This window comes from Hemitrygon akajei, chromosome 5, assembly GCF_048418815.1.
Source record: "Hemitrygon akajei chromosome 5, sHemAka1.3, whole genome shotgun sequence".
Lineage (NCBI taxonomy): Eukaryota > Metazoa > Chordata > Chondrichthyes > Myliobatiformes > Dasyatidae > Hemitrygon > Hemitrygon akajei.
The window spans coordinates 75,545,021-75,833,378 of record NC_133128.1 but is presented as its reverse complement, the minus strand read 5'-3'; the positions used below and the strand labels follow the sequence as shown (position 1 = coordinate 75,833,378).

General features: G+C 41.8%; 1 long non-coding RNA gene across 1 annotated transcript; it reads right to left on the bottom strand.

Annotated features, from left to right (window-relative positions):
- Positions 1-164,608: 164,608 nt before the first annotated feature.
- Positions 164,609-278,638, bottom strand: LOC140727323 (uncharacterized). The gene is made up of 5 exons (XR_012098826.1): positions 278,574-278,638; positions 193,229-193,333; positions 168,565-168,619; positions 166,006-166,108; positions 164,609-165,254 (listed from the first exon to the last, which is right to left on the bottom strand). It is a non-coding gene; the product is annotated as an uncharacterized lncRNA (long non-coding RNA).
- Between the last annotated feature and the right edge of the window lie 9,720 nt (positions 278,639-288,358).

Below are 288,358 nucleotides of genomic sequence, written 5' to 3'. Positions count from 1 at the left end.
AACTGTAAACCTGTGGCAACTAAAAGCAGGAGGTACAGCGCGGGGGACAGGGCCTTCATTCAGTCAGAGGTGCAGCGGCTGCTCGGGGAGGGGATCATTGAGCCAAGCACAAGCTCTTGGAGGGCCCAGGTAGTTGTTGTTTGGACTGAGCAGAAAAATAGGATGGTCGTGGACTATAGCCAGACCATCAATAGGTTCACGCAGCTTGACGCGTACCCCCTACCCTGCATCGTGGATATGGTCAACCAGATAGCTCAGTACAAGGTGTACTCGACAATAGATCTGAAATCCGCTTATCACCAGCTCCCCATCTGCCCAGAGGACTGCCCCTACACTGCCTTTGAGGCGGGTGGCAGGCTCTATCACTTCCTGCGCGTCCCCTTTGGTGTCACGAATGGTGTCTCGGTCTTCCAGAGGGAAATGGACCGGATAGTGGACCAGTGCCAACTGAAGGCCACATTTCCCTATCTGGATAACATCACCATCTGTGGTCACGACTGGCAGGATCACAACACCAACCTCCAATGATTTTTCCAAGTGGCCAAAGCTCTGAACCTTACCTATAACAGGGACAAATGTGTGTTCGGAACCACCCGACTCACTATCCTTGGGTATGTCGTGGAAAACGGGGTCATTGGCCCTGATCCTGACCGTATGCGCCCCCTGTTAGAACTCCCTCTTCCCACCACCCTCAAAGCCCTCAGACGGTGCCTAGGCTTCTTTTCTTATTACGCCCAATGGGTCCCCCATTACGCAGACAAGGCCCGCCCCCTGGTCAAGCCTTCAGCTGCATTAAAGGGGACATTGCCAAAGCAACGATGCATGCGGTGGACGAGACCATTCCCTTCCAAGTAGAGAGTGACGCCTCCGATTTCGCGCTTACTGCTACCCTCAATCAGGCAGGCAGGCCAGTAGCATTCTTTTCTCGTACCCTTCAAGGCTCTGAAATTCAGCACTCCGCGGTGGAGAAAGAAGCCCAGGCCATAGTGGAAGCTATTAGGCACTGGAGGCACTATCTCGCCGGCAAAAGGTTCACCTTGCTGACCGACCAGCACTCGGTTGCGTTCATGTTCAGCAACCAACAGCGGGGCAAAATCAAAAATGATAAAATTTTGCGGTGGAGAATAGAACTCTCCACCTACAACTATGATATCCTGTACCGGCCTGGCAGACTCAATGAGCCTCCTGATGTCCTATCCCGGGGAGCGTGTGCTAGTGCACAGCTCGACCAGCTATACGTCCTCCATGCACATCTTTGCCATCCGGGGGTCACCCGATTTAAGCCCGGAACCTGCCGTACTCCCTGGATGACATCAGGACGATGACCAGGGACTGCCAAATCTGCGCTGAGTGCAAACCGCACTTCTACCGTCCTGAAACGACGCAACTTGTCAAGGCCACCTGCCCTTTTGAGCGACTGAGTGTTGACTTTAAGGGCCCCCTTCCCTCCACCGACCGCAATGTCTATTTTCTCAATATTATCGACGAGCACTCGCAGTTCCCCTTTGCCATCCCCTGCCCCAATACCACTACCACGTCCATCATAAAAGCCCTGCGCCAGCTCTTCACTCTGTTTGGATATCCCTGCTATATCCACAGTGATAGAGGGTCCTCCTTTATGAGTGACGAGCTGCGCCGGTACCTGCTAGCTAGGGGCATTGCTACTAGTCGGACCACAAGCTATAATCCCCGGGGGAATGGACAGGTGGAGAGGGAGAATGCCACAGTGTGGAAGGCCACACTTTTAGCCCTTAAGTCAAAAGGGTTGCCGGTCTCTTGATGACAGGAGGTCCTCCCTGAGGCACTCCACTCCATCCGCTCTCTGTTATGTACGTCCACCAATGCCACCCCTCACGAACGCCTATTCTCTTTTCCCAGGAAGTCTACCACTGGGACCACCCTACCAGTTTGGCTGACATCCCCAGGGCCAGTGCTGCTCCGGAAACATGTGAGGAGTAATAAATACTCCCCGCTGGTCGAGAGGGTTCACCTTCTACATGCAAACCCCCAGTATGCCTATGTGGTCTTACCTGATGGGCGGGAGGACACGGTCTCCGTCCGCGACCTGGCGCCCGCAGGAGCAGCTGACCACTACCCCGAACACTCCATGGTAACTATGAACCATGTACCTGAGGTGACACCGTGCACACCAAGCCCTACACAGACTCCTCACGACACTCATATACCGGGCGTCTCGTACGCGTATATACCAGGCGCCTCGCACACGCGTGAGGGATCACTGACGCCTAGTGGGCTGACACCTCCAGTTAGGCCGGAACCGGCACAACCTCCGTCTCCGGTGCAATCACCACCGGCACCTGTGCAATCACAGTCGGTGCTACGTAGATCGCAGTGACAGATTTGACCACCTGATAGACTTAACCTGTAAATATACTTGTAAGAAACTTCGCCACATGGGGACTCTCTTTTAAAACAAAGGTGGGGGGGTGAATGTGGTGAACTATATATACCTGTCTGGACACGTCCCCTGATGACTGCTCCTGTGGCTCCTCCCACAGACCCCTGTATAAAGGCGATTGAGGCCTGAGCCCGGCCTCTCTGTCTCCAGGATGTAGTATGGTGGTCAGCCACTGCTTGTTCCTTCTTCCAGTCAATAAAAGCCGATATCTCGTCTTTACGTCTCAGAGAGAGTTATTGATGGTGCATCACCTTTTTTAAATAATGTTAACAGATATAGTATTTAAACATATTCTTGCAAGCATTTGATCCAAAATAACAGGTGAAGAAGCTCATTAACTCAATAGCCATTTTATTGTGATAAACACAAAACAGACCAGGCACCCCGACCCAGAGACTGAACCCAACCAGTCTCACAGAGACGGAGGAGGTGACCATCACACACTACGATTAGGGTGACCCACAAATACACAAGTGAATAACTGTGTAACCCCAACTAAAATGTAACAATAAATGAACTGGAACTTCCCCCCATAATTCCACAAAGGCATTTTAACACACAGGAATGATAAACAGTGCTAGTCATTAGAAATGATGGGGCGAGCTGTCAACCATGCCCCCCACTCCCCAGAGCTTCACACTGGTCCCTCCTGAGGGGGCAGCCGTCCCCGGCAGCCTCAGAGTCCATAACAAAAGACCCAGTGAGCGTCGACACTGCCGCCTGTGTGTGTGATGCAAGAGGCAGGGCACTCAGAGTGTCACCTCTTTCCTTCAGCATCACTGGGTTAGTGGTAGCCAAGAGCAGACACGAAGCCAGCCAGTCCCAGTGCAGCACGACCGCCTTCCGCTGCTCAGGCAACTACACCCTATATTCCACAATGGAGATTCCACAACAGTTGAGGACCTTTCCCGGCCCCTTCCAAGCCTGGGGGATGGTCCCTTCTTCCGGGAGGGGCCGTAGACCCATAGTGGGGCCCCCACCATGTACTGCAGCATTAGCAGCCCAGCCCCTCTTGGGACGTGCAAACACGGAGCAGTGCACAAACAGCTCCACGTCCTGCCTGTACCCAAGCCAGTAAAAGTGTTCACACAGCCTGCCCAACGTCTTTGCTGCTCCGAGACGGCCGGCCCCGACCAGCCCGTGCACCGTGGCGTGGAGCCCCCGGGGACCATCTGCTGCAGGAGATGTCTGTCACCATCGGACAACTGTCACCGCCTGAACAGCAACCGTCGTGGACCTCCAGCATTCCCCACTGCGTAGTATAAGGCTTCGATCTTTGGATCCAGGGTGGGAGACCTCTGCCCAGTCCAGCCACCGTCCCACACTCAGCCATTCCCTCACCCGGGCCAACACGGGATCACACACCTGCTTGCTGCATAGCTACTGGTCCATGGTGGGGAGGTGGTCGCTGGCTGTCACCCGAAACGCCATCACTGTCACCTGCCCATGGCTCAGCAGTATTGTGCTGGGCCACTGCCGGGTGTGCTGGGCCACTGCTGGGGGCCGCTATGAAACCGGTGGTGGCTGTTGCCTCCGGTGGGACCACTTCCTGGAGCTTCCCTACCAGAGAGCCACAGCTTCAGCACCGAGGTAGAGCGTTGCACCTGACACACCCACATGGGCCACCTGGCGGGACAGCAGGTCCAGGCCGAGGATGCAGGACTCTCGGATGTCGGCGAGCCACACCCCGTGCTCCACTGCGTTTCTCCCCACTGCGATGCGCAGCCTCCTCTTCCCTCGCATCGCCAGCGACCGTAGCCAGCTCGATCGCTGCCACGTTCCACCCAGGCGGGGATGGCTGGTCCGTGTTAGGGAGAACACCGGGACGGACGATAGTGATGGTTGACCCCGTGTCCACCAAGGTACTGTATCTGATGCCCCCCACCAGGCAGTCCATGTATAAGTCTTGCTCTTCACCCAAATGGCCCACCTGGAGGGGTTCTGCTGGAGGATTCGGGCGGTGCTTCCCGCTCGGCATTTCCCAAAGGCTGCTCCGAGCTGCAGCATGGTGCCGGTGCAGGGCAGTCCCGGGCAAATTGACCTGCCTCGCCGCACCGGTAGCAGGAACCGTTTTGTGGCCTGCAACAGGGTCGGCGTGGCGCTAGTCAGACCCCCCTCACGGGCTCCTCCTCATCAATTTCCTCCACACCTTGGTGATACGAGCCCGGACTCGCAGCATATGGGGTGACGCTGGAACACTTTGAGGGGCTAAAACTGCTTCTGCCCTCTACACCTTGGCCAGTGCCTCACCCAGCAATGACGGTGTCAGGTGAACATGCTGCTGAAGGCGCTCCAGCATCAGCACCTTTACAAAGGCATGGAGGGCAAGCTCTTCCTGGGCCAGGCGAGGGAACTGGGAGGGAACTCGGGGCAGCCACGCCAAGCACAGTAACGCAGATCAGCTGCCAATGCCCCTAGACTTCCTCCCATATGGTGCCGTCTGCTGCATAGTTCTTCCCTCATTGCTTCCTCCAACGGCCTCTGCTCGAAACGCCACTATGAGGACCCTGTAGTCACGCTGCTCTGCTGGCATTAGGTCAAGGACGACCCGCAGGGCACCTCCCTCCAGTGCCAGGTGCCCTGCCGTCTCAGTGGGGCTCCACCTGTTGTGCCATGCGGTAAGTTTGACTTGTGCCAGGTAAGGCTCCAGCCGGCTGGTACCGTCGTATCTGGGGAGCTTCAGGGTAGACCTTTGGCCTTCCTGTTGCTCCGGCAGTGTCTGCCATGGTGTCCATCCTTCCATGGCTATGGCATCCTGGGTTCTCCAGTGCAGGTCACTACAGAGGAGAGTCAGTTCCCCAGGTGGAGGAGCTTGGGTAAGGCACAATACTCGGTTCCCAGGTCCCCCCTCTGAGTATTGTCTTCATGAGCCCTGCCTGAGGGTGCGAGGTGGCATGTTGCTCGGACCCTCACCTTACTCTCCGGGTTTTAAGGCACTCTATTGTAGTTCTTCAATCACGTCATTGATCTTGCATCCCAGTCCTGACACCAATGTAGCAAGCATTTGGTCCATAATGACAGACGAGGAAGCTCGTTAACTCCACTACAGTTTTATTGTGATAAACACATGTTGTAGCCCGGGGAAAAGTACACCTCAGGACATCAACTACTTTTTCGGATTTTAATTCCTTTATCTGTTTTAGATGTTTAAGTGTCAGAAGAGGGCCTTAAGACAAAATTAACAACTTTACAATCAGGTCCTGCTGTTACAATATCTGTTTAAACTTCAATCCACACACTTGTATTTCGACCAATTGCGTATGCAGTATAAAAATACAAAGAAAACCGCACAAAACTAATACAGTACTAATGTGGTAGTGGCAATTCTGAAGGAACAGAATACAAACATTAGGATCCCCCCAACCCTGTATCTTATACTTAGTTGCGAAAAACGTAAGTGAATACATTTCATCTAAGATGTCTACTACTTTTTAGTACACTCGTGCTGAACACCCGAACGGAGACTAAACATTCACGTTACGCTGTTACATGCACAATCAGTCATGATACAATAAAGTTAGACAAAAGGTACACTTTGGCACAACTTTTACAAGATATTGCCTGGTAGTTAAATTACAGGAAGACTAACCTACTTAGCCGGTAAGGAACTTCGCAAGCCACGTCATCCCACGTCGAGTTCTTTACTTGTGAAAATCTAAAGCATCCACATGTAAAACATGTCAAATTACCGATATTCTCGATTCGCCAACAAGCATAAATGAATTCACATGGATATTGTAAATTAATGCTCACCTTTCCTCACCCAGCCCAGTACCCCGAGGGGGACTCGATTCCAACGCCCCAACAGCTTTGACAGCAGAAAACAAAATGGTCTTCCCACTATCCCGCGCGTGCGTAATGATGTCACCATCTCCACTTAAAGGCACAGACAACTATTCTAGCATTACCCAGATGGATGCCTGAGTGCACTTTTTAACGATAATGAATAGCATTCGATGGTCACCCGGTTACACACAAAACAGATCGGGCACCATGACCCGGAGAGTGAACCCAGCCAGTCTCACACTGACGGAAGAAGTGACCATCGTACACCTCGATTAGAGTTAAGGTGAACCACAAATACACAAGCGAGTAACTGTATAACCCAAGCTAAAATGTAACAATAAATGAACTGGAACTTGCCCCCCAACCCATAATCCCACAAAAGCATTTTAAAACAAGAAAAATAAACAGTGCTAGTCATTAGAAATGTAGGGGTGGGCTGTCAACCATGCACCCCTCCCCAGAGAGTCACAATATTTTAAATAAAACTTAAACTTAACATTTCAATTTTTAAAACAATTCTCTCAATTATAAAATATCTGGGTTACCGGAAGGGCATCATAACAATCGGGGCAAGGCCCAAGCATCCACCATCTGCCCGGCAGCTGCTTTTCTGGAAAGACCAAGGCTTCGGTCTCATGTGCAAAATGTGAATGTATCACACAGGTTCTCAGTGTAGTGATGGTGGGGGTGTGGGATGGGGTCGTTGAAAGTGAGATGGGGGTCAGGCTGATCAAAAACAAACTGCAGGATATCAACGGTTGCCAAGTGGCAATGTCTGAGGTGTTCAGTCTGGAGGTGGCTTCTCAATTCATATACGTGTTCTGAGGGAAGAATAAAACTTTGTATCTTACATTTGTTGTCCTTCAGCAGAGTGAGAGGCAAGAGCCAGTTACTAACCTTCATCGCGTGGTATCAGTATATCTAACCCTAAGGTTGTTTTGCCAGGGATGGTAATGGAGACAAGCTCCCACTACCTATTAATGCTCCCAGTGGTGTGCACTTCAAATAGCCTTGGACAACCAAGATCCGCTCCTGGCCCCAACATGTAGCTTAGTTACTAAGCCAGGCAGAACCGTTTCTACTGTCAGTAGAAGGGGCAAAGGTGGGTTACTGGTGCCTTAAAACCAGTCGCTTTGGGCAGATGGGGCTCATCTAGGAAAAGGAAAACTCTGCTGCCTTTCAGCTACACCCACTCATGGAGGTGGCTTCAGCAGTAAACCCTGAGGGAAAAATCCGGATCTGGGTCCCTAAGGCAGTCTTACGCTGGGTTCAATGCTGAGTGGCAACTCCTGAGATGCTGCTGATGCCTAACCGTATCGGTCTGTTCCATTCCTTTGGACTCAACAGATGCGTAGAGAGGGGGAGCTTGCGACATGGGCAGCAGCCTGCTCTCCATATTGTACTGCTACTGCCCTGGCTTTGTGTATCTAAACAGCTAGGATGCAACATCCTTGATCATCCCTGACCATCAGAGGTCTTAGGGAATCTAATACTACCACAGACTGTGATTATCTTCCTCTCAACTTGCACTAGGGTCATGTTTATTTTATTATGTAAGTTATGTATAATTTAAGTTTATGTTCATTAATGTTTGCCATGCTTGTAATATAATGTGCTGCTGCTGCCAAGAAAAGCTAATTCTCATGGCATTTACACCCTGTGTTTTTATGCCTATTATCAATGAACTTGAACCTGAACTTAATCACAGAGAGCAACTGCACCAGTTTCCAAGAAACCCGTCTTATTATGTCCAAATGAACCAGGGAAATTGAAACAGAAATCTGCTCAGAGGCAAGTTATTGTGTTGGGCTATGCATTGCAGCTCATCAAAGTAAAATTTTACACTGCAGTTTTGTACAATATTTATTTGTAGCCAACTGACTTAACACAAACTTGATTTTTACTGGGCACAGAAGAGCTATGGCCAATGGTAATTTGCAGGTTTACATTTTTTAGATATATTTTGAATAAATGCTGTGAATGAAATCAAAACTTATCATCATGAACCCTGCGGCCACCATGGCTTGCCACTGAATATTGATCTTCTATGAATAAACTCTTCTCGGGCTTCCAGATACATACAGGTATCGAGTTTAACCAATGTTTCGATGACAAACTTTGCCGTCTTCATCAGGGATGATGCCTGGGTATGTCTAGTCCAGTGATATTTATACCCCTGTTGTCCATCCCTCCTGATTGGTTAGTCCTCAACCAATCAGGTTTCCTCTGCCCTACCTTGTTTACAATTACATTTCAGTTCTTACTAAGAGCAAGACCTTCATCTTTGTTAAGATTCCTACTTTCTAGTCTTACTTTAATGGCTACCTTGACCAGGTGGTCCCAAAAGCCATTGGGTCAGCGCAATAGTTTTGTGCCATCAAAGTAAATCCTGTAGCCGTTGTGAATGCAATGTTCTGCAACCTCTGATTTCTCCAGGTAACCTAAATGGATACACGTCCTGTGCTCCTTGATGCAGGTTTCCAACGTACCAGCAATTGCTGTGACAGAGACAGCTTGCCATTCCTCCATGCTTGGGCCCTGTCCTGCGAGCTCACACTGTGACACTTACCTAATCCTGTTAATTGCTTCTTTGAGTTTTAACCAGATCCCTTTTGCTCTAATAGGACCTGATTGCTCCTTAAAGGACCTGAAATTCTTCCCCACCCCTCTGGCCCCTCTCCATCTGCACTCATCAGCATCTTGAGGTCATCCTGAATAATGTCTGTCCCCCAGTAGCTACCTTCCAGCACCCCTTTACCTCTGCAATCAGCTTTTTCCACTTAATAAGTTGACACAATGGCATGGGCTGAAGGCTTGTACACTGCTATGTTCTAATTTGTCACAGAGAATTACCTTTCCTTTGAAGTGAGATAATAACTCTCAAATGTTGGCCATTAGTAAATATGGTCTTACTGATGTTTCCTATTACCATGGCATTATTTTATTTCCCATGTGGTACTAATGGGAAAACCTAGCTCTGCTTAAAATAAAATCATTAACAATGAAAGGATATTTTCTTCCTCAATGTTGAATCATATTATCATACAAAACTGTCCAACAAGCAGGCAAACAAATCACTGTTTTAAACCATTCATCAAGGAAAATCTTCTATCCATTTTCATAAGACTCTGGAATGGAACTCTTGTACGAAACACATGAACTCTTGATCTTATAATCCACCTTGATATGGCCCTTGCTCATTATAGTCTTCTGTAATGCACTTTCTCTGGAATTTTGCAACAGTATATCCACCTCGCTGACGATCAGCACTGGCGCACCTCAGGGGTGTGTGCTTAGCCCACAGCTCTGCTCTCTCTACACCCATGACTGAGTGGCTAGGCAGAGCTCAAATGCCATCTGTAAATCTGCTGATGATACAACCAGTGTTGGCAGACTTTCAGATGGTGACGAAAAGGCGTACAGAAGTGAGATGTACCAGTTAGTTGAGTGGTATTGCAGCAAGAATCTTGTGCTCAAAGTCAGCAGGAGCTGATTGTGGACTGCAGACATGGTAAGACGAGGGATCAGCAGTGGAGAGAGTGAGCAATTTCAAGTTCCTGGGCGTCAAGATCTCTGAGGACTTAACCTCAATGAAATGCAGCTATAAAGAAGACTAGACACCGGCTATATTTCATTAGGAGATTGAGGAAATTAGGTTTGTCAACTAAAACACTTGAAAACTTCTACAAATGTACCAAAGAGAGCATTGTGACTGGCTGCAAAACTGTCTGGCATGGGGAGGGCTGCTGCACTGGTTTGAAGTAAACTGCAGAGAGTGGTAAAATTAGTCAGCTCCATCATGGGTACCAGCCTCCATAGTATCCAAGACATCTTCAAGAAGTAGTACCTTAGAAAGGCGGCGACCATCAGTAAGTATCGCCACCACTCTCTTCTCTTCTCTTTAACACGTACAAACAAGCTGGAGGAGCTCAGCAGGTCGGACAGCATCCATTGAAATGAACAGTCAACGTTATAACTGAAAACGTTGACTGTTCGTTTCAACGGATGCTGTCCGATCTGCTGAGTTCCTCCAGCTTGTTTGTATGTGTTGATTTGACCACAGCATCTGCAGAGTTCTTTGTGTTTACCCTCTTCTCTTTGCTACCATCGGGAAGGAGGCACGGAGACCTGAAGACACACACATCATTTCAAGATCACTTTCTTCCTCTCTGCCTTCCGACTTCTAAATGGACATTGAACCCGTGGACACTTCCTCACTACTTTTGTTTTTTTTTTTTGCACTACTTATTTTAACTTAACTATTTAATAGACATATATATATACTTAATGTAATTCTGGTTTATTTCTCTCTATTTATCATATATTTCATTGTTCTGCTGCTGTAATGTTAACAAATTTCATGACATATGCCGGTGATATTAAACCTGGTTCTGATTCTATATTCTGCATTCAGTTATTGGTTTTCCTTTTACGCTTCCTCAGTGCACTTCTGGTTGGAATAATCTGTCTGGATCTTTCCAAACAGAAGAACATTGAAGTAGTACAAAAGCTTTCTGCTGTATCTCAGTGCATGTAACAATAATAAAACAATTACCAGGCATAGCCAAGAAACACTAAAGACATGAAAAAACACATCAACTTCATGGTGCTAATAAATTACAAGATCCTTTTCAAACTGAGCTATATAGTCTTGACAGAGCGAGGTCTTGGTCCAGTACAGGAGGGCCAAAGTGACTGGTGACAAGGCTGTGTTACATAGACTTAGCGCGCGCGCACACACACATGCACACACAATACAATACATACATAATCTAAACATACACAAAAGCACTCTTATCACACGTATACATACACCTATCTCCCTCACATATCCACCCACACCTAATCCCTCCCATCTGGAAAAGATGCCTCACTTTCAGCTGCATTCCTCTTTACTCACCAACTGAGATGTTACCCACTCTCCAGCTGCCAGCTGCTTCATCTCTCCAAGAATGAGAAAGTCCGCCCATCCACTCTGGACCTCTTTGTGACTGTTCTGGATTACTGATTGTTCTTTACCACCTCATCCCACCCCCCATCTTGTTCCAACAGCTGCACTGTCCAGAATCCTGTACATCTCTCATGAGGATCTCTCCATCTACCTCCAACCCCCCACCAAACTTCCCTGCCTGACATCTGCAGACAATGATCTGCTGGTTCCATGCCCAGTTTCAAGCAGATTCATCCTGGGTGCATTGGAACACCTCACTTGCCCACTACTATCACTCGGCAGGTACAACGACACAAGGGTGTCCGCATTCTGCAGCCGTGTACATGCATGCCCTCACAGCTTTAACAGCCAGGCAGCTTCCTGTTCACACAGCTTCTTCTGAAGTTACTGACCAGATGGCTACCAACCACCTGACTAGGAATCACAGTGCTCTGAAACGTATTTGTATTGTCAACAGAGGTGGCATTTGATACAATGGCACAATGAACAAACAGTGGAGCCATTTCATGGAGAACTGATTCAAAGAGCCTGCCTGTGGTGTAGTGAAGAGACTCAGCAGGCTTAGTGTTTGGAAAGCAGCAACTGGCATTAAACAAGCAAATGAGAAATTGGGGTCCTTTTGAAATGATAAAAGATAATTTATGCACAACGTTTATTGCTCATCCCTAATGACCATTAGAAGGTGGTGATGAGTCCCGGCTTAAATCACTTCTGTCCTTCTGGCAATAGTATTCAGATTCAGAATCATGTTTAACATCACCAGCTTATGTCATGAAGTTTGTTGTCTTTGCAACAGCAGTACAATGCAATACATAATAATAGAGAGAAAATGTGAATTACAGTAAATATATATATATAATTAAATTAAATAAGTAGTGCAAACATGAACATTTTTTAAAAGTAGTGAGATAATGTTCATGCGTTCAATGTCCATTCATAAATCAGATGGCAGAGGGGAAGAAGCTGTTCCTGAATCATTGAGTGTGTGCTTTCAGGCTCCTGTACCTCCTTCCTGATGGTAGCAAAGAGAACACGGCACATCTGTTGAAATTTGTGAGTGTCTTTTGTGACATACCAAATCTCCTCAAACTCCAAATGAAATATATGCTTCTTCTCACAGTGTTTTCAGTAAAGTGCTGTAGGATGTTGTCCTATGTTGCATACTAGGAGTTTGATGACATCAGCTATAATCTCATTGAAAGGTTACTGGGATGATTTACTAGCCAGTTTTCCTGTGTTTCTGCTTGCATTTTTAGAGATCTGAGCTAGCTAGCCAACATTGGTGGGTGGTGTGGTGGGGGGGGGGGGGGTGAATGGCTTCCTTTTGCACTGTATATTTCCTGGATACTGTATTACATATTGTTTGAGGGAGTGATATTCTGATGACTTTTGCAGACAGAGAATCGATACTGAAGTGAAATCATTTTCAGCCAAATTTTGCCTGGTAAGCTGTTATAAATAGCAGTGAAAAATTATGACCAAATAATGTTTTAGTGATGTTGGTAAGAGATAATTATTGTCTGGGACACTGAAAGAACTCTTTGTTATTTTTCAAATAGTATATTTGCAGTTCTAACTTCCACCTGAGTGAACATCTTAAATATAGCAAAGGCTTGAAACTCTTCTTTATCAAAGATCACAAAAAATGAGTATAACAATTTTAAAGGATTATTGCTTTGCTAATGCTCTACCCATATCAATTGTGGGATTTGGGGGTTTGCATTGGATAATCCAGAGATGCAAATGAAGTGGTAGAGTTTCACATTCAAACCAGATGTATTGTTATACCATTCATATCCACACACATCAGGAAAGAATATCTTTATCACAAAAGCTACGTGAGTACTTGGATCATCATTATGTATACCAATATGGTCCTCAGTCATTGCTTTCACTCCCAGAAATGGTCCATAGGTACCTAACAGTATGCTGCAGAGCAACTTCCTCCACCAGGCAGTAGTCTGGGTTTAATTTCCAACTATCAGCTGAGGTAGGAGGTAGAGGAAACAGAAGAAAAGCGAAGGTAGGAGAGATCAAAAAGAGCAGAATGATGCCAAGGAAGAAAAAGAAGAGAAGTGTTAGGAAGAGGAAAAAAGGAATGAAGGAAGTGACGAGCAAACATTAGGAACCCTTTCTCCAACAGGACTTACAGGGAGTTTCCAACAATACTACCATTTCCAGGAATACAGTTATGCATTATTAACTCCATCCCTCTGTTTTTTAAGGTGGGATAGAGGAACTCAATGCTAAATCCTAGCTTTGACTAATACGGACTGGTGGAAAAGGGAGTAATTGGATTGTATTACTGAACAGAGTCTGTGAGGATTTTGGAAAAGTCATTGGAAGTTATATCAAAAAACGCTGAGCTTGATCATTCTTTAAAAGATATTAAGGTTTTTCTGTCAATGCATCCATCACCATGAGCCTTGATCTGGATTGCTAAGTTCTTCACTGCCTCTTGACTATATATGTGACAATATATCTCTTTCTCTTTCCTTTTTTGCACCTCATCCACTGAGGTTTCCAGAACTACACCAATGAGTACGCACGTACACCTTGTTCTGCAGTCCCTTCCAGTAAGCTGATGAGGCCTTTGGAATGACTTCACTCAATGCCCCCAAAACATCTCCACTGGTGATGGCCATGAAACAGTTCTTTATGAAGAGGTTTGGGTTTGATCAGCACCAGCTATTATGAACTTATGCAAACAACTTTAAATTGTTTGCTGTGGTTAGGACTTGCGGCACTGTGATTAGCTCAGGATAATCTCTGAATTCATGTTGCTCTGTGAACTTATTGTACATCGTTTACCATGTGAAAAAAGGAGAATAAATTACTGTAACTGCGTATCATGTTCCCAGCCCCTGTTTCCCAGCAGTACATAGTTCATACCATTACCCCACTGGTGTACTGGAGAGAGAACTGTCAAATATATGGCTTCATGATCTTTACTTTCATTTAATTTTTTTGTCAGAGAATAAAAAACTCAAGCACTATTTTTATCTTCATCTGCACCCTTATTCATGCAGAACTTGTTACTTTCAAGCTCCAGTATCAGTGGGTTGCAGGCCTACCAACAGCTTAATGCTGGTATGGCAGCTCATGATGGATAGCCATTCATAACTTCACTCTGGCATTTTTCTTATTCATGGCTGTGAAGAAGCATCTACAGAAGAATTCTAATCAAAGGCAGAGCTGGCAAGCATAATATTAACACGAATAAAACAAGGGATTAGAGTTATCACACTGTAGTTCTTGCACCAATGTTTTTGATGACTTCAGCTGAGATTCAGTTAAATCATTGGGCTGTGTAGAACAGCACATCTGAGTAAGCAATGAGCTTTACTAAGGAAAAAATGTATAAAAGTTATATTTTGGTGGTACTGACTTAAGTGTAAAATTATATCTTGACCCTATATAGCCCTCTCTTTGACTTTACTACTCTATCCTACTGATGCACCATCAATTACTCTCTGAGACGTGAGGCGAGATATCGGCTTTTATTGACTGGAAGAAAGAACAAGCAGCAATTGACCACCATGCTACATCCTGGAGACTGAGGGCCAGGCTCAGGCCTCAATCGCCTTTATACCGGGGTCTGTGGGAGGAGCCACAGGAGCAGTCAGCTGGGGGACGTGTCCAGACAGGTATATGTAGTTCACCACACCTACACAAGGCGCTGGATTCAGCCCAGTGCATCATGGGTAAAACCCTTCCAGCCATTGAGCATCTCTACATGAATCGCTGTCATGGAAAAGCACCATCCATCATCAGGGATCCCCACCACCCAGGACATGCTCTCTCCTCACCTCTGCCATCAGCAAAAAGATACAAGAGCCTCAGGACTCACACCACAAGGTTCAAGAACAATTACTACCCCTCAACCATCAGGCCCTTGAATAAATGGGGATAACTACACTCTCTTTCCATTCGTTAAGATGTTTCCCACAACCAATGATGTCACTGAAAGGCCTCTTGCTCTCATTGTCTCAGGTTCTCGTTATTTATTGCTATTTATTTATGTTTGCATTTGAACAGTTTTTTGTCTTCTGCACTCTGGGTGATCCTTCATTGATCCTATTATAGACACTAATATATAGTTTTGTTGACTATGCCAACAAGAAAAATAATCGCAGGATTGTGTATGGTGACGTATATGTACTTTGATAATAAAATATTACTTTACTTTGAATGTTGAACTATTTATTTTTAACTGCCATCAGTTTACCATCAGAGTCAATGCAACCATTTTAAAAGTGCTAGGGAGCTGAGCAGCGGAGGAGATTTTCTGTGACTGAATTAATTTTAGGGTCAAGCATGCACTGCTGAAAGGATGTGGAAGCAAAACGAATGGTGACTCTCAGAATGGAACTCTCCTGAGTGTGATAGTCACACCAGTCACCAACACAAATACTTGCACATTCTCCCGGTGACCTCGCTTCCACCCGCCAACTCCATCCCCCTCCCATCCCAATCATGTGTGTTAAAAAAGGATCAAGTACATACCTTCAATTTTGGATCAATCATCAATTGAGCTGGGGGCACATCCTACAGGTATGGCAAATCTGTTGGGGTTGACAACAGCAGCAATTAGTTTGGTCAGAATCGGCCTGCATATTCTGTCAACAAAATTTGTAGAAGTTATATCAAAGGAATATCAGCACTCGGAAATGTCTCCCAAATTAGAAGTACCAATTGTGACAAGTAACAACCTTTTGTTGATTCATGCTGTGTATTTTGGTTTGAAGCACAGTTTTGAATGGTCACAACTGCCGGTCTATTTGGGGACTGTAAGCTTTATAGTGGTTTGTCCGAGAGTTCAACACTTGGTTCTGTTCATATACTGAAGTGAACGTCTTTGTTTTGTCCGGTTCATGAACTTGGAAAAAAACCTAAGTCAAGTTGGAAGCAGTGACCTTGAAGTTAGGACTAAGAGAGAAATTAATCTTACTGGGAAAGCTTTGATGATAGAATTGACAACATTTGAAAAGTCGACAATAAAATTCTTTAAAAAATGCAATAAAATCATTAAAAATAACCTATGCCATATGCAATAGCACAAGGTGCTACTGAGGACATTAATTTACAGCAGTGGTCGCCAACCCATCGATGGCGATCGACTGGTCGATCTTTGAGTCTTCCCCAGTAGATCCCGAAAAAAAAAAGAAAAAGAAATACACAAATACTGTTGAGAGATTATTTCTGGGTTGCAGGGTTTTAGTTCCGTTCTTTCTGCCCAGTGCGCATGCGAAGAAACGATAGGAGTCAGCTGCACCTTCCCTCATTCCCTGTCACGCACTGTTGAACTTGAACCCACGCGAGGTCATCAGTCGCCTAAATGCAGTGATACCCTCACGCCAGGGATCACTGGTTGGCCTCGGGCTGTCAGGCGGGAAGTGCTGTCGTTACTGGCCTGGAACGCTGCCTCTAAACCTGTTTAACACACCGAATGTTCATGGGGAATCTGGTGCTAAAATACTCACAGACAACCTAATTCGGGCCCAGCGTTTTATAAGTATCAGAGCAGCTACCTTGCTGCAATCTACTGAAACAAACTTTTGCTGGCCAATAGGTCCTACAAGGGGGGCGGGAACACATCGTGTTGCACTCCTTGCTCGATCGCTCGCTCTTTCCGGACTGCGACCACCGCGGCCCCGGTACAGGGACCACCGGTCCTGACCTTGTCCTCTCACCCCACCCACAACCAACCGCAGCTGGCCAAGGCGGCTGGCTGGAGCCCGGACCCAGAGGCTGTCTAATGAGGCAATGAAGCCCTCAAAACTGCTTCGGTACCTTGAGTCCAAGCACCTTGCACTTAAAGACAAACCCGTTGAGTTTTTTCAGCGGAAAAAACATGAGCAGCACGGGACAGCAGCTAAGTGCTGAGAGCCACGAAAACTAAATTGTGGAATAGACTGGACATAAGGAACCTGCTTCGAGTATTGCTGTATTCCCGTTGTGTTTAACACCCCACCTCCCCATCGGCCAATCCGCAAGATTATTGTCAATATTAAACAGGTCTGTGGTGCAAAAAAATGGTGGGTACCCCCTGGTGTTTATACATTATTTCTACTTCCGGGTTGTGGGGTTTTACTTCCGGTCTTTACTGCCCCGGTGCACATGCGTATAACTAATTGATCTGGGGTCGATTTTGCCTCTTACTAAGGCCGAGGTAGGGGATCTTGGGTTTAAAAAGGTTGGTGACCATTAATTTATGGTATAGTGTGTGGTAAACCATGTATATCTGTCTGGACACGCCCCTCTGCTGACTGCTCCTGTGGCTCCTCCCACAGACCCCTGGATAAAGGTGATTGTGTCACTGCTCCTCCCACAGTCATCCAGCATGGACGTGCTCCATTTTACTGCTAATAAAAGCCTTTCAGTATTTACTCTACTTCCAGTCTTTTGGAGTTATAGATAGTGCATCATAGTGACACTTGTGTTTTGGGTCTAAATGCTCCCCTGGAGTCCATAAGGACATGAGAAGAAATAACAAGCATAATGATGCATTATTTTGTGTGGGAATAAAAGGAACCTTTTCTGGTTGGTTGTTAGTGACTGGTGGTGTTCCGTAGAGGTCAATGTTGGGTCTGCTTCTTTTTATGCTGTATATTAGTGATTTAGATGATGGAATAGATGGTCTTGTTGCTAAGTTTGCCGATGATAGAAAGATTGGTGGAGGGGCAGGTAATGTTGAGGAAACAGGAAGGCTGCAGAAGGACTTAGATTAGGAGAATGGGCAAGAAAGTTGCAAATTAAATACAATGTTGGAAAATCCATGGTCAGGCACATTGGTAGAAGAAATAAATATGCAGACTATTTTCTAAATGGGGAGAAAATCTAAAAATCTGAGATGCGAAGAGTCTTGGGAGTCATTGTGCAGAACATCCTAAAGGTTAACTTGCAGGTTGAGTCGGTAGCGAGGAAGGCAAATGCAATGTTAACATTCATTTCAAGAGGTCTAGAATACAAGAGCAGGGATGTGATGCTGAGGCTTTATTGGGCACTAGTGCCCTGTAAACGCACCTTGAGTATTGTGAATAGTTTTCGGTTCCTTTTCTAAGAAAATCTGTGCTGGCATTGGAGAGGGTTCAGCAGAGGTTCACCAGGATGATTCCAGGACTGAAAGAGTTAAGATATGAGGAACGTTTGTTGCCTCTGGGCCTGTACTCGCTGGGATTAGGAAGAATGAAGGGTGATCTCATTGAAACCTTTCAAATCCTGAAATGTCTAGACAGAGCTTGGAAAGGATGTTTCCCAAGGTGGAGAAGTCTAGGACAGGAGGGCACAGCCTCAGGATAGAGTGGTGTCTATTTAAAACAGAGATGGGGAGAAATTCCTTTAGCCAAAAGGTGGTGAATTTGTGAAATCTGTTACCACAGGCAGCTGTGGAGGCCAGGTCGTTTTGTGTACTTAAAGCAGAGATTGATAGATTCTTGATTGGACATAGCATCTAAGATTACAGGGAGAAAGCCAGGGAGTGGGGCTAAGGAGGGGAAAAGAAGATCGACCATGACTGAATGATGGAAAAGACTTGATAGGCCAAATGGCCTAATTCTTCTCCTATGTCTTATGGTCTTATGTGTTCTGGCTTCCCCCCATATCCCAAACAATGGCTCATGGCTTGTGTAACATCTGATGAATGCCCATGTGCTCAACAGAAGGTAATCATTCTGATTTTGGAGGAAAGTTTTCAGGAGATTACGCAAAAACAGTATGATACTGTCATGAAGCAGATATGTTTACTTACAGTGTTGTGGTCCTAGTCTGAGGGTTGAACTGGACCCGGAGCATTGAAATGAAGTCTGGCATCCTTACCTAAAGAAGGATATACGTGCTTTAGATTAGAGGATAGAGGGACGGCAATGGAGGTCTACTTGATTATTTCCTGGGAGAGAGTGTTTGTCTCATGAGGACTGATAAATCATTTTCAGGCCATACATCAGAGTAAATAAGAATGAGAAGTGATATTATTGAACCTTATATCTAGCACAGCAACTCAATGAGTATTACTGTTGTCCCAAAGCTCCAGCAACCCTGGTTCAATCTTGACCTTTGCCACAGTTATTGTGTGGTGGTTACACATTCCATCTATAGGTTTTCCATAGGTACTCTAATTTCCACCAATCACCTTAAAGTTATGCCCCCGTGCAGAAGCCATCTCTGCCTGGGAAAAAGTCTCTGGCTATCCACTCTATCTATGCCTCTTATTAGCTTGTACATCTCTATCATGTCACTCCTTCAGTCCAAATAGAAAACCCTAGCTCATCCAACCTGTCTTCACAAGACCTACCTTCTGGTCCAGGCAGCATCCTGGTAAATCTCCTCTGCATCGTCTCTAAAGCTTCCACATCCTTCCTATAATGAGACAACCAGAACTGAACACAATATTCCATTCCACGTGTGCTCTAACCAAGGTTTTATAGAGCTGCAATATTACCTCACAGCTCTTGAACTCAATCCCCTGACTAACAAAGGCCAACACGCCATACGCCTTCTTATCATCTTGTTCGGCAACTTTGAAGGATCGATGGGCATGGTCCCCAAGATCCCTCAGTTCCTCTATACTGCCAAGAATCCTGCCATTAACCCTGCATTCTGCCTTCAAATCCAAGCTTCCAAAATGAATCACTTCACTCTTTTCTTGTTACCAGGTTCAGACATGGCCCATTTGCGGAGTGAGAGACACTGAAGCAGGTCGCTAAGTTCACAGACTTTAATACAAACGGTGTTAAAGGGAAAATAAACAATAAATGCTGGGCCAAACAGGGTCATTAACCAAAACTCTCAAAAGTAACATGAAGCCTACTCTGCGGCTGAAAAGAACATCTGAACATTCAACAAATGTTGCTAGTCTTCAGAGTCAGTTGACTTCAAAGTCCAATATCTCAGGTAAGGCTGAAAGCAAAACAACAGCCAAGCGTTGTTATGCTTTGACCAAGTCTCGACAAGCACTACAACAACAAGTATGGAGTTAAATACTATCACAATTAAATAATAATTACCTGACATGTGCAAATTCACAAGCGCAATTGCCGTATCTACTGTGCTGCAGAATCCATGGTTGTGACATTTCTGGGTTGAACTCCATCTGCCACTTCTCAGCCCAGCTCTGCATCCGGTCAATGTGCCTTTGCAAAAAATAATAATGCTCCACTCTATTCACAACATCATCAACCTTCGTCATTTGCAAACCTATCCTTCCACTTCCTCATCCAAGTCATTTATAAAATTCACAAAGAACAGGCGTCCAGAACACATCCCTGCAGAACACCACCAGTCACCAACTTCTGGGCAGAATACTCTCTATCTAATACCACCCTCTCCCTTCTATAGGTAAGCCAAATCTATATCCACTTAGCCAAGTTTCCCTCAATAGTACTTTTGAATATTACTTCTTAGAATATTACAGACAAGTTGAGATCTTTATATGCATGTCATAGATTACCCAAAAAGCTTGTTTCTAACAATGTCCTCATGTTTCATTCAAGTCAATGGACTTGAGTTGAATATAGACTATTCTTCTATATCGTCCTATTTTACTGGAGTGCCAAAAGGTCAGTCAGCATAATCAAGGAGTTCTCAAGAAACAAGTGCTGTAGTGATATTCAAAACTCAGCAGGAGACATCACATAGTCAAGTTTTGCTGAAGCTACAGACAAATTCAGCTCACGCACCAGAAGGTATAGTCTGCAGAATTTTTGAAAGTACTGAATCTCACTCAAATTTTCTTCCGGAGTTGAATACAAGCATTGAAAACATCGTGATGTTAATTAGAAGAAACGCAGATTTGAGGAAAACTGGTACATTCATATTCCTAGCTTTACCAGCAAGTCAAACTTAGACAAGCTGAAGGCTGGGATTAAAGTGGAGGTTTGCAGTTGGTGCAATTGTAAATGGTGACAAAGTCTGAAGTGCTCATGTAAATCTGATAATGTCTGCTCGACTGTGGCTGTTAAATCTTTGATCAGGATGTTAAATCTCATTTGGATCCAGTCAGAGCATAGAAAGTGAAGTACCATATCTAAGGAACACAGACTTCCTTGAGTTCAGTTTAAGGAGACCTTGAATAGCAGCTGTTGCAGTGATATTCAAAACCCAGCATAAAACATTACCTCTGCCATAGATTTTGTTAAAGAACCAAATAATTTTGCTCAGAACCAGAGGGGTACATGGAGTACTCTTGATGGAATTCAAATATTCCAAACGTAACATCAACACCAAAATCCATGAGAAGACCTGTAAAACTTTGAAACCCAGTTATAGTTGTAGCACAGTAACTTATATCTGCAATTTTAAAAATTTATTTTATTGAAGCACGGCACAGAATAGGCCATCCGGGCCTTTGAGCCATGCCGCTCAGCAACCCTGATTTTATCCTAGTCTGATCATGGGACAATTTACAATGACCATTTACTCTACCAGCTGATATGTTTTTTAACAGTGGGAAGAAACTGGAGCCACTGAAGTAAATCCACGCGATCACAGGGAGAACGTACAAGCTACTTATAGGCAGTGTCAGGAATTGAACCTGGTTTGCTGGTACCGTAACCACTGTGTGAAGCACTGCTGTTACATACCCCGTGGGTATCTTGTGACTGTCTTATGACCATGATGTAATGGTCTTGTGATGGTGGAGTGATGTAATTTCCCAGCAGTGTGAGGTCACATGATGTAATTTTCCCACCAGTGAGAGGTCATGTGATGGCCTGTCCCAACAGGAATAAAATGGGGAAGCCTTGCTGCAACTCAGGAGTTTTTGATGGGACGTCGTCTAAGTTACTCTGTTATGCTGCGTATTCGTCTCATGATGCAGTTTTGTTTTAAAGTGGTGTTTTACATTCTATCTTAAGTCTCAAAGGTTATTGCCAGCAGTTTCACCGCAACACTGCCAGTTTTAGTTCAGCCGGAGAGTGAAGAATTTACCGAAGTACGGAAAACCTGAAGGATCGAGTAAAGTTGGTGTCATCCGCAGTAATAGACGGTCGACCTTATTGAATCCTCATTCAAAGAGATAGTAACCTGCATCTGAAATAATCCCTGCTATAAGAGCAGAAAGGATTGGGGCAGTGTTATCCGTCAAAAAAAGGTCAATTCTTTAAGCCATTTTTATTTCCTTCATCGTAAATCCTTCGGGCAAGGCGTATTTCAGCTGCGATCAGCAGTAACGTCACGTCGTCGAGGAATTTGTTACTCCAGGAAAGTCTCTCCTAATTGACTGTGTAAATCATTTGGACTTTCGCATTTACCACTTTTAAGAACTTTATCGCTTTAAGAACTGCGTTCATATTTATCGCTTTAAGAACTGTTCGAGTTGCTATATAGCAGTTAACTTCCGGTTAAGTTACTCGTTTGTTTACTTTTCATTTGTTGTTGAGCAGAGTTTAAATAAATGTTTAATTTGTTTATGGAAAACCTGTCTCAATTCTATATTCATTGTTGCCGTACCATAAAACTGCGCTACACTGAATAGATTTACAGGCAAGTTTTTCCAAGTGAAATCACTTCCATCAGGAAAGTGCCCTCATACTTCTATGTCCTGGTACTTCAATACACCTTAATACATTGATTGTTTTCCAGTATCAGATATACACTCCATAATATCACTGGTCACACAGAGCATGATGCCACCCTTGCTATCTTACATTACAACTTCTCTGCGCTAGCTTCAATCTTTATGGAACAGTTTCACTGGGATATATTTAAAGGGATGTTCTGCTGTAATGAGCAGACATGATAGAGCAGCTTCAATACATTACAGGCTGGTCAAATGTCTTCCAATATTTATAGTATGCTTTCCATATAATCTAGGATTTGGACCAGACATAACCGTTCAATGGTTCCACCGCTAGGAGGAATCTGTTATAGGAGATATCAGTATGGACCATAATTGGCATCACAGGAAAATGAAGGGATATTTTTGGGGTAAGAGCCATAAACATGGCCATTTGCAAAGGAACTAACCAATCAGAGTCTTCAGAGACTGTTGCATGCTGCCTGGACATTTACTACAAACAATGACTTTGTCGGCTTAGGTTTAGCAAGCATATTATCAAGGAGGAAAGTAAAATGCAACAGGAAAACATCCATCCATAATTTCCAGCTAAAATACTATCTTTATCATTCTCAAGATCATCTTGCCTCTCACATACTTTGTCATAGGATCTTTCCAAACCACCATGATCTTTGCAACGTCTCCCAATTTGCTGGTCACTGCAGCATTATGGAAGCACTATGTATGCAATCACAAATTCATGTACTTTGATTTCAGTGAGGGATTGGTGTCATTTCAGACAAGAATATTTTCCCGCATTTTTCCATTGACTGCTATCAGTAATCCAGGGTTTTGTTTCCTCAACAGAATAGGTTCCCACTTTGTTAATGTTCAGATGTTTGTGGATCATTGTAAGTTTTCCACCCACTGCGCAGTCCAGATGGGTGGGTCCTGGGAGAGGGGCTACCCTTCACTTCCCAACACACAAACCTGACAGCTGTCATACAATGAGAAAAACACAATTGAAAGAACCTTTGAGGAAAGTGCCATTGGCCTTCTGAAAATCAGATTCTGGTGACTCCGTCGGGGAAATCACACCTTTACAAGGCCAGCAAGTGCAGAGACTTCATTAGAGTGTGCTGCCATCTACACAGGCTCACCAGTCTGTAGACAGGAGCCAGTGCCAGAACGAGAGCAGCGTGCAGGTCTGGAGCCTGAGGGACATGAGGGACAGTGGAAGAAGCAAGAGGAGCAGGAGAATTAGGAAGACTATTGGCAGAAGTCACGGCAGAATGCCATCATGCTCACCTCCCAGAGGAGTAAGGTGTTGACTGAATAGGCTATCAGCCACTCCATGATAGCAAGACTCTTTTTGTGATAACCCAATAAATCATAATCCTCAGTCCAGACAAACTGACTCCTTCCACATTCCCAGCATCCACACATGTGTGGAGACAACTCTTCATGCATTTGTGAGCACATTCATCTAAATATTTATAACTATTTTTAACAAATGAAACAACATCCCCGCTGTCTCACACACACAAAGTGCTGGAGGAACTCAGCAAGTCAGGCACCATCCATGGAGGGGAATAAAGAGTTGAGGTTTTAAGCCAAAACCCTTCATCAGGACTAGAAAGGAAGGGGCAGAGCCAGAGTCACAGAGGGGAAGTAGTGATATCTTCTGATATTTCTGGAAGGACGGATGCAGGCTTGGTCACAGCAGCCTCTTCAGGTCCAACAAATGATGCAAATGTGTGTCTCAAACATTTTTGTTGTGATTGCAAAACCATGTTGGACATCTGTAATATAAAATACTGCAGGTGCAGTTCATTGGTTCATTGATGAGGCTGACGGTGAGGGAACTACATGGCCTCAGTTGTTGAGTGGACCACCCACATATGCCGCAGAGTTGCCTATTACATCCACCCAGGGGTAGGGGAGACGCTGTGGAAGAGAAGAGAGGTGCAGAGGGAAATATCACTCATGCTGAGGTTGGGGACTGGCCCCTCCCATTGGAGTGTTTGATCCTTGGAAGACAGCTGATCCAGCGCAAAGCAAGCTGATTTGAGTTCATCTGCTGAACAAGGTCGAGATGAGGAACTATTGCATACTAGTTCTTGCAGAAACATGGCTCCAGGATGACATCCCATGGAGCAGCAATCTTCAGGCTGTGTCACTCAGAGACTAGTACTAATGTTATATATTGAGACTGTATGTACTATCGAACTATGTATGCTGTGTGTTGTATGTGACTGTGTTTTGCACCTTGGCCTTGGAGGAATGCTGTTTTATTTAGTTGTGTACATTTGTATGCTTGGAAGACAATTAAACTTGAACTGGAAGTGGTTTGGAATGGCACAGTAGCACAGCAGTTAGCCTAACACCATTACAGCACCAGCAACGCGAGTTCAATTCTGCCACTGTCTCTAAGGAGTTTGTATTTCCATCCTGTGGCCACAGGGGTTTCCTCCGGGTGCTCCAATTTCCTCCTACATTCTAAAGACATATGGGTTAGTAGCTTAATTGATTACATGGGGGTAGTTGGGCATAGAGGCTGATTGGGCTGGAAGGGTTTGTTACAATGCTGATTCTCTAAATAAAATAAAATTTAAATGTCTTCAGGTTAGGCATACCTCAAAGAGACTTCACAGTAAAGCAGGCTGCTGTACATCCTCAATGGGAGACCACAGTCAGTGCAGATGGGGAATAACATCTCCTCCTTGCTGATGATCAACCTGGGCGCATCTCAAGGATGTGTGCTTAGCCCACTCCTCTACTCTCTCTACACTCACAACTGTTTGGCTAACACAGCTCAAATTCCATCTATAACTTTGCCGATGACACAACTATTGCCTCAAATAATCAATATCTTGCACTTATTTACCTATGGGAGCAACAAGTCTGCAGCAGATGCCATCTCATTGGCTCTTCACTCAACCCTGGAACATCAGGACAGCAAAGATAAAGATGCACTTTATTGACTAAAACTCAGCATCCAATGCCATCATTCCCTCAAAATTGATCAATAAGTTTCAAGACCTTGGCCTCAACACGTTTTTGTGCAACTAGATCCTCAATTTCCTCACTTGCAGGCCCCAGTCAGTTCAGATTGGCAACAACGTCTCCTCCATGATCTCCAACAGCACGAGTGCACCACAGGGCTGTTTGCTTAGCCCCCTGGTCCATTCACTTTACACTTATGACTGTGTGGCTAAGCACAGCTCCAATACCATATTCAAGTTTGCAGATGACACCGCTGTCGCAGGCCAAATCAAAGGCGGTGATGAATCAGCATATAGGAGGGAGATTGAAAATCTGGCTGATTGATGCCATAACAACAACCTCTTACTCAGAGTCAGCCAGACCAAGCAGCTGATTATTGACTTTAGGAGCAGGAAACTAGAGGGCCATGAGCCAGTCCTCATCGGAGGATTAGAATTGGAGAAGTTCTGCAACTTCAGATACCTTGATATTATTTCAGAGGACCTGTCCTGGGCCCAGCACGTAAGTACAATCACAAGGAAAGCACGGCAACTCCTCTACTTCCTTAAGAGTTCACAAAGATTCAGCACGACATCTAAAACTTTGCCAAACTTCCATAAATATTTAGTGGAGAATATATTGACAGGCTACATCACACCAAGTATGGTAACACCAATGTCCTTGAATGGACAATCCTACAAAAAGTAGAGAAATATGGCCCTGTCCATCACTGGTAAAGCCGTCCCCACCACTGAGCACATCTACATGGAGCGCTGGAGCAGGAAAGCACCATCCATCATCAGAGAACCCACCACCCAGGCCGTGCTCTTTTCTCACTGCTATTATCAGAAAGAAGGTACAGAAGCCTCAGGACTCACACCATCAGTTTTAGGAGCAGTTATTACCCTCAACCATCAGGCTCTTAAACCAAACAGGATAACTTCACTCAACTTCACTTGTCCCATCATTGAAATATTCGCAAAAATCATGGATTCACATTCAAGGACTTTTCATCTCATGTTCTTGATATTTATTGCTGATTTATTTATTCTTATCATTTTTTAGTATTTGAACAGTTTGTTGTCTTTTGTAATGGCCAAACACTTAAGTTGTGGTTTTTCATTGATTCTATTATGGTTATTATTCTATTATTGATTTACTGTGTATGTCTGTTGTTAGAGGGATTTTTGGATTTTGGGCATTTACATATAGTAAATGGCTTTGGCTACCAGGCTTCTGTTCCTTGATAATGTATTGTGGATTCCGTTTGCAACAATGCATTCCCAAAAGCTGTGGATCCCAGTCCAGACAATGCTGGAGTCTGTGGAATGGATGAAAATCAGAAGGTGTGAAGTTTATATGTAGCTTCAAAAGAATGCATTGTCTATACTTTGTAAATATGGATTTGTCCTTCCTGTTTAGCAAATAAATATCAAGCCCCACATTGGGAAAACAGACCTTTCCACCGAAAGCATCTCCATAAGATGCCTGCTGTACATTGTTTTGTCGAATGAAGAAGCTGATTTGTATCTACCAGTAATTTTCTCCGGCAATTTCATCCACACAACAACAACCATAAGAAAAATTAATCTCATGGTTTATGTTGTGACAATATATACATTGATTATCAATTTACTTTGAACTTTTCTTCTTGGCAGTTCAGATGCTAACAAAGAGGTGGACAGGAGTGAGATAGATCAGCTGGTTGAGTGCTGTCACATCAACAACCTTGCACTCAATGTCAGTAAGACCAAGGAATTGATTTTGGACTTCAGGAATGGGAAGCTGAGGCAAAATAAACCAGTTCTTATCAAGCAATCAGCAGTAGAAAGGGTGAGCAGGTTCAAGTTCCTGGATGTCAACATCTCTATCCTGGGCCCAACATATTGTTGCAATTAGAAAAAGGATATATTTCATCATGAGTTTGAGTACACTTGGGTTGTCACCAATAACAGTCACAAGTTTCTACAGGTGTACTGTGGACGGCATGCTAACTGGTTGCATCACTGTCTGCAGAAAACTGCAACTCAGCCAGCTCCATTTTGTGCACTAGCTTTTCCAGCATCAATGACATCTTCAAAAGGCAATGTGTCAAAAAGGTGTTGTCCATCATTTAGGAACCCCATCACCCAGCACATGACCTCTTCCCACTGCTACCATCAGGGAGGTGGTATAGGAGAATGAAGGCACAGACTCAATGCCGAATGGACAATGAACCCATGTACACTGCCTCACAATTTTTTTTTTCTTTTTTGTTGCTGCCTGTAAAATTTCTGTAAAACGAAGATGCTGTCCAAAATAATGAAATGAGAAGTTCCTAAATATCAAAAAAGACTATAAAGAGCAGTATACAGTAAAAACCTAAATCAAATCAGTATTTGCCTCAAAACTGCATCAGTTCTCTTAGCTGCACTGTGGTGCAGTTTTATGAGAAAATCAGCTGGAGGATTGTTCCAGGCATCTTGGAGAACTTGCCACAGTTCTTCTGCAAACCTTCTCACTTGCTTCTGTCTCTCCAGGTAATCCCAGACAGATTCAATGATGTTGAGATCAGGGCTCTGTGGAGGCCATACCATCTGAACTATATCAAAAATCTAGGGTGCCTAAGACTTCTGCACTGTACAGTATATATATTTCTTACTGTAATTTACATTTTTTATTATGTATTCAGCTGTAAAACAACAAATTTCACAACATATGCTAGTGATATCAAACCTAATTCTGATCCTGATTTAGCTGTATTTTTAACTACTTGGGGTCTACACCCTGGAATTCTCTCACTTTTTCAGTGCCCTCCTTTAAGAAGCTTCATAAAATCCAGTTCTTTAACTGTAATTATAGTCACCTAACTCAATATTATCTTAAATGGCATTGTGTCAAATTTTGTCAACCTTCTTGGGCTATCAAAAAAGTGTTTCTTTTCAGTTGCCCATAAATGGTGAAATTATATATGATGAATACATCCTGGTCCCAACATATCAATCCAGCTATAAAGAAAATAAATACAAAAGACAAGGGGCATAATTAGGCCATTTGGCCCATCAAGTCTGCTCCACCATTTCATCATGGCTAATCCATTTTCCCCCTTAGCCCTAAATTCCTGTTTCTCCCCTTATCCCTAATGTCCTGACCAATCAAGAATCTATCAACCTCTGTCTTAAATATACATACAGAAGCATGTATACATATACACATATGATGCCATATAAAGAAGGCAAGACAGCAGCTATATTTCTTTAGTAGATTGAGGAGATTTGGTTTATCACCTAAAACACTCGAAAATTTCTACAGATATACCATGGAGAACATTCTGACTGGCTGCATCACCTTCTGGTATGAAGAGTTGGGGCTAATGCACAGGATTGAATTAAACAACAGAGACTGATAAAATTAGTCAGCTCCATCATTGGTACTAGTCTCCATAGTATCCAAGATACCTTCAAGGAGCAGTGCCTTAGAAAGGTGGCATCCATCATTAAGGACCCCCAACATCCTGTTCTCATTGTTACCATCAGAAAGGAGATACAGAAGCCTAAAGGCACACATTCAGCGATTCAGAAACAGCTCCTTACACTCTGCCATCCGATTTGTGAATGAACCTTGAACCCATGAACACGCTTCACTACTTTTTTTAAAATTTAAGTTTTTGCACTATTTATTTAAATTTAACTATTTAATATACATATATACTTACAGTAATTCAGTTTTTTCTATATTTATCAGGTATTGCATTGGACTGCTACCACAAAGTTAACAAATTTCATAACATGTGCTGGTGATATTAAATCTGATTCAGATTCAGAGCAAAGCACAAACAATTTGAAACAATGAAAAACTAGCTATACATACATTCAAAATCTGCAGAAACAGAAGTGTTTGATGATCTTATATGCCTAACCATAACATTCTACCTTGTGAATCAGAAATTTGTGGATTCTTACCCATAAATATTCTTGATAGAATTATTAAACCAAGGGACTTGCATACTTGGCTAGGACAATGTAAAAGAATCATATAGTGTACTCAAAGAAGAGCAGATGGTTCATTCATTGCCTTGATTGTCATTATTGACGTAATTTACACCAACAAAATAGATTACGGCTCATTTATTTAATTCATTTATAGGAGGTGTAAATTCCCGTAATTTGGCTTCAGTATTTCAAAATAGTTTAACAATGAGTGCACTCCAAAGTATATTTTTGGAAACCTGATGGAAGTTGCTGTGTAAAAATTGCGTATCATAAAACAATGGCTTTATTCAAAAGCAATAGATATGTCACAACTTCCTGAGTTACCCTGAAAATGCAAAATCAATAAAAGTAACACAATCTCCTTCATTGTTTACCTGTCTGGTTGCCAAACAAAAATGTTTAGGGTGTAAAAACAAATAAGTCAAAGGGGCAGCTGCAAAAACTAAGCAGCTCTCTGGAATAAAAAGTCTCTGTTGATTGTGAACATTGAATACAGCCTTTGATATCCTATTTATGTACAGGTCTTTTATAGTAAGTGCCTGAACACAAGTTAGAATCAAAATAAGGTTTAACATCACTGGCATATGGCATAAAATTTGCTGTTTTGCAGCAGCAGTAGTAATATATAATATAGTTTGCAATATATAATAATAAAAAATCTATAAATTACAACAAAAATATATACATATTTCTTATTGTAAAAATGTAGTGCAATAAGGAAAAAAATAGTGAGGTAGTGTACATTAGTTCATTGCCCATTTGGAAATCTGATAGTGGAGGGGAAGAAGCTGTTCCTAAAATGTCAATAATCCATTTGCAGAGGCAGGTACAAATTCAGAGCTTGTTGATTCGCACCGAGGGTTGTATGCTGAGCTGTTTGCCCATTCATTGCATGCATCATCATAATGCCAGCTCCATTTTACCTGTTCCCATGATTTCTTACCTTGATTTAATATTGCTATAATTGTGTGGATAATAATAGCAAGATTGGAGCAGTTGTTTTAATTCCAGGAATTGAAGTTTTAATCACAGTTTTGTTTTTTGATAATTTATGGTCCTTTCAAACATATCAAAGAGTCAGGAGACAAGAACCTGGCTTATGCAAGTTGCCAGCTGGATGTTCAGGAAGGAACAACCTGTTAATAGCATTGTGTTGGACAGCTTATTCTTCACTTCTGTATATGCACGTTTAGGTACAGAAGTCAGGAATGTCCAGTGATGGTGCATTTCACAAATCACTCAAATTAGATTGAGCAATGTACAGGAATGGAGTTTAGTCATTCTGAGCTGAGCACTCATCTTCTGTTCTTTCAGCCTTCTAATGCTTGGTATTTATAGAAGAGGTCTCTGTCAAATATTAAAAAGATCAGTGTAAGTGCATTGTTTCATTTTTATTTTACTGAATTGAGTTATATCATTTAAAAATACTTTAATTTTCATTAACAATTTTAATGACATCATATGGTGTGGAAACATGCACTTTAGCCTAACTGGTTTATGCTGATCAATTTTCAATCTAAGCTAGTCCCATTTGCTCAAGTTTGACCCGTATCCCTCTAAATATTTTCCAACCATGTACTTTTCCAAGTGCCTTTTAAATGTTGTTAATGCCATTCCATATACCAATCACTCTCCAGTGAAAATTATCCTCTGGCTCTTGTTGAATCTTTTCCCTCTCACCTTAAGCCTATGCCCTCTAGTTCTTGATTCCTTGATCCTGAGATAAAGACCGTGTGCAGTCACCCTACCTGTACCCCTCATGATGCTATGCACTATGTGTGTGTGTGGGTGTGTGTGTGCCATTTCTATTGATTACCAATTATGTAATCCGCAATTGGTTCATTAAAATCCAATTAGGTGATAATTGTTGTTCCGGTTGAGTTAGTCGACCATTACGTTGGATTAACGTCATCCTCAAAGATTGACACGTGTAATCATGTGTGAATTGGCTCTTGGCTCTGGACTGACAATTTAACGCTGAAGTGGGTTGTAAACTGGGTTCATACCGACGTGCTTGTTGATAGAATTCTGTTTGGAGAAAAAAGTCTCTAAAATTCTTGGGCTTGTTGTATAATTGGTACCAATGGAAATCACACACACACACACACACACCACCTCCCCCCCCCCCCCCCCCCATTCTGGATGGCTACCTGTGGCACGTGCCAGTGAGGGTAGAAACAGGATGATTTGGCAGATAAATGCGTGGCTGAGTAGTCAGTGCATGAGACAGGGCTTCAGGTTCTGGGATCATTGGGATGTCTTCTGGGGCTGGGGAGGTATGGCCTGTACAAAGGGGACAGGTTACCCCTGAACTCAAATGGGACCAATATTCTCCCAGGCAGGTTTGTTCCCTTCGGCCCACAAAGCTGTGCCGAACTTGTCCTTACCTTGGTACTACCTAGGCTTACCCATAGCCCTCTATATTTTTAAACTCCATGTACTTATCCTGCAGTCTCTTAAAAGACCCTATCGTTTCTGCCTCCACCGCTGTCAGCAGCCAATTCCATGCACTCACCACTCTGTGTGAAAAACTTACCCCTGACATCTCTGCACCTTAAACCTGTGCCCTCTTGTGGCAACCATTTCAGCCCTGGGAAAAAGCCTCTGACTATCCACATGATCAATGCCTCTCATTATCTTGTACACCTCTGTCAGGTCACCTCTCAACCTCTGTTGTTCCAAGGAGAAAAAGCTGAGTTCACTCAACCTATTCTCATAAGGCATGCTCCCTAATCCAGGCAACATCCTTGTAAATCTCCTCTGCACCCTTTCTATGGTTTCCACATCCTTCCTGTATTGAAGCAACCAGAATTGAGCATAATCCTCCAAGTGGGGACTGACCAGGGTCCTATATAGCTGCAACATTGCCTCTTGGCTCTTAAACTCAATTCCGCGGTTGATGAAGGTCAATGCACTGTATGCCTTATTAACCACAGGTTCAACCTGCGCAGCAGCTTTGAGTGTCCTATGGACTCGGACCCCAAGATCCCTCTGATCTCCTCCACACTGCCAAGAGTCTTGCCATTAATGCTATATCCTACCATCATATTTGACCTACCAAAATGAACCACCTCACACTTATCTGGGTTGAAGTCCACTTCTCAGTCCAGTTTTGCATCCTATCAATGCCCCGCTGTAACCTCTGACAGCCCTCCACACTATCCACAACACCCTTAACCTTTGTGTCATCAGCAAATTTACTAACCCATCACTCCATTTCCTCATCCAGGTCATTTATAAAATTCACAAAGAGTAGGGGGTCCCAGAACAGATCCCTGAGGCACACCACTGGTCACTGACCTCCATGCAGAATATGACCCATTTACAACCGCACTTTGCCTTCTGTGGGCAAGGCATTTCTGGATCCACAAAGCAATATCCCTTTGGATCCCATGCCTCCTTACTTTCTCAATAACCCATGCATGGGGTACCTTATTAAATGCCTTGCTGAAATTCATTTACACTACATCTATGGCTCTACCATCATCAATGTGTTTAGTCACATTCTCAAAAAATTCCATCAGGCTCGTAAGGCAAAACCTGCCTTTGACAAAGCTATGCTGACTATTCCTAATCATATTATGCCTCTCCAAATGTTCATAAATCCTGCTTCTCAGGATCTTCTCCATCAACTTACCAACCACTGATGTAAGACTCACTGGTCTTTAATTTCCTGGGCTATCTCTACTCCCTTTCTGGAATAAGGAACAACATCCGCAACACTCCAATACTCTGGAACCTCTCCCGTCCTCATTTGATGATGCAAAGATCATCAGCAGGGACTCACCAATCTCCTCCCTCACCTCCCACAGTAGCCTGGGGTACATCCCGTCCGGTCCTGGAGACTTATCCAACTTGATGCTTTCCAAAAACTCCAGCACATCCTCTTCCTTATTATCTACATGCTCAAGCTTTTCAGTCCACTGCAAATCATCCCTACAATACTTTTCTGTAGTGAATACTGAAGCAAAGTACTCATTAAGTACCTCTGCTATCTCCTCCAGTTCCATACACACTTTTCCACTGTCACACTTGATTGGTCCTATGCTGTCATGTCTTATCCTCTTGTTCATCACATACTTGTAGAACGCCTTGGGGTTTTCCTTAATCCTGTCTGCCACAGCCTTCTCATTGCCCCTCTGGCTCTTCTAATTTCATTCTTAAACTCCTTCCTGCTAGCCTTATAATCTTCTAGATCTCTATGATTACCTAGTTTTTTGAACCTTTTGTAAGCTCTTCTTCTCTTCTTGACTAGATTTACAACAGCCTTTGTACACCGTGGTTCCTGTACCCAACCATCCTTTCCCTGTCTCATTGGAATGTACCTATGCAGAACTCCAAATAAATATCCACTGAAAATTTGCCACACTTCTTCCGTATGTTTCCCTGAGAACATGTGTTTCCAATTTATACTTCCAAGTTCCTGCCTGATAGCCTCATATTTCCTTTTACTCCATTTAAACATTTCCCTAGCTTATCTGCTCACTATCCCTCTCCAATGCTATGGTAAAGGAGATAGAATTGTGAGCACTATCTCCAAAATGCTCTCCCACTGAGAGATCTGACACCTGACCAGGTTCATTTCCCAATACCAGATCAAGTACAGCCTCTGCTCTTGTAGGCTTAGCTACATATTGTATCAAGAAACCTTCCTGAACATACCTAACAAACTCCACCCCATCTAAATTCCTTGCTCTATGGAGATGCTAATCAATATTTGGGAAATTAAAATCTCCCAGCACAACAACCCTGTTTTTTTTTACACCTTTGCAGAATCTGTCTCCCTATCTGCTCTTCAATGTCCCTATTATTATTGGGTGGTCTATAAAACACATTCAGTAATGTTTTTGACCCCTTCCTATTCCTAACTTCCACCCACAGAGACTCCGTAGACAACCCCTCCATGACTTCCTCCTTTTCTGCAGCCGTGACACTAAGATGTTGGAGTCAATTGATAAGGATGAGGTTATGGAGTACTTTGAGACTCAGAACAAGATGGGACAAAGTAAGTTTGGTTTTCTTAAGAGAACATCTTGCTTGAAGAACCTGCTGGAAGTCTTTGAGAAGATTACAAGTAGGATCAATAAAGGGGATGTAGTGGATGTTGTATATTTGGATTTTCAGAAGGCATTTGACAAGGTACCACACGAGGCTGCTTACCAAGTTAAGAGCCCAAGGTATTCCAGGGAAGTTACTGGCATGGTTAAGGCATTGGCTGATTGGTGGGAGGCAGTGACTGGGAGTAAAAGGATCCTTTTCTGGTTGGCTGCCAGTGACTAGTGGTGTTCTGCAGGGGTTGATGTTGGGACCACTTCTTTTTATGCTGTATATCAATGATTTAGATGATGGAATAGATGACTTTGTTGCCAAGTTTGCAAATTATATGAAAATTGGTGGAAGGGCAGGTAGTGTTGAGGAAACAGATAGGCTGCAGAAGAACTTAGACAGATTAGGAGAATGGGCAAGAAAGTGGTAAATGAAACACAATGTTGGAAAATGCAAGGTCATGCACTTTGGTAGAAGAAATACATGTGCAGACTATTTTTCTAACAGGGAGAAAATACAAATATATGAGATGCCAAGGGAATTGTGAGACCTTGTGCAGTACACCCTAAAGGTTAACTTGCAGGTTGAATCAGTGGTGAGGAAGGCAAATGCAATATTTGCATTCATTTTAAGAGCTCTATAATACAAGAGCAGGAATGTGATGCTGAGGCTTTATTAGGCACTGGTAAGGCCTCACCTTGAGTATTATGAACAGTTTTGGACTCCTTATCTAAGAACCGATGTGCTGGCATTAGAGAGGGTTCAGAAGAGGTTCACAAGGATGATTCTGGGAATAAAAGGATTATCATATAGAACCATAGAACATTACAGCACAGAAACAGGCCTTTTGGCCCTTCTTGGCTGTGCCAAACCATTTTTCTGCCTAGTCCCACTGACCTGTACTTGGACTATATCCCTCCATACCCCTCTCATCCATGTACCAGTCTAAGTTTTTCTTTAATGTTAAAAGTGAGCCCACATTTACCACTTCATCTGGCAGCTCATTCCACACTCCCACCACTCTCCGAAGAAGCCCCCCAAATGTTCCCTTTAAACTTTTCCCCCTTCACCTTTAACCCATGTCCTCTGGTTTTTTTCTACCCTAAACTCAGTGGAAAAAGCCTGCTTGCATTCACTCTATCTATACCCATCCTAATTTTATATACCTCTGTCAAATCTCCCCTCATTCTTCTATGCTCCAGGGAATAAAGTCCTAACCTATTCAACCTTTCTCTGGAACTCAGTTTCTTAAGTCCTGGCAACATCCTTGTAAACCTTCTCTGCACTCTTTCAACCTTACTAATATCCTTCCTGTAATTCAGTGACCAAAACTGCACACAATACTCCAAATGCGGCTTCACCAATGTCTTATACAACCTCACCATAACATTCCAACTCTTATACTCAGTACTTTGATTTTTAAAGACCAATTTACCAAAAGCTCTCTTTACTACCCTATCTACCTGTGACACCATTTTTAGGGAATTTTGTAACTGTATTCCCAGATCCCTCTGTTCTACTGCACTCCTCAGTGCCCTACCATTTACCTTGTATGTTCTATTCTGGTTTGTCCTTCCAAAGTGCAATACCTCACACTTGTCTGTATTAAACTCCATCTGCCATTCTTCAGTCCATTTTTCCAGCTGGTCCAAATCCCTCTGCAAGCTTTGAAAACCTTTCTCACTGTCCACTACACCTCCAATCTTTGTATCATCAGCAAATTTGCCGATCCAATTTACCACATTGTCATCCAGATCATTGATATAAACGACAGATAACAATGGACCCAGCACTGATCCCTGTGGCACACCACTAGTCACAGGCCTCCACTCAGAATAGCAATCCTCCACTACCACTCTCTGACTTCTCCCATTGAGCAAATGTCTAATCCAATTTACTACTTCTCCATGTATACCTAGTGACTGAATCTTTCTAACTAACCTCTCACACGGGACCTTGTCAAAGGCCTTACTGAAGTCCATATAGACAACATCCACTGCCTTCCCTTCATCCACTTTCCTTGTAACCTCCTCGAAAAGCTCTAATAGATTTGTTAAACATGACCTACGCACAAAGCCGTGTTGACTCTCCCTAATAAGTCCCTGTCTATCTAAACACTTGTAGATCTTATCTGTTAGTACTCCTTCCTATAATTTACCTACTACCAACGTCAAACCTACCAACCTATAATTTCCTGGATTACTCTTAGAGCCTTTTTTAAACAACAGAACAACATAAGTTATCCTCCAATCCTCCAGCACCTCACCCATAGATACCAACATTTTAAATAAATCTGCCAGGGCCCCTGCAATTTCAACACTAGTCTCCTTCAAGGTCCGAGGGAATACCCTGTCAGGTCCTAGGTATATGAGGAACATTTGATGGCTTTGGTCCTGTACTTACAGGAATTTAGAAGGATGAGTGGGAGAGGGGGAGGGATCTCATTCAAGCATTTTGAATGTTGTAAGGCCTATACAGAATAGATTTGGAAAGGATGCTTCCCACGGTGAGGGAGTCTAGGACCTCAGGACAGAAGGGTGCAAATGTAAAACAGAGATGCAGAGAAATTCTTTTAGTCAGAGAGTGGTGAATTTGTTACCACAGGTAGCTGGGGAGGCCAGGTCATTAAGTGCATTTAAGGCAGAGATTGGTGAGTTATTGATAGGCCACAGCATCAAAGGTTATGAGAAGACCAGGGAGTGGGGTTGAGGTGGGGAAAAAGGATCAACCATGATTGAATGGCAGAACAGACTCAATTGGCCAAATGGCCTAATTCTGCTCCTATGTCTTATTGTCTTCTGGTCTTGTATAGATATTGAACAAATCTATTAACAAAGAATCACGTAACTATCAAATGGCCACAATGACCTTACAGAGGGTTTTCACAAACTGTTACATACTAAGGAGAATTTACAAATAGTGACTGCTTCTGTAGATTGTACAAGGTCACTCTTCCAATGACAAAATGCAATCCTCCTGCCAGCACTCTTAGCACTTGGTTGTTTTCTTGTTGTTTAGTAGGCTGGTAGCTTAAGAGGGAGTGAGTACCCATAGTGCAGGTTTCTCTTGCAGAGATATGTTAAACTGGTATTGGGGAACAGTCACTCCCTGAACTCATGGTGTAAATGACATCATCAATAAATGACATTTGCTGCAAGCAAGCAAGATAAATTAATTGCACTGATCCTGTCAAATTGAAAACAAAACATAGATGCAGTTGAGTGTATAATGAATACTAACTGTAACTCGTGGGCAATTGCCACCTAGTATAAATATTATTGCCTGTACAGAAAATAATTTATTGTAATTATCTATTTTATTACACAATATTAAAATGGCCTGTGGTGTGAATTGGATTAACAGAATAGAAGTATATTATTGAACAATCATACTGCACTTCTGGATAGATCAGGGCTGCTGAACTGACTGATCTTTAACACATTCCTCATTTATTTATTCAAAGAGGAAGGAATAAAATGTATCTACATATCTTTACTCAGTATATATTGTCATACTTAAGCCTATTGTCTGATTGTTTCAACTAATACCCCTCTTCAATGCTCACTGCATTACAACATGTGTTTTTATGAGATATTATAGCTTAATAATTCTTTTTGGTGCCTAAATTTCTTTGGTTCTATGATAATAGGGAAACAGGAATCATACAGTGTTTCACTGTTTCCTTCTTAATATATTCTGACTGTCAATTATGTTTGCATTTATAATTGCTTGTGGGGTAAGAAGATAATGACAGGGTAGCATTCATTGTCTGTCATTGATACCCTCAAAGCCAGTAAATGTCAATGACATAATATGTTTGTAGGTTTGTGCAGATCAATCACATCCCAGTCATTTTTTAAATGAATTCGTATAGCACCGTGGACATATTCTGTGAGAAGTTGCCTGTGATACACCACTTCAGAATTACATTTCAGTTCAGCACAAACAAAATGAAAATTGGGAGAGTTAATTATATTTTTATCCATTGTACACTATCATTACAAGATTAAGTTTGCCTCAAAGATACCTGCATTAATAAAAACAAAAGGAGTATATGCTGGAAACATTCAGCAGGTTAAGCACTGTTAGGGAAAAAAAGAAACTGTTAATGTTTCAGGCCTATGACCTTTCACTAGAACTGGGAAAGAGATTAAATAAATTAGTTTTCAGTAGATGGGGGGGGGGGAGGTAGGTAGGAAATTGGGGGAACAAGCAGAATCACTCTTTTACAGAGTCATCCAGTGGGTTGATATGGCAGTTAGCAGCATATAAGCACAAGAGGTTCTGCAGATGCTGGAAATACAGAGCAACTGGCCAGGCTATGGTAATGGAGAAAGGAAAACTAAGCCAAAATCACAATTGGGTCTCTTGCAGAAATGATGAGTTCTGAGCCAAAATTGTTGTTCTAATACTATAATGGCTAGAGTATCATTCCATAACTCCTTAGATGGATCTTCTATCTCCAAGCGAGTTAAATTCATTTTTTTTCTATTTAGTCCACAGTTAAAGCTAAGCACTTGCAATTTGAATTGTTTTGTTCTCATAAATAATATTTATGGCACTGCATCTCAGTAAGTAACTGAATCCTGTCCATACCAAAAGAAAATTCAATAAAGTTGTTTATGAATTCATATTCATGCCAACGGCAAATATTGCATATTCAGTGACAGGTTAAAAATGTTTTAAATCAGATTATAATTTGAACAGTGTTTCATGGTGCTCATGTCTGCAGGGTACAGCTCTAACAATGGCCATTATGAGTGACAATGATGTGGCAGACTGAAAAGTAACAATGATCTATCTGTTCATGGAAAAATTCTTGTTAAAGAATAATTTACATACACAGCACTATTCATGACTTGAGAATGTCCCAAAGCGGTTCTTTTGATACTTTACATGGATTAAACACGTGTAAAGTGCACATAAAGACAGTGGAGCCCTGTCACAGGAAAACAGTATCTATCATCAAGGACCCCCCATAACCAGGCCATGTTCCCTTCTCTCTGCTCCCTTTAGGAAGAAGGTGCAGAGACTTCAGGACCCACACCACTAGGTCCAGGATTAATTATTATACTCTCAGCCATCAGACTGTTGAACCAGATGGGATAACGTTACTCAACTTTACTCGCCCATTCACTAATCTGTTTCCAAAACCTATTACAACACACACAAAATGCTGGTGGAACACAGCAGGCCAGGCAGCATCTATAGGGAGAAGCGCTGTCGACGTTTTGGGCCGAGATCCTTCGTCAGGACTCCAAAACTTATTAGATTAGATTAGATTCAACTTTATTGTCATTGTGCCGAGTACAGATACAAAGCCAATGAAATGCAGTTAGCATCTAACCAGAAATGCAAAGAATAGTGTTATTTACAAAATAACTGCAAATAAAAAGTAAGTGCTACAGCATGCAAATATGAAAGTACTGGGACAGTACAGTATGGGTGCAATACTGCTTAGTGCTGTGATGTGAGGTTCAGCAGGATCACAGCCTCAGGGAAGAAGCTCTTCCTGTGCCTGCTGGTGCGGAAGCAGAGGCTCTTGTAGTGCCTACTGGATGGGAGGAGAGTAAAAAGCCCATGGTTAGGGCGAGATGTATCTTGGATAATGCTTTTCGCCCTGCCTAGGCAGTGTTTAAGGTAGATGTTTTCAATGGTGAACATTTGGGTGCCGATAATCTGCTAGGCAGTTTTCAGCACACGCTGGAGTGATTCACTATCAGGGACTCTTCATCTCATGTTCTTGATACTTATAACTTGATTATTTAGTTACTGATTTATTTTTATTATTTTTATTTTTTTCTCAACTCCAGCTGGTAAAACCTGTGGGAGGTATAGCCAAACACACTAATTTCTCAATAGCTAGGAACATTCAGACTATTCTGGTGGTGTTTAATATTGTGACTTTCTGAAGATTTACATAAATATTGCTGTGTAGGCCTAATTGTTTAATGCTATTGTGTAGTGACTTTGGGATGATACCAGTTATAAATAGTACTATTGGGACAACATGTACCCTGTTCATATTCCTTAGTCTTTTAATTTCCTCTTTTAATTCAGTATATTTCTGGTGTTTGATTTCTGTATGCTATGTGTAATTGGATTAGTTATATCATTAAGTGAGTCGTTCTTGCTTCTTTATCCTGTAATATTATGTCCAGACAGTTATTATGGATTGCCCTACTCTGACTCTAAAGCAGGATCAGGCCTGTACTTATAGTGAAGTATGGTGTTTTTTATGAGTTTGGATTTTAAAGCAAGACTTCGGTGAATGATGTTTGCCATTTGATTGTTGCGGTGCAAGTAATCAGATTGAGTTAAACTGCTGCAGGATCCTGAACTGGTTCTGGTTTCTCTTTGCATGTTCTGCATTTAGTGCTTACTATGTATTTTTGATCATTTTTGTGATAACCACCTGGTCCTGGATTGCCACAAGAAACCTCCCTGTGTCTGGGTAGAGGTCTCCAACATTGACCCAGGCATTCGACCTGGTGGAGATGCCCTCCAGTGGTCATGCTCTTCTGTTAGTTAACTTTTTCTTCTATAGTGATAATTTCTTCATTTTTCTGGGCCATGCTCTCATTTAAGATGGAGGGTGTGTACTTCTTATCAGAATTTCATATGCTCATGTGGACTGCTTATTATTATTATTATTGCTTTTGTATTTGCACAGCTTGTTGCCTTTTCCCGTTGGTGTTTGTCTGTCTTGTTGGGTGTGGTCTCTCATTGATTCTACTGTGTTTCTAGGATTTACTGTGTATTCCCACAAGCAAGTGAATCTCAGAGTTGTATATGATGACTTGATAATAAATTTAATTTGAGCTTTGCAGCAGTCAACTTGAATACAGCAATGTCACATAAACTGTAAATAAGAAGCTGATGATTTATTTTGAGCTGTTGATAATCACCCTCCCAACTCCCGAGAATCCCTCTAATCTCTTCAAATATTGCCATTGGGATCTTTTGAACCCTTTTGAGAGGGCAGGTAGAGACTTGGAAACATGTGATCCAAAGCTGGCACCTTCAGCTATGTAGAGCCTCAAGGCTGCATTGAGGTGATGAGTTAGGTGGCTCAAGCTTCGGGGGTGGGTGTTGAAATCTGAATACAATCATTGAACTAGAGATCATTTATAACCAGCTCCATCACAGGCGCACCCCTCTCCACCATCGAGAACATTCATTTAGGTATACAGGCAGTTTGTTGTCTTTTGCTTGTTGGTTGGTTGTCCATCTTGTTGAGTGTGGCTTTTCATTGATTCTAGCCTAACAAGCCACACTGTCCGGAAACCCACCTATTTAACACTAGCCTAATCACAGACAATTTACTATGATCAATGAACCTACTAAGTGGAAGGTCTTTGGACTGAGGGAGGAAACCGGAGCACCCAGAGGAAAACTACGCGGTCGCGGGGAGAACGTACAAACTCCTTACAGACAGTGCTGGTAATTGAACTTGGAACTCCAATTTCCCATGCTGTAATAGCATTATCAAACCACTATACTACCATGACACCTTCAAAAGCCGGTGCTTCAAGAAGGCAACATCGGCATTCAAGGTTCTCACCATTTACGACATTAGTGTCATCTGGGAGGAGGTGCAGGAGTCTGAGGACCACACTCAGTGTTTTAAGAACAGTCTCTTCCCCTCCATTATCAGATTTTTGAATGATCCATGAACACAACCTCACTGTTTCACCTTTGCACTATTTATTTATTGTAACTTACAGTAATTTTTATGTCTTGCATTGTACTGCTGCCAAAAAAAGCATATTGCTTGACATATGCCAGCAATAATAAACCTGATTCCAATTTATGAAGATATTCTAATAAACTCCACAGTGCATTTTCACGTGCAGTTAAAGATGCCTGTAAATACCAACAGAGAACCATGGGGTGGGTTGAAATGGGATGGAGTTGGCCCGCACCCTTGGCTCACCAACAGACCCACTCCAACAAATGACCTCTATGACATCTGTCGAATCAGACAAGATCCTGTCATTAATTCCACTTCTAATGAAAAGCATCCTGTTGGTCTTTGTAAACAGGCAAGGCTGGGGGTCACGGGCACAGCCTCATCTCAAGTTAACAGTTCTTTAAATACTTCTGTAATCAGGAATTTTAAGATTTACGATTGATAAAATTTACATGGATCACTGAAGGCATTAAACGTGGAGTCTAGAAATTGAAGGAGTGACAGACACATGATCATTAGTCATTCAGTATGCCCCAGATTTAGAGGAGTTCTGCATAATTCAGTAATTTGCATACATGAGAGCATCTGCGGTCACTTCAAAACCACTGGACACAATTAGGACACTGATCATTTTCAATTGCCTGGATGGAAAACTGTGACAAATGCCATTAAATATATAAGGAAGGATTTTTCAAGCTATTGCACTTCCCCCAGATGCTGACACTAAAAAGGATTTATTTACTGAAAGGTGAACTCCTGTAAATACTGTACAGATGACAAGAAAGACTGTAGATGCTGTAATCTGAAGTAACATGTAATCTTTCCTTCATTTGCTTCCCCACTCCCCCACTCTCCCTATCACTCTAATCCACCTCCCATTGTTATTCCCTTTTCCAGACCACTCACCCCATCAACCTCTAACAGCTATTTGCATTCCCCTCTCTTTCTCCTGCTTCTATCCACACATTTTACCTACTGGATCCTCTCCTCCCCTATCTGGCTCAGTCTGCCTATCTCTCCCCAAAAGAATCCCATAAGCACATCCTTATTTAAAAGCTTTGAGCTCTAATAGCCTTTGTGTTCCCATTATATCATGCTTCCAGCTGACTCCACCTTCACCTCTTCTCCACCTAGTTCCGCCTGCTTTCTTTTTGCCAGCCTTCATCCATCATCCACTTGCCTCTGTTTCCTAATTCCATCCTTCCCTCACCTCTAGCAGGCTCCATCTTTCTGTTATTGTTCCTGTGGTGAACTACATATACCTGTCTGGACATGCCCCCTGCTGACTGCTCCTGTGGCTCCTCCCACAGCCCACGGTATAAAGGCAATTGAGGCCTGGGCCCAGCCCTCAGTCTCCAGGATGTAGTATGGTGGTCACTCACTGCTTGTTCTTTCTTCCAGTCAATAAAAGCCGATATCTCGACCACGTCTCAGAGAGAGCTATTGATGGTGCATCAGTTCCCTCACATTCACCCACCAATCAACTAATGGTCCACCTGTCTCACCTCTCCCCCCACCCGCCCTTTTTACACAGGTGATCTGTCCCCTCTGCTCTCAATTCTGATGCAGGATTTCAATTCAAAGCACTGACAGTTCGTTCTCCCTATAGTTCCTCCTGCGGATTGTTTATTACTATGCGTACAGGGTGTCATGCCCTTGCTGTGGAGCTTTCCAGGACAAAAGAAATAACTGACATAATCAGATAACAAAATACAATCGAGAGACAGAAAATACAAGGAATACTACAGCACCATGATACTTCTGTTTGGTTACTTAATATAGGGTTGCTTTTTGATGATTCACTGTTTGACAATATAGTGCAATAAAGATTCAAGACTGGTTAATGTTATTTCCAGTACATAAGTGTAAAGGAGAATGAATTAATTGTTACTCTCGGCTGCAGAAAAGGAGGAAATCATGGAGGGATTGTCTACTGAGTCTCTGTGGGTGGAAGTTAGGAATAAGAAGTGGTCAAAAATTCTACTGGGTGTTTTTTATAGACCATCCAATAGTAACAGGGACATCGAGGAACAGATAGGGAGACAGATTCTGGAAAATAGCAAGGTTGTCGTGGTGGGAGATTTTAATTTCTCCAATATTCATTGGCATCTTCCTAGAGCAAGTGGTTCAGATGGAGTGGAGTTTGTGAGGTGTGTTCAAGGTTTTGTGACACAGTATGTAGCCTTCAAGAGCAGAGGTTCTAATTGATCTGGTATTGGGAAATGAACCTGGTCAGGTGTCAGGTCACTCAGTGGGAGAGCATTTTGGAGATAGTGATCATAATTTTATTTCCTTTACCATAGCATTGGAGAGAGATAGGAACAGACAAGTTAGGAAAGCGCTTAATTGGAGTAAGGGGAAATATGAAGCAACCAAGCAGGAACATGGAAGTATGAATTGGAAACATATGTTCTTAGGGAAATGTACGGCATAAATGTGACAAATGTTCAGGGGATATTTGTGTGGGGTTCTGAAGAGGTACTTTCCAATGAGACAGGGAAAGGATGGTAGGGTACAGAAAATGGTGTACAAAGGCTGTTGAAAATCTAGTCAAAAAGAAAAGAAAGTCTTATGAAAGGTTCGGAAAACTAGGTAATGATAGAGATCTAAAAGATTATAAGATTAGCAGGAAGGAGCTTAAGAATGAAATTAGGAGAGCCAGAAGGGGCCATGAGAAGGTCTTGGTGAGCAGGATTAAGGAAAACCCTAAAACATCCTACAAGTAGGTGAAGAACAAGAGGCTAAGACATGAGAGAATAGGACCAATCAAGGGTGACAGTGGAAATGTGTGTATGGAACCAGGGAATATAACTGAGACACTTAATGAGTACTTTGCTTCATTATTCAGTACGGAAAAGAACGTTGGCAATTATAGGCATGACGTACAGCAGACTGAAAAGCTTGAGCATATAGAGATTAAGAAAGAGGATGCGCTGGAGCTTTTGGAAAGCATCAAGTTGGATAAGTCACCAGGACCAGACAGGATGTACCCAAGGCTACTGTGGGAGGCGAGGGAGAAGACTGATGATCCTCTGGCAATGATATTTGCATCATCAATGTGGAAGGGAGAGTTTCCGGAGGATTGGAGGGTTGCAGATGTTGTTCCCTTGTTCAAGAAAGGGATTAGAGATAGCCCAGGAAATTATAGACCAGTGAGTCTTATTTCAATGGTTGGTAAGTTGATGGAATAGATCCTGAGAGGCAGGATTTATGAACATTTAGAGAGGTATAATATGATTAGGAATAGTCAGTATGGCTTTGCCAAGGGCAGGTCATGCCTTAAGAGCCTGAGTGAATTTTTTGAGGATGTGACTATAAACATTGATGAAGGTAGAGCAGTAGATGTAGTATATTTGGATTTCAGCAAGGCATTTGATAAGGTACCCCATGCAAGATTTATTGAGAAAGTAAGGAGGCATGGGAGGGGACCTTGCTTTGTTGATCCAGAATTGGCTTGCCCACAAAAGGCAGAGTGGTTGTGGACGGTTCATATTCTGTATGGAGGCCGGTGACCAGTGGTGTGCCTCAGGGATCTATTCTGGGACCCCTTCTCGTCGTGATTTTTATAAATGCTCTGGATGAGGAAGTGGAGGGATGGATTATTAAATTTGCTGATGACACAAAGGTTTGGGGTGTTGTGGATAGTGTGGAGGGCAGTCAGAGGTTACAGCGAGACATTGATAGGATGCAAAACTGGGCTGAGAAGTGGCAGATGGAGTTCAACCCAGATAAGTGTGAGGTGGTTCATTTTGGTAGGTCAAATATGATGGTAGAATATAGTATTAATGTTAAGATTCTTAGCAGTGTGGCGGATCAGAGGGATCTTGGGGTTCGAGTCCATAGGACATTCAAAACTGCTGCGCAGGTTGACTGTGTGATTAAGAAGGCATATGGTGCATTGGCCTTCATCAACCGTGGGATTGAGTTCAAGAGCTGAGAGATAATGTTACAGCTGTATAGGACCCTGGTCAGACCCCACTTGGAGTACTAGTTCTGGTCACCTCACTACAGGAAGGATGTGGAACCTATAGAAAGGGTGCGGAGGAGATTTTACAAGAATGTTGCCTGGATTAGGAAGCATGCCCAATGAGAATAGGCTGAGTGAACTTGGCCTTTTCTCCTTGGAGTGATAGAGGAAGAGAGGTGACCTGACAGAGATGTATAAGATGATGAGGGGCATTGATCGTGTGGATAGTCAGAGGCTTTTTCCCAGGGCTGAAATGGCTAACATGAGAGGGCACAGGTTTAAGGTGCTTGAAAGTAGGTACAGAGGAGATGTCAGGGGTAAGTTTTTTACACAGAGAATGGTGAGTACGTGGAATGGGCTGCCGGCAATGGTGGTGGAGGCAGATACGATACGGTCTTTTCAGAGACTCCTGGATAATTACATGGAGCTTAGAAAAGCAGAGGGCTATAGTCAACTTGGGTAATTTCTAAAGTAAGTACATGTTTGGCACAATTTTGTGGGCCAAAGGGTATGTATTGTGCTGTAAGTTTTCTATGCTTCTATGTTTTAAATGTCATTTGGTCAAAAACATAACTGGAGGTTAAAGAATGTTGCTCACCATCATCAGGACAGTGAGGGATGGGTTATTATATTCTGTCTTTTCTGGTGACAGTCATGTTGCTTGAATGAGTAATGAGTGTAACAAAATGATAAGTTATGCCACCAGTCTTTGAACATTCTCTAGTCTGCCAATTTGGATGAGCAAAGGTCTCCCCATTGATATCCAAAATCCAGCTTTTTTCATTTAGCTCTACATTCAAGCTTAGTGAAGTCAAAGCAGCATTCAACTATACAGTATTTCCAATATGATCTCATTGCAATTGTTAAATTCATTATTATTTCCATAAACTTCCTGCTTAGTTGTGTCATAAGTTTTCCCCTAATGCATTCAAAATGGGCATGGCACTGAAACAAAAACTGAGTTATAAATGACAGAGTCCCATTCATTCACAGCTCTGTGGCTCCATGCTCAATTTGATGTATTCAGGACATAAAGGCTTTTGTTCCACTCTCATTCCAACAGTGTTTACAGCTTATCTCAATAGCGAATTGACAATTGTCTAACAGAGCAACGGAAAGACGGGAAATCAGCGATGGTTTGAGCTCCACACCCTCTAGCTGACAGCCGCCAGGGAACATAAAATCTTTGGATACCCATATTTCTTTGTAGTGATTCCAGTGTGTATTTTGCCAAGTGATTTCTCTATGTATATGTGGGGAGGGTCACAAATGTACTTCTTCCTTTGTACTGGACTAGATTTTTGTAGACAACAATGTCAAAATCTTGAAAAGGTTTAGATTATGTAAAAATGATGTTATGCAAATAGGCTATTTTAATCCAAAAATTGAATTCACTGCTAATGTGCACGTTGAAGGGACTAATTGTTATAATACCTATGATGAGAAATTCGTCATGGATTGCAAATGGATTTCTCAGCCTGGATGTTATAAGTATTACTTAGCGCATCCATTATCCTACCAAGTGAAGTAATAACAATCGTGTCTGGTAAGGAATTTGCTTTATTCGTTCATTGCTATTTTTATTTATACTCCCAGTTTCTTAGCAACAATTTAATGATTAGGGCAATTATTTAATGCCTAAAAATGACAATTATTTCTAAATCCATAGTAAATAGATCTACCACTTTAAGAAAACCAAGATCTGCATTTATGTTGCACCTTCTGTAACATCCCAAATTACACAAAAAATCAACAAAAATGTACTTTTAGTTAAGGTTACAGCTTGAGAAATACAGCTGACAAATTGTACTCAGCAAGCTAAAATATAATAGTAATCAGAAAATCTGGAATTGAAGATGTTGCTTAGGGATTAAATATTAGTCAAGGCAGAAAGTGTAAAATCCCTGCAAAATAGTAGCTTGGAATATTTTACATCTACAGTGCACTGAGACATTAGTTTTAGAGTATTAATCTCGACTCTCACAAATTAAATTTAAACTGAAAGATTTCTAACATAGAAAGAAAAGTGTCACCAGTTAAGCCACAGTCGTGTTTTAATTTGCCAGGACACAACAAAAAACATCAGGGTGCTGGATGCTGTGTCCAGGCTAAGTTGCTTTGCTGTAACAGGGATAAGAGTTCAGTGGCACTCTCAGAATCGGTACTGCTGATCTTGCACCTATTTCCTTCTTGGCTTCAATTCTGCACTTTATTTGTTAAAATTTTGGACCATATTTTCACATCTTCAGTTAAATATGCTGTCAAATTATGTTGTAAATACACTTAACACTTCATTATTGTACACGATTTGCCTAAGATTTTCAATTCCTTCCTTTAATTGACATTTGGATTGCATTTTACACAGGAGGCAGAATTTTAAAAAGAAATTAGACTTTCCAGGGTATTTCTTTAATTGTTTAAAGTAGTATTTGTCTACTTTGAGAATTTTATTTCATACAAGTGATGGAATCTAATTTAATATTTCACAGGGAAGATATGACAACTTTAAATTTAATGTGCCATTAGCTCAGTTGCTTGCATCCCCACAATTAAGACGAAAGGATATTAGTTAAAATTCTTACTCCACAAAGTCTATACTGTCTATCCAATACAGTGTTGAAGAGGTGCTGCATTGTTCAAAATATCATCCGTTGGATAAGTCTATTAAAAAAACAATTCCATGATGTTATTAAAGAATCCCGAGGTCTCATATTACTGTTTATGGGAGCATACTATAGATAAAATTGACTTCTATGTTTCCGTCCATTACATCAAGGACTTAGCTATTACAATGGTTGTAAAATATTTTGAACAACAACCCCCTCCCCCCAGTAGAATCGCTACTGACACTGCTGTCTTGTTATTCTCTAACTACTACAGGACACCCTCACTCACATTGAAGAAGCTGGATGGCAGTCTCATTAAATCCCGCAGGATGTCCTTCATGGTGGCCATTACTGAGCTCTCAGTCCCTTGATGTCTGCTGTGGATGTAACTTGTACAAATAAAAGCAGTAAATTAATGCTTGTGCTCAGCACCTTCTGTGCCAAACACACGGAAAATGCTGGAGGAACTCAGCAGGTCAGACAGCATCAATGGATAGAAATAAACAGCTAACGTTTCAGGCCAAGGCCTTCATGGGGAACATTTATTTTCCTTCATAGATGCTGCCTGAATTTAATGAGTTCCTCCATCATTTTGTGTGTGTTGCTCATAGTTTCCAGCATCTGTGGAATCCCTTGTGCCCTTCTGTACCAGTAGCCGCATGGTAGAGTGAGGACAATTTCGTTCTGCTTATCTGAGTTGCCTTGGCAATGTAGCACCATCCTTCCTATGATGCATTCTCTCCGTTATGGCTTTTGTAAGATAATGGTCTATTACTTTACCAATACAATTCTCTAGAAATTTTGCCACTGCCTTGTAAGCAAACAAATCTCAAGGTTGTATAATTTATACATTCTTTGATAATAAATGCACTTTGAAACTTCTGAAACTTTGAAATTATCCAAATTGGAATAGAAGATCAATGATTTCAAGCATAAATTGCCTTTGAGTGTAATTCCAGAATATATAATGCAGGAGGATGACATCACCAACCAAAACTGATTCTACCCCAAATTATTATAAGTTACTGCCAATTATAGTTGACTGTGATAGTTCATGGAAGTTTTTTGAATGAAGGTCACTGGGTATATTTCAGAAGAGTTTAAGTATTTTTAAGAATCTGTAATGCAATGAAAACACTAAGTGGCACAATATAGTATAATTTTCAATGATTTAAAATATCACTTACTGGCAAAGAATTGAACATGCTTACAAAGTACTTCTTGGGGAAAAAAAGACATTTTCAATGGTACTACCAAAACTGCACCAGGTTCACCGGGTTACCACTTTTGAATAGATCATTGAAAACTGTTAATGCAAGAAAAATCACATCTATATTCACCCATTTACAATGATTTACAAAGCCCAGCTGATATTTTAACTACTTGTGATATGAGTATCAGGGTGGATAAGTTATGGACTAGTAATACAGAGGCTTTGGCTAATAGTGTGGAGGGGCAAGTTCAGATCTCAGCAGCTGAGTAACTGAAAATCAGTTAATCAAATCATCTCCAAGGTTCGGAGGTTCAAAGGTTCATTTTATTATCTAAGTATGCAAGTACAATACAACCCTGATATTCGTCTTCTCCAGATAGCCACGACATACAGAAGAAGAATGGAATCGTTGAAGGAAAAGACATCAATCCCCCTCCCCACAATGAAAAGGAATAAGAAACAAAACTCGCAAATCCAAAACTCCACTTGACACAATAAATCTAATAGATTGCCCACACAGAAAAGGGCAACTGGACAACGAAATCTCAAATCCTCCGTTTCCACCCTTACACAAAAAAAACAACAGATTGTCCACCCAGAAGACAACAGCCAGAACATCAACCTCCCCCCAAACTTCCAACTCCCTTCCTCAAAAAAACAACCGTGCCAACAGCACCAAACTCCAAACTCCCTCTACATCTCACAAAAGCCAACAATTCACCCAACTGATAAGCAAACAAGAACATCAGACCCCAAATCCCCAACCCCTTCCTCACACAAAAACCAAATTTATTTCTCACCATTAGCCCCACTGAGCAGGGTTTTCATGCATGTTAAAACAGAGTTCTGAAGACAATTCTGATGTGTGCAGTAACAAAGCACACATGTGTGGTGAACTACATATACCTGTCTGGACACGCCCCCCGCTGACTGCTCCTGTGGCTCCTCCCACAGACCCCGGTATAAAGGCGATTGGAGGCACAGCCCTGGCCTTAGTCTCCAGGATGTTGTGTGGTGGTCGCTTGCTGCTTGTTCTTTCTTCCAGCCAATAAAAGCCTATATCTCGCCTCACGTCTCCGAGAGTTAAGGATGGTGCATCAACATGATAAACACAAGAAATGTTGCAGATGCTGGAAATCCAAAGCAAAATGCTGGAGGAAATCAGCAGGACAGGCAGCATCTGTGGAAATGAATGAACAGTTGACATTTCAGGCTGAGACCCTTCTTCATGACTGAGAAGGAAGTGGAAAGAAGCCAGATTAAAAAGTTGGGGGGAGGGAGGGGAAGGAGGCAAGCTAGAAGGTGACAGGTGAAGCCAGGAGGCTGGGTAAGGTAAAGGGGTGGAGAAGAAGAAATCTGTTAGGAGTGGAGAGTGGACCATAGGAGAAAGGGAAGGAGGAGGGGCCCCAGGGGATAGTAATAGGTAAGCAAGAAGAGGTAAAAGGTCAGAGTGGGGAATAGAGGAATTAGTTTACCAGAAGGAGAAATCGATGTCTGTTTACCAGAAGGTGTTATCACTATAACAAAAATATATTTCATTTTGACATTCATTACACAGCACATGATATTCTAAAGGAAATTCCCTTACTACAAGCACAGGAATGAAAATCAATGTGCTTTTGTAGGCTAATCTCTACATTTAAACCTCTAGGCTGCCTTCTTTTATTGTCAGTGACTTTCTCAATGACTGTATCATTACCAACAAAGAAGCAAAAAGATAAAATCCGAATGAAAGAGTGCCTTAGCTGGATCAAAGGGAGAAAGAGCTGAATGAGAGAGAGGAAGTGTTTCACATGACTACTAATCGCAGTACCCAGCTGGCTTTTTTTATGAACACAGTACCATTTGAAAATGCTGCAGATTGTTTTTCATGGCCAGAGAGAGAATTCCATTTCCTTGGGTCATAATCAACTCTAGAAAAAATGAACCATTGCTCTCCTCCTTGTCTCCATGGTAACTATTAGCCTGTACAAACATGGGGAAGTCGCCATCTGGTGTGATGTACGGCAACAGATTTTTTTTTAAGTTCACAGCTGAATAAAAGAAGCTGCTAAACTGCCAGACTGTTAGTTCAACATTATGAAGAGCCGAAGGTCTCTGGAGTTAATTATCAAAAAGTCAAAAGCCAGCAAGACACATCATGAATTCAATTTCCCCACTACAACTCCATAGTTCTCCCCAACAACTACACAGCTGATCCATGTGCCACCAAACTTGGCATCATATTTCATCCTGTGATAAACTACAGACCGTAAGTCAGTGGAGTCACTACCTATGATATCTAGAGAATTGCAGGGTTCAAAATTCAAAGATTCAAAGTAAATTTATTATCGTAGTATGTACACAGTATACAACCCTGAACTGTGTCTTCCCCATAGACAGCCAGAACCAAAGGAGAATCATGGAACCAACTCGCTCAAAGAAAAACACCGTACATCAAGCACTCCCCCCATGTATAAAACAAATTGCGCAAACGGGAACAAAAAATGAGCAAAAACACAAAAGGCATATTTCAGTACAGTTCCAAAACTGCATGGTGAAGCCATCTTCCAATGCCTTTTATATCTTGAAACTTGACTATTCCGATTACCCAAGTAGCCTATTTCATTGCACTCTCCCTAGACCTAAGATTCATACTAAACCTTGCTATTCTGAACTCAAATTGTGCAAATCTAGATTAGCTATTACTTGTGTGCTGATACAGACCTGTTAATAAAAATTTCAGCTTTAAGATACTCTGTTCTCCAATCTCACTATAACCCTTTAAAATAGCCTTCCATTTCTGGCCTTCTGTGACCTGCATATATGATCATTCCATCATGACGTCCAGATCATTCACAGCCTAAGTTGTAGAGATATTCTCCTTCTCACCAGCTGGCTACTTCAGAGGGTGATTAAGATCAACCACTTTACTGTGTTTCAGAAATTAAGGAGGGAATTATTGTTTCTTTAGAGAATATTAGTGAGCCAGGTAAGATTTTAGCAACAATCTTACATTTTCAGGCTCACTTTTGCTGGTACCATCTGTTTGTTCCGGTTTTATTTAATAAATTGAATTTACTTTTCTCAGCTATGGTGATGGTATTTTGACTATATAGCTAGAACAACAGCAAAGCACACACACTCAGTGCTGGAGGAAATCAGCGGGCCAGGCAGCATCTATGGAAAAGAGTAAACAGTCAACATTTCAGGCTAAGACTCTTCATCAAGACATTCATTTGAGCGTGTTGCTTTGGATTTCCAGCATCTGCAGATTGTCTTGTGTTTGTATCCAGAACAATAGTCCGGGCTTGTCCATAGACTAATAACTTAACTACCATATGACACCCTCTCCCCAAGTCATTCTGTCTTTAAAATACTTGTTAAAATGCACTTCTTTGATTAAGCTTATGTTACCATCCCTAATATTCCCTTCCATGTCAAACTTGAACCCCAATCACCTTGAGACAGTTTGTTTGCAAGGTGCAATGTAAGCATATTGCCTTTATTATTGTTAGCACATCAAGTTATGCACTAATAATCTACCAACAACCTTAGAATGGTGTTGGGAATATTCTTTTATTGGTATTACTCTATGAATCATCTTCTGTTATAAGTTTTTACTGTCTTGTGTATAAACACAACATCAATAAATAAAAAAATCAATCCTTGTTTTAAATTGCTTTCCATTAGGTCATCAGCAAAATCTAGCAAACAATGCTAAAAAAAGTAATTAGAATAAATTATAATGCATTAACTGATTATAGAAGCTGCTTCTAAGGGTTGGAATGGAAGAGTTGGAACAGAAGATAGATCCAAGTGAGGTAAGGTAACTGGCTTATTTGAACTCCGCAATGGAAAGCCATACTTATTTTCTTCGACTTAAGTTAGAATATTAGCTAACATAAGGTTTTAACAAAATTACGTAAGGGGTTTTCATAATTGATCCTTTCTCAAAACTCAAAATCCTAATGAATATGTTTGCGTGAATTAAATGGATAAATCATGAGATCAATACAAAACACAAAAACTGTGGCTGGACTCGCTCAGCAGTACAATATGCTGTTGGCAGAGAGGTTACAGAGTTAGGCCTTTTCCTTAAATACATTCTTTTATGAGAACCTTCTGAGTTGACTTTGTCTATCAGTAGCAAGTTTAAAAAAAGGTTGATTAATAATGTACACACTAGAACCTTAGATCGAGTCCCATCTCCTTCCATACCACATTGGATAGTTATTGGAAGCTGCTTAATCTGAGGCAGATAGATAGATAATGTACAATTCTACAGAAGTGGATATGATTTACAACAATGCCACCCCCTGCTCTGCTCTAAACTTCATTGTATATCAATAGGTTTTGCAAGAAACTCTGATACTGGTCATAAACACTAATTAAGACTATTTTAAGGCTGCTGCACTTTTAAGAGTGAGGTCAATTTAATAACTGCTTTTCATATTTCAGCAATGTAGAAAGTCACAGCAACAGATTGTAGAGCCTTTTAATGAACTGATTTGAGCTCCTCTTTCCTCAGGTGTATTAATTTGTATATCTTGCAATGGATTATTATAGGTTAAGAAGGCACTGAGCACACAGACTTTACACAACTCATTTTAGTTTTTGCTTTTACTTGCTCTGCCAATGTTTTCACCACCCATGTCTCTTCTTCTAAAGGTGGTAATTGACTCTGCTGCACAGTTCAATGCAGACTATACAGCCTCCAGTTTGTCAGCCAAATACAAAAACAAGTAATGCATTTATAAATGGTACGTATATATTTGGTGCTCCAAAATATTTCGCAGCCTATGCGACACTTAGGAATACAGTTACTGTTATAATTTATTTTTTCACCAGATGTGAGCAAGGTCAACATCTATGGATAAATCCATTTGTCCTTGGTGGTTAGCTCCTTTCTTGAACTACAGCATTCCTTCTGTTGGAAGCACTCATAAAGTGTTGTTGAGTAGGCTCAACATCAATGGGGGAACAGCAATATACTTCCAAGCTGGGATGTTGAGTGATGGCGAGGGAATCTGTGTGTATGAAATGTTCATTGCAACTACTGCTTTTGCCTTTTTGATGGTAGTGTCTATACACTTGGATAGTGGTGTTGGAATGAGCAACTACACTGGAGTTTGTAGATGATATATACTGCGACCATGAGAAGAGGTAAATATTCAGGGTGATGAAGAGAGTGCCAATTAAGCAAACTGCTTTATTCGGGATAGTGCTGAAGTCGTGTTGGTACAGAGAGGTGTTAAGTACTTCATTACATTCCTTCCTGGATGAATTCAGCAAGTTAGGCAGCATCTATGAAGGGTCATAAATAGTTGACATTTCAGCCCAAAATGCTTCATCAGGACCAAAATGCCAACTATTTAGTCCCCTCTACTGAGTCTGTCTGATTTGCGGAGATCCTCCAGCATTTTGTGTGTTTTGTTCAAGATTTCCAGCAGTGGCAGGATCTCTTGTATTTATTGTTAATTCCCTGTGTGGATAGTAAAAAGTCTCGTGGTATCAGGAGGTAAGCTACTCACTGCAGGACTCTCAGCCAAATGGCCAATAACCAGTTTGCATACAGCAAGACTGCAGAAGAAGTAGAGACAGAATAATCAGATACAATATTGTTCAATGAATTTGCTTGAAGGATGAATGGTGTTCAGGAGATAATTCTCATGTTCTTCCTCAAATTAGTACCAAGTGATCTGTTGTTTCCACATTTTTAACACAATGTCTCTTCCAAAAGATGGCAATGTCACCAGTGTAGCATTCCCTCAGAACAGAAATGTTTCCAGGACTTCCAAATTCAGATTCAATTCAAAGTACATCTATTATCAAAGTATGTATGCAGTATGCAACCTTGAAATTCGTCTTCCCTGCAGACTCAAAGTTCCTACTCCTTCTCCATTTTGAACTGTCATGGACCGGGGATTTCCAACAGTCAATGGGGTTGTTACATTTCTTCAATAAGGCTTCAATCTATTTTCTCTCCCTGTCTGATAATCTTGTCCTGTTAATAATTCAGCATACAGTGTCAGATTTGAGATTCCAGTGCATGTGAATGACATGTTAATGAAGTGGTGTGCTCAATGGAGTTGATACACTGTTGTCACAACCTACAGTGCACAAGCGAGAGCATCCTGACTGGCTGTATCACTTCCTAGTACGGGAACTGTCTTCCCTCAATCGCAGGGCTCTGCAGAGAGTGGTGCAGACAGCCCAGCGCATCTGTAGATGTGAACTTCCCACTATTTAGGATATTTACATTGACAGGTGTGTAAAAAGGGCCCAAAGGATCATTGGGGATCATTAAGAAATAAAGTCAATTCAATTCATTTCATTGTTGAAGGTTGTTGGCCTGGGAAAGCACAGTGATATTAATGTTTCTATCCTTCCAGTGGGTTAGCAAAGACAGGATTATTGGTATCTTTCAGGTAGCTCAAGCTGCCTGCAACCTGTCCCATGCTGTAAAACACTTCTTCCAACAAAAATTCTTGATCTGATATGTTAACTCTGCTTCTCTCTCTACCCTGAGTATTTTGTCATTTTTTAATTTCAGATTCTCAGCAGTCATAGTGGCTTACTTTGGAAGTTAATTAAGTTATGTTTGCAATGCACAAAAGAGTTCAAAGTACAGTTATTATCAAAGTATGTATACATTATACATCCTTGAAATTTGTCTCCTTACAGGCAGCCTCAAAACAAAGAACCCATATTAAAAAAGAAGACTGAGAAGCACCCAGTGTGCAGAGAGAAAGAGAAGCATTGTACAAGCAATAAAAGTAAGCAAATAGCATTTCAAAAGAAAGTGAGTCCTCAGACACAAAGCTGTGAGCAGCCAAAGCAATGGGAAAAGTTGTGCGATGAGGAAAGAAAGAATGCATTGTCCTTGACTTTACTAAAACAGTCACAGTATATAAGAAAGATCCAGAGGATTAAATGCAACCCAACTCCTTAGCTACTTCCAGAGGATGAAATATCAAGGAGCACGAACAGTTGGCAAAAGCTCAGCATTTGCTGCAGAGGTGCAGTCGAAGTGTATGCCTAGAAGCTGGTGGTATAGTTCAGTATTGAACTTCCCTTTGTTTCTGATTGTTAATTAGGATTTTTATTTTCTTGTTGATTCATGCATTACAATAGTTTCTCTGCAATTAGCACTGTAGTAGATCAATATAACTTTGCATTCTTCAAAATAACTATCATTGGAATAAATATTTTATTTATGCAACTTTCCACAGCCGGGACAGCTGCGCACAGTTCAAGCCTCGGAATTGTCGGCTCGGACTGAGGAGCGAGCTTCGCCTTACCAGTTACAAATCCTACTTCAACTTGACCATCCTTCCCGACTACTTTCAAGTAAGCCACAGCACCGATGGCCTTGGTTGACGCATTCTCTGTGCCCTGTCTCAGTGAGTGAGGTCGCAGTGTACCTTCATGGGATATGAAGCTGTTTTAGATCTTGAAGTGAATCTCTCCAAGCCTCCCATCTGTTTAGCTTGTCTTCTGGTAGGGGAGTATCCCAGTCAGAGAGCTCAGAGGTAAGTTCCCTGAGAAGGGCTCTTCCCTGGATCGTAACTGGCGCCAGTAGACCCAAGGGATTGAAAACACTGTTGACAGTGGAGAGAACTCCACGGCGGGTGAATGGCTTGATCACGATCGGCACGGAGAACGTGAATGTGTCAGTTGTAATCTCCCAAAGGAGGCCCAAGCTCCTTTGTGTGGGTATGGTTTCTCCATCTAGATCTAGGTCTTTGATTGCCAGAGCACAGTAATCGTGCGGAAAGGCCTCCATTACTGCCTGACAGTTTGATGCGAACTTGTGCAAGCGGAGGTTTGACTCAACGAGTGAGGTTTGTGTACGTCAGAGCAGATCGATTGCTTCGTCTTCTTTCTGTAGCGATATCAAGCCATCGTCGACATAGAAGTGCCTTTCTACAAACTTAACGGTGTCATTGGCGTGCTCCTGTGTGCCCTCTCTGATGGCTCTTCGCAGCCCATAGATGGCCACAGCTGGTGATGGACTATTGCCGAAAACATGGACTTTCATCCGGTACTCAATGACTTCCTTGTTAATGTCATTGTCCTTGTGCCATAAGAAACGGAGGAAATTGCGATGGTCTTCCTGTACTAAGAAGCAATGGAACATCTGCTGGATGTCCGCTAAGATTGCGACCTTCTCTTTCCGGAAGTGCAGCAGGACCCTGAGGAGGGTATTGTTAAGGTCGGGGCCTGTAAGGAGCACGTCATTAAGGGAGACACCAGTGCACTGAGCACTGGAGTCGAAGACCACCCTGATCTGATTGGGCTTTTGTGGGTGGTAAACCCCAAACGTTGGGAGGTACCAGCACTCCTCACCTTCCCTCAGTGGTGGTGCTACTTCAGCATGTCCATTAGCGAAGATCTTCTCCATAAATGCTACGTATTGTTGCTGCATCTCAGGTTTCCTTTTTAGGGTTTTTTGCAAAGACATGAACCACTTAACTGCCTGCTCTTTGTTGTTTGGCATTCGCTGGCGTGGTTCTCTGAAAGGTAGTGGGGCAACCCAGTTATTTGCTTCATCTCTGAAGACCTTGGTGTCCATTATTTTTAAGAAGATGGTGTCTTGTGCTGATGGAGCAAGTTTATTATCATGCTCAGTTTGAGCGAAGACTGACTGTCCCAGTGTCTTGTCAGTTACTTTACTACACTTGTTGAAGCCTTGTCATGCTTCCTTGATACACATGAAACTTGTGCAGGGTTGAAAAATTGAATGGCAGCCATTCTCTGGCACGTTGGTCTTGAGTGTATTAACTGTCGGTTTGTGTACATTGCCAAGGCACACCTCTCCTATCACCACCCAGCCCAGATCCAGGCGTTGCGCAAAGGGGGCGTCGTGTGGTCCATTGACCTGCTGCCTGACCTTGTGCACCCGGAGAACATCTCTTCTGAGTAGCAGGAGTATTTCTGCTTTTGGATCCAGTTCTAGGATGTGCTTGGCAATGTGATGGAGATGCAACTGGTGTCGCACAGCGCTTGGCGTTGGGATCTCGGTGCAGTTATTCAAAATTTCATTGCACTCTAAGAGTGGAGGGAGACAGATGACAACTTTACCATCCAGCGACTCCAGCTGGAAGCCTTCTGCCTTCCTTTCATATCTTGCTACACTGCCTGAGCAAGTTCTAAGGTAGTATGGGAACTGATTACTCTCTACGTTGAACAAGTCGAAGAACCCTGGTCTGACTAGTGAGCGATTGCTCTGGTCGTCCAGAATTACATAGGTTTTGATGGCCTTGTCTTTGGCTCCCTTAGGGTATACCTTAGTGAGGCAGATCTTTGAACAAGAATGGCTTGACTGACCTTGACCGCAAACTTCTGTCCAACTTGAGCTGACAACAGTTGTCTTGGAGTGATCCTCTCCCTCCCCGCCATCCTTTTGTGAGGGTGAAGGAGCTTTGTCGGTTTGCGGTAACGGGCCGGAGCGCATGGCCCCATCGTGATTAGTGCTATTACATTCCGAGCACTTCACAGGGATCGTACACTCTCTAGCGAGGTGAGAGGTAGAGGTACAGCATTTAAAACATATTGTTTTCTCCTTGAGAAGGGCCATTCTCTCGTCAAAGGGTTTTTTCCTAAACGTTCTGCATTTTTTGAGGGGGTGGGGTTTGTTGTGCAATGGACAATTCTTGCCAGGGTCATTGTTAATTGTACAGACTTCAGTTTTACGCACTGAGACAGGTTTATTGATGTTAAAATTATTTGAAGTGAATTTAACTGGCTTGTTGTAAATTGTACTGCTACCTTGACTCATGAAGCTAGGGTCGTTTCACTTCTTCGCCTCCTTGCACACAAACCTAGAAAAATACTCAAAGGGAGGAAATTGACCATCGTTCTCTTCCTTGTATTCTGAGCCAACAGACACCCACCTTTCCTGCAGCCCAAATGGAAGTTTGTCCACGATTGGTCTAATTCCGTATGAAGTATCTAAATATGACAGGCCAGTTAAATAGCCATCTTCTTTAGCGTCTTCAATCTCCATGAGTAGATCTCCGAGCTCTCTTAGTTTAGTGTGGTCCATGGCTGACACCTTAGGAAAATTTTCCAGATGTCGAAATAGTGCTGTTTCAATAATTTCAGGGGCCGTGTAGCACTCCCGAAGTCTCTCCTATGTTTTGCGTAAGGCTAGCTTGGGGTTGATGATGTACACTGAATGTATGCATCTCACGTGATCACATGATTCTTTTCCCAGCCATTTTGTCATAAGATCCAACTCTTGAGTTGCTTCGAACTGGACTCCACCGATAGCGTTAGTGAATGAGGAGTACCATGCATGATAATTTTCAGGCTTATCGTCAAACTGATATAGTCCTGAAGTGACGAGATCTCATCGTGCTAAATACTGTGCCATGGGTTCAACTGCAAGTGGCACACTGGCTGAGGGAATATGTCGACGGGTATATGACTGAGGGTGTGCGTTTGTTATGGGATTTGCTGTTCTGAATTCAGCCTTTACCTCTTCTCTCGCCAAATCTGGTAAGTTTGGTGTCGAGAAGTATTTCTCATCAGCCCTTTCATTCTTGAATTCGTCGCGAATTTGCAAGGGTAAATTACCTTCCTCAGATGGATGTGATGCAATTGGGCCTCTCTTTGACTCCTCATGAAAGGGACATTAGCATATAAGTATGGAGAGGAAGAACGAATCTTCAGGTCTATTTGAGATCGGACGTAGTCGCTAGTGCGTTCCAATCTGGTCCTTTCTGAAGTAGATATTACTTCTTCCAGAACATGCTTTTCTTCAGCATTTTCTAATATCTCTGCTTCCACCCTGGCAGCTTCGGCTTCTCAGTGTAGCCTCAGCACTTCTAACTCTGACTCTATCCTTACCCTTTCCAACTGGTTTTTGGCTTCTCTGGCAGCCTTTTCCATTTTCAGTTTTGCTTCCTGTTCAGCGTATGATGCTCGCACCTTGGTGATTTCTGCTTTATATCTTGTGTGGGCAGTCTTATTTGTTGATGCCCTACTGCTCCTGGTGCTGGATGGCAACAACTTGATGCTGGATCGCGATGCCATCGTAGCACTTGAAACACCTGGTAATGCCGCCTTTTCACTGTAGTGTTCTTGCACAGGTGTAAAAACTCTGAACTAAACGCCAAGTATAAACCGGAGTCAATGAGGCACGATCCCAGTCACTCTTCCACATTAACGTATGCTGAAAACCATTGATAAAACAATACAAAATATATACAGTATTTGTTTCCTTCTTGGCATAGCATTTACATCATAAATACTTGTAAAAGTAAAACTACAAATTATATTACATTAAAATACAACATACAGTCAGAATCTACCTACGCCATCAACTGCTTTAAAAACTTCAACACAAACTATCTGCAACTCTTTAAATAACAAAGAACATAAACTTTATCAACCGTCATTACTTTTAACAGAATCAGCGTTAACATTTTTACTTCAACATATCGTTTATCTTATGATCTTACGGCGTTGCTTCCATGATGTTTCTCATGCGTAGAAAGAAAACTTTTCTCCCGCTGATCCTGCACACACAAGCTCCTGCCTTCCCATTTCTCCAAACCGGAATTTTCCCACAAGACACGGCAAAACCGGGTGTGACATCATTATATGCCGCGATATATCACAGACAACGAATTTACTTTCAACAACCTTAACTTTAACTAGAAAATGATTACAAACGAATTACTAAAGCGAAAATATAATAAACTAAACAAATGCCTTAATGGCAACACACAGGTATTCACCACTCTCTGAGTAAAAAAACTTACCCTCACATCCCCCTTGAACCTACCCTCTCCCACCTTCAATGCATGCCCCCTGGTGTTAGAAATTTCAACCCTGGGAAACAGATGTTCCCCTTCTACTCTATCTATGCCTCTCATAATCTTATAAATGTCTTTCAGATTTCCTCTCAGCCTTCACTGCTCCAGAGAAAACTACCCAGGTTCATGTAGCCTCTCATGACAGCATATGACCTCTAACTGGGCAGCACTCTGGAAAACCTCTTCTGCACTCTCTCCTTCCTATAGTGGGGTAACCCAAACTACATACAATACTCCAGATATAAACTAACCAGAGTTTTATAAAGCTGCAACATAACCTCTTGACTTTTGAACTCAGTGCCTCTACCTATAAAAACAGGCATTCCATAAACCTCCTTAACCACCTTATCGATCTGTGTTAGCCACTTTCATGGAGCTATGAACCTGGACCCCAAGATCTCTCTGCTCAGCAACATCGTTAAGGATCTTGCTCTTAACAATGTACTATCTCCTTGCAGTTTCCCTACCGGGGTGCAACACCTCACATTTCTCTGGGTTAAATTCCATCTGCCATTTCTTAGCACATATTGTGCTGTGTTCTTTGCCAGTCTTTCCCACTATTCACAACTCCACCAATCTTGATATCATCTGCAAATTTACTAACCCATCCATCTACATTTTCATCTAGGTCATTTACCGTAGATTTCGCACTACAGAGCGCACCTGATTAAAAGCCGCTGGCTCTAATTTTAGAAAGAAAATCAATTTTGTACTTGTACAAGCCGCACCGGATTTTAGGCCGCAGGTGTCCCACGTTGTAATATGAGATATTTACACAGAAAGATATTACACGTGAGGATTTTTTAACTTTTAATTAAATCCGTATGGTAACATAAACAAATACATATTGCAAATGCTTTTTTTCAAACCGTGCCTCTAACACAGCTACTTTTAAATATACATACGTATCGGTAACACACAAATTACGTTGCATATACTTTTTTACTGAACAGTGCACGAACAACATTCCAATATCTCCTAACGACGTAAAAAAATATATACTGCAGCCTACCAGGAAAAGTTATTGATCGCCTTTAACTTAAAAGCAGCGTTTTTGCTCGGGTAATGTGCTCCCCCCCACCTTCCCGTTTATCGCAAACCGGTATTTCCCACAAGACGCGGCGAAACCGGATGTGATGTCATAGTATCCCAGGATGTACAGAAAACAAATAGATAGATAGATACTTTATTCAACTAGAAAATACTAACAAATGAATTACTAAGCGAAAATATTATAAACTAAATAACTGCCATAAAGGCAGCACAATGCTTTTCTTCGAGTGTTTTCCATGTTGATGAGGGTGAGTACAAATGACTGATTTACAATAATTTAATTGTGAAAGTGCGCTTGATTTATCGTACAATTTCATTGGACCTCTGTGAACTACTCATCAATTTTATTGGTCTACTGTTACGAGGCAAAATGTTTTTGGCGGCATGAAAAAAAATCATGCATTAGCCGCACCGTAGTAAAGGCCGCAGTGTTCAAAGCTGTTCAAAGCGTGGGAAAAAAGTAGCGGCTTATAATCCGACATCTACAGTATATACATCACAAACAACAGAGGTCCCGGCACAGATCCCTGCAGAACTTCACTAATTACAGACCTCCAGTTTGAATAAGTCCCTTCAACCACTACCCTCCATCTTCTAAACACAAGCCAGTTCTGAATCCCAACAGCCAATTTGCCACAAACCCCATGCACCTTAGTCTTTGGGATTAGCCTCCCACGAGTGACTTTGTCAAACACCTTACTAAAATCCATGTAGACAACATCCACTGCTCTACCTTCATCAATCTCTCCCAGTACCTTGTCAAAAACTCAATCAAGTTGCTAAGGCATGACCTACCCTACACAATTCCCATTGACTCTGTGCCACGTTCACACATATACCGGTATCTGTGGTCAAATGGAGCGCTTCTTTGTTTGCAATCAACCCTCAAAATGCAGTTCCAGGAAGATCATTGTTCAGAGCTGCATTTTAAATTCAATCTACAACCCACATTCAGGTCTGAAAACTGAGTCTTGTTGAAATTAGTATTTGCTATTAGCCATAACTCCATAATACACCCTAACAGGTGCCATTATGCTGAAGACCAGCTGTAAGCAGAAAGATACTGAAGAGAAAATTTGCAGGGTATTTACAGTTTGTTGTAAGTGCATAATGTTCCCCAAAGAGAAGGGGTCAATACTCTTTGAGATAATAATGATGTAAAGGGACAGACGGAAAATAATTTCTAAAGTGTGTAGAGAACCTTATTGATCATTATGCCTTTGTTCCCATGAAGAAGGAGGTATTGCCTCACCTAATTCTGGGGAACAAGATTGGTTAAATGGCATAAGTGTCATTGGTTGACTATATCTGAACCACCTTGCTTTAAAGGCTGTCTACTTTATTCATGTCCAGCTTCAGCTTATAACCTGAAATATTGGCTGTTTCCACAAGAGTTCCCTGGCGTACTGGGTGTTCTAAACTAAAGCTGTTTCTTTCCAATTAAATACTTTTTTAAATTTTAGGTTGTTGTTGTCTTTTCCTACAGCTAATCAAAACCTCATTATATCATGACCGCTATTTCTTTAATGTTCAACACATGGCTAAGAAGCTGATGCAGGAAGGAGCTCTTCAGATTTATAGATCACTGGGCTCTCTTCCAAGGCAGGTAGGACCTCTACAAACAAAATGCTTTGCAACTGAACTGGAAGGGAACCAATATCCTTGCTGAAAGATTTGCTAATGCTACTCAGGAGGTTTCAAACTAGAGTGACAGGGGAGGGAATCACAGCAGCAGGGCAATAGGTGGTGGAGTTAAAACAAGAAAGATCAGACTCCTCCTACTGGCATTGCATGGAGTAGATGTGTTTCTCGAATGGCTCTGTTCTTTTTAAATGACTGAATCCAATCTGCTTTGAAAACTTACTTTTGGAGTATTATGATGTCTCGTGTTAAAACTTCTAAAAAAGAAGAGGATCCTTCTGTGACTATGGAAGTTATTGTGGAGCTAATTCGGAAAGCTCAGAGTGAAACGTCTGGACAACTTTCGGATGTATGTTTAAAAGTTACCACAGAGCTTAAACGAATGGAGATTCTGCTGCAGACTATTCAAAAAACTTTACAGGAACATACTACTCAGATTCAAGAACATGAAGATGCTTTAACGAAACTCGATACTAAGACAGATGAGCTGGAAAAGTTCGGAGATGAACAATCGAAAATTGTTGAATCTTTAAGACAAAGATTGTCGCCTTGGAGAATAGATCAAGAAGGAACAATATATGAATTTTTGGTCTTCCTGAGTTGGTCAAAGGCAATCGACCTTCAGAATTTTTTGCAAAGCTGTTGGCTCGTTTGTTTTCTGATGTTTTGGATACTCCACCTAGAATAGACTGGGCACACCAAGCCCCAGTGTTTAAACCCTCTTCTTAACAAAAACCTCGACCTGTGATAATTGCTTTTCATGACTTCCAAACAAAGGTTACTATAATTTGCCAAGTTCATTGGTTAGGTATGATTAACTTTGAAGACTACAAGATAAGGGTGGTTGAAGATTATTCACCCAAGGTATTAAATGAACGTTTTTAGTATTAAAAAGTCATGGCTGAGTTATATAACAAAGGCTATAAACCTTCATTAAATTACCCCGCTCGCCCCGGGATCATTTTGAAAAATGGATCTCCTAAGTGGTTTCTTTCAATTGAGGAAGCGCATGATTTTCTTCAGGCCAAATCAAGTCCAAAAGATTAATTGTTTAATACTGTATCATATAAACTATGCTTCCTTAGCTTGACCGATTCTTTATTGTTGTAAGTTAGCAGTCTAATGGTTTAGTATGTCTTTCTTTTGAATAATTCTCTCTTCTATTCCCGTACACTCTTATAATTAGTTTCTGTTCTTATCATATTTTAACATGATGTTTTGAACTCTTCGTTAGTTCTTTTGAATAATATTTAGTCTATCAACTCCAGAAGTTTAACTGTTTATTTCTGCTTCATATAACCTTGTTCCCTCAGTTTGACTGATCAACTTGTTGAATTTCTTTAGTTTATTTGTTTAGTACTTCTTTCTTCGAACAATTCTTAATTTTTTTTGATATACTTTCATAAATAATCCTTTTTCTTCTCTTTTTTATTTTTTCTATTTAGATAATTAATAGACTTAACTTCAGTAAGTTTTCTTTGTAATTATTTTTTGCAAACAATATGTTTTGAATATTTTTCAGTTCGTTTGAAGGTTATTTAGACGAGGTTGGAATTCATTTTGTAGTCATCTTTTCTTCTCTTGGAGCTCTGCCAGTAGGATGTTGGGAGTGGGATTTATCGGTAGATTAGTTTTCTTGGGTGATTTTTTTTCTTTGGGAGGGGGGTGAGCGGGAGTGGGCTGTTTTCTTTCTTTTTCCTTTTTATCAGCTGTTTGGTTATCCCCGCCTCATCTATTGCTTGGTTAAGTATTTTGAATTTTAAGGTTTGGATTTTTGGTATATTCCAATGGTTCATATATTTAACTTCTGTTTTAAACATATTTAAATGGTACACAATATTAATCTTCTTAGTTTAAATGTGAAAAGCTTAAACCACCCTGTGAAATGCAATAAGATTTTTACCTATATTAAGAAATTGAATGCCTCAATTATTTTTTTACAAGAAACATATGTTCACAGATCTGACTGTGGACGTTTGTTCAAATATTGGAATGGACTAGCTTTTCATTCTTCCTTTCAAGCCAAGGCCAGAGGTACTTCGATTTTGATTGACAATTCAGCTGCCTTTGTTCAACCTGATGTAATGTCCGACCCTAATGGTTCATTATAGTCTCAGGGAAATTAGATAACAAACCAATGTTTTTTGCTAATCTCTACGCTCCGAATATAGATGATCCTGGATTTTTTGAACTTTTTTTTCTTTGTTACCAGACTTAAATTTGTACTCTTTAATCTTGGGAGGTGATTTTAATTGCTGTCTCAACCTTGTTTTAGACCATTCATTCGAAATGATTGAATATTAGTAGGTCTGCCTTCTATATCCAATCTTTTCTAATGAAATGTGACATTATTGAGATTTGGCATTTTTTACACCCAACAAGTAGAGAATATTCCTTTTTTTCTCATGTTCATCATACCTATTCCAGGATTGATTATTTTTTGTCGATAGTCATTTGATACCCTCTGTTCGATCCTGTGAATATAAAGAAGTTGCTGTTTCAGATCATGCCCCCGTATTTTTATCTGTAAATCTTCCAGGTGTTTCTCGATCAAACAGATTTTGGCATTTTAATCCAATTTTACTATCGAATAAGGCTATTTAAAAATCTTTAGAGAGTCAAATTACTTTTTTCTTTGAAGAGAATACGCTAGATGGCACCTCTAGCCTTATTATTTGGGATGCTTTCAAGGTTTATATTAGAGGTCAAATTATTTCCTATACAGCAAGTATTAAGAAAAAGGCTAGTAAGGAGAGAACTGATTTAGCCAATCAGCTAAAACATTTAGATCAAAAATATGCTTCTGATCCAGATTCCATCTTATATAAAAGACGTGTTGAAGTTAAAACTAAATATGATCTATTCTTAACTTACCCTGTTGAAACTCAACTTTTAAAAGATAAAACAAGAAAGATGGTTTGACATGTAAAATGGAAATGAATGACAGCAGGTGACAGGCCCATAAACAGGCTAGGACTAATGGGCTGATATATGTTTATTTCAATTCTACGTGTATTATAGGTCAGTTAGAAAAACTTTGAGCATAGATCAGTTCACAGAATTATGATTATGTAGCCATTACGGAAACCTGATTGCATAAGGGACAGGATTGTCAGCTCAAAATTCTTGGCTTTCATTGGCAGGGTGGGAGAGATAGTGCAGTACGGATGTGAAGGGGATGCGCAACTGATAAGGGTAAATGTCACAGCAGGACATTCTGGAAGGCTCATACACAGAGTGAATTTTGCTTGAGCTCAGAAATATAATAAGCACAAGTACACTGAAGGAATTATAACATTTTATAACCTGTATGTGCAGATAATTAGACAGATAATGGAAAGGAACAGAAATAACAGCATTGTCATGGTGAGTTTTGAACTTCTACAGTTTTGATTGGAACTTCCTTAATACAAGAGGCTTAGATGTATTGAAGAGTAGTTCTTGAAACAGTATTTGGAGAGTCCAATCCGAAGAGTAAACATAGTGGACCTAGTTTTGGGAAATGAGCCAGGCGAAGTGATTTACCTGTTAGTGGGTGAACCTTTTGGAAATAATAATGACAACCAACTATGTTTTAAGATACTTATGAGTCAGGATAGAACTGAATCTTGTGGAAAGTTACTAAATTGGGGGAGGGTAAATTATGACAGGATAAGATAGGACCTAAAGGATATTGATTGGATGTAGTTGCTGTTGGACAAGTCCACGTCTAACATGTAGCAGTTGTTTTAAAGACTAGCTAATCTGAGCTCAAGATCAGCATGTTTAGGTAAGGAGTAACATTAAGGTTGGTAAAATAAGAGAACCATAGATGACCAAAGGGTTCTAAATTTAGTAAGGAAGATAAAACAAACATCTGTAAGGATTAGGAAGCTAAAATCAGCCAAAAGTGCTCAATCAGACAATTAGGAAAACCTAAAGGGGCCAAGAATTAGAAACATAGAAAACCTAAAGCACAATACAGGCCCTTCGGCCCACAAAGTTGTGCCGAACATATCCCTACATGTTCTTGAATTGCAGGAGCAAGGAGAATCCTAAGGCATTTAATAAACACAAGAGATGCTGGATATCTTGAGAAACACATACAAATCACTGGAGGGACTCAGCAGATCATGGAACATATATAGAGAGAAATAAAGAGCTGATAGTACGGACTGAGGCCCATCATCAGGGTTGGAAAGGAAGGGAGAAAGAAGTCAGAAAAATATGGGGGGGGAAATACAAGTAGAAGCCAGCAGGAGATAGGTGAAACCAGGAGAGGAGCTATGGTAGGTAGGTGGGTTAATGGAGCACAGCACCGTTGCCATTCAGTGAGAGCAAATCATATATTTCTACCTGATTTCATGCCTTGTTCAAGGACCTGTGCTAGATACCGAAGGAAACAAAATAATATGTTAGCTCTGTGAACAACTGAGCATGTAGTTACAGAGAGGCGGTAGCTAAAGCGGCCTCTGCATGTCCATTACCATTGATCACTTAAGAATATTAATTACCGTAGATTCCGGACTACAGAGCGCACCTGATTAAAAGCCGCTGGCTCTAATTTTAGAAAGAAAATCAATTTTGTACTTGTACAGGCCGCACCGGATTTTAGGCCGCACCGGATTTTCGGCCGCACCGGATTTTCGGCCGCAGGTGTCCCACGTTGTAATATGAGATATTTACACAGAAAGATATTACACGTGAGGATTTTTTAACTTTTAATTAAATCCATATGGTAACATAAACAAATACATATTGCAAATGCTTTTTTTCGAACCGTGCCTGTAACGCGGCTACTTTTAAATATACGTTGCGTATACTTTTTTACTGAACAACATTCCAATATCTCCTAACGACTGGTAAAAAATATATATACTGCAGCCTACCAGGAAAAGTTATTGATCGCCTTTAACTTAAAAGCAGCGTTTTCGCTCCGCCGCTCCGCCGCTCGCCCCCCGCCTTCCCGTTTATCGCAAACCGGCATTTTTCCCACAAGACGCGGCGAAACCGGGTGTGACGTCATAGCATCCCGGGATGTAGTACAGAAAACAAATATAGTTAAAACAGTTCTAACTTTAACTAACAAATGAATTACTAAGCGAAAATATTATAAACTAAATAACTGCCATAAAGGCAGCACAATGCTTTTCTTCAAGTGTTTTCCATGTTGATGAGGGTGAGTACAAATGACTGATTTACAATAATTAATTGTGAAAGTGCGCTTGATTTATCGTACAATTTCATTGGACCTCTGTGAACTACTCATCAATTTTATTGGTCTACTGTTACGAGGCAAAATGTTTTTGGCGGCATGAAAAAAAACCATGCATTAGCCGCTCCGTATTAAAGGCCGCAGAGTTCAAAGCTGTTCAAAATGTGGGAAAAAAGTAGCGGCTTATAATCCGACATCTACGGTAAGTACTCGGCAAGCAGTTGCATGATTTCTTCAATTGTATTTCATCAGTGAAGTGTTTGATCAGTTGGCTAATTGAATAATGGACACGGGAATAAATGTTTTTGACATATTTTATGTCAGCTTCTAATTACAAATTTTATATATATATATATATATGTGGCGACCCACTTTCTGCGCCGGCGAACCGGCTCACAAATAGCCAGCGCGCAGGGAGAGACTTTGGTAATGCACCTCTGACGTCATTTCCGCCCGGAGAGGGCGGGCGCTAGGGATTAAATGCCAGCTCCGCGAAGTTTGAATAAACTAGTCTCGAAATGACATACCGACTGTGTGTCGTTATTTCAGCGCTGTGTGTAGCACATCGCTACATTGGTGACCCCGATGGTCCAAACGGGATTTGGACCAAAGATGACCGACTCTTCATCTGTTCACGCAGTTTCGCTAAAACTGCCGACTTTCTGGACACTGCGACCACGCGTGTGGTTTAGCCAAGCAGAAGCCCAGTTCCAGATTCGACAGATATTCTCTGATTCCACGCGTTACTACCACGTGGTGAGTGCCCTTGACCAGGAGACGTCCCCCCAGGTTGCGGATTTCATACAGTCGCCCCCGGAAGAAGGCAAATATGAAGCATTCAAAGCGCTGTTCATTCGAACCTTTGGCCTCTCACGGCGTGAGCGAGGTGCCTGCCTGCTTCACCAGGACGGTTTGGGAGACAGACTGCCGTCAGCATTGATGAACAAGATGCTGGCCCTAGCCGACAGACACAAGCCCTGCCTTATGTTCGAGCAAGCGTTCCTAGAGCAACTGCCTGAGGACATACATCTGCTGCTGGCCAACGCAGATTTCAGCGACCCCCGGAAGGTGGCGGCCCGGGCAGATGAGCTGTGGAAAGCCAAGAGAAAGAGCATGGCATCCGTCTGTCAGATTACCAGGCCACGCGCCCAACGGCAGACCAGACCAGGCCCGGCAGGGGGGCACACACAACACAGAGGCAGGAGTGAGGAGGCCAGTGAACAGTGGTGTTTCTACCACCAGCGGTGGGGCACAAAAGCCCGTTGTTGTCGCCCACCCTGCAAGGGCCAGGGCCAGGGCCAGCTACCGCTAATGACTATCGCGGCTGGCCACCAGGACAGCCTCTTGTATGTCTGGGACAAACAGTCGGGACGCCGCTTCTGGTTGACACTGGAGCGGAAATCAGCGTCTTGCCCCCGGCGGGGTACGACACCCGCAACAGGAAGCCAGGACCCATCCTGAGGGCTGCAAACAGCAGCACAATATGGACCTACGGCACCCGCACAGCGCAGCTGCAGTTCGGCGCCAGCCGGTTCACATGGGACTTCACACTAGCCGCGGTGGCCCAACCACTCCTGGGGGCGGACTTCTTGCGAGCTCACAGCCTGCTGGTCAACTTGCAAGGGAAAAGACTGGTACATGCCGAGACTTTCCAGACGTTCTCCCTGGGTGAAGCCAAGTTGCCGGCCCCACACCTGGACTCCATCACGCTGTCGGACAACAAATTCACCAGAATCCGGGCAGACTTCCCATCGATTCTGGCACCGCAGTTCACAGCAGCCATGCCCAGACACAGGGTTCAGCACCACATCCCGACTAAGGGACCACCCCTCCACACCCACGCACGAAGGCTCCCCCCGGAAAAGCTCCGCCTGGCGAAACATGAGTTCAAGAGGATGGAGGAATTGGGGATCGTACGGAGGTCTGACAACCCATGGGCCTCTCCCCTGCACATGGTGCCCAAAGCAGCCGGGGGTTGGACCCCATGCAGCGACTACTGCAGACTGAACGAGGCTACAACTCCAGACCACTACCCCGTGCCGCACATACAGGACTTTGCAGCAAACCTGCACAGGGCAGGAATATTTTCCACATCTCCCAATTCCTGCGCCCGACAAAGGCGCCCAGTTCTCCTCCAGCCTGTGGTCGGCTGTGGCCAGCCTGTTGGGAACACAGCTGCATCACACAACTACCTACCACCCACAGTCGAACGGACTGGTGGAACGCTTCCACCGTCACTTGAAGTCGGCTCTCATGGCCCGCCTGAGAGGACCTAACAGGGTGGACGAGCTTCCCTGGGTCCTACTTGGAATTCGCACAGCGCCTAAAGAGGATCTGCACACCTCGTCGGCCGAGTTGGTGTACGGCGCACCCCTGGCTGTCCCGGGAGAGTTTATACCAGCCCCAAGAGGGCAAGAGGAAGAACCCACAGCAATCCTGGACAGACTACGCGAGAGGCTTGGCAGCCTGGCCCCCATACCGACTTCACAGCACGGACAGACCCCGACCCATGTACCCAAAGACCAGCAGAACTGTAAGTTTGTGTTTGTACGAAGGGGTAGACACCGGGCACCGCTACAGCGGCCATACAAGAGGCCGTTCAAGGTGATCAACAACAACAATGAGTCCACGTACGTTCTGGACATTGGGGGAAAGAGGAGGTTTTCACAGTGGACCGAATCAAACCAGCCCATGTGGACTTGGCGCAGCCGGTCGAGGTTCAGGCACCGCGGCGCAGAGGCAGACCTCCCAAGCAGAGGCTGATCCAGACTGTGGACAGTTGGGGGTGTATCGCCAGTTCTGTGGTGGGGGGGGGGTTATGTGGCGACCCACTTTCTACGCAGGCGAACCGGCTCACAAGTAGCCAGCGCGCGGGGGGAGACTTTGGTAATGCACCTCTGACGTCATTTCCACCCAGAGAGGGTGGACGCTAGGGACTGCAGTCTGTATTCCATTGCCCTTATCAGTGAAACCTGCTGGACAATGTTAATACAATTTCTAATCTAGAGATTATTTTCCTTTTTCATCTTCTTTAAATTTTATGGTTAATTTCCTTAGTACAATAAATAGCCCAAATTATAGAAGACATAGTAGAATTATATATCCACCATGCCTAGCTAGTTAGAAGCGATTGGCTTTATATTTTTAAATTGGCTTGCTGTGATAGTATACTAGATTTAAGGTGACAAGACTCATTGGTACAAGGAGCACTGCACTTAGCAAATTACATGTCCTCTGCAGGAGTGTGCTGTAGTTGTTACGCCTGTGGCTGCCTGGAGTGCCTCAGTTGCAGCAAAGAGATGCCTAAGTCGTAAGACCCCCAAATGTCTAACTGGAAGGGTGGTATAGTGACCCTGGAGGGGAGTATTGTAAAACTCACACACAAATTTAGCTACAATAGTGAAACTCCCTGGTTTCCTTGGCTGCATAAGCCTAGGGAAAATACTCTCAAGTCCTGCCAAACTCATGAGATTGAGACGGCTCGTCCCTCCCCAAGCCCTGGTTTGTGTGGATGCTGTGTAATTCGCTACCCTGTTACTAATTAGTGCCACAAAATAACAGACAGTACACTGCATACGATTAAAGGAATTATATTTATGAATCTTAACTGAAGGGTTAGTAAAGAATAACAAAATGGGCCCATTCTAATTAAACAGTCAAATATGCACAAGTTGGAGCTCATCTTGAACTGCTCTGTCACTCACGCGCTGGGTCCTCGGTCACCCCCACACCACCTGCCAAGCGTTGCTCGCAACCCATCTCGGACAAACAGGTCTCCCACAGGATCGTATGCTACGACCCGTTCTCTCTCTTCATCCCCACCCAAGTCCAAGACCAACCTTATTGTTCCTCACCAAGAAAACCTCCCGCTAATTGGATGACACACATTCCACATCATCCTTTACCTTCAACAATAACCCAAACAGGCTGAAAACAGAACAGGCCACTCTTACAGAACTGCTAAATGAAATTCCTACAGCGTAACAGTAAAGATGTGAACCAGGGCACTACAATAGCATGGGGAAAGGAACAATTAGATAAAAACAACTCATTTGTCCTGTCCAGATTAAAACTATTCTCACCAACACATGAGAGAAATTTAGACTAAACAGCCTCTGCATCAACATACATGGAGATAACAGGAGGAGTTTCATGATGGTTCCTAGAGAATGGAAAAACTCCATGGGTTCTTATAGGGTAAAGCCAAGGTAATCTGGGCAATGGTCATGAGCAAAACTGATAAGGGTCATACACAGAAGGAATTTTGTTTGAGCTCAGAAATATATTAGGCACAAGTACACTGAAGGGATTATAACATAGGTCCACCTGTATATGCATCAAGGGAGGCGGAGTGGACAGATGATGGCACTAAACAATGACTCCTTTGCTTGTATCTTCGGAAACAGCTCTATTTCCATCTTTAATATCTTATTTTTCCCTTTCAGGGTTCTTTTGAAGACCCTGGTCTGGAGTCACACGCTGACTGGTATTTTGTGGAAATCGGACCCACTTTTGAGGTTTCATAACTGACCTTTGTTGTTCGGCATGCCAAGGGCTCGGCCTAGGAGTCCGGCTCAGATTTGGAAGCCTAGAATCTCGGGGCCCTGGAGACGGGCAGATCGACAGTTGGTGTCACGGCAGGAGACCTGTGTGTCATTGGGAGAGTTGGAATATCTTCGGCTGTGTGCCCAGATCTTTGGGCACAAAGCTCGAAAAAAAGCGACATAGCAGACTTTTAACATCATAACCCAGTGAGTTGTTTGCTATGTCTCTCCGCTCGCTGTGAAAATGGAGATATCTCTTTCTCTCTTTATTAGGAAAAGAGAGAGCCTGTGGTATGTCGAAAGCCAGAAGAACAATGTAGTCTTTGGGGTGACTGCAAGTCTGTGTCTTTTGCTGTTGCTTTGCTCATGCTTGAGAGCTCGATGGTGGGCTCTGATCCTTTGTTTTGCCAGTGGAGGAGGGGGGATTGTTGCTTGCTGCCACTTACGCTTGGGAGGGAGGGGAGCTGAGTGGGGGGACTTTGGGTTTCTAACATTTAACTGCCGTTAATTCTTTGGGGCACTCCTCTGTTTTCGTGGATGGTTGTGAAGAAAAAGCATTTCAGGATGTATATTGTATACATTTCTCTGACATTAAATTGTACCTTTGAAACCTATGAACACCATGCAATCAATCAATTTGAAACATAACTAAAATTTCAGCACCAATACTTGTGTGTTTATGAACTGGATAAAGATACCCTAAATGTAAGTATGAATGCCAAGCTTTTCACAATGAAAGGAGCTATGTGGTTTGCATTTATTAATGAACAACATTTCTTCTTGATGTATTGGTCTAAAACAACCTTGCACATACTCTAAGTTCATCCTCCACAGCACTGATGCTAATTTTGTTTGACCAGTTGATACATAGATTAAAGTAATAACCTTTTCACATACATCACTAATTTACTCTTTGATATTTTTCACCTGCATCACCAATAAATTTGAATTGGATGATCTGCAGATAATGAACACAGGGCTGAACTGAATGTGCATGAACTCTTTTGATTTTGTGTTTTATATTCTGTGTTTTTCACTTGTTTGTTTTTTTTTGTAATTTTTTTATTGAAGTTCATCATCAAACGAACATTTCCATAAGATGTATTTCAGACATTGTACATATATATCATATAATCATATATATGTCACAAATCTCCACAAAGTATTTATCTGAGGTATACACTTATAGAAAAGAGTGGAAAGAAAAAACAAGCAAAAGGAAAGAACTATGTACAAGTAGGGAGTGATTTTTTTACAACAGATTCATTGATTTGTGAGAATAAAATCAGGCCTATGAGGCATTATGTAGTTAAACCATTTTTCCCAGTATGAATCAAATTGTTCCAGCTTATGATTAACAGATGCTGTTATCTTCTCCATTTTGTAAATGTCCATTGTAATTTCCATCCATGTATTTAAAGTTGTGCTCTCCTGTGATAACCATTTCCTAGTAAAAGTCTTTTTACCAGCCACCAACAGTATATTCATTAAATATTTATCACTCTTCAACCATTCTTGAGGTATATATCCAGAATATATGGTCTTACTCTCCAAGGGTATTTCACATTTAAAGATGTCTTGTAGGGCATTGTGTATCCCCCTCCAATAGTTTTTGATAACAGGGCAATCCCAAAAAATATGATAATGATTTGCATTTTGATTTCCACAATTTCTCCAGCAAACAGGGAGGTTACTATTATAATGGGATTTCTGAGAGGGTGTAATAAAATATCTTATCAAGTTTTTCCATCCAAACTCCCTCCATTTCTGTGAACTGGTACACTTCCATTGATATCTCCATATTGTTGTCATTCTTCCTCAGATGTAATTATCCCTCCTTCCTTCTCCCATTTTGTTTTAATGTATGAAGTCAAATGTGTTTTAAGATTTGACAACCCCTTATACATGTTTGAAATGATTCTACTACCATTATCTGAATTACATGCATTTCTAAAGAGCTCCATCAAGCATGTATTTGCCTTGGTTACATTTTTAAGCGTCTTATTAACATACTGTTGCATCTGTAAATACCGATAAAAATCTTGTTTTTCTAATAAGTGTTTCTCTTTAAGCATTTCAAAACTGAACAGTGTTCCTTCTTTCATTATGTTGCAAAGAACTGTTATTCCTTTAGCTGTCCAGTCCTTAAATCTAGCATCCAAATTATTTGGTGTAAAATCAGAGTCATATGCACACCATTTAAGAATTGCAATATCTCCCTCTAGATTATATTATTTTATAGTAGTTTTCCATTGTCATGGTCCTGGCTGGGATTTCCCACATTTTCCCTTTCCTCCCTAATTGGTCCTTAGTCCCCACACTTGATTCCCAATCTTTCCCAATTCCTCTCAATCACCAGCACCTGGTTTCCATTAGCCACCGGAGGATAAGACCCTGACAGCTCTGGTCAGCCCTTGCCAGATTGTTAGTCGACTCTCAGAAAGAGAGGAACCTTGCTTCAAATCTTCAACTCCGTATCTCTTCATGAATCAACCCTCCCTAGTCCTGACTCAGCCTGGTCACGATTCCGTGTTCGCTATGGAGATTCTGCCTCCTGTTCCTGCCTCCATGTCAGAGACCTGCACTTGGGTTCATTCTTCCTGCCACGTCCCTGTAACATCCATATTTTAAGAGTCAATTTCACCCATGGGTTATCAATAGTATTTATGTACCTTTGCAGTTGTTATCAGCCAAAATTGCTTGTCTGGGGATGGGAAGTACCCGCTCCTCAATGTTTTTCCATTGAGCGTCATATGATGGGTTGCACCAACATATCACAGCTCTCAACTGTGCTGCAAAATAATAATCTCTAAGAGAAGGCAAGCCCCATCCCCCCTTTTCCTTTGCTAAATGCAAAGTTTTGAGACAAACTCTAGGCCTTTTACCCTGCCAAATATACCTTAATAGCATCTTGTTCCATTCATTGAATTGATTTTGATTAATCTCTGTTGGTAGGGTCTAAAAGAGATATAACAGTCTGGGCAGTATATTCATTTTAATAGACTCAATCCTTGAACTGAGACAGAAAAAAGGAATCCGGCTCCATCTTGTCACATCTTCCTTATTTTTTTATATAAAGGCTGATAATTACATTCTGATAATTTTGCCAAATCTTTTGGCATAATGATGCCCAAATATTTGAAAGACTCTGTGTGCCATGCCCAGGGGTATCGACTTTCAATTTCTCTTGGTGGGCTATAGTAATATGAAAATAATTGGGTCATCATTCTATTTTGTTCTTTGCTTAAAGTAGGTAACTCTAGAGAATTCAAGAAGGTGTCGATTTGGGTTATGCTTCCCCCTGGAACTTGGAATATAGTGTTTTGTAAAACACTTCAAAAGCTTCTTGAATTTCACTTAGCTTATTTTTTATCATTTTCGTTCTTGGCTCCCTAATTCTATGAATTGTATTTTCTGCTATCTGTTTATCTCAGTTTCCATGCCAGTATTTTCATAGATTTCGATCCACTTTCATAATGTCTCTGTTTCAGAAACATTAAGTTTTTCCTGATTTCTTGTGTAGCCAAATTATTTATTTCATTCCTAATTCTTTTATTTTCCCCTAATGTATCCTGTGCCAAATTCAATTTGTGTTTTTTCTCTAGTTCCTTCAGTCTATTTTGTAATTCCTCTAATGTTTTATTCCTTATTTTTTTCTTATATGAAGATATCCCTATAATTTTCCCTCTTAAGACCGCCTTCAGAGTATCCCATAAAATGGGAGGTGAAACCTCTCCATTATCATTAAATTCTAAGTAGAGACCAATTTCTTTTTTAATTTGTTCCTTAAAGTACGGATCATTGAGTAGACTTGAATTTAGTTTCCAAATAGTATTCTTTGGTTGTAGGTCAAAATCAACAGATAAATATATAGGTGCATGGTCACTTACATCTATTGTCCCAATTCCACAGGTGTTTATTTTGTCTTTGTCTTTTCCAAATGTTATGAAATAGTCTATTCTTGTATATACAGAATGGGGAGCAGAATAATGAGTGTAATCCCTTCTGTCAGGGAAAAGGTCCCTCCATATATCAATTAAACCAACATCCTCAAAAAGTGTATTAACCTTCTTATGTAAAGATTTTGTTTCATATGTTTTTCTATTGGAAGAGTCTAAGTTTGGCTGTAATTGTAAATTTAAGTCTCCCCCACATATCAGGAGACCTTCTGTTTCTGTTACCATAATATCAGTAATTTTCTGAAGGAAACCAATATCACTTCCCAGCGGTGCGTATATATTCAATAGAGTAACTGAATTGCCGTCTATATTCCCCCTTACCAGAATATATCTGCCTTCTTTATCTCCCATTTCGAATATTTTTTTCAAAATTTAGCTTACTTGAGGTAAGAATAGCAACTCCTCTCCTATGTCCTGATTTATATGAGGAGAAAAACAGATTAGTGAAGCCCATTCTCTTTAGTTTTTAATGCACATTATCACTTAAATGAGTTTCCTGTAAATATACTACATGGGCTTGTTCTTTTTTCATTTTGGATAAAATTCTCTTACGTTTGATTGGATTTAATGGCCTATTTACATTAAAAGAAATGAATTTTACCTTGTCCTTAGCCATCTGTATTTATCTGTCAATGTGTCATTGAAATTAGAATAAAACTTAATTGATCTACTCCCTGAACAAATAAGAACCAAGAAACTCAAATAATAACAAAAATGGCAACGAATGTGTGATTCCAAGGCTGAGGTCTCTAGTAAATGACCCTGCATTGAGCTAGAGGAAATGTCTAGCTATGGGGGATAACCCCTCCTACTTGTGAGTTGCGGGCCCCCATTGCAATATTCATAAAAGTCAGTGAACAAATCCATTACACAGAAAAGATTTTCCTGTGTACTCCTCCTATATGTATATATATATACATACATACACACATACACACACACACACATATATATATATATATATATATACACACACACACACACATTACACACATACACATATAGGCACACATATACATATATTCTCATTTTGGTGGGGAAAAAGGAGTAAGTGGGTGAATAAAGAATAACAACTAAGTAATATAAAATCCGCATTATAATAAGTATTTCTCAAGATGGGTATATCACCGTGTACATTTGCTTCTGTTTAGCTTCTCAATATTTTTAAAGTTAGCCAAACCTTATGGCTCTTCTGAAGGGGGTGAGGACTGTCTTTGGGAAGCTCCCGGTCTCTTCCTGATATGTTTCTCTTGGCCTCCTCCCATCTCCTGCCTTCTCATTTCTCGCACTATTTCGCAAGCCGAGCGGGACAATTCCTCAGCCAGGCTTTCCTTCATTTTGGTCATGCTGATGGGCAACCCTCTGACCTTCATGTCTGTAGTCGCCTCTTCCACCGTCTGGTACAACCATGTCCCGTTGTCATAAAACACTTGAAGTATAGCAGGGTACGGAGTTTGAAATCTAATCTTATTTTGCTTTAGTACTCGCTTTACTTCAGAGTATTCTTTGCGTTTCTGGAGGACCACGGGGGGGGGCAATCTTGGTCAAAATATATTAATTTATCCTCTAAAAACACTCTCTTCTTACCCCAGGCCCTTCGTAGAATCTCCGCCTTGGTGCTGTACCGAAGGAATTTAATTATTATTGAGTGTGGCTTTCTATCTTGGGTAGGTTTTGGGACTAACGCGCGGTGGGCTCTTTCAACATCCAGCTTCATAGCCGGGGGAAGATCCAGCGCGTCCCATAGTAACTTTCTGACAAACTCCATCATAGACGAGACCACCGCTCCTTTTTTTGTGCGTGGGGGGAGGGGTTGATGTTTTTATTTGAATGGGTTCCATGGTTTTCTTTGTTTCATGGCTGTCTGTGGGGAAGACAAATCTCCAGGTTGTAAACTGCATAAATACTTTGATGGTAATAAATGTACTATTTAGAGACAAATGGACATAACCCATCCTCAGCTTCTGTCCCTCAATGCATATTAGCTCCACCAAGTTGATTATATTTTTTTTGATTTTCTGGGCCAATATAATTTCTCATCATAGTCTCAATTTCATGGATTTAAGGTGATTGGTAGGGTTGGAGAGGAACTGGAGAAGTTTGTCATGCTTTCTGTGAGTGTGGTATGAATCTAGAACTCACCCCATGAAGATAAGTTAGGTGGCTACCTTCACTGCAGTTCAAGAATACTGAGATAGTCACTTGATATCCCATAACATACATGAGAATGGAACAAGGACTGAGAATTGGGTTTAGTCTAATCCCAATAGAACAGATTTCCCCTCATCCTCCAATGCTCCAGAGTAAACAATCCAGGTGTACCCAACCCCTCCTTATATCCAATACACCGGGCACCATCCGGTGAGCCACTTCTGCACCCATTCCTTCATATCCTTCCTGTATTGCAGTGTCCAGAAAAAAAAACCACAACCAAACTTTAAACAGTTGCAACGTAACTTTCTGACCTTTATACTCAACACCCTAACAAAAGAAGGCAAGTATGCTATCATTACCACCCTGTCTACTTGTGTTGCTATTTAAGGGGTCTGTGGACTTGTAGCCCAAGGTTCCTCCATACATGAATATTCCTGAAGGTCATTTCCTCTTGTTTCACCTCTCAAAGTGCAACACCTCCCTTTTGTCCTGTTTAAGCTCCATCTTCCATTTCTATGCTGACATTTCCAACTGGTTGACATTCTGCTGACAACCTACCTCATTCATTATCCACAATTCTGCCAATTATCACATCATCTGCAAACCAATTATTCAGTCCACCTACATATATTTACTGAGAGATAGGATTGAGATAATTAGAAAAAAATGGGATTAAGGGATGTGTTTAGAAAAATAGTATCATTCAATAGTCAAGACTTGTGTCAGGCATATGTCAATTTCCTGTTCATTAAAATTATTTGGTCAGTATTTACTATAAAAATAATAGTTATTGAAATGTTAATGGGAAATATGCATGAACTATGCAGAAATGATTACACTGTCATTAAATGGGTGAATAGGTAGTTCATTTACGGATGTACAGAAAGCTGTTCTCTGGGTAGCTCCATGCTGCCAGTGGTTTTGTAAAGGCAACATCTTCCAATGTGCCATCAATGAAATGCACTGAATGGAATGAAGTTGCTGTACTTATCTGTTGGTTACAATTTAAACCCATTAGAACTAGTTATCCCTTGTCTGTTTCAGTCTAAGAATGTTTTTATCTACACATTTTTAATATAGCTAATCAACTTCTCTGGCACGAAGAATTACAAGTGTACAGTCCCTTTTTCCCCTACGTTAAGTAAGTAATAGCCACTTTTCTCCCGGCAGCCAATTTCTCCAATCGCTGGAATAGGGACTGCTTTGCTTCCGTCCATTTTATACCAATAGCGTCAGCCAGATGAGTTCCTGGCTTAAGCACAGGAAGATCTACAGAAAATTATGCTACTCTTTTTGGCTTTATTGAACTCTCTGGAATCCACCAAAATAGCACAGGGGCAGGGCAGAAAATGTCACCACAGGCTTAAACTGACAACAGTGGTGTAATCTGGGACTTCTGTAGAGAAGTAGGCATCAAGATGGAATATTGCTCTAAACTATATCCTTTTCTCCCTCTCTCTGGTTTCACTCTATGTTTATCTACCTTTATTTCTCATTCTGTACTTCTGCTCAAATTTGCAGTCCCTTTTGCACCTCTTCAGAACCATTCCGTCTGGTTGACGATCCACACATTTGGTTTCTCTGCCCGCTCAGACCCCTAAGGCATGGTTCTCCTCTGCTCCGACAGGCCAACCAAAGAAACTGAAAACTTAAATACATAAGATCAGGTGTCTTAACAATTCACTGAAGTTGGGTGAGACTGGAACTACAGGCCATAGGTTAAGGATGAAGGGCAGAATGATTAAGGGAGCCTCAGGGGGATCTTCTTCACTCAGAGGGTAGTGCAAGTGTGAAACAAGTTGCTGGCAGAAGTGGTGGATGCAGGTTAGATTGCAACATGCCAGCAAAGGTGGTGAACTGCAACATTTAAGAGAAGTTTGTATAAGTACAGAATGGGAGGGGCATGGAGGCCTATGTTCCAGCTGTGGATCAACTGGGCTAGGCAGCATAACAGTTCAGCATGGACGAGATGATCAAAGGACCTGTTTCTGTACTATAGTGCACTGTGACTCTGCAACAATCATTTTTGGATGCCCTTGATGCAGTAAAATCTGGGTCATTGGTCTTTACTGCAATAACCTGAAAGTAACTTAATTGACTAAATGAGGAATTGCAAGAACTTGCATTTTGTAGAACCAAATTGTAGGGGAAAACAAACAGAAAACAATCTGTTTTAGTGCAAAATAGCAGAGTAGCAACATTACTTAGAGGCAGGGATTAATGAAAGATGCAAAAATGGACACAAACATAGATAGCCTCCACTATAATAGTGCCCAGTATAGCAACATATAACTATACAACAATTACAACACGGAAGCAGGCCATCTCGGCCCTTTCTAGTCCGTGCCGAACGCTTACTCTCACCTAGTCCCACCAACCTGCACTCAGCCCATAACCCTCCATTCCTTTCCTGTCCATATACCTATCCAATTTTTTGTTACCATCATTCCTTTCATGAGAAGCAATTCATTTATACACATAGTATCCAAGGCATTGTGTACATAAACATATTGAATGGCCGGCCTCTGTAAGGTTATGTGTGGTAACTGCAAAAAAACACATTTTAAAGCATGATCTCCAACCTCTTGAAGCTACAACCCTCAAAATTATTAACTACGGACAGATTTGGACTTGCGTTTGCTTGGAATGATAGGTTGGAATGTTTAGAGCTATCACACATTATTAATGAATGGTAATAGTTATCTCAAACAATGATCAGAAGGGTAGAGGCCACAAAACATCAACCACTTCATCGCCACCACACCGCTATTGCACTACCAGTGACTCTGTGGCTGAGCACAGCTCCAATGCCATTTCCAGATTCACAAACGATACTGCTGTTGTTGGACAAATCTCAGGAGCGAGATAGCACACCCGGTTGAGTCATAGAGTCATAGAACACTGCAGCACAGAAACAGGCCCTTCAGCCCATCTAGTCTGTGCCTACCTGATATACAGTCCAATCACATTTACATGCACCTGGACCACATTCCTCTAAAGCAACCACCCCCCCCCCATCTGTTTACCCATCCAAACCTTTCTCAAATGCTACTGTTACAACCCTTATCAACCACTTCTCCTGGTTCACAACAAACTCTTGTTCAACATTAGCAACACTAAAGATTTTAACTTCAGGAGAAGGCAAGGAGAGCAAATATGCACCAACTGATATTGGGAGATTGGCAGTGCAGAGAGTCAGCAGCTTTAAATTCTTGGATATTAACACGTCACATGACAAGTCCTGTGCCTAGCACATAGCTGCAATCATAAGGAAAGTGTGTCAGATCTTGGGGGTTAAAGAGTTTCAGCTTGTCATCTAAGACTCTGTCAAACTTCTACAGATGCACTGTTATACGGCAATTTATATGCACAGGAACATCAGAAGCTGCAGAAAGTAGTGGATTTTGCTCAAAACATCATGGCACATCCCTCTCCTTCATCACTAGTATCTACAGAAGGTATCTAGCACACTAGTATCTACCATTTACCAACAAAAATCTCTGCCATCTGTGCCGTGGCATCTTTTTGCGCTACTGTGGGGCAGAAGATGTAGAAGACTGAAGCCCACACCATCAGGTTCAAGAACAGTTGCTTTCTTTCAACCTTTCAGTTCTTGAGCCAATTGACAAAAACCTTATCACGGCAGTTTAGCACACAATAAGTATTTTCTACTAAGGTGGGTATGTTCTCCCTGTGACCATGTGGATTTCCTCTGGGTGCATTAATTTCCTTCCACAGTCTGAAGACAACGAAACCCAATTTCCCTCGGGATCAATAAAGTATGTCTGTCTGTCTGTACTGGTTAGTAAGTTAGTTGATCATTTTAAATTGTCCTGTTATTAGAATATTGTTAAATAGGAGGGTTGCTGAAAAGGCCAGATCTGTGCTGTATCTCCAATGAAATAGAATAGTAGAATGGACTTAGTATTTTTGTGTACAAATTGGGTTCCTGCTTATAAAAGCTGCGTAGAAGTTATTGATTAAATTATGTTTTTCTTATGAATGCTGCTTATATCAGAATCAGGTTTATTATCACCGTGTGACGTGAAATTTGTTAACTTATCAGCAGCAGTTCAATGCAATACATAACCTAGCAGAGGAGAAGAAGAAAAATAAATAAAATAAAGAATAATATATAAACAAGTAAATCAATTATGTATATTGAATAGATTAAACATGTACAAAAACAGAAATATTGTATATTAAAAAAGTGAGGTAGTGTCCAAAGATATGCTGCTTTGTGAACATGAAGTAAGTTTTTTCATTAAACCTGCACATACATGTATTTGTGCATATGACATTAATCTCAACTTTGACTTGGACTTTAACATAGAGAGCCTTGCCTGAAACACATGGTCCATCACAGGGCTTTCTTCACAGGGACTACATGGTGACTGATCGAAACACACTCAAAGATTCAGGGACAGCTTCTTCCCCTCTACCATCTGATTTTGTGAACCTATGAACACTACTTCACTGTTTTTAACTTCTATTTTTGCATTACATATTTAAGTTAACTACAAACATATTATATATATATATGTTATATATACTCTTACTGTAATTCACGTTCTTTTCCCAATTATTATGTATTGTATTGTACTGCCACCACAAAGACAACAAATTTTACATTATATGCCGTTGATTTTAAACCTGATTCTGAAAATTTATTTATGCTCAGGTGTGTTTCCCTCCTGCGTAGATCTGGCTTTCAAGTAGAGGCCCATATGGTTTCTGAAGGGAAAATGAACATTTAAGTACCAAACCAACAACATCAAGGTGAGCGTGAATTGGCATCACTGTTGTGCTCCAAGAGCTATCAACCAGTTTCCCATTGGACATGTTTTTACTTCATGGATCACAGACTGAGGTAACACAGAAGATGATGACCTACCCCATTTGGTTGAAAGAGCAATCTAATTGGTCCCATTTCTCATAGTCCTACAAGTCTTCATCCATTTTCCAATTGCTATCTTATATTGAAACTGTTGTTATTACCCTTAAAGGCAGCGCATTCCCTAATAGAATTAGTCCTTTATTAAAACTGCCCTCCACGTCTCTGCCTAATGTTGTTTTACTACTTATCTTACACCTGCCATTTGTTCACTGTCCTATCTGGCACTGAAACCAATTCTTATTTACTCTATCAAGGCCTTGATCATTTGAGCAATCCTATTAAACCTTCCCCTTATTTTTTTTCTGACCTGATGAGAATGATTATGTAATAATGATCAGTTTATATAATTCATCCACTTCACAACAGCAAGAACATAATGACTTCTATTTTTAAAGTGTTGTACATGACTTCAGGATGTCCTAAAGCACTTTAGAGTTAATGAAGTACTTTTGAATTGTGGTCACTGCTGTAATAAAGGCAAACATGGCTGCAGCTTTGTGCTTGGCAAAGCAGCACAGACGATATTGATGAGGAAAGAGATGCTAGATAATCTGTTTTAGTGCTATTGGTTGAGGAATGCATATTTTCCAGGTAAGGCTTTGCTGTCACAATAGATTTACCTGTTAGCAATATATAACATTATTGTAAGCAAGCACTGCAGATTTATTCCTATGATGTGCATTGCCCATGGCTATTTTTCTTATCAGAGTGACATTAATCATCATCCAAGTTATTATCTATTTAACAGCATTGTCTAGGAGTGGATATCAGACTTTAAAACATTTTCTTGAATTTGAAAACTTACAACCAAAAGTGATGTCATCTACTTTGAAAGAAGATTATGGTAATCAGTTCTGACAGTCACTTACTTATATGGTACATGGTAAATGATATAATGCAGTTTAGTGCCAAAATCTTTGGCTATTTTTAGGAAGTCATCACTGCTATTTAATAATTGTTCCTACTTGAACTATTTTTATTGTTTGATAGGATGTGGGCCAAAGTGGTAAGGTCATCGTTTATTCTCTGTCTTACATTTCCATGAGGAGGTGGCGGTAAGCCCACTTTGTGAATATTTGGAAGAGGAAGGTACAACTACACCTTCAGCACAGTGTGTTGCATTAAGGCATCTAAGGTTTAGACTTAATTATAAGGAAAGTAGCACATTTCCAAGTCAGCATAGTATGTATATTTAGCTGAATCCATATGCTGTGTTGCTTCTGAATGTGGCTGTACCAGAATATTCCAAAGGTGGAGATGATCTGTCAAAATTCAGGATTTGGGACAAGTTTAGCAGTCAACAGCTGATTCTTTATCATAAGTTTGAGGTTCCCTTGGAGGTAATGTTTCAAGTCATTTTACTAGAATGAAAAGAATCATTACCTTCCAGTGTATCCTCACAGCTTTCAGTTCTCTGAGGAAGAGATCAAGACCAAGATGTCAGACTGGTCTCCAAGCTCATCAATTACCGAACCTCAGAAATCCCTACACTCCTATACATTGCAAATAAATGATTAACGTAGAGCAGTCATCTCACAGCACTGAAGCACCACTAATGAAAACTCTGTGTAATACTAACATTGGGCATGGTGCCGTACCACCTAGAACTGTAGTCTCACAGTTCAAGAAGCCCAAGTTCAACATTGACCCAAGGCACTGTTTGTGTAGAGTTTGCAAGCTTTCATTTGTGACTGCATGTTCAACTTTTCTCCCCATGCCAAAGGCGTGCTGGTTAGTAAGCTGATTGTCAGGAGAACTGGAGCTGTTGTTGTAGGGCGGAGTGTGGTGAGGGCATGTAAATTCATGTACATGGCTACTTTTGGCATAGATGCATGAACTAAAGTGCCTGTTTCCATATAGTCTATGTCTATGGCTTGTTTAGCAGAACAGGCAAACCAATGTCAGCATCCTTTCCCAAGCTAATGTTCACTGCCTAGGGCTCTGATCAGATCCAAACAGACTTTACCAGGGAGACATCATCTTCTGCTGAGACCGGCACTAAATCCTCAAAGTAGAGACTCAGCCCTGAGCTCCATCATGGTGGGAAATCTCCCTGAAAACCAAGGAAGTACTTCAAGAATGTTCTCAAAGTCTCCTTGAAAAATAGGAGCACTCTTATCCACTCATGGGAATTCCTGATTTGTGGCCACTCAAAAAAAAAGAAGAAAAATCTAGGCTAATAATGTACTAGGCTAGTAGCTCACAGAAACTATGTACACAAAGAGGAAATAGCAAAAAACATTCAAACACCAGCAACCTGCATCATCAAACATCAACATTCCAACCTATGAGAAAATTTAAAATGCAAGGGATTCTGCAGATACTGGAAGTACAGAGCAACAGACAAAATGCTGGAAGAACTCATCAAGCTAGACAGTATCTACAGAGAAAAATAAACAGCCAACCTTTTGGGATGAGACCCTTCATCAGCACCAGAGAGGAAAAAGGAAGAAGCCAGAATAAGATGTTGGGGGAAGGGGAAGGAGTACAAACTGGCAGGTGATAGCTGAAGCCAGATGAGGGGGATGAAGTGAGAAGTTGGGAAGTGACAGATGGAAGAGGTAAATAGTTGAAGAAGAAGGAATATGATAGAATGGAAGGAGGAGGGGCACCAGAGTGAGTTGATGGGTAGCTGAAGAGGAGAGAAGAGGTATGAGGGAAGCCAGAATGGGGAATGGAAAAAGACAGCAGGGGGAATGGTGAGACATTACTGGAATTAAAGAAATTGATGTTGATGCCATCAAGTTGGAATATAAAATGTTCTTCCTCGAACCTGAGAGTCACCTCATCATGACAATAGAGGAGGCCATGGATCAACCAGTCGATATTGGAATGGGAAGTCAAATTGAAAGGATGGCCACCAGGAAATCATGCATTTTGCTTTGGAAGTAGCAAAGGTGCTCGTTGAAGCAGTCTCCCAATCTCTGTTGTGTCTCACTGATGCAGAGTAGGCCACACCAGGAGCACTGGATGCAGTAGATATCCTAAACTGACTTACTAGTCAGGTGTTGCCTCTTTGGAAGGACTGTTTGGGCCCTGAATCAGAATCAGAATCCGGTTTAGTATTATTAATATACGTTGTGGCATTTATTGTTTTGCGGCAGTAGCACAGTGTCATACTCAAGTGTGATTGCGTATATAAGACATCGATTCGTGGCTCTTTCGGGTTTGAACAGCAGCCAATTAGCAATCAGAATTGATTGGCAAACAGAGATAAAACTAAGGCAGGAGCAAGTGAAGTGGCCATTGTTGGAGTGCACAGCGTTAGAATAATTATTCGAGTCATCAGTGCTGAGAGGCTTGAGTGAAAGAAGCGAAAAAGATTCCAAAGTTATTGAATAGATTGGCCAACGCAGTCACTTTGAAACTGCCGGAGCTTTGGGAGCAAATTGCCATGGCTTGGTTTGTACAGGCCAAGGCCCAATTTGCACTGTGAGAAATCACTGCCAACAACACCAATTTTTTTTAATGTGGTAGCATCACTCAAAAACTCTACGGCTGTGAGAGTGGTGAGTCTACCAGAACACCCACCTGAACATGATAAATACTGATCGCTAAAAACTCACCTTTTACTGACTATTGGAGTATCGGAGACTGAGTGCACCAAACAGTCACTCTCCTTTCCCGGCCTCGGCAATGCCAGGCCTTCAGCGTTAATGGGCCACATGCAGTCTCTCCTGGGAAAACACCACCCCTGTTTTATTTTTAAAGAATTCTTCATGCAGCAAATGCCCCATCAAGTTTGCATAGCCCTTGCTAATGCACCCGTGAAGGACTATAGGGAGCTTGATAAAATGGCTGATAGTCTACACTCATTCCTCTTCCTATCCCTGCCTCAATAAGTCCAGTCAGCAAAGCCTCGAACATAAGGACACCCACGACTATGAAACCTGTGGCACGTGTTTTTCCCATGCTCACTTTGGTATGAACACTAGGAAGTGCCCAACCACCTTGCGTTGGGACATCGGAGGTCTGTGAACACTGAGTTCCAGCTGTTTATTGTTCATCACAGATACCCTTTCAGGGCAACACTTCCTGGGTGACACAGGTGCTCTAGAGAGTGTGCTGCCAACATCACCTGTTGATGAGAAAGCAAGGGGTGATGAAACCTCGCTAGAGGCCGCCAATGGCTCAGTAGGCTTCCTTACACAAGGGACTTTGTCCTTGCTAAAGTGGCTAGACCTCAGCTCGGTGTAGATTTCCTGAGTATCCAAATACTGTTAGTCAATCTTAAGAACTAGGCTTGTGAATGCCAAGTACTTGGGGTTATAACCCTGCTCCTCCAGTAAGTTCCCCACAACAATTCTGTCAAGCAAATGCACCACATGTGAGTTTACTCGAATACTGGGCAAATTCCCAAACCTCACCAAATCCACATTCTCCACTACAGTCACAAAACATGGAGCCGAACTCCAAACTGCCACAACTGGCCCATCAGTCCATACCCATGTGTGTAGACTAGACCAAGAAAAGCTGGCAACCGAAAAGGCTGAGTTTGACAACATGGAAAGACTTGTCATTGCACGCTGGTCGAAAAGCCCTGGGGCTTCAACCCTCTGATAGAGGTTGTTGCCCATGTGGTGATTACCAACGCCTTAATGAGACCACCAAAGTCAATCGTTACCCTGGCCCTCATATCTAAGGGTTTTTGGCAATGATTAGTCAGAAAGATAATTTTTTCCAAAGTCGATTTAGTTAGGGGCTACCATCACATTCCTGTGTGTTTGAAAGACATTCCCAAAATGGCTGTGATAATCCCATTTATCCTTTCTGAGTTCTTGTGCATTCTGTTTGGGCTGAAAAATGCAGCACAGCCTTTCCAACGGTTGATGGACTCTGCATTAAAAGACTTAACTTTTTGTTTACCTGGATGACACACTTGTCTCCAGTGCATCCAAATCCTAACACGTATCTCATCTCTGCACACTTTTCAAGCACTTAAGCCAGCAAGGGTTGATTATTAATTCTTCTAAGTGCCAATTTGAGTTGTCAATCAGTGACTTTTTCAGCCATCGCATCTTTGCAGAAGGTACAAAAGGACCAATAGGAGCTGCTATTATGGATTCCCACCGCCTGACACTACTAAAAAACTACAGTTTTTAAGATATGGTTGTAAGGGGGTTTCTTCTTTTGTGGGTTTTTTTGTGTAAGGGGGTTCTTTTGTTACTGCGTATGTTAATCAAAATGGCGTCTTTGTTTTGTTAAAAGTAGGAATGCTTCTTTGTGATGATAAGTGCTTTTCTCACAGTTTTGTTTGGCTTAAAATTACTGATAACGAGAATTGTATTCATTTGTTAACCAATTGGGATTAATGTTATTCTCTCTCTTCTGAGTCTGTAACCTATTGTTGGTGGGCTTTTGGGGAGTCAGCGCGAGGGGGTGAGAGAGAGAGGACGTGATGCTGTAAACTGGGCGACTAAAGGCCAGGATCTTCGGCGAGGAGAGGAGACGAAGACAATCATGCCGGGGGTGCTTGGTTGATCACTTCAGGTGGTCCTGAGTGGCGAGTCGAGGAGGTCTGAGGGGATCGAATGGTGGCCAGAAAACTTCGTTATTTGAGCTCCAACAGTTGTGCACGAAGTGGTTTGGACCTTCATAAGTTTTGGCACCCTTTCTTTTTCTTTTCCTTCATATATACTGTATCATTATTAATCACTAATAAGATCTATAAAGTGTAATCATTTAATCGCATATGGTGTACTGTGTTATTTGGCGGGGTGGGGACATCACACAGCATCCACACAAGCTGATTACCCAGTTTGGCGGGGCCAAAGGCTGCTCCCCCTAGATGGAAGCAAGCGGAGTGAGCCTAAGGCGTGCCAGGGGGCTACATGGTGAATTTCTATCATCGCTTTATTCAGCTAGCTGCTGAACTTATAGTGTATAGTGTGCTTAAAGACAATATCCATAATCAAGAGCTTGACTGGTCAGTAAACATGACCAGAGCATTTGATTATACCAAACAAGCTCTTTCCAAAGTGACCCTACTGGCGCACCCCACTCCCGAACTATAGGCATTACTACTTCAGCCTATGCTGTGGGTGCTGTGCATGACCAGTTGATCAGAGGCATGTAGCAACTGCTCGCCTTCTTCAGCCAGCAACTCCATCCCTCTGAAAGGAAGTACAACACATTTGACCATGAGTTTCTCAGTCTCTATTTGGCTGCCCACTGTTTTCATTTTCTTCCAGAGGGTTGCTATTTCAGTGTTCATTGTCCGAAAAACCCTCTTGCATGTGATGGCCAAGATATCAGAGCCTTGGTCTGCACGTCAGCAATGCCAACTGGCCTACCTATCAGTGTTCACAGCACATAACAGGGGGAAAAATAATGCTGCGGCTGATTGCGGCCAGCTATTGAGGACATAGAGTACACATACTGGTGGACTATGCTGGCATGGCAGCTGAGAGGCTACTGACCCAGAGGTCCAGGCTTACTGAATAGCAGTCATGGGCCTGCTTTTGGCTGACATTAAGTCTGGGGAAGCTGGGACTTCCCTCCTGTGCAACGGCTCAACCAATCACCCTCGCCCCATAGGGCCCACAAACTGGAGACAACCTGTTTTTAGCTCCATACATGGCCCCTCACATTTGGTCCAGAAGGTCTCACAGAAATTGGTTGTACTAAAGTTTGTGTGGCACAGCCTTAGAAAGGACATGCTTGTTTGGAGTGCAGTCTGTGTGGAGTGCCAGCGAGCAAAATATTGGTTGTCATATTCAAGTGCCACTGGCCTCGTCTGAGGTCCCTGAGCAATGGTTTGAACGTGTCAATGTGGACCTTGTTGGTCTTTGACCCCCCCCCCCCCCCCCCATGGTTTCACCCACATCCTTACCATGGCAGTCCATGCCACCTGAATCCCAGAGGTCAACCTTCTAGCATCAATGGCTTGGGCATTCATCAGCACTTAGGTTTCTCAGTTTGGCACCTCTGATATTTCCTCTGACCACGGTGCCCAATTCATATCAGATCTCAGGGCTGCGACGGCTCAGAACCTTGGCATTAGGATACATCACACCACAGCATATCACTATGCAAACAGTTTCAACGCCCCTTAAAGGCTGCTCTGAGGGCTTCCCTGATGGATGAGTTTTAGCATAATCATCTCCGTCGGTTCTGCTAGGGCTCAGAACAGCTCCAAAAGAGGACCTGCAGTCAGCTGCAACTAAGTTGGTATACGAGCAGCCATCTTCGAGTACCAGGTGCCTGGTCGGACACTCAACTGCGTTCCACGCTCTTCACACATTCAATTATTTTGCACCTATTTCTGCCTCACATCATGGCGTACAGCACTCTTGGGTTCCTGTTGACCTACATTCCACCTCGGTTGTTTTCTTCACACCAACGTCCCCTTAGGCCCCCTCACGATCACCCACTCCACATTTTGGAAAGAAGAGAAAAGACATTTATCATAGATAAGATAGGTAAACCTGAATGTGTTTTGGTAGATTGCCTTAAACTGGCCCACCAAGATTTGGAGGATTCTGCTACCATGCTCATCACATGTCACATCATGAACATGAGTGTGTCAACACACCTCTGGATGAGCCAGAGAAACCTGCTGTTCCTCCACCCATGGAACATAGGACCTAATGCTGGTTTTAGTGAATTATGGGGGGGGGGGGGGACCTGTGTAGGGTAATGTTATTGGTTTAAATTGCTGGTGGAGAAGTTGTGGAGACAGATTTTGTTAAGACCTCAGACAAAGTCAGGAATCAAAAGGTTGAGTATGGTGTGACTAATGTTCTGAGCTGCACATATTTCAATGGAAGAGATATTGTAGGAAAGGCAGATGAGCTCAGGGCATGGATCAGCACCTGGAATTATGATATTGTAGCAATTAGTGAGACTTGGTTCCAGGAGAGCAAGAATGGAGACTGAATGTTCTAGAGCTCCATTGATTTAGAGGTGACAAAGCGGGTGGATTAAAGAAGGAGGGGTGGTGTTACCAGTCAGGAAAAATGCCACAGCAGTGCTCAATCAGGACAGACTGGAGAATTCATCTAGTGAGGCTTTATGGGTGGAACTGAGAAATAAAAAGATATGATCATGTTAATGGGGCTATATTATAGACTACCCAACAGTACACGGGATTTAGAGGAACAAATTTGTAGAGCATTCACAAACAGTTGCAAGAAATGTATATAGCTGTTATAGTAGGTGATTTTAACTTTCCACATGTTGACTGGGACTCCCATACAGTAAAGGGACTAGATGGGATCGAGTTTGTCAAATCTGTTCAGGAAAGTTTTCTTAATCAGTACATACAAGTCCCAATGAGATAGTGTGTAATACTTGATATGCAATTAGGGAATGAGACAGGGCAGGTTACTGAAGTTTGCTTAGGGGAACATTTTGCATCTAGTGATCATAATGCCATTGGTTTCAAAGTAAATATGGAAAAGAATAGGCCTGGTTCATGGGTTGAGATTCTAAGTTGGAGAAAGGCTAGTGTTGATGGTAACAGAAGTGATCTGGCAAGTGTGGATTGGGACAGGCTGTTTTCTAGCAAAGGTGTCGTTGGTAAGTGGGAGATCTTCAAAAATGTAATTTTGAGAGTACAAAGCTTGTGTATGCCTGTCAGAATAAAAGATAAAGATAACAGGTTTAGGAAACCTTAGTTTTTCAGTGATATTGAGACGCTGGTTAAGATAAAAAGGAGGTGCATAGCAGGTTTTGGCAGGTAGGAACAAATGGGGTACTTATGGAGTACAAGAAATGCAAGAGAACACTTAAGAAAGAAATCAGGAGAGTTGAAAGAAGGCATGAGGTTGATCTAACAGACAAGGTGAAGGAGAATCTTGAGGGATTCTACAGATATGTTCAAAGCAAAAGGAATGCAAGGGACAAAACTGGTCCTGTGGAAGATCAGAATGGTAATCTATGTGTTGAGCCAAAACAGATGGGGGAGATCTTAAAAAGATTATTTTTTTGTATCTTTATTAACTCAGGAGACAGACATGGAGTCTACAGAAGTGAGGCAAAGCTGCAGTGAGGTCATGGACCTATACAGATCACAGATGAGGATCTGTTAGCCGTCTTGAGGCAAATTACGGTGGATCAATCCCCAAGATCTGACAAGATGTTACCTCAAATCCTATGGAAGGCAAGTGCAGAAAGTGAAGGGCCCCTAGCAGAGATATTTAAGTCATTCTTAGTAACAGGTGAGGTACCAGAGGATTGGAGGATAGCTTATGTTGTTCAACTATTTAAGAAAGGCTCTAAAAATAAACCAGGAAATTATAGCCTGGAGAGCCTGACATCAGTAGTGGGAAAATTATTGGAAGGTATTCTAAAGGACCAAATATATGTGTATTTGGATAGACAGAGACTGATTAGGGTTAATCAGCATGGCTTTGTGATGGTAGGTTGTGTCTAACCAATCTTATAAAGTTTTTCAAGGAAGTTACCAGGAAAGTAAGGTAGTGGAGGTAAGTTGTCTACTTGGACTTCAGCAAAGCATTCAACAAGGTCCCACATAGGAGGCTGGTCAAGAGAGTTCAGTCACTTGGCATTCAAGATGAGATAATAAATTGGATTAGACATTGGCTTTGTGGGAGAACTAGAGAGTGGTACTAGATGGTTGCCACTCTGACTGGAGGCCTGTGATTAGTGGACTGCCGCAGGGATCAGTCAGTGCTGGGTCCATTGATGTTTGTCATCTATATCAACGATCTGGATGATAATGCGATTAACTGGATCTGCAAATTTGTGGCTGACGCCAACATTGGGGGGTGCAGTGGACAGCGATAAAGGCTATCAGAGCTTGCAGCAGGATCAGGACCAGCTAGAAAAATGGGCTGAAAAATGGCAGATGGAATTTAATGTAGACAATTGTGAGGTGTTGCACTTCAGCAGGACAAACCAGGGTAGGTTTTACACAGTGAGCAGTAGGGCACTGAGGAGTGTGATCAAAGGGATCTGGGAATACAGGTCCATTATTCGTTGAAAATGGTAACACACGCAGCTAGGGACATAAAGAAAACTTCTGGCGCATTGGCCTTCATAAATCAAATGTTGAGCATAAGAGATGGAATGTTATGTTGAAGTTCTGTAAGACTTTGGTGAAGTCTAATTTGGAGCATTATGTGCAGTTTTGAAAGCTACCTACAAAAAAAAAACATAAAACAGTTGAAAAACTACAGAGAAAATTCACAACAATGTTGTTGGGACTGGAGGATCTGAGTTAAAGGAAAAAATTGAATAGGTTAGGACTTTATTCCTTGGAACATAAAAGACTGAGGAGAGATTTGATAGAGAATACAAAACTATGAGGCGTATAGACAGGGTAAATGCAAGCAGGCTTTTTCCACTGAGGTTGGGTGGGACTACAACGAGATAAGATAAGACAAGACAAAGGAGCAGAAGTCAGCCATTCGGCCCATCAAGTCTGCTCCGCCATTTCATTATGAGCTGATCCAATTTCCCCTTTAGTCCCATTCTCCCGCCTTCTCACCATAACCTTTGATGCCCTGACTACTCAGATACCTATCAATCTCTGCCTTAAATATGCCCAATAACTTGGCCTCCACTGCCGCCCATGGCAACGAATTCCATAGATTCACCATCCTCTGGCTAAAAAAATTTTTCGCATCTCTGTTCTTTTTTTTAAAACAATTTTTTTATTTAGAAGAAAAAAAAACAAGATTTACAGAGTGCAACACATAGATACATCTCAACATAACTTTTGTACATTCACATATTGTAATAAAATTGATCAAAATGTTATAGCATAACACATAAAGGTATACCACTCTGTAATCAAAAATTTAAAGATAAGTCATACATCATAAAACACATTTTTTATATAAAAAAGTCAACCCCTTACCAACTACCAAAGAAAAAAGCTGATGGATGACAATGGATAATTAGAAAAAAAAAGACATATTCACTTAAGAAGAGAAGATAAAAATATACATAAAAGTCTGTGCACTGTTAAACTTTATAAATTGGAAAAGTAATTTAGGAAAGGTCCCCAAATATCATAAAAAGATTGTTTCAAATTTAAGACTGAGCAGCGGATCTTTTCTAAATTTAAATAAGACATAGTATCACGTAGCCATTGAAGATGTGTAGGAGGCGTAGACTCCCTCCATTTAAGCAAGATTGCTCTTCTTGCTAAAAGAGAGGTAAAAACTAAAACCTGTAGGTTAGGAGTATTTAAAGTTATATCTTCATTTGCAATAATACCAAACAAGGCAGTAAGGGGATTTGGGTCAAATTGGACCCTAAAAAGTTGTGAGAAGGTATGAAATACTTCCCCCCAAAACTTTTCAATTGTAGGGCAAAACCAAAACATATGAATTAAAGAGGCATCAGCAAAGTTGCATCTCTGTTCTGAATGGGTGCTCTGCAATCCTCAAGTCATGTCCTCTTGTACTAGCCTCCCCCACCATAGGAAACAACTTTGCCACATCCATTCTGTCTGTGCCTTTCAACATTCGAAATGTTTCTACAAGGTCCCCCCTCATTCTTCTAAACTCCAAGGAGTACAGTCCAAGAGTGGTCAAACGTTCCTCATATGTTAACCCTCTCATTTTCAGAATCATTCTAGTGAATCTTCTTTGAACCCTCTCCAATGTCAGCACATCCTTTCTTAAATAAGAAGCCCAAAACTGCACACAGTATTCCAAGTGAGGTCTTACCAGTGCCTTACAGAGCCTCAACCTCACATCCCTGCTCCTATACTCTATTCCTCAAGAAATGAATGCCAACATTGCATTTGCCTTTTTCACCACCGACTCAACCTGGAGGTTAACCTTAAGGGTATCCTGCATGAGGACTTGCAAGTCCCATTGCATCTCAGAACTTTGAATTCTCTCCCTATTTAAATATTAGTCTGCCTGTGTATTTCTTCTATCACAGTGCATGACCATACACTTTCCAACATTGTATTTCATTTGTCATGTCTTTGCCCATTCTCCCAATCTATCCAAGTCTCTCTGCAGACTCTGTTTCCTCAGCACTACCAGCCCCTCCACCTATCTTTGTATCATCAGCAAATTTAGCCACAAAGCCATCTATTCCATAATCCAAATTATTGATATACACAGTAAAAAGAAGCGGCCCCAACACAGAACACTGGTAACCAGCAGCCAACCAGAATGGGATCCCTTTATTCCCACTCTCTGTTTCCTGCCAATCAACCAACGCTTTATCCACATATGTAACTTTCCCATAATTCCATGGGCTCTTATCTTGTTTAGCAGCCTCATGTGCGGCACCTTGTCAAAGGCCTTCTGAAAATCCAAATACACAACATCCACTGCATCTCCCTTGTCTAGCCTACATGTAATTTCCTCAAAAAATTGCAATAGGTTTGTCAGGCAGGATTTTCCTTTAAGGAAACCATCCTGAGTTCTGCCTATCTTGTCATATGCCTCCAGGTATTCCATAACCTCATCCTTGACAATCGACTCCAACAACTTCCCAACCATCAATGTCAAGCTAACAGATCTATAATTTCCTTTTTGCTTCCTTTCCCCCTTCTTAAATAGCGGAGTGACATTTGCAATCTTCCAGTCCTCCGGAACCAGGCCAGAGTCTATTGACTTTTGAAAGATCATTGCTAATGCCTCCTCAATCTCCACAGCTACTTCCTTCAGAACACGAGGGTGCATTCCATCTGGTCCAGGAGATTTATCTGCCCTTAGACTATTCAGCTTCCTGAGTACTTTCTCTGTCGTAATTGTGACTGTGCATATTTCTCTTCCCTGACACCCTTGAATGTCCGGTATATTGCTGATGTCTTCCTCAGATGTCATAGGTTAAGGGTGGAATGTGAAAAGTTTAAGGGGAATGTGAAGTGAAACATCTTCATTCAGAGGGTGGTGAGAGTGTGGAATGAGCTGCTGTCCTCTGGGGGCATGCCTTATTCTGATTGTCAAAAGTTGCTTCCATTGTGATTGGTTTGTTTAGAAACTGCAGCTGCTTTACCCACTGGATAGCTGCCTAGTGTCCAGTTTCAAATATCCTGGGTATATAAAATAGCAGATGGAGGGGTTTGCACTCTTTTCCTTTGATTAAGACAAGGATGCACATGATGATTGGGAAGGTATGCTCTGTGCACACTTTTAACTCAGTATGTTTGTTGACTGTACATATGTTTGTTGAACACTCAGCTGTGTGGTGTCAGTAACTTGGGGAACATGAATGCTTGGTCAAATTTTTACTGTTTGTAAATAAGTGGTTCATATACTTATTCAAAGTCAGTTCATTTCCTGTCTCACTTGCTGGACCTGCGACCCTGATCCAACATTACAGCTGCCAGCGCAAGTGGTGCATGTGAGCTCAATTTCAATGTTTAAGAGAACTTTGGAGAGGTACATGGGTCTTAGGGATATGGATGGCTATAGTTCAGGTGCGCGTCAATGGGAGTAACCCATTTAAATGAATCAGCAGGGGCTAGATGGGCTGAAGTGCCTGTTTCTGTGCTGCACTCTTCTATGATGTTTTGACTATCATATATATATGTATATGGGTTGATTCATTGTCATTTCAGAAATCTGATGGTGTAGGGGAAGAAGCTGTTCCAAAGATGTTGATTGGGTGTCTTTAGGCTCCTCTACCTCCTCTCTGAAGGCAGTAATAAGAATGGAGCATGTCCTGGGTGTTGATGTTGCTGCTGACCAGGTGGTCCAAGGCCAAGTGGAGAGCAATGAGAATTCATCCGCTGTAGACCTATTGTGGTGCGAGGCAAACTGCAGCACTCTCGCTTAGGCCAGAGTTAATTCTGGCCATAACCAACTTGTCAAAGCATTTCCTCACAGCAGATGTGACTGCAACCAAGCGATAGTCGTTGAAGCAGCTCACCCTGCTCTTCTTGGGCACTGGTATGACTTTTTAAGTAAGTAGGAACTTCTGACTATAACAGAGTGCTTGAAGATGTTCTTCAATAGACAGTTGGTTAGTACAACATTTCAGTATCCTACCAGGTAAACCATCAGAGCCTGATACCTTGCAATGAATCTCCATCATAAAAGATGTTCTGACATCAGCCTCTGAGACAGAGATTACAGGATCACCAGCTGCTGCAGGGATTTGCACCGGTCTAGTTTTATTCTTCCTTTCAAAGCGTGAATAAAAGGCATTGAGTTCCTTTGGGAGTGAAGCATCACAGCCATTTATGTTGTAGGTTTTGGCTTGAAGGAAGTACTGACCCACAAACTCTGCTAGAGCTGATGTGCGTCCAATTCCATCCCTAACGGAATTGCTTTTTGCTCTTAAAATAGCCATCCATAGGTGGTACCTGGACTTCTTGTATAGTTTTTGATCACTGGTCTCAACCACTACAGATCAAGCCCCTCAACAGACTGTGAATCTCCTAGTTCATCCACGGCTTTTGGTTTGGTTATGTCCAGTCTGTTTGTGATAGGCATCCACACGGTTTTGATGAAGCTGGTGACAACTGTGGCATATTCACTGAGATCCAAAGACGAATCCCTGAATATCGTGCAGTCCACTGATTCACAGCAGTCCTGCAAGCACTCCTCACCTCCCTTGATCTTAATTTCATGGTTCTTACCACTTAAGCTATGGTACTCAATCCCTCTCTGTACGCTGGGAGTAGAAGCACGGCTTCTGATTGGACTTACAGTGGGATGGCACCAGTAAGCGTTCTTGATGGTGGCATAACAATGGTCAAGTGTGTTGGCTCCTCGGAAGTGAATTGAATTGACTTTATTTCTTACAATGATCACATACACGAGCAGAAAAAATCTCTATGATACACCTCCATCTGAATATGCAATATGCAATTTACAGTAATTTGTAATAAATAGTATGTACAACAGGACAGTCGGTATAGCATAGAAATACAAATATATCAGCGTGAATTAATGAGTCTGATGGTCCGGTGGAAGAAGCTGTCCCGGAGCCTGTTGGTCCTGGCTTTAATGCTGCGATACCGTTTCCTGGATGGTAACAGCTGGAACAGCTTGTGGTTGGGGTGACTCGGGTCCCCAATGATCCTTTGGGCCCTTTTTACACACCTGTCTCTGTAAGTGTCCTGAAGTTCTCATCTGCAGATACGCTAGGCTGTCCGCACCACTCGCTGCAGAGTCTTGCGATTGAGGGAAATACAGTTTCCATACCAGGCAGTGATGCAGCCAGTTAAGGTGTTCCCACAAGTGTTCCCGCAGGTGATACATCGGTTGTAGTGGGTCAGGGACTTCTTCAAACTGGCTTGGTTGAAATCCCCCACAATTATTGGGGAGGCATAAGTGTACACTGTTCTTTAAACTTATTTTGGTGGTCAGCTCCTCCAGTGCCTGTGTAACATTGGACAGGGGTGGAATGTTCACCGCTACCAGGATGATGGCAGAAAGCTCCCACGGCAGATTAAATGGATGACACTTGACCGCTAGATGCTCCAGGTCAGGTAAGCAGGACTGAGACAGAACCACCACATCTGTTCAGCACAAACAGTTAATCATGAGGCAAACCCCACCACCTCGCCCTTTAAGAGACTCCATTGACCTCTCCATGCAGTGGGTGGTGAAGCCCTTGGGCTGCAGCATTGTATGTGCAATGGTGACGAGGGAGAAGGCGTAGGTGCAGGTGCTGATTTTTCTCTCCATGCCACCCCCCTCCACCCATGTTCTCCACTTTCCACAGAGATGGCTCTCTGTGTGACTCCCATCTCCACTGATCTCCCCCCAGCAGGACATGAACAATTCCTTTTCTTAGACAAGGAGACCAAAAGTACAGGGCTCCAAGTATCATTTCACCAAGCTCTCACACAATTAAAACAAGGTATAACACCAAATCTCTTGCAGTAAAGCGAAGATACCAATTGTCTTTTTAACTGCATGCTGCGCCGACATGCTTGTTTTCAGTCATTGTTGTACAAAGACAGTCAGGTTCTTCTTATATCAATTATTTCCCAGTCTATTACATTGTAAATAATACTTTGTCTGACTGCGAGCAGCTGGGGAGCAAGCCGTGATCCCAGCAGCGTCCCATTTGTCACCACCTAGCACTTGGATAAAATTGTTTATTCTAACTCTTTGTCTCCAATCTGTCAACCAGTTTTCAGTCCATAGCAGTTTATTACTCCAAAGCCCAATTGCTTCAGTTTTTCACACTAATCTCTTATGTGGTACATTAACAGAGACCTTCTAAAAATCCAAATGTAATACATCCACTGGTTCCCTCTTATGCAATCTATGAGTTACAACCTCAAAAAACCTCCTGTGTTAGTCAAGCATTATTTCTTTCTCGTAAATATGTCTAATCCTATGTGATTTACTGAACTGTGATGTCAAGTTCTCTCTGCTGCAAAACAACACCACGATAATAAGTCTGATTCTGATTTCTCCCCCAGGGTCTCTGCCCAAAATGTTGATTGTACTCTTTTCCATGGATGCTACCTGGCCTGCTGAGTTCCTCCAGCGTTTTCTGTGTGTTGTTCTGATTTCTCCCTTCTTTTTAAGATAGTTGGTGGTAACCTCTGGTATGTATTAACTGCTCAATAACATTGAGAATTTGAGTGTATAGATACAGTATACTATTTTAATGGCAACCTCTGGGATGCAGATTCTGAGGCTCGGGGGAATTATCAGCTTTACTTTCTCCTTTGTTAATTTTCCTTTATCTAGCACTACTGTGCTATACTAATCTCCTTTTCATTGCACTCTTGACTCCCACTGCTCTTCTGGAAAGTTATTCATGTCCTCTTTCCTAAAGACTGAACCAAAGTCTTTATGTAAATGCTCTGCCATTTCTTTATTCCACATTTTAATTTATCCAATTTCTGATTGTATGAAGCTTTTAATAGATTTTACTAATCTTTTCCTTTTATGTTCCTTGCAAGTTGACTTTTACTCTTTAATTTTCCTCTCATAATCAAGTCCTTGATCCTTTACTTCTAAATCCTAACGTCATGATGGTCGTTGGGAATGACTGAACCCAAGTATGGAGGAAAATCAGACTCTCATGCAGAGGTGGCAACAAGAGCTTATACATAGGAATTCCAACAGAATATCAGAGGTTCAACCGAGGAACACCGCAAGATAAAATATACCCCAAGCAAGGACACCTTGATGAGCCCTAAGGAGCAACTGCTTAAATAGTACAGGTAACGTGAGTCTATCAAAATAACTGTAACAAGGTCAAACAACTAATGATACTAATTAGACTGCAATTAACTAATTAAGGTGCTCTAGAAACCCTAGAGCCCAACACTCTCCGGTTTCCACACAGGCCCAGAGAGCTCATAACAGTACCCTCTCCCGTACCATGGCCGGGATTTGACGGCTCAGGCTGACCTGGGCAACTCGAGACAGGGCTGGTAAAGTTGAAAAGGGCCTGGGGAACTCGAGACATGGAATAAACCTAGGAAACATTGAATAAAACTTGAAAACATGGAAGGACCCTGCAATAAGCACTAGGGAGCGACCACTTAAGTAGCACAGGCGACCCAGAATCCCTGAGCCTATCAAAATAATCATAACAAGGTTAAACAATTAATAATATTAGTTAAACTACAATTAACCAATGAAGGTGCTCTTGAAACCCTGGAGCCCAAGAGAGAGCGTGGGGACACGCATTCTCTGTGTCCCCGCACAAGCCCAGAGAGCTCATTGCACCTAAATTTTTCTCAGTCCTCAGACCTGATGCTTTCTCTGGCAACTTTACATGCATCCTCACTGAATCAAACACTATCCTCATCTTCTTTTGAGTTGAGTTCCTTTTGCTTTTGTGCTTTTAGGCTAAAAAGGAATGTTCCTGTGTTGATCGCTCAAAAGTTGTTTTTAATTATAACTTTCACATTTGGACACTGGGAAAGTTTGTATATGACACAAAAACAGAAGTAGCTGCATACTCTGTCAAGCCTGTTCCACCATTCGATGAGATAATTGGTGATCTGATTGATTCTTTATCTTCCTCTGGTTCCTTTTCTACCCCTTTCTCATCAAGAATCAATCTTCCTCTGCCTTAAATGCATACTGCACATATAGATCTGGCTTCTGCCATCCTTTGACGAAAAGAGTCCCAAAGTCTTAAGCTTCCTAAGGAAACAAAATGTACCCCATCTCTGTCTTGTAAAGAAGTAACCAATTATTTCTAAATTCTCCCACAAAAGAAAACATCCTCTCCACATTCTCTCTAGGTATGTTTCAATCAAGTCCTCTCTCACTCTTCTAAACTTCAGAAGTTATAAGCCTAGCCTGTCCAACCACATCTCATAAGATAATCTGGCCATTCCAACTATCAATCTAGTAAACCTTCCTTTAACTGCCCCCCATGTATTTATATCCTTAATAACTTACATAGCATTCTCAGTGTATTTTCACCAGTGCCCCATGTAACTGAAGCGTGACTTCTGACTTCTGCAATGACCAATAACATTCTGTTAGATTTCCTGATTACTAGGCATAATAACAAACTAACCTTTGGTGAATCATGAACTTTGGTGCTTTCTTCATTCATGAGATGCACCATGACTGGGCAAACACTGATAATACACACAGCTCTACCTCTGCACCAACTCTCTTCACCCCTCTGCTGCCTCTGTGTAATCACATTGGTTGTTTGACAGTTATGTATGAATCACAATTTCTTTTGGTTGAATCCTTAACCTAAATCCTTCCCCTAAGAAAGCCTTCCATTTATGTGTGGCTTTCCACCTCTTTTCATACCACTTTCTATCCATTTTTAAACTGCTTTGCCACTTCTTGCCATGGTTATTTCAATACTCTGTTAAAAACCACCACTTTTTGTAAACACCACCAAATCCTTGTCACATATCCCATAAGATACCAACTGCAGAACTTTATCAGTTTTGTTCTCCCTGATATTTACCAGCTCTTTCATCCCCAATGGACCATTTGAAGTTCTCAACTTGAAATTTAATTCCTTGTATTTCCCCTTGTTTAGAACCTCTCCCTGTTCTGCATGCTCGCAAAATTCCCTATTCCTCTAATCCTGGCCTATGATGCATCCCCTCCTCCTTTCCTGCACCTTTATTTTTTGTGATTTCTGACTGGTTTCTACTTTGCACCAGTATCCCAAAGGTATGCTAGTAGGTGGTCCTGCTGTGAAGAACCACTTGCTGTTGATCAGTAGCAAAAGAGTTAAAAGGGGATTGAGTAATAGAGAAAAATTGCTGGGCTGCAGAGAAAGGGCAGGGAATGGGACTTTGTTGGATTCATGGGCCAAATGGCTTAGCTTAGCTCAATGTCCTAATAAGTAAATAATCCCTTCTGCCATCTGGGCCCCACGCTCTGGAAATCGCTTCTTAAATCCATCTGCCCCTCTGCCTTTGAGATCTAACTCTGCATTAGCTTTTGGACACCTTCTCTTGGATCATTCCTTGGCTTAGACTCAAATTCATTTGGTTTGATGGTGCTTCTATGAAACACCTTGAGATATTTTTTCTCTCTCTGTTTGAAAAGTGCCAGTGCAAACACAGGTTGTTGACACATAGCCGAACTGTGTGAAACTAGAGGCTTGAGCCTACATTATTGTTCAGCACGCCATGTTTACCAATAAAACATAGTTCCATACCACCACATGCTTTTTATGTTCATTAGTACTGCATGTTTAAACAAAGCTAGTGGCACTTACACTGGCTTGGTTCCAAATTCTGGAGAGTAATAATAAACTACCATTTGCACAATAACTGTCACTGCATTTCAAAGGAATTCATTGCACATGGAGCTATTTGAGATGTTTCTAAGAAATTTAAGTTCTTTCTTCCACTGCATCATGCATAATACATTTAACTAGCACACCTTAAAAGAAGCATGTACTAGTTAGCAAAAAGAAGACTGTTTCACAATATACTACTCCGAGATTCATTTGCTTGCATACATCCACAGTAGAATCAAGAAATACAATAGAATGAATGAAAATTACACACAAAGACTGACAAACACAGTAACTTTGTGATTAGTGCTATGCTATTACAGCTTGGGCCATTCCAGAGTTCAATCTGGCACCGTTCCATAAAGAGTCTCTGTCTGTCTTCCCCATGGCATGCATGGGATTTCTCCAGGTCCAGTTTCCTCCCACAGTCCAAAATTGTTATTTAAACAGTTTTGTACATAAATGTAGGTTAATTGGTCATTGTAAATTGTTCTGTGGTTAGGTTAGGTTGAATCGTGTTTGCCAGGGGTTGCTGGGGCAGTGTGACTCCAAGGGCCAGAAGGGCCTGCTTTGAGCCGTATAACTAAATAAATATATAAAACAATGTGCAATAGAAGATAAACTGTGCAAATATAAAAGCAAATAATAATAATTAATTAATTAATAATACTGAGGAGGTGCATTGTAGAGCCCTTGAAAGTGAGGTGCATAGGTGTGGAATCAGTTCAGAGCTGAGATGAGTGAAGTTATCGACACTGATTCAGGAGGCAGATGATTGAAAGGTAATAACTTCCTGAACCTGGTTGTGTGAGACCCAAGCCTATATTAGTGCTTACCTTTTGCAATCTTCAGTGCAACATACTGGGAAGTCAGAGAGGAAGAGGACTGAGAGATAGTTGGGATGTGATTTAGGATTGAAAGTGAACAAGAGACTCTTGAAAATTATGGGCTTAAATTTAAAAGAAAATGAAATAGAAAATGCTAATACTCTGTGGCCAAGCAGCCATTGTGGAGAGAGAGAAAGAGTTAACTTTTCAGGTCACTGTGATACAGCAGGCAGTGTTGCTGCCTCCCAACTCCAAATACCTGAACTCCATTCTGACTTCTGGTGTTGTCTGATTGGGGTTTTATATATAATCCCTAGAACTGCAGGAGCTTCCTCTGAGTGCATGACTTTTCTTATTCATTTTGTTTTAAAATTAGTTTCCTAATTTCCTCCCACATCTTAAAGTCTTGCTAGTTGGTAGAATAATTGACTCTTTCAGATTGCACCTGGTGTAAGTGGATGGACAAGAGAAACAGCCTAGAATCGAAAACCATCCGAGGGAGAGAATAGGTTAGAGGGGAAAATGTGAGGTGAATGAGAATGATATTGCTCTGAGAAGAGGTATAGTCTCTTTGGGCTGAATAGTCTCTTTATCTGTCATGAGAATATCCATTATAACATTACTCCCATCAGTAAAAATAATGGCTCAGGTTGTTTACTTTTAATTTTTAATTTCATTTGAAGGCAGCTTGTAACATAGGATAAATTCAGGATTACTCAAGGATCAACAGCTAAATGGGATGTGATCTTAAAATCAGAGTTAAATTTTAACATTCTGGAGAATTAAAACTGAAGTATCTAGGTACTTAATTTATGGCTACAGCTGTGTGAACCTATTAGTTTGAGCAGGTGTACTGATAAGAGAGAACACTGGGCCCCACTCAGCAAAATTTTGGTGATTATTCTTTGCTAAGAGGAGAAAGAAGCAGAAAGACTGACTCAAGTTGACCAGCCAGAGAAATGTCCAAGGGAGATGAGAGCAAAGGTTCATTCAGTCACACTCTGATAACATGAATCACTCCAGTTTCTCACTCATTGCCGCCGGAGAAAAGATGTTTATGTGACGGTCTCTCTCTTCCTCTCGCTTGCCGCTCCAACGGAAGGTCCCTGCATTTCAAATGGTCTCTTGCTCCCTCAATGCTGGTGGAGGATGGTATCAGAGTAAGGTTTAATTGCTGCGGTTTGCAGATTGGACTCTAATTCACATTATGATGAGTTTATAGTCACTCCTTTTTTTGTTGCTAGTTTGGGCGAATTGAATCAGAGCGGCCTGCAGATAATGAACACTGAGCTGAACGGAAGTATGCCTTTTGACTTTGTGCTTTATATCCTGTGTTTTCATTCATTTATTTTTGTTGCTATTTGTATGATGTGTTTTGTTTTTGTTCATGGTAGGGGGGTGAAGTTTTTCTTTGAATGTGCTCCACGGTTCCTTTTCGTTTCGTGGCTGCCCGTAGAGAAGACGAATCGCAAGGCTGTAACTGCATACATACTTTGATAATAAATGTACTTTGAATCCTTTGAATCAATTCGCCAATTAAGTCTGTCCTCAAATTAACACATTGCACATTCAGCGAAACGTTTCTCCCTTTGAACTTATACCTCTGTTCATCCAACCACAACTGATATTCAACTTTATGTGTTGGCATGTTTGCCTTTCACTCATTAGCCACAAATGTCACTGTGTTCCCTTGTTTCTTCCCTGAAAGGGAGTGTAACACACCCAAGAGAAATATAGCTGGCGCTGGATCATCCTGCAAACAACAGATGCAGTGGAGGAGATCCTGGAAATAAACGTCATACTGGAATCACAAACATGAGAAAATCTGCAGATGCTGGAAATCCAAGCAACACACACAAAATGCTGGATGAACTCATCAGGCCAGGCAGCATCTATGGAAAAGAATAAACAGTTGATGTCCCAGACCGAGACCCTTCATCAGGGCATCTCAGTCCTGATGAAAGGTCTTGGCCGGAAATGTCAACTATTTATGCCTTTTCATAGATGCTGCCTGGCCAGCTGAGTTCCTCCAGCATTTAGCATGCTGGAACGCAAGGACGTCAATGATTAGGTGATGGAGGTCTATCAACCACATACTGGCTGAACTCAATCTTGTATAGTTTACTGAATACAACACACACTCTCAAGTGGACCTGAAATTGGAGTGATTGAAAAGTGATCATGTTATAATAACCTTGACAGTTCTAATTCAGTCATTCTCCTTCTGCAGGACCTTCAATCAAGCAGAAGGAAGACAATTATATCTCCTCTGAGGAGCAGTCAGAGGGATAGGAGCTTGTGTCACAGAGTATCCTAGACTTATGTAATATTTTCATCTGCAGAAAGTGTGTCTACCTCACAAAGCATCAAACATGGCAAACAAGTCACTACATGGAGTTCCTCATTATTCCTATTAACAACAGTGAAGCATTTGGAAGCTTCTCACTGGGGAGAGTGTTTGGGAGGGATAATGGTCATAGGAGAAGGGCTTCACATAGGTGTTGTAACACATTGGTGTTTTTGGAAGAGAAATGGTCAAAGTTTGCACGTGTGTTTTACAGAATGTTCTATTATAAAATTTCTGTTATTTTGACATCACTTTCTGATATTGCATATTTTTAGCAGTGCGTAGCAGTTGGCCTTGTGTGGAAAGGTGATTTTACGTCATGCGATGAAATATTCATGACTACGTGCAAAATGTTTTGTGTGTGGAAGAACTTGAGGGAAAGAGGGTTTTGGCACTAGGATTAAGTAATAGAGCCTAAGCAAATATTGCAGAGACTGGGATACATGCTGCTGCTTGCCATCGAGAAGACAGCCCCTGGAGTCAGGATGTGCAGCAGGTGGAAAGGGGTGAATGGAAGCGGTAAATCTATTTGATCTGATCTTCAGATGTATGAGAATACTGGAAAGACTATCCACCACGTAATCCTTGTGAGGACATTCCCATTTTCACAAGATTACTCTTGCAAATCTATCTGACAGTTTAAAAGAGGGCTCTGGGCCAACAATAACAGCCGAAATGTGAAATACACTTGTAACCACAATTTGTAATCTCAAAACTCAGAATATCATTCACTTTACCAATAACATTATGCCAGAGAACCAATCTGTAGAAGCCAAAGGCAACCTAATCACTATCTTAAATAGCTGACGTGCCAATTTACAACACTGTGCTGAATGTGTGCTGAACAGTGAAAGCTGGGTAATAAAAAGATTAGCAGTTATACACCCATCAAAGTTCTACAGTTCCACCACATTCCCATCATGAAAAATGATCAATTTTTAAAAGCTACTGAAAGGAATAGTGTCCAAGAATTCTGATCATCACTGTTGGTGGAGTCAAGCACTTAAATGCCACAGAATAGTAAGGTAGGATAGGGGCTGGTGGCAAGAGGGAATAGTTTTTTTGGTCTCCTCCTATAGATTTTTCCAACACAGAAGCCAGTCATCAGACAAGTCAATCTGTGGGGAAATGGATTCTTACTAAACTGTGGAATCCAGGGGGAAATTCTCTAGTGGCTAAAGTCATGCTACATTCAAAATAAGCTGCCTGTGGTTAATTCAGTCACAGAATTTTATTTCACATGCTATTCAGGGTCCAACTCAGATTCAGTTGTTTAGTCTCAGACCTCAGACCCAAAACCATTGGTTTCCTCTGTATCAGCCAATGATGTAAATGTAGTCTATTCACTTCAAAGTGCAAAGTTCAACATAAATTTTATTATCAAAGTACATTTATGTCACTATATACAACTGTGCGATTCATTTCCATGTGGGCACACTCAATAAATCTATAGAATATCAACTATAACAGGATCAATGAGAGATCACCCAGAGTGCAGAAGAAAACAAACTTTGCAAATACAAATATAAATAAGTAGCAATAACTAACAAGATCGTAAGGTGAAGAGTCCTTGAAAGTGAGTTCACTGGTTGTGGCAACATTTTGTTGATGTGGCAAGTGAAGTAGAGTGTAGTTATCCCCATTTATTCAAGAGCCTGTTAGTTGTGCACTTAACAAGTTCTAGTGCACAATTGACCCCCTTTTCTTCCGTCCTAATTTTTTGGTTAGGCCTGTGTTACCTCCTTGACACTTAACCACAGTCCAATGCTGTAACAGCCACAGGTACTGAATGATGCCAAAGTTGTGTACCCAGCATCCTTCATGTCATATGCACTGAAGTCAGTCTGAAGTCACATAAAATGTCATGCTATGAAGCTGTGATCATACTTACACCTCACTTCAGTTTCCAAGTGCATAAGTGACACACATGAATCAGAATCAGGTTTATTATCACCGGCATGTGTTGTGAAATTTATTAACTCAGCAGCAGTTCAATGCGATACATAATATAGAAGAAAAAAAAGTTTGCTGACAATACAGCCATTGTTGGTAGAATCTCAGGTGGAGGCAAGAGGATGTATAGGAGTGAGATATGCCAAATAGTGGAATGATGCCACAGCAACAACCTGACACTCACCGTCAGTAAGACGAAAGAGGTGATTGTGGATTTCAGAAAGGGTAAAATGAAGGAACACATACCAATCCTCATAGAGGGATCAGAAGTAGAGAGAGTGAGCAGCTTCAAGTCCCACGGTGTCAAGATCTTTGAGGATCTAACCTGGTCCCAGAATATCAATGTAGTTATAAAGAAGGCAAGACAGTGGCTACACCTTATTAGGAGTTTGAAGAAATTTGGCATGTCAACAAATACACTCAAAAACTTCTATAGTTGTATCATCGAGAGCATTCTGACAGGCCGCATCACTGTCTGGTATGGAGGGGCTACTGCACAGCACTGAAAGAAGTTGCAGAAGGTTGTAAATCTAGTCAGCTCCAACTTGGGTACTAGCCTACAAAGACCCAGGATGTCTTTGGGGAGCAGTGTCTCAGAAAGGCAGCGTCCATTATTAAGGACCTCCAGCACCCAGGACATGCCCTTTTCTCACTGTTACCATCAGGTAGGAGGTACAGAAGCCTGAAGGCACACACTCAGCGATTCAGGAACAGCTTCTTCCCCTCTGCCATCTGATTCCTAAATGGACATTGAAGCTTTGGACACTAACTCACTTTTTTTAATACACGTAATTAATTTACTTGTTTATTTATTATTATTATTTGTCTCCCTCTGCTAGATTATGTATTGTGTTGAACTGCTGCTGATAAGTTAACAAATTTCACACCACATGCCAGTGATAATAGATAAACCTAATTCTGATTCTGAAATAATAATAATAAATAAATAAATAAATAAATAGATCAATTACGTATATTGAATAGATTAAAAATTGTGCAAAAAACAGAAATTATATATATTTAAAAAGTGAGGTAGTGTTCAAGGGTTCAATATCCATTTAGGAATTGGATGGCAGAGTGGAAGAAGCTGTTCCTGAATCACTGAGTGTGTGCCTTCAGGCTTTGGTACCTCCTACCTGCTGGTAACAGTGAGAAAAGGGCATGCCCTGGGTGCTGGAGGTCCTTAATAATGGACGCTGGCTTTCTGAGATACTGCTCTCCAAGGTACATTTATAGAAGTTTTTAAGTGTATTTGTTGACATATCAAATCTCTTCAAACTCCTAATGAAGTATAGTCACTATCTTGCCTTCTTTATAACTGCATCGATATGTTGGGACGAGGTTAGGTCCTCAAAGATCTTGATACCCAGGAACTTGAAACTGCTCACTCTCTCCACTTTTGATCCCTCTATGGAACTGGTATCTGTTCCTTCATCTTACCCTTTCTGAAGTCCACAATCAGCTCTTTCGTCTTACTGATGTTGAGTGCCAGGTTGTTGCTGCGACACCACTCCACTAGTTAGCAAATCTTGCTTCTGGGTGCCCAGTCGTCACCATCTGAGATTCTATCAACAATGGTTGTATCATCAGCAAATCTATAAATGATATTTGAGCTATGCCTAGCCACACAATCATGGGTATAGAGAGAGTAGAGCAGTGGGCTAAGCACACACCCCTGAGGTGCACCAGTGTTAATTGTCAGGGAGGAGGAGATGTTATCACCAATCCGCATATATTGTGGTCTTCTGGTTAGGAAATTGAGGATCCAATTGCAGAGGGAGATACAGAGGCCCAGATTCTGTAACTTCTCAATCAGGATTGTGGGAATGATAGTATTAAATGCTGAGCTAAAGTCGATGAACAGCATCTTGACATAAGTGTTTGTGTTGTCCAGGTGGTCTAAAGCCATGTGAAAAGCCATTGAGATTGCATCTGCCGTTGACCTATTGTGGCGATAGGCAATGGGTCTAAGTCTTTACTGAGGCAGGAATTCAGTCTAGTCATAACCAACCACGATGCAGTAAAATTACAAAGCATTCAAATATCATTGCAACTCTCAAACGCAGACTTCCACTGAAGTATCATGAGGTCATACAACAGCATCACCCACTAATCATTCCTACTCCAGTGTTTCTCAAGTTAAGGTAGCGTAGAGGAGGAACATTTAGACTTTATCTCCAAGAAGAATTTATCTTCACTGAGCAAATCAGTGTACTTAACAGAGGAATCCAAAAGTTAACAATCTACAAAAATCTGAGAATTAAGCTTTGAATAACGCCTGTAGCTATTAACTGTCTGACTGTTAACATGAATCACTTTACGTCAGAACAGTGATGTTATATTTATTTGACATTAAAAATGACTCAAGTTAGGAATACATCAGGGATGAAAAACTTTGCTGTACTTGCATAATAAAAAAAAGTTCTACTTGAAAATGTATTAACAAGATCTTGGTAACTAATGTACAGTACCACTTCAAAAAGCGCAAGGAAGTTACTGTCAAAATCTGGATCCATCTCTCCAGGAGAGTTGATTATATTTTTTTCTGATTTATGACTTAATTACAGAACTCTGTAGAAGGATGCAAGGTCATTCTGCAAAAATATTTCAAAAAAGAAGCCCACCCAAAATGCCGGTGGAACGCAGCAGTCCAGGCAGCATCATCAAAGTTTTGGGCAAAGGGTCTTGGCCCAAAACGTCGACAATGCTTCTTCCTATAGATGCTGCCTGGCTTGCTGCATTCCATCAGCATTTTGTGTGTGTTGCTTGAATTTCCAGCATCTGCAGATTTCCTCGTGTTTGCGTCAAAAAAGAAGCCATTTCTTTTGATTCCTAACATTTGGGAGCCATGGTAGCATAGCTGTCAGTGCGATGCTATTACAGTTCCGAGCTGGAGAGTTAAGGGTTCAATCCTGGCATCCTCTATAAAAAGTCTCAGTCTGTCCTCTCCGTGGAACGCATGGGTTTTCTCCAGGTGATCTGGTTTCCTCTCACAGGCCAAAGATGTACCTGGTAGGTTACTTGGTCATTGTGAATTGTCCCGTGACTAGATTAGGGTTAAATTGAGGTTGTCAAGGATTGCTGGGCAGTGCATCTTGAAGCACCGTAAGGACCTGTTTCGCACTGTATCTCTAAATAAATAACTAAATTTCACATCTGATCTTAAATAACTGAAGTAAACCCTACCACATTTGCCCACCTGACTGCTTGTGCTATTTTGTAACACATTGACCAAATATTTGTGGTATTGACTCGTCCCCAGGTACCATAGAAAATAGTTTTTAGTCATATTGTAAAGAGATTTAGTTGTATGAAATTGCATTTATAACTATTGTAAATAGATTAATATTATCAGCCGTAAGTTTAAACCACCTTAAGCCAAATAATAGTTAAACATTATTAGGCTTTAATAAAAAATGACCAAGTTTGGGTAACTTGACAAGACAGAAGGCATCTTAGGTTTATGCCTAGGTTTACACTACAGCATATGGTGCTAACATCTCTTTGCAAGTCCATAAGATTGAAATGAGCAAGGAAAAGTGACAGTGTAGGAGTAGATGTTTTCCTGTAAACAGCAAGCTTTGAGAGGAAGATTTGGAGCCTAAATTAGATGGGACTTTAAAATAGGTGCAGGGAATGAGATTGTGAAATGACAGAATAATTATGGCATTAAAAAAGGCTATTCTGCCTACTGAACACTTTCCAGCTCACTGCAAATACAGTAAGACCAACTCCCTGACTCTTTGTCCAAAGTCTTGCAAGTTTTTTCTCCCAAGTACATACATATGCAATTCCGCTCTAAGAGAGTCTATTGAATTTGCTTCTGCCAGCCTTGAAGAATTCTAAATTATGACACTAACTGTGAAAAAATGTACTTCCTCATCATAAACAAGAGAAGATCTACAGATGCTGGAAATCCAAGCAACACACAAAATACTGGATGAACTCAGCAGGCTAGGCAGCATCTATGGAAAAAAGTACAGTCGATATGCTTTGGGTTGAGACTCTGCAGCAAGACTGGGAAAAAAAGGTGAGGAGTAGATTTAGAAGGTTGGGGGAGGGGAGAGAGAAACACAAGGTTATAGGTGAATCCGGGGGGTGGGGGGGAGATGCAGTAAAAAGCTGGGAAGTTGATTGGTGAACGAGATACAGGGCTGCAGAAGTGGGCGTCTGATAGGTGAGGATAGAAGGCCATGGAAGAACGAAAAGGGAGGGAGCAGCACTCGAGGGAGGCAATGGGTCGACAAGGTGAGAGAGGGAAAAGGGGATGGGGACTAGTGAAGGATAACACAGGGATGGGCATTACCAGAAGTTCAAGAAATCGATGTTCATGCCATCAGGTTGGAGGCTACCTAAACAGAATATAAGGTGTTGTTCCTCCAACCAAAGTGTGGCTTAATTGCAAATGTAGAGGAGGTCATGGATTGACATATCAGAATGGGAATGGGAAGTGGAATTAAAATGGCTGACCACTGGCAGATCCCTCTTCTTCTGGCGGATTGAGCGTAGGTGCTTAGCGATACAGTTTCCAAACTACATCGGGTTTCACCAATATACAGGAGGCCGCACTGGAGCACCAGGCATAGTATATGACCCCAACAGACTCACAGGTGAAGTGTCACCTCACCTGGAAGGACTGTTTGGAGCCCTGAATGGTAGTGAGGGAGTAGGTGTAGAGGCAGGTGTAGCACTTGTCCGCTTGCAAGGATAAGTGCCAGGAGGGAGAGCAGTGGGGAGGAACAAATGGACAAGGGAGGAACATAGGGAGCAACCCCTGTGAAAAGCAGAAAGTGGCAGGCAGGAAAAGATGTGCTTGGTGGTGGGACCCCATTGAAAATGGCAGAAGTTCCTGAGAATTATGTGCTGAAATCATTTCTGTCTCTCCAATTTCACTTGAAATCTACACACCTTAACTCGCAACTTGTGTGCTATTCGGAATAGTTCCTCTTTATTCACTGTCTACAGAGCCTTGATATTTTTGAACATTTCTTAATGTCTGTGCTCAAGAGAAAATAATCTCAGCATTCCTCGTCTATCCGTGGAACTCAAGTCTTTCATCTTCTGGACTTTTTTAACCAAATCTTTCTGAACCCCCTCTGGGTCCTTCAGAGCAGCAAAGAAATTGAGCACAATTGTGCAGTAAAATCAATTGTTAGTGATACAATTGGAATTTCATTGTTTTTGCACTGCATCTCTTTATATTTGTGATTCGTTTTCAGACTTCCAATAGTCTTTTGTAATTTTAGTTTAGGCTTCTATTTTCCCTCGATTGACCCAACAGTTCTTTCCATCCTATTAACACGCAATCTAATCCTGCAGTTTCATCACATTTGTTATTCAGTCATGTCTGCCATCCACCCCATCACTAACTTTTGCCTTTGATTCCTCCCTCCTAGTGAAGCGCAACCCACCCCAAACCACAACCCATCTTAAAAAATTTTTATCTGAATTTTTTTCCCCTAATTCTGTTGAAAGGTTATCATCTGGCACTGTTAACCCCATTTCACTCTCCATGGATGTTGTCTGACCTGCTGAGTTTTCCAAGCATTTTCTGTTTTCAACCCCAATGTCCATTTTGTTTCTGATTCATCCAACCATCCTGAGCTGTTGTGGCATGCATCATTCATGTGTCAACTCTGAATCATGTGTTAACATGAGACACAGCCGAAACAAAATATTGTATGTCTGAACAAATGAGTGAAGTGCAAAATTCTGGGAAACCTGAGAAATCAAAGTGTTACAACAAAAGCAAACCTATTTAGCAGGTTGTCAGTTCTGAATCTACTGAACACAATGAATATTATCGCTAGCCTGATCCCACTCCAACTATATTCTTAGGTCAGAACTATTTCTGATGTGATGGTATATTCTCAGCAGATTTACCCTGAGACAAGAGTAATCCTAAACGGGATGGAATATCCCAGCAGGACAACATTAGAGAATCAAAAAAAGGTAGTAAGGTACCCTGGAGGAAAGGAAGCACCTAACAATGGCATTAGGCCTCAGATGGAAGGCCTATAATTGTGATCAAAACATTTTTTTAGCAACTGCTAGTCTGAATCAATTGCAACTACATGACCACCTCCCTCCACTTGAAGGAACTTAGAGTCGTTAGTATTGTCTCCCATGGTCTTTTGACATGTTCACACAGAAGTAGAAGAGATGACTAAGTAAGATTAGACTATATGATGTAGGAGTAGAATTAGATTTTAATGAGATCACCCTCATTCTTCTAAGTTCCAGTGAGTACAGGCCCAGAGCCATCAAATGTTCCTCATATGATAAGCCTTTCAATCCCAGAATCAGTTCTGTGAAGCTCCTTTCACTCCTGTTCAATGTCAGTACATCTTTTCTTAGATAAAGGGCCTAAAACTGCTTACAATGCTATAAATAAAGCAAGGACATGGCCTCCTTGCTTTTCTATTCTAATCCACTCCAAATGTATGCTAACCTTACATTTTCCTTCCTTTACACCAACTCAACCTGCAAACTAACCTTTAGGGAATCCTGCATAAGGACTCCCAAGTCCCTTTGCTCATCCAAGTTTTGAATTTTCTCTCCATTTAGAAAATAGACTACTGTTTTAGTTCTTCTACCAAAGTGCTTGATAGTACACTCCCCAATACTGTATTTCATCTGCCACTCCTTTGCCCATTCTCCTAATCTGTCTAAGTCCTTCTGTAACCTCTCTATTTCCTCAAAACCATCTTCCCCTCCATCTATCTTCGTATTGTCTGAAACCTGCCCACAAAGCCATCAAATAATGTAAAAAGAGGTTGTCTAAGACAGACTCCTGTGGAACACCACTAGCAGCCAACCAGAAAAGACTCCCTTTATTCCCCCTCTTTGCCTCCTGCCAACCAGCCAATGTTCTATATATGTTAGTATCTTTCCAGTAAAACCATGGGCTCTTAACTTGTTAAGCAACCTCATAAGTGGCACCTTGTCAAAGGCTTTCTGAAAATCCAAGTACACAACATCCACTAATTCTCCTTTCTCTATCCTGCTTGCTATTTCTTCAAAGAATTCCAGCAGATTTGTCAGGAAAGATTCCCTTAAGGAAACTACACTGACTTTGCTTTTTTTTATCATGTGTCTCCAAGTATATCAAAACCACATCCTTAACAGTCGAATCCAACATCTTCACAACCACTGAGGTCAGACTAGCTGGACTGTAATTTCCTTTCTTCTGCCTCTCTCCCTTCTTGAAGAGAGGAGTGACATTTTCCACTTTTCCAGTCCTCCAGAACAATGCCAGTATCTGTTGAATTGTGAAAGATCATTACTAATGCCTCCACAATCTCTTCAGTCACTTCCTTCAGAACCCTGGGGTGTATACCATCCGGTCCAGGTGACTTAACTACCTTCAGGCCTTCCAGTTTCTCAAGTACCTTCTCGATAATAATGGCAACTTCACGCACTTCTGCCCCTTGAAACTCTTGGACTTCCGGCATATTCCTAGTGTCTTCCACAGTGAAAACTGATCCAAAATGCAGTTCGCCCACCATTTCCTTATACTCCCATTACTACCTCTCCAATATCATTTTCCAGCAGTATGATATCTACTCTCATCTCTCTTTTGCACTTTATATATCTGAAGAAACTTTTGGTATCCTCTTTAATATTATTGGCTAGTTTACCTACGTATTCCATTTTTCCCTTCTTCATGACTTTCTTAGTTGCCTTCTGTTGGATTGTAAAAGCTTCCCGATCCTCTAACTTCCCAGTAATTTTTGCTCCATTATATGCCCTCTCTTTGGCTTTTATTTTGACTTTGACTTCTCTTGTCAGCCATGGTTGCATCAGCCTGCCTTGAGAATACTTCTTCTTCTTTGCAATGTATCTATCCTGCACCTTCTGAACTGCTCCCAAAAACTCCAACCATTGCTGCTTTGCCATCATCCCTGCTAGTGCTCCCTTCCAATCAACTTTGGTCAGTTCCTCTCTCATACTGTCAAGATGGATAGTAATAAAGTCCAGCTGGACAGACAGACAGACATACTTTATTGATCCCGAGGGAAATTGGGTTTTGTTACAGTTGCACCAACCAAGAATAGTGTAGAAATATAGCAATATAAAACCATAAATAATTAAATAATAATAAGTAAATTATTCCAAGTGGAAATAAGTCCAGGACTAGCCTATTGGCTCAGGGTGTCTGTCACTCTGAGGGAGGAGTTGAAAGTTTGATGGCCACAGGCAGGAATGACTTCCTATGATGCTCAGTGTTGCATCTCGGTGGAATGAGTCTCTGGCTGAACGTACTCCTGTGCCTAACCAGTACATTATGGAGTGGATGGGAGACATTGTCTAAAATGGCATGCAACTTGGACAGCATCCTCTTTTCAGACACCACCATCAGAGAGTCCAGTTCCACCCTCACAACATCACTGGCCTTACGAATGAGTTTGTTGATTCTGTTGGTGTCTGCTACCCTCAGCCTGCTGCCCCAGCACACAACAGCAAACATGACAGCAAATGAGCCACAGTTTTGTTTGCGAATCATTACAAAGAGAAAAAGAGATTCAAAAGGGTCTTAGATGAAGTTGGGCTTATAAAAGAATCCTCAGTCAGTGAGAACACAATTAATTGTCCTTACTATTCACATTTTACCATTTTTTCTATTGCAGCTTCAGACAGTATCACAAAGAAGATTCACAGCCTAATTACCTGGGGATAATTTGGCAGAGATCAGTGATACCTTCCATGGTATTCTCTACCAAAAGCTCTGCCTGATAAACTGTACGTATAACCCGATATATGTCTAACACCATGTAATCAATTGTAGTGAGCTGAAATACAGTGGGGAAGTTTTACCTGTTCGATTTCTCGGTCAAGATCATGCTTTATTTGATAAGGAACTAATCAATAGATCTTCAGATACTAAGATACTATAAGATGTGGAGGAATGCAATGCAAAGGTATAAGAAAATCAACTATTATCATATAGAATGGTGGAACTGGCATATGATAATTCTTATCATATTAGTTTCTTACAGATGTGAGGTCTGCTGATTGACTGAATCATGTTAAAGCTGAAAAGTCATCCAACATAAAACTTCAAATTATTACAAGTACTCTTTCCTCAGTTTATCAGCAAAGTATGTGTTTGATTGCAATTAGCAGATGCTGTTGCTAAGTTTACTTGAACGACATCTGCAGATGAATAATTGAGTTTGCAATATTGTTGCAAAATAAATAAGTGGGAATTAATCCGGTATGAAATGGAAAAATAACAGCAGATGGATAATCAGCAGAATTTTGGTAGAGTAGTTACTCGGGCACTACGCATGAAATTTTGAGACCAAAATGGCATTCACATTATTAGTATATTTGTTGGGTGAATTGACATGTAAATCCCTTTTGGTGAGGGTATTAATGCTGATCTTTACAACAATGATGGTGCAGAGCTGATCAATCAACAGCATGGCCATATGGAACTTAATGCACAGATGAATCTGCACAATTTGATATGAAATCACCAGCACTAATTAAGGGATTACTTGCTTTATGATATATTTGAGCCACCAGTAAGATCCTTCAGACTTTAATGTTTTCTATGCTTTTTCAAGTCGAAGAAATCCATAGGCAATGGCTTTCCAGCTGCCAAGACCTTGCTAACTTTCGGCTTCTGCACACAGTGAATCTGCTACTCGCAATGCATCATAATTGGAAGAATGAGCTCAAGCAGTAAAAGCTGCAAGGAGATGGGTGTGGTGAGGGGGAAATGGAGTCACATACTCCTTGTATAAGGAGCAGTCCTCCTCTATGAAACCCTGTAAGGAACAATGTATAAGAAACCAACATTCTATCACAAGTGTCCCACTGAAATACACCAAATGGTGCAGCTGTAACACAACCTTACAGCAGGCAAAGTCTATAAAGCTAATGACTATCAAAGTGGCCATAACAATGAATTTCTACCTCATGGCTCTTCCTGTGCTGATGCTGGACATTTTTGTCATAACTCACAGCTGTTGTCAACTTGCTCTCTATTCTAAGAATCAACGGAAAAACAAAAACAACACACACAAAATGCTAGAGGAACTCAGCAGATCGGGCAGCATCTAAGGAAATGAATAAACAGTCAACGTTTTAAGCTGAGATCCTTCTTCAAGGAAAGGAAAAGAGGAGGATGCCAAATAAAAAAGAATGGGAAGGGGAAGGATGATAGCTAGAATGTGATAGGTTAAGCCAAGTGAGTAAGAATGATAAAAGGCTGGAGGGGAAAGAATCTGCTAGGGGAGGAGAGTGGACCATAGGAGAAAGAGAAGAAGGGGATCTAGGGGGAGGTGGTAGGCAGGTGAGAAGGCCAGATTGGGAATAGAAGAAGAGGGAGGAGGGATCTTTTTATTAACCAGAAGAAAAAATTGATATTCATGCCATCAGGTTGGAGGCTACCCAGGCTCCTCCACCCTGAGAGTGGCCACATCTTGGCACAAGAGGAGACCATGGTCTGACATGTTGAAACAGGAATGGGAATGGGAATTAAAATATTGGCCACCGGGAAGTCTTGCTTATAGCGGCTGGTGCGGTGGTGCTCAATGAAGCAGTCCCCCAGTTTACAATGGATATACCAATGTAATGGAGGCTGAATCCAGAGCACCAGACACAATAGACGACCCCAGCAGATTCGCAGGTGAAGTGTTGCCTCACCTGGAAGGACTGTTTGGGGCCCCAAGTGGAGGTGAGGGAGGAGGCAAATGGGCACTTTAGCTGCTTGCAGGGATAAGTGCTGGGAGGAAGATTAGTGGGGAGGAATGAATGGATGAAGAAATCACAGAGGGCACCCAACATTGCTCACAAAGTTACTAAGTAATCACCGCATGTCAGCTCTTACCACTCTGTCAGTGTTCACATAATGCATAACCGAAGGCAACAAACTGAGTCCATGTCTGATATGCTGGCTGCAGTCATAAAGCTCTTGTTCTGCAATACACCACAGAGTCCCTACGGCAAACAAACTGCTGCTGGAAAGCATTGACATGGCTCCTGACTCCAGTGCAACACGTGTGCACACAGAGGCATCATAAATGCATCGACACATGAAAATTCACGGAACGATTTGCTGGCATGCTGAAACATTGTGCTGTTCAGAGAGGGTGAATGTTAATCCCCTATAAGGTAAGTAAATAATAAGTAAACAAAATGTCAAATGCTATGACTGGTAACAAGAGCAAGTCAGTTTTATCAAAAGCTTGGCATTTCCCTGATTCATTAGGTACTACCTTTTGCTGATATTACACAGCATCAATGCTCAGAATTAATAATGAGTTAGACAGCTTCAATACTTCTTATTTATGGAAAAAGAAGGTGATATCGTTCATGAACAATCAAGTTTTTCAATCAATCTTATCTCTAGCTAACTGCATAATGTTTTGAAAACATTTTATTCTGCCACAGACAATTAAAAGTATAGTTTTATTTTGTAATTACTGCTTATGCAATTTATTCCAATTGACAAGTAATGTTATGGGACGATGTTTAACCCAGAACTCCTCTTACAACCACTCCACCTCTTCCAACAACAATTCCACTTGAAAATTCCTGTTCTGACAGCTTCAGCCATGGACAATGTACAGATAATTTGGTGGTTCACACGCACACACACACGCACACGCACACACACATGCACACGCACACACACACGCACACGCACACACACACGCACACGCACACGCACATGCACACACACACACATACCTCTAAAATATCTACCCTGCCCTAGCCAAAATATTCCAGCTGTTTACCTTGTCTATATCTCCCATAACCTTCCCTAATATGTCCCCACTGGTGCTCCGGAGAAAACAATTTGCCCTACCTCTCTTTATTGCTCACACCCTCTACTCCAGGTTACCTTTCGATGATTCCCAAAATTATGCACATTTAGAAACGTGCCAAAGACCTAAGAATGATGCCATTTACACATACATGTCTTGCTTGGCATGTATTATATTGTATATGGTTGCAAATCAGTCCCACACATGCACTGACAGACAAGCAAATTCTTTGCAAGATTTGATGGTTTTCTGGATCAGGTCACTGGGCTCCCAGTCTGCAGTTTCAAGTAGCAAAACTTTTTGACTCTATAGAATCGGAAAAGACTAAGTGATCAGAAAATCAAGGCTGAAAGCTGAAAGTCAATCCTCGCTTGCAAACTCACTCCTGTTAATCCCAATACCTTGAATTTCATGGACCATGGAAATTCTGCTTACTTCAGCTATACATAAGAATTGCCCTTATTTCTAGTAACAAACAAGTAATCTTGGGAACTACCAAAATCTCCACCTTCTATGTTTGATGTGACTGCATTTATTTTTAAGTCTGAAAGTTTCTGGTTCCATTAAACTCTATGTTAGGTGGCATGCTGTTGCTACCTTCTTTTCTAAGAATATCTACTGGGCAAATGAGTTGCTTTAATATGACTCAGTGTTTTTGAAAAGTTTTCTGCACTCACATAAGACACTTCTTTTCTCCAGGGGATCAGATATAAAATTTCCTCTGGCAAACTGGTATTATTAATTTACCTTATACAGGAATGAGTGAACTCCTGCTCATCTGACTACTGTCCTGTGCACTGACCTGCAAGGAACCTGTTGTACACATTCTAAGTGACACGGTCACCTCGACACTTACAGGTAGAACCACACCATTCTACAAAGTATTTGTTATTCAGGCCACAGAAGGTGGCATTGGTCATTTCCCTTTCAGAGACGTTGAGGCAGTGAAGACAAGTTCCTTGTCATGATCAGCAGGAGTATGTCTCAACACACACTTGAGGCAGTGGAAAAACTAAAGCGCACATTTTACCCTTGGATAATTTTGAAGAACAAGTTTCAGGTGTAGAATTGGTTAGAAAAGTTACAAGTAGCGTAATAACAAAAAAAAATGGTGGGAAAGATAACTGATGTTAGAATAATTATACTCTGTAAATATACACCATGAAGCAGATGGCTACAAATATAAATGCATGTAAAACATTAAAAAAAATATTTTGTTATGATTCTACAGTAGAATAACAGCAATTTATAAACAGTACCTTCTGTCAGGAGGGGCCGGATGGACCCAAACGCAGGACGCAGATACTAAAGTACAAGGGGGAGGACAGGATGGGGATGCCATGACACTAAAGGGTAGAACTGGGGTACAGGTAGATAGAGTTCAGGCAGGCAGAGCGGAGCGGGCTCCCGGAGTTCAGGCAGGCAGAGCGGAGCGGGCTCCCGGAGTTCGAGTTCAGGTAGACAGGCTCCCGGGGTTCAGGCAGGCAGACAGGTCCCCGGCGTTCAAGCAGACAGGTAGACAGGTCCCCGGGATTCAGGGTTCAGGCAGGCAGGTAGACAGGTCCTCGAGGTTCAGGCAGGTCGACAGGTCCTCGAGGTTCAGGCAGGTCTAGGTGGCTAGATAAGCTGGCAGAGAGCCCTCCTTGGGCAGGCCGCATATATCCCGGGTAGGGACGCCCCCCAGGCGGAAACACCGGAGGCCTGGGCAAGGCGCGAACCCCTTGGTGGGTGCAGGGCACAATCCCAGAGTTCGAGTGGAAGAGGAGGATGGGGCAGAAAAGAGCCTTCCCTGGGCGAGCCGCATATGTCCCGGGTAGGGCCGCCTCCCAGGCGGAAACACTGGAGGCCTGGGCACGACACGGACCCCTAGGCGGGTGCGGGGCACTATCCCAGGGTTCAGGCGGAAGAGGAGGACGGGGCAGAACCACTGATGGGCCACGGCGGGTCGGCCGGACCTGCCCAACAGAGGCAAGGGGTAGGACCGGGCATAGGTCCAGGGTGACCAACACAACAGTCATGACAACGGGAAATTCGGAAACGGCCGGCAGACAGTGCGACCGCGCAAAAAACAAACGAGCGGAGAAGCGGGACCAGCGCATGGGAAGAAAGGTGGGGGAGCGGACCAACCTGGTAGTACTGGCACAGGGCAGAGAAGTATGATGAAGAGAAGATCTGAGCCCGGGCGGAATCACAGAATGCAAAGCAGAGTTCGGAGCCGGCAGAGAAGCGGGAAACAGAACAAAACGACCACCCACCTGGTCCCAGTCCCAAGGCCCCTTATAAACACTTGCAGCTCAACGAGTGACAGGTGTGCCTCCTTGAGCCAGGAGGGTCCTAACTAGATCACCGGTGACGGGAGGGACAACTGCAGGACCTGGAGTCCGGAGCCCCAGGGCCGGATCAAAACCCGGAACATGGCTCCGGACCGGACCCTGACACCTTCCCACAAGTTCCAATTTTATCTTTATTTGTAACTCACTTACAACATAATGAGTTGTAGTCACTGTTCCAAAATGTTCACCCACTGTAATCTGACTAGGTTCATTTCCTAAAGCTTGTATGTTCTCTCCTCTAATTGGACTATTCAGGTACTAGTATGCCCAGGGAAGTAGTATTAGGTACTACTATGACACGGCCATAGTGGGGTGTGTCAGGAATGGACAGGAGGAGGAGTATAGGAAACTGATACAGGACTTTGTGATATGGTGCAACTCAAACTACCTGTGTCTCAATATCACCAAGACCAAGGAGATGGTGGTGGACTTTAGGAGATCTAGGCCTCATATGGAGCCAGTGATCATTAATGGAGAATGTGTGGAGCAGGTTAAGACCTACAAGTATCTGGGAGTACAGTTAGACGAGAAGCTAGACTGGACTGCCAACACAGATGCTTTGTGCAGGAAGGCACAGAGTCGACTGTACTTCCTAAGAAGGTTGGCGTCATTCAATGTCTGTAGTGAGATGCTGAAGATGTTCTATAGGTCAGTTGTGGAGAGCGCCCTCTTCTTTGTGGTGGCGTGTTGGGGAGGAAGCATTAAGAAGAGGGACGCCTCACGTCTTAATAAGCTGGTAAGGAAGGCGGGCTCTGTCGTGGGCAAAGTACTGGAGAGTTTAACATCGGTAGCTGAGCGAAGGGCGCTGAGTAGGCTACGGTCAATTATGGATAACTCTGAACATCCTCTACATAGCACCATCCAGAGACAGAGAAGCAGTTTCAGCGACAGGTTACTATCGATGCAATGCTCCTCAGACAGGATGAAGAGGTCAATACTCCCCAATGCCATTAGGCTTTACAATTCTACCGCCAGGACTTAAGAACTTTTTAAAAGCTATTATTAATGCTTTTTGAGATAGTGATTTAGATGCATATCATATTTTTTACTGAGTTAAGTATTGTATGTAATTAGTTTTGCTACAACAAGTGTATGGGACATTGGAAAAAAGTTGAATTTCCCCATGGGGATGAATAAAGTATCTATCTATCTATCTATCTATCTATACCAGATCTCAGTTTAGGATGCTCTGAAGAAATCCCACCCCATCAAAACTTTTTGTATTAAGGAAGCTCCAATCAGTACTGGGGAAACTAGTGTCCACTATGACAACCCTGTGTTTCTACACCTTTCCAAAAACTTACTAATATGTGCTACATATCACAAGCCATTCAGAAAATGCTATTTCTTCAAGTACAATAGCTTCCGTTTAAATGAGACATACTGGGACCAATACATTTTGACCCAATTAAGCAGCTGCCCCAATTACCTGTAGTTTCACGGAAATAGTTAAAAAGGCTAAAAAAAGACAAATTACTGTTTAAGTGAGTTACAAATTATGTATTTAAATGAAATACAAAGCAAATTAAAGCAATCTCAATACTACCACAGTAATATAAAACTGCGTATTAGGTCCCAATTATTACTTATGGAGGAATTTTTCCAGTATGCATTCTTTTGTTTGGCTGCAAATGTACAAAATCAGTGCAGACACCGTGTGCATATAATGGACTACCTTCATATAATGCTTTCGACAGTTGCATCCTCCAAATTGTCATTTTCATTGTAACGTTTAAGATGATTATTGATACCTTCAAATTCTTCATAGGTCCTAACTTGTTGAAGTAGTGAAATCATTTTGTCTTCATTCCCATTCACTCGAAGCATGGTGTAGTGTCAAATGGTCATGCAAGAGCACACGTCTGATGCTAGCTAGCAACTGTTCACCAACAGTCTCCTGCCCCATCTAGGCAGCATAGTGTTCCAAATAAACGAAGAAAATCCCGGATGCTTTCTTGATTAGTTTTTTGTCCCTTATGAGATGATCCAAATAAACAGCTTGCCTGATTAACTGATGACCCAATTAAATGGAATCCACTGTATTTCGAATAACAGCCAATAGATGTGGTGTATAAACTTCAAACTTTTTTCTTTATTATCAGATTAACATTGGTTATACTGATCCCTGGTGACCTTGTGGTGAACTACATATACCTGTCTGGACTGCTCCTGTGGCTCCTCCCACAGACCCCCCGCTGACTGCTCCTGTGGCTCCTCCCACAGACCCCTGTATAAAGGCGATTGAGGCCTGTGCCCGGCCTCATTCTCCAGGATGTAGTGTTGTTCATTCTTCCAGTCAATAAAAGCCGATATCTCGCTTCTTACGTCTCAGAGTGAGTTATTGATGGTGCATCAGACCTCTAAGTATTGAAGCATATTATCATGGTTGACACTCAACTGTAGTGCTAATGTGCTGTGGTTACAATGAGGTTTATTATCCTGTGATGCCTTTTAAAAAGTAGAGGCAGTTTTTCTAACCAACACCAGTAGTAAAACATATTCATCTGATAATGAATAGGAGCCAGATGCATCCAGTTACATATCTAATTAGCATTTGTGTGCAAAGTAATAGTCATTTATGTGACACAATATAATAACACATAATGTACTTCAATATAATTAACATTGGGAGGAAGTCAGTGAATTTTCTGAAATCTACTTGAGGAACAAGCTTGATCTTCTCTTTGCTACTTATGAGTGAAGATGCTCATTGGGAAAAATCTTACAACTGTGATTGTTCAATCAAGTGTCACATATTAGAGACAAAGTAAAATTCCCCCTCTTAAAGCTAATAAGGTGCCTTAACACGAGGAAATCTGCAGATGCTGGAAATTCAAGCAACACACACAAAATTCTGGTGGAACGCAGCAGGCCAGGCAACATCTGTAGGAAGAAGCACTGTCGACGTTTCGGGCCGAGACCCCTCATCAGGACTAACTGAAAGAGAAGATAGTAAGAGATTTGAAAGTAGGAGGGGGAGGGTGAAATCCAAAATGATAGGAGAAGACAGGAAGGGGTGGGATGAAGCTAAGGGCTGGAAAGGTGATAGGCAAAAGAGATACAGAGCTGAAGAAGGGAAAGGATCATGGGATGGGAGACCTAGGGAGAAAGAAAGGGGGAGGGGAGTACCAGAGGGAGATGGAGAACAGGCAAAGAGTGATGGGCAGAGAGAGAAAAAAAAGGGAGGGCAGGGAAAATAAATAAATCAGGGATGGGGTGAGAGGAGGAGGAGGGGCATTAACAGAAGTTAGAGAAATCAATGTTCATGCCATCAGGTTGGAGGCTACCCAGCCAGTATATAAGGTGTTGTTCCTCCAACCTGAGCATGGCTTCATCTTGATAGTAGCAAGATAAGGTGCCTTAACATGAGGAAATCTGCAGATGCTGAAAATTCAAGAAACACACAAAATGCTGGTGGAATGCAGCAGGCCAGGCAGCAGCTATAGGAAGAAGCACTGTCGATGTTTCGGGCCGAGACTTATCTTGATACTGTCAAAATGAATCCAAACTCAGGTTGGAGGAACAACACCTTATATACCGGCTGGGTAGCCTCCAACCTGATGGCATGAACATTGATTTCTCTAACTTCCGTTAATGCCCCTCCTCCCCTTCTTACCCCATCCCTGATTTATTTATTTCCCCCCCTGTTTTTTTTCTCTCTCTCTCCCTGCACATCACTCTTTGCCTGTTCTCCATCTCCCTCTGGAGCTACCCTCCCCCTTTCTTTCTCCCTAGGCCTCCCGTCCCATGATCCTTTCCCCTCTCCAGCTCTGTATCCCTTTTGCCAATCACCTTTCCAGCTCTTAGCTTCACCCCACCCCCTCCGGTCTTCTCCTATCATTTTGGATTTCCCCCTTCCCCTCCTACTTTAAAATCACTTACTATCTGTGGTGAACTAGATATACCTGTCTGACTGCTCCTGTGGCTCCTCCCACAGACCCCTGTATAAAGGCGACTGTGGGCTGCTGCTCTCCCTCATTTTCCCCAGGATGTAGTGCTGTTTATTCTAGTCAATAAAAGCCGATATCTCGCTTCCTAAGTCTCAGCGTGAGTTATTGATGGTGCATCACTATCTTCTCTTTCAGTTAGTCCTGACGAAGGGTCTCGGCCCGAAACTTCGACAGTGCTCCTTCCTATAGATGCTGCCTGGCCTGCTGCATTCCACCAGCATTTTGTGTGTGAAGGTGCCTTAACCTCAATTAGAAAAGACCAAATATTATTGCAAAATATAACAATTTACCATAAAGGATGACCTTTGTCCTTTGTAAGAGACATTGCCCATTGTGCATCAAGTTCTGGGGAATATCTGTAGGAAACTGGGTTGACTTCTCAAATTTACTTTATATAGCTAGCTGAGAAAGGTAAGAAGACGTCATGTTCTGAATCTACTCAAACAATTAGTAAGTTTGTTTCTGGTAGCATAATCAAAAATTTAACTGCAGCCTGGAATAGGTTTTGCTTTGCTGTGACATGAAATGTCAGCCCTAGGAACAGAATAACAAAAGTAACATAGAAATGAAAGGATCTGCCTGGACAAAGGAGGTGGTAACAGAGTGAGAAAAATGCAGAAAAAGAAAAAAGAAAATAGGTATAGTAACAGAGCTCAAGATGGAGAAGTGGGAGAGAGACACAGACATCTACTGATCCTCTAGGAAGCTGGATCCTGATAATGTTCCATCAAGATCTCAGTAAAATTGAAAATGAAGTAATTGCCTTTGATTTAATATACATGGAAACCTCTGCTTTCATCTGAAAGTTGAAACAATTTTTTTTAAAATACACTGATCTTATGTCACCATCTTAAAGCATATTTCTGAATTTTTAAAAGGGATATACTGTATGTCCTGAAATCCAAAATAAAAGCCAGAGTTCAAGGTCTGGAAATCCATCCAGCAGCTGTCACACTTGATAGTTGAATGTGTTTTGCTGTTGGAAGTCTGTCCTTGACTCTTTTTACATGAATAATGAAAGAGAATGTAAAAAAGAAATAAGGCAAGGAGATATGCTGAAAGTCATGGGAGATGTCAATAACAATTGAATTTAGAGGGAAAAAAATTAATAGAGAAGGTCAATGAAAGCAGTAAAGAAAAATATGTACAGCTGGAAAATTAATCAGAAATAAGAGGAAACAGAATTATGCAGCACTTACATCTCATGGAGTTATAGTACACTATTGCTCAGAACAGACTCTTCGGCCCATTTAGTCTGTGAAGAACCATTATTTTACCTAGTTCCATTGACCTGCATCCAGACCATAACATTTCAAACCCCTCCCATCCATGTTCTGCACATATCCAAATTTCTCTTAAATGTTGAAATTGACCCCACATCCATTACTCCTGCTGGCAGCTCATTCCACACTCTCAGCACCTCGAGTGAAGGAATTTCCCTCTCATGTTCATCTTTTCACCTTTCATTCTTAACCCATGACTCTACTTGTAGTCTCACCCAACCTCTGTGGAAAAAGCCTGCTTGCACATATCCCATCTATACTCTCATAATTTTATATACCTCCATAATTGTTCCCTTAATCTTCTGCATGCTAGAGAATAAAGTCCTAACCTATTTAACCCTTCCTTATAACTCAGGTCCTCAAGTCCCAGCAACATCCTTGTAGCTTTTCTCTATGCTCTTTCAATCTTATTTGTATCTTTGCTGCAGGTAAGTGACCAAATCTGGACACAGTACTCCAAATTAGTCCTCTCCAACATCTGATACAATTTCAACATAACATCCCAACTCCTGTGCCAGAATCTTTCATTATGATCCTATCTACCTGTGACACCACTTTCATAGATTTATTCCCAGATCCCTCTGTTCTATTGCATTCCACGATGCTTTACTGCTCACTATGTAAGACCTACCCTGGTTGGTCCTCCAAAAGTGCCACACCTCACACTTGTCTGCATTAAATTCTATCTGCCATTTTCTGCCCATTTTCCCAGTTGGTCCAAATCCTCCCTCCAGCTTTGATAGTCTTTATCCCTGTCCACTACACCCCCAAACTTGGTGTCATCCACAAGTTTGCTGATCCAGTTAACCACATATCATCCAGATCATTGAAATAGCTGACAAACAATAATTGACTCAGTACCAATCCCTGCAACACACTACTAGACACAAGCCTCCATTCAGGGAGGCAATTATCTACAAGAATTGTATGGATTCTTTCACAAAGCCAATATCTAATCATCCTGAATGCCAAGTGATTGAACCTTCTTGACCAACCTCCCATGCGGGAACTTGTCAAAGGCCTTGCTAAAATCCATGTAGACATCACCCACTGCCTTGCCTTCATCAACTTTCCTAGTAATTTCCTCAAAAAACTCTATAAGATTGGTTAGTTATGACTTACCACACAGAAATCCATGTTGACTATCCTTGATCAGTCCCTGTATATCCTAGGGATTTATCCACTTTAATTTGTCTCAAGTCAGCAAACATCTCCTCCTCTGTAATCTGTATAGGATCCATGACCTTGCTGCTACATGATCTCACATCTATTGACTCTAAGTCCATCTCCTGAGTAAATAAAGTTGCAAGAAAATCCATTTAAGATCTCCCACATCTCTTTTGGCTCCTGGAATAAATGACCACTCTGATCTTCCAGAAGACCAATTTTGTCCCTTGCTATCCGTTTCCTCTTAATATATTTGTAGAAGCCTTAGGGCGGACATAGTGTCATACAGTTTAACACGCGTCTAAGGAGTTGGTGTAGGAGGGAGGGCTTCAGATTTTTGGACCATTGAGCTCTCTTCCAGGGAAGGTAGGACCTGTACAGAAGGGACAGTTTTCACCTGAACTGGAGGGGGACTAATATCCTAGCTGGAAGGTTTGTTAATCCTGCACAGTGAGGTTTAAACTAGAGCTGCTGGGATCGGAACCAGAGTGCAAGAATAGACAGTGGAGAAGTTGTGGAGACAGATGTTGTCAAGACCTCAGACTAAGTCAAGAATCAAAAGGTTGAACATGGTGCAACTAATGTTATGAGCTGCTTATATTTCAATTCAATTCAAGGTCATTATGGAAAAGGAAAGGTCTGGTCCTCAGGTTGAGATTCTAAACTGGAGAAAGGCCAATTTTGATGGTATCAGAAAGGATCTGGAAATCGTATCTTGGGACAGGTTCTTCTCTGGCCAAGGTGTATTTGGTATGTGGGAGACTTTCAAAAGTGAAATAAGCAACCTTATATCTTCTTTTAGTCCTTCTGATTTCCTGTTGAAGTGTCTGTTTGCATTTCTTGAACATCTCAAGTACCTCATTTGTTCCTGGCTGTCTGTACCAATCATGAACCTCCTTCTTTTTCTTATCCTAAGGATATCTATAAACATATTGAGGAAAAGGATAGCAAGGGACAAAATTGGTCCTCTGGAAGATCAGAGTGGCCTCACCAACAAATGGAACAGGCACCAAAGTTGAGATCACAACCCTGGAGGGCATGTCCTGTACCTCAGCACCTAACTCCCTGATCTCATCACTCATCCTACCTATATCATTGATACCTACGTGGATCACGACCTCTGGCTGCTCAACCTCTCACTTAAGAATGCTGAGGACTCAATCCAAGATGTCCCAGACTCTGGCACCTGCAAGGCAATATACCATTCGGGAATCTCATTCTCATCCACAGAATCTCCTTTCTGTTCCCCTACCTAATGAATTCCCTATCGCCACAGCTCGCCTCTTCTTACCCCTTCCCTTCTGAGTCACCGAGTCAGAATCAGTGCCAGAGACCTGGCTGCTGTAATTTTCCTCTAGTAGGTCACACTCCCACCAACAGTATCCAAAGTGATATAGCTGTTGTTGAGGGGGATGGCCACAGAGGTACTCTGCACTGGCTCTTTAACCCCTTTCCCCTTCCTGCATGTCACCCAGTCTCCCGAGTCTGCACCTTGTGTGTAACTACCTACAGCTATGTTCTGTCTATCAACCCCTCTGCCTCCTGAATAGTCCAGTTCCAGCTCCAGCTCCACAGTGTGTTAGAAGCTGCAGCTGGATGCACCTCACAGATGTAGTCATCAGGGATACTGGAGGTTTCCTTGTTCTCCCACATCCCGCAGGAAGAGCATTCCTGGCATACCCACTGCTCTAAATGTGAAATAAGGAAGAAATAAAGAATAAATATCAAAGAAAAAATCTACCAACAGCCTAGGTCTCTCCTCGCCAAATACTCAACTCCCCAGTCCAATAGTGGCCCACAATGGCAACTCTGCTTAAACCTAACTTCTTTTTATTTGTCCTTGCTGAATATCTAATTATGCGCAATATGGAGTCTCTTAGGAACTGTAGTGCACAACATTGTACCAAATGCCCCATTTGCTTCTTTTAAACATGCATCGAGGTTTAGAGAAGAAACACAAAACCATTATATGGATAGCTGCGGTATATCAAAGGAGTACAGTAGTTTTGATCTTTGCTACTGAATACTTCTGGACATGACATCCACTGGGAATAGAGCACTAGACTGCCAAAGAAGTAAAAAATAAAACCACACCCACCCCAGTTCCCTCACATCTTCTTTATCAATCATTAAAGTTTGACAAAGAAATTTATTGGAGTAAGGACTGCAATATTTGCCTGCACACTCTTTATCTGAGTGCACACCTACCTACAAACGAATCTCCAGTCAACACAATCAGATTTTGTAAGTGGAGTAGATAGAATACTCATATAACCACTGACAGGAGTTGACTTCATTCTCAGTTTAGTGTGGTTGACCTTAGAAAGCCTTGTGTAAAATCTGCACAGTGAGAGATAGGGAAAAGGGAAATGGCTTTACATGCAGAGGAGGAAGATAGACTCAGAGGGAGGCCGTACCATACAATGACACAATTAGTAGGATACTTTCAACAGAAGATCTGTGGAAGTTTGTTACAGTTTTCGATGAGAAGCTGAACCTCCTCAACTGTCATGCTTTTCTTCTGATTGTGTCTACGCGCTGGGCCCAGGGCAAGTCACGTGTTAACACCCAGGAAGTTAAAGCTGCTGAGTCTCTCCACTACCAATGCCCTAATGTAAAGTGGCACAAGTTTTCCTTCCTTCCTGAAGTCTACAATCAACTATTCAGTTCTGCTGATGTTGAGCAAGAGGTTATTTGTGCAGGACCCCTCAGTCAGGTGACCTATCTCACGCTGGTAAGCTGACTCATTGCTGCCTATCATTTGTCATTGGTTCTTTAAGGTTGTCATTACCAAGGTGGTAATGAGGCTAAGCACCCACTACCAATTACATGCTCCCTATGGTGTGCCCCTCAGACAGTCTTTGACAACCAAGTCCAACTTCTGACATTCATGTGCAGCTTTGCTACCAAGCCCTATGGAACCATTTTACTGACAGGAGAAGGGGCAAAGAAAGGTTACTGGTATCTTAAAACCAATCACTTCAGACAGATGATGTTTGTTAGCCATGGTTGGCAGCTCATCTTGGAGAAGAAAATCTCTGATCTCAAACCTCCACTGCCTTGCAGTTATATGCACTCATAGGGAAGGCTTCAGGAATAAACCCCGAGGAGAAATCCAGAGCTGAAGTTCCTAAGGCAACATACCATTCGGGAATCTCATTCTCATCCACATTGAGTTCAATGCCAAATGGCGACTCCAGCGATGCTGCTGGTGCCAAACTGTATCAGTCTCTGCTATTCCTTTGGATTCATCAGCTGCATGGAGAGAGGAATCCTATTGCATGGGCAACAGCTTGATGTCCATATTGCACTTCCCTGGCTTGTGTTCTAGCTGACATTTCATGTAGACAGCGAAGACGCGATATCCATCATCGACCCCGACCAACGGAGGGCCTCAAGTACGAGTAATGATAAATTTGAAAATGGCATAAGAGCCCTGCTTAGTTACATAGTCATGCATTTACAGAGAATAGAGAATGGGGCTAACTGTGCAGCCCTGAAGTGCACCAGAGCTGATGGTCAGTGAGGAGAAGATGTTGTTCACCAATCATCACTGACTGAGGACTGCTAAAGAGGAAGTTAAGTATCGAGCTGAAGAGGGAGAAACAGAGGCCAGCTCTGAAGATTGATGATGGCTTTGGAAGTAGTATTATGAACAAAGCGGATGAGCTTAGAGCGTGGATCAGTGCTTGGAGCTATGATGTTGCGGCCATTACAGAGACTTGGATGGCTCAGGGTAGGAATGGTTACTTCGAGTGCCATGCTTCAGATGTTTCAGAAAGGATAGGGAGGGAGGCAAAAGAGGTGGAGAAATGGCAATGTTGATCAGAGATAGTGTTACAGCTGCAGAAAAGGAGGAAGACATGGAGGGAATGTCTACAGAGTCTCTGTGGGTGGAAGTTAGGAACAGGAAGGGGGTCAATAACTCTACTGGGTGTTTTTATAGACCACCCAAAGGTAACAGGGACATCAAGGAGGAGACAGGGAGACAAATTCTGGAAAGGAGTAATAATAACAGGGTTGTCGTGGTGGGAGATTTTAATTTCCCCAATATCAACTGCATTCACTCTAGAGCAAGGGGTTTAGATAGGGTGGAATTTGTTAGATGTGTTCAGGAAGGTTTCTTGACACAATATGTAGATAAGCCTACAAGAGGAAAGGCTGTACTTGAACTGCTATTGGGAAATGAACCTGGTCAGGTGTCAGATCTCTCAGTGAGAGAGCATTTTGGAGATAGTGACAACAATTCTAACTGCTTTACCATAGCATTAGAGAGGGATAGAAACAGACAAGTTAGGAAAGCGTTTAATTAGAGTAAAGGGAAATATGGGGCTACCCGGCAGGAACTTGGAAGCATAAATTAGGAACAGATATTCTCAGGGAAATGTACAGAAGAAATGTGGCAAATGTTCAGGGGATATTTGCGTGGAGTTCTGCATAGATATGTTCCAATCAGACAGGGAAAGGATGGTAAGTTACAGGAATCGTGGTGTACAAAGCCTGTTGTAAATCTAGTCAAGAAGAAAAGCTTACAAAAGGTTCAACAAACAAGGTAATGATAGAGATCTAGAAGATTATAAGGCTAGCAGGAAGGAGGGTAAGAAAGAAATTAGGAGAGCCAGAATGGGCCATGAGAAGGCCTTGGTGGACAGTATTATGGAAAACCCCAAGGCATTCTACAAGTATGAGAAGAGCAAGAGGATAAGACATGAGAGAAAAGGACCAATCAAGTGTGACAGTGGAAAAGTGTGAATAGAACCAAAGGAGATAGCAGAGGTACTTAATGAATACTTTACTTCGGTATTCAACATGGAAAAGAATATTGGCAATTGTAGGGATGACTTACAGTGGACTGAAAAGCTTGAGCATGTAGATATTAAGGAAGAGGATGTGCTGGAGCTTTTGGAAAGCATCAAGTTGGATAAGTAACCGGGACCAAATGAGATGTACCCCAGGCTACTGTGAAAGGCGAGGGAGGAGATTGCTGAGTCTCTGGCGATGATCTTTACATCATCAATGGGGACGGGAGAGGTTCTGGAGGATTAGAGGGTTGTGGATGTTGTTCCTTTATTCAAGAAAGGGAGTAGAGATAACCCAGGAAATTATAGACCTGTAAGTCTTAATTCAGTGGTTGGTAAGTTGAAGGAGAAGTTCCTGAGAGGCAGGATTTATGAGCATTTGGAGAGGCATAATATGATTAGGAATAGTCAGCATGGCTTTGTCAAGGGCAGGTTGTGCCTTAAGAGCCTGATTGAATTTTTTGAGGATATGACTAAACATATTGATGATGGTAGAGCAGTAAATATAGTGTATATGGATTTCAGCAAGGCATTTGATAAGGTACCCCATGCAAGGCTTATTGAGAAAGTAAGGAAGCATGGGATCCAAGGCGACATCGCTTTGTGGATCCAGAACAGGGTTGCCAACAGAAGGCAAAGTGTGGTTTTAGATGGGTCACATTCTGCATGGAGGTCGGTGACCAGTGGTATGCCTCAGGGGTCTGTTCGGGGAAGCCTACTCTTCGTAATTTTTATAAATGACCTGGATGAGGAAGTGGAGGGATAGGTTAGTAAATTTACTGATGACACAAAGGTTGGGTGTGTTGTGGATAGTGTGAAGGGCTGTCAGAGGTTACAGCGGGACATTGATAGGATGCAAAACTGGGCTGAGAAGTGGCAGATGGAGTCAACCCAGATAAGTGTGAGGTGGTTCATTTTGATAGGTCAAATATGATGGCAGAATATAGTATTAATGGTAAGACTCTTGGCAGTGTGGAGGATCAAAGGGATCTTGGGGTCCAAGTCCATAGGACACTCAAAGCTGCTGCACAGGTTGATTCTGTGTTTAAGAAAGCATATAGTGTATTGGCCTTGATCAATCATGGGATTGAGTTTAGGAGCCAAGAGGTAATGTTGCAGCTATATAGAACCCTGGTCAAACCCCACTTGGAGTACTGTGCTCAGTTCTGGTCGCCTCACTACAGGAAGGATGTGGAAACCTAAGAAAGGGTGCAGAGGAGATTTACAAGGATGTTGCCTGGATTGGGAAGCATGCCTTATGAGAATAGCTTGAGTGAACTCAACCTTTTCTCCTTGGAGTGACGGAGGATGAGAGGTGACCTGGTAGAGGTGTACAAGATGATGAGAGGCATTGATCGTGTGGATATTCAGAGGCTTTTACCCAGGGCTGAAATGGCTAGCATGAGAGAGCACAGTTTTAAGGTGCTTGGAAGTAGGTACGAAGATGATGTAAGGGGAAAGTTTCTTTACGCAGAAAGTGGTAAGCGTATGGAATGTGCTGCCAGCGACGGCTGTGGAGGCGAATACAATAGGATTGTGTAAGAGACTCCTGAACAGGTACATGGAGCTTAGAAAAATAGAGGGCTATGGGTAACCCTAGGTAATTTCTAATGTAAGGATACATTCAGCACAGTATTGTTTGCCAAATTGCCTCTATTGTGCTGTAGGTTTTTTATGTTTCTAATTCTATTGACATCAAACTGTCGTTGATGAGCAGCAGTTCGATGTACAATTTCATGTTGTCCAGGTGGACCAGGTCAGTGGTGAAGAGCCAGAAAAATCACATCTGCTGTTGACCTGTTGTGGAGGTAGCCAAACTGGAGTGGCTCCATGTAATCTCTGAGGAACGAGTTGATTCACACCATAACCAACCTCTCAAAGCACTTTATTGTGCAATCTAGCAACTTGAAGCAACCCCAAATTCCCTCCACCACTTCTGCTGTCCAACTGTCATAGTCATCTTCACCAGTCAGGGTCTTCAGTCTCTGTATGCAAACATGCAAAGCACAGCCAGTTTGAATTTACCAAATGCAAGCAAGGAATGGAGCGGTAGGTGTTTTGATGGTTGAATGTGTTAAGTCCTCCAATATTATAAATGATGTATTGGTAGCAGGGAGACACCTTCAAGTTAGCCTGATTAAAGTCTCCCACCATGATGTGACAGGCAGCAGAGTACAGTACCATGCAGAAGCCTTAGGTACATATATATAGATAGGATGCCTAAAACTTTTGAGCAGTACTATGGTAATTTTAGGTTTTGTACTGTACTGCCATTGCAAAAAAAATTCATGACTTATATGAACGATGATAAATGTGATTCTGATGTGTGTCTTTATTAAGGACTGAGAATGGGAAAGGAGCAGAGGGAGGGGAGTCATGATTGGAAACAGAGGAAGAGAGAGGGGAGGGAGCAGGAAACACTGGAAAGATATTCAGTAATGATCAATAAACTAATTGTTTGGAATCAAATGAGCTTGTCTGGTATATCGGGGTTGGGGGCGTCTTCACCCTCACACCAACCCCCCCCCCCTGCCTCTGGCACCCCTTTTCTGCCACCTGTGCCACATCCCTCCCATGATGCTTCACCCTCATCATTCCCAACATCTTTTGCTCCTGACAGATTTACAAGCTCGTTCTCTGCTCCATGTTAACAAATACAGTACTGTGCAAAAGTCTTAGGCACCCTAGCTATATATAAGTGCCTAAGACTTTAGTACAGTACTGAACATGTTTCGTTCTTGTTGATTACCTCACTTAGTTCCTCATGTGCTAGCTTGGTATCTGCCTAAGGTGAGATGTAGACTGCAGTCATGATCACAGTGGAGAACTCCCATGGAAGGTAGAATGGTTGGAACTTCATTGCAGTGTTCAAGGTTAGGGAAACAGAAATGGGACAAGACCGTCACCTCCATGCATCATGATGAGTTTATCACAGCCAGACATCACTGCATTTTTGCTTACCCAATGGTGCTGTCCATGGTACTTGATTAAAATACTTAATGAGGCCAGAAATGACCTGCTGAGTTCCGCCAGCTTGTTTGTACGTGTTGATTTGACCACAGCATCTGCAGTGTACTTTGTGTTTAATGAAAACACAGTGAGGTTTCCATGGGTTACAAGGGTCAGAAAGTATGGTGATAGTTATGTTCAAGGACACAAAGAATTAAAAGCATGTAGCGTAATTTTAAAATTGATGTGTTCCTAAACCCAGAGGTTAGCAGGCTTAGCCATATTGGCTTAAAGCAACAAGGTTGTTCATCTGTCCAACGTTATGGTAAAAGATGGGAAGCTGCCAGAAGGACATTAACACTTAAGGACGATTACTGTAGTTGTAAGAAAGATTGGTTGATAAATTGGATGATAGAAGATCAGCCAAGATGAGGCAGAAATGTCTGATTCTCTCCAGCTGCTATGACTGAAAATGTGTTGCATTTACACTTTAGTTGTGTTTGACATTCTGAGCTAAAGCATGCAGGAGGCATAAAAAGAGAAGGGACAGATACCAACAAGGGGAAAATGACACAGAGGGAAAAAAAGTTAAAAAGTTCAGAAACAAATACTGATAATTCAGAGTGGCAACTTGTGGAAATAAAAGAAGCACAAAACCCTCTTGCCTCAAATTCAGCCTGTGCAATTCCAGACCTAGCCGTATAATTGCAGAAATTTCCAGACAAACTGCTTTGGTTCACAACACCTAAAAATAATTACAGGTGAAGAAAGGGTTACTGCAGATTCCTAGTCTCCTGTTCTATTTTTATCCACGTGGCTGTAAACAATTGGTGGACCTCAGCTTGCATCCTGAAACAGCAGGGGTTTTTTTAAACCACAGGGGATGGTCTATTCACTGAGTAAAGTGAATTAGTCTCTCATCTTTGACTTCTCAATCCTACAATATGAGGGCATTTAAACTGCTTAAGCAACTGATAGCCTCCAATGACCATCATTTAGTGCTGGTCCATACTGGACCTCCGTATTTGAAAAATAACACAGAAATGATCAAGAGAAACATTATGTGACAGCAACAGACAAAAGCTATGTGACTGTTAACTGAGTGTAGCCAATTCTTAAGGATTTGTTGGCAGTTAATTACTTGAAAACTAATGACTTAATCACAGGCAATAGTTTTATAGGATAATCTGTTAAACATATGGGCCTCATTATTCACTTGTCAGTTTGAAAACTGAATCATAATTAATTCATTCCAAATAACACATGACCCACAATAGAGAAAGGAAATATCATGTACTGATAGGCCTGAAGGATCAATGGCAACATGTATTGACGACCTGAACACCCTTAACCACTTTTTAGTCTGTTTTAACAGGACTTCATCCAGCACTTAGATAAATAAAATAAGACACTGGGGACTGGAATCAAGAAACCGATGCTTTCTGGTTAATAAAAGTGATGTATTATTAAAATTTTATGTAAGTAAATGAAGAGGATAATGTTTATTTATTTCTTGAGATACAGCGTGAAATAGGCCCTTGCCAGCCTCCCAGAAATCCCCCAAACTGATCCTAGCCTAATCATGGGACAATTTACAATGACCAGTTAATGCCTATGGACTGTGGGAAGAAACTGGAGCACCGGGACGAAACCCACACAACCACAGGGAAAACGTACAAACTCCTTACAGGCAGCGGCGGGAATTGAACCCAGGTCAGTGGTACTGTATAGTGTTGTGCTAACCACTACACTATAGTGCTGCCCAGTATTAAGGTAATGTTGACTGAGAAGCAATGGAGTGGAGTATAAATTAGAAATTGAATGGATGGTAGATTTAAAACTAGAGGATAAATTTGTGGCAGCTGTTTGGAACTTAAACCCCAGCCAAAGTAGTATTCCAGTACTATGAATATAAAGTACCAGGAGAAATTTGTGTGGACAGTACCAACTAGTTCTCCAATGAAACAAAAGGTCATGCCACACCTTTAGTGAAGGAAGCAGAGCGTACAGAGTGTCTGATCAGTTACCTTTCATCAGATGTGGGAAAGTTAGAAGATTATACAAGTGTAGAGCATAGGATGAGAATTTGAGAGCACAAAGAAAAGGACTATCACTGGATGGAATGAAAGAGAGATAAATGAAATTCAGTCTTTCCTGCCATATACACTATCACAACTCTTCCCAATAATTCTTTATATCCCTCTACCTCACTGTGTAGAGGCTGCTGACAAACTCACTGTATCTTTTCCTCAGCAACTAACCCTGCTGAGAAAAACATTAAAACCTCCTCCCACCAAAAAAGAAACAGGTATATTCAGCATATTCGATTGAGCTCAATATTTGTTTTCTGCAGGCTGGCCCTATTTAAAATTGTCCAAAATAGCAACAAAAACAAAGGAGTGTCGAGAAACCAGAAACACATTATAACTTGAATTCCAGAGTCCACACCAATTAAACCTTGCCCAAGACCAAAACTCTCCGACAGCATCAAGGGAGAGAGAGACCACCACATGCAGACACTGTTCTCCAGTAGCAGCGAGCGAGAGGCTGGTAGATGGAGCTGAACACTCCCACGCCTTCCACATTTGCCTGGGTGATTTCAATCTTCCTCAGCGCTTTAATCGGCAAGATCCCTAAGAACTGAGTCAACATTCTGCTTGCACCCTTTCTTCAGGTTCCTTGGCCTCGAGGCTGCATGCTTTACAGAACACCAAAGTCACTAAGATATGTTACATTTTGCAGGACGGTCTTTAGATGTCTGGCTCATGACAGCTTTCTCTGTGAAGAACAAGGCCAAGCTGATTCTCGTTCCCTTTCCACAGGAAGCTTCCTCCCACATCTTTCAGCTTGCTGCCCATGGCTGCCTCAGACAGTCCAACCAGGCACTGTACAATAAAACTCCTATCATCCAGCATCATATTATTTAGATCGTCTGGCATATGCCTCAGTCATTATTCCAGAAAATGAGCTAAAGCTCTGGAATGTGAGTATGCTGTATTGCCAGACCCATTGGTCAGGGCTGTGGGTCAGGTGTGCAGCTACAACAGCGTTGTGTTTCAGAAACATGGGTAGGTTTTACCTGAAGCCAGGGTCCAAAGTACTTGAATGTTTAATTTTCACTTTAAAGTAAATCCACTGGAAACTTTATTACACAGCTGCAAAAAAAGGGACCTGTTAATGTGGAGCAACAAACAAGATGCTGGAGGACTTCAGGCAGCATCTGTGGCAGAAAATGTACAGTCGATATTCTGAGTCAAAATCCCTCATTTGGATGGAAAGATAGATGTTCCAGAAATCTCAGCATATCCTCTTCTTGGATTCTTTTGTCTTCTCAAAGTCAACCCAGTTGTTAAAATAGTTTGGTTTGTTCTTATGCTTGCTGCCTCCTTTCCTGCTGACCCACAGCAGTTTCGTCCCTTTATTCTCTGTTAACTATCAGACATGGCAGTCAGTAGTTACTCTGTGGACAGGGGCACAAGCAAGGTAACTATATCAGAGTCATAGGCAACAGTTCATGTTCTATGCCATGGAAGTGGATTGTCAGAGTAATGTGACAACAGGTTTCTCAGTCCTTTTGATCGATCTACAGGAGGGTTCGGGGTGGTCTTTATTTGAATAACCAAAAAGTCTTGACCCCTGAGGCTCCTCCTTCCAGACTGTCCTTCAGTTGCTGGCCTGACCACAGAAAGGGTCCAGCTCATTTGTGTCTACTCCTTAGGAATGGCTGCCTTCAGGTGCTCTGAGCAATTTCTGCTCTTTCTCAGTCTGCTTTGCTATTGAAGCTGTAGAACCTGATGTCTCTGCTGTAACTTGGATCCTTTTCCCTCTATTTTTCCAATTATCTTTCTATTCTCAACTATATAGAGTACTGTTTTAGGTTTATATATATATAGAGCTCAGTTGTCTGATACTTTTGCACGGTACTGTATTTGTCCACATGGAATAGAGAGAGAGAGCTTGTTAGTCCGGCAGGAGCCAAAGATGTTGGGAATGGTGAGGATGGCGTGCTGTGAAGGGGTATAGGGGTATGGGACAGGTGGCAGAGAAGGAGTGCCAAAGCAAAGGGTGGTATAGCTGCAGACACATCCAGCTTTGAGACACCAGGCAAGATCATTTGATTCCTAACAACTGGTTGATTGTTCATTATAAAATGCCTCTCTGGTGCTTTCCACTCCCTCACCTCTCACTTCTCCTTTTCCAAACCATGATCCCCCTTTCCCTGCCCCCTTCCCACTCTGAGTCCACAAAAGAGACCCATATCAGAATCAGGGTTATCATCACTCACATATGACATGAAGTATGATTTTTTTGTGACAGCAGTACAGTGTAATAGATAAAATTACCACAATACTGTGCAAAAGTGTTAGGCATTCTAGCTATACATGTGCCTAATACTTTTTCACCATACTGTAACTAATCCTCTACAGTACCTATAAAATGGAATTCACCCCCCCCCCTTGGAAATTTTCATGTTTTATTGTTTTACAACATTGAATCACAATGGATTTAATTTGGCTTTTATGAAACAGATCAACAGAAAAAGACTCTTTCATGTCAAAGCAAAAATAGATCTTTACAAAGTGATCTAAATTAATTACAAATATAAACCACAAAATAATTGGTTGCATAAGTATTCACTCCATTTAATATGAGACACAAAATCATCACTGGTGCAGCCAATTGGTATTAGAAGTCACCTAATTCATTGAATGGAGATTACTGTATGCAGTCAAGGTGTTTCAATTGATTGTAGTAAAAATACACCTGTATCAGGAAGCTCCAACTGCTGGTGAGTCTGTATCCTGGCAAAAACTACATCATGAAGACAAAAGAACACTCCAAGCAACTCCATGAAAAGGTTTTTGAAAAGCACAAGTCAGGAGATGGATACAAGAAAATTTCCAAGTCACTGAATATCCCTTGGAATACAGTTAAGTCAATCATCAAGAAATGGAAAGAATATGACTCACCCGTAACTCTGCCTAGAGCAGGCCCTCCTCAAAAACTGAGTCACCTTGCAAGAAGGAGGGAGATCACCAAGAGACCTATGACAACTCTGAAGGAGATACAAGCTTCAGTGGTTGAGATGGGAGAGACTGCACATACAACAGCTGTTGCCTGGATGCTTCACCAGTTGCAGCTTTATGGGAGAGAGGCAAAGAGAAAACTACTGCTGAAAAAAGCTCACATGAAATCTCAGCTAGAGTTTGCCTGGAGGCATGTGGGAGACTCTGAAGTCATGGTCTGATGAAACCAAATTTGAGCTTTTGAACATCAGACTAAATGTTATGTTTGGCATGAGCCAAAAACTGCATGCCATCAGAAACACACCACCCCTACCATGAAGCATGGTGGTGGCTGCATCACTGCAGCAGGCCCTGGAAGGCTTGTGAAGCTAGAGGATAAAATGAATTCCGCAAAATACAGGGACATCCTGGAGGAAAACCTGATGCAGTCTGCAAGAGAACTTCAACTTCAGAGAAGATTTGTTTTCAGGTAAGACAATGAAGCCAAAGGTACACAGAAATGACTGAAAAACAACAAAGTTAATATTCTGGAGTGGCCAAGTCAGGGTACAGACCTCAATCCAATTGAGAATTTGTGGCTGGACTTCAAAAGGGCTGTTCACTCACAATCCCCATGCAATCTGATAGAGCTTAAGCAGTTTTGTGAAGAAGGATGTGGAAAAAATGCAGTGTCCAGATGTGCAAAGCTGATAGAGAACTATCTACACAGATACACAAGGCTGCAATTGCTGCCAAAGATGCATCTACTAACTACTAACTTGAAGGGGATGAGTAATTATGGAATCAATTACTTTGTGTTTAATAATTATAATAAATTTAGACCAATATGTAGAAGTTTGTTTTCACTTTGACATGAAAGTGTCTTTTCTGTTGATCAGTGTCAAAAAAGACCAATTAAATATACTGTGATTCAATGTTGTAAAACAATAAAACATTAAAACTTCCAGGGGTGGGTGGGTGTGGCGAATATGTTTTATAGGCACTGTACCCTCCAGAACCAACCTTCATTACAAAGTACAGTTTCTGTTATAGTTTAAAACTTTATTCATGGTTTGCTGTTATGCTTGATCTGTGCCTTCTGCATTCGCATTTCCCTCCTCTTTCATCTGTGGGTCTACTTCCATCAGGTGTGGTCAGATGAGATGCAGCAGGCTGGTGTTCTTCACCTAGCTTCTCTGTAACAACATTGTTATTGAGTGGACTAGATTCCTTGTTCTGTCTGGGAGGGCAACAAGAAGGTGAGTCATACTGTTCAACCTGAGTCCAGTGTTTACACTGCCTGCCTCGCCATGTCTGTACATAAACACAGGTGTCATTTGCCAAAAGCTCCACCTGTGGTCCTACCCACTTGGGACCAAATCCCTGCCTTCTCAGGCAGCTTCCTTACTAAGATTTGGTCCCCTGGATGTGGGAGGACTATCTTCTATCTCTCAGCCTCTCTCCTATCAGCAGTAAATTGCTGATGTTTTATCTTGGTCCCTCAATGCATTCATCCAATTACAATGGTCCTTCACATCTCCATGTAATCTTACTGAATTGGTGCCAGTAGTTTCTTCCTCCACATTTTCAATTTCTGTCAATTCAGATACCTTTTTACTCTTTACTCCATGATCTGCACACTCATTCCCTTTCAGCTCCTTTTTCTCCCCTTTCTGGTTCATCTTTACATTAATTGTTGCTACCTCTGCAGGCAACTACACTGTTTCTAACACTTCCTGTCTGTGTTTGGCCCCCACCCTTGGGACATCTGGTTATGATTTACAAACATTGTTCCTGCTTAAGGCTGCTGTTTCTCTGTGGGACATTTTGTCTGCTCTGTGAGTTATATATGTGTGCTGTCCTTGTCTTGCCATGTTACTTCTCCATTTTCTGAGTCTATGAGAGCATCTTCCTTCCCTGTGATAGAACCTTTTGCACCCGATGGCCCTGTCTCACCAAACTACCCAATACTGTCTGATAGCTGATCCCTTAATAAACACACACACACACACGCATGCACGCACGCACGCACGCACACACGCGCACACACACACACACGCACACACACACACACACACACACACACACGCACGCACACACACACACACACACACACACACACACACACACACACACACACACACACACACACACACACACACACACACACACCACTTCTATATCTACCAGTTGAGCTCACTACCATGTTCTTTGATATTTCATCATTAACCTGATTGGTGCTACTCTTGAAAACACTCACCCCCTTAGATTGTTTAAGTCACTGGCCGCACAGTGTTACAGGAATGTATCCCGGATGAGCCCCCAAATGTTGTGACTGTGATCGAAGTCACTGGAAAACACTAAAGCTGATGATATGGAATCTCCGTTCAGAACAACAAGCAGGCATTCTTCTGGAGACACTTTCAGTAAACGTTCTCAAGCCCAAAGGTACATCACAATTTTATATCCTGAAGATCAAAGTTAACAATGGGTGATTCAATACAATTTCAATAGTTACAGTATAATGACATCGTTTACTTCAATATTTTAGGTTGACAATGCTTCCTTTGAATTAGATATCTATAGTGGGAGACACCTCTAACTGTCCAAGTACCTTTGCTAATTGCAAGCTTCCCTGAATTTACTTACAGTGGTGCAGATTACTTAATCCTATAGTTACCTGCAAGGCAAATAACACAACCCCATTGTCTTTAAAATTTGGCTGATGCATATGCAAATATATCATGGTCAGCATTTTGCAAACCATAGCTCTTATTCTGCGGGCAGTCTGTGCTCCATAGGCAGTGCAAAGGTGTACTTTTAACTTCAAATTACAGGTGTACCCCCTTTACAAAGGCAGAGTGTTCCTGTGAAACCTTCCTTAAGCCAAAATGGTGTAAAACGAAGAACCATTAATTTATATAGGAAACATTTTCGTATAAGTGAAAATCCTCTTTGTAATGCAAAAACAGGTTACTAATGTAGATCTTTTGTAAAAGCGAAGTGGTGTAAAGCGAACATTCATAAAGCGGGGGACGCCTGTACTGCTTGCAATTTGCAATACACATTAAGAACTGAAGACTGGTTCTTGCTTGCATTAATATTTGCTATATTCACATAACATTTTATAGGGAAAGAATGACTAATATAATCAGAAAGAATATACCTATGAGGAAATGGTGGGATGGAGATACATCTCTGCACTAGCCTGCAGGTCACCCTTGGGAAGGTGTAGCACCTACTTAAGCCCTCTGATCAGTGTCATATGAAACCATCAGAACAGGTGGTGGATGCTTATATGAGTTGCTGGTCCATATCACAAGCCTTTTTTATGTGACCACTGGCACCATGCAGATAATCTCTGCAGAGTATTATATTGGCTGGGTTCACCTGTCTTGTAAAGACGTTGTTCAAAGGAAGGCAATGGCAAACCACTTCTGTAGAAAAATTTGTTGAGAACAATCATGGTCATGGAAAGATCATGATTGTAACGTCATACAATATGGCACATGATACCTATTAACTAACATGGATTTCCATATCATATGCAGAACCTCTAAATAAAATAATGACATCAAGTTGCACCACAAAACATTATGTGCTGAGGAAGAAGATCTGTGTTGTTTAACTTTCTAAGATTGGTGCAGATGAGTGACGTTTTTCAGTACTGACAAATAGTCAGCTAATGCAGAAGGACATTACGAATAGTGTATATCAGTACTCAATAAGGAACAAATTTTGCACGTCAGTAGAAGCTCTTAGGTTTTATGCACTTGTAAATTACTTTGAATAATGTTACTCTACAATGCTCAATGCATCTAGTCTAGTTTTATTTGCAGTGATCTGGTTTACACTTACTGTTAGCTTCTCATTGTAGTCATTTCTAGTCTGTGATGACAGAAAGCATTGGTATAGTTTACACAGCAACTGCCCAGAGAAATAAAAATTTTGAGTGTATGGCTGGATGAAAACTTCACAGCCTCAAATCAATATTTCAGACCATACTATGTGGAGGGGATGCTTCCTGTGTGGTGGAGTCTAAGTCCAGTGGAGAGAGCCTCAGAATGGAGGGGCGTCCTTTTAGAAAGGAGATGAGGTGGAATTTCTTTAGCTAGAGAGTGGTGAACCTGTGGAATTTGTTGCCACAGGTGGCTGTGGAGGCCAAGTTATTTGGTATATTTAAGGCAGTGGTTGATAGATTCTTGATTAATCAGGGCATGAAGGGATACGAGGAAAAGACAGGAGATTGGGGCTAAGAGGAAAAATTGGATTAGCCATGTTGAAATGGTGGAGCAGATGTGATGGGCCAAATGTCTTAATTTTTCTCCTATATCTTATAGTCTTTTCCTTATCTGTTACTGCTCTTAAACTCTTTCCTTTCTTCATTTGAAGACTCAGGATAGAAGAGAATTCTAGAAATGTTTGCAACCTCTGAAATCTCAACTAATTTTTAAACTGTAATTTGTAATGGTTTCTTCAAATAAAAGAGTGCAATAGAGTTAAGCACAATCCTATCCCTACTCTCTATTTATCCATTGGGTACTGGAAACATGTTTAGGAATCCAAGTCAACCAATAATACAAGGGCTAAAGTTACACTGTACACACCATTCCCCATTGAGAGTGACACATATGGAAATAAAATCTAATACATTAAACTGAAAAGTAATATTTGCAGATAGATTATGTATGGACAGGAGGAGGAGTATAGGAAACTGATACAGGACTTTGTGATATGGTGCAACTCAAACTACCTGCGTCTCAATGTCACCAAGACCAAGGAGATGGTGGTGGACTTTAGGAGATCTAGGCCTCGTATGGAGCCAGTGATCATTAATGGAGAATGTGTGGAGCAGGTTAAGACCTACAAGTATCTGGGAGTACAGTTGGACGAGAAGCTAGACTGGACTGCCAACACAGATGCCTTGTGCAGGAAGGCACAGAGTCGACTGTACTTCCTTAGAAGGTTGGCGTCATTCAATGTCTGCAGTGAGATGCTGAAGATGTTCTATAGGTCAGTTGTTGAGAGCGCCCTCTTCTTTGTGGTGGCGTGTTGGGGAGGAAGCATTAAGAAGAAGGACGCCTCGCGTCTTAATAAGCTGATAAGGAAGGCGGGCTCTGTCGTGGGCAAAGTACTGGAGAGTTTAACATCGGTAGCTGAGCGAAGGGCGCTGAGTAGGCTACGGTCAATTATGGAAAACCCTGAACATCCTCTACATAGCACCATCCAGAGACAGAGAAGCAGTTTCAGCGACAGGTTACTGTCGATGCAATGCTCCTCAGACAGGATGAAGAGGTCAATACTCCCCAATGCCATTAGGCTTTACAATTCAACTGCCAGGACTTAAGAACTTTTTTTTAAAGCTATTATTAATGCTTTTTGAGTTAGTGATTTAGATGCATATCATATTATTACTGAGTTAAGTATTGTATGTAATGAGTTTTTGCTACAACAAGTGTATGGGACATTGGAAAAAATGTTGAATTTCCCCATGGGGATGAATAAAGTATCTATCTATCTATCTATCTATCTATCTATCTATCTATCTATCTATTGCCTTTAAAGAATGACAAATTACAACAACTTATATTGCATGCAGTTTATGATGTGCAAACATTGACAACTGATTGCAGCAATGGACTTTCACTATGTAACAAGTTCCTGCTTTTCGCAGATGATGTTCTAAACTATGGAAAAATAGATTTGGAATCGTAAAAAGTCAAAAATAGTGCAGCAATACCATTTTACTCTGCATTTGGTAAAAACATTCTCTTGAAAGCGGAATTGAAGAAATTGCTAGACAAATTAAGTGCCTTCTAGCATTCACTGCACAATATTTTGGTGGATAATTCTTTATTTAACAACACCAACCTCGTCTCACATTTAGACATTCAAACATTACTTAAAGCCATGTTTAAGTTTCAAAAGAATTAAAGACAAATCCGTCAGGTGTTCAGAGGTTATTATGCTATTCATTAAGAATGTGGTTGCTCTTCCTTGCATCTGCCCATATTCTTTGGTTCCTTTAACACTTGTGGATCTATTGATCTCTATTGTGAATGAATTCAATAAGAAAGTCTCTACAGATATCCTAGTTAGAAAACTCCACGCTGCATGAAGACATATCTCTTCATTACAATCCAAAATGGCCAAGCTCTTATGCTCAGTCTATGACCCTTCACTGTAAACACCTCAACTAGTGAAAGCATACTCGCTACATTCTTCCTTTTGAGCCAAGCAAGAATTTTTAAGTTTAAATGAGATTACCTTGCATTCCTCTAAACTCAAGTGAAATCAGTCCCAGTCTACCCATTTTCACCTCAAAGTGACTATGCCAGGAACTAGTCTATGAATCCTCCATTATTCTCCTTTCTGACAAGTACAACATATTTCAAGTAAGGAGATCAGAATTGTACACTGGTGATGTCTCACCAAGGCTCTACTTAGTTTCAGCGAGATATCTTTACTCTTATTCTCAAACCATCTCACATTAACAATCAACTTTCAGTTACTTCGGATTACTTACTCTTGTTGATTAAGATCAATTGATCTCAATGTGCTCGATAAAGAACTTTCAAGGTACATAGGAAAACTTTCTGGGACATTTTCTTAAGGCTTCATAACATCTCTGGCACTATTAATTTTGGTATTTTTATTTGTGTACAAGAATGTCACCAGGAAGGCCAGCACTTATTATCAATCCCTAACAATTCTTGAGGATGTTAGCTGAGCTAACTTCTTGAAGTTCTGCTTAATTCTGGTGCAGGTTCTTCCAAAGTGTTGTTGGGTGGAGAGCTGCAGGATGTAGAAACATCAGCTACATCATTCAGATACAACACATCATCTTTAATTATTTGTAATTTAGTATCTTTTTAGTTAACTGTTATAAGAAATAACCTTATGTGTTCTTACCTGCTTCTCTCCTGTGTCTCCTTGCTGAAGCCTCTCGAGAGAAAGTCCTCAAACTCCTTGGCTTTATAACAATGGTAGAGAGAGGAAGTTATCAATCGGAGGTTTCTGCTTGTGATAGTGAACACTTCTGCTGATGATGGTTCACAACACCTCGTGATCTCTTCATTTTGTGCTTGCAGTTCCATTCTGATTATCCTATTTATCACAGTCATAGGACCACAAACAAAATGAAACATGTTTGGGTATGAAGGTGGGGCTTTGTCTCACTGTTGTCACCACTTCTACCAACGTTATCTACTACAGTAATTTAGTAAGGATAAGGTCGAGCAGGTTTATCCTTCATGTAAGTTCACTCACTATCTTTCATAGACTCATTATGGCAACTTCATCCTTCAAAACACACCTGGTTTGGTCTTCAGTGGTACTTCCTATCCACACAGTGACAGGCATTGAAGTCCTCCATCTAGAGGATGTTTGGTGCCACTGCAGTTTTCAGTGCTTCTGATTATTGTTCAGCAAAACAGGAGTACTAATTAATTAGCTGAGGGAGAACAATATGTGGTAAACAAGAAGAGATTTCCTTGTTTATGTTTCACCTGATGTCACGAGATTTCAATGGATTCAGAAATGATGTTAAGGGCTTGAAGGGCTGCAATCAGCTGCCCATGTACCACTGTGCTATCTTCTCTGGTGGGTCTGTCATGTCAATAGATTGAGACATAAATAGGTTTTGTGATGGAGGAGTCTGGCATGCCGTCTCTAAAGTATGATTCACTGTGTACAACTAAGTCAGGTTCTTGCTTGACCATTCTGTGCTTCTGATTTAGACCTCAGTCTCCCAGATGATTGCGAGAAAGTTTTTGCAAAATTGACTAGTCCGGGAGGGATTTACCTGTGTCCTAAGCCATCTCATAGGTCAGTGCCAAGTCATTCATCCATTTTATTTTGTTCTTTAAATGTAGCAGTGTTAGGTTGCTTTGCCATTCCAGAGGCATTTAAGAGTCAATCATGTGGAATGAGTCTGAAATCATGTATATAGGCTGGACTGGGATCTCTTCTAAATGACATAGTGATTCAAATGGGATTTTACAACATTCTGGTACTTATTAATAAGAGTTTGCTGTTAGTGTTTCAAATATTCTCTCAGGATTTGATCTAGAGAGAATAATTATTAATACAATTCACTGGCAACATTCCCTCTAATTTTTTTTTAAAGCTGAGCAGGGAAGTTTTATGTGGCCTGAAAACCATCTGGCACTTTATATTACCATTATATAAAAGAAAACTTCCAGCTGTGCGACAACAATGGCTATGTGCGTGGGTGCATTTCAGTTACTGTGCGGCCGTGCACCTGTGCAGCTCAGAAGGAACAGCTTACAGGAGATGTCAGGAGAAATGCAAAGTGGCTGCTCTTTTCAATTCTATCCAATAACTCTTTAAAAAAAGCACTGCATAGGCCTACCTGGAGTTTCTTTTCCCATAAAAACTCATTTTCAAAATGAGGTCAACCATGCAGAATTTACAATTTAGTTATTTTTCTTTAAGAATGCTACTCATATATAAGGGGTGATTGATAAGTTCGTGGCCTAATGTAGAAGGAATCAATTTTAGAAAACCTAATAAATTTATTTTTCAACATAGTCCTCTCCTACATTTATACACTTAGTACAGAGGTCGTGGAGCATACAGAAACTTCTTTGTAGAAGTCAGCATCTTGGACCTCCAGAAGTGGTCCACGGCAGGGGTGATTGATAAGTTTGTAGCCTAAGGTAGAAGGAGATGAGTTATACAGCTGTCGTTACATGCACATGTAGTTCAACTCTTTGAGTGATTATGCAGGAAGTTTGGAGTTAATAACTCATCTCCTTTCTCCTTAGGCCACAAACTTATACATCACCCCTGCTGTGGACCACTTCTGGAGGTCCAAGACACCGACTTCTACAAAGAAGGGATCCGTATGCTCCACGACCGCTGGACTAAGTGTATAAATGTAGGAGGGGACTATGTTGAAAAATAAAGATGCTAGGTTTTCTAAAATTGACTCCTTCTACCTTAGGTCACGAACTTATCAATCACCCCTCGTAGTTTATTGACTAACCCCATTTAGAACATAGAAGAGTACAGCACAGGCCCTCTGACCCACAATGCCCATGCTAGAATGCCAAGTTAATTGCCTGCACTTAATCCCTATCACTTCCACCTTATGTGCCTATCTGCACTGCGACACTGCTAAGTGTAACACCATACTCTTTCTGTATTACCTTAGTGCATTATACTTAGAATGATCTGTCTGGATGGTATGCAAAACAAAGCTTTTCCCACTGTATCTCAGACATGTGACAGTAATAAACCAATTACCTGTTACCGTTCCCTGCATGTGCATGGATGGTCCTGTCTAAATACCTCTTAAATCTCATGATCATATCTCCTTCCCTCTTTCCCAGCAGCATGATCTAGGCCACTCTCAGTAAAAACTTGCCCTGCGCATTGCCAGTAAACTTCCCCTCTCTCATCCAAAAGCTTTTGTCTGTTCACTAACTTGCTCGATGGCACAACAGAGGCAGATGAGTAAAAACGCAAGAAGAAGTGGAAAGATAAACAATAAGTGCTGCAACTACACAAAAGGAAAAGATAAATTTGCCAAAATAATTAAGTTAAAACTAATTAAATCTGCAATTATAGTTATTAACAACAATAATTTAGGTATTCCCTGGACCACATTCTGTTCCCTAGTGAGGTCCTGCTGCTACATGAAATGTGCTCTTTTGCTTATAATCTGAAGTGACACAATTGTGGTATGTTAGTTAGTCGGTATATACAAGTATTTGTGCTTATGCATGCTGTGACTTTATCTGGTTGAAGAGTTTTACAGTACGTAGTAAGATGAAAGAACTGATTGTGGATTTCAGGAAGGGTAAGATGAGGGAACACGTATCAATCCTCAAAGAGGGATCAGAAGTGGAGAGAGAGAGCAGTTTCAAGTTCTTGGGTGTCAAGATCTCTGAGGCCCTAACCTGGTCCCAATATATCAATGCAGCTATAATGAAGGTAAGACAGAGACTGTACTTCATTAGGAGTTTGAAGAGATTTGGTATGTCAACAAAAACACTCGAAAACTTCTATAGATGTACCATGGAGTGCATTCTGACAGGCTGCATCACGGTCTGGTATGGAGGGGCTACTGCACAGGACCAGAAGAAGCTGCAGAGGGTTGTAAATTTAGTCAGCTCTATCTTGGGTACTAGCCTACAAAGTACCCAGGATATTTTCAAGAAGTGGTGTCTTAGAAAGGCAGCATCCATTATCGAGGATCTCCAGCACCAAGGGCATGCCCTTTTCTCACTGTTACCATCAAGTAGGAATGGAATTGAATTAAATTGCCTTTATTACTTACATCCTTCATATACACGAGGAGTAAAAATCTTTACGTTACGTCTCCGTCTAAATGTGCAATGTGCAATTTATAGTAATTTATAATAAATATTACGTGAAACATTATGTACAGAAGCCTGAAGGCACAAACTCAGCGATTCAGGGAAAGCTTCTTCCCCTCTGCCATCCGATACCTAAATGGACATTGAACCCATGAACACTACCTCATATACATGTTATTTCTGTTTTTGCACAATTTTTAATCTATTCAATATACATATACTGTAATTGATTGATTGATTTTTTATTATTATTATTTTTTCCCCTCTTCTATATTAGGTATTACATTGATTAGGCATTGCATTGATCTGCTGCTGCTAAGTTAACAAATTCACGACACATGCCAGTGATAATAAACCTGATTCTGATTCTGAAGCAGAGGCTTGCAGTGTGTAATTGTCACTGAAAGAGGATGCGGTGTTGATGTTACGTTGAAGGCCATGATAGAGAAATTGCAGAAGAGTGGGCTTTTGAGTGAGATTTGTGACAGCACAATAAATATTTTGCAATAGTGGTGACAGGTCCTGCAGCTAATGCTGCTGGATGTGGCCTTCCAGAGAGTCACCTCCCAACATTACCTGCTGCAGTGGTCTCCATCACTTCTTGGGAAACGGCATATTCTTCCTCTTTGGCTCCTCCATCAGGATATCAGTGTTCCCTCTCTTGTATCTTGAAGCAATATTACTCTCCCCACCATCACCTAATTGTACCGTAAAAAAAAATTACTGCATTTTAATTTTTAGACTGTTTTACCTCTAACCATATTCTTTTCCTGACCACTCTCCCAGATGAGCTAAATCCTTTTCACACTCTGTTCAATGTCGCCAATACTGAGCCCCCAAGAAGAGCCGCTGATGCTTCCTGCACCTTGCTCAACTCTGAGGCTGAAGTACAAATGTGTTTCCAAGGCTGCAGGACCAGACGGCATCCCAGGGACGGTACTCCAAGTGCACGTGGCACAACTGGCAGGTGTGTTTACAGACATTTTTAATCTCCCCCTCTCCCAGTGTAGAGTGCCCTCCTGCTTCAAAACATCCAGCATTGTTCTTGTACCTAAAAAGACCAAGCCAACATGTCTGAACGACTGGCATCCTGTCACACTCACCTCAATAATAAGCAAACTCTTTGAGAGGCTTGTCAAGGACTACATCTGCAGCATGCTGCCACCCACACTAGACCCCCTACAACTGGCCTAATGACAGATGACACAATAGCCACAGCTCTACACACCATCCTTACACATCTGGAGAAGAAGGATGCTTATGTGAGGAAGCTGTTCTTGGGCTATAGTTCAGCATTCAACACCATAATTCCCTCCAGGCTCAACAAGAAGCTCAGAGACCTTGGCCTTCACCTTGCAGCTGAATCCTGGACTTCCGGTCAGATGGCCAGCAGGTGGTAAGAGTGGACTCCCTCACTTCTGCCCCTCTGACCCTCAACACAAGCATCTCTCAGGACTGTGTCCTGAGACCCCTCCGTTACTCTCTGTATACCCATGACTGTGTCACCACCCACAGTTCCAATCTGCTAATTAAATTTGCTGATGACACTACATTGATTGGCCTTATGTCAAATAATAACAAGACAGTCAACAGAGAAGAAGTCATCACCCTGACATGGTGGGGTCAAGAAAACAAACTTGCCCTCCAATATCGCAAAAACAAAGGAGCTGGTTGTGGACTACAGGAGGAATGGAGACAGGGTAACCCCGATTGACATCAATGGATCTGGGATTGAGAGGATGAACAGCTTGAAGTTCCTCAGCATAAACATCACTGAGGGTCTCATGTGATCTGTGTATACTGGCTCTGTGGTGAAAAAAGCACAAAAGTGTCTCTTTCACCTCAGACAGTTGAAGAAGTTTGGCATGAGTCTGAAATCCTAAGGACTTTCTACAGGGGCACAATTGAGAGCATCCTGACTGGCTGCATCACTGCCTGGTATGGGAACTGTACTTCCCTCAATTGCAGGACCCTGCAGAGAGTGGTGCGGACAGCCCAGCACATCTCTGCATATGAACTTCCCACTATTCAGAATATTTACAGAGACAGGGCCTAAAGGATCATTGGGGACCCAAGCCAACCCACCCACAAACTGTTCCAACTGCTACCATCTGGGAAATGGTACCGCAGCATAAAAGCCAGGACCAACAGGCTTCTTCCACCCCGATGAAATTCACACTGAGACAATAGCATTTCTAAGCTATATTTACTGCTCTGTTGTATGTCTTACTGTACACACTATTTATTACAAGTTATTGTAATTTGCACATTCAAAGACATAACAAAGATTTTTGCTCTTCACTTGTCTGAAGGGTGTAAGAAATGAAGTCAATTCAATTCATTTATGATGTTCCCCCTGGAAAGTGGTGCCTCATATGCCCGGATGCTGTTCATTGACTTCAGCTTGGCATTGAATATGATCATCCCTCAGAGGCTGGTGGGTAAATTCTCCTCATTGGGTCTTAATACCTCTCTGTAACTGGACCCTGGGCTTCTTGACAGAAAGGCCACAGTCAGACTGTGCGGGCAGAAATCGCCAGCTCCATTGAGCTCAGGCACCGGTGCTTCCCAGGGCTGCGTGCTCAGTCTGTTGACAAATGACTGCATTGCTAGATCCGGTTCAAACCGCATCATCGAGGTCACTATGGACACAACAGAGGCTGGCCTAATCAACAACGACGATGATGAGAACACATACAGAGAGGAGGTAGAGCAGCTGGTAGAATGGTGTAAGCACAACAACTTGAGTCTTAATGTGGACAAGACTAAAGAGCTGATGGTGGACTTTAGGAAGGTGCAGGCTGACTACTCCTCACTGCACAAACACAACTCCTCCATGCAGAGAGTTTGGAGCACCAAGTTTCTGGGAGTGTACATAATGGATGATCCCACCTGGTCCATCAAAATCACCTCTTTGGTCAAGAAGGCACAGCAGTGTTTCCACTCCCTGAGGATACTAAGGTCAGTGAGGCTCTCCCCACCCACTCTGACCATTTTTTACAAGAGCACCATCATGTGTGTCCTGACCAGCTGTTTCACTATCTGGTACAGGATTTTCAAGACATCTGACTGTGAATCCCTACAAAAGATTGCAAGGACTGCTGAGAGGACCAGTGGGGTCTCTCTTCCACCCTCTAGAGATATTTATCAGGAGCACTGCATACACAGAGCTCTCAGCGTTGTCAATGACCTTTCCCATCTGTCCAACAATCTCATTGACCCCGACCATCAGGCAGGAGGTACCACAGTATTAGGACAAGAACTGTTAGGATGGGAGACAGCTTCTTTCCCCAGGCTATAAGACTACTGAACTCCCTGCCACCTCGTATGAATCTCATCATACGGTCTTATCACGTATGAAGCGTTAGTAACACTATACACATTTTGACGTGTCATAAATGCACCTCATTATATATTGTTATTTATGGTAATATTACTTTATGAGTTGTGTGTGTGAGTTATATGTACTGTGTTGTGCACCTTGGTGTGGATAAATGTAATTAAATTTGGTGGCATACGTGTGTACAATTGAATGACAATAAACTGAACTTGAATTTGAACGTTATCAAATTAATTAAATTTATCGCTCTCTCCAGAGAATCTGCTTGCTCTTTTAGCACCTATGAGTTCCAGTTTTTTCACTTGTGAATATGAACAAGATACAGGGAAGAAAAATCAGTTTTCATGAAAGTATTACCAAAGATTTCACACAGGCTATGCACCAGAGGAACAAAACGTATTCCTGTGACCCGTTGCATGAAGATCTTTAGCAATGCTCAGCTGACCACGTTGGCTTTGCATTAATCATTGTGTTTGAGCACCGGCACTTCCCAGGGCTGCATGCTCAGCCTGGTGCTGTTCACACTGCTGACAAATGACTGCATTGCAAGATCCAGTTCAAACCGAATCATCAAGTTGACTGCAAAAATATAAAAGTAGGGATGTTGTGTTATCACTTTATAACACATTGGCTGGGCCATACCTGGACTTTGGTGTGCAGTTCAGAACACAGCGCTATGGAAAGATGGTGATTGCACTGGAGAAGGTGCAGAGGAGATCCTCCAGGATGTTGTCTGGTTTGGATCATCTCAGCTGTAAGGAGAGATTAGATAGGTTAGATTTGTTTTCTCTCGAGCGGAGATGGCTGAAAGGTAATATTATTAGGGGAAATGAGAAGGTAGATGGGAAGAATCTTTTTTCCCTTGGTGGGGGTGTCTAAAACATGAGGATATTGGTACAAGGTAAGAGGTAGAAGTCTTAAAGTGATGTTGCCCCACTCAAACTTGTTGGAATCTGGAACACACAGCCTAAGTATATTGTGAAGACAGATGCTCCGGTTTTCTCCCACATTCTTCCACAGCAGCCAGAAGTGAGGCCTCCGCCACCGACCTCGGAAATCGAGCCCGGGGCTCGGCTGGAGCGGAGGCCTCCGCCACCGACCTCGGAAATCCAGCCCGGGGCTCAGCTGGAGCGGAGGCCTCCGCAACCGACCTCGGAAATCGAGCCCGGGGCTCGGCTGGAGCGGAGGCCTCCGCCACCGACCTCGGAAATCGAGCCCGGGGCTCGGCTGGAGCGGAGGCCTCCGCCACCGACCTCGGAAATCCAGCCCGGGGCTCAGCTGGAGCGGAGGCCTCCGCAACCGACCTCGGAAATCGAGCCCGGGGCTCGGCTGGAGCGGAGGCCTCCGCCACCGACCTCGGAAATCGAGCCCGGGGCTCAGCTGGAGCGGAGGCCTCCGCCACCGACCTCGGAAATCCAGCCCGGGGCTCGGCTGGAGCGGAGGCCTCCGCCACCGACCTCGGAAATCCAGCCCGGGGCTCGGCTGGAGCGGAGGCCTCCGCCACCGACCTCGGAAATCCAGCCCGGGGCTCAGCTGGAGCGGAGGCCTCCGCCACCGACCTCGGAAATCGAGCCCGGGGCTCAGCTGGAGCAGAGGCCTCCGCAACCGTGACTCAGTTCACGGACTTGTTTCAGCTGGCAGCCTGGCCCTCCGGGATTAAGTGTTGGCTTCAGGGCCCGACCCGATCGACAGCCCGGGCCCCTGGCAGTTGGAATTGGCAGCGGAGCCTCCCCCTTCACTCGGCCCGACCTGGAGCGCCCAACGATGTGACCCGCTGATCAATCCCCGCACATCCAACAACCTCTAAGAGCTGCCATCAACACACTGCATCAATGGAAACCTGGAAAGATGCACTATTTACCGAGGAAGCGTGGGAAAAGAGCTGGGCTGCTGGTCAGATTGAAGCGGAGGGGCTTTAGGAACCCTCTGCCCACCATCCTACTAGCTAATGTGCAAGCCATAGAGAACAAGGTGGATGATCTTAAAGGGAGACACACCTACTGCAGGGAGATGCAGAACTGCTGTGTATTCTGTTTCACAGAGACCTAGCTCTCCCCTGCCACCCCCGACTGTGCCATCCGACCAGAGGAATTTTCGATCCATTGGATGGACCGCACAGCGTCTTCGGACAAGATGAAGGGAGGTGGAGTCTGCCTACTGATCAACACTGCATGGTGCTCGTCAGTGGCACTGACAAGCTCCTGCAGTCCGGACCTGGAACATCTGTCAGTGAAGTGTCGTCCCTATTATCTGTCATGGGAATTCACTTCGGTCATACTGACAGCGGTCTACATTCCCCCCCAGGCGGACATGGAGTGTGCTGTGAATACACTGTCTGCCAACATCAGTGAACTTGAGACCAGGTATCCAGAGGCTTTGCTCATTACAGCCGGGGACTTTAACCAGGCCAACCTCAGAAAAGCACTGCCAAAGTTATACCAACATGTCTCCTGCTCCACTAGAGGCCCAAATATACTTGACCATTGCTACACAGCAGTCAAAGATGCCTACCGTTCCGTCCAATAGCCTCACTTTGGAAAATCGGACCATCAGGTCGTACTCCTCCTCCCGGCTTACAAACAGAAACTGAAGCGGGAGATCACAGTGTCAAAAGTGGTGTCACATTGGACAGAGGAAATGGATGAGGTCCTCCGTGACTGCTTTGAATCAGTGGACTGGTTAGTATTCAAGGACTCGACAGCTAACCTCGATGAGTATGCCTCAGCTGTCACGGACTTTATCTGGAAATGCACAGAGGACTGTGTGTCTCGCAAGACGATCTGGGTATTCCCTAACCAGAAAACTTGGATGAATTATGAGGTCCAGTCCCTTTTGAAGGCTAGAGCTGTGGCTTTTAGGTCCGGGGATACCAGTCGCTACATGGAATCCAGATGTGAACTCTGGAAAGCTATTAAGGGCTCCAAGAGGCAATATCGAGCCAAGTTGGAAGCCCAGGCTAACCAGAGGGATGCCAGTAGAGTATGGCAGGGTCTAAATGAGATCAGTGGGCGCAAAGAAAAGGCTGGGAAGATCAATAACTGTAGCACTTCTCTTCCTGACGAACTTAACATATTCTACACAAGATTTGAACAGAAGAGGAGTGTCCCGCCCCCCGGATGAACCAGACCTGGTGGCATCGAGATTCATCATCACCAAGGAAGACGTTAGAACAGCCTTCCTGAAGATAAACCCAAGGAAGGTGATGGGCCCAGATGGCATCCTGGCACAGGTTCTCCGGGCCTGTGCAAGCGAGCTAGCTGGAGTGTTTGCTGACATCTTCAACTGCTCCCTGCTTTAGTCTAAGTTCCCCTCGTGTTTTAAGAAGGCAACGATAATCCCAGTGCCAAAGAAAAGCAAGGTGGCATGCCTGAATGACTACCGACCTGTGGCTCTGACATCAATTGCTATGAAGTGCTTCAAGCGATAGGTTACGGCACACATCAACCATAACCTACTGGTCAACCTCAACGCTTTGCAATTTGCCTACCGGAGCAACAGGTCAATGGTAGATGCCATCGCTCTGGCACTACATTCCTCCTTAGAACACCTGGAGAATAAAGACGCATATGTAAGGCTCCTTTTCATTGACTACAGCTCTGCCTTTAATACCATCATTCCAAATAACCTGATTCCTAAGCTCCAGAACCTGGGTCTTAGCACTCAGATCTGCAGCTGGATCTTCAACTTCCTCACAGACAGGACCCAGGCTGTAAAAATAGGGGACAAGTTCTCCTCTACAATCACTCTGAGCACTGGTGCCCCACAAGGCTGTGTACTCAGCCCCCTGCTGTACTCACTGTACACCCATGATTGTGTAGCCAAGTTTCCATCGAACTCAATATATAAGTTTGTGGATGACACCAGAATTGTAGGCCGTATCTTGAGCAATGATGAGTCTGAGTACAGAGAAGAAATTAAGAACATGGTGGCATAGTGCGAAGACAATAACCTATCCCTCAATGTTAGCAAGACGAAGGAATTGGTTGTTGACTTCAGAAGGAGTAGCGGACAGCACAACCCCATCTACATCGGTGGTGTGCAGGTGGAACAGGTCAAAAGCTTTAAGTTCCTCGGGGTGAATATCACAAATGACCTGACTAGGTCTAACCAAGCAGAGTCCACTGCCAAGAAGGCCCACCAGCACCTTTACTTCCTGAGAAAGCTGAAGAAGTTTGGCCTGTTCCCTAAAACCCTCACTAATTTTTATAGGTGCACCGTAGAAAGCATTTTTCTAGGGTGCATCACAACCTGGTATGGAAGTTGTCCTGTCCAAGACCGGATGAAACTGCAGAAGATCGTGAACATAGCCCTGCACATCACACAAACCAATCTAATATCCTTGGACTCACTTTACTCCGCACGCTGTCGGAGCAGTGCTGCCAGGATAATTAAGGTTATGACCCACCCAACCAACACACTTTTTGTCCCCCTTCCCTCTGGGAGAAGGTTCAGGAGCATGAAGATTCGTACGGCCAGATTTGGGAACAGCTTCTTTCCAACTGTGATAAGACTGCTGAACGGATCCTGACCCAGATCTGGGCCATATCTTCCAAATATCTGACCCTGACTTGCACTACCTTACTTTCACTTTTCTATTTTCTAATTATGATTTATAATTTAAAGTTTTATTATATTTACTTCGATTTGTACTTCAGGGAGTGTGAAGCGCAGAATCAAATATCGCTGTGATGACTGAACGCTCTGGTATCAATTGTTTGGTGACAATAAAGTAAAGTGAAGTATTTCAAAGACTTACCGGTGAATAGGTTAATTGAAAACATGGGTGTAATTGAGAGGCGTGGGTTTGTTGAGCTGGTAGGGCCTGTTACTGTGCTGAATATTGAAGTAAAATAATGTGGCTTGCTGTCAAATCATTGAATTAAATTGACTTTATTACTTACATCCTTCATATACAAGAGGAGTAAAAACCTTTACATTTATATTGAAGTAAATCTTTACGTTACATCTCCATCTAAATATGCAATGTGCAATTTATTGTAATTTATAATTAGTATGTACAACAGGACAGTCAGTATAACATAGAAGTAACAATTGTGTCAGCATGAATTAAGCAATCTGATGGCCTGGTGGAAGAAGCTGTCCTGGAGCCTGTTAGTCCTGGCTTTTATGCTGTGGTACCGTTTCCCAGATGGTAACAACTAGAATAGTTTGTGGTTGGGGTGACTTGGGTCCCCAGTGATCCTTGGGGCACTTTTTGCACACCTGTCTGTAAATGTCCTGAATAGTGGGAAGTTCACGTCTACAGATGTGCTGGGCTGTCCGCACCACTCTCTGCAGAGTCCTGCGATTGAAGGAAGTTTACAGTTCCCGTACCAGGCAGTGATGCAGCCAGTCAGGATGCTCTCTATTGCGCCCCTGTAGAAAGTTCTTAGGATTTGGGGGCCCATACCAAACTTCTTCAACAGTCTGAGGTGAAGGAGGCACTGTTATGCCTTTTTCACCACCCAGGCAGTATGTACAGACCACGTCAGATCCTCAGAGATGTTTATGTCGACAAACTTCAAGCTGTTCACCCTCTCAATCCCAGATCTATTGATGTCAATAGTGGTTAGCCTGTCCCTATTCCTCCTGTAGTCCACAACCAGCTCCTGTGTTTTTGCGACATTGAGGGAGAGTTTGTTTTCTTGACACCACTGTGTCAGGGTGATGACTTCTTCTTTGTAGGCTGTCTCATTATTATTTGAGATTAGGCAAATCAGTGTACTGTCATCAGCAAATGTAATTAGCAGATTGGAGCTGTGGGTGGTGACACAGTCATGTGTAAACAGAGTAAAGGAGGGAGCTTAGGACACAGCTCTGAGGGGCACGTGTTGAGGGTTAGAGGTACAGAGGTGAGGGAGCCTCCTATTACCACCTATCAGTGGTCTGACAGGAAGTCCAGGATCCAGCTACAAAAGCCAGGGTGAAGGCCAAGGTCTCTGAGCTTCTTGTCAAGCCTGGAGGGAATTACGGTGTTGAATGCTGAACAATAGTCCAAGAACAGCATTCTCACATAAGCATCCTTCTTCTCCGGATGTGTAAGGACATTGTGTAGAGCTGTGGCTATCACATCATCTGTTATTCTGTCGATCATGGTGCTTTTTCTACTAGTTCAACCTGTCATAATTAACATGATAACCCAGATATGATAACAAATGAGATTTTCCAATCTCTGCATATCATGCTACTGACACTTCATTTTCAACTCTGCAGTGTTAGATCTTTGATGTGAAAATGTGATAAGGTAAAAAACACATTCATCTTCAGCTTTACTTTGGGTGAATTTCTGCAAGATCAATGCATATCATATTATCTTTGCCCTATGTAAGGCAATGATCTCTACAAATCCCGGATTCCCAAGTCAATTTGACTATAGGCAAAGTAACTATCTGAATATTCTAAAACTAGTAACTGTTGCTACTTGCAGTAAATACTAAGTCTGTTTAACCAACAACCAAAAATCTTCATCTGAACAAAACACTACAGCAGTACGACCAAAGGGAATTTATGATATTTACATTTTACAATCCAAACAATGTTGCAGCTGTTCTTGTCACTGATCTACTGCCTGAATATTTCAAATCAAGCTGGCATTTTTTTGGCAGTCGGGAGGACACGATCGAGATTTCTACGACAGGCTTGCATTCCCTGGAGCAATAAGGCTTGGCTAGAATTCAATTCTCTTTTCTTTGGTGGACGTTCAGCATTCATTCAGTAGCAAGACTGCATTATCACTGGTACATTAATGGGATTGTCCTCAATGCCTTGGAAACATTATTGGGTCACAGGCAAATTTTCCAGGATTATTTGGTCATTAATGTTTAGGTTTATAATGCCAGATAGGTATTTAGGATCTGCATTAGAAAAGATGGAAGGAGGTCAGTGGCATGGTGACATATGGTAGGCGGGCAGAATGGGGTCACCAGAGAAGGAAGAACTAAGGTTGCTGGACTCTGATCAAAATACTGTTGGTTGAGTTGAAAATGTGGAATGAGAAGGAAGTTGGGTTGTGGTAAGGTCAAGTCACTGAGAAGGTTGTGGACTGAGTGGATTTGGAATTGGTACTGATATTGGTTTATCATTGTCACCTATACTGAGATCCAGTGACGATAATAATACGTCTTGCATATTACTCATACAGATCAATTCACTACAGTGCATTGAGGTAGAGCAACATAAAACAATGGCAATGCATAATAAAGTGTAACAGCTACAGAGAAAGTTCAATGAGAGTTATACAACAGGTCCTGAAGAAGGGCCTCGGCCCAAAATGTCTGCTGCTCATTCCTCTCCATTGATGCCACCTGACTTGCTGAGTTCCTCCAGCATTTTGTGCGTGCTGCTCAAGATCTCCCGCATCTGCGGAATTTCTTGAGATGCCTTTTTAGGTTGATTACCATAGAAGTTCTAAAACAGTTTTCAGCCTGAAAGCTAACTCTGCTATCCTTTTCATAAATGGTGCTGGACCTGCTGATTGGTTCTAGCAATCTCACTCTTTCTTTTAAATTCAATATAACTGTAAGTAGCTTAATAATTGATTTAATAAGTTGTTTGAATTAATTGGCATTGTATTAAAAGAAAACAATAATGATATTCAACAGTGCATAACAATAAAGTTCATTTATCAGTCTAAGCCAGAAACTTGTTAAAATTTGACAATGTAATGTATTGGCTGGTCCTTTGCAGTCCAAGCATCCTCTTTACATTTGTAAGTAGAAAAATTGCAAAAGCTGATCAATGGCACCATAAAGGTTGACATGGATTCCAAATTACTACATACTCAAAAAATAGTCTTCAAGTGCAAAATTAGATAAACACATGAGCTTTATACATAATGAGGACAGAGACTGGGGATGGTAAATAAAAGCTAGCACAATAACTTGGCTCCCTAAAGGCATGAAACAGAAAGAATTGGCATATTTAATTGATCTCTTTATTGTTATGTGATCTTTATTGTTATATGTACACATATTTGTGTACACCAAAATATTTATTGCAATTAAACCAGAAATCCTTGATGAACCAAGAGATCCACAATCAGCTGAGGACTTGATTGGTAGCTTTCAGGTCTAGCGACACAGGAAAGTACAAGAGGTCTAGGTATGATCTCTGGAAATCCATCGTATATGCGAAGTGGCAATTCTGGACCAAACTTGAATCATTGATGGATGCTCAACAGTTTGGCAAGGATTTAATGGCAACATCTTCTGTAAAGAAAAACAAAGCAACATACGTTACAGAAAGGATTTGCTCCCAGATGAGCTCAATGCCTTTTATGTTCGTTTTGACTGACAGAACATACAGGAACCTTCATGAACTCCCAAAGCCTCTGCAGACCCTGTAATTTCAGTTTCTGAGGCTGCTGTGAGAACACCCTTCAGGAGAGTGAACACACTCAAAGCATCTGGCATAGACAGAGTACCTGGCCAAGTACTGAAGACCTGTGCTAGTCAACAGGCTAGGGTGTTTACTGACACCTTTAACCTCTTGCATCGGCAGTCAAGCAGGCTTCAATCATACTGATGCCCAAGAAGAATGTGGTAACCTGCCTCAATGATAATCATAGCCATCCACTGTGATAAGGTGCTTTGAAAGGTTAATCATGAAGTATATCAGCTTCTCGCTGAGGAATGACTTGGATCCGCTCCAATTTGCCTATGATCACAACAGGCCAAAAGCAGATACAATTTCATTGGCTCGGTACTCATCTCTGGAACACCTGGACAGGGAAGATACATACATAAGTATGTTTTTTTTATTGACTACAGCCAGCATTCAACACTATAATCCCCTTGAAACTAATCAATAAGCTCCCAGACTTAGGGCTCGATACCTCCTTCTGCAACTGGATGGTCGATTTCTTCACTTGCAGACCTCAATCAGTGCAGACTGGCAACAACATCTCCTTCACAATCACATCAGAACAAGGCTGTGTGTTTAGTCACCTGCTTCACTCACATTATACTTATGACTGTGAGGTTAATCACAACTCCAATGCCACATTTAAGTTTGCCGATGAGTCCATTATTGTTGGCCGAATCAAAGGGAGTGACGAATCAACCTATAGGAGGGAGATGGAAAATCGGGTTGAATGGTACCTCAACATTAACCTTTCACCTCAATGTCAGCAAAACCAAACAGCTGGTTATTAACTGGAGGAGGAGAAAACCAGAGTTCTATGAGCCAGTCCTCGTTAGGAGATCAGAGGTGAAGGAGAGGGTCAGTAGTTTTAAATTCTTTGTCATTATCATATCAGAGGATCTCTCCTAGGGCCAACAAATAAGCACAATCATAGAAAAGGCATGACAGCACCTCTACTTTCTTAGAAGTTTGCGCGTATTCAGCGTGTCATCTAAAACTTCGACAATCGTCTATTAATACACAGTAGAGAATATCCTAACAGTTGCATCACAGCCTGGTATGGAAAAGCCTACAAGAAGTGATAGATTCAGCCCAATCCTCCCCAGGAAAGGACCTACCCACCATTGAGCACATGTACAAACAGTGCTTCCATAAGAGAGCAGCATCCATCATTAAGGACTTCATCCATCCAGGCCATGCTCCCTTCGCACTGTTGTGATTGGGAAGGAGGTACAGGATCCTCAAATCCCACACCACCATGTTCAAGAAAATCACCAGCAGGCTCTTGAACCAGAGGGGATAACTTCACCCACCCCGACACTGAACTAATTCCACAACCTACGACCCTCTTTTAAGGACTTGAGCTATCAGTACTATTTATTTATTTGTTTGTTTGTTTATTTATTATTTGTTTCTTTTGTATTTGCACCATTTGTCTTTTTTTACACATTGCTTACTTGCCAGTCTTTGTTTGTGTGCAGTTTCTCATTGATTCTACTGCATTTTTTGTTCTACTGAGAATGCCTGAAAGAAAATGAATCTCAGGGTTGTATATGGTGACATACACAATGAATTTATGTAAATACATAATAAATTTACTTTGAAATTTGAGTTACGTTTGTGTGGCACATCTTAAAATATGTTGTATTCTCTACAAATTAAAGACATTTTCTTTTAAAGGATGAATGTAAGTAGAATGTAGGGACAAAACTAAGGGAGAACTCATTTGATGAGTAGATTCATTCGAATGCTTAAAGATTAATCGTCAACATTTTACATTTCTATATCTAAGCAGCAGATAAATCATTAGTTAATTCACTCTATGTTCCATTAGAAATTGCATGTTATGCTGATTGTAACTTCTCTGTACTCATCCTCTCTTATTAAGATATTAATTCCATTCTTTCTCTGCTGATTAAGTCAAAATTTGTCAATATTTACATTCACATTCATATTTCCAAAGTCTGAAGCACTAAAAGAAGAAAGAACACAAATATATCCACAACCTTTCATATTCCCAGAGCTAATAAATGATTTTGAAGTGTACTTCTTGTTGACACTTTATAAATAGCATTAAAATTAATTATTAATGAAGGGCCATTTTTTATTAACAGCTCACAGAAACTCCACAAAATTTTGCTGTTTACATTCTATGTCCCTGAGCCACGAAGGGAAAATGAAACTTGGATTTCTGGTTCTAAATTGTTCTGCATCAATCCCCACTGAAGAGGAGGGCGGTTAGAAAATGGGTTCTTAGATGAGGTGCCAGAGATTGATCGTTGGATGAGAATAAGATTAATTTTGCTCTTGATGCTCTGAACAGACTGCTGATCAGTTACCAGTGTGCCAGTCAGAGTTCTCATTGGTACAAGATGATCCTTTTATGTTGAATGATCCAGGTATGAGGATAGGCTGGGTTTCTTTGCCTTGCAGTGGAGGGAGCTGAGAGAAAATCTGATAGAGGTATACAAAATTATGAGGGGCACAATGTAGATTATAGGAAATATTAGCAGAGGTATTTAAATGAGGAGCACAGATTTAATATAAGGAGTAAGATGGGAGGGGACTTCGGGATTCTGATTTTTTATCATTCCGTCAGTGGGGTTTCTTGTTTTGTGGATGTCCGTGAAGAGTAAGAATTTCAGGTTGTATAATGTACACATTTTCTAATATTGAGTTGAACCATTTTTGAACAATTTAAGAGGTTTAGAGAGGATCTAAGAAAGACATTTTTTTCATTTAGATGGTGGTTGGAATCTGAAATGCACTGCTTGAGTGGGGCGGGGGTGAAGGCAAACATTCGAGCATTTAAGAAAGAGCCGGATAAGAACTTGAATTGCCAACACATAGAAGGATGCAGACCAAATTTTGGTAAAGATGATAAGTATAGGTTGAACTTGGCATTGGCAATGTCATGGTGGGCTGTCAAGCATTTTCCTGTGCTGTACCAATCTATAACTCTATGTTAAGTGATCACATCTAAATTTTATTTGGAATAATGCAAAATTTTAAAGAGACCAATATGCAAGCCAGGGTTAGCAAAAGGACCTAGCAGTAATTCACATTGAATTTGAGTACAGATTTTTCTAATACATAAACATCTATCTTTATCTCCATAAAAATAAGTACTTATGGATAATCCATCATTAGACTCACCAAGAAAAAGCATAATTGATGGGATGAGAAGGAAAATCTGAAATAAATGACAAATCTGAAAAACAAAAATCATAAATATTCATCTTGCTAAAGGGATCTGAACTATATATAAAATATTAGTATTTTACACAATGACACAGGCAGTGCTTAGCATTCTACCATTTGCTTCCTTCTTTTACAATATTGTTTACTGAATCAGAGGGAAAAACAACTTCGTCAAGCACTGATTTGTCTCGGCTGCTCCAGAATGCAAACACCTGTTCCCAATCACCTTCTCCTCACTCTGACCATATGCAAAATTTCATATGTTAAAGCCAAAAAGAAGACCAGCCATCTGTGAATCATCTTTGGGCACCCAGATCTGCGATTCCTCACCACCTACATATAGGTACTGCAAAGTAGACAATGTCACGTTTGCACACATTATGCTCAACTTATTGGATATTTGCCCACGCATATATCCCATTACTATCTCCTTGTAAACTCTGTATGCCCAATTCATGATTTTCTACCTACTCTATACATCCTGCCAACAAGAAAAAGAACAATTGATATCTATTCTTTGTTTCCTGTCAGTCAACCTATCTTCTACTTGCGCAGGTTTGTTACGTCTGACACCATGAGTTTTTTTTTTGTAATAATATTGCTTTGGCAGCCCATCAAATGTTTTCTGGAAATCAGAGTATTGTATACCCCGAGTTTCCCCTTTCTTCTCAATTTGCAAATTCTTCACAGATTTCCAACATTGGTCAACTTCAGTTCCCTTTCACATAATCATGTTAACCAGCTGCTTACCTTATTTTTCTTTTTAAATGACTTACTAGAGTTTCATTTGGACTACGAGAGATGTTGAATCAGCGGATCCATGGTTTCCTACTCTCTGAGCCTCTCCCTTTTTGAATGAACAAGGTTCATTCACAAACTTCCAATCTAATAGAACTTTGTCCAAATCTTGGGATCTTTGGAAAATTAAAACCAATGCAACTATGGCACCAGCCACTGTTTTAAGGCCGTAGGATGATGCCCATTATGACCTGGCAATTTGCCAGCCACATCTCAAACAATTTGCTCAGTACTATTTAACTTGTGACTGTAACTTTCTGAAATCCCCATTTCCTTTAGTTTCCTGAATAGCAATTTCCAGATTAATTGCATCTCCTTCAGTGAGCACTGTTGCAAAATTCCTCTAGTTCCTCAGTGGATTATATTTAAGCAGCTTGGCTTCACTTGTTGCAGAGAGTGGTCTGGTATGACGTAGTATATAGAATTCTCAAATGCTGTCTTCACCCTGTGTTGGTTCTTCTCCCCAGCTACATCTCAGAAGCTGTTAATTTGTGTTGGGCACATTTTAACTTCAGCAAACCTCAAGGAATCGTACTGATGACATTATCATCTAAGAGTGGCAGCATAGATGCATCCTTCAATTTAACAATAATTATGCTTGGCACAGTGGAATTGGAATTCACTCATTGTGAACATTTTACCCTTACAGTCCACTGCAATGCAAACATGGAAGCCTCTGCCTGGGACAGAAATAGCAGTTATTACGCACTGGAAGACCAGACCAGCTAACCTTGTTCTCACCACAGAATATATCCTAATATAATGACACTCAGATTTTAAACATCATTTCTCTATGGTGTGTGCATGGATAGAAATAACGTCATCAATAAAAAGCTATTATTTTCTGTTGATGAACTTTGTGGAAAATTGCAGTTGTTTGAATGGTGCAAGGGTTCAGCCCTGGAAAGGCAATTAATCACTTTGCATCAAATGTGCCTTCTATACTTGTGAATTCTTGTCTTAGGTACTTAATGTTGTTAGGAGTGTCCCTAAAAAAGTAGTAACATGATGTTTCCTGATTTACATCCACTATTGTATTCACAAATTCTTCAGCTGTCTCTGGAAAACGATGAGAAACTTGCACTTGTATTGTGCTTTTCAACTTGCAAAACCGCAGGCACAAAGAGTGACATGCTGATGCCCAAATACTTTGCTTTAATGATAAACGAGGCCCTCCGTTGGACAGCATCAACCATGGATATTGCATCTTAGCTGTCTATGTGACACGTAAGCCGGTATGCAAGTCAGGCCAGTACAATATGAAGAGCAAGCTGTTGCCCATGCAGCAGATACCCACTCTCCACACAGTTGATGGATCCAAAGGAACAGCAGAGACTGATACCATTTGGCACCGGAGGCATTGCAGGTGCTGCCAGTCAACATTGAACTCAACATTGGACTTCTTTAGGAACTCCAGCTCCAGATGTTTCCTCGGGGTTTACTCCCAATGCCTGCCTTCCCCATGAGCAAGTGTAACCACAAGGCAGTGGAGGTGTAAGATCAGTAGTCCTTCTCCTAGATGAACTGGCAACCGCGTCTGACGAACCCCATCTGCCTGAAGCGATTAGTTTTAACCACCAATAGCCCACCGTTGTCCCTTCTCCTATCACTAGAAACAGTTCTGTCAAACTTAGTAGCTAAACCATGCATGAAAGCCTGGAGCTGGACTTGGTTGTCAGAGCCTCTTTGAGATGTACACTAATGGAGCATTTAGTAGGTAGTGAGAGCTTATCCCCACTACCACCACCCCTTCTCCCCAGCTTTGACAACCTTAAGGAACCAATATTTTAATAATATTGATTGCCAGATAAGCACTAGTCAGGGAACTGGGGATAACTTCACTGATATTCTTTGAAATAAGGCCGTAGAATAATTTTCAACCATCCCACCCTTATCTTGAGAGAATAGGTAGGCTTCAGTCTAACATTGTCTAAAACAAGTGCCACACATTAGCTTAAGTCCTATCTCCAAGTAGCTGACATACTGTTTACCTCACAATATTCTGATTCAAAGGTCAGAGTGCGAATGAATCAGAACTAGCACTGATCATTGTGCAACCCTGGTATAATGAGATAATACTTGATTCAAATGTCTCACCCTGTAATGGGAGACAAAATACATCTGAAAGAAGCTTTCTTTGAGGACTCATTCTTCACTGTCACTTAATGGCTCATTAATCCAAATGTTTACCCCATAGCAATTTTGCAAGTGTGGATATCATTGTTCCAAAATTCTAAATGTTAATATATGCTTGCAGCATGTAATAGACATAATGTAGAGAAGAATTTAAGACGTAATGTGTGAATTCGCCTGAGAAAGCACCAGGACACAACTGTGTTCCAAAGCATGATCATTATCTATCAAAGAACCAGCTTAGAATGACATAGTGTACAGGTATATACAACAAAATAATCTAATGACATGAAATGTAATGTAAAGGAATCAGTTATTCTTGTAGATATTAGTAGAAGATATAAATTTTCACAGGCATTAAACTATTTAAAATTAAAAATCAAACAAAGCTTGCAGATGCTGGAAATCCAAAGGAAAACACACAAAATGCTGGAGGTACTCAGCAGGTCAGGCACCATCTATGGAGAGGAATAAGCATTCGACTTTTGAAGTCAAGACCCTTCCTCAAGACTGAGAAGGAAGGGGGAAGATGCCAGAATTAAAAGGTGGGAGAGGGGAGGGGAAGGAGGCTGACTGTAAGATGACAGGTGAAGCAAGGTAGATGGGAAAGGTCAAGGGCTGGAGAAGAAGGGATCTGATAGGAGAGGATTGTGCACCATAGGAGAAAGGAAAGGAGGAGGGGACCCAGGGGGAAGTGAAAATTTGGTGAGAAGAGGAGAAAGGTCAGCCTGAGGAACAGACTAAGATAGACTTAAAAGTAAGTCCATTTTGTCATTGTCTAGCTCAGTTTTGTATTGGCTTGCTGTTTGTCAGTCATGTCATGCATGCAACATCTTGGACAAAAAATGACAAAAATTCATTTGCTCAGCAATCTGTTCTTAATGTCCAGGCCAAATAATATTAGGTTGGTAAACAATTAGTATTCATCACTAGTGTTAGCGTTTTAATTTACATTGGCGTTCCGGATACTGCAGCCTACTTTAAAGTCATTTTGTCAGAAGCAGAGCTCCTACACAATTAATAAACAAACCACTTGGGAGATTTAATGCAATATTTCACATTTCTGGTAGAATTAAATTAAACTCAAAAATAATATTAATGCTGAAAATTTAAATAAAGGAAACATGCATTTATGGAGTGCGTTTTGTCATCTTAATTCATCCCACAATTCTACACAGCTATTTCGGTGGGCTAAAGGTACCTCTGTCAGCAGTTCCAAAGAGGACTGCCGCCATGCCTGACCTTCATCTCCACAACTGGATATGCGATTGAGTCCATTTAGCATGTAAGCCCTGAGCTCAGAGTATACGTTGCATCGAACTCTTCAATTTTGCACTCAGAATGACTGACATTTGAATCATGACCATAATCATTTCAATTGCCCTCAGTTGAAAAGAAAACTGCAGATTAATGGTTTGTTTGCTTTTCCTAATTTAGCTTCATGTTCTTAATTCATTTCCAGTATTTACAATTTTTTTTAAAATAAGTGCATTATTTTCCTATTTGATTTGAAATCTTCTTGATTAGCACAGACATTTAAACATTGTACAAGGGCTTTTGACAGCAGTGAGCGGGTCACGCCTCAGGATCCACCACCCGACCGACAACAACATCTCACATTTTGTCTCATTCCTCTGGACATTTCGCAGTCTTCTAGAATGAACAGAGGATTTTCCAACTTCAAATAAACTGCCCTCTCATTTTTTTTTACCTTTTGTATTCCTTTCTCACTTCATTTTTTATAAAATGCCTTCTGAACAACCAGTCCTCATGCTGATTGTCACCTGACCTGCCTCAACCAATCCCTAGGCTTCTGTCCCAACCTCAGTCTTTTTCCCAGCTCTACTTTGAAAAATGCTTACCTTCCATACTTCTCCCAGGTTTGAGGAAGGCTCCCTGACCTGAAACATCCACTTACAGAGATTCTGCTTGACTGGCAATTCATCCAGCAATTTCATTTTTTTTCTGTAATTTGCAGTTTTATTTGTTAGCCATGATCTGAGACTATCACCTCTTGGAGACAATTGCACAGCACAGAAAAATCAGAGCAGCTCAGATTCAAGTTCGATCGGTCCAGTGGGATCACAAACATTAAGTGCAGCCACAAGAAATCACAGTGAGGAACAGTGGGTGGTCGGGGAGAGTGGGCCAGATCCAGGCCATTGATTACAAAATTTATTCACTGCCATGACATAGGCAAATGTTGAGCTATGTTGTGTAGTGTAACATCCCACAAATAGTGTCAAGTCACCATCAGTTAAATTGTTTTTATCACAAAGCCATCCTCAGGGTGGAGGAGCAACACCACATATTCTACCTGGGTACCCTCCAACTAGATGGCATGAATTTCAATTTCTCTTTCTGGTCAACAGTATTCCCTGCCCCCCTTCTCTATTCCACACTCTGACCTTTTACTTCTTCTCACTTGCCTATTACTTCCTCCTGGGTACCCTTCTCTCTTTGCTTTCTCATATGGTCCATTCGCCTCTCCTATCAGATCCCTGCTTCTCCAAACCGTGACCTTTCCCACCCACTTGGCTGTACCTATCCTCTTCCAACTGGCCCTTTCCCCTTCCCCCCACTTCTTATTCAGTCCTGAAGAAGGGTTTTGGCCTAAAATATCAGCTGCTTACTTTTTGCATTGATGCTGCCTGACCTGCTGAGTTCCTCCAGTGTTTTGTGTGTGTTGCTTTGTTTTTAGACAGATAGACAGACATACTTTATTGATCCCGAGGGAAACTGGGTTTTATTACAGTTGCACCAACCAAGGATAGTGTAGAAATATAGCAATATAAAACCATAAATAATTAAATAATAATAAATAAAATATTCCAAGTGGAAATAAGTCCAGGACCAGCCGATTGGCTCAGAGTGTCTGACACTCCAAGGGAGGAGTTGTAAAGTTTGATGGCCACAGGCAGGAATGACTTCCTTTGACGTTCAGTGTTGCATCTCGGTGGAATAAGTCTCTGGCTGAATGTACTCCTGTGCCTAACCAGTACATTATGAAGTGGATGGGAGACATTGTCCAAGATGGCATGCAACTTGGACAGCATCCTCTTTTCAGACACCACCGTCAGAGAGTCCAGTTCCACCCCCACAATATCACTGGCCTTACGAATGAGTTTGTTGATTCTGTTGGTGTCTGCTACCCTCAGCCTGCTGCCTCAGCACACAACAGCAAACATGATAGCACTGGCCACCACAGACTCGTAGAACATCCTCAGCATTGTCCGGCAGATGTTAAAGGACATCAGTCTCCTCAGGATGACTGAGGTTGGATATTGTGTTGGACAAGGGGATGAGGACTGGACTATTCTATACTTCTGCTATAGATAGTTGGAAAATTGAATATTTAACTGCTCAATTCCCAAGGGTCTGGGACGTTTATTTAATGTGTAACTGAAAACAGGTTTTCAAAACTAAGGTAAGTTTCAACAAAGATAAATTTCAATTTTGGGGATCTTAATCCCAATTTATATAGACACTGCATTCTATTCATCAACTCGAAAAGCATTTCAGTGATTTCTGCTCAGATGGAACTGCCAGGTCAACAACTACAAATATGCATGTTGCTGCATGCCTGAGGTTTGGGACCTACTAATGCCACGGCTTCATAGGACCATCTTTAATTTAATCAGCAAGTGTTGTCCGTTTCCCCAGCACAATTTCCAGTAGGCCAAAGGCCTGTTTAAATCATTAATTAGCCTAAAGAAAAAGAGCCTATTGATAGTATCTATGACTTCCACCAGCAACAGCAAATGCAACAGTTCCTACTATTGACATTTCCCTTCTATTAATATTTGGTTTTCTATACCTGGCCTTTTGGGTATTATCTACATATCCAAGACATAGTCTCTCATGGGAGCTTTCGTGCTCTGTGTTTGGGTTCATGTAACCCTTGTTCAATGTGCCAGAACAGTATTTTCAATATGGCTATTGCCACTCTATGAACTACCATTTGTGGTCATGTACCATTCTACACAACATCTCATTTATAAAAGGCAAATGCTGAGCAATAGAATCTCTGGTCAAAAACCTTCTGAATCCTCCCATTTTAGTTCAGAATGTAATTTTGCAGGATTCTTGCATATGAGTGCAGCCGCTTCAGGATTTTCCTCATGACATAAGAGCTGAAGTTAAAGCACACAGTTGCCATGGTAACCATGGTAAAGGGAGGTTCCATGGCCAGGGTGAACATATACCATATATTCCCCAGTAGTTTCTTAACAGACGGTGCCTTAGGCCAATATATTTATTCTAAAGTCTTCTTTAAATTGCAAAGCATGTGCAGGAAAATAATTGAAAATAGCTGTAATAAAGTAGAACAGATTGTTCTACAGGTCGTGCTTGTATCATTTATTGCCTTTTGCAGTGTCCCTGTTTCCTCCAGCGTCTCTTTTCTAGTAATTCTTTATATGATGATATGTAGCTCAGTGTTAAGAGAGGCCAGATGAGAGCTGAGCAGCCAATCAGTCTTCAGAAAATAAGAGAGACATACAAAATTTATGAGAATGTCTGCCTGCATTTTAACAGAAATTCTATTTTTATCCACAGGCTGCCAGGTTTCCCACACCACTGGAACATGGCAGCAGCACGGAGATGTAAACAGCTGCATGTGAGTCCAAATTCTGATTTTGCTTTGTATTAAAAAGCTTATTAAACACCACCCACCATTTACCTCTTAATTTTTCCTTTAATAATATAACTCCATTTCTTGTCAGTTTATGTTATATCCCATCTAAGTTCGGGTAATTAAATTTTAAATCTTTATTTGTGGCCCACAAACCGTATGTCAAATTATGGTTACTTTTGCAATATGTTCCTCCACATTCAGATGATTAATTAATCTTGTTGGTAACTCTTCTTGAAAAGCAAATGAGCCAACAGCTGCAATTGTCTTTGAAGAAGGTAATCCTGAAGAAATTTCTTCACTAGACAGTATTGAATTTTAATATTATTTTTAACTCTTTTTAAACCAAGGATTTGGAAAGAAATGAAGGCTTTAACCTAGGTACTAAATCATGTGGTGCTGATAATTTCAGTGTTTCTGATATGAGTAGAATTTCAATTGCAATGCTCACTCACAGGAATATAGCCTGACTCTCATTACTTTTTACATTGACATGCAGAAGAGTGTAGGGTACAGGGCAGTGAAGTTAATCCGGCAGCATTTACCTTGGACAACGGAATTGCTCATGTACACTTTGTGAATGACACAAATGTATTCAAATCTGAACTGCAGTAAGAAGCATCATGTCTACATTATTTTTAAAGGCATCCTTAATTATTTGAATATTTGTCTGCGATTGAGGTGCAGGAGGGCTTGTTGTGCTCAGCAAGCTGAGAACCAGCGAGGGAAGTGGTCTTGCAATTTGTGCTGAAGTTTGGGTATTAACTGTTGCATTAAACTATGTGGAAAATTCTCCAGCTATGTTCTATTCACAAAACTCAGAACAAACCCAATTTGGATAATTATTGATCAATAAATCTACCCTCAATAATCACCAGGTAATGGAAATGATCGTCAAATGTGCTATCCAACCACACCTACTCAGCAATAACTCACTCACTATTATCCTCTTTGGGTTTCATCAGAACCACTTCATTCCAGATCTCATCAAAGCCTTGAGTAAATGTGGACTAAAGTGCCAAGTTCTAAGTCAGGTTGAGATCACTCTCCTTGACATCAAGGCATTAATTGATTGAGTGAGGCATTAAGAAGCTTTGGTAAAACTTAAAATCAATGATCTTTGGGGAATATACTCAAATGGTTAGAATTATACCGCACAAAAAGGAAGATGGTTGTGGTTGCCTGAGGTCAATCATCCCAGCATTATGACATCAATGCAGAGGTTCCTCAGGGAAGTTCCTTGACCTAAACATCTTCATCTGCTTCATCAATTAACTTACTGCCATAATACAATCAGGAATCAGAATGTTCATTGATGATTGTACAACATTTAACACTATTTACAACACAGAAGCAAATGAAACAGCTTAATCCATTAAGACCATTGTAACGTTTAGACATGGAGTGATAAGAGATAAGTAATATTTGCATTGTCAATGACTATCTCCAATACAACAGAAGCTACTCTCGTACCTTGACGTTCAATGACATTATCATCACTTATATCAATACCCTCGGGAGGTCACCATTGTCGAGAAGTTCAATTAAAACATATACAAGATCTATTGCCATGTGAGCAGGCCAGAAGCTGGGTGTCCTGTGGCAAGAAACTCACTTCCTAACACCCAAGGTGCAAATTAGGAGCATAATGGAATACTCTCCAGCATGCTGCTCACTAACATCTCCCACTGTTATTCCAACAGCACCCATCAAACCTGCTCTCACCACCACAGAGAAGGAACAAACAGGCTCACAGGAATACCATCATCTGCAAATTTCCCCTCACCTGTACCTCACTCTGACTGGGAAATATATTCCCAGATCTTCATTGATACAAGGTCTAAATCCTGCAGCCCCAATAGCTCTGTGGATCTTCATTGAATGGACTGCAGCAGTTGAAGAAGGTCGATCACCAGAACCTTCTGAAAGGCAACAAGAGATAAATAATCCATGCTGGCTTTGCCAGTGATGTTCCAGATTCCAAAATTAATTTTAAAATAATACTTTTTGTTCACTGGTGCCCTCTGTTGGTTGGGATTGACCATGGGTATTGCATCCCAGCTGTCCACATGTTACACAAGCCTGGGCAGTATGATATGGACAGCAAGCTGCTGCCCATGTAGCAGGACTCCCCACTCCATGCAGCTGATGGGTCCAAAGGGATGGCAGAGACGTCACAGGCACCAGTCGCGTCACAGGAGTTGCAGTCTGCGTTGAAATTAATGTAGGGCTGCCTTAGGGACTCCAGCACTGGATTTTTCCTCAGAGTTTACTCCTAAAGCCTTTCCCGTGAGTGGATATAGCCACAAGCCAGCGGAGGTTTAGCGTCATAGAGTCATAGAAAAGTACATCTCAGAAACAGGCCCTTTGGCCCATCTAATCTGTGCCAAACCATTTAAGCTGCCTCCTCCCACCAACCATCACCTGGACCATGGCCCTCCATCCATCTACCATCCATACACCTGTCCAAACTTCTCTTAAATGTTGAAATCAAGCTCACATGCGCCACTTGCGTTGGCCGCTCATTCCACACTCTCACTATACTCTGAGTGAAGACGTTTCCTCTCATGTTCCCCTTGAACTTTTCACCTTCCACCCTTAACCCATGACCTCTAGTTGTAGTGTCACCCAACCTTAGTGGAAAAACCCTGCCTGCATTTACCCTATCTATACACTCATAATTTGTATACCTCTATCAAATCACCCCTCTTTTATGCTCCTAGAAATGAAGTCCTAAGCTATTCAATCTTTCCTTATAACTCAGGACCTCCAGTCCCAGCAAAAATGCTTGTAAATTTGTTTTGTATTCTTTCAATCTTATTTACAACTTTCCTGCAGTAAGTGACCAAGACAGCACACAATACTCCAAATTAGGAAATTAGGTCTCACCTACATCCTATACAAATTCAACATAATATCCCATCACCTGTACTCAGTTCTCTGATTTACGAAGGCCAATGTGCCATCAGCTTTCTTTATGACCCTATCTACTTGTGATGCAAATTTCAAATAATTATGGACCTCTATTCACTGTGTAATTCTAACTTGACTGGTCTCACTGAAGTGAAACACCTCGCACTTGTCTGCATTAAATTCCATTTGCCATTTTTTCCATCTGATCCCCCTGCAACCCATGATAGCCTCCTCACTATCCTCTACACCTCACTCTTGGTGTCACCCACAAACTTGCTGATCCAGTTAACCACATTATCATCCAGATCATTGATATAGATGACTAACAACAATGGACCCAGCACCAATCCCTGTGGCACTGCGTTAGTCACAGGCCTCCAGTCAGAGTGGCAACCATCTAGTACCACTCTCTGGCTTCTCCCACAAAGCTGATGTCTAATCCAGTTTAATGTCTAATCTTGAATGCTGTGTGACGGAACCTTTTTGACCAAACTCCTATGTGGAACCTTGTCAATTGCCTTGCATGTTGACAATATCCACTGCCTTGCCTTCATCAACTTTCCTGGAAACTTCCTCAAAAAAACATTGGTTAGACATGATTTACCACGCACAAGGCCATACTGATTATCCCCAGTCCGTCCACGTCTATCCAAATACTCACATATCAAGACCATTAGAATACCCTCCAATAACTTTCCCACTTCTGATGTCAAGCTCTTCAGCCAAAAATTTCCTGGTTTAGATTTAGAACTTTCTTAAACAGCAGAACAACATTAGCTATCCTCCAATTCTACGGTCCCCTACCTGTTGCTAAGGATGATTTAAATATCTATCTAGGGCCCCTGCAATTTCTGCACTTGCCTCCCACAGGGTCCGAGGGAATACCTTGTCAGCCCCTGGGGATTTATCCACCTTAATTTGATTCATGATAGAAAACAAGTCCTCCTCTGTCATCTTTAACAGATCCATGACCTCGCTGTTGCATTGACTTACATCTGTTTCCCAAGTAAATAAAGATGCAAAAAATCCATTGATGACCACTACCATCTCTTTTGTTTCCACACATGTGTAACCCCCTGGGTTGCCTCAGGCTCGCTCAGCTTGTTCTCGTCTAGGGGGAGCAGCCTTCGGCCCCGCCAAACTGGGTAATCAGCTTGTGTGGATGCTGTGTGATGTCCCCGCCTCGCCAAAGAACAAACAGGACACCATATGCGATTAAATGATTACAATTTATAAAGGTTACTATAACTAAATAATTAATAGCGATACAGTATACATGAAGGAAAAGAAAATAAAGAAAAGGCGCCAAACTTATCAAAGTCCAAACCACTTCATGCACAACCGTTGGAGCTCAATTACCGAAGTCTTCTGGCCACCATTCAATCCCCTCCGAACTCCTCAACTCGCAGCTCAGGACCACCCGAAGTGGTCAACCAAGCACATCTATCTTCGGCTCCTCTCCACGGGGTACCTCCTGGCCTTGGATCCCTGCTTGGGGTCCGTTCCTCGCCCAGTTTACAGCATCGCATCCTCTCTCTCTCATCCCCTCGCGCCGATCTCCCCAAAAGCCCGCCAACAATAGTTTACAGACTCAGAAGAAAGAAGAACATTAATCCCAATTGGTTTACAAAGGAATACAATTCTCGTTATCAGTAAATTTTAACCAAAACAAGCTTCCAGCCCTCTCACGCAACAAAGAAGCATTTCTACTTTTAACAAAACAAAGAAGCCATTTTGATTAACATACGCAGTAACAAAGAAAAATAAGAAACCCCCCTTTATACTCTCTCCACACCAAATAAAAGTCATGTCCTCATAACTATTAAATAACTCGCCCACTCTTCCTGCCAACACAAACCCTAACCCAGGCACAAACAGTGACATTGCTTCCCAAACCATAAACTTCACGCGCTGTTCCTCAGGCGCTACATAGGCCAACTTATCTGGGAGTTTCCTAACCCTCCGAGACCTCCGTACCCCCTCACCTAAACCCTTCAGGCTCAGTCACAACTGGGGATACCTCGGGCCTGCTACCAACTCCTCTCTCAACCTCTCATTCATGCCCCCACTGCAACTCTGTGCCCCCTATTGCCCACAGCTAACCCTCCCCACTACACCTGACTCAGTGAGAGAAGGGCGAAGGGTCTCTTCCTCAATCGAGGGGAAGTCAGCAAAAGGCAGCATGTACCACACATCCAGCACATCGTCCTTCGAATCCGTATTCTTCCTCATTTCTGCGATCGGTAGCTGCTGTTTGATCTTCTCCAAACGGAAACACGTGGCCTGCACTGCTCCTGCAGTCTCTTCAACCTCCTGCAATCGAGAGATCAGCTTCTTCTCTGGCCCCTGCAACTCTCGCCACAGGCTCAGCAGTTCTGACTCACGCATCCCGGCCATCTCAATCTGGGACGCAGTTACTCGGACAGCTTCTTCCACCCCGACCTGAAAAGCAGCAGTTAAAGATTGGTCAGCCTCCAGTTCAGTGTTCACTGCACTTATCTCCAGCTTTTTCTTCATCGTGACTTCTTCCAGATCGACTTTCAGGCTTTGCACTTCATTTGAACTGTCGATGGTCATCTTCAGGTTCCCTTCAAGCGTCCGCTTCCCTCTTCCGAGATTTGTCCACAATTTCTTCACCTCTGCAAACTCCCCCTCTCCAGGCTCTCAGTTTGCTGTTGCCCTCAGTCAGACAACTTTCTTCATTTTCTCCAACTTGTAAGACCTCCCACTGGTTCCAGATCACTCTCTCCAGTCTCTCCGTCTTCATTTCATTTCAAACTTGATTCCGTAGAGACAGTCGCTCACGAGCTGCGAACTTCGCCAGCCCTGGCACGTGTCCAGAAAACACTTTAACTCTGTAGTTCTCAGCCGCTCCTGCAACGCCCTCACTTCATATTCTCCCGAGGCAAATCCAAATACCAGGAGGTCATCCACATCTGCCAAACTCCAAACACCTCCACATCCCCCATGTTCTTCCACATGCCCCGCGGGAAGGTTGCAAGGGCTCCGGATATGCCCTGTGGCATCTTTTCAGATCAGAAGAATCCTAGGGAACTTATAACGGCCGTCTTCTCCTTGTCAGCCCCACTCATCGGGATCTGGCAACATCCACTCCTCAGATCCAGCACCTTAAACCACTTCGCACCACTCAGACAGACCATCGCCTCTTCAGCCCTCGGGGCCATATTCTGGTCACTGACGGTGCACCTCTTCAGCGCAATATAATCCACACACACGCTGCCTACGTCTTCCACGGCTTCAGGGGCCAGTCACCGCAACCTCTCTCTCACCGAGGTGTCTTCAGCGGTCAACTCCCCTCCCTTGTGGTATTTCACAGCATCCACTAAGAGGGTCTCACCCTCAGATACCTCCCTCAAGCCGTACCACCACCGGCTCTTGTTTGAATTTGGTACAATCCCAATGCTGCTACACACGTCTGCACAAGCAGCTCGAAACTCTGGGTGCATCGACAATGCCTCCAAACAACGCTCACTCACCTCATCTGGGCAGGCCCCCAAGCACACCAGCAGGGTATTGGTTCTCTCCAGAACCGAAACGCTTCCCTTCTCAACAGTGTCCGGACACATCAGAATTAACAATTCACGAACCTCAGTCACCCTCACATTTGCCTCTAAGAACTCCATTTTCACTGACCAACAACCGTCGTCTAGATAATCACCAGCACTGGTACCCCAAATCTCCAGTGCCCTCAATGTCGTCAAGGGTAAATGCTTCCAATAATGGTTATGAAACAAACTGTACAGAAACTTAACCGGCACCCCGGTGTCGAGGATGGCTTTAACTCGGCTTCCATCCATCCGTAACAACACCTGAGCACGTGGTCCCTCTAAGCCTTCAGGAATAGGGTCTGTTCCTTTCCGGAGTTCCTTGGTACATCGCTGGGAACATGCTCCCCCAGAGACCCCAAGCCGTTCCCCCACTGGGCCTCCTCTAAGTTTCCCGACACCTCTCAGATCAACTGAACAACTGAGGGAGGAGCTGATCCCCTTGACAGATCCCCCTGGCACCGCAAGCAATTTATCTGCCCCCCTAGCCAAAAGGGATACCCTAAAAATTTTCCACCAATCTCCTGCCACGGATATGGTAAGCCCCCCAGCTGCAGCATTTGACTTCCAGTCGAACCAAACGCATTTTCCCACACTTTCCCAGAACTGGCAGCTGTCACTTTGAGGTAATTGTACCCGACAGTTCTAACAACGTCACAAGCCCACCTACTCAAACTTTCAACCAATCCCTGTCGTTTTCCCTCAACCAAGCACTGCCACTCACCCAACAACAGAGAGGTCCGCTCTGCCCATGCCTCCGCCCCTTTAGAGCTGGACATTATTCCAACAACCGGGCAGAGCCCACCATAGCTGGAACATACCCACCTGTCCTTCCCCACTCTCTTAACAGCATGGACAGCCCATGGCCCCACCACCATTTCGTCAATGCTAATCGGAACTCGAACAACGCCCTCCGGGGCACCAACAGCCACCCCACCCTACACACATGCAGAGATAACCAGCAATTGCACACCTGTAAAGGCACACCAGCTCTTCGCCGCAGACATAATTTAAAGAGGGCAATCACACAGCTTCCACAGAGATCAATCCCGGACAAGCCCCCAAAATGTAACCCCCTGGGTTGCCTCAGGCTCACTCAGCTCATTCTCGTCTATGGGGAGCAGCCTTCAGCCCCACCAAACTGGGTAATCAGCTTGTGTGGATGCTGTGTGATGTCCCCGCCTCGCCAAAGAACAAACAGGACACCATATGCGATTAAATGATTACAGTTTATAAAGATTACTATAACTAAATAATTAATAGATAGATAGATAGATAGATAGATACTTTATTCATCCCCATGGGGAAATTCAACTTTTTTCCAATGTCCCATACACTTGTTGTAGCAAAACTAATTACATACAATACTTAACTCAGTAAAAAATATGATATGCATCTAAATCACTATCTCAAAAAGCATTAATAATAGCTTTTAAAAAGTTCTTAAGTCCTGGCGGTTGAATTGTAAAGCCTAATGGCATTGGGGAGTATTGACCTCTTCATCCTGTCTGAGGAGCATTGCATCGATAGTAACCTGTCGCTGAAACTGCTTCTCTGTCTCTGGATGGTGCTATGTAGAGGATGTTCAGAGTTATCCATAATTGACCGTAGCCTACTCAGCGCCCTTCGCTCAGCTACCGATGTTAAACTCTCCAGTACTTTGCCCACAACAGAGCCCGCCTTCCTTACCAGCTTATTAAGACGTGAGGCGTCCCTCTTCTTAATGCTTCCTCCCCAACACGCCACCACAAAGAAGAGGGCGCTCTCCACAACTGACCTATAGAACATCTTCAGCATCTCACTACAGACATTGAATGACGCCAACCTTCTAAGGAAGTACAGTCGACTCTGTGCCTTCCTGCACAAGGCATCTGTGTTGGCAGTCCAGTCTAGCTTTTCGTCTAACTGTACTCCCAGATACTTGTAGGTCTTAACCTGCTCCACACATTCTCCATTAATGATCACTGGCTCCATATGAGGCCTAGATCTCCTAAAGTCCACCACCATCTCCTTGGTCTTGGTGATATTGAGACAATGATACTGATACAATATACATGAAGGAAAAGAAAATAAAGAAAAGGCGCCAAACTTATCAAAGTCCAAACCACTTCGTGCACAACCGTTGGCACTCAATTACTGAAGTCTTCTGGCCACCATTCGGTCCCCTCCAAACTCCTCGACTCGCAGCTCAGGACCACCCAAAGTGGTCAACCAAGCACATCTATCTTCGTCTCCTCTCCACGGGGTACCTCCTGGCCTTGGACCCCTGCTTGGGGTCCATTCCTCACCCAGTTTACAGCATCGCGTCCTCTCTCTCTCACCCCCTCGTGCCGATCTCCCCAAAAGCCCACCAACAATAGCTTACAGACTCAGAAGAAAGAAGAACATTAATCCCAATTGGTTTACAAAGGAATACAATTCACGTTATCAGTAAATTTTAACCCAAACAAGCTTCCAGCACTCTCTCGCAACAAAGAAGCATTCCTACTTTTAACAAAACAAAGAAGCCATTTTGATTAACATACTCAGTAACAAAGAAAAAGAAGAAACCCCCCTTTACACATGGATTACCATTTTGATCTTCCAGAGGACCAATTTTGTCCTTTGCAATCATTTTGTTCTTAACATATCTGTAGAATCCTTTAGGATTCTCCTTCACCTTATCTGCAAGGGCAACCTCATACCTTCTTTTAGCCCTCTTTCACAACAACACCTCTTTCACCTCAGACAGCTGAAGAAGTTTGGCATGAGTCCCCAAATCCTCAGGACTTTCTACAGGGGCACAATTGAGAGCATCCTGACTGGCTGCATCACTGCCTGGTATGGGAACTGTACTCCCCTCAATCACAGGACTCTGCAGAAAGTAGTGCAGACAGCCTAGCGTATCTGTAGATGTGAATTTCCCACTATTCAGGACATTTACAGAGACAGGTGCAGAAAAAGGGTCCAAAGGATATTGGGGACCCGAGTCACCCCATCCACAAACTGTTCCAGCTGCTACATCTGGGAAATGGTCCCATAGCATAAAAGCCAGGACCAACAGGCTCCAGGACAGCTTCTTCCACCAGGCCATCAGACTGATTAATTCACGCTGATACAATTGTATTTCTATGCTATATTGACTGTCCTGTTGTACATACTATTTATTACAAATTACTATAAATTGCACATTGCACATTTAGATGGAGACGTAACATAAAGATTTTTACTCCTCGTGTGTGAAGGATGTAAGAAATAAAGTCAATTAAATTCCTAATTTTTCCTGAAGTGTTCGCTTGCCTTTCTTGCACTTCATAAGTTCCTCATTTGTTGCTATCTGCCTATACCTTCCAAATACCTTTTTTTTCTTTACCAGGGCCTCAATATCTCTTGAAAACCAAGGTCCCCTAAATCTATTATCTTTACCTTTTATTCTGACAGGCACATACAAGCTTTGTACTTCTAAAATTTCACTTTTGAAGGCCTCCCACTTACCAAGTACATCTGTGCCAGAAAACAGCCTGGCCCATTACACACTTGTCGTATCCTATCTGATACAGTCAAACTTGGCCTTCCTGTAATTTAGAATCTCAACCCATGGAACAGACCTATCTTCTTCCATATTTACTTTGAAACTAAGATTGATCACTTTTACATTGATCACTCGATGCAAAGTGTTCCCCTGCACAAACTTATGTCATTTGCTCTGTCTCATTTCCTTATAGCAGATCAAGTATCACACTCTCTCTTGTTGGGACTTCTACGCATTGATTAAGGAAACTTTCCTGAGCATATTTGAAACTCTATCCCGACTATTCTTTTTACAGTATGAGAGTCCTAGGCGATATTTGAAAGGTTAATATCACCTAGTATAAGAACCGTATATTCCTTGCACAAATCTTCAGCTTCTATGCAAATTGGTTCTGCTAAATCTCATGGGCTGTTGCATGAACTATGGTCATGAAAGTCACAGAATGAACCTCTGAGCATACAGATTATTTCAGGAAATGGAGCCAAGTGCAGCACACCAATTTATTTGAGGCTTCGTGAATGCTCCTTACAGCAGAATAAGTAAAATCATTTCTGAATAACAGCAACTGCTATGAACGTACAGATTTGGACAAACAGTGGGACTTTTGATAGCTCAGGAAGAGATGGCCAGCGCCTGTGTGTTACATGCAGATTTCGCTCATTAATCCCCAATCTAATATATCTCGTTTGCATGATCACTGTCAGAAAGGTCCAGGAAGGTCTATTGACTTTTGCATTATGAAGCGATGTGTTGTGCCTGCTTCACTGTAGGCATCTGGCTCTCATCATATGTCTGGAAGGCATTTCTTGATCCCTTCAGATGCAGGATATCTTTAGTCTTTGCCATGTTCTCCAGTTGGCCTTCAATGGTCCGAAAGCCTATGTGGCCACTCTATGCAAAGTCCCACTACTCTTCTTTCTTTCTCAGCTCATACATGACACTCAAAATTTGCTCTTGTTACAATATAACTCTACCGATACAGGTTACATTTAACTTGTGCAATCCCTTTCATCAGTGTGACCAAGGGTTAATTTTGGGACCTGCTGTTATCCTTCTGGCAGTGTACATTCCACCCCTGGCCAACGTTAGGCATGCCCTGAAGGAGCTGAGAGCCATGATCAGCAGTCACAAAACAGCGTACACAGATGCCATCCCTATCAGTGCTGGGGATTTCAACCAGGCCAGCTTGAGGAGGTTTCTAAACAACAACCACCAACCTATCACCTGTGGGACCAGAGGAGCCAACAAACCTGACCACTGTTATGCCACTGTCATGAACTGTGCCATCCCATTCCCACAGTTCGGGAAGTGAATATGCCATAGTTGTCACCGACCTTATCAAGAGCTGTGTGGCTGAGAGAGTGCCTTCGAGAACATACCAGAAATACCAAAATCAAGAGCCGTGGAAGAACCAGGAGATCCATAATCTGCTGAGGGCTAGATCTGTGGCATTCAAGCCCTGTCATCCAGAACTATACAAGAAGTCCAGGTATGACCTACAGAAGGCTATGTTAAGAGTGAAAAATCAATTCAGTTTGTAGTTAGAGATGGAATTGGATGAATGTCAGTTCTGGCAGGGTTTACAGACCACTTCTTCCTACATAGTGAAACCTAATACTATGAATGGTTGTGATGCTTCACTCCCAGACAAGCTCAACACCTTTTATGCAAGCTCTGAAAGGAAGTAAAGCTACACCTGTGCGAAGCTCCGCATCACCTGATGATCCTGTGATCTCCATCTTGGAGGCCAAAATCAGAAAATCTTTCAAGAGGGTGTAACCTCATTGAGTGTCAGGTCCTCATGGTGCAACGATTTTGGGAGAACAATTCAAAGAAGGTTTATCCAATTAATACTTGGAATGGGCAGGTTGCCTTATGAAGAAACATAGAAACATAGAAAATAGGTGCAGGAGTAGGCCATTCAGCCCTTCGAGCCTGCACCGCCATTCAGTATGATCATGGCTGATCATCCAACTCAGAACCCTGTACCTGCTTTCTCTCCATACCCCCTGATCCCTTTAGCCACAAGGGCCATATCTAACTTCCTCTTAAATATAGCCAATGAACCGGCCTCAACTGTTTCCTGTGGCAGAGACTTCCACAGATTCACCACTCTCTGTGTGAAGAAGTTTTTCCTCATCTCGGTCCTAAAAGGCTTCCCCTTTATCCTTAAACTGTGACCCCCTCATTCTGGACTTCCCCAACATTGGAAACAATCTTCCTGCATCTAGCCTGTCCAATCCCTTTAAAATTTTATGTTTCAATAAGATCCCCCCTCAATCTTCTAAATTCCAGTGAGTATAAGCCTAGTCGATCCAGTCTTTCTTCATATGAAAGTCCTGCCATCCCAGGAATCAATCTGGTGAACCTTCTCTGTACTCCCTCTATGGCAAGAATGTCTTTCCTCAGATTAGGGGACCAAAACTGCACACAATATTCTAGGTGTGGTCTCACCAAGGCCTTGTACAACTGCAGTAGAATGTCCCTGCTCCTGTACTCAACTCCTTTTGCTATGAATGCCAACATACCATTTGCCTTTTTCACCGCCTGTTGTACCTGCATGCCCACCTTCAATGACTGGTGTACAATGACGTCCAGGTCTCGTTGCATCTCCCCTATTCCTAATCAGCCACCGTTCAGATAATAATCAGTTTTCCTGTTCTTTTAACCAAAGTGGATAACCTCACATTTATCCACATTAAATTGCATCTGCCATGAATTTGCCCACTCACCTAACCTATCCAAGTCACCCTGCATCCTCTTAGCATCCTCCTCACAGCTAACACCGCCGCCCAGCTTCGTGTCATCCACAAACTTGGAGATGCTGCATTTAATTCCCTCGTCTAAATCATTAATAGATATTGTAAACAACTGGGGTCCCAGCACTGAGCCTTGCGGTACCCCACTAGTCACTGCCTGCCATTCTGAAAAGGTCCTGTTTACTCCCACTCTTTGCTTCCTGTCTGCCAACCAATTCTCTATCCACATCAATACCATACCCCCAATACCGTGTGCTTTAAGCTTGCACACTAATCTCCTGTGTGGGACCTTGTCAAAAGCCTTTTGAAAATCTAAATATACCACATCCACTGGCTCTCCCCTATCCACTCTACTAGTTACATCTTCAAAAAATTCTATAAGGTTCGTCAGACATGATTTTCCTTTCATAAATCCATGCTGACTTTGTCCGATGATTTCACCTCTTTCCAAATGTGCTGTTATCACATCTTTGATAACCAACTCTAGCATTTTCCCCACCACCGATGTCAGACTAACCGGTCTATAATTCCCCGGTTTCTCTCTCCCTCCTTTTTTAAAAAGTGGGGTTACATTAGCCACCCTCCAATCCTCAGGAACTAATCCAGAATCTAAGGAGTTTTCAAAAATTATCACTAATGCATCCACTATTTCTTAGGCTACTTCCTTAAGCACTCTGGGATGCAGACCATCTGGCCCTGGGGATTTATCTGCCTTTAATCCCTTCAATTTACCTAATACCACTTCCCTACTAACATGTATTTCCCTCAGTTCCTCCATCTCACTAGACCCTTGGTCCCTTACTATTTCCGGAAGATTATTTATGTCCTCCTTAGTGAAGACAGAACCAAAGTAGTTATTCAATTGGTCTGCCATGTCTTTGTTCCCTATGATCAATTCACCGGTTTCTGACTGCAAAGGACCTACATTTGTCTTGACCAATCTTTTTCTTTTCACGTATCTATAAAAGCTTTTACAGTCAGTTTTTATGTTCCCTGCCAGCTTTCTCTCAAAATCTTTTTTCCCTTTCCTAATTAAGCCCTTTGTCCTCCTCTGCTGGTCTCTGAATTTCTCCCAGTCCTCAGGTGTGCCGCTTTTTTTTGCTAATTTATATGTTTCTTCTTTGGACTTGATACTATCCCTAATTTCCCTTGTCAGCCATGGGTGCACTACCTTCCCTGGTTTATTCTTTTGCCAAACTGGGATGAACAATTGTTGTGGTTCATCCATGCAATCTTTAAATGCTTGCCATTGCATATCCACGGTCAACCCTTTAAGTATCATTTGCCAGTCTATCTTAGCTAATTCACGTCTCATACCTTCAAAGTTACCCTTCTTTAAGTTCAGAACCTTTGTTTCTGAATTAACTATGTCACTCTCCATCTTAATGAAGAATTCCGCCATATTATGGTCACTCTTGCCCAATGGGCCTCGCACGACAAGATTGCTAACTAACGCTTCCTCATTGCTCAATACAAAATCTAGAATGGCCTGCTCTCTAGTTGGTTCCTCGACATGTTGGTTCAGAAAACCATCCCGCATACATTCCAAGAAATCCTCTTCCTCAGCACCCTTACCAACTGTGCGGGTGATGCCTCCCTCCCAAATGTGCTGTATATGTAGATTGAAGTCACCCATTATAACTACTGTTCCTTTATTGCACGCATTTCTAATTTCCTGTTTAATGCCATCCCCAACCTCACTAGTACTGTTAGGTGGCCTGTACACAATTCCCACTAGCGTTTTCTGCCCCTTAGTGTTATGCAGCTCTACCCATATTGATTCCACATCCTCCAGGCTAATGTCCTTCCTTTCTATTGTGTTAATCTCCTCTCTAACCAGCAATGCTACCCCACCTCCTTTTCTTTCCTGTCTATCCCTCCTGAATATTGAATCTCCCTGGATGTTGAGCTCCCATCCTTGGTAACCCTGGAGCCATGTCTCTGTGATCCCAACTATATCATATTCATTAATAACTATCTGCACATTCAATTCATCCACCTTGTTACAAATGCTCCTCGCATTGACACACAAAGCCTTCAGGCTTGTTTTTACAACACTCTTAGCCCTTATACAATTATGTTGAAAAGTGACTCTTTTTGCTTTTTGCCCTGGATTTGCCTGTCTGCCACTTTTACTTTTCACCTTACTACTTTTTGCTTCTACCCTCATTTTACACCCCTCTGTCTCTCTGCACTTGTTCCCATCCCTCTGCTACATTAGTTTAAATCTTCCTGAACAGCAGTAGCAAACACTCCCCCTAGGACATTGGTTCCAGTCCAGCCCAGGTGCAGACCGTCCTGTTTATACCGGTCCCACCTCCCCCAGAACTGGTTCCAATGCCCCAGAAATTTGAATCCCTCCCCCTTGCACCATTTTTCAAGCCACGTATTCATCTGAAATATCCTCCTATTTCTTCTCTGACTAGCACGTGGCACTGGTAGTATCCAGAGATTATTACCTTTGTGGTCCTACTTTTTAGTTTATCTCCTAACTCCCTAAATTCACCTTGTAGGACCTCATCCCATTTTTTATCTATATCGTTGGTACCTATATGCACCACGACCACTGGCTGTTCACCCTCCCATTCCAGAATGTCCTGCAGCCGCTCAGAGACATCCTTGACCCTTGCACCAGGGAGGCAACATACCATCCTGGAGTCTCGTTTGCAGCCGCAGAAAAATTCAATGGGTTAGACAGGAGCTTAAGAAGAAGAGGGAACCTGATTAAAACATACAAGATCCTGACTGGTCTTCACAGAATGGATGTGGAGTGGATACATCCTCTTGTGGGAGAACTCTGTTTTCAAAAGACTCCTGTTTGAAAAATAAGATAGGTCACGCATTTAAGATAAGGTTGAGATAATTTTTTTGTCAAAGAAAATTGTGAGTCTTTGGAAATTCATCAAAGGATAGTGAATATATTTAAGGCAGAAGTAGATATATGCTTGAGAAATAATGGGGTGAATACTTACCACGGGCCAATAGAAATTCATATCAATGTCTTATAGAATGGCAATGCTGCTGAAGAGGCTAAGTGGCCTCCTTCTCTTAATCTGTATATTCTCGTGTTTGTATGCTTCTGACATGTAAAGGATCTATGATCTGTCATGCAAAGGGTGTGGAATCGCCTTATAAAAGTGCATGTGACTGACAGACATTATGGAAAGGATCAGATAGTTGTCACTTAATCACTGTGTCAGTTAATTGCTTGCCTTGCCACTGCTTTTCTTTTTAGATATGTCAAACTTCAGCTAAAAATTATGTATTTTAACCCTTAACATTTCAATTAGATAAACAATATTAAAATCATTAATCAACTGCACTGTAAATGAATTGTAAAAGAGAAAAAAGAACTGTTTGATGTTGCTGTCTAGGAATGGTTGGTCTTCTGTTCTTTGTTACATAAATCCTTTGGATTTATTATTCATGGTATTATTTAATTTTATTTTCTATTAGACACATTGTGCATGCACATTGAATTAATTTCCTTGGCTCTATTGTGGCAGAAGTTCATTTGTTCAGCAATATGCTCTCAATCTGTTTGAAATATTATCTGAGTCACTCCAGAACAAAGCAGATTTCAGCAGAGTCCCCATTGCACTTTGCAGACTGCACTGTCAATGTGTGTACATGCAGCTTCCTACTCTTGGCTCAGACGAGTCAGCACATGTTGCACTTGTACTAAATATGTCTTGTACATGCTGAAGACAGCTGTAGTAAAAGGCGGAAAGCGGTGGGTGTAGGGGGTTGTCCACACAATTCTCTAACAGCCTGGCATTTTTGATAACTTTTGTATTGAAGAATCAGGTGCAAATAAAACATTTAAACATATTAATTCTTTCTCTGTTCTAGCTATTGATTGTCTTTCAGCTTTAGTAGCTGCATAATGGTGTCTTACTAAGGTTCTAATCGTTACTAAGTTTGGTTTACTGGTGAGACAGAGTCAGTTCAGCTTTCTAAGAATTTCTAAAGTTTGAAATTAATCATCTACTATTAAATTGACTCATAATATAAGAGAATTGGAATATTACAGATATTGTTGGGAATTATAATAATGCCTGAAATGCCAGGCAGGTGCTCCTGTGGCTTGGAAAATAAGCCATTATTTTCCTTCAACGAGGACACAAATAGTTGTGGACTTTAGTTCCAAGTACCTGAATCCTTTTCAGTGCCATGTCAATGTGCAAGCCTACAGCATGCAGGACTATTATAATCTTTCACTAAGTCCAAAAATAAATCATTAACCAACTTCCACATAAATCTAATTACAATTTCACCATGTTCGCTCAGAAATAATCAGACTTACCTCCTCCATTACACAAGCATTCCTAGGAGTTCCAACCAGCACAGCAGTAAGATCTACAGATGTTGATCTAACCAGATTCTCCATCAATGAATAAGGGTAAATTACCTGTTGTTAAAGCAGATTAAAAATTAATTACATAAGAAAAACATCCTCTAGTGATCAAATGAAAAATAAAGACCAGAAGCAAATGGTAAAGACTTGGAAAGATTTTTTAGAATAAGTGCATTCATCACATAATACACTATTAATAATGTTGTGACATCTTTATTCCAGTCATGTGTGCAATTTATTTGAGTTGAATCTTTCCAGCCATGCTTGCTTCCTATGGACATGAAAGTGATTATTTCTGCTTGAAAATGTATATTTTAAAAAGGTTTAAAACCGAATTAGGATAAATAACAAGGCACCACCTTTTCTCAGACATAAACACTTTACTGAAATTGTAGTTCTATAATTATCCAGCTTAAATTTATGTCAGTCTTAACACACCCCAGTTACTTCACTCACACAGCATGTTATGACTTTTCTTAACATGTACTATTTACTTACCACTTAGCTGATACTCTAGGAACATTTAACTTTAGATTGATTTCCCTTATGTTGTTGAATTCAGTATATCAATCATGTCTGCTCACAAATTTGGATTTATTTCACAATCATTATAGAAAATGTACGTTCCATTTAACTTTTATAATTTTCCTCCACATGACCATTTATACTTTAACATGTTTTATCATCTCTCTGTAGCAAATATTTATTTTGAAAATATAATTAATTTCTGAAACAATCATATTTCAATCCATGCACCATGATGCCCATTTACACCAGAGAACTGGTCTGCTGAGTTTATGAATTAATTTGCCCTTTTTTGAACTGTTTATAGATGTTAGCTTTCCTAACATTTAGCTGATGTATATTGTAGTCCAACTTACCATTTATCCATGTTTATTTATTGAGATACAGCACAGCCCTTCTGGCCCTCCGAGACATGTCACCCTGCAAACACTCGATTTAATCCTAGCCTAATCACAGGACAATTTACAATGAAGAATTAACCTACCAACCAGTATGTCTTTGGATCGTGGGGGGAAACCAGAGCACCCAGAGAAAACCCATGCGGTCATGTGGAGAACATGCATATTCCTTACTGACAGCAGCGGGAATTGAACCCCTGTCACTGGGAATGTAAGGTGTTGTGCTAACCACTATGCTCTGATAGTCTTAGCAGATCCATTGACTTGAAAATTTCCACTTGCAAGTCAGATGATTACATGATCAGAATATGACGTGCAAAAAAAAATTAAGGAGAAACTCTTGCAGTTCAAAAAGTGCTGCATTTTTGGATGAGATGTTAAACTGAAGTGTGATTTTACTCAATTAGATGGCGTAAAAGGTCCTATGACTCATATCACTGCTTTAGGACAGAACAGTGGTGCAGCTCGAAGAAGTGTTGACTCACAGCTCCAGACGTTCATCCAATCCTGATCTCTGGTAATGCCTGCATGGAATTTGCATGTTCTCCCTGTGACCGCATTTCCTTCCGCCAGATGCTCTGATTTCCTCCAATATTTCAATGACACACACATGACGAGAGTCCTTAACAAGGATGAGTTAAACCCAAATGCTGGGATATCCGAACCAAGGTTTTGAGACAGGGTATTGTATTGGATCTGAGCACAAAACGAACACTGGACGATATCATGAGCAGGCTTACGACTGAGCACCGAACCTCAATTCAGCTGTTCTATAAATGTTCAATCCTTTGTGACATAAACATGATTGCCAATTAACATGACTATCCTGAGTTTTTCAAGAAGCCATGCCAGCTATCCATATTCCAGGGAGTTAGGGTGGCACGGATGGGTGCGTATCGTCACAGGACCCCCTCCCCTATGGCAGATTCCTGATGGCCCTGACTGCTTAGAGAGGCAATGATTGTAGTCATGGATGAGAGTCGGGTCCAAGATGTCTCATTCAGGCACCCAGTATCTCTTCTCCAGTCTGAATTCTCCAGTCAATGAGGTATTGTCGAACACCTTAAATAGTATGCAAGTCCAAAGTTCTTCTCACGGTAAAAACCTGCTCCACATCAGCAAACCTGGGTGGCAGTGGGGCTAATGGGCTGGTATTCACAGGCTTTAACTTGGAAACGTGGAAAGCGGGATTGATCTTGAGGGTCTTGGGGAGCTGCAAGGTGTAACCACCGGGTTTACTTTCCTGAGAATCCTGAAAGGTCCAATGAACTAGGGCACTTGTTTCCTGGACTCCACCCGGAGAGGCAAATTCTGACTCGATAGCCACACCTGTTGTTCAGGCTGCAAAACTGGTCCCTGTCTTCTCTTGCAGTTAGCCTTTATTTCAGCCTTCTGGGTAGAATCTAAAAAAATCCCCCTTGCCCTCGTCTATCTCTCCTTACAGTGTCGGATGAGATCTGCAGATGCAAGAGTCCCAGCCTCTGACTCCTACTCAGGGAAGAGTGGCAGAGAATGCCCAATTTGGCATTTGAAAGGTAAAATCCAGTGCATTGAATGCTGTAAAGTGCTGTGGGTGACCTCTGCCCACGTCAAGAAGTTGCTCTACTCGTTCGGTCTTTCAGAGGCCAGGCACCTTAGGATACATACCATATCTTGGTTCAACAACTCCATCTGACCATTGGACTGCAGGTGAAACCCAGAGGAAAGACTCACTGTTGCCCCAATCAGTTTTCAAAGTGCCATCCAGAAACGTGAAGCGAATTGCGGACCGTGATCCGACACAATGTCCACCGGAAAACCGTGAATCCTGAAGACCTGCTGCAGGACAATCTTGGCCAGCTCCACTTCAGATGGAAGTCTGTCCAAGCTGATGAATTTACAAACCTTCAAAAAAACGATCCACAACTACCAGGATAGGTCTTCCACTTGGGAGGAGGAAGGCCTGTGAAGAAGTCCATGGAGATGTGAGCCCATGGTCTTACCGGAACAGGCAGAGGGTGAAGGAGCCCTTGAGGTTGTGTGCAGGGCTCCTTGTTCTGGGCACACGACTCGCATGCCGGCACATATTGACGGACCTCCCTCACTATTCCAGGCAACCAATATCCACTCTTAATGAACTCGATGGTCCTAGCAATCCCTGGGTGAGATGTCAATCTCGATGCATGACCCCACTGAAGATCCTGAGAACAGACAGGCCTAGAAATGAACAGCCATCCTGAGGGCCACTCTGAGCAATCTCCCCTTGCGCCTGGGCCTTGTGAACAAGTGTGTCGACTCCCTAGTGAATCAGCACTGTCACCTTGGCTTGGGAAAAAATGGTGTTAGGCTGCTTTTCTCATTCAAATTCATCGAACTGACAGGACAAGGCACCTGGATTCTGGTTCTTAGATCCTGGTCACTAGGCCAGGATGAAATTAAAAAGGTTAAATAAAAGAGACCATCTGGCCTACCTGGAATTCAGTCTCTTGGCCTCTTGAATATTAGCCTGCTTCTTTTGGTCCATACATACAATAAAAAGGTTCTTGGTCCTCTCAAGCCAGTGACGCCATTCGTCCAGAGCCAGCAACCCTCTAATCCCAGTGTCGTAATTCACTTCTGCTGGGGGTAGTTGCCTGGAAAAGAACACACACAGGTGCAGTTTATTGTCTGAAGGTATCCCTTGAGACAACACTGCACCCACTCCGATGTCCACTTCTATGATGAAGCGAAGGTCTGGGTCAGGAGCGATTAAAATGGGAGCTGTGGTGAACCTGTGTGAGTTCTACAAATGCAGCCTCCACTTTGGTAGTCCAAATAAAAGGATCCATGGATCTCTTGGTTAGTGCTTTCAGCAGTGCCACCACTGAGCTGAAGTTTCTGATAAATTTTCAATAAAAGTTGGGAAATCCCAGGAATCGTTGGACCTGCTTCACATTGGATGGTTGTGGCCAATCTTCGACTGCCTGTGTCTTATTAGGGTCTATCTTGAGTTTGCCATTAGAGATGATGAAGCCCAAAAAGGAAATTGTGGTTACATGAAATTCAGACTTCTACAGCTTGACATAAAGTCCATGATCAAGAAGCTCTTTAAGATATCTCTGACATGAGCGACATGCTCCTCCATGGACTTCGAGAGAACTACGATGTTGTCCAAGTGGACAAAGACGTACTTATGGAGAGAATCCCAGAGCAAATTGTTTTTAAAGGCCTAGAAACCAGCTGGTGTTTTCAGAAGGTCATAGGGCATGCTTTATTTTCTCTTGGAGTCCGTGTTGGTATAGCATGGCCACCTTCCCGTTCCATCCACTCCAAGTCCGAAATTTGATTGCATAATCGGCTGCTGACCGTCCCCTGTCACACCTTCATCAGGCAGTCTGTGGTTTGGTGCTCTGATGGGGTGATGAAACACCTCGCTCACGGTTGCCATGAATTCCTCCGAGTCCGAGCAAATCTCCAACCTGCATTCCCAATGCCAGGTCTCTCCCAGTCAGAAGAGGGATAATGGCCACCTTTCCACGCTCTGAAGGGAACCTTTATGGCTGGAGCTCAAACACTAACGAGCACTGGATGAGGAAGCTGCGGCAAGAAGCTGTGGGTCACCATCATATCCCTGTAGGGTTGGAAGATGACCTGGCTCCACAGTGGTACCAGCTGGTTCTCCCAAGCCATTCTGGCCTCCTCATTGCAAAAGTTAACCCAAGGCTACCTGGAGGTCGTGTATCTCCAGGCTCTTTCAGGAAATATCTTCACTGTGGTTGGTCACAGCAGATGAAAGACTCTGATACCCAGCTGGCTCATTCATACAGTGACAAGAGTATGGAAAGAAATGGACCCATCAGGCAGATGCAGTATGGATTCAGCAAAGGCAGGTCCTGTTTGACAAACTTAGTGGAGTTCTTTGAGGATATAACAAGTGTAGTGGAAAGAGGGGAACAAATGGATATTATTGGATTTCCAAAAGGCGTTCAATAAGGTGCCATATAAAAGAATTATCCATAAGATAATGATGTATAGAGTTGGGGGTGATGTATTATCATGGATAGAGGATTAAATAACAAATAGAAAGCAGAGATACATGGGTGTTTCTCTGGTTGGCAATCACTGGTGAGTGGTGTGCCACAGGGGTCAGTGCCGCAATGTTCAAAATATACATTTACAATCTGGAAGGGGAGACCAAGTGTACTGTATCTAAGTTTGCTGATTATTCTGAATGGAGTGGAAAAGCAAACTGAGGATATGGAGAGTCTGCAGAGAGATATTGATAGGTTAATTGAGTGGGCAAGGGTCTGGCAGATGGAGTACAATGCTGATAAATGCATGGTCATCCAGCTTGGAAGGAAAAATGAAAGAGTGGATTATTTAAATGGTAAAAGATTGCAGCATGCTGCTGTGCAAAGGGATTTGGAAGTGCTTGTGCATAAATCACAAAAGGTTGGTTTGCAGGTGCAGCAGGCTATCAAGAAGGCAAATGGAATGCTGGCCTTCATTGCTAGAGGGACTGAATTTAAGAGCAGGGAGGTTATGCTGCAGCTGTACAAAGTACTGCTGAGGCCGCACCTGGAGTACTGTGTGCAGTTCTGGTCTCCATACTTGAAGAAGGATATACTGGCTTTGGAAGCAGTGCAGAGGACGTGCACCAGGTTGATTTCAGAGATGAGGGGGATAGACTATGAGGAGAGATTGAGACGCCTGGGACTGTACTCACTGGAATTCAGAAGAATGGGAGGAAATCGCATAGAAACATATAAAGTTATGGAAAGGATAGATAAGATAGAGGCAGGAAAATTGTTTCCACTGGTAGGTGAGACTAGAACTAGGGGACATAGCTGCAAGATTCAGGGGAGTAGACTTAGGACGGAGATGAGGAGGAACTGCTTTTCCCAGAGAGAAGGTGAATTTGTGGAATTCTCTGCCCAATGAAGCAGTGGAGGCAACATCAGTAAATATATTTAAGACAAGGTTGGATAGATTTTTGCATAGTAGGGAATTAAGGGTTATGGGGAAAAGGCAGGTAGGTGGAGATGAGTCCATGGCCAGATCAGCCATGATCTTATTGAATGGCGGGGCAGGCTCGATGGGCCAGATGGCCTACTCCTGCTCCTATTTCTTATGTTCTTATCTAAGAGTCCTTGATGAGGATGAATTGGACCCAAATGCTGGGGATTTCCAAAGCAAGGTTCAAGACAACGTATTGCACTGGATCTGAGCTCAAATCAAACACTAGATGATATGATGAGTAGGCTTAAGATTGAGCACCAAATCTTAGTTCAAGTGCTCCTTAAATGCTCAACCCTTGGTGTCCAAAACATGATTGCCAATTATGGAACTATCTTGAATCTTAAAAGAAGCCACACCTGCTATCCATACTCCAGGGAGTTAAAATGTCTAAACCTCAGAAACTAGCACAATGGGTGCGTGTTATACAACACAAGTCTGTATGTTAACTGATTACAGCAAATCTTGAGTACCACACAAATAATCAAAAATCTAGCTGACTGAGATTGTAAAGGTAGATTGTAAAGAGAGTTATGCAGGCTTCAATAGTTTTACAAAGCTGCCGTATTGAAAAATGGCATCCATTCTGTAGATGTGTCATGTTCTGAGACATGAAATTAGACAACTCAATGCCACAAAAAGGTTAGGCATTGCATTGGCTTTGCCCAGGAGTTTAGAATCATTAATTACGGATGATCACAGGTGCCACATTGACAAAGATAATGTGGAATATACCACAAATAGCTTATTAGGCAAATGATTTATTAATCTATTTTAATAGTAACAAGAAAGTTCTCAAGACCACTGCAATCATAAGGCCATCTTTACTAATTCAACATATTTTTATACAACAGATGATTCATGGGCAGAGCAATAAGCTAGATAATTCCTTCACCAATTACTAGACAGATCAGATATACCCAGCTTCAGAGATCAGGGAGAATCAATCATTTCCAGCCAACAGGCCTTTGAATTTAATGCAATAGCAAACCTTGACTATGCCAACCACAAACCTTCAGCTGCTTAATGGGATCTTTGATATTGATTTCAATTGCCTCAATTACTTTAGCCAAAGGTCAATTGGAGTGAGCTTCTGTGGCAGGGTTTTCCCAATCACCTACCATGGTATCATTTCAGGATACAGAAAAATGTGGTGCAATTTTACCCGGTTTGCAGAGGTTCCTCTGTCATAATTAGATTAGGCAGATGGTTAACCTGATATAAAATGCCCCTCTCCATCCTCCATAACACCAACAGTTTGACCTCTTTCTGTGTTACTTTCTACAGCATTTAGTCACTACAGTAATACTATTTTAAAACAAATTGGTTTACTATTTGAGAAGACTATGAATTAAGGCTGAAGATTCATTGTTGTGTCTTCAAAATGGGCTTTCTAGTGAGGCATCATGTTGAATTCCAGTTTCTTCAAAAGAGGTGAATTTCTGAGCATGTTTAATGTGAATACATCCTTGTGTCACATGTTTAGGAACTGTAATAGTGGGTGAATTTCAGTGCTGGGAATAGATATAAATGAAAATAATAACCCACTCTTCAGCTTTAAATAATAATTCCATACTTCTTTATTTACATAAATTATAGATTGAAATGTTTCTTCAGCATCTATTTATATTTCACCAAAGATATATTTTCTAGTTTCAATAATGTTGGACTGTCTCACAGTCACAATGGTTCAATGTCTCTGAATACCTAGCACCACACCTTAGAACATGCACAATTCCAGCAAACTATACAAGGGAATGAAATTGCTTCAACAGTCTAATCAAGCAGTATGATATAGTATCAACTATTTTGTAAGTGCTGGTTAATTTATTTACAACCCTCTTTTTGAAGTTGAAAATATCAATTATCCAACAAAAGTTATTGACCTTAAGCATAACTACTAAAGTGTTCAAGTTAATGGGGCATGAGATATTGTGCCTGTTAAATTAAAAATGTAAAAGCTGTTATCTGCAGATAATTTCCCTTTCATTAAATAAGCCTTACTATATACACCTGTTGTAACTTCTATTTTTTTCAAAGTGTTCTGTGAAAATATTATAATGTAATTGAGATACTTATGCATAGGTGCACCTCAAGGATGTATGTATTTAGTCCATTGCTCTGCTCTCTACACTCATGACTGTGCGGCTAAGCACAGCTCAAACATGATCTATAAATTCACTGATGAGAGCACAGCTGTTGGTAAAATCTCGGATGGTGATGAGGAGGCATACAGGAGTGAGATAGATCAGATGACTGAGTGGTGTTGTAACAATAACCTTGCACTCAGCTTCAGTAAGACCAAGGAATTGATTGTAGAATTCAAGAAGGAGAAGTCAGGAGGACACATGGGAGTCCTCATTGAGGGGTCAGCAGTAGAAAGCAGCTTCACATTCCTAGGCATCAACATCTTGAAGGATCTATCCTGGGCCTAACCACATTGATGTAATCACAAAGAAAGCACTCCAATTTTCCAACTTTTGTTAGAAGCTTGAGGAGATTCAAAATGTCAGTAAACACCCTTACAAATTTCCATACGTGTAAGATGGAGAGTATTCTGACTGGTTGCATCTCAGCCAGGTATGGAGGCTTCAGCACTCAGAATCTCACGAGTCTGACGAGGGTCATATATGACTGAGACTCAGCTGGCTCCACGCAGGCAAAACCCGCCCACCTCTGAGGGTATCTGCAAGACGTGGTGCCTCAAAAAGTCGGCATGTATCACTAAGGACCCTCATTATGTAGTACATGCTCTCTTTTCATTACTGCCAACAGAGATGAGATGCAGGAGCCTGAAGACTTACACTTAATAATTCAGAAACAGCTTCTTCCCTTGGATGTTGTGGTGTTCGCCATGGTTGGCAATTTGCTTGCAGACATTTCATCACCAGTTGAGGTGACATTCTCAGTGCGCAGATGTTGGCGTTTTCTCCCTGGGAATGTACCCATTTATATACCCCCCCATTTGTTTGCCTCAGTCCTGATTGGCTACCCCTTCAGTTGACCTTTGACTTCTATTGGCTCTTGGAGGTTTGTAGATGGTGTCCATTTTAAGATGTTAGTTTACGGAGTTATCAGAAGCGAATTACACTTCTAAAAATTCTTGTGCCTGCTTCATGTTTGCCTGTGCCAGAACCTCTGTGGTGTTCCAGTTAAAGTAGTGTTTTCTTGGTCTGAGATCAGTACCAGTGGATCATGCCTCTGTACTGCCAGTTTGTATTTCCGTAAATGTGTTGCGAGTTTACGCCTTGTCTAGCCGACATAGTCCTTATTGCAGTCTGCACAGGTGATGTTGTACACCACATTGCTTTTGTCAGTTGTCTTTACTGGTACCTTGGTTCTTGAGATGAGCTTCCTTAGAGTTGCTGTTGGTTTGTGAGTGATTGTGGTGCCGTGAGGTTCGAGCAGTCAAGCTGTCATTTCAGATATGTTATTGATATAGGGAAAGGTCGTGCGTTTCAATGCGCATTGAATAAGTTATGTCTGCGTGACTTTCTCTCCTTAGTAAGCATCTCCTGATAAAATTCCGTGGGTAACCGTTGTTCTGGAAGATTTTGAATATGTGTTTCTCTTTCCTCACCTGAAGTTCAGTGGTGCTGCATTGTGTTTGAGCTCTATTAAATAAGGAGAGAATGCAGCTTTCCTTGTGGGCTGGGTGGTTGCTATGGTAGTACAATACCTGGTCTGTGTGTACCCTTCCAGTAGACCAATGTCTCTAATGTACCATCTGTCCTTCTCATGACAAGTACATCCCGGAATGTGAGTCAGTTGTTTCTTTCTCTATCCATTTTAAACTTGATGTCACTGAATATGTTGTTGATTTGGTTAAAGGTATAGAAACATAAAAACATAGAAACCCTACAGCAAAATACAGGCCCTTCAGCCCACAAAGTTGTGCCGAACATGTCCTTACTTTAGAAATTACCAAGAGTAACCCTTAGCCCTCTACTTTTCTAAGCTCCATGTACCTATCCAGGGGTTTCTTAAAAGATCCACTGTCACTGGCAGCCCATTCCATGCACTCACCATTCTCTGCGTAAAAAAACCTACCCCTGACATCTCCTCTATACCTACTTCCAAGCACCTTAAAAATGTCCCCTCTCATGTTAGCCATTTCAGCCCTGGGAAAAGGCCTTTGACATCCAAACAATCAATGCCTCTCACCATCTTATACACCTCTATCAGACACCTCTCATTCTCCGTCGCTCCAAGGAAAAAAGGCAGATTTCACTCAACCTTTTCTCATAAGGCATGCTCCCCAATCCAGGCAACATCCTTGTAAATCTCCTTTGCATTCTTTCTATGGTTTCCACATCCTTCCTGTAGTGAGGTGACCAGAACTGAGCACAGTACTCCAAGTGGGATCTGACCAGGGTCCTATATAGCTGCAACATTACCTCTCGGCTCCTAAACTCAATCCCACGATTGATGAAGACCAATGCACTGTATGCTTTCTTAACCACAGAATCAACCTGCATAGCAGCTTTGAGTGTCCTATCAACTCAGACCCCAAGATCCCTCTGATCCTCCACACTGCCAAGAGTCTTACAATTAATACTATATTCTGTCATCATATTTGACCTACCAAAATTAACCAACTCACACTCACCTTGGTTGAACTCCATCTGCCACTTCTCAGCCCAGTTTTGCATCCTATCAATGTCTCGCTGTAACCTCTGACAGCCCTCCACACTATCCACAACACCCCCAACCTTTGTGTCATCAGCAAATTTACTAACACATCCCTTCACTTCCTCATCCAGGTCATTTATAAAAATCACGAAGAGTAGGGGTCCCAGAACAGATCCCTGAGGCACACCACTGGTCACCGACCTCCTTGCAGAAAATGACCCATCTACAACCACTCTTTGACTTCTACCAGCAAGCCAATTCTGGATTCACAAAGCAAGGTCCCCTTGGATCCCATGCATCCTTACTTTCTCAATAAGTCTTGTATGGGGTACCTTGTCAAATCCTTGCTGAAATCCATTCACTACATCTATGGTTCTACATTCATCAATGTGTTAAGTCACAAGCTCAAAAAAATCAATCAGGCTTGTAACGCATGATCTGCCTTTGAAAAAGCCATGCTGACTATTCCTAATCATATTATGCATCTCCAAATGCCTCGCAGGATCTTTACCATCAACTTACCAAACACTGAAGGCAGACTTCCAATCTTCCGGAACCTCTACCGTTCCCATTGATGATGCAAAGATTATCGCCAGAGGCTCAGCAATCTGCTCCCTCGCCTCCCACAGTAGCCTGGGGTACATCTCATCCAGTCCCAGTGACTTATCCAACTTGATGCTTTCCAAAAGCTCCAACACATCCTCTTTCTTAATATGTACATGCTCAAGCTTTTCAGTCCACTGCAAGTCATACCTACAATCGCCAAGGTCCTTTTCTGTTTTCTGTCATGAATACTGACGCAAAGTATTCATTAAGTACCTCTGCTGTCTCCTCTGGTTCCATACACACTTTTCCACTGTCACACTTGATTAGTCATATTCTCTCACATTTTATCCTCTTGCTCTTCACATACTCATAGAATGCCTTGGGGTTTTGCTTAATCCTGTCCACCAAGGCCTTCTCATGGCCCCTTCTAGCTCTTCTAATTTCATTCTTAAGCTCCTTCCTGCTAGCCTTATCATCTTCTAGATCTTTATCATTACCTAATTTTTCATTACCTAGACATCTGTTCCCAATTTATGCTTCCAAGTTCCTGCCTGATAGCCTCATATTTCCCCTTACTCCAATTAAACATTTTCCTAACTTGTCTGTTCCTATCTCTCTCTAATGCTATGGTAAAGGAGATAGAATTATGATCACTGTCTCCAAAATGCTCTCCTACTGAGAGATCTGACACCTGACCATGTTCATTTCCCAATACCAGATCAAGTACAGCCTCTCCTCTTGTAGGCTTACCTACATATTGTGTCAAGAAACCTTCCTGAACATACCTAACAAACTCCACTCCATCTAAAGCCCTTGCTCTAGGGAGATGTCAATTGATATTTGGGAAATTGAGATCTCCCACCACTACAACCCTGTTATTACTACACCTTTCCAGAATCTGTCTCCCTATCTGTTCCTCAATGTCCCTGTTACTATTGGGTGGTAAATAAAAAAACACCCAGCAGAGTTATTGACCCTTCCTTTTCCTAACTTCCACCCATAGAGACTCCGTAGACAAACCCTCCATGACTTCCTTCTTTTCTGCAGCCGTGACACTATCTTTGATCAGCAGAGCCACGCCCCCACCTCTTTTGCCCCCCTCCCTGTCCTTTCTGAAACATCTAAAACCTGGCAACCTAAATAACCATTCCTACTCTTGAGCCATCCAAGTCTCTGTAATGGCCACAACATCATAGCTCCAAGTACTGATTCATGCTCTGAGCTCATCCGCTTTGTTCATGATACACCTTGCATTAAAATAGACACATCTCAAACCATCGGTCTGAGCGCATCCCTTTTCTATCACCTGCCTATCCTCCCTTTCGCACTGTCTCCAAGCTTTCTCTATTTGTGAGCCAACCACCTCTTCCTCCGTCTCTTCAGTTCAGTTCCCACCCTGCAGCAATTCTAGTTTAAACTCTTCCCAATAGCTGTTGCAAACCTCCCTGCCAGGATATTGGTCCTGCTCGGATTCAAATGCAACTCATTCTTTTTTTACAGGTCACTCCTGCCCCAAAAGAGGTTCCAATGATCCAGAAGTCTAAATCCCTGCCCTCTGCTCCAATCCTTCAGCCACACATTTATCCTCCACCTCATTCTATTCCTATACTCACTATCACGTGGCACAGGCAGTAATCCCGAGATTACTACTTTTGAGGTCCTGCTTCTCAACTTCCTTCTTAACGTCCTATAATCTGCTTTCAGGACCTCCTCCTTTTCCTACCTATGTCATTGGAACCAATATGTACCATGACCTCTGGCTGTTCTCCTTCCCACTTCAGGATATCGTGGACGCGATCAGAAACATCCTGGACCCTGGCAACTGCAAGGCAAACTACCATCCGTATTTCTTTCCAGCAACTACAGAATCACCCGTCTGAACCCCTAACTATGGAGTCCCCTATCACTTCTGCCATCCTCTTCTTTTCCCTACCCTTCTGAGCCACAGGGCCAGACTCTGTGCCAGAGGCGTGGCCACTGTTGTTTCCTCCAGGTACACTGTCCCCCCCAACAGTACTCAAACAGGAGTACTTACTGTTAAGGGGTACAGCCACAGGGGTACTCTCTAGTATCTGACTCTTGCCCTTCCCTCTCCTGACTGTTACACAGTTACTTTTTTCCCCGAGGCCCCGGTGTGACTACTTGCCTAAAGCTTCTCTCTGTCACCTCCTCACTCTCCCTGGCCAGGCTAACATCAACGAGCTGCATCTCCAGTTCCCTAATCCTGTCCCTAAGGAGCTGCAGCTCGACACACCTAGTGCAGATGTGGCCGCCCAAGAGGCTAAGAGTCTCCAGGACCTCCCACATCTGACACTGACACCCAGCACAGAACACTGGCCTCACACACATCCTTCCTGTCTGTGTTCTACGCAGGCAACCTACCTCGCCTCGACCCATTATCGCTGAAGCCTGTTAAGCCGTTATCCTCTACTTCATTTAGTTTGACCATGACAAAGGTATCATCTACATTTCGTACCTAGAGTTTGGTTTTGTGGTCTGGAGGCATTACCTTTTCTTGCCTTTGCATAACAGCCTCAGCAATGAAGCCAGATATTGGTGATCCATTTGACGTTCCTTTGAGCTGTTTATAAATCTGCCCCCGGAACTTGAAATGTGTTGACCAATGAAGGTTTAGTAGCTCGCCTCTGTTGCTGGGTTTCAGTGTCTGTCCTATAGGTTCAGCTTCTGTTTGTATTTCTTTCATGGATTCGCTTGACAGGTCCCAGCAAAGTACATAAATGTCACATATACATCCCTCAGATTCACCTTCTTGCAGGCATGTTCAATACGTTCAAGAACTGCTGGAGAATCAATGAAAGACCGCACCAACTGGGTGTACAACAAATGTGCAAAAGACAATAAACTGCAAAAACAAAAAGAAAGGAATAACAATAATAAAATATTATTACAAGAACAGGTCAATGTAGAATGATAATAAAAAATAACTTAACTGCTATAGACATGTTAAACCAAATGAAACAAGAAGTTGCACAATAGCTAGAAAGACTCCAGCCTGTACAAGAAAATAATGAAGATGCCATCCTACAAAGCGCTGATGAAAATAGAATTGCTTCAACAAATGCCCCACAACCTGATAGTAATGACAACAATATAGATGTAGAGCATCCACACAATGCTGATGATGAAGCTGAGCTTATGGACAAAATTATCCCAACAGTTAACACCACATTAGCAGAATATTTGGGGACTCATCCAACATAAAAACCCTACATACCAAAACGAAACACGCCATCAAGATTTGCAAAATTGTTAATACTCTCAACGATGTTATATTACAATAATATTTAGGAAAACATGAAAATTTTGAAGAACTACAAACAGTAAAATACTGAGCAACATTAACAGCTGTGCAGTGCAATTGCTCCAAAATAGAGGCACTCATAACAGAAACCAACAATGTGGTTGACTCTGTGGTTAAGAAGGTGTATGGTGCATTGGCCTTCATCAATCGTGGGATTGAATTTAGGAGCCGAGGGGTAATGTTGCAGCTATATAGGACCCTGGTCAGATCCCACTTGGAGTACTGTGCTCAGTTCTGGTCACCACACTATAGGAAGGATGTGGAAACCATAGAAAGGGTGAAGAGGAGATTTACAAGGATGTTGCCTGGATTGGGGGGCATGCCTTATGAGAAAAGGTTGAGGGAACTCAGCCTTTTTTCCTTGGAACGATGAAGAATGAGAGGTGACCTGATAGAGGTGTATAAGATTATGAGAGGCATTGATCATGTTGATAGTCGGAGGCTTTTTCCCAAGGCTGAAATGGCTAACACGAGAGGGCACAGTTTTAATGTTCTTGGAAGTAGGTAAGGGGAGAGATCAGGGGTAAGTTTTTTATGCAGAGAGTGGTGAGTGTGTGGAATGGGCTGCCAGCAATGGTGGTGGAGGTGCATACGATAGGGTCTTTTAAGAGACTCCTGGATAGGTACATGAAGCTTAGAAAAATAGAGGGCTATGAGTAACCCTAGGTAACTTCTCAGGTAAGGACATGTTCGACACAGCTTTGTGGGCTGAAGGGCCTGTATTGTGCTGTAGGTTTTCTAGGTTTCTATGTTTCTAACTGGGTAATGAAATGGGAACACCAAAACGCCAGAAGAGAGGAAGAGACAAAATTGAAAACTTAAGAGCAGAAAAAGCCCACCTAATGGAGCGTACAATGGATAACACAAGCAAGAAAGTTAAGAGAATAGCTAAGGAAATACTAACGAAATATAAGATCCAAACAAGATATGATCAACCTAACAAAAGCATTGTAGAATTTATAGATACATAAAAGCAGAAGTTTGATACACACAAAGCCGGACTAATTAGATGCATCAAATGTGGCAGATAAAGAAAACAGAATTATCTGTTCAGAAACAATGAAAAGGTTTTATACAACACAATGAAACTAAATTTGATGCACCAAAATGTCACCAATCCTAGCACAGAATTACCAACAAACTTAGAGGTAATGAACTTTTGGTTTAATATCTGGTCAAACAGGGTGATGCTAAATCAAGAAGCAAGCTGGACTAGGAAGGAAAAAGAACACACTCACACACAGCTGGAGAAACGCAAACACCTGAAGGTACAATAGATAAGCTAAAAGTGGTTATAAAAGTACCCACAACTGGAAATGTAGCAGCCGTGATAATATTAATAATTATTGGTATTAGAAGTTACTTGCCTTCATCCATATTAAAAATTATCTAAAAAATCCTGAAAAAGTGCTAAAATTTTTGACAAGACGTAAAACATACCTCCTACCTAAAGGAAAAATCACAAATGACCCATCAAAATATTATCCTATTACTCGTTTACAAACTATTTATACAATTGTAACATCATGTATCTCCCAACTAATCACCACTCACTTAGATAACTACCATGGATTCACAGAAGAGCAGAATGGATGCCGTAAGGTTATGAAACGATGTCAAGAGCAACTGATAATTGATTCTGTAATACTAAATCAAGCCAGATGGAAAAGCAGAAATCTTTCAAGTTGTTATACTTACTGCCCATAAAACCACTGGTGTTTAGGGCAGCAATGAAGATCGTCCATCTCTGGTGGTGTTCAGGACTTCCTTCGTCATGGCAATAGCTTCCTCTCAGTTTTTACTGCTGTCAATCATGCAAGTCCCAGGTGGAGACTCAGGAATACTGTTGCATTCAGATGTAGAAGAATTCTTCATTGCTGTTTTCGAAACAAATTTGTTGTTAGCCCTGAGCTGAAACCCTCAGCCTGGAGGTCTGGTGGACCACTCTTAGTCTGGCATCTACCCTTAGATGTTTGGCATGGGTGACCCTACCAAGAGTCAAAGCACAAGGTCATGAGTCCAGCCAACATAGCTCTCTGGGTCATTGGGACACTCCAAACCATGACAAAGTTGCGATCCTCTTGGAAGATGCAGTTATATTGACTAACCACGCTCATGGTTAATAGAAGCTCTTAATATATATAAACTACACACAATATTTGTGAAATACCTACAATATCTGATGAACCTTTGGCATACTATAATACTGCTATCTATCAACAATCAAAAAATTACAGCCGACATTATCAAAATAAACCAAGCCATTTTCCAGATCAACTCCATAAGCCCACTATGGTTTTGTCTAGCTTTAAAACCATTTAATGAATCAGGTGAAATTAGGGTATGAACTCACAAACAACCAAATGAATTATACTTTGACACACATCTTCTCTACATGGATGATTTGAAATTATAGTGTACGCTCCTTCATCAGTAAAGCTAAAGCAATTAATTCAAATAGTAGAACTATTTTTGAAAGATAGGAACTTCGGTCTAGATAAATGAAGAACATAAAAAAGGTGCAAAAGAGCTAATAGAATATAAAACAGAGCAGCAGGATACAATACAACCGATGGATGAAGATGAAACATTAAAGAATCTGGGATATCAACAAGCAAAGAAAATAGATCATACTCCAATGAAGGGAAAACTTTCGACAGAATTTACTGAAGGGCTTAAGAGAATCTTACAAACTGAGATCAATAGTAAAATATCATAAAGGCAATAAACACTTTTGATATACCTATATTAATGTTTTCTTTTGGCATAATTTCTTGGTCCAATACTGATCTGAAAATTTTACAAAGAAAAATAAGAACTGAAATGGCAAATGTTAGAAAACACATGTACACTTGAACACTATTAGATTTACACTATCTAGGACAGAAGGAGAAAGAGGAATTTCAGAGTTAAAAAGTTTACACAACAGTCAGATGAAACTTTCATCAAATAAAAACACGATTCAGAACTCTACACGAGCATATGCAATTCTAATAAGGAGTGCACACCACTGAACTTAAAAGAAAGCACCATCCAAAAAAAATTAAAAATTCTCACAATAAAGAAAATGTTAATCAATAGAGGAGCATAACACCTTATGGAAGGCATCCCCACCATAGGAGCAGACTAGATATTGACAAGGAAGTGTCGAGTGCCCGGCTCAGAATTGGAGACCTCTTCCCAGAAACAGAGGGGTTCTTTGTGGTAATACAGGACCATGTGGTTTACAAAAAAATTATCAAAAATACTTAACAAAAGACCAATCGATTCAAGACAATAAATGCAGAAAATGCCAAAATAAACCAAAAACAAACCAACACACTATAGGTCCTGCAGCAGTTTAATCACAGACATAACCAAGTGGCAGATGTCATTCACCAAAATCTTGCTTTAAAATACCAACTCATAAAACATACCATACCTTACTATAAATATTATCCTCATCCAGCTTTAGAGGCAGAATCCTACAGATTATGTTATAACTGATGCATTATTATAGATAGGACAATCTATGATAGCCACCCAAGTATAATATTACTGGATAAATAATCAAAAACAACTTACGTAATAGATACAGCTATTCCAAATACACATAACATACAGAATTTATTAAATGATAAGCACAAGAAATATGCTGAATTAAAAGAGAAAATTGAAAGAAAATGGAACATGAACAGGGTATATTTTATCTCAATAGTAATATCTACAACTGGTATCACCCTAACGTCACTACACTATAGCATTAAACAATTAGGCCTACAGAACAATATTTATGTCAGTCTTCAGACAGCCATGGTACTAAACACCACTAGAATAATCTGAATGTTCCTAGCAATTGAGAAATGAGTTTGTTTGATTATGCCCGTACTTCAGGTTTTACTAGCATGAGTTGAGAAAAATCAAAATGTAGTTAATAAATAAGCAATAAAAATCAAGAACAGAAAATGAAGAATCCTTGTAACTGGGAAGTGAGGGCATCCACTGGAAGTGAACTGTGGTGGATCTTCAGGTAAAGATTTACTCTTAAAGTAGAAGTAAAGTAAATTAAATTTATTATCAATGTACGTATATGTCACCATGCATTACACTGAGATTCATTTTCTTACAGATAATTCACAGCAGTTACAAAGAAAACAACAGAAACAATGGAAAAACTACACACAAAAACAAACAACCCATGTGCAAAATAATTTTATATTTCCACTGTGCAAATGTAAAAAGAACAAACAAACAAACAAACAGATAAATAGATACATTGATTTGAGGATAAGAGTTGTAGAGTCCATAAGTTGTTCAGTGTTGAGGTGAGTGAATTATCCACACAGGTTCAGGAGCCTGATATTTGAAGGGTAATAACTATTCCTGAACCTGATGGTGTGGGACCAGAGGCTCCTGTACCTCCTTCCCGACAGCACCAGCGAGAAGAGAGAATGGTCTGGATGGTAATACTAAATGAGGAAGGAAATTGTTGAAAACAAAGTGTAAGAAATGAGATGCTATTTGTTTTTTCTCCTAATTTAAGTTACAGTAAGGCACAGGATGTGGACACAAATGGTACGGTCAGCATTTAGTAGAGAAAAGGTGCTAATTCTTGTTAAGCTGCTGCAATCTAAGTAGTGAAGAAATCAGCACAATGCCATTAGAATGGGGGTTCTATAATTTTGACACAATAACAATGAAGCGGCCACAATCTACTTCCAAGTCAGTGTGGTGTGTTACATGGAGGGAGCGGGGAGAGACACAAGGCACATGTGACAGAGCATTCAGTTCATTCCAGACAACTAGTCAACCCTGCGTATCAACAACAGTGACACCTCTCTTCCTGAAGGCTGAATGTCTTCTGTATACAAGTTTGATGCACAGAACAATATGCTGGCGAGGAAGGCCTCCTTTCGCCACGAGGAGCAGGCACTCAAAGTTCAAAGTAAATTTATTATCAAAGTGCAAATATGTCACTGTATGCAACTCTAACATTCATTGTCTTGCAGGCATACTCCATAAATCCATAGAATAATAATCATAACAGAATCAATGAAAGAATGCACAATTTGGCTGTTCAACCAGTATGCAAAAGACAACCAACTGTGTATATACAAAAAGAAAAAAATAATTAATTAATTAATACACAAGTAGATAGATAGATAAATAGATAGATAGATAGATAAATATTGGCAACATGAGATGAAGAGTCCTTAAGAACATTTCAATGATGGGGCAAGTGAAGTTAACGGAGGTTATACACTTTGATTCAAGAGTCTGATAGTCGAGGGGTAAGAACTGATCCAGAACCTGGTGGCATGAGTTTTGAGGCTCCTGTTCCTTCTTCCTGATGGCAGCAGCGAGAAGAGAGCTTATCTTGAGTGGTGGGGTGGTCCTACAGCAGTGTTTTATGCAGATGTGCTTAATGTTGGGGAGGGCTTTATCTGTGATGGACTGGGTCTTATCCACTACTTTTTAGTTGGACTTTTCGTTCATGTTTCCATATCAGTCTGTGATGCAGGAGCCGGTCAATGTGGTCTCCACTGCGCATCTATGGACATTTGTCAAAGTTCTAGATGTCATAACGAATCTTCGCAAGCTCCTAAGGAAGTAAAGGCGATGCTGTGCTTTCTTCTTAATTGCACCTGCGTGATGGGTCTAGGACAGATCCTCCAAAATGATAACACCGAGGAATTTAAAGGTGCTGACCCTCTCCTCCTCTGATCCTGCAATGAGGACTGGTTCATGGACCTCTGGTTTCATTCTCCTCAAGTCAATAATACTCAAGGTCTTGCTGGCATTGGATAGGAGGTTGTTGCTATCGCACCACTCAATCTCCCTCCTATATGCTGATTCATTAGCACCTTAGATTTGGCCTGCGACAGTGGTGTCATCTGCAAACTTGAATATGGCACCTTAGCCACACAGTCACGAGTATAAAGTGAGCAGAGTAGGGAGCAAAGCACACATCCCTGTCCAGCCGCAGCTGATGTGAGGAAGACCCTAGCCAGGGTCAACCCATGCAAAGCTGCAGCAGCTGGTTGGATGCTGAGGAACTACGCAGCCCAGTTAACAGACGTTCTAACAGACAGCTTCAACATCTCTCTTGAAAGGTCCACTGACCCACAGGCTTCAAGTCAGCCACCATCAACCTGGTACCCAAGAGGGCAACAGTAACCTAACTTAATAGCTACCATCCAGTGATACCTACCTCAACAATAATGAAGTGCTTCGAGCAGTTGGTTATGGATTGCATTAAATCCCATTTTCTTGCTACATTGGACCCTTTCTAGTTCTCTTATCATTCAACTCAGTCCACTGATGATGCCATAGCATCTGCCTGCCCCTCCATCTTGTCCCACCTTGAAAATGGTGCCTCAAATGCCAGGAATCTGTTTATCAACTTCAATTCAGCATTTAGTATGATCATCCTTCAGAAGCCAGTGGGTAAACTGTACTCGTTTGATCTTAGCACCTCTCTCGATTACTGGATCTTGGACTTCTTGACAGGAAGACCCCAGTCAGTCTGTGTTGGCAGAAACATCTCTAGCTCCATCAAACCGAGCACTGTCCCACCACAGGGCTACTGCTCAACCCGGTACTGTTCACGTTGCTGACACATGACTATACGACTAGATCCACTTCAAACTGAATCATCAGGTTCGCCGATGACACAACAGAGGATGGCCTCATCAACAACAAGGATGAGATGGCATACAGAGAGGGGGCAGAGCGGCTGTTATAAGGGTGCTTAATTCTGAATGTGAACGAGTCTAAAGAGATGATAGTGGACTTAGGAAGGTGCAGACTGAGCACTCCTCACTGCACGTACACGGCTTCTCCGAGGAGAGGGTTAGGAGCACCAAGTTTCTGGGAGTGCACACAATAGACAATCTTTCCTGGTCCCTCAACACTACCTCTTTAGTCAGGAAAACACAGCAGCATCACCACTGCCTGAGAAGACTGAGGCAAGCAAGATACCCTACCCACAAACATACTAATCCAGTTTTACAGGAACACCATTGAGAGTGTCAGGTCTCATCATGACTGAGGTGCCAGTGGCATTTCACTCGTTATAAAACTAGTGTCATAAATGCACTTTATTATTCATTAATTTATTTGTGGTATTATTATTTTATGCATGGTGTGTGAGTTACACGTTGATCCGGAGGAGTGTCAATTCATTTGGTAGTATATATATATATATGACAATCAACTTGAACTTGAGGTGTTGATATTTTCCTGCCCCTGTTTCTCTAATCCTTCATGTTGGTAGATTGTGACAGCTTGAGGTTTATGGCTGCAGAGACCTTTTTGATTTCTGCAAATCTCTTGTTGAATATGCACATTGCAGGTATAGTGTGTCAGTGGCGAAGAAGATAAAATATTTTAGTTGTTCATGGGATGCCAATCAAGCAAGGCTGCTTTGATGTGGAAGTGTACAAATTTCCATTTGGCATTGTTGGCCACTACGATTTCAATTTGCTCAGCCAACCATGATGTACATGGCTGTGACTAATCATTATTTATAATAGTTAAAATATGTTGACCCTGTACAAGAAATCAAAATTTGACTCCAAAATCATCAAAATGAGAAGACTACACTATGTTTTACCCTTACAAGCCTAAGGAATAAGTTTCCCTTCTTGTCAGAGAGTTACGCCATTCACCCACTAGCAATCCAATGGGGTCTAATAATAAGATAGTTAAGTTACTGGACTAGTAGCCAATGTTCTGGACCAGTGGTCCAGAGATAAGAGTTGAAGCCATTGGGAAACTTAAATTGAAGCAACTAAATCCGGGAATTAATTAAAAAATAATCTAATCACCGTGGTTATTAAGCTATGGACAGTTAACCTAAACAACAACACACACAAAATGCTGGTGGAACACAGCAGGCCAGGCAGCATCTATAGGAGAAGCACCGTCAACGTTTCGGGCCGAGACCCTTCGTCAGGACTGACAATTCTTCTCCTATAGATGCTGCCTGGCCTGCTGTGTTCCACCAGCATTTTGTGTGTGTTGTTGTTTGGATTTCCAGCATCTGCAGATTTCCTCGTGTTTGACAGTTAACCTAGTTCACTAACACCTATTAAGGAAGTCCCCTCATGTGTTTCCGTTTACTCTATCTTCAATTCAAAGACAATTATAAATGAACAGCAAATATTGGCTGCAGCAAGAGAATAAATTAAGATATAAAAAAGTACTTCATCCTCAGCAACCAGCTTTTCAGGAACACTATATTATCCCACCAAGTGCCCCACATAAATTACTACTGAAAGGCAAGTTAAAACTTAGTGAATATAATTAATCTCTCTGGCACCAAATATCAAGTGTGGAATTTCATTTGTTGTGTACTGAATTTTAAGAACAGATTCTTATTTTTTAAGTTAAGTTCAATTATTAGTCAATTTGGGGTACAGAAAAAAACTATTTTCAAATCTTCTTCCTAAAGAAAAGGCATTTATGTAACACATGGGGTAACAGATAACGGTCTTCTTTAAAACAATGGAAATTTAAATGAAAAGCAACATGAATTCAAACACATACTTTTCTGGTTGCAATGTATTTGCATATTTGGTCACACTGTTCAACTGAATATTGGCAAGACAGTATCTAAAAGCAAAGTATGGCATATGTTAAAAACTGGATATACAAATATTAAATACTAAAAACACTCATCTGGTCAGGCAGAATTTGATGAGACAGGAAGAGGCTTGAAATATTAACTCTGTTTCTCTCTCTACAGATGCTGGCTGACCAATTGATAAATAGATTATAGCTCATTGTCATAAAAAAAGATACGCTCTATTTGATTGGATGACTTTGCAGCTGGATGATACGTTTGTCTAATGACTCCCAAGAGTTAATGGATGCACAAGGTACGCCGTTTTGTAGGTCAGCCTTTGCAAATATGCCACCTCTTCTTTATACTTACTGTTGAATGTTAAGACATCATACTTAAGTACAGTGAACATCATTCCAACTTATGTCTTTTGAAATTCTGTCATTCAATATAACCCTATTTGTATTGCCTTGCAAAATTTGTAATTTAAATCTTCAGCTTTATTTCCCAATTGTATTGCATTTATCATGTTGAGAGTGAATTAAGAAAAACTGTACATCATCTTGTCACAAATGAAAAACATTTCTTGAGTGCTGCAAGTACTGTGGGTGAAGGAATTTAATTCTCTCAAGTTTCCACTATAATTCCAACATGCTTGAAGGCATTGAGGTGAGGTCATAGTGCTATTAGTCTTCACTTCAAACTGATTGAAATTAGCAAAAGTGGTTTTGGCTTTTAAGATTTTATATGGACAGCAGCCTCCAATTGAAGTCAACAGAAATAACAATCAACTTAGATAAAAATCAAGTCGCTGACTCACTATTGCCCATTTTACACAATCGTGCAAAGTCAAAATTAACTTCAAGTAGCGACCCTGATGTACATCTAAAATGAAAACCATCTAAAATAGCGCAGGCAGCAATTATTACATGTGCTACAGAGTGGCCGATGCACATAATTTAACTTTCCCTTTGCCTCTCTTTTCCTCCCTCTATCCCCTCCCCTCTCCCCCTTCCACTCTCCCTCTCTCTCCCCTTCCCCCTCCTCTCCTCTTTCTTTCTTTCCCTCTCTCTATCACTCTCTCCTTTGTTCTATATTTCGTTACAGTGCTTCCTGTCTGTGGAATTTGTGAATTCAGTTTTTCTCATTTTTTCCCATTGAACCCATTCAGTTTAATCACGAATGTTGAGTGAGCCCATCCCCACACTGACTTCTGTTTATTCATCCAGCAGAAAGCTTTCTGTATGGTCTGTGCACAATAGAAATTGCCTGTTTGCAGACTGGCTGGATAAGTATAAAGCTGTACTTTTCATTATAAAGTAAATGTTATAATGATAAGGAATTCAGGAGAGCCACAACGTATTTTCAAGACAGCTTCCAAAGGCAGAATTACCTCATTACTTTCTGGCATATCAGTATTCATTAAACCAGTTACCTTTGTATGGATACCATGTGTTAATGATCTTATTATGCAGTCAATAGCTTTAACTTATGCAGTTCTCAATGGTGGAATTACAGAAGCTTTATTTGAGGCTGTTGAAGTCTGGAAGCTGTCCTGTCTTAACAGAATGGGACAAGAGAAGGAAACTATCTTGCAGCAGTTTGTTATAGGCAACTTGTGGCCAATAATGAGGCGCAGATACAGCTGCAGTCTCATATGCCAACTCTCACCCATTCATTATGTCCTAATTGTAGCATTTGATGTTTTTATTTGCTGAAGTCTTTTCTTTCTTTTTCAATCTTTTTATTAATATCAACATGATAAGATTAATACATAGTTATTGGGATTACAAAATTACAAAAAATAAAATGAACATAAAAGAATACACAAGCAATAAGTACAATATAGTTAAGTCTTCCCAAATCATGAATGATACAAATATCATATAAATGAAACAAAAAAACTAGGTATATCATGTAGAAAAAAACAGAAAAAAGAAAAAGAGAAAAAAAAATTATTACCCTAAGAAAAACTAATCTAACAAACTAACCACTAATGAAGGAAAAAAAAGGAAAAAAGGGGGGGAAATGGGCTGTTTATAGTATCTATAAAAAGACAAAGAATCATCAGTGTCCCCAACTCTGATCCTTTCAACACATATATAATCAAAACTGGAAAAACAAATAGGATTGGAACAGGGTCAAATTACATCATGTGAAAATATTGAATAAATGGCCTCCAAGTCTTTTCAAATTTAGTATGTTTTAATTTAATAATATTCTTCAATTAGTTAATTTATCCTCTATTTATCCTCTATATGTGCTAAACATTCATTGATACAGTTTAAAGTTGTGCACAGGGCTCATATGTCCAACGATAAATTGGCTCGTTTTTATTCCCATATAAATCCTATATGTGACAGATGTCATTCTGAGATAGCTTCTTTAACTTATATGTTTTGGTCATGTCCGCCTTTGAAAAAATATTGGAAAGACATTTTCGATATTATTTCCATGGTATTGAACATTGATTTACAACCTCATCCTATTACTGCAATCTTTGGTTTACCAATGATGGAGTCAATTCATTTATCTTCTTCTGCTTGTCGGATGATTGCATTTCTTACATTAATGGCTAGAAGATCTATTTTGTTGAATTGGAAAGAAATTAATCCCCCTACCATATTTCATTGGTTTTCTCAAACTATGTTATGTCTAAATTTGGAAAAAATTAGAAGTGTCATATATGACCCTTCTATTATTTGCTGAAGTCTTTTTAAGAAACATATTGACAGCAGGTGGATTATTTCACTTTTTCAAATAATACTCAATATGTAAGCTGTTTGAGGAGAAGTGCAAATAGGACAGATATGTGCCAATGTATTACATAAAACAAATTTTATCTTTTTATATCCATTGAAAACAGTCTGGTTTTGACGAGCAGTGACTGGAGGTGTGTGGGGGTTGGGGAGAGAAGGAGGGAGAGGGATGGGACCAGCAGCGAGACAAACAGAAGGCAGGCAAACAGCCAGGCAAGCAGATGGAAGGTAAAAACTGCCCCGGCAACTGAATATCACTGAGCCTGCTCCTGGTGTAGTCCGGGACTCCTCACTTCTCCGGCCAGGCTAGGCTACAACGTGAATCCCTCATCTGGGAAGTGGGATTGCCTACTTCTGGTAACTCCTTAAAAGTAATTTTCCATTTGCCAAGACTTTGGAAGAAGTGCATGCTATTTGTGGATTTAATTGACTAACTGGACACCGTATGCAAAAGACATGTAAACAGGAACTAGAGTGTTGCTTGGTCATGACAGGAGAGGAGAATCAGAAGATGGTACAGAGACATGCTAGGACTTGCCTGGTGTCTCAAACAAGGAAAGAGCTTTCTTGTTTGGTGAGCAGTTCCATGCTAATAATGTGTGTAGCCAGTAACACTCCTACCTGCTCCCCTCCCCTGCCCCTAGTCGGTGAATCCTGGGATTAGAGGTCCACACGAGTCTGGAGTTCAATGTCCAATGATCGGTGAATCCTGAGGCCAATACCCAATGGCCAAAGCCCCTGGGCCAGCGTGTCCAGAAGTGTATCATGGACTAGAAGTTGGAGGCCCAGAGAAAACTCCTGGGGTTGGAATGTGTTTGTCTAAATAAAAACACAACACCTCACTCTATGTTTTGATGTACATGTGATAAATAAATGAATCTGAAATCTCAAATACCATGTCTTCCATCCATACGCACCAGATATAATATGTCAACATTTTCAAAATTCTAAAAGTCTAGACATCAAACTCTGAATATCATTAGTATATTAGAAGTAGAAGAAGTAGGCCACAAAGCCCCTTGAGCTTGGGTTGTCATGAATAAACTCGTGGTTGATCTGAACTTGGCCTCAGTGCCACATTTCTGTCTATCTATTATTTCAAACTTCCCTATGGGCCAAAGACTATAAATTTCAGCCTATTATTCAGCCTCCACAATTTTCTGGGATAGAGATTTCCAAAGATTTATGACCTCCTGTTATAGAAACACTTACTCATATCTACCTTAGATGGATGGTCCCCGAATTCTATGACTATAACCCTTTATTCTAGACTTCTGAGACACTGAAATATTCTTTCAGCAACTACTTTATCAAATCCATCAGAATCTTATAAGTTTCAATAAGAATGTTCTTAGTCTTCTAAATCTTGAAATTTAGACCTAATCCTAACTGTTTCCAATGTAAATTAAATCTCTTTCTGAAAAGTGGACCAAAATCATATTTAGTACTCCAGTTGCAATGAAGGTGATACATCTGTACCATGCAACAAATACACGGTAGAGATGTATCAGGGCTTGTCAACCAATACATTCCACCCCTTTGCAAAAACAGCCAACATTCGATTGATCTTCCTAATTATTTGATGTGCCTGCATGCTACTGTTCTGTGCAAGGACACTTAGTTCATACTGCATTCTGTAATGTCTTTCCATGTGAATCATACTTTTCTTTTTTTGGAGACACAAAAGACAGCTGATGCTGGAATCTGGAGCATTAAGTAAGGAATTCACTGGGCCTTGTGGCAATTGTGGAGGGAAATGGACCCTTCATCTGCATTTTGCTTTTCTGTTTTGCTTACCAAATCAACCTCACATTTTCCCAGATTGTACACCATTTCCCAAATTTTACCCACAAACTGAACTTACCAATATCCCTTTGAAAAACTCCCCATGAACTCTCAGAGCTTGCTCTCTCACTCCTTTGTACAATCAGCAAATTTGTTTTACACATTCAGCAATCCTTTCATCTAAGTTATTAACAGAAGTTATAAATAGTTAGACCCCCAACACAGATTCCTATGAACATCCAAGAGTTATACATTGGTAAGGTGAAAATATCCTATTCATCCTGACTCTGTTCTGATAGCTATAAAAATCTACCATTATGGGCAGAGTAACAGAACATAAGGAAAATCTCAATTATCAATTATTTGATATATCCAAATATCAAGTAGAAAATTACAAAGAAATATCAAAACAAGCCCAGTTAATGCTCGTGATATAGTCATTCTCAGAAGTTAGACTTACCACTCTTCAGAATGTTTAGGATTCAGATCATACAACAGGAATCAATATTGGTCTCCGAGAGCAGCAAGTAAATAACTTAAATGTCTTCAAGCACATGGCAGTATCACTTGCCACAGGCCTTTAAGCACTAGAAAATGTTATTGATTACCTACTGAGTGAAGTGGCACACTGTCCTACACTCCCCATTAATCATCCTTTGCTGCTAATTTGTCATATGTTGATACTGTCCGAACTGTCAGGCAAACTTTGCTGATATTTCATTTCGCTATCATTCATCATCTACAGTTCCACGTAGGCAGAGATAACACAATATTTTTCTGTGCTTTCTGTTATTTACATGGGCAGTTGGTTTGTCAACCAATTAAAGGTTGCTCCTAAAGATAGTTACATCTTCTATACAGAGTTATTTCTCCATCTTAAGTAGTGTCTGTTATTTTAAAGATTATAATTAGGAATCAGGATAAAAAGAATTGTTCAAAGTTGTTATTCTGGCCAGGTGCTCAATACATTGTAATTACTTGTATTTCCCAACATTTCTGCAAGATTAAACATATTGATAAGAATTAGTCTAATTGTCTTACACTCAATTCATTTTATTAAAATGCTACTTTTAAATGATGCACAAATTTGCTCCAGGTGTAAATATTCTTTTCTAACAAAACCTCACTCATGAAGACTGTGACCATGACCACAGGAGACTTTTATCATTGGGTCTGCCTTTAAACCCAATGTAGATTGCCAGATGCTATATTCCTAGGAGAAAGGACTTAAATTTAGCAGAGTTCCAAATAGTCAAAAACCCATAGCACCACACACTGTAATTTGACACAAGTTTTCCATCATATTTAAAGAGCCCTCCAAGAAGTAATTGAATAGAATAAAAAAAATTAGTATTGCAACAGATATGCATTTCCATTTTTTAAGAAACATATAGTATATTCTTGGTGTTTTAAGGGGAATTGAATCATGTAAAAAATGCTGGGTTTGTTCAGTCTTTATGCTGAACATTAAAACAGGGATAGGAATGGAGGACACAGCCACAACATCTGGGGGCTCATCTTGGATACATTCCTAGCCCAATGTGTGGCCAATGACTTAAGTAGTCTAAGGGGGTGAGCAACTTTAAGAGTAGCACCCACATCTAGCTAGATCTGTCAGATCAATGGCCACAGGATCATGAAGTATCAGAGATCACGGTGCAGCGTTGGTGAGACAAGAGCACCAGGTGGTTACTGAACAGTCGGGTTGCCAGTATACCCATTCAGGATACTGTATAGTAGTATACTTGTTTGTGAGTGTGTTTATAAATTTGAAATTTTGCGGTAACGGACTTTATATGAAAGGGAATTCTACAGGTACCATGAGTTCAGCAGCACAGAAGTGGATGACTGTAGGGTACATACTCTGTACTTTTAAGTTGTATTTAATTTATATCCATCACTTATATTTTGCATAATATGGGAATTATTGTGGAGATATTTGAGGGGAGGTTATGCCCAGGTGTATACGTTGGGATGGCACCTACTGAGGTCAGACAATGCCAGGTTGTGAATCCTGATGACTTCAGCCAGCCCTTGACTCTGATTATCCCTTCATTAACCCTTCACCCCAGGGAGAAGCAGAACATTTTGCCAGAAAGCTCAAAGAAATGATTGAAATCCTCTAAATGCACCCTAAAGATATACATACTGTATGGTGTTTAAAGCAAAATGCCCAAGGATTATGTGGGACTGTATGGCCCAGGAAGTGCAGGATGGTACATGGGGAACCAGCAGCACTGAGAGGAATGAGGCAATATAGTGCTGCTAGTTCCCCATGTATCATCCTGCACTTCCTGGGCCATACAGTCCCACATAATCCTTGGGCATTTTGCTTTAAACGACATACAGTATGTATATCTTAAGGTGCACTTAGAGAAATTTTAGGGGCAAGTGAGGCAGTGACTAGGGAGAAGTGACAGTAACTGGGGAATGATAATGTCAGTAGTTCAGAGAACTGATGAGCCAGCCATGGATTATGCAAAATGTAAATATCAAGCATATGAGGATTATTCAGGGTCTGACAATCCAGGGAGGGATGACGCAGTCTTCCTGGAAATGCTCTAGGAAGGCCTGAGCTCAGCCCAGCAGGAAGTTTTAGATTTGGGGATAGCAACGAGGTTAACCTATCCTGCAACAGTATCATGGGCTGAGGAGACAGAGTAGAGGAGGGGGAAGACAAGTCGTAAAGCTGTAGCTGCTGTAAAATCACAGAGTACTTGTTTTGTGTGGCAGCAGTCAGGAAACCTAGCAAGGAACTACTGGATCAGATGTAAAGAGGTGAAGGAGATGATTTACTACAACTGTGGCCTCTCATGGTAGGGGGCAGTGTCCTAAAAAGAGAGAAAGGTCTGAGGGTCACCCACCAAAACAGGCAGAAACAATGGCAGCGCTCTCTCTGTCCGATTTGACTACTGACCAGATCATTGAGCTGGTGAGGACTGTATCCAGGTCGGACAAACAGCTGGCTGCAGCTTCCATAGATACTGGTCACCTACAAAAGTATACAAAAGGTTTTTTAGGGACTGGCAATGTGATATGTTAGTGGACACAGGGTCAACGGTATTGATAACTGATCTACCCCTGCTCATGACTGGAGAGGCGATTTACATTACCAGTGCAGGGCAGAGAGCAACAAGCCTCAGGTATGTGAAATTGAAGGAGTGCAGCTTCCTGCGGATTTGTCAGTGTTCCCAAACAATGAGGGTACTGTCCTGGGGATAGACTGGTGCTGTCATAGACTCAGGAGAGGGAGAAATAACATGGACAAGACAGGGACAATGAACAGGCCTGAGCCCCAGAGCAGACAAAATGGGGTAAGGAGAGACAGCAGCCCCAAACAGGGTAGGAGACAGGACAATGATCGTGAATCACATGAGGAAGTCCCAAGGAAAGGGGACAAAGACAGTCAGGAGGAGTTAAATTCAGTACGGCTGTCTGCCGAGAGAGCATCAATTAAAGTAAAGACAAACCAGAAAGGGGAGAGAAAGCAGCAGAACGGGAATGAGAGTATAGGTCAAGGGGCAAAGAGGGCAACAGAAGAACATGAGGTGACAGAAATAGACTATTGGAACCAATTTAATAAGATTATATGGGAGTATGAATAATCATTGTAACCACAGAGGGACCAAGAAAACAGCAGAAGCGTATTGCAGATCAGGGAGAGCCAGAGGGAGAGAAGATAGTCCTCCCACAGCCAGGTGATTAAGTCTTGTTGAGGGAGCTGTCTGAGAAGGCAGGGTTCACTCCCAGGTGGATAGGACCACGGGTGCTGGCCCTGTGTACAAAACAGCTCCAGGCTACTGCTTCACATCTAACCACTCCTGACGGAAGCAGAGCTGCCTAGCAAAAGGAGTGGGAGAACAAATGCAAAAGGCAGAGAGAGAACGCATCAGCAAGCCATGACCAGTGTGTCAAAGTAAAATGGGAACTGTACTTTGTAATGAAGGCTGCTTCTGGAAGGTAGATATTTGGTTATATAGATGAGCATAGTAAGGTACTGGGAAAATAGACGGGAAAGGATCGGAGTTACGGCAGGGACATCAAGTTCCACAACCTTGGTGGCAAGGCAGACAAAGAAAGAGAAGAAATTACACACAGCATTTGAAGGCAGCCACCCCAGCCTGGAATAACAATGAACACAAGTGAGCTAGGCCCTTTCAGTGGTTGGGCAAGTGCTCAAAGGGACAGTCTGGGAGGGTGTTCCACTGGGACCCATTCAAATACACAACACCCCAAACCCTCCTGTAGATCAATCAAAGGGACAGAGTCCTACTGTCAGTTTTCTATCTTCCATCATGGTGCCTGTGAACCCGAAACAAAATCACCTTGCTGGTGCCCCTGCACACAGAATAGCCACTGCCATTGGGTATTGAAGGGGCAAAGATAATATATAAGCTGCAATGGGCCAGCAGGAAAGGAGGCAACATGCACTTGAATGATAAAGCTGCACTTCAAAGACTGGTGAACATTGGGAGGACAGAGTGTCTAAGAAGAGGATGTGATTAAATTTTTGGAACATTTTATTGCCACCTCTGCTCAGTTTTGTGGACAGTCATTTAGGCTGACAGAACGTGTAGACGTTGGTACACAGAGGGGCAAAATATGTTATTAATTGGGGATGGGATCCCAAGTGAAGGACATTTTTGCTGCCCTACATAGTTCGAACCTCCTTAAATTGTGGCCTTCCTGGGTCAGATTTCTGTCCAGCAGCCAAGAGCAGGGTATGTTAGGAGTATTCTAGAGTTATATGCATAGAGCAGATATTAATTCAGACATGAACCAGTCTTCAGATTTTATTGTAAATTGCAAGCTGTAAAATAAAGTTAAAAGCACATCTTTGCCAATAAACCACACTGTCTGTGGCCTACTGACTAAGAGATATGGTTTACAAATTCTGACTGTAAGATGTTTGCATATGTATGAGCCAAATATTAAGACAAGGGGGCTGTGTTAATTGGCCTGTATCAAACCAGGCAACATGGGCTAAGTTATTTGTACTATTGTAACTTCAGTTCAAGCTTGCAGATCGGATGGATGTTGTCACTTGGCTTATCAAACATGGTCACAGGTATAAACAATCAATAGTTTGTGGTGCTATGACACAGTGGTCCTGTCACATTCTTGTTCCCTAACATGGAACATCTAATTGTTAAGTGCCAGCTGTTGTAAAAAAAAATCTACTTCTACTTATAATGATGCTTAGTGAGGCACAGAGAGATCTGTATTTACTGACAAGTTCCTTTATTGTTCAAACTAACAAGTACGTGAAATCATACGCTAAATACCTTGTGTGCACACCCACTAAGTATCCCTGACTCTCCTGAATAGTCAAAGAATAGCAAAGGTATTACCCGGGTACAGGAGTTTATGCTGGCCAGGCATTCCTCGTTGTCCCGATTCACTCGCCACCCATTTCACACAGGGTTGTTCACACTTGTATCTGTGATGATTATTCTTCAAAGTTACCGCTGCCAACACACATGAAGCATCCACTTTTATATCCATCCCTTATCAATTCAAATATCGCATTCCAGTGCCATTGGCTTGTTATTGCCTCTGCTCCAAGCCAGCATCCATTTATTGCCCTCTTCCCATCAAGTGACAGTCGATAATTTACGGTTCTTTGTTCTCAATCAGCAACACGCTCAAATCACTTCAGGCAGGCATCAACCCCAACATTCACATACTTGCATATTATAGCCGACCAAAGAACATCTCACAAATAACTTCTTATTTGGAAATGATCTCCAGTCCAGCAGATTTCCTGAAGAATCATTGTGTCTTCTTTAAAACATTGATCAAGCCCAGCATGTCAAGCTCACAAAATGGCGAATAGAGTGTCTTCACAAAATGGCAGCCTCCATCCCCAAGCATGCGGCAAGAACACTGATTTGTAGATTGTCATTCTTTCAGGCCAACACAGCCATTCTACTTACCAAAAGCATTCTCCTCTGTGATCCTAACTGCATGTTACATCTTGCCAAAGGCAGATGTTAAGTAGACACTCGATGTGTTGAGTGCCCCCCATCAGTAACATAGAACAGCCCACCCCAAAGCCTTTCATATCATTGTCAAGGAACTCAGTCAGGCTTTTTTTGAAGAAATCTCTTTCCAATTATCACCAACATATCACCTACAGCATCAGGGGGCCCTGGTGCTGCACACAAACACTGCTATACTAAGATTAGAAATGCCCACCATTCCATGCCTAGACTGCAGTTTGGGAAATCTGATTACCTGACTGACCTCGTCTGACCTGCATAGAGGCAGAGGCTAAAGAGCAAAGCTCCAGAGACAAGGACAACAAAGACGTAGTCATGGGAGGCAGAGAAGTGGCTACAGGATTGCTTTGAGTTGGTGGACTGGGCTGTGTTCAAGAATTCATCAGAGGATCTGAACCAATATACCACAGTAACACACACAAAATGCTGGAGGAACTCTGCAGGCCGGGCAGCATCTATGTAAAAAAGTACAGTTAATGCTTCGGGCCAGGACCGTACATTCAGCAGGACTGGAGAAAAAAAGATGAGGAATGGATTTAAGGGGTGGGGGAGGGGAGAGAGAAACACAAGGTGATAGGTGGAGGGGAGGAGTGATGTACAGAGCTGGAAAGGTGATTGGTGAAAGAGATACAGGGCTGGAGAAGGGGAATCCAGTAGGAGGGAACAGAAGGTCATGGAAGAAAGAAAAGGGGAGAGGAGCACCAGAACGAGGTGATGGGCAGCTGAGGAGATAAGGAGAGAGAGGGAAAAGAGGATAGGGATTGGTGAAGGGGGGGGGGGGGGTGCATTACCGGAGTTTGAGAAATTGATGTTCATGCCATCAGGTTGGAGGCTACCCAGATGGAACATAAGGTGTTGTTTCTGCAATCTGAATGTGGCCTCATCATGACAGTAGAGGAGGCCATGATTGTTGTTGTTCATAGACTTCAGTTTATCATTCAACACAATCATCCCTCAGAAACTGATTGGAAAGCTGAGCCTACTGGGCCTGAACACCTCCCTCTGCAACTGGATCCTAGACTTCCTGATTGGGAGACCTCAGTCAGTCTGGATCAGGAGCAGCATCTCCAACACCATCACACTGAGCTCAGTCCACTGCTGTTCACTCTGCTGACCCACGACTGTGCTGCAGCACACAGCTCGAACCACATCATCAAGTTTGCTGATGACACGACCGTGGTGGGTCTCATCAGCAAGAATGATGAGTCAGCATACAGAGAGGAGGTACAGCAGCTAACGGACTGGTGCAGAGCCAACAACCTGTCTCTGAATGTGAACAAAACAAAAGAGATGGTTGTTGACTTCAGGAGGGCACGGAGCAACCACTCCCCGCTGAACATTGATGGCTCCTCAGTAGAGATTGTAAACAGCACCAAATTTCTTGGTGTTCACCTGACGGAGAATCTCACCTAGTCCCTCAACACCAGCTCCATAGCAAAGAAAGCCCAGCAGCATCTCTACTTTCTGCGAAGACTGAGAAAAGTCCATCTCCCACCCCCCATCCTCATCACATTCTACAGGGGTTGTATTGAGAGCATCCTGAGCAACTGCATCACTGCCTGGTTCGGAAATTGCACCATCTCGGATCGCAAGACCCTGCAGTGGATAGTGTGGTCAGCTGAGATCATCGGGGTCCCTCTTCCTGCCATCACGGACATTTGCACTATACGCTGCATCCACAAAGGAAACAGCATTATGAAGGACCCCATGCACCCCTCATACAATCTCTTCTCCCTCCTGCCATCTGGGAAAAGGCTCCGAAGCATTCGGGCTCTCACAACCAGACTATGTAACAGTTTCTTCCCCCAAGCTATCAGACTCCTCAATACCCGAAGCCTGGACTGACACCTTGCCCTACTGTCCTGTTTATTATTTATTGTAATGCCTGCACTGTTTTTGTGCACTTTATGCAGTCCAGTGTAGGTCTGTAGTCTAGTGTAGCTTTCTCTGTGTTGTATTTTTTTTATTACGTAGTTCAGTCTACTTTTTTGTACTGTGTCATGTAACACCATGGTCCTGAAAAACGTTGTCTCATTTTTGCTATGCACTGTACCAGCAGTTACGGTCGAAATGACAATAAAAGTTGACTTGACTTGACTTGACATATCAGAATGGGAATGGGAAGTAGAATTAAAATGAGTGGCCACTGGGAGATCCCACTTCTTCTGACAGATAGAGCGTAGGTGCTCGGCGAAACAGTTCCCAATCTACATTGGGTCTCACCTGGAAGGACTGTTTGGGGCCCTGAATGGTAGTGAGGGAGGAGTTGTAGGGGCAGGTGTATCACTTGTCCCACTTGTAAGGATAAGTGCCAGGAGGGAGATCAGTGGGGAGGGATGAATGGACAAGGGAGTCACATAGGGAGCAATGCTTGCAGAAAGTTGGGCGGGGCGGAGAGGGGAAGATGAGCTTGATGATGGAATCCCATTGGAGATGGTGGAAGTTCCGGAGGATTATGTGCTGGACAAGGAGGCTGGTGGGGTGGTAGGTGAGGACAAGAGAAACCCTATCCCTGGTAGAGTGGCAGGAGGATGGAGTAAGAGCAGAAATGGAAGAGGTGTGGTTGATGGTGGAGGAAGGGAAGCCCCTTTCTTCTGAAAAAGAAGGACACCTCCTTTGTTCTAGAATGAAAAGGCTCATCCCGAGAGCAGATGCGGTGGAGACGGAGGAATTGAGAGAAGGGGATTGCTTTTTTACAAGTAGCAGGGGGTGGGATGAGGAATAGTCCAGGTAGCTGTGAGAGTCCATGGGTTTATAATAAACATCAGTAGATAAACTGTTTCCAGAGATGAAGACAGTGAGATCAAGAAAGGGGAGGGAGGTGTCAGAAATGGACCAGATAATCTTGAGGGCAGGGTGGAAGTTGGATGCAAAATTGATTAAGTCGACGAGCTCAACGTGGGTGCAGGAAGCAGCACCAAAGCAGTCATCAATATAGCATAGGAAAATTGGGGACAGACACCAGTGTAGGCTGGGAACATAGACGGTTCCACGTAGCTGGCAAAAAGGCAGGCATAGCTAGGACCCATGTGAGTACTCATGACTATACCTTTTGTTTGAAGGAAATGGGAGGAGCCGAAGGAGAAATTATTAAGGGTGAAGACAAGTTCTGTTAGATGGAGGAGAATGGTGGTGGAGGGGAACTGAAACATTGACTGTACTTTTTTCCATAGGTGCTGCCTGGCCTGCTGAGTTCCTCCAGCATTTTGTGTGTGTTGCTTAGATTTCCAGCATCTGCAGATTTTTTCTTGTTTGTGATTTGATAAATACACCACAGTTGTCAAGGCCTTTATTCAAACAGTGGTAGATGAATGTATCCCCATTATATCATTTAGTGCCTTTTCCAACCAGAAGCCAGGAGATGCTCAATCTGCTGCAGGCCAGGTCAGTGGCATTCGGGTCTGGCAACCAAGTAAAATACAAAACATTCAGGTACAATTTTCGGAAAGCCTTCTAGCCATCTCATGGGTGAAGCGGCAATTTTGGATGAAATTGAATCACTGAAGGATGCTCGACAGCTGTAGCAGAGCTTGAATGCTATCACCTCCTACACAGTAAAACCAAGCGATATAGGTGACACAGGGTTTTGCCTCCCAAATAAACTCAATGCCTTTTATGCTTGCTTTGACTGTCAAAATATGAAGGCACCTTCACGAACCCCACGGCTCCAGATGACCATGATTTCAGTTTCCGAGGCCGACGTGACAGCATTCTTCATTAGGGTGAACCCAGAGAAAGCATGGGGTACCTGACCAAATACCTGTGCTGAACAACTGGCTGGAATGTTCACCGGCATCTTTAACTTCAGCAGCCTAGGGTACTCAACTACTTCAAGCAGGTTTCAGTTACTCCAGTGCCGCAGTGTGGTAACCTGCCTCAATGACTGTCGTCCAGTAGCATTTACATCCACCGTGATGCAGTGCTTTGAGAGGTTGGTGGTGAAGCATATCAACTCCTGCCTGAGAAGTGACTTGGATCCACTCCAGTCTGCTTACTGTCACAACAGCAAATGTCATTTCATTGGCTCTTCACCCAACACTGGAGCCTCTGGACAGTGAAGATGCACACATCAGGAAGCTCTTCATTGACTACAGCTTGACAGTCAATACTATCATCCCCTCAAAACTAATCGATAAGTTTCAAGACCTTGGCCTCAATACCTCTTTGTGCAATTCGTTACTTGATTTCATCACTTGCAGATCCCAGTCAGGTTCAACAATGTTTTCTTCACAATCTCCATCAGCACAGGTGCACCACAAAGCTGCGTGCTTAGCCCCTGCTCTCCTCGCTTTATACTCATGACTTGAGGCTACAGCACAATTCCAACATCATGCTTAAGCTTGCTGATGACACTGCTTTTGCTGGACAAGTCAATGGTGGTGATAAATAAGCAAATCGGAGAGAAGCAATTGAAAATCTGGCTGAGTGGTGCCACAACAACAACCTCTCACATAATGTCAGCAAGACCAAGGAACTGATTCTTGACTTCAGGAGGACAAAACCAGAGGTCCATGAGCTAGGGTCAGCAACTTTAACTTCCTCAGTGTTATCATTTCAGAGGACCTGTCCTGGGTCCAACATGTCTGTAAGTGTCATTATGAAGAAAACAGAGCAGTGCCTCTACGTTCTTAGAGGTTTACAAAGACTCAGCAAACAATGTCTGTAGAAATGTGGTGGAGAGTATATTGACTGGTCACAGCCTGATATGGAAACACCAATGTCCTTGAATGAAAAATTCTACAAACAGAAGTGGGTACAGCCCAGTCCATCATGGGTAAAGCCCTCCCCACCACTGAGCATATCTACAGAGTGCTGTCACAGGAAAGCAGAATCCATCATCAAGGACACCCAGCCATCCATCCACTTTTCTCACTGCTGCCATGAAGGGGAAGGTACATAAACCTTGCGGCCCACACTAGCAGGTTCAGGAACAGTTATTGCCCCTCAAACAATAGATGTTTGAACAAGAGGGGATAACTTCGTTCAACTTCACTCGCCCCCATCACCAAACTGTTCCCATAGCCTGTCTTTCTGGGACTCTTCATCTCACGTTCTCGATATTCATTGCTTATTCATTTATTATTATGATGTCTTTTTAAATTATTTTTAGATTTTTGAGGTTTGTTGTTTTTTGTCACTACAGGGCGCCTCACTACAGGAAGGATGTGGAAGCCATAGAAAGGGTGCAGAGGAAATTTACAAGGATGTTGCCTGGATTGGGGATCATGTCTTATGAGAATAGGTTGAGTGAAATTGGCCTTTTCTCCTTAGAGTGACGGAGGATGAGAGGTGACCTGATAGAGGTGTATAAGATGATGAGAGGCATTGATCATGTGGATAGTCAGAGGGGCTTTTTCCCAGGGCTGAAATGGTTGCCACAAGAGGACACAGGTTTAAGGTGCTGGGGAGTAGGTACAGAGGAAATGTCAGGGGTAAGTTTTTATTCAGAGAGTGGTGAGTGCGAGGAATGGGCTGCCGGCAACGGTGGTGGAGGTAGATACGATAGGGTCTTTTAAGAGACTTTTGGATATGTACATGCAGCTTAGAAAAATAGAGGGCCATGGGTAAGCCTAGTAATTTCTAAGGTAGGGACACGTTCGGCACAACTTTGTGGGCCGAAAGGCCTGTAATGCTGTAGGTTTTCTATGTTTTTATGTTTATTGTCCATCCTGTTTGGGGCTGTCTTTATTTGATTCTATTATGATTCTTGTATTTACCGTGAATGCTGGTGACATATATGTACTTTGAGAATAAATTACTTTGAACTTTGAATTTTGTTGACTCAGGATATTCGTTTACTCGGAGACAGCCCTGACAACTTTAATTTTGGGTGTCTGACTCTGTCTTCAGAACCTTTTAGAATATTTGTGTGAATTACTTTGTAACAAAGGTGCTTGAACATTCAGAATTGTCTCCCACTGTTATTCAAAGGAAGCATTGTCAACCAAAAGTATTGAAGTAAACAATATCATTGGAAGTATTGATTTTGTAATGAATCACCTGCTGATACCTTTGACCTTAAGCATATGAAAATGAGATGAACTTTTGAGCTGGCTAGCCTCTACCGAGAGTATCTCCACAAGGATGCCTGCTTGTCGTGATGAATAAAGACATTTATATCTCCAGCATCAGTGTCTCTCGGGTGACTTTGATCACAGTCACAACACAGTTCCCAATATAGGCGCTGAATCCAGGATTTAGAATAGATTTAAAGGCAGTACAATTTCTTATATTTCTACTATCTGGCTCTTATCAACAGGCAGGGACAGACAAAAGGCTACTGTAATTAAGGACACTGGAGTCTTTGAGGGGATATCTAAAGGGATAGGGGTTGCCCACTATTGAAGGAGACAGAGAAACAAAGACCATAAGACCATAAGACTTAGGAGCAGAATTAGGCCATTTGGCCCATTGAGTCTGCTCCACTATTCAATCATGCCTGATCCTTTACTTCCCTCCTCAACCCGATTCCCCAGACTTCTCTCCATAACCTATAATGCCTTGTCCAATCAACAACCTATCAATCTCTGCCTTAAATGCACCCAACAACCTGGCCTCCACAGTTAACTGTGGTAATAAATTCCATAAATTCATCATCACCTGGCTAAAGAAATTTTTCTGCAACTCTGTTTTAAATGAATGCTCCTGTATTCTGAGGTTGTGCCCTCTTGTCCGAGATGCCCCTACCATGGGAAACATCCTTTCCACATCTACTTTATCTAGGCCTTTCAACATTTGAAAGGTTTCAATGAGATCCCCCCCTCAACCTTCTAAATTCCAACAAGTACAGTCCCAGAGCCATCAAATGTTCCTTGTATGATAATCCTTTCATTCCTGGAATCATCCTTGTGAACCTCCTCTCAACCCTTTCCAATGCCAGCATATCTTTTCTTAGATGAGGACCCCAAAACTGTTCACCATACTCAAGGTGAGGCCTCACCAATGCCTTATAAAGCCTCAGCATCACATCCCTGCTGTTGTATTCTAGACCTCTTGAAATGAATGTCAACATTGCATTTGAATTCCTCACCACCGACTCTCCCTGCAAGCTAACTTTTAGGGTGTTCTGCACAATGACTCCCCAGTCCCTTTTGCATCTCAGATTTTTGGATTTTCAACCTGGTTTAGAAAATATTCTGCACATTTATTTCTTCTACCAAAGTGCATGACCATGCATTTTCCAACATTTTATTTCCATTTGCCACTTTCTTGCCCATTCTCCTAATCTGTCTAAGTCCTTCTGCAGCCTACCTGTTTCCTCAATGCTACCTGCCTCTCCACCAATCTTTGTATCATCTGCAAACTTGGCAACAAAGCCAGCTATTCCATCATCTAAATCATTTCTATACAGCATAAAAAGAAGCAGACTCATCATTGGTCCCTGTGGAACACCACTCGTCACTGGCAGCCTACCAGACAAGGGTCCTTTCAAGCCCACTCGCTGCCACCTACCAATCAGCCAATGCCCTAACCATGTTAGTGATTTTCCTGTAGTACCATGTGCTCTTGTGTGGCACCCTGTCAAAGGCCTTCTGATTCACCATGGCTGAGTCCAATGATTTTTGAGAGATCATTGCTAATGCCTCCACAATCTCAAAAATGACCTCTTTCAGAATCCTAGGATGCAGTTCATCTGGTCCTGGTGAACTGGAGACCTAAAACTTCTTTCTGAGGCCTAGCGAAGCACTCCTATTCCTCCAAAGGAATTCTCAGTTTCAATTTCCATCTTTCTGCAAATCGGGTTTAATGTGGAAGAAGTCATAATTTATTACTTAGACTTTCAGTAAGATCCCAAAGTTACTGGAGGTGACTTGCTGGGTAATTGTCAGGAGAAATGGAAATGTGAATAGGCAGTTTGCACAGAGCACCCCTGTGGCCATTCCCCTCAATGAAAAGTATACCATTTTGGATACTGTTGTGGGAACGACCTCCCAGGGGAATGCCGCGGAGACCAGATTACAGGCACTGAGCATGGGTCCGTGATGCAGAAGGGAAAGAGGGAGAAGAGGGGAGCAGTAGTGATAGGGGACTCAATAGTCAGGGATACAGACAGGAGATTCTGTGGATATGAATGGTACACCCAAATGGTATGTTGCTACCCAGGTGCCAGGATCAGGGACATCTTGGACCACATCCACAACATTTTGGAGAAACAGGGAGAGCAGCCAGCTGTCCTGGTACATATTGGTATCAATGACAGTGAGTACAGGCCCAGGGTCATCAAACACTCCTCATATATTAACACTTTCACTTCTGAAATCATTCTTTTGAACTTCCTCTGAACCCTCTCCAATGCCAGCATATCTTTTCTTAGGTATGGAGCCCAAATCTACAAACAATACTCCAGTGCAGTCTGAGCGATCCTTTATAACCTTTCAGTATTACATCCTTGCTTTTGAATTCTCATCATCTCGAATCAAATGCAAACATTGCCTTTGCCAAAACATTTTGGTAGATATGTACAATTTGTTAAACAAGATAAGTGCCCATGATATTACAAGAAAGATGGAGAGAAGCTTGACTGACTGGCAGGAGGTAAAGTGCAAATAAAGGGAGCCTTTTCTAGTTGGCTGCTGGTCACTAACGGTGTTCCGCAGCAGTTGATTTCAGAACCACTTTTTTTCATGTTATTCGGCAATGATTTTGATGATGAAAATGATGACTTTGTGGCCAAGTTTGCAGATGATATAAAGATCGGTGGAGGGGCAGGTAGAATTGAGAAAGCAGGGACTCTGCAGAAGGATTTATTCAGATTAGAAGAATGACAGGTGAAATATCTTGTAGGGAAGTGAATGGTCATGTACTTTGGTAGAAGGACTAAAGGTGTAGATTATTTTCTAAACAGAGAAAAAAATCAAAAATTAGATTTAGAGGTTCAAAGAGACTTGAGAGTCCTTGTGCAGAATTCCCTAAAGTTTAATTTGCAGGTTGAGTCATTAGTGAGGAAGGCAAAGGCAATGTTTGCATTTGATTCGAGATTATGAGAATTTAAAAGCAAGGATGTAATACTGAAGGGTTATAAAGGATCACTCAGTCTGCACTGGAGTATTGTTTGTAGATTTGGGCTCCATACCTAAGAAAAGATATGCTGGCATTGGAGAGGGTTCAGAGGAAGTTCAAAAGAATGATTTCAGAAGTGAAAGTGTTAATATATGAGGAGTGTTTGATGACCCTGGGCCTGTAACCACTGGAGTTTAGAAGAATGAGGTTGAGGGTGAGTGGTAGGAGGAAGAATATCATTAAAACCTATCATATTTTGGAAGACCTAGATACAGTGGGTATGGAGATGATGTTTCTCTTAGTGGAGGAGTCTAGGACCGGGGGCACAGAACAGAGGGATGTCCATTCAGAGCAGAGATGAGTAAGAGAAAAGGCTATAGTGCGATAATAAAATGGCAGAGCAGACTCGATGGGCTGAATGGCCTAATTCTGCTCCTATGTCTTATGGTCTTATTTCAGCCTTGGTCCTGAGTTGGAAGCTTTTGAAAGGCTTAAACAGACAAAATCTACTTTCTTACCTCAATTTCTATTTCTTGAGAAACTGACAATAGCTGAAAGCTTTATTTTATACCAGCGAATCACTTTACATCAAATTTATGAATATTGGCTTTCAAAGATCAGCTTTGCTCCTTCTATGACGACATCCACCCACCCTAATTCCATAATCCACTCATTCACTTTCTCTATTGCAAGTGATAGGTCTTTTTCATTTCCTTTATTGGAACAGATGGCAAATTGTGGAGACTCTGACCGTCTATCCACAGATGGTAAGATTTCCATTAGCACTGTATAACCATAAAGCTGACTCTTTTCTCCTCATTTTATTTTGGCTTTTTGAAGATCACAAGTCTCAGGTTCTAGCTTTCAGTACTGCAGATTACCACAGCTTTATGCCTAGAAGATAAATTCATGCTCATGTCAATCCTGCATTGTCAGAAAGATAGGATTAGGTAAATGTGATATTACTGCAAACAGGCACAACACTGATTGTACTACATCACTCACTGGTGCACCATATTTTATATAAAAAGCACAAATTGTTTCTTCCAGCCACACATTATCTATGCTCTGAAAATAAACACAATGCATTCTCTATGTTTGAGTTTTAAAGCGTAATTGAGAAGCAGAAGTCTGGGACCAACAAGATATAATAGTAAAATTTCTAAGTCTCCAAATGACTCTTCCTCTCCTGAAATCATTTAAGTCTTTAACACCATATTTTTCTGTAATGGAAGGTACTGTGCTGCAATATTAAGTTTGTCAAGTAAGTGCACTTTAAGGGGCTCATTCCAACCTGGTACAATGACAATGTAAATAAAGGTCTGGAAAGATTTAATATGGACTAACAATTTGCTCTCAACTATTTTAGATTCATGCTCAAAATCAAAATTACACCTGAACTGAGAGAGTGTAATTTAAGCCACGGAGTATGAAATGGACAATTTGATTAAGCAATTCTCCACACTTCTCTGCCAATTTTTCATTTATATTGAATATATTACTGCACCAGCATTTGTGCCATGTTTTCAGGATTTCCTCTGAAGCTAATGGAGAATCAGTAGAGCATTTATAAAATTCACTCCATTAACTCCAATCTTAATACAGAACTGCCAATGTACAAATCAGTAGTTTCATTATTCTGTCAGATTAAAACCCATTGCTTTGAAATAGAAGAAGATATATGACATGGAAAAGCACCTTCTACAATTCTGGCCAAGTTCTTTCTTGAGGATTCATCTGGAAACAAAAGTGGGGGGTGGGGGGGGTGGGAGAACAAGAATGTATTCCCATAGGGAGCAAAGAGGTAACTCACATGTTATGTGGGTGAGGTCCTAGGGGAATACTTCTCATCTTCTTTACCAAGGAGAAAGATATAAAACCTAACAAGGTCAGGGAAGTGTATGTGGATCATCTACAGCAGGCCAGTATTAAGAAAGAAGAAGTGTTAGATGTCATGGGACATACATTGATGAATCCCTAGGGCTGAATTCCATTAATCACAGGTTGTTATGGGAAGAAAGATTAGAAATAACTTGTCCTGATAGAGAGTTTTGCATTTTCAGTAGACACAGGAGAGGTGCCAAAAGACTGAAGGATAGCTCCTGTTGTTCCTTCAAGGAAGGCAAGCAGATAAGACAGGTAACTGCAGACTGGTAAGCCTTATATCAATAATAGGGAAGTTATTGGAGAAAATTCTAAAGGGTAGAATTTATGTACCTTTTGAAAGACTGGAGCTGATCAGGGATATTTGGCATGGTTTTGTGCAAGAGACTAATTTAGTTGAGCATTTTGAGGAAGGAAGTAAGAAGATTTGTGAAGGCTGGTTGATAAAAGTTGTCTACGTAAACTTTAGTGAGGCATTTGACAAGGTCCCAAATGATAGGTCAATCCAGAACATTGTACATAGAAAACCTACAGCACAATACAAGCCCTTCAGCCCACAAAGTTGTGTCGAACATGTCCCTACCTTAGAAATTACTAGGCTTACCTATAGCCCTCTATTTTACTAAGCTCCATGTACCTATCTAAAAGTCTCTTAAAAGATCCTATCGTATCTGCCTCCACCACCGTTGCCGGGAGCCCATTCCACGCACTCACCACTTACTCCTGACATCTCCTCTGTACCTACTCCCCAGCACCTTAAACCTGTGTCCTCTTGTGGCAACTATTTCAGCCCTGGGAAAAAGCCCCTCTGACTATCCACATGATCAATGCCTTGCATCATCTTATACACCTCTATCGGGTCTCAACTTCTGTCGCTCCAAGGAGAAAATGCCGAGTTCACTCAACCTATTCTCATAAGGCATGCTCCCCAATCCAGGCAACATCCTTGTAAATCTCCTCTGCACCCTTTCTATGGCTTCTTCATCCTTCCTGTAGTGAGGCGACCAGAACTGAGTACAGTACTCCAAGTGGAGTCTGACCAGGGTCCTATATAGCTGCAACATTACCTCTCGGCTCCTAAATTCAATTCCATGACTGATGAAGGCCAATGCACCATACACCTTCTTAACCACAGAGTCAACCTGCACAGCTGCTTTGAGCATCCTATAGACTCAGACCCCACGATCCCTCTGATCACTGCCAAGAGTCTTACCATTAGTGCTATATCCTGCCATCATATTTGACCTACCAAAATGCACCACTTCACACTTATCTGGGTTGAACTCCATCTGCCCTTCTCAGCCCAGTTTTGCATCCTATCAATGTCCCGCTGTAACCTCTGACAGCCCTCCACACTATCCACAACACCCCCAACCTTTGTGTCATCAGAAAACTTATTAACCCATCCCTCCACTTCCTCATCCAGGTCAGTTATGAAAATCATGAAGAATAGGGGTCCTAGAACAGATCCCTGAGGCACACCACTGGTCATCGACCTCCATGCAGAATATGACCCGTCTACAACCACTCTTTGCCTTCTGTGGGCAAGCTAGTTCTGGATCAACAAAGCAATGTCCCCTTGGGTCCCATGCCTCCTTACTTTCTCAATAGAAAATTTAGACAAATGAGATACAAGGTCAGCTGGCTCATTGGATCCAAAATTTGCTTGGCGATAGAAAACAGAGGAAAATGGCTAAAGGATGCTTTTTTGATTGGAAGTTTGTGACTGGGTGTTCATTGGAAATTGGTATTGTCAGTGAAATGTATTAATGACCTGGATGTGAATGTGAGGTGTTTTGTGGATGGCACAAATGTCTGTGGTGTTATGGAAAATGTGGCAGGTTATCAAATCTACAGCAGGACAAAGATCATTAGAGAGTTCAATAGAGCATTGGCTGATGGAATATAATCATGAAAAGTTTGAGGTAATACATTTTGGGAAGTCAAATAGGAGTTGGATAAAACAGTATATGGTAATGTACAAGGCACGTTGATGCACACAAGAACTTTGCAGTTCAAGATCGTGGTTCTTGAAAGTGACAACACAGGTAGAAAGGATGGCGAAGAAGGCACATAGGTTGCTTGTCTTCATTGGTCAGGGCATCGAATAGAAAAGTTTGGATATTAAGTTGAAACTTTACAAAACATGGTTAGATTGTACTTAGAATATTGTGTGCAGATCTGGTCACCACACTATAGGAAGGAGAGTGTGCAGAGGAATCCACCAGGATGTTACCTGATTTGAGGACTCATTGGGAGAGATTGGGTAACTTATCTCCTATGAGGAGAAGGATGCTAAGGGAATAATGTAATTGAGGCATAAGAGACATTGAGAGGATAAATAATCAGAAACTTAATCCTGGTAAGGGAATTAAATACAGAGGCTAAGTTTAACGTGAGAGGAAGGAGGTTAAAAGAGAATTTGTGAGGAAATTAGAGAGAGATTGATATCTGAAACTTGTTGCCTGAAGAGATAGCAGCTAGATATAACCACTACATTTAGATGACATTTAGACATGCACTTAATAATAATACTTCATTGATCCCGAGTGTGAAATTCTTTTGCTACAGTAGCAACATTTAAAATCACACTTAGCAGTGTGCAGACTTTACTAATAACAAAGTACAGAATAATAATATAAACAATAATAGTTTACCAATGTGTAATAATAATGTACCAAATAATAAAACTGAGACTATTGTACTACAATGTGTGTTCTCCTGTTGCACAGAGATGAACTGTTGTATGCGCATATTGCATTGTTAGGAAAGATTTTCTGTAACAATCCTTGTGACAGCAGAGCAGATTGAGTCTGTTCAGAAGGAAATGGGCCAAATGCAGCAAATTAATGTTAATATAACATAAAACAGCACAGCACTGGAACAGGCCCTTCGGCCCACAATGTTGTGCTGACCCAGCTAAAAAGCAAATCAAAAACACCCAAACACTAATCCCTGCTACCTACACAATGTCCATATCTCTCCATCTTCCTTACATCCAAGTGCATATGTAAACGTGTCTTAAGAACCTCTAATGTATTTGTCTTTACCACCATACCAGTCAGTGCATGCACAACTCTCTGAGTAAAAAACTCATCCCTCACGTCCCCTTTGAACTGAAACCACCCCCGCCCTCACCTTCAATGCATGGCTTCTGGTATTTGACATTTCAACTCTGGGAAACAGATACTCTCTACACTATCTATGCCTCTCATAATCCTACAAACCTCTGTCAGATCTCCTCTCAGCCTCTGGCATTCTAGTGAAAACCCAAGTTTATCCAGCCTCTGATGATAACACATGCCCTCTAAACCAGGCAGCATCCTGGTAAACCTCCTCTGCACCCTCTCCAAAGCCTCAACATCCTTCCTATTACAAACCAATTACAGTGTCTGGGTGTTTTTTTTTTTTTGACAGACAGACAGACAGACTTTATTGATCCCGAGGGAAATTGGGTTTCGTTACAGTCTCATCAACCAAGAATAGTGAAGAAATATAGCAATATAAAACCATAAATAATTAAATAATAATAGGTAAATTGTGCCAAGTAGAAATAAGTCCAGGCCCAGCCTATTGGCTCAGGGTGTCTGACACTCTGAGGGAGGAGTTGTAAAGTTTGATGGCCACAGGTAGGAATGACTTCCTATGACGCTCAGTGTTACATCTCAGTGGAATGAGTCTCTGGCTGAATGTACTCCTGTGCCTAACCAGTACATTATGGAGTGGATGGAAGACATTGTCCAAGATGGCATGCAACTTGGACAGCATCCTCCTTTCAGACACCACCGTCAGAGAGTCCAGTTCCACCCCCACAACAACACTGGCCTTATGAATGAGTTTGTTGATTCTGTTGGTGTCTACTACCCTCAGCCTGCTGCCCCAGCACACAACAGCAAACATGATAGCACTGGCCACCACAGACTCGTAGAACATCCTCAGCATCATCCGGCAGATGTTAAAGGACCTCAGTCTCCTCAGGAAGTAGAGATGGCTCTGACCCTTCTTGTAGACAGCCTCAGTGTTCTTTGACCAGTCCAGTTTATTGTCAATTCGTATCCCCAGGTATTTGTAATCCTCCACCATGTCCACACTGACCCCTTGGATGGAAACAGGGGTCACCGGTGCCTTAGCCCTCCTCAGGTCCACTATCAGCTCCTTAGTTTGGAGTTATGTGAATTTATCAGATATTAATTCAAGCAAGAGCCAGTCTTCAGTATTTATTGTAAATTCCAGCAGTGAACTGAAGTTAAAATCCCACATCATAGATGTCCCCCTTCTTCAAAGAATGGGATTTCCCTCCCTCCTGTCCCACCTGCATTTCCTCCATTTCCCAAACATCTCTGCTCACCCCATCTTCCCACCTCCTTAACAGTGGTAGAGTTCCCCTTGTCCTCACCTGCCATTCCATCAGTATCCACATCCAACACATTCTCCTCTGCAAATTCTGGCATCTCCAAAAGATCCTACCACTAAACATATATTTATCTCCCACCACCCCTCCGCTTTCCATACAGATTGCTCTCTCCATGATTCTCTTGTCCATTTGTCCCACCCCATTAATCTCCCTCCACCCACCTATCCCCGCAAGCAACTTAAGTGTTACACCTGTCCATATTCTTCCTCCCTCCCCTATATTTAGGGTTCCAAACAGCCCTTCCGGGTGATATAACACTTCACCTGTGAATTAGCTGGGTTCATCTAATGTGTCTGGTACTCCCAATGTGTCCTCCTCTACTTTAGTGAGACCCATCATAAATTGGGGGGCTGCTTCGTCGACCACCTCTGCTCCATCCACCCAAAGCAGAGCTTCCCAGTGGCCAAACATTTTAATTCTGATTCCCATTCCCATTCTGACATATCAGTCCATGGGCTCCTCTTGTGCCAAAATGAGGCCACCCTCAGGGTGGAGGAGTAACACATAATGTTCTGTCTGAGTGGCCTCCAAACTGATGGCATGAATATCAATATTGATTTCTCCTTCCGGGAAAAATATTCACTTCCCCACCTCTCTTTCTCTATTCCCCACTCTGTTCTTTTTCCTCTTCTCACCTATCACTTCCTCCTGGGTCTCCTCTTCCTTCCCTTTCTCCTATGGTCCACTCTCCACTCCTCTCAGATTCTGCGGCCCTCTACTTCTCCCACTCACCTGGCTTCACCTGTCACCTTCCAGCTAGCCTCCTTCCCATTCCCCCCACCCAACCTTTTTATTCTGGCGTCTTCCCCTTTCCTTCTCAGTCCTGAAGAAGGGTCTCGACTGTTTATTTATTTCTATAAATGCTACCTGACCTGATGAGTTACTCCTGCATCTTCTGTGCGTAACATTAATTTTGGGTGTCTGGCCCTCTGTCTTCAGAAACTTTTGGACAATTTGTGTGAATCACTTTGTGACAAAGGTGCTTGGACATTCAGAATTGTCTCCCATTGTAGACATATAATCCAAAGGAAGCATTGTCAGCCCAAAGTATTGAAGTAAGTTATTGTACTTATTGGAATTGTATTGAATCATTGCTGTTACCTTTGATCTTAAGGGTATGAAAACGTGATGTACTTTTGGGTTTGTGAACCACTACCAAGAGTTTCTCCAGAATGATGCCTGCTGGTTATACCAAATAAAAACCTCTTCATCATCAGCTTCAGTGTCTTCCCAGTGACTTTGATTAGGGTCACCACAATGGGATCGGTATTAATGAGAATAATGTTCAGCATGGATGTGGTGGAGTGATGGAACCGTTCATTTTCTGTACAATTCTATGACTCTATGATAGAACAATTGCACTCCTTTGCAAGCCTGATACTTCCAAAACAGTATCTGTGATTTTGTACCTAATATTGCCTGTAAGAATAGAAGATCTCTTTAGTTAAGGCTAATTTATTTTCAAAGTGCTATTGTAAATATTTCATTCATGACTTTTTAACATATTTGCACTTGTTCTCAGTGCAAAGCAAAAGCACAACGTAGTCTTTAGCCATAAGAAAATGATATTTCAAACATCACCATTATGTGGATACTTGAGGGCTATGTGGAAGGGAAAGGTTAGACTGATCTTAGACAAGGGTAAAAGGTTAGCACAGCATTGTAGGCTGAAAGGTCTGTGCTGTGCTGTAATTCAAAATACAAGGTTTAAGAGTGTTTAATGTGAATTCTGGTACTCAGGTGAAAAGGAAAACAAAATAATTGTTACTCCTGATCTGATGTAGCACAAAAGAAACACAATAATTAAAAAAAGCAATACATATAAATAAATAAGATAGCTTATATACACAGATTGATTGCATGTAAATAAAGTGACAGTAAGTACAGGAGTGTCTAGATACAAGATGACTCTGACAGGAAATTATAAAGTAGTGGTGGTTTGGGGTGTGTGGAGGGGTGGGGTAGTGAGTGGAGGTGTTGATCAACCTTACTGGTTGGGGAAAGTAACAGTTTTTGAGTCTGGTGGCTCTGGCATGAATGTTATATAGCCTCTCCTGTTTTTGGAGTGGGACAAACAGTCCATGAGCAAGGTGGGATCCTTCATGATATTTGTTGGCATTTTTCCAGCAGCTTTCTATATCTATGTCCTTGATTGCAGGCAGCCTGGTGCCACTGATACTGTATGTTGGGCAGTTTTGACTCCCCATTGTAAATCCTTCCTGTCCACCACAGTGTATTTTCTGTACCCTGCAGTGATGCAGCATGTTAGGATGCTCTCTACCATGCTTCTGTTGAAGGTCCTGAGTATCAATGCACATAGTCCAGCTCTCTTCAGCCTCCTCAGAAAGTGGAAGCATTGGTGAGCTTTCCTGATTGTGTAGGATATATTCTAGGACTGTGAGATGTGTGCACTCAGGAGTATGAAACTGGTCACAGTTTCCACTGCTGTGCCACCGATGTAAAGAGGGGTGAGTGGTATGAGTTATCCTGAAGCCAATAGCCAACTCCTTTGTCACTTGCCAGGAACTAGGCCTTGAGCACTTCCAGCTCCTCTCTGTAGGCCATCTCATCATTGTCGGTGATGAGCCCCATCACTGTTGTGAACTTAACAATGTGATTACTCGCGTGCTTGGCCGTGCAGTCATGTGTGAAAAGAGTGTACAGCAGTGGGCTCAGCACGTAGCCCTGTGGGGCACCCAGGCTAAGGATGATGGGGAGGGAGGAGCTGTTGTGCATCCTGACTGTCTGAGGTCTGTTGGTTAGGAAGTCCCACATCCAGTTGTGATAGATAGATAGATAGATAGATAGATAGATACTTTATTCATCCCCATGGGGAAATTCAACTTTTTTTCCAATGTCCCATACACTTGTTGTAGCAAAACTAATTACATACAATACTTAACTCAGTAAAAAAATATGATATGCATCTAAATCACTATCTCAAAAAGCATTAATAATAGCTTTTAAAAAGTTCTTAAGTCCTGGCGGTTGAATTGTAAAGCCTAATGGCATTGGGGAGTATTGACCTCTTCATCCTGTCTGAGGAGCATTGCATCGATAGTAACCTGTCGCTGAAACTGCTTCTCTGTCTCTGGATGGTGCTATGTAGAGGATGTTCAGAGTTTTCCATAATTGACCGTAGCCTACTCAGCAATGGTCTACTTAGACCGAGAAGTAGGAGTTTGTTCACCAATGTCTTTGAGACCATAGTTTTGAATACTGAACGAAAATCCAGGATGCTGAACTGAAATACATAGAACTGAAATGTTTTATGTTCTATTAACTCATGTATGGTATAATATGAACAAGGAGAGCATTGTTTGTTAAGTTTGACTTGCAGTCACCATAAGCACTTTGTGATTCCTTGTTCCACGTCCATTTCACATCCTTTTTCAACAGGAGTGTGAGCATCAATACAAGATCTGGAAGGAATCAAGTGTAATACTCAGATGAAAACTTGACTCCATATGTAACTTTGAGTGTGAATGTATACATTGCACTGGAACCAACATTCAGTTGTACATTGACATGAATAAAGTTTGGATTTTTATATTCCATCTTATAAGACCTTGCTTTGCAGTCTACACAAAACAAAATGCTCTTGTTTGCCTCAGGCACATCAAACAGTGGTGTTGCCATCTCCCCCTCATTAGTTTTCACAAGTTCATTATTTTGTTTTAGCCTCTCCAGGTCCACCCTAACTCTTTCAAGCATACAGAACTGATGTATTGTTCAATTTAGTCTGATGAAAATGTGTGCACTGTGCTCTGTTATGCTGCCTTCAGAAAGTGTTAGCATTCTGTTCCAAAATATGGCAAGGTGCAACTTTGAAGCATCGATGTGGAAAACATTGACTGAGTCCAACTTGAATTAACTTTGCTAACGTCAACCTTAGTAAGTCTGTTCTATTTTGATAGTTTAACAGTGAATTGTGCCCACTGTGTACTCTATTTACCTAAAAACCCACTAGAATATTTTATCATGTTTTCAGTCAATGGTATCTGCCTGAATATGCTAAAGTAGTGCTTTGGCTCATTACAGAAGATCTGCAGCAGTCTCAATTTGTAGGTCAATGTATTGATTGTTAATCAATGCCTTTACTTGTCTGGCTGCTGCCTTAATTGTTTGCAGCTATATAATACAGGTTCCACATCTAAATGAACTGCTGAATAATGAAGTGTTCATTTCAAATTAGTCCAATTGCCACGGAAATTGCTTTTGCTGTTTAGATTTACAGGCTTTGAAATGTAAACCATTTTTAAACAACTGAAGCACTTCCTGCTCTACACTGACAGCCATTGCAATGAAAGCAGTTAAATGATTGGTCTTACCAAGACATTCCAGACATTGTTTCTTAGCTTTGGATTTTGTCATGCCTCTCTGACCACACAGTTCAGCTAGACTAGTTCTGGTCAAGATGGCGCCAAGCTGTGCTCTCCATCAAAGTTGTCGCTCAGGCTCAGTTATCTTTTAGGTTTGTAGGACGGGGGACGGAAAGGGGAGTTAGGGGTAAGTTTCGGTTTTAGGGACATGGATGTAGGGGAATCAGAGGTCATACCAGAGAAAAGGTGTCTGTTCCATGTTTGGAGGCCAGCGCTGTGGACGTAGGCCTTCCACTGTTGAACGTGTTGGGCCAGCAGACCAGTGAGTCTTCAGCAGGTTTAGGGATTGGAGTTCTGTGTGGGGAGGAGGCAAGAGAGTCAGTGACTCCTTAGGTATGTGAGTCAACAAGTCCAGAGTTTGAGGCCTAACTTCCAGGGTCTCATTCACGTTTCTCATTTGTCATCATTGGCAAGTCCTGGGAACATACTGAAGCCCAGAGGTTGATAGGAAATCCAGAATTCCTTGGAAACTTGGGTCTACGAATCTGCTGGGTAAACTGAAACCCAATGTCCATGAATCCACGAGCTCATTGGTGGTCAAAGATGGGATTTAGAGGACTGTGTATGTGCGTGGGTAGGAGGAGCAGGACTTGTTTTGCTGTACTTTTTGTTGTTTGTTGTGTTCTGTGTTGTTCTGCCAAGCATAGTGGGCATGCTATGCTGGCACCAGAATGTGTGGCAACATCTGCTGGCTAGCCCCATCACATTGTTAGGTTGTATTGGCTACCATTGTAAATGAGGTATTTCACTGTACGTATGTTTCAATGTACGTGTGATAAATAAATGAATCTGAATCCAAAGCTAATGTCCTTGAATGCCCATTCACTTGACCTATCCTTTTCCCTATATGGACTTTTCTTGTCACCCTTAACTTGTAAATTTTAGATTTGCAACAATCTTAATAGTATTTGGTCCCTTCACCCACGTTGCTAGCATAAATTATAAATAAATAATGCCCTGACGTTGATCCCTGGCACCATAATGGTTACTGATTGCCAAGCAAAAATTGACTTAATTTTTCTGACTCTATTTGCTGCTAGTAAATCCCCATCATGCATTGTTATATTCTGCAGAATCCTTTTTGCACCACCTTATGCAATGCTTTGCGGAAATCCAAATGCATAATGACCATTGGTTCCTCTAAGTCTGCGCTGCCTGTTTGTATTTCAGTGGAAGCAATGAAGTAATTTTGAACTTGCCTACTTTATTACCCATTTAATAAAGTTCAACATCCTTTTAGCCTTCCTAGTTACTGATGAAGACATGTTTTTCAAACAGCAAGCAACATCTTGAATTTCTAGATGCCCAACAACCAAAAGAATGTTAGTAATCACATTTTGAGTTTGAAGTATTTATCCTGTGGACCAGAATCTGCTGGAGCTTTTGATTCTATATCTTAAAGTGTCAACATATTTTCTAATTTCCATATACTCCAGCTTTATTTGGTTAATTAGCACATATATGCACTGCACTTCATTTTGTATAAGACCCCTAATTCTTGACATGATTTATTTTGTAATTTTATTGATAATGAGCAAAGTTCCACTTGTTATATGGATATCAAGCCATTCATGAGGCATTTTTAATATAGCGTGTGCTAATAGCAGAGTGAACATTTACAATCAATTCTCACTGATATTACATCACTGATAACCAATGCTATGCAGATTTCAACAGAGAAACCTTATTTAAATGTTATCTCAACATGAGGGCGAGCTCGATAGACCCATACACAATATCAAGCATCTTTGCTTATCTTACCTTATTTAATCTGATGGTACTACTACCTTTGTTATGACCACAGACATGGTTATATCAAGTGTCAGTAAGATTGTAAGACCATAGACATAGGAAAATAATTAGGTTATTCAGGCCATCAGTTCTGCTCCACCATTTGATCACAGTTGCTTTATTATCCCTCTCAGTCCCATTCTCCTGCTTTTCCCCATAGCCTTTGACACCCTTTCTAATCAACAACATATCATCCTCCACTTTAAGTATACCTAACATCTTGACATCCACAGTTGTCTGTAGCTTACCAGCCTTTGGCTAAAGATATTCCTCCTCATCTCTGTTCTAAAGCAGAATCCTTGCATTCTTATCAAGAACTCTTCTGAGACTGTGACCTCATTACTGGAGACATCCTCTCCATGACCACTCTATCCATGTCTTTCAATATTTGGTAGATTTTAATGAGCTCCACTGTAGTGAGTACAAGCCCAGGTCCATCAAATGCTTCTAATACATTAACCCTTTTATCCTTGGGGTCATTCTCATAAAGCTCTTCTGAACCCTCACCAATGCCAGCACATCCACTTTCTATCTTTGATGTTGGGCCCTAAACTGCTCACAATACTTCAAATGTGATCTGACGAGCACCTTATGAAGCCTCAGCATTACAACCTTGCTTTTACTGTATATTCTAGAGCTCTTGATAAGAATGGTAACATTGCATTTGCCTTCCTTACTGCCAACCCAATCTGCAAATTGACATCTAGCAAATCTTGCAGAAGGACTCCTAAGTCCCTTTGTACCTCCAGTTTCTGAATTCACTCCTCATTTAGAAAATAGTTACACCTTTATTCCTTCTACCAAGTGTATGACCATACACTCTTCTAAGCTGTATTCCTTCTTTGTCCATTCTCCTAATCTGTCCATGACATCCTGCTTCCTCAATACTTCCTGTCCCTCCACCCATATTTGTACAATCCACAAAGTCATCCATTCTGTCACCCAGATCATCAACAAATAGCGTGAAAAGTAGCAGACCAACATCAATACCCGCAGAACACCATTAGTCTCCGGCAGCTAACCAGAAAAGACCCCTCTATTCCTACTCTTTGCCCTCTGCCTGACAGCCAAATTTCTTTCCCATAATGCCGTGAGCTCTTACCTTGTTTAGCAGCCTCATGCGTGACATTTTGTCAAAAATTATCTGGAAACCCATGTCAGCAATACCCACTGACTCTCCTTTGTATAGCCTACCTGTTATTTCCTCAAAGAATTCCAACAGTTTTGTCAGACAATATTTCCCCTTTAGGAAACCATGCTGACCTTGGCCTATTTTATCATGTGTCTCCAAGTACCCCAAAATCTAATTCTTAACAGCAGGCTCTAACATCTTCCTAACCAATGAATTCAAGCTAACTGGCCTATAATTTCTTTTTTTTTGCCTCCCTCCCTTAAAGAGTGGAGTGGCATTTGCAACTTTCCATTCCTCTGAAACTTCTCCAGAATTTAGTAATTATTGAAAGATCACTACTTATGCCTCCACAATCTCTTCAGCCACCTCTTTCAGAACCCTGGCGTGTACACCAAATGGTTCAGGTGACTTGTCCACCTTCAGACCTTTCAACTTCCTTAGTAACAGCAACTATTCTCATTTTTACCCCTGAATTTCTGGCATGCCTTTCACAGTGAATACTGACACAAACTACTTATTCAGTTCGTCAGGCATTTCATTGTTCACTATTATTACCTCTCCAGCATCATTTTCCAGTGGTCTAATATCCACTCTCACCTCTCTTTTACTCTTTATGTATCTAAAAAACATTTGGTATCCTCTTTCATATTATTGGCTAGCTTACTGCATATTTTGTCTTTACTCCCCTTATTGTCTTTTATTTACTTGCCTGCTGTTGATTTTTAAAAGCATCTCAATCATCTAGCTTTCCACTAATTTTGGCTATGTTGTATGCCCTTTCTTTTTCTTTCTTTGACTTCCCTTGTCAGCCAGGTTTGCTTCATCCTTCCTTTAGAATGTTGCTTTTTTTGGGATGAAATTATACCGCATCTTCTGAATTACCCTGAGGAACTCCTGCCATTGCTACTCTATTGTCACCCTTGGGTATGTCTAGGGTCCCCTTCTGATCAACTTTGGCCATCTCATCTCCTCTTTATGCCTCTGTAATTACCTTTACTCAACAGTAATACCAATACATTTGATTTTAGCTTCTTCCTCTCAAATGTCAGGGTGAATTCTATCATATTACGATCACTGTTTCCAAAGAGTTCCTTTACCTTAAGCACCTTAATCAAATCTGGTTCGCTGCACAACACCAATTCCAGAAATCCCTTTTCCCTAATGGGCTCAAACACAAGTTGTTCTAATAAAAAAGACAGCTTCTCAGCATTCTACAAATCCCTTCTTTTGGGATCCAATTCCAATCTGATTTTCCCAATCACTTGTATATTGAAGTCCCTTATGACCACCGCAACATTACGTTTCTTACATGTCTTTTCTAGCTTCTGTGGTAGGGGAAGCATAATTCTTAAATGTAGGTAGAAAATAAGCCCACAGAAATAAATGGTGCCATCTTCTTCCATCATGGCCACAAGTAGAGATCAAATATATTGAGAACAGAATGGATATAAATGAAAGACTACACCTTCTCGAGCTGGAGAAATGTGTCTTCATAATAGCAGTAAAGGCTTGGTTGGAGAAAAGGAAAACTCTAGACCTATTTCTAGAAAGCCTCTTTAGAAATAGGTCTAGAGTCATTAGGTAAGAAGAGGAGGCATAAACATTTCTCCACAGCTCATGTTCAACATACATCAGTGTTTCAACTTTTGGCAAGATTAGTACCAGTGAATTATTCATAGTGACACAGCTGATACAGTTGATGAGAAAGGTTGCAATATGTAGGGAAATAAAGGGTGTGGTGAGAGTGGGGGGCAAGTATAAGAAAAGGAGGGTAGAGTGAAATTCAGATACAATTTGATGCCAGGGCAATGAACCTCATAATTATATTGAGTAGATTTTTTTTTGACAAGACAGGCGCAAGGTAGAAAATAGAGACTTTTAAATAAATTAAAAGCTATAACTCAGCAATGGAAGTTGATGAACAGGGAGTGGTTGCAATGAAGAATAACAAACTCAATAGGAGCAAATGAAAATTATGTTTATAAGGGGAAAACTATTCTCTTATCAACAGAGGGTCAATGGAACGACAACAAAGAGTAAAGGGAATGTTATTAATGGATAACAGAAAACCAAAGAGAAACTATAGTTAAAACACAATTTGCACAACTAATTAGCCAACATCATTAGCCCAAAAATCAGACCCTATTTTGTAGGCTTCAGTGAAATAACTATGTTCAATAAACTAAACATTATGAGAAAAATAATTTTAGCAAGGGAAGGAACAAAAAAACTTTGATCAGCATGAATTTTAATTGGTAAAAAAAATGATAAAACTTTTAATCATGGTTTTATGTTTACATCTAGTTCTTTAAGAAATCTATATTATGCTGATGCACCATCAATAACTCTCTGAGACGTGAGGTGAGATATTGGCTTTTATTGACTGGAAGAAAGAACAAGCAGCACTTGACCAACATGTTACATCCTGGAGACTGAGGGCAGGGCTCAGGCCCCAATCGCCTTTATACCGGGGTCTGTGGGAGGAGCCACGGTCAGTGGGAGGAGCCACAGGAGCAGTCAGCAGGGGGGGTGGGGGGGGGCTCGTCCAGACAGGTATATGTAGTTCACCACATATACATATTGTTCCCTATGTCTGGGATTTTACAGCATTTCCTTTGAAGCCATTAAGTGATTATTTTACAAAGGCTACAGTAGTTGTCAGGTAACAAATGTTCACTTTCATTCTAAATGGATAAAAGTAAATTGTGAAGAACATTGAGGCCCAAATGAAATGTTTTGGCAGTAGCACTGATTCATAAAATCTATCTCAACATATTTCTCTGAAGGGTAGTTTCTCAAATGTTTCTCTTTTTGTAGAAATTGTTCAATGCTTCCTGCAATTTCACAGAGGGAATTGACATCATGGAAATATGTTTTGGAAGACTTACCCATGCAAATTCTTAATCAACATATTACTATATGGATTACTTTTGAAACAACATCCCAATTAGCACTTTGAGAAAGTAAATGATTTAGTGAAATGCTGTATGACAGCAAATAACTAACCCACTCAGATCATCACACATAAGATGCTGGAGGAATTCAGCAGATTAGATTACATCTAAAGAGGGAAATGAACAGTCAACATTTCAGGACAAGACACTTCATTAGGACTGGTGAATTCATCAGGATTGATGAGTCCTGATGAAGGGTCTTGGCTAAAACCTTGACGGCTCATTTCCTTCCATAAATGCCACATGACCTGTTAAGTTCTTAAAGCAATTTGTGTCTGTTGCTCAAGATTTTCAGCATTTTCAGAATCTTTTATATCCCTACTTCAGATCAATACCTGATTCTTCATTTCCATTTCTACATAAATTAGAATTACTTACTGAGATCATTATGACTGTGCAACAGTGATACCCCTAAACTATCTTAACAGTGGTATTAAATAATAGAGAACAAAACTAAAAGCAAATCATCCTGTGTCTGCAGTCCACTGATTAAAGGCAATAATTAAAATGCAGCATTCTATACACTTTGATTTAAAATACTTCTTTTGGAAGAAACAGTCAGCTGCATTTTATTTTTATGATCTAACAAAAATTTACTAAAACTCCCCGAAGTTGATCAATTTTTATAACCTAATATTCAAGTTTATTCATATGCATCTGGCAATGCATATTCTGAGAGGCATTTCCAAACACTATTATTAAAAAACATTAAGTTGTATCACAAATCAAATAGCAAGAATGCACACAACAGTAATGATGCTTTTTGGTTATTTATATTCCTCAACAACTACAATTAACTAATTACTCTTCATTCATTCGAGTTACAGCATCTTCAGTAAAATTGAAATGGTAATCCAAAATTAGCTGAGTTCATTTAACAGATTCAAATAGTGATTGCTAAGGGAAGGGTCTAAAATACGATATGGGTGACCTAAATTAATACTGTAATATAATCCAAGAGTATTTACTGGTAATTTTAACCCACTTTTAAAAATCATTTTTAAGAGATATTATTGCTGTATTAATGTAGTTTTCTTGGTGACATCAGTGAGATGCACCCTGTGGTTGAACTATTGATCACACAGAAATTATTTTCAGCATTCCTCCATGTAGCAGCTGTTCCCACAGTGGCCCTCAAAGCTCAGCAGCATCTCTAATTGAAAATAATTTTCCAATCCTTTCAGTAGTTGTGAAGGAAATTTTCGAACTGGACAGAAGTATTTCAACTTCATGTGCTCTTTAAGGATCAGAAAGAATTTCCTTGTCTAAAGGAGTAAAAAGATGGTTGAATGCAAAGGCACAGGGACTGCAATAGTTCAACAAGAAGCCTATCATCATCCTTGGAAGGCAGCTAGGGAGCCACAGTTAGTGCGACACTATTAAAGCTCGACATGTCGGGTATTGGAGTTCAATACTATTATCCTCTGTACATCTTCCCTGTGGAGTGCATGGCTTTTCTCTCAGTCCTCCAAATTCCTCCTGCAGTCCAAAGATGTACCAGGTAGGTTAATTGGTCATTGTAAATTCTCCTGTAAATAAAACAATTCATTTAGAAAATAAAATTGTAAATAAATCCTTGCACCTGTCTCTCATCTTTATAAGATTAGCAAAGGAAGTGCACACCAGCAAGAAGGAGCAGATGGAGGTAAGAAGCAATGAAAAGTGTACACAGGAAAAGATAGACTGAAAACCAAACTATGGGGTTCTGGATCCACTACCAATGGCTCTTCCATCTCAAGTGAAAAGCTCCTTCATCTGTGATTCACATTCACAGGTGTTCAGATACGTTCCAGTCAGCTCTCAAAGTAGCAAAAATTATGGAGAAGTCCACGCCCTATTAGTCGATGCATAAGACTGCATGTAATCTGAAGAATCTGAGGCATTTCCAACATTCCCCAGAAGAAATTTTGTTGCTGATTTTACATTCTTTACTGAATGTTCTAATTGTCACTTCATTTTAGAAGAGTAAGGAAGTCATATTGTAGCTGAATAAGATATTAGTTATGCTGCACTTGCAGTATTATATGCAACTCTCATCACCTCATTACATAAAGGATGTGCAGGCTTTGGAAAGGGTACAAAATGGGTCTGCCAAGATCTGCCTGAATTAGAGGGTATGAAATAAAAGGAAAGATTAGACAAACGGGTTGTTTTCTCTGATGCACCAAAAGCTGAGAGAAGACCTGACAGAAGTTTATAAAATTTAGAAATTTGATCATAGCGTAAACAATTAAAGTCTTTCTTTACAAGAAAAAAATGTCAAGTAAGAGAGGACATAACATAAAGGCATAGAACACTACAGCTCACAAGGTGGCCCTTCAGCCCATCTAGATCACGTAGAACCATCAATCTGCCTAGTCCCATCGACCTGCACCTGGACCATAGACCTCCATAACCGTCCTATTATAGACAATAGACAATAGGTGCAGAAGTAGACCATTCGGCCCTTCGAGCCTCAACCACCATTTTGAGATAATGGCTGATCAACTACTATCAATACCCGGTTCCTGCCTTGTCCCCATATCCCTTGATTCCCCTATCCATAAGATACCTATCTAGCTCCTTCTTGAAAGCATCCAGAGAATTGGCCTCCACTGCCTTCCGAGGCAGTGCATTCCAGACCCCCACAACTCTCTGGGAGAAGAAGTTTTTCCTTAACTCTGTCCTAAATGACCTACCCCTTATTCTCAAACCATGCCCTCTGGTACTGGACTCTCACAGCATCTGGAACATATTTCCTGCCTCTATCTTGTCCAATCCCTTAATAATCTTATATGTTGCAATCAGATCCCCTCTCAATCTCCTTAATTCCAGCGTGTACAAGCCCAGTCTCTCTAACCTCTCTGCATAAGACAGTCCAGACATCCCAGGGATTAACCTCATGAATCTACGCTGCACTTCCTCTACAGCCAGGATGTCCTTCCTTAACCCTGGAGACCAAAACTGTACACAATACTCCAGGTGTGGTCTCACCAGGGCCTATTCAAATACCTATCCCAATTTCTCTTAAATGTTAAAATCAAACCTGTATCCAGTACTTTTGCTGGCAGCTTGTTCCACACTCACACCACCCTCTGAGTGAAGAAGTCCCCCTTTATGTTCATCTTAAACATTTTACCTTTCACCCTTAACCCATGACTTCTAGTTGTAGTTTCACCTAACCTTGGTGGAAAAAGCCTGCTAGCATTTACCCTATCCACACCATAACGCCTTAAGACCATAAGACAAAGTAGCAGGTCGGCTATTTGGCCCATCGAGTCTGCTGTGCCATTTTATCATGAGCTGACCCATTCTCCCACTTAGTCCCACTCCCCCGCCTTCTCACCATAACCTTTGATGCCCTAGCTAATCAGATACCTATCAATCGCTGCCTTAAATACACCCAATGACTTGGCCTCCACTGCCGCCCGTGCCAACAAAATCCACAGATTCACCACCATCTGGCTAAAAAAAAATTCTCTGCATCTCTGTTCTGAAACGGCGCCCTTCAATCCTTAAGTCATGCCCTCTCGTACGAGACTCCCCCACCATGGGAAACAACTTTGCCGCATCCACTCTGTCCATGCCTTTCAACATTCAAAATGTTTCTATGAGGTCCCCCCTCATTCTTCTAAACTCCAAGGAGTACATTCCAAGAGCATTCAAACGTTCCTCACATGTTAACCCTCTCATTCCCAGAATCATTCTAGTGAATCTTCTCTGAACCCTTTCCAACGTCAGCACATCCTTTCTTAAATCCAAAACTGCACACAGTGCCCAAGTGAGGTCTTACCAGTGCCATATAGAGCCTCAACATCACATCACTGCTCCTATACTCTATTCCTCTAGAAATGAATGCCAACATTGCATTCGCCTTCTTCACCACCGAATCAAGTTGGAGGTTAACCTTAAGGGTATCTTGCACGAGGACTCCCAAGTCCTGTTGCATCTCAGAACTTTGAATTCTCTTCCCATTTAAATAATAGTCTGCCCGTTTATTTCTTCTACCAAAGTGCAGGACCGTACACTTTCTGACATTGTAATTCATTTGCCACTTCTTTACCCATTCTCCCAATCTATCCAAGTCTCTCTGCAGACTCTCTGTTTCCTCAGCACTACTGGCCCCTCCACCTATCTTTGTATCATCAGAAAACTTAGCCACAAAGCCATCTAAACGAAGCGGCCCCAACACGAACCCCTGTGGAACACCACTGATAACCAGCAGCCAACCAGAATGGGATCCCTTTATTCCCACTCTCTGTTTCCTGCCAATCATCCAACGCTCTATCCACGTATGTAACTTTCCCATAATTCCATGGGCTCTTATCTTGTTTAGCAGCCTCATGTGTGGCACCTTGTCAAAGGCCTTCTGAAAATCCAAATACACAACATCCACTGCATCTCCCTTGTCTAGCCTGCTTGTAATTTCCTCAAAAAATTGCAATAGGTTTGTCAGGCAGGATTTTCCTTTAAGGAAACCATGCTGAGTTCTGCCTATCTTGTCATATGCCTCTAAGTATTCCGTAACCTCATCCTTGACAATCGATTCCAACAACTTCTCAACCACCAATGTCAAGCTAACAGGTCTATAATTTCCTTTTTGCTTCCTTGACCCCTTCTTAAATAGCAGAGTGACATTTGCAATCTTCCAGTCCTCCGGAACCAGGCCAGAACCTATTGACTTGAATCTATTGAAAGATCTTTGTTAATGTCTCCGCAATCTTCACAACTACTTCCTTTAGAACATGAGGGTGCATTCCATCTGGTCCAGGAGATTTATCTACCCTCAGACTATTCAGCTTCCTGAGTACTTTCTCTGTCGTAATTGTGACTGCGCACACTTTTCTTCTCTGACACCCTTGCGTGTCCGGTATATGGCTGATGTCTTCCTCAGTGAACACTGATGCAAAATACTCATTCAGTTCCTCCGCCATCTCCTTATCTCCCATTACAATTTCTCCAGCATCATTTTTTATCGGTCTTATATTTACTCTCATCTGTCTTTTACTCTTTATATACTTGAAAAAGCTTTTAGTATCCTCTTTGATATTATTTGCTAGCTTCCTTTCATAGTTCATCTTTTCCCTCTTAATGACCTTCTTAGTTTCCTTTTGTAAGCTTTTAAAAACTTCCCAGTCCTCTAACTTCACACTAATTTTTGCTTCCTTGCATGCCCTCTCCTTTGTTTTTACATTTGTACTTTGGCTTTGACTTCTCTTGTCAGCCACGGTTGCATCCTTTTCCATTCAAAAATTTCTTTTTTTGGAAAATATTTGTCTTGCAATGGGACACCCCCTCATAATTTTGTATTACCTCTATCAAATCTCCCCACAGTGTTCTACATTTCAGGGAATAAAGTCCTAACCAATTCAACCTTTCTCTCGAATTCAAGTGCTCAGTTCTGAAAACATCTCCTTCAATCTTATTTACATCTTTCCCGTGGGTAGGTGACCAGAACTACCCACAATGCTCCAAATTAGGCCTCACCAATGTCTTGTACAACTTCAACATAACGTCTCATCTCCTATACTTAATACATTAATTTATGAAGGCCAATGTGCCAAAAGCTTTCTTTACAACCCTATTACCTGTCACACCACTTTCAAAGAATTATGGATCTGTATTCCCGGATTATCCTGTTCTACCACTCTCTGTGTAAGACCTACCATGGTTGGTCCTCCTAAAGTGCACTGCCTCACATTAAATTCCACCTGCCATTTTTCAGCCCATTTTTCCAATTGGTCCAGATCCCATTGCAAGCTTTGATAGTCTTCCTCACAATCCACTATACCCCCAATCTTGGTGTCATCTGCTTATTTGCTGATCCAGTTTACCACATTATCATCCAGATGGTTGACACAGATGACAAACAACTTGGACCCAGCACCAATACCTGCAGCACACCACTAGGTGCAGAGCTCCAGTCAAAGAAACAACCATCTATTACTACTCTCTGGTTTCCTTGGCAAAGCCGATGTCTAATCCAGTTTATTACCTCATCCTGAATGCCAAGTGACTGAACCTTCTTCACCAACCTCCTATGTGGGACCTTATCAAAACTAAAGTCCATTTAAACAATATCCACTGCCTTGACTTCATCAGCTTTTCTGGTAACTTTCTCAAAAAGCTCTATAAGATTGACTAGACACAACTTATCATACACAAAGCCATGTTGACTATCCCTAACCAGTCCCTGTCTATCCAAAAACTTATATATCCAAATCCCTTAGAATAACTTCCAATAACTTCCAATAACTTCTCGACTATGGATGTCAGGTTCTCCAGTCTGTAATTTACTAGCTTATTCTTAGAGCCTTTCTTAAACAACAGAACAACATTAGCTATCCTCCAATCCTCTAGCAGCTCATCCAAAGATGGTATAAATATCTTTGTTAAAGCCCCTGCAATTTCTGCAACAGACTCCCAAAGGTTTTGTGGGAACACCCTGTCAGGCCCAAGAATTTATTCACCCTAATTTTCCTCAAGACAGCAAACACCTCCGCCTCAATAACCTGTATAGAGTCTGTGAGCTCACTGCTGCTTTGCCTCACTTCTATAGACTCTGTGTTCATCTCCTGAGTAAATATGGATGCAAAAAATCCACTTAAGATCTCCCCATCTCCTTTGGCTCCACAAATAGCTCACCACTCTGATCTTCTAGTGGACTAATTTTGTCCTGCGCTATCTGCTCGCTCAAAGTTTAAGGTAGATTGGTTATCAAACCACACATATGTCACCATATACAACAACCCTAAGATTCACTTTCTTGCAGGCACGTTCAGTAAATCTATAATAGAATAATAACCATAATAGAATCAATGAAAGACCGCACAAATTTGAGAGTTCAACAAGTGTCAAAGACAACAAAGTGAGCAAATACAAACAGAAAGGAATAATAATAAAAAATAAATAAACAATAAATATTGAGAATATGTAATGAAGAGTCCTTGAAAATGAGTCCATAGGTTGTGGGAACCTTTCAATGATGGGGCAAGTGAAGTTGGGTGGCTTCCCCTTTGGTTCAAGATCCTGATGGTTCAGGGGTAATAACTGCTCCTGGACTGGTGATATGAGTCCTGAGGCTGCTGTACCTTCTACCTGATGGCTGAAGTGAGAAGAAAGCATGACCTGGGAGTAGGGGTCACTGATTATAGATACCACTTTCCTGTGATAGCATTTCATGTAGATGTGCTCAATAGTGGGGAGGATTTTACCTGTGATGGACTGCAATTTATCCATTGTTGTAGGATTTTCTGTTCAAGGGCATTGGTCTTTCCATACCAAGCAGTAACACGGCCAGTCAATATTCTCATCACCACACTTCTATAGAAGTTTGTCAAAGTTTTAGATGTCATGCCAAATCTTTGCAAACTCCTGAGGAAGTAGAGACATTACTGCGTACAGGTCCTCCACAATGACAACACCAAGGAATTTAAAGTTACTGACTCTCTCCACCTCTGATCCTCCATTGAGGACCTCTGGTTTCCTCCTTGTGAAGTCAAGAATCAGCTGCTTGGTCTTGCTGACATTGAGTAAGAGATTGTTGTTGCGGCACCACTCAGCCAGATTTATATGCTGATCCATCACCACCTTTGATGCCGCCTTGGCTAAAATGATAGAATATCCTTGCCTGTAAAGACTTTGCAAAGCATCACTTGAAAGATACTCTAAAGACTGGGAAGAAGGTCTTGTGGTTGGATGAGACTAAAGGGGAACTTTTCGTCTCAGCACTAAACAGTAAGTGTGGCATAAATCTAATACTGACAGACAAACAGAGAGACATACTTTATTGATCCCTAGCAAAACTGGGTTTCATTAAAGCCGCACCAAGAATAGTGAAGAAATATAGCAATATAAAACCATAAGTAATTAAATAATAATAAGTTAATCATGCCGAGTGGAAATAAGTCCAGGACCAGCCTATTGGCTCAGGGTGTCTGACATTCCGAGGGAGGAGTTGTAAAGTTTGATGGCCACAGGTAGGAATGACTTCCTATGATGCTCAGTGTTACATCTCGGTGGAATGAGTTTCTGGCTGAATGTACTCCTGTGCCTAACCAGTACATTATGGAGTGGATGGAAGTCATTGTCCAAGATGGCATGCAACTTGGACAGCATCTTCTTTTCAGGCACCACCGTCAGAGAGTCCAGTTCCACCCCCACAACATCACTGGCCTTACGAATGAGTTTGTTGATTCTGTTGGTGTCTGCTACCCTCAGCCTGCTGCCCCAGCACACAACAGCAAACATGATAGCACTGGCCACCACAGACTCGTAGAACATCCTCAGCATTGTCTGGCAGATGTTAAAGGACCTCAGTCTCCTCGGGAGATAGAGACGGCTTTGCCCCTTCTTGTAGATAGCCTCAGTGTTCTTTGACCAGTCCAGTTTATCATCAATTCGTATCTCCAGGTATTTGTAATCCTCCACCATGTCCATACTGACCCCTTGGATGGAAACAAGGGTCACCGGTGCCTTAGCCAGGTGAGCCAGTTAAGACCATTCCTACTCTAAAGTATGGTGGAGGTAGCATTATGCTATGGGGATGTTTTTCAGCAGCAGGGACTGGAAATCTGGTCAGGATTGATGGGAAGATGAATGCTGTTAAATACTGAGAGATCCGGGATAAAAATCCGTCACAATGGGGAGAAAGCCCATCTTTCAGCAGGACAATAATCCAAAGCACACTGCCAGAACAATCATGAAGTGGCTTCAATGAAGAAAATCAGTCTTTGAGTGGCCCATCAGAGTCCTGATCTTAATCCAATTGAACACCTCTGGTAAGACCTCAAGTCACTGCCACTCCCTTACTAAATCCCTGGCACAGCTTGAGTGATTTTGCAAGGAGGAAGGGAAAATATTGCTCCATCATTTTCTGCAAAGCTAATAGAGACTTATTCAAAATGACCACTGCCTGTAGTAGCTGCAAGAGGGGGTTCAACTAAGTACTAAGCAAAGGGAAATGAATACTTTTGAACCGCTACATTTCAGTTTTGAATTTTTCGTTTTTCATACTTTACAATATTCCCCGTGTTTTTGGGGGCTCTACTGTGAAAAAAGCAACAAGTGATACATAAATAAAAATTCTCAGTTAAGTTGATCATGATACCATAGGATATTCATTTATGTGAACAAAGGGTTGGGGGCCGAATACTTTTGCAAGGCACTGTATCTGGAACTTCGCATTAAAATGATAATTGTTTTCAACTAGACCAACATCCCATATCTATATCATTATCTGATTTTCTTCAGCATGTGCATGACAAGATTATTAAACTAAGGCTGAGAGTGGTCCAAACCAAGTGTCTTCATTAAAATCCATCATAAAGATAAAATCGATGTTCATGAATTTGCAAACCTCAGGTGCAATTTGAAGCTTTCCTGCTTCACAACTAATCTAGCACGAAATTGTATCATCAATTATCTTTGCTGAAAGTTGTTAAGATATTTCAAAATTCTGCCAAAAAATGCAACAATTATCTGCAAATAAATTGTCAGTCATAGCGGGTGAGTGTTGCTGGGATATGAGGAATAATTAAGCATTAGTGTTATTGAAGATAGTGAGGAGACCACCCAGATTCACATCAGTGCTTGTGTTGAAGGAACTCTGACAACACTGTACTGTGGAACAATTTCGGCTCACATAAATTTAGTGGTTGCTCAAGTGTTCATAAGTGGAATTCAAATAAAAATATTTTGCAGTTTGCCATTGAATAGGATTTTATTCAAAAGCCATCTCAACTGGAGCACAACACAAATGGAATTAATTTAACAGCTGTGTGTATTCTAAGCCAAGTAACAGAATTTTTGGTTACCAGTTGTAGGTCACAGAGCCCGCTGTTGAATTTGGTCAGCGGCCATTCATTTATAATGTGTACCAAGGTTTGCACTGCACCATAGGTCCAGATTGGATTATCTCAGAACCCCCAAAGGCTTTGAGCAATTCATTGGTTCAAATCAAGATGGAATAGGGCACATTGTACATATGTGGGGCTGCAAGTTGATCCACATCTCAAAAGGCACACTAAACATGAGCAAATCTACCTTCACATTCCTGCATGTTCACACATTACCAGTGCTGGAGCTGTCCACAGTACAGCACTGTCAGAGATCCTTCTCCACAAGTCAATCTTCAATCACTGACATCCCAACAACACCCACTGGCTTTGACTGATAACAGATAAAGAAAAACACTGAACCCCATCATTGTATAGTTGGCATGCTGTCAAACTACCACTCCTCCCCCAACACCCCTTCCCCACTGGTTATTCAGTACCCTTCAGAATTAAGAAAATCAATACAACAATCAAATTACACTTCGAGGATCAGTAAAAATAATCATATAACCATATAACAAATACAGCACAGAAACAGGCCATCTCAGCACTTCTAGTCCATGCCGATGCTTACACTCACCTAGTCCCACTGGCCCGCACTCAGCCCATAACCCTCCATTCCTTTTCTCTCCATATACCTATCCAATTTTATTTTAAATGACAATACCGAACCTGCCTCCACTACTTCTACTGGAAGCTCGTTCCACATAGCTACCACTCTCTGAGTAAAGAAATTCCCCCTCGTGTTTCCCTTAAACTTTTGCCCCCTAACTCGCAAATCATGTCCTCTTGTTTGAATCTCCCCTACTCTCAATGGAAAAAGCCTATCCATGTCAACTCGATCAATCCCCCTCATTATTTTAAATACCTCTATCGTCCCCCCTCAACCTTCTACGCTCCAAAGAATAAAGACCTAACTTGTTCAGCCTTTCCCTGTAACTTAGGTGCTGAAACCCAGGTAACATTCTAGTAAATCTTCTCTGTACTGTCTCTATTTTGTTGATATCTTTCCTATAATTTGGTGACCAGAACTGTACACAATACTCCAAATTCGGCCTTACCAATGCTTTGTACAATTTTAACATTACATCCCAACTCCTATACTCAATGCTCTGATTTATAAAGGCCAGCATACCAAAAGCTTTCTTCACCACCCTATCCACGTGAGATTCCACCTTCAGGGAACTATGCACCATTATTCTTAGATCACTCTGTTCTACTGCATTCTTCAATGCCCTACCATTTACGATGTATGTCCTATTTGGATTATTCCTACCAAAATGTAGCACCTCATACTTATCAGCATTAAACTCCATCTGCCATCATTCAGCCCACTCTTCTAACTGGCCTAAATCTCTCTGCAAGCTATTATCCACAATGCCACCTACTTTAGTATCATGTGCATACTTACTAATCCAATTTACCACCCCATCATCTAGATCATTAATGTATATGACAAACAACATTGGACCCAACACAGATCCCTGAGGCACACCACTAGTCACCGGCCTCCAACACGACAAACAGTTATCCACCACTACTCTCTGGCATCTCCCATCCAGCCACTATTGAATCCATTTTACTACTTCAATATTAATACCTAATGATTGAACCTTCTTAACTAACCTTCTGTGCGGAACCTTGTCAATGGCCTTACTGAATTCCATATAGACAACATCCACTGCTTTACCCTCGTCAACTTTCCTCGTAATCTCTTCAAAAAATTCAATAAGATTTGTCAAACATGACCTTCCACACACAAATCCATGCTGACTATTCCTAATCAGACCCTGTCTATCCAGATAATTATATATACCATCTCTAAGAATACTTTCCATTAATTTACCCACCACTGACGTCAAACTGACAGGCCTATAATTGCTAGGTTTACTCTTAGAACCCTTTTTAAACAATGGAACCACATGAGCAATACGCCAATCCTCTGGCACCATCCCCGTTTCTAATGACATTTGAAATATTTCTGTCAGAGCCCCTGCTATTTCTACAACAACTTTCCTCAAGGTCCTATGGAATATCCTGTCAGGACCCAGAGGTTTATCCATTTTTATATTCCTTAAAAGTACCAGTACTTCCTCCTCTTTAATTGTCATAGTTTCCATAACTTCCCTACTTGTTTCCCTTACCTTACACAATTCAATATCCTTCTCCTTAGTGAATACCAAAGAAAAGAAATTTTTCAAAATCTCCCCCATCTCTTTCAGCTCCACACATAGCTGTCCACTCTGATTCTCTAAGGGACCAATTTTATCCCTCACTATCCTTTTGCTATTAATATACCTGTAGAAACCCTTCAGATTTATTTTCACCTTACTTGCCAAATCAACCTCGTATCTTCTTTTAGCTTTTCTAATTGCTTTCTTAAGATTCGTTTTACATTCTTTATATTCTTTGAGCACCTCATTTACTCCATGCTTCCTATATTTATTATAGATCTCCCTCTTTTTCCGAACCAAGTTTCCAATATCCCTTGAAAACCATGGCGCTCTCAAACTTTTAACCTTTACTTTCAACCTAACAGGAGCATAGAGATTCTGTACCCTCAAAATTTCACCTTTAAATGACCTCCATTTCTCTATTACATCCTTCCCATAAAACAAATTGTCCCAATCCACTCCTTCTAAGTCCTTTCGCATCTCCTCAAAGTTAACCTTTCTCCAATCAAAAATCTCAACCCTGGGTCCAGTCCTATCCTTCTCCATAATTATATTGAAACTAATGGCATTGTGATCGCTGGCCCGAAGTGCTCCCCAACACATACCTCCATCCCTTGACCTATCTCATTCCCTAACAGGAGATCCAAAACTGCCCCTTCTCTAGTCGGTACCTCTATGTATTGCTGCAAAAAACTATCCTGCACACATTTTACAAACTCCAAACCATCCAGCCCTTTTACAGAATGGGCTTCCCAGTCTTCCTTAGTATCCCATTTTTCCCATTGCTTTCCTTACTATTTTTAGACATTACTTTTCCTGTGGTTCAACTGAACTGATGGATGGGTGGTTGCTCACTTGCAGAGGAGGAGGTTGTAGTCACGAAGTGAATCAGCATTTCAATTACCCTGCTGGAGTACAGATTAACTGATCCTTATGAGGCTCTCAAAACAATGGTGATAGCTAGACCAACAAGATGATTTTAACTACTAGATATCAGAATTTCCATAATGATACCTGTACTTTACAGATGTGCATTAAAAAAAAGCTGTATACAAGATTGATGCTGAGATTGTTGGTATCTCACACTGACACAATCCAGCATACAGATCAAAGCTGTCAACATTAGCTTTTATCCAAATGCAGTCCAATTGTAACAATAATTACATTCCTCTAAAATAAATTACCTGTGGAATCCTCCTCTAGGGAGCTGGCACATAAGCTATTTATTATTCTTGGGCTGGGGGATGGTAGCTCACCACCCACAGATATCAGTTTTACGTTGACCTGGATTATGTCAGGATCTAAGCCTGTGGGTGGAAATGCAAGATGGAATGAAGTGCTGTTTTATTTTTCTTCTGTATATAAAAGCTCATCAGCTGGGACCTTTGCAGATGGTATTTCTTGGAATCCTGACAAATGGAAATGGCACAAGGATAGATCATGGTGAAGGGGTACACTACTGGAGAAGAAGTTGTGGGAGAGTGAGCACTTGTTAGCCAACTAACCCTTATAAACTGAGAGAGTGGGATGAGATAGAAGTAGGTATAGGAAGTATCAGATAAACACATCTTCACCTTGAATGATCTCAGACATTGTGAAGTTCATGGTTCATATCATTATTATTATGAAATGGCCTACATCCCCTTGTCAGCTCAATTTAGTCAGGTGCTGCAGTCAGTATATGTGTGATGGTTCTCCCGCAAAGGAGGAAAAAGTGAAACAGTACTGAATGTGTGACAACAGGCCCATGTAAAGTACTTTCATAGGTGGAAGTATCTGTATGGCAGCCTTTCTCAACCTTTTTGCCCTGGAGGAGCCCTTAAAATAATTTTTAGTTCTTAGGGAACCCCTGCATAAAGAGCTCACAGAATGTTAGTGTGATTAGTAAGTTGTAGATATAATAATTCAAAAATAATTATCGATGTTCTTTTGAGTAGAGAATGAATTTTTAACAACTGTTTCTTGAAAAATCAGATAATTAAGCTTAGCTTACCTTTCTTGAAATTACTCTTTCTCTCTTTCATAAATTTTTAAAACTCATAAGGCAAACATAATAAATTTCAAAATTCTGGGTCAAACTTTAGATAAGCACACACGGATTTCACTTTTAACTGAAATGAGACGATTTCTATCCTTGTTCAAGATGCTTGTTAAACAAGAAAAATCTTGCTCACACATGTAAGAAGTTGAAAACTGCAACAAAGTTTTCATTGCTTTCCTATGAATGGCAAGATACTCTTCTTTCACAGAAATCCAGAACTTGTCCAGGGGCATGTCCGTAATTATCATGTTGAGTGCATGGTCAGAGTGCAGCTCAACAATTTCTTCCTCTTTTCTCAAAGTCAAGTTCTCAAGCTAAACAGAAGATTCAGAGAAAGGGTCCCTCACCCAGTCATACACTTGTGTTGAAAGGGAAAAAAGTACTGTTCAATTTTGTTCTGCAGTTCTTCCAGGTGGTTTTCGATAAGATTCAAGACTTTCTGATATCCTTCCTTGCTCTCAAGCCCAAGCAGCAGTGGAAACTTTTCAAGATTTCCTTTTGCAGTATGATTTTTCCAAAGATTCAGTTTCTGTTTAAATCCAAAAATCTAGTCACTTGAAGTCAAAACATTTTCTCCAGGGCCTTGCAGAGACTTGTTCAACTGGTTCCAATGATGAAAAATGTCTGTTCAGTAAGCTAGTTTCTTCAGCCATTCTTCATCTTCAAAGCATTCAGCAAAATCTGGCCTTCTATTTTCTTGAAAGTATTCCTGCAACTCACCTTTCAGCTCAAACGCCCTGTTGAGAATGCTACCCCTGCTAAACCACCAGATTTCTGTACGTAGCAACAGGCTGGTGTGTTCCTTGTCCTGGTTTTCACAGATTTTTAAACATTCTTGAGTGAACTGGTCTTAAAGCTACTAAATAACTTGCTTCCTGAGCTTTTTTTTTAACTGACTGTGACATTTTTTCAAAAGCTTTAATCTGTTTTGAGATTCCAATAGTCGTACAAAATAATCAGCACTTTACATGTCATATGGTTGTGATTTGTAGTTAAACATCTTTTCAGCTTTACTGGAGCCATTGCTACATTTGTACGTTCTTTGCCACAGACTCGGCACAATGGAACAGGACAACTTGGGTCACCACCCCATGCAAAACCCATTGAGAAGTAGCTTTCGTTCTAAAGATATGGTAACAGATGATTACTTTAGTCCCACCAACTGATTTTGTCTCCAGGACCCAGAAGAGGCTGCTGGACTTCTTCTGGGGCAATAGGAGGCATTAGATCTCCACTGCAGTCAATAGACAATAGACAATAGATAATAGGTGCAGAAGTAGACCATTCGGCCCTTCGAGCCTGCACCGCCATTTTGAGATCATGGCTGATCATCTACTATCAATACCCGGTTCCTGCCTTGTCCCCATATCCCTTGATTCCCCTGTCCATAAGATACCTATCTAGCTCCTTCTTGAAAGCATCCAGAGAATTGGCCTCCACTGCCTTCCGAGGCAGTGCATTCCAGACCCCCACAACTCTCTGGTAGAAGTAGTTTTTCCTTAACTCTGTCCTAAATGACCTACCCCTTATTCTCAAACCATGCCCTCTGGTACCGGACTCTCCCAGCATCTGGAACATATTTCCTGCCTCTATCTTGTCCAATCCCTTAATAATCTTATATGTTGCAATCAGATCCCCTCTCAATCTCCTTAATTCCAGCGTGTACAAGCCCAGTCTCTCTAACCTCTCTGCGTAAGACAGTCCAGACATCCCAGGAATTAACCTTGTGAATCTACGCTGCACTTCCTCTACAGCCAGGATGTCCTTCCTTAACCCTGGAGACCAAAACTGTACACAATACTCCAGGTGTGGTCTCACCAGGGCGCTGTACAAATGCAAGAGGATTTCCTTGCGCTTGTACTCAATTCTCTTTGTAATAAAGGCCAGCATTCCATTAGCCTTCTTCACTGCCTGCTGCACTTGCTCATTCACCTTCAGTGACTGATGAACAAGGACTCCTAGATCTCTTTGTATTTCTCCCTTACCTAACTTTACACCATTCAGATAATAATCTGCCTTCCTGTTCTTACTCCCAAAGTGGATAACCTCACACTTATTCACATTAAACGTCATCTGCCAAGTATCTGCCCACTCACCCAGCCTATCCAAGTCACCCTGAATTCTCCTAACATCCTCATCACATGTCACACTGCCACCCAGCTTAGTATCATCAGCAAACTTGCTGATGTTATTCTCAATGCCTTCATCTAAATCGTTGACGTAAATCATAAACATCTGTGGTCCCAATACCGAGCCCTGTGGCACCCCACTAGTCACCACCTGCCATTCCAAGAAACACCCATTCACCATTACCCTTTGCTTTCTATCTGCCAACCAGTTTTCTATCCATGTCAATATCTTCCCCCCAATGCCATGAGCTTTGATTTTACCCACCAATCTCCTATGTGGGACCTTATCAAATGCCTTCTGAAAATCAAGGTACACTACATCCACTGATCTCCCTTGTTTAACTTCCTGGTTACATCCTCGAAAAACTCCAATAGATTAGTCAAGCATGATTTACCCTTAGTAAATCCATGCTGGCTTGGCCCAATCCTATCACTGCTATCTAGATATGCCACTATTTCATCCTTAATAATGAACTCTAGCATCTTCCCCACCACCGATGTCAGGCTGACAGGTCGATAGTTCTCTGTTTTCTCCCTCCCTCCTTTCTTAAAAAGTGGGATAACATTAGCCATTCTCCTATCCTCAGGAACTGATCCTGAATCTAAGGAACATTGGAAAATGATTACCAATGCATTCGCAATTTCCAGAGCCAGCTCCTTTAGTACCCTAGGATGCAGACCATCTGGACCTGGGGATTTATCAGCCTTCAGTCCCATCAGTCTACTCATCACTGTTTCCTTCCTAATGTCAATCTGTTTCATTTCCTCAGTTACCCTATGTCCTTGGCCCATCCATACATCTGGGAGATTGCTTGTGTCTTCCTTAGTGAAGACAGATCTAAAGTACTTATTAAATTCTTCTGCCATTTCTCTGTTTCCCATAACAATTTCACCCAATTCATTCTCCAAGGGCCCAACATTGTTCTTAACTATCTTTTTTCTCTTCACATACCTAAAAAAGCAAAAAGCTTTTGCTATCCTTCTTTATATTCCTGGCTAGCTTGCGTTCGTACCTCATTTTTTCTCCCCGTATTGCCTTTTTAGTTAAGTTCAGTTGTTCCTTAAAAATTTCCCAATCCTCTCTCCTCCCACTCAACTTAGCTCTGTCATACTTCCTTTTTTTTAATACTATGCAATCTCTGACTTCCTTTGTCAACAACTGTGGCCCCTTTCCCCCCTTTGAATCCTTCCTTCTCCGAGGGATGAACTGATTTTGCACCTTTTGCATTATTCCCAAGAATACCTGCCATTGCTGTTCCACTGTCTTTTCTGCTCGGATATCCGTCCAGTTAACTTTGGCCAGCTCCTCCCTCATGGCTCCATAGTTTCCCCTGTTCAACTGGAACACTGACACCTCCGAGCTGCCCTTATCCTTCTCAAATTGCAGATAAAAACTTATCATATTATGATCACTACCTCCTAATGGCTCCTTTTCTTCAAGATCGCTTATCAAATCCTGTTCATTACATAACAGTAAATCCAGAATAGCCTTGTCCCAGGTCGGCTCTCGTACAAGCTGTTCCAAGAATGCATCCTGTAGGCACTCTACAAACTCCCTATCCTGGGGTCCAGCACCAACCTGATTCTCCCAGTTCACCTGCATGTTGAAATCCCCCATAACTACTGCGACATTACTGCCACATGCCAATGTTAACTCCCTATTCAACTTGCACCCAATATCCATGCTACTGTTTGGTGGCCTGTAGACAACACCCATTAGAGTCCTTTTGCCCTTACTGTTCCTCAGTTCTATCCACACAGACTCTACTTCTCCTGATCCTATGTCCCCCTTTGCAAAGGACTGAATCTCATTCCTCACCAACAGGGCCACCTCACCCCCCTGCCCACATTTCTGTCCCTACGATAGCGCGTTTACCCTTGTACATTCATTTCCCAGGTCTGATCTCCCTGCAGCCATGTCTCCGTTATCCCAACAACATCATAGTTACCCATTTGTACCTGGGCTTCAAGCTCATCCGCCTTGTTTCTGACACTTCGTGCATTCAGATATAGAATTTTTAGCCCATTTCTCCTCTTTCTGTTTGAATCGCTGCCTATTGTGCTTAACCCAGCTCCCCGAACTCCCATCGGGCTATACGCCCCTTGAATTTTGTTGTCCTTCCTAAATTTACTTATTCCTTCTGCACATTTAACTCCATGTTCCATCAGACCATCCCTCTGTACATGTGTCCTCCTTATCACTTGTTCCGCCTCACCTTTCTCTACTACACACTTAATATTCCGGAACCGTGTAGTCCCCACCTGTCCTTTATTCTTCATCTCGCTATCCTCTCTCACATTCTGGATCCCCGCCCCCTGCAAATTTAGTTTGAACCCCCCCCCCCCAAGAAGCACTAGCAAACTTCCCTGCAAGAATGTTAGTACCGCTCCAGTTCAGGTGTAAACCGACCTTTCGGAACAGATCCCACCTTCCCTGGAACAAAGCCCAATTATCTAAAAACCTGAAGCCCTCCCTCCTGCACCATCCTCTCAGCCAGTCCTGAGACTTCTGATTGTGGAGGATGGTCAGTCATTGGTGTGTGGGTGTGTGTGTGTGTGCACAAATCTGGCAGCTCTCTTCTTCAGGACCCTGTAGAGATACCTGTATAGCGACCACCCTCTGGTATGCTGATATGACATGTGCTGGCAATGCACTTTCTCCGCCGGAGACATTGCCTGCAGGAGGGCACGTTGAGGGAACTGCCTCGCTTTTCCTGAGTGCTGTTGAGGGGTTGAGGTCTAGTCTCATCCAGACAGGGTGCTCCGGCACTGGTGGGGGACAGTGCTCTGCTGTGAGGGGGACTGGTCCCCATCCTATCACGATGGGTAACGAGGGAGCTCAGGGAGGTGGAGAGGTTTCAGCTGCAGCACCATCTGATGGGCCGGAGGGGCTCGTCGGACCCAGGCCCTGGGATACCACATGGGAGAGGGTCCCACACGATGCGAGCCATCTGACAGGGATGCCCACCGTGTCTGTCTGTGATGCTCCAAAGTGTTTCTTCTGTGGGCTGCTCCTACACACCCGTCACTTCCTTGCCTTCGTCTGCCAACTGGCCTTGCCTTAGAGGAGGAGGTCCCCAGTGGAAATCTCTTTATGCAGGGGTCCTTCCCCTGTATGTTGGGAACCCAGAATGGAAGGTGTTGCAGGTCAGTGCCGTGCAACAGGTTCCTAAGCAGGTTCACTGACACCCTGTCCACCTGTCCATTCCGTGGCCGGGAGGAGTCAGTGTCCCATGCTTTCTGGAGTGTGAGAGGTTGCAGCCCCTGTCTGAGTATCTGAAGGGGCTGCTCAGGTTCTGGTTGCATTTCAGCCCTGCACTCCTCATAAACGGGCACCCAGTACAGAAGGGGTTGGGTTGCGAGGAGGATCTACTGGTGGGTTTGCTCCTGGGCCTGGTCAAGTTGGCCATTCATGGGTCTAGGTGGCTCTGCCAGGGCCAACTGCCTGCCCCTCTTTGTGCCCAGCTGTCCTTGGAGAGGGAGCATGATGAGTCCTGTGGGTACAGTGGGGGATTTCCAGAAGCGGTGCCCTCCTCCCGGAGAATTAACTGTTCCATAGACAATAGTAATCATATTTTTTTTTGAATTTATTCACTGTCTTGTAAATACATAATGTTTGTACTTTGTGTATTTGTTGTGTAAATAAACTTCTATAGTTTAAAAAAGACAGACTTTTTTGTGTCCGTTGTTGCACTAGTGCGGTGAAATGACTCTGAAGATTGTAATTCTTCATCATTATCCTCATCAGAATTGTCCATAGGCCCACACCTAGAATCCTCCTCTTCCATCTCACACCTCCTCTTCAAAAATCAGCACTCTGGATCATCTCTAGGATGAAACTTTCTCTCCAATTTTCTACTGCACTGGTAGTTTGCTCTCACAAGTCAATCAGTGGTGTGTAAGGGGAAGTTGGAGAAAGTATTTCAGGAGGGAGAGGCTGACAGCACAGCCTAAGTTGGGCGAGTCTATAAAATGTTTGGAAAATGCATTTCACATTCTTCAACAGCCTTCCGTCCTCTCCTCCGTGCAATACAGCACTCATCAATTATCAACCGCTTCTCCTATCTCATGTCAAAGACTGAGTATAAGCACAGTCCTTCTGTGCACTGCCATACTGGGCTGAGAGACCCCTAACGGGATTACTAACGGGGCTGCTCAATCACTGTCCACCACTGCGAGCGCTAGCATCACACATTGCGCAAAGTTCAAAAATCGATGTTTATTTGTCTAAAGCACAACCTTTCGTGGAACCACGATTGAAAAACCCTGCTGTATGGTATGAGATAATGTGTAAGTATTGTTACGTACCCCGTAACTGGGTCACTTACCAGCAAAGATAGAGAGGTCCGTTAAAGTCTGATGGTACTATTTTTAAAAGTCTTTATTTATAAAGGGGCACAAAAATAAGGTTAATACAAACATTCAGATAATATACGTCATCAATACTCAGTCTAAAAGCGCGGGTATAGTAATAATCATCAATAAGAAATAGCTCTATCGTTTGTCTAGGGGGTAATATATTGTCCGTTGAAAATATAAAAGTCACTCAGTTCCTGCAGGCTTCTGGTTTTTGGGGACCACTGGGTTTTCACTTGTTGGAGAGAGAGAGAGATTTGTGAGAAAAGAAACTTGCCCGGGTCTTTTGATGAGGCCAATCTGTTGAGTCGGGGGAGTTGGTTCCCCGTTGTTAGTTCAAGAAAATCGTTTCTGTGGTACCAGCCACCGGCTCCCAGGCAAGGGAACCGAACGCATGTGGCTTCCTCCAAATGGCTGCCTGCTATTACGGGATCGCTAGCATGTCTTCTGGTGCGTCTGAGGGGGCTGTTCCTACAGCCCCTCTTTTATCCTGACTGGCAGGATTGAAGATGTCAATCAGGTTGGTGGATGATGCAATCTCTCCTCGTCACTCAGCCCACTTTGCCCTGAAGGCTGTCACGTAGTATAGGATTGCAATCCACAAAGATGTCTCCAAGAAACAATGGATATGTCCCGGGATTTTACATCGCCGGGGACGTGGCATCTTGCACGTCCCTCTCTCATTTCCTGGGTCCACTGACTCACCCTCCCTTTATTGCTCTTGCGATTCTCGCAAAGGAGGGGGCTGCGGGCATGACACTTGCGAATCTCACAAAGGAGGGGGCTGCGGTCATAACAGTATTGAAAATGACTTAATTATGTTGTTGGGATGTGCAAACATTAGATGGTTAGTAGATACACACATTATTTACAGCAATTATAATAGTTCTTAATATTTCTGAATATCAGAAACATTTACAAATGTTGGATAATGATTTTGACAGGAGGTGAGTATGAGCTTCTAGCCTTACTTCCTGTCAAAGGCTGAAAACAGTCCATGTTCAAGGATATGCTCATAGTTATGCGCTCTAAGATCTAACCCTGTTGTCTAATTGCATTGCGTAGAAAGAGAATTGTCCAGATCAAGCCCAGCTAAGTGCAGGGTGGAGTTCAGTTCCGATTTATCAGTAATGATGAAATTGTGCTGCTCTGCAGGACCCTGAAATTACTCATGATTGTTGTAATGCTAATGTAAAGAAGTTTCTGAATGATGTTGCTTAAGAACACAAATTCGTACACAGGTGCATGATATTGGGTCTGTGAGTTCACTAAGGGCCACCATTTTAGCACATAGTTGTATGTATGATTGAAATTCTATTCCTAAGTTTGAGCATTTTCTTTTTTAGTAATATTATAAGTGACAACAAATTTTATTGTTAGATTCAAAGGAATAATGTAATCAAAATTATTACTGGCAACTAAAGTGATCATTTAACATGCTAGTTTTATGTTACTGTCTTTTATTGTAATAGGAACACAGTTAATTGGAAAAGCAGTGAATTCAATCACATTGAATTCCCTGAAGCTAATTTATCTAAACTACAACATATCTCTAAGTCTTTTATGAAAAAAAATATTCTGTCTTGCTTCTTATGATTTAAGAAGTAAAATTATAACTGTCTTTTAAATACGGGAAATAAAAATGAAATAAAGAAAAATTAAAAACTTGTGGGAGTGTAATCTAAGAAGATATACTGTATGTCACATCTTTAATACTGTAACACTCACAAGATGCTGAAGGAACTCAGCAAATCATACAGCATCTATGGAGAGGAATAAGTCGTTGATGTTTTGGGCCAAGACCCTTCATCAGATGTCTCAGTCTGAAACAGTGACTGTTTACTCCTCTCCATAGATGCTACCTGACATGTTGAGTTCCGCAAGCATTTTCTGTGCTGCTCAAAACTTCTTGTATCTGCAGAACCTCTTGTGTTTTTGACACTACTGTAACTTTTAAGTTCACCAGTGCCAGTTTTGCATGCCTTAGAGCTTTCTCTGCACTATAAAATGACTAATTGTTGTGTGTGTATCGGCTTAAGCTGATGTTCTTTAGCAATATTTAGATTTACAGTACACTTGAAACACAGCCAACCAAGTGAAGCGATGGAAATCAGTGACTTACCTTTCATTTCTGTTGATAAATTCAAGCTCTAAATTAATAATAAAAAAGATTTGTACTATAAATATTATTAATTATTATTAACACAAGTTTTTTTCCAGAAAGTTTCAGCATATCTATTACGCAGGTTAGCCATTTTCCTACATTTTCTAAGGAAATCTGCACACTACTGAGTTACACAACTGGAACACTTTCTGTGCTAATTTTGTTCAGCAGTTATACCACTTCTGAGATACATTCACTAAAAGCCATTGCTGCTCACACATTGGCACAAGTTTCTGTTCACTAGATTCCTACAGAAGCCAGTTTAACCTTAAGCATTATTTCTGACTTAATGCAGAACAGTAAAATCTTACGAAGAGGTTTCCAGGTGACAACAAAGTAAGAGGCAAGTTCGTCTTAATGTAATCTTTGATGTCTTCTTATTAAGACATAAGGTGATTAGTTGAATGATAATCCTTTTATTTAATAACAAGGATTCAAATATGCTTTGTTAGAAAAGTGGTTGAGCTCTGAATACGATCAGGTACCAGCAGAAATAATGCAATTTCCATCTGCTGAGTCCAACCAACAATAATCTGAATGTGTTGGCTAAGTTAGCCGATAGTAAAGTTAGATAAAGAATTTATAGCAACACACACAGAACGCTGGTAGAACGCAGCAGGTCAGGCCGCATCGATAGGGAGAAGCACAGTCGATGTTCCGAAACGTCGACAGCACTTCTCCCTATAGATGCTGCCTGACCTGCTGCATTTCACCAGCATTTTGTGTGTGTTGCTTGAATTTCCAGCATCTGCAGATTTCCTCGTGTTTGCCTAAAGAATTTATAAATTGAACTTAATTATACCCTAACTCTTTCAGTAATATCCTACTTTTGACCCAAAGGTCAATGCACTAAGTCTCAATTCTATAATAGAGGAGATACTTCAGTGAAGTATTGATTTGAATTATGCAGATTCAGATGGGAAACTGATGACATTATTTATTTATTTAGAGGAATGCTAAAGAACAGAAACAAAAACTGAAGCTCCAAATCGAATTTTCACTGAACCATGCAGCCACAAGAAACTCCTTCCCAAATTGGGTGAGATCATTAAATCTTTGATGGAGTTGCTCTTCCCTATGGCCTAATTGTGCTTTTGTCCAATCACAGTTATTTTGCTTTTCTTGTTAGAAACAAATTTTTGATGCCCATGTGACGGCACGGTAACATAGCATTTAGCACAATGCTTTACAGTAGAGGCAACCCAGGTTCAGTTCCCACTGCTGCCTGTAAGGAGTTTATACATTCTCCCTGTGACCACATGAGTTTACTCCCGGTGCTCCAGTTTCCTCCTGCAATCCAAAAACATACCGGTTGGTAGGTCAATTGGTTATTGTAAATTATCCTGTGATTGGACTAGGATTAAATCAGGGGTTGCTGGGCAGTGCAGCTGAAAGGGCCCAAAGGGCCTATTCCATGCTAAATCTCAATAATAATTTATAAAAAGCTAATAAACAATTAAAACAATGCAATTAAATGGGAAGTACAATGGTACAGTACTCCGCCATATTTTGAAGTGAATAAGCATCATATGCAAATTTCTAGAGACATCTGTGTGGCTTTTTAATCAGAGGCTTTGACAACACTCAGTCTTTGACATGTTTGAGGTAAATATCATTGCATCATTAGAGTGAAGGATACATAGTTATGGCAGAGGAAAATTCAATTTTCTGGGAGGAGTATGGGTTTGTGGTATTCTCAGTGTAGCTGCTGGATGTATTCTATTCCATAAATGTCTCTGTGCAAAGTTTTATTTTGATTGTGGGCAGCTGAATGTGGCAAGGTTGGGATGTTGGGATTACATGAATAATCCCTGAGGGTTGCAATGAAGGGACTTGGCCCGAATTCTTGATTGTTATTTCATTTTCACAGTTGCGGCCTGACCTGCTGAGTTCTTCCAGAATTTTGTCTGTGTTGCTTTGATATACTTCCTTATGAATGTTTCCGTTTTGGTTCCAATAATTTAGAATCTGCTATTAACACATAAATGTCATCTTTGGAAAAATGGACATCTGTTCATAAATTGAAAGCTAGGTTCGGATGGCTGTTTCCAATAGGATGGCACTGAAGATCTCATCTGGTCTGTACATACCAGCTGTGAAAAAAGCACAAACTCAGACGGTTGAAGAAGTTTGGCATGAGTCTCCAAATCCTATGGACTGTCTACAGTGGGACAATTGAGAGCATCCTAACTGTCTGCATCACTGCCTGATATGGGAGCTGTACTTCCCTCAATCGCAGGACTCTGCAGAGAGTGGTGCAGACAGTCCAGCACATCAGTAGATATGAATTTCCCACTATTCAGGGCATTTACAGTGACAGGTATGTAAAAAAGGCCCAAAGGATCATTGGGGACCCGAGTCATCCCAACCACAAACTGTTTCTGACAAAGGGTCTCGGCCTGAAACGTCAACAGTGCTTTTCCTTATAGATGCTGCCTGGCCTGCTGTGTTCCACCAGCATTTTGTGTGTGTTGTTTGAATTTCCAGCATCTGCAGATCTCCTCGTGTTTACAAACTGTTCCAGCTGCTACCATTCAGGAAATACCATTAAAGCCAGGACCAACAGGCTCCAGGACAGCTTCTTCCACCAGGTCACCAGACTGATTAATTCACACTGACACAGTTGTATTTCTAAGGTATATTGATTGTTATGTTGTATATCTTACTGTACATACTATTTATTACAAATTACTATAAATTGCACATTGCACATTTAGACAGAGGCATAACATAAAGATTTTTACTCCTCATGTATGTGAAGGATGTAAGAAATAAAGTTAATTCAATTCAATTTAATTCATTATTTGAAAATTCATCATAATTTTTAATATATTAAAATTACTTTCTCCCAATAATAGCCATAATCAATCATAAATCACCTTGGCTGTTTCAGATCAGCAAAATTATTCTCTTTTTGTGAAACAAAAGCATTAGGAAGTGAACAAGTCAAGCACAAAGTAATGCCAAGTTTCCAGTTTTAGATGTCCCTGGAATGATGTAATGTGAAAACATTACCTCTTTAATTTGGGTTGTCTTTATAAAATGTGAAGAATATGAGCAAAAAATATGTCCTGGTTCTCTTTAGCTTTGCCATATATATGCAAATCTTTATTATTAAAGAAACAGCAGCTACAATAGTGCTATATAATTTTATTTTGAGACACAGATTCTTCTTTGACCGGACACTAGGCTGAAAATCCATGTGTATAAAATACAAATAAACAAAACCAGTACATTGAGATGTGCAAGTCTCTCATTCCCTGAGTTCTCTATCTCCATCATGTCTTCATGAGAAGTGCCAGTTGGAGGCCAATTACCCTCAACAATAAAACCAGAGTGTAAGTCATTCACCCAGTTCCTGGAGCTTAAAACTCAATGTAATCTTCATTATCAATGGATTCCTGGGAACTATGCCATTGCCAATTAACAATCAGACTTTGTGGCTCATGAAAGGACAGGGCAAGAGAATCTGAAAGGGGGACCATCACGTTTTCAGAAAGAGGCATTAAATAGTTAATTAATCACTTATAGAGCCCCAAATACCAAACAGTACAGTATGTATCAGCTTACCCATGGTGTGTTATGTGCTGATTCATCTGCTTGCTTCATGCTGTTGTACTGTTCCTCTGTACACTGACTGTAACAATTAAATGAGACCAAGGGACGCAGCATTGGCATACTTAATTATTTATAACCCACTTTTAAGATAACACAGCAAAGCCATGAAAACTATCACCATAGCAACATTAGCATGATACAGATTACCTTGGGTATTTGGAGTTTATACATCTCTGACTGCAGATAAAGGCACACAGCTGCTCTCGTGTAACACAGAGTGATAAATATATTTCACAAGCATTTGCAATGGTATTATGAATAATTGTCAAAAAATGTTGCTTATTTTACAATAGGCTCTGTATTAATCAATTGCACAAAATTGTTCTTTTTATAATTTTTCAGGTACGATAAAATGCATTGAAATATTACTGTACATCAAAATATCACCATCTGCAATTGAGATTTACACATTATATGCATGAAGCACCTCATCTCACCAAAATGATGCTAACTACCAATATAGACAATCAATCAGAAATAGCACACTGCATCAAAGGTTGATTGGACATAACCCATAGACATTATGAATGTGCCTTAGTAAGACAATCTCTGTATATTAAGGAGTTGACAATGTTCACTGTAGCCTGAAGTGTAATGGCCTTACAACTATCTGATAGATCGAGTGCTGACAATAACAGTCATTAAAGCTGTAAAACAGCGATCAGTTGCATCAACAGAAGCCTCAGTAGCAACCAAATCTTTCTGTAGTAACTGCACATAACATCAAATGTACAAGCCGCTGTACATATGTATTGAAATAAATGACAAACAGCAACAAGATATTGAAGAGTGCAGATATTTCATGACTTATCCTACAATTCCTAAGCTTCTCCAGAGATACGTGTTCCACTACTTCACTAATACCATTTTAAGATTTCCCGTTTAAAAGAGCACTGGTGAAGCAGTGATGACTTCTGGGTAGAAAGTAAAACAAAAAAACTACTGTATTAATGACACTTTCTAAACAAAAATGATCACTACAATCAATAGCCAGCATCTTCCCTTTTGGATTTGGACTGGCTGTACGACCTGGATTTGTTGTTGCATGAACTGAAGTCTCGAAGGCGCAGGAAGGCTGCGGCCTGGCGCGTACAGGCTGTGTCGAAGTGACTTGGTCCAGGCACAAGAGCGGGGAATGAACCAATCTTTGGCCATTGCTGGAGCGGACTTGGAGCGATTCGATGTGGCAGAACCAAGGCAATGCAAGTGGAGGCGAAGCAAAGTCAAAGCGGCGGAACCCAGGCCTCGGCCTAAGGGCAAAAAAAGACCCACAGTTTGATCAATTCAATGCTGGGCTGAATTAGAAAGGTTGGTTACAAGTCCAAGAGCATATTGAAGTGGCAGAGCCTGGGTTCAAGACCGAAGAATAACTCGAGGTTTGGACAATTTAAGCGCCAGGCCAGATTGAAAAGGTCAGGATGTTGGGGCTGGGAGTGAGGAATGGGCTGGCTCAGTTTTCTGGTCCACGAGGTTTACTCATCTCTGCACTGAACTGAGGCTGCGACCTGCAACTAATGGGTTCCTGAATTGGGTACAGTGATGACTGGCTTCGTGGCTGTGGACTCACTTTTGTGAATTTCAGTTCTGAATGTTACTTGTTTAGTTTTTATTGTTTGCACCATTTATGGGTTTTTTTTAAACACCTTGGGGCGTTTGACCATCCTTTTTTAATGGGTTCTATTAGGCTTCTTTATTTTGTAGCTGCCTGTAAGGAGATGAATCTCAATGTTACATATAGTAAACATACTTTGATAATAAATGTACTTTGGACTTCAAACTTTGAACTTTTTGAGTATTATTACTCTCTAAATCTACCAAATCTCTTTTGCTAAAATTTGCTAAAAAGAGCCCTAAAATTAAGCTATTCAGACAAACTGGCCTCAATTTTACTCTCTCTGCCTAATGAAAGAAGAGCAGAGGGTAAGGTTGTGGACAGACAAGGTGTCAGAATTTGCATTTTATGTTATATTGAAAGTATGTTGAATACATACTGAAATTAGATCTTAATCATAAATTAATCTTAACCAGATCATAATCTTAACCAGTGAATTAGGATTGAACCAATGCTCTTGGCTACCTATCATGAGATTCTGAGCAAGAAACACCTTTTCCAAGATCCATTCTTTTTCACTTGTGCCTCTGCAGCTCAGAACACAATTTGGATTCCTGCTTTTATGTACAGCCCCAGAATTCCATTTCCATCTCTCTGAATACTCTTTTCATAATGCCTCCCAAATACACCATCTCTAGCTTTCCCAAAACCAACTGCAACATGGAGCTTATCACTCCCACTACCACTGACCAGACCCATAGATTCACGCCTATAGATTCATGTCACCATTAGAACATTCTTAATAATAGCTGAGCTTGCCAACCAGACTCCACTCCACATCTCCTCGTGTACTGTAAGTCAGAACAATTTAGGTCTATTTGGTCATAAGAAAATTATAAACTTTGTTCAATACATATGTGGAATATATACCATTTTAACATGAAATGATATTTAGAGTCTACAAGTAGATATTTCAGCTCTAGATGTGATGGTATTTCTGGCAGTTCTAGTGTCTCCTGTCCAATTTTCTGTTCTGTGCTGACTTTAATTTGGCTGTCATCTGCACACCTCTTTTTGAATTCCACAGACACAAACAAAAGATCACTAATTTTAAAGATAAGAGGTTCTGAATACCACAACCTCTCCAGTGGACATTTCAGGCTAGTCGTAATAGTATAGTTATCAGGCACAGAGGGGTGTTAATGCAATCTAATTTGTTGGCGGCAAGCTGGAAAGAACCTTACTGGTTGAGCAACAGAGGGTATGACTTCAATCAGCAACATGAGCATGGGCATCTGTTAATTTTCATTTGATCATCAATATTGCACAGATCTTATTTGAGCTGAAAGGGTTAATGTACAGGGTGGTGGTGCTTTAAAGCACACAATTGATTTCCCAATAGTGATTATCAAAGACCACAACAACTTTTCCACCTTAGTATAAGTTGTGAGCGAAACCCTTGAAACACTAGAAAGGAGAGCACCATGAATCACGGTTCCTTACCTCATGCATGGAGTATTGAAGGACACCTACCAGAATTGTCAAACCTGCTGAAGAATGACACGACCCAAGGAAGAGCAAGCAGTTCCCTGCTTCACTGACATGCAGACTTCAACTAATCAAAAATCAGATCTGAATGAAAGCAACAGAAAATGCTGAAAATATTCACAAGGGACTGCATCTGTACACACAGAAATGGAGCTCTGTTTACTTTTTAACTTGTGACATAAATGCACCTTATTGTTAATTGATTTCTGGTAATATTACTTGTGTTCTGGGTGAGATATACGTACTGTGTTGTGCACATTGGTCCAGAGGAACATTGTTTTGTTTGCCAGTAGACATGTATAGTATATGTTTGAAATGACAATAAATTTGAACTTGAATTTAAAATACTTCAGTTAAGTGTTCATTCATCCACCTGCAGTATTTACTTCTGTACTTATATGTCCTCTATTGAAACTGATTATATTGTAAAGGGTTTTCTCAGCAGTGAAACACTTTTAAGATCCAGCCAAATGCCAATCTTTATTTTCTTTCTTCCCAATAATGTTTTAAGTATGAATATACCTGGTTATTGCTTTCCTCATACACATGCTATTAGTATTGGTTTATTATTGTCACATTTACCACAATACAGTGAAAGACACATCTCACATATTTTTTAATACAGATCAAATCATTACTCAGTGTATTGAGCCAGAATAAGGTAAAGCAATAACAAATCAGACTAAAATCAAAAAGCTACCAAAAGAGTGTAGTGCAGGAAAAAAATAAAGTGCAAGATGATAATAAAGTAGAATGTGAGGCCAAGAGCCCATTGTATTGTACAGGAAGTCCATTCAAGAGTCCGACAACAGTGGGATAGAAACTGTCCTTGAACATGATAGTACATACTTTCAGGTCTCTGTAACTTGATCCCAAAAATGTGTATTTAGCCCGTTACTCTCCTCTCTCTACACCCATGACTGTGTGGCTAGGCACAACAAAAAAGCTATCAATAAATTTGTCAAATTTTCTTGACTGTTTTGTCAAACTGTTCTTGGCAGAATTTCAAATGGTGACAATGAGGCATACAGGAGTATGATAGATCAGTTGGTTGAGTGATGTTGGAACAACCATCTTGCACTCAACGTCAATAAGACCAAGGAATTGATTGTGGACTACAGGTAGGGAAGTCAAGGGAGCCTACACACCAGTCCTCATCGAGGAACCAGTAGTGGAAAGGGTGAGCAGTTTCAAGTTCTTGAGTGTCAACATCTCTGAAGCTCAACACATAGATGCAACTACAAAGAAGGCAAATCAGCAACTATATTTCATTAGGAGTTTGAGGAGACTTTGTCACCTAAGACTTTAGCAAATCTCTACAGATATTCCACGTAGAGCATTCTAACTGGTTGTATCACCATCTAGTACAAAGGCACCAAAGCACAAGTTCAGAAAAAGCTGTAGAGAGTTGTGAATTCAGTCACCTTCATCATGGGCACTAGACTCCTCACCACTACGGACACCTTCAAAAGCCAATGACTCAAAAAGGCAGCATCCCAATGATAAGAACCCCATCACATGTCCTCTTTATATTGCTATCATCAGGGAAGAAGTACAGAGCCTGAAGACCAAAAGACCATAATATATATGTTGGAGCAGAATTAGGCCATTTGCCCCATCAAGTCTGCTCCACCATTCCATCATGGCAGATTTATTATCCTTCTCAATCGCATTCTCCTGCCTTCTCCCCATAATTTTTGAAGCCCTGGCTAGCCAAGAAGCTTTCACCCTCTGCTTTAAATATAGTCAATGACTTGGCCTCCACAGCCATCCATGGCCATATATTCCACAGATATACCACCCTCTGGCTAAAGAAATTCCTTCTCATCAGCTGCGCCCGCTGGTCCTCAATTCACCCAGTATAGGAAACATCCTTTGCACATCCACACTACCTAGGCTTTCCAGTATTCAACAGGTTTCAATGAGATCCCCTCTCAATCTTCTAGACTTCAGGAAGTACAGGCACAAAGCCATCAAACGCACCTCACACATTAACCCTTTCATTCCCAGAATCATTCTCATGAACCTCCTTTGGACCCACTCCAATGCCAGCACATTTTTTCTTAGACAAGGGGTCCAAAACTGCTCATATGACTCCAAGTGCAGTCTGACCAATGCCTTACAAAGCCTCAGCATCACATCCTTGCTTGTATATTCTAGTCCTTCAAAATGAATGCCTTCCTTGCCACAAGCTCAACCTGCAAGTTAACCTTTAGGGAATCCTGCACAAGGACTTCCAAGGCCCTTTGCACCTCGTTCTTGAATTTTCTTCCCATTCAGAAAATAGTCTACACCTTTATTCCTTCTACCAAAGTACATGACCATTAACTATGTATTGTTTGCAAACTTGGTCATAAAGCCATCAATTCTGTCAACCAAATCATTGACATATAACGTGAAAAGAAGTGATCACAGCAATGACCCCTGTGGAACACCACAAGATAGATAGGTATATTTCTTAATTTAATATTTCTTATTGTCATTTATAGTTTTGTTTTAATCTATTGTACTGAACTGCTACCACAAAATAATAAATTTTGCAACATACATCAGTGATATTAAACCTTGTTCTGATTCTCCCTGATGACTGAGAGAGAAAAGAGACTGTCCAGGGTGAGTGGGGACTTTGATAATTCTGGCTGCTTTACTGAGGCAGTGACAAGTGTTGACAGAGTTCATAGAGTTCAGGCTGGTTCCTGTGATGTGCTGAGCTCTGTCCACAACACTCTGCAGTTTCCTGCGGCCACATGCAGAACAGTTGCCATAGCAAGCTGTTATGCATTCAGACATAATTTTTTTCTGTGGTGCATCATTCAAAATGATCAAGTGTTAATGGTGACATGCCAAATTTCATCAGCTTCCTGAGAAAGTAGAGATGTTGGTGAGCTTTCTTGTCCATGACATCAATGTGGTTGGACCAGGACAGGCTATTGGTGTGTTACGTACCCAGTAACGGGTTAAAAGGACCAGCAGAAATGGAACACACCTGGAGTCTGAGTCTTCTGTTGACAAACACTATTTTAGTAGTATCTACAAAATAAAGTAATATAAAACAAGATAAAGCAAACAATTTAGCAGAGTTTATGCGTATATAAGTGTGTAAATATAAAACCCCAAACTTCTTCAAGCTCAGGTGGTAAATGATACAGTCTTATCATGGCATGTGAGAAAATTCAGTTCAGTGCACAAGGTTGCTGTTGGTAAGAGAGAGAGAATTGTAATCCAAAGGTGTATGTTGTGAGAAGGCAATTACGTTGATATTTCATAGGTTCCACGACAGTAATACAAAATAACAGTAGCAGCAGGTTTTATCTCCGAAGTTGTTCCACTCCACACATGAAGTATTACCGACAGTGATCTTCAACGAATATCCTTTCAACACAAGTGGTACCACACCCGAATTCAGCTACGGGACATCCCAAAGTGGTGGCCACAGGATACTCAAACAGAATCCACATATGGATTATCACCAGCAGTAGCTTATCACAAAGGGGACCATCTTCAAGGGAACCACCACCCAGGCAAGAGTTGACACACCGATAGATTCCACAGGGTTACCCCAATCACACAACCTTTTAGCCACTTATCAATTTCCACGACATACAAAATAACTCCAACAGTGATTTACCACAGGGGTGCCTTTCTTCAGTGAACTACTGCACCCAGACAAAGGGTAAACACATAGGTGGTACACACAAAGGTTTTCCCCTCACCAGAGAACCCACTCCTGTGGATTAACTAAGTGACAATCACACTTCCACAGCCAAATAGAAACAAACTCACTCTCATGGGCTACTTAGAGAGAGTCCAAACAGTGATCTCTTTACCACTAGGTTTCTTCTGTTTCAAACCTTCCTCTCCTCTCTTCTCTGCAAAACTTTTTCTAGTTCAGGGGTTCCCAACCTGAGGTGCCCGCACTCCCAGGGGGTGCGAGATGGAATTTCAGGGGGGTGCGACAAAGAGTGGCTTGTGTGCTTGAGTGACAAGTCACGAGTCATCACTCAGCCAGCTGCCAGTGTGCCTTGAGAAGTGGTAGTAACGTTTGTCCCAAACACACTCCAGTCTCCCGCTGCCCGAGTCAGCGTTGAGGATTCTCATCAGTGTTACCTGGGAGTTACACCTCAGAGCTGAGGAGTCTCATCAATTTACCATTTACAATTTTTTCTGAATAAATTAGAATCTAATTGCTTAATTTATATTTGCATTTTATGCACTGAGTTAAAAGCTTATTTTTTTAAGTTCAATTTGTTCACCCGCAGTATTGTATGTGGTTCAAAAATTAGAAATTAGACTTCATCTTCAAATGTGATATTACTTTTGTAGGGGGTGCGAACATTAATCAAACATTTCCTAGGGGTGTGGGGCATAGAAAAGGTTGGGAACCACTGTTCTAGTTGCAGAATTTGTGAGAGTCATTTATCAATACTCAGGATCGATCTCAACTCACCTCTTTTGGGCTACTCACCATAGCAACTAAGCAATTCTGCAGTCAGTAGAAATCCAAAAGTCAGTCTCATTCTCTCAGCGTTTTAAAGTGACAGTCCCCAGTAAAAATGACCCCCAGGAGTACATAACAGGTGATGTTCACATAAGGAACGTGAAGCTCTCAACTCTCCCAAACTCAACACCATTGATGTAAACCACAGTATGTGCACTGCCCCTCTTTTTGAAGTCAATGACAAGCTATTTTATTTTGTTGACATTGAGAGAAGGTTGTCATCATGACACCATGCCAATCAGTTTTCTATCTCTTTCTTGTTCCAACTCTGTTGTTTGAGATGCAACCATCTACAGAGGTATGATCTGCAGATTTATAGACGGGGTTAGAGCATGTTTGATCTACAATATGTTAACAGCTGCAACAGCAAGGAGTGTTCTTGAATATCAACGATCCATCCTGTCAAACTCCCTCTTTCCAGCATTTGTTTGGTGGCAGAAGTGATTACATCATTACAGAAGCCTACATTCCATACATTTAATGTGTAATGTGTGCAACCTGATATAAGAAACCAATTAATTGTGTCAAGGTACTGGTATTTTAGGTTGATTCAAATTTGTAAGTTTATTAAATCTTTATTCCAATCAATCAACTTCTACAATTAGATCCTCAAGAACCTTAAATTCTTCTGCCAATATATGTATTTCATCTTGACCACATCAGACCTGATGAATTCCCCTATATAAATACAAATGACAAATCCAAAGATGTCCTTTTGACAAATTCCTACACATTTGGGAATGTCCCCATTCTAACCCGCAGAAGTTTAAGGTTGTGGTGGTTCTAAGGTCTGCTTAAATGTGGATTTGTGTTTTATGACAGAACGCAGCAACTTGTGGGTTTAATCACAGTATTCCTTTGTAAAGCACAGCCACCAGACAGTGAGCATCTTAGCTTTCTTCTGAATACAATTTGAGGCTTATATATTTTCTGTGAAGAGTAATTTCATCTTGACAACTATCCATATTGGCGAAGTGTCACTCTTCAAGATCTCTAAGGGAAATCCAGCTCTGTTTTTTTCAGAAATGAGAATGCTGTCACTACTTCCAAGAACTTGGTTTTTCCAATTCAGTTAGTTCTGTTTCAAATGACCAAAAGCAAATCTGCATTCAAAAATGCAAATTCCATTTTATAAAGATTCTTGTATTAGCACAATTACACTAAGTAAATAGTTACAGTTTAAATTTACTGTAAATAGTAAACAGTAACAATTTACTTACACTAAGTAAACAGCATGGAACTAGCATTGTTACACTGATTACTGGTGATTTCAGCCCTGGGAACAAAAGATCAAGGAGATCTGGGCATATCATGTTCAAGAATTCAAGAATTTGGAGAAGTAAGTCTGAGAATCGGAACGGGAGTGCTGTGGGAGCCATTGTGATTTTTTTCTTCTCATTGGGGTTAAGAGAAGCGGGACTGCGTAGGTGTGTGACGTCGGGCAGTGAAGCGCTGAAGATTTAAAAGGAACACACCCTTATATAGCGGGCAGCGTTGTTTGTGGGCAGCGGAGTGAGCCGGGCGCAGAGTGAAGTCTTAAGGGCTTTGGTTCAATAGGCTTAGGCGGAAACGAGCAAGGCAAGGTAGGTTTCGTTTTCATTTTTTTTGTTATATAAGAATATATCTTTTTTTTTCTCTAACAATCTTTTATGCCAAGCATTTTTCTACATTTCACCATTGGTTCTGACACAGTGAAAAATTTATGGATTCCCAAGCTCATATGTACATTGTTATCATTATGATGTGTTCCTGGTTTCTGGTCACTCCTTTTTTGTTGCTACTTTGGAGGTTTTTGATTGGGGTGGCCTGCAGATAACAAATGACTACTGAACTGAGCCGAACTGAATATGTCGGGACTCTTTCAATCTTGTGTTTTATATGCTGTGTTTTTCACTCACTTTTTTGTTGTCTTTGCAACTTGTTTTTTTATGCGTGGGGTGGGGGGAGGTGATTGCTCCCCATGAACAGGTTATATGGTTTCTCTTTGTTTCATGCCTGTCTGTGGGAAGATGAATCTCAGGGTTGTATATTGCATGCCTACCTTGATAATAAGTGTGCTTCAAATTTGAATTTCCAGTACTCTGCAAAAGCTCATGCAAACCAGTATTGCAGAAGATATTGCACTCTACAATGAGTGAT